General features: G+C 44.7%; 4 protein-coding genes across 7 annotated transcripts; 2 read left to right on the top strand and 2 right to left on the bottom strand.

Moving 5' to 3' along the window:
• The first annotated feature begins 15,192 nt into the window (after positions 1 to 15,192).
• COL17A1 (collagen type XVII alpha 1 chain) lies at positions 15,193 to 52,588 on the top strand. Its single transcript, XM_073546498.1, has 55 exons — positions 15,193 to 15,348; positions 23,774 to 23,839; positions 24,205 to 24,255; positions 25,184 to 25,285; positions 25,805 to 25,951; positions 26,063 to 26,110; positions 26,250 to 26,285; positions 27,019 to 27,066; positions 27,859 to 28,002; positions 28,089 to 28,244; positions 28,334 to 28,405; positions 28,820 to 28,921; positions 29,013 to 29,090; positions 30,078 to 30,236; positions 30,915 to 30,995; positions 31,090 to 31,128; positions 31,648 to 31,827; positions 32,634 to 32,825; positions 33,683 to 33,724; positions 34,479 to 34,505; positions 35,529 to 35,555; positions 36,026 to 36,088; positions 36,225 to 36,329; positions 36,907 to 36,969; positions 37,198 to 37,233; positions 38,072 to 38,125; positions 38,405 to 38,440; positions 38,586 to 38,621; positions 39,037 to 39,099; positions 40,111 to 40,146; positions 40,252 to 40,323; positions 40,755 to 40,781; positions 41,573 to 41,608; positions 41,715 to 41,747; positions 41,953 to 42,030; positions 43,811 to 43,846; positions 43,952 to 44,011; positions 45,098 to 45,160; positions 45,504 to 45,608; positions 45,712 to 45,789; positions 45,876 to 45,968; positions 46,072 to 46,125; positions 46,215 to 46,328; positions 47,599 to 47,646; positions 47,778 to 47,924; positions 48,028 to 48,138; positions 48,268 to 48,351; positions 48,442 to 48,540; positions 48,917 to 49,072; positions 49,552 to 49,695; positions 49,852 to 50,091; positions 50,389 to 50,541; positions 50,631 to 50,702; positions 51,139 to 51,201; positions 52,198 to 52,588. Exons 2-55 carry the CDS (start codon positions 23,785 to 23,787, stop codon positions 52,245 to 52,247), a joined length of 4,494 nt encoding a protein of 1,497 aa, XP_073402599.1. The 5' UTR covers positions 15,193 to 15,348; positions 23,774 to 23,784; the 3' UTR covers positions 52,248 to 52,588.
• A 13,165-nt stretch (positions 52,589 to 65,753) lies between these two features.
• On the bottom strand, positions 65,754 to 134,126 carry SLK (STE20 like kinase). Of its 2 annotated transcripts, XM_073546493.1 has the most exons (19): positions 133,795 to 134,126; positions 104,743 to 104,907; positions 102,436 to 102,484; positions 102,032 to 102,181; positions 101,532 to 101,604; positions 100,077 to 100,271; positions 97,757 to 97,838; positions 97,532 to 97,663; positions 90,861 to 92,099; positions 90,590 to 90,720; positions 89,403 to 89,526; positions 87,293 to 87,472; positions 84,263 to 84,355; positions 79,542 to 79,671; positions 78,871 to 78,995; positions 78,557 to 78,745; positions 73,390 to 73,515; positions 72,644 to 72,757; positions 65,754 to 69,616 (listed from the first exon to the last, which is right to left on the bottom strand). In XM_073546493.1, the coding sequence occupies exons 1-19, from the start codon at positions 133,942 to 133,944 to the stop codon at positions 69,470 to 69,472; spliced, it is 3,594 nt and encodes a 1,197-aa protein (XP_073402594.1). In that variant the 5' UTR covers positions 133,945 to 134,126; the 3' UTR covers positions 65,754 to 69,469. The 2 variants fall into 2 exon arrangements, with proteins under 2 accessions (XP_073402594.1, XP_073402595.1); XM_073546494.1 differs by lacking the exon at positions 84,263 to 84,355.
• A 599-nt stretch (positions 134,127 to 134,725) lies between these two features.
• STN1 (STN1 subunit of CST complex) lies at positions 134,726 to 190,989 on the top strand. Of its 3 annotated transcripts, XM_073546495.1 has the most exons (11): positions 135,041 to 135,185; positions 165,384 to 165,515; positions 166,596 to 166,651; positions 166,924 to 167,019; positions 170,014 to 170,085; positions 174,386 to 174,550; positions 183,644 to 183,773; positions 185,239 to 185,398; positions 185,918 to 186,031; positions 187,651 to 187,723; positions 190,325 to 190,989. In XM_073546495.1, exons 1-11 carry the CDS (start codon positions 135,094 to 135,096, stop codon positions 190,483 to 190,485), a joined length of 1,251 nt encoding a protein of 416 aa, XP_073402596.1. In that variant the 5' UTR covers positions 135,041 to 135,093; the 3' UTR covers positions 190,486 to 190,989. The 3 variants fall into 3 exon arrangements, with proteins under 3 accessions (XP_073402597.1, XP_073402596.1, XP_073402598.1); XM_073546496.1 differs by lacking the exons at positions 135,041 to 135,185; positions 166,596 to 166,651 and adding an exon at positions 134,726 to 134,862; XM_073546497.1 differs by lacking the exon at positions 166,596 to 166,651 and having other exon boundaries at positions 135,050 to 135,185.
• Positions 190,990 to 203,147: 12,158 nt separating this feature from the next.
• A2M (alpha-2-macroglobulin) lies at positions 203,148 to 287,878 on the bottom strand. The gene is made up of 36 exons (XM_073546482.1): positions 287,724 to 287,878; positions 268,611 to 268,794; positions 267,917 to 268,073; positions 267,309 to 267,361; positions 266,520 to 266,540; positions 261,160 to 261,328; positions 260,869 to 260,953; positions 258,889 to 259,009; positions 258,539 to 258,653; positions 258,348 to 258,457; positions 258,087 to 258,245; positions 257,768 to 257,995; positions 256,555 to 256,618; positions 255,452 to 255,597; positions 254,996 to 255,145; positions 254,735 to 254,905; positions 254,256 to 254,343; positions 249,882 to 250,026; positions 234,823 to 235,051; positions 234,358 to 234,484; positions 233,560 to 233,678; positions 229,558 to 229,609; positions 228,539 to 228,622; positions 227,386 to 227,562; positions 224,236 to 224,326; positions 220,749 to 220,905; positions 220,351 to 220,425; positions 217,877 to 218,039; positions 216,238 to 216,461; positions 215,659 to 215,874; positions 213,048 to 213,172; positions 211,722 to 211,812; positions 211,558 to 211,626; positions 209,866 to 209,968; positions 205,409 to 205,453; positions 203,148 to 203,357 (listed from the first exon to the last, which is right to left on the bottom strand). Exons 1-36 carry the CDS (start codon positions 287,795 to 287,797, stop codon positions 203,332 to 203,334), a joined length of 4,413 nt encoding a protein of 1,470 aa, XP_073402583.1. The 5' UTR covers positions 287,798 to 287,878; the 3' UTR covers positions 203,148 to 203,331.
• Between the last annotated feature and the right edge of the window lie 480 nt (positions 287,879 to 288,358).

Below are 288,358 nucleotides of genomic sequence, written 5' to 3'. Positions count from 1 at the left end.
GCTCAACCCGCTGTTCTGTGTCCTTTTCTAAGGGAGCTTCTTTGCCACTATGGCCAGTACTTATCTCTTCTCTCTTCTTCTACTTCTCTGCACAGGATCATGTATTGGTCTCCTCTCTCCATAGGGAAACCCATGTCATGCGGCACTGCTCATACTAGACCTTAGGTCTTTTCTCTGCTGCCACCAGGCCCTTTCTGCTATTCACAACGAAACTGTCTATCTCCTTTCAGTTTCCCGTACCCATAGTGGGCTAGTCCCAACCATTAACTCTCACTATCCCTACTATCAAACAACAAACATTATCAGCATTAATAACACAAGTCACAATTCATATTACATATTACAATAACACTTCTTCCTTCAAGGGGGAACATGGGCAGTATGTCCAACAACATTTTTAATATTACATTGGTGCAAATTTTCTAAGGCTGACAGCAAAAGATGGTACCCTCAGTGTAGACGAGGTTGTCAAATCTATCACAAAGGCCCATGGTGTCTGATGTCATTGCATGTTTGGCACGTTTCCTTTTTTTACTCCTTTTTTGGGGTGGTATACTCTCGGTATCTTGTGCCTAAACCTGTTCCATGCCAATAATAAAAAGGACATTTTTATCACTCATTTTCTAATCACTTTAAAAAAAAAGGATAACTCCTATTGAAAAATCATGAATCCAACATTAAAATGATTAAAATGGAATATAAAAATATATACAGTGGGGGAAATAAGTATTTGATCCCTGGTTGATTTCTCACTGCAAAATGCAAATAAATTTATTTAATTTATACAATGTGATTTTCTGGATTTTATTTTTGATATTCTATCTCTCAATGTTAAAATTAACCTACCCTTAAAATTATAGACTGTTCATGTCTTTGTCAGTGGGCAAACTTACACAATCAGCAAGGGATCTAATACTTATTCCCCCACTGTAGTCTTTATACATACAAAATCTGATGTATAAGTATTGGAGAAATGCATATATTGAAGATTAAAGACTGAATCCTCACAAAGAAAAATGATGGGATATCACAGGCCCCTGCATATATGAGATTAGATTCTACATCACATCAAATAGATCCCTTCCAGTATACTGCATGTAAAGAGCACAGTATAAAGTGTGATAATATTGCACGCATATCAAATAGAACCTCCAATGGCAGGCTGCCATGAAAATAAAAGCAAAAATAGACAGTGTAAAAGTAGCTACAAAAAATAGAAACTGTTTAACAGGTATCACATCTAAATGGGCAGAAATAAAGTAGATCTAATGTTAGCAAGTGGTTTGGACAGCAGCAGGGTGTCCATATGTCCACCACAACTAATGCCTGTTTCGCACAAAGTGCATCATCAGGGGGTATTTACTAGTCACTAATATAAGGCATTGGAAAATTGAGACGCACCCAACCATGGGTCACATCAGATTATTAGAGTTTCAGATGACATTGTATGGAAAAGTACAAAGTAACAGATGACCTTAGAAACAACCTTTAAAAAACCTCATTACCAGACTTCAAGCACAACTATACTGTTTCCCTATAGGGGTAATGATTGTGCCACAATGGCAAGAATTCTGAACCCGTTGTTATAACTGAAATGATGGATCTGGTTTCATTTATTTGAGTCATAAGAAATCTTCATGGATCCTGTCGACTTTTTAAAGATAAAATTTTGGGGTGTTCTGCCTTTTTGGGGTAACACAATGTAATTGCAATGCCAGCTTGCAGAGATTGTGTTACCACATCTTAACATGAAGGATGTCATGGATCGACTGCTCCCAAGTGCTTTCCCTTCTCTACTGTCATCTCGATGCCAATTCTTGGAGCTGAGTCACGTCTGGCAGTCTGGCTATTAGAGCTATATTAATAATATTGCTGCACAACCAGAGTCTCTTCAGTAGGGTCGTCTGGAGGTTTGTGCCTAACAGCAAATCATTCTAGAATTACCCAGCTCAGGGCAACATCAGCACCAAAGTGATTACATAGTAGAGGCAAATTGGAAAGGAAGAACACTATTTTTTCTATTATTGGGATGTTGAAGGGGTTTTCCACTTTTATAAAAAGTTACCAATGAGATGCCATCCTGATAAAAAAAAAATAGAAGAAGCTGTACTTGCCCTTGTAATCCGTCCCCAGGTCCAGTGCTGCCGCTCTGACAGTCTACTCCATATTGGAGTAACCTGATCGCTGAGACTGATTGACTGCAGGCTCAGGTGACTCAAGATCGGGACGTCATTACTTCAGGTCTAGCGGAGACCAATGGAGTGTCACTGCTGGATTGCGGGGGTGAGAATAACTTCTTTTATTCCTTTATCAAAATGGTATCCTTTTAATAAAAAACTGAAAACCCCTTCAAAGGTGTCCAGCAATTGGAAAAATTATATTTCAAAGGGCTCAAACTGGTTAAAATTAAAGAAAAAAAACACTTACCCAACTGATCCCAGGAGTTCCAGTTTCACTTCTTATCCGATTCCAAAGGTGTCCAGCAAGTGGAAAAATTATATTTCAAAGGGCTCAAACTGGTTAAAATTAAAGGAAAAAAACACTTACCCAACTGATCCCAGGAGTTCCAGTTCCACTTCTTATCCGATTACGGCTTGTCTTTTACTTCATAACCCCGTCTAGCTCAAGGATGGGCAGTTCATTTTCTCATGGGGCCACATGATAGGCCGGGACTGTGTTGAATAGACAAATCTACATGCTGAAATTAAAAAGACCAGAGCTAATACATTCAAGGTCCAGACTTCACCCATCGAAAGTCAAGCACCGAAGACCCGTATGACGCCGGTCAAGTTTCCCGACCCAGATGATGATGGTCAACAGCTGAGGACCAGCCCCCATCGATATGGACCCAAGGAGACACTCGTCAGCGGTCAAGTACCAAAGAAACCCTGAGGATGTACGGCCAGAGACCCGAGCCTGGACTGGTGATCAGTGAAGACATGTGAGACAGGCCATCACTTTCAGCTGAGACTTACAGTACTGCGTGTAGGCAGAGGGAGGGCTGCGAGCCAGACAGACTCCAGATGACACCTAGATAAAGCTGATAGACTTTGTCAGGAAACATGAGGCTACTGAGATGCAGCAGTGGCCCTTGCCAGGGGTCCAGAAAGCCGTGCGGAAGTTCTTAGAGACTGTTCCCACCTAGTCCAGTGTTTTCCCCCTTCCAACTAGGATTAGGTTGGAATGTAAACCCCGAGTTTATCCTGATATTCCCCATTGCACATTAACCAATATATTCCTGTGCATATAATTGTTTTGCCATAGATTCTGTGAATATTGTGTCTGTTTAATCTGCCTTTAATAACAATCCCCTATTCATATAATTCTGTTAAGCAAATAAAAGTAGATTGTTGTTCTGCCTGTGTCTCCGCTGTTGCATATACTTTACCTGCTTACAGGGGTCCCAGCAGTCAGACCCCCAGTGATCAGGAAGTCGTCCCCTCTCCTACAGATACAGAATAACTTCCAAATTGGACAATACCACTTTAAGTATGTTGGCTAACTGCTACTGCATAGTGGCTCAGCACACAGTGGCTCAGTGGTTCGCAAAAAATGGATCAGCAGTTAACACACGATGGCTCAGTGGTTATGACGACACAGTCACTAACTGATTAGCACATGTAGTCTTTCAGCGCTGGGGTCTTGGGTTAAAATCCTCTGGGTGCTCTGGTTTCCTCCTGAACTGCAAAGACATGCTATATATAACTAACAAATTACAGCTGCAACACTGAATATATGAAATTGGTACTGCGTTATGTGACGTCCGTCCCCGGATCTGGGCTGCAGTAGGGACAGCACCCCAAGAAACCCCGAGTCCCTTAACCCCTATACAGGGATCTGGAATGGTAGCAAGGCCCAGGGGGTGGCTGTCTAGAAGTAGTGTGCCAGAGCAGGACGGTCGCCAATACAGAAGAAGGCAGGGACCCAAAAGCGTAGTCAGAAACCGGGCGAGCAGCGGAGGTACAGAAACGGCAGGCAGTGGCAGAGTCGAGTGGCAGAGTCGAGAGTCCAGGCCAAGGTCACAAAACGGGAGGGCAATAAAGGTACAAAAACGGCAGGCAGTAGCAGAGTCGAATATCCAGGCCAAGGTCACAAACCGGGAGAATAGCAGAGGTACAAAATCGTCAGGCAGTAGAGGGGTCAGAAATCCAGGCTGAGGTCAGAGTCAGAGTCAGTTGGAAGAATGTCTCAAGTGGGGTACCACAGGGCTCTGTCCTGGGCCCTGTATTGTTCAACATCTTTATCAACGATTTAGATGAAGGAATTGAGGGTAAACTGATTAAATTTGCTGATGACACAAAGCTAGGAGGGATAGCTAATACTAGAGAAGAGAGAGAGAGGATTCAAAAAGATTTAAATAAACTGGAGAAGTGGGCAGCAACTAACAGAATGGTTTTTAACAGGGAGAAATGCAAAGTACTACATCTGGGCAATAAAAATGAAAAAAGCATATATAGAATGGGAGGAATAGGGCTAAGTGACAGCACATGTGAAAAAGACTTGGGTATACTAATAGATCACAGACTGAATATGAGTCAACAGTGTGATGCAGCAGCAAAAAAGGCAAATGCAATTCTAGGATGTATTAACAGAAGCATACAGTCTAGATCACGTGAAGTCATTATTTCCCTCTACTCCTCTTTGGTCAGACCTCATCTGGAATATTGTGTCCAGTTTTGGGCACCACATTTTAAAAAAGACATCAACAAACTGGAGCAAGTTCAGAAAAGGGCGACCAGAATGGTGACCGGTCTGCAAACCCTGTCTTATGAGGAAAGGTTGCAGGATTTGGGAATGTTTAGTTTGCAAAAGAGAAGACTGAGAGGAGACTTAATAGCTGTCTACAAATATCTAAAGGGATGTCACATTGTAGAAGGATCAACTTTATTCTCATTTGCACAAGGAAAGACTAGAAGCAATGGGATGAAACTGAATGGGAAGAGACACAGATTAGATATTAGAAAAAACTTTTTGACAGTTAGAGTGATCAATGAGTGGAACAGGCTGCCACGAGAAGTGGTGAGTTCTCCTTCAATGGAAGTCTTCAAACAGAGGCTGGACAGACATCTGACTGGGATGATTTAGCGAATCCTGCTTTGAGCAGGGGGTTGGACCAGATGGCCCAGGAGGTCCCTTCCAACTCTACGATTCTATGATTCTATGATTCTATGATTCTAATAGCAAATCACACAGTAGCACATAGGGGAACCAAGAATATATCCGGCGGCTTGCAAGACCAGTCCCAAGGTATTTGAGGGATCAGGTCATCCCTCACAGGCTCCCGGACTGATGATGTCATCAGGACCGCCCCCAGGACCAGGCCAGATGGCGATGCACCAACCCCTCCATGACCGACAGAGGAGCGGAGCCTGCGTCCATCAGATGCTTGCGCAGGAGCCCCTTCTCTGTCGCCGACATCACTCGGGGGCGAACCACGGCGCCTCCCAGTGGCCGAGGCAGGAACAGCAGGCCCCGAGTCTGACGGCGATGTGACAGTCGGGCGCCTCCTAGTGGCCGAGGCCGGGACAGCAGGCCCCGAGTCTGACGGCGACCTGACAGTCCGGTGCCTCCTTGTGGCCGAGGCCGGGACAACAGGCCCCGAGTCTGATGGCGACGTGACAGTACCCCTCCCTCTAAGAGGGGCCTCTGGACCCTCAAAACCCAGTTTGTCAGGATGAAGGAGATGAAATCTCCTAATTAATGCTTTGGCATGGATGTTTCCCGCAGGGACCCAGGACCTTCCTCCGGGCCGCAGCCCTTCCAGTGTACAAGATACTGTACCGAGCCTCTCACAAGGCGGGAGTCAAGGATACCCTGGACTTCATACTCCAAGGTCCCTCCGACCGAAACAGGAGGAGGGGACTGGACAGGGTGAATTGGGGAGTGATACAGCTTGAGGAGAGACTTGTGGAACACGTTAGGCAACTTAAATGACTGAGGAAGTTTTAAACGGAAGGCTACCGGGTTAATCACTTCTATAATTTCGTATGGGCCAATAAATCTGGGACCCAGTTTAAGCTTGATGTTTTTGGTAGAGAGCCAAACATTGTCTCCAACTCCCAGGTGCGGCCCCTTAGATCGTCGTCTGTTCGCAGCCGAAGCCTGTCTAACCTGGGCCCCTTTCAAGTTCGATTTTACCTCAGACCAAATCGTTTTTAAGCGATGTATATTTTTCTCTACACAGGGAGCTCCGACATCCTGGCCGAGAATGAACCAAAGAGCGGATGCAGTCCATGGTTGCAGAAAAAGGGGGTAGTCTTAATGGAGTCCTGGTATCGGTTATTTAGGGCAAACTCAACTAGTGGCAGATGTTCCACCCAATCGGACTGATGTTCTGACACATAACAGCGGAGGCATTGCTCCAGAGCCTGGTTGGTACGCTCGGTTTGACCATTGGTTTCGGGGTGGTAGGCAGAGGAGAAGGACAACTCAATATCAATGCGTTTGCAAAATGCCCTCCAGAATTTTGAGATGAACTGGGTACCTCTGTCGGACACAATATTCACCGGAGCACCGTGAAGATGTACAACATGCACAATGAACAGTTTACTCAAGGTTTCGGAGTTAGGTAACCCAGACAGGGGGACAAAATGACACTGTTTGCTGAACCTGTCCACCACCACCCAGATACACATTTTCCCATTTGAGGGCGGCAAGTCCGTAATGAAGTCCATGGAGATGTGGGTCCATGGACTTTCATGGGTGGGCATGGACTGGAGCCAGCTGGCAGGGCGATTATGAGGGGACTTGGCACGGGCACAGACTTCACATGCTAAAACATAGTCTTTACAGTCCTTAACCACCGTCGGCCACCAAAAGTTCCTAGCTACCAGTCTGGTGGTATTATTGAGACCAGGATGGCCTTCCAGAACAGAGTCATGCGATTCTTTAAGAACTTGTAGGCGAAACGTAGCCGGGACGAACAATTTTTTGGGGGGCGTAGTGTCAGGAGCTTGTTCTGGGGATCTACGGATCTCCTCCAGAAGGTCCAAAGACACTGCCGACACAACGATCCCATTGGCCAATATCGGGACTGGCTCACAGTCCTCGGCTTGTGAGGGGCAACAACTGCGAGAGAGGGCATCGGCCCTCACATTTTTAGTACCAGGGCGAAAGGTGATTAAAAAATCAAACCTAGAGAAGAACAAGGCCCACCTTGCCTGTCTAGGATTTAGTCTTTTATTTAGTCTTTTATCTGACTCCAGGTAGGTAAGGTTCTTGTGTTCAGTAATTACAGTGATCTTATGTTTGGCGCCTTCGAGGAAGTGGCGCCATTCCTCGAAGGCCCATTTGATTGCCAATAATTCCCGATTACCTATATCATAGATTTTCTCAGTGGCAGAGAATTTGCGGGAAAAAAAAGCACATGGGCGAAGCTGAGTGAGGGATGCAGTGCCTTGCGATAGCACTGCTCCCACTCTGACTTCAGAGGCATCTACTTCTACAATAAATGGGCGGTCCAGATCAGGCTGAACCAAAACCGGGTTGGCCACAAAGCACTCTTTTAGCGTAGAAAATGCCTGAATTGCCTCAGGGTTCCAATTGGCCACGTCTGCCCCTTTCCGGGTCAAATCCGTGAGTGGTTTGGCAATTTCTGAGAAACCCCTGATGAACTTGCGGTAGTAATTAGCAAACCCTAAAAATCGCTGCAGCGCTTTTAGCGATTTGGGTTGCACCCAAGCTTTAATAGGTCTGATCTTGGCAGGATCCATGCGGAACCCTTTGCCTGAGACCATGTACCCTAGAAACTGTACGTTCTCAGCAAAAAAACCCACATTTCTCCAGTTTAGCAAACAAGGAGTATTCACGCAGTCTCTGCAGCACAGAACAGACGTGTTGAGCGTGTGTCACAGGGTCAGCAGAGTAATTCAAAATGTCATCTAAATACACAACGTCATACACCCCACAAATGTCTCTGAAAATATCACTAACAAAGTTCTGAAACACGGCAGGTGCGTTACTAAGTCCGAACGGCATTACAAGGTACTCAAAATGGCCAAGAGGTGTATTAAACGCGGTTTTCCACTCATCACCCTCTCTTATGCAGACCAGATTATATGCCCCCCGGAGGTCAAGTTTAGTAAACCAACGGTCTCCCATTAGCTGATTAAAAAGATCAGGGATGAGTGGAAGCGGATACTGGTTCTTTATAGTGATTGCGTTTAATTCCCGGTAATCAATGCAGGGTCTGAAACCCCCATTTTTCTTCTCTACAAAGAAGAACCCGGCTCCAACTGATTAAATGGATGGTCTAATAGCCCCTTTTTTTAAGCTGTCTGCTATATAGTCATTCATGGCCTGACGCTCTGGACCGGAGAGATTAAATATTCTCCCTTTTGGGAGACGGGCATCCGGAATCAGGTCTATAGGGCAATCATACTCTCTGTGAGGGGGTAGCTTCTCAGATTCTACAATAGAAAAGACCTCCTCATAGTCTCTGAAAGCAAACGGTATGAGGAGATTTTTAACCTTAACTTGGTTTACTGCTAATGATATGCAGTTATCCTGACACTGCGAACTCCAGCGAACAACATCACCCAGGTGCCAGTCGATGACAGGATTGTGCTGGCGTAGCCACAGCATCCCCAAAATAACTGCAGAAGATAAATTATCCATCACAAAAAATGACATAAGCTCGGTATGTAATGCTCCCACAGACATAGCAATTTTGGCAGTAGCAAATTTAACCCCCTCCTGAATAATAGATGTGCCATTAATAGCCGTGGTTTTAATAGGGGCATTAAGTCTTAATAGCGGTACACCAAGATTCCTAGCAGCCAAAGAATCCATAAAATTTCCTTCAGATCCACAATCCACATAAGCTTTTAAACACAGAGATTTATGACCAAATGAAAGAGAGATAGGTAATAAAACTTTAGCCACATCTGTGGGCAGTACCTGAGCCCCTGGGCAATCACGGCCAGAGCTGCCCAGGGGCCGATGTCCCAGGAGTATGGATCTCTGACGTTCAGCTTTCTCCCTGAAGTCTCCAGACTGCAGCATGCTTGTGCAGGAAGATGAGAGAGATCCTCCAGGCTGTGCACTGAAGCAAGTAACAGGTGTTCAGGCCAAAAATCAGCTCAGGCAGGAGAAGGGAGGGAAAGAAAAAAAAAAAGTTCAGGGAGACTGATTTTGTATATGTTGGATATATACACAAGAAGCAGTTTTTCTGGCCGGATATAATGTGACGTCCGTCCACGGATCTGGGCTGCAGTAGGGACAGCACCCCGAGAAACCCCGAGACCCTTAACCCCTATACAGGGATCTAGAATTGTAGCAAGGCCCAGGGGGTGGCTGTCTAGAAGCAGTTCGCCAGAGCAGGACAATCGCCAATAGGGAAGAAGGCAGGGAGCCAAAAACATAGTCATAAACCGGGCGAGCAGCGGAGGCACAGAAACGGCAGGCAGTAGCAGAGTTAAATATCCAGGCCAAGGTCACAAACCGGGAGAATAGCAGAGGTACAAAATCGTCAGGCAGTAGAGGGGTCAGAAATCCAGGCTGAGGTCAGAGTCAAACAATAGCAAATCACACAGTAGCACATAGGGGAACCAAGAATATATCCGGCGGCTTGCAAGACCAGTCCCAAGGTATTTGAGGGATCAGGTCATCCCTCACAGGCTCCCGGACTGATGATGTCATCAGGACCGCCCCCAGGACCAGGCCAGATGGCGATGCACCAACCCCTCCATGACCGACAGAGGAGCAGAGCCTGCATCCATCAGATGCCTGCGCAGGAGCCCCTTCTCTGTCGCCGCTATCACTCGGGGCGAACCACGGCACCTCCTAGTGGCCGAAGCCGGGTCAGCAGGCCCCGAGTCTGACGGTGACGTGACAGTCTGGCGTCTCCTAGTGGCCAAGGCCGGGACAGCAGGCCACGAGTCTGACGGCGACGTGACACGTTACTGCTGTAGAAAACATGTTAAAAAATAGCAGTAGTCGACTAATATCGGATGACCAGATTGGTTTTACTGAGGGACGTCAGGTGGCAGACGGAACGAGGAGGGTACTAAATTTAATTAATATGGCTAATTCCTCAAGGATCCATTCAGCTTTTCTGGCGCTGGATGCAGAGAAGGCCTTTGACAGGTTGAACTGGTCATTCTTGGAAGCTACTTTGACTAAATTCAGTTTTGACCGGGAATTCATCTCGATGGTCTTCGCTCTGTACTCAAATCCTAGCGCTAGAATTTATGCGAATAACTGTCTTTCGGATCCGTTCTCTATCTCGAATGTAACAAGGCAGGGGTGTCCTTTGTCTCCCCTGCTCTTTGTTCTCGCCATTGAGCCATTGGCGGAAAAAATTAGAAGCAATAGAGATACAGTTGGATTTATCCTACCCTCCCGTCAGTAATAGGGCTATTTGCTGACGATCTATTTCTTACTCTACTTGACCCCCTAAATTCAATCAAAGCACTTACCCTGGAGTTGGAGGCTTTTTCTAGGGCTTCTTATTTTAAAATGAACACCCAGAAATCTAAATTTTTGACCCTTAACATGACAGACTTGGAAATTGGGGAATTGAGGAAAAGTACTGAGTTTACCTGGGAAGCAGAGGGGATTGTATATCTCGGGATTGCCATAACTAGTTCAATCCAAGCAACCGTTAAAGCAAATTTAAATGGTGTCCTTAAAACCATCTCCCATGATATCTCCTTCTCAAAGATAGAACTCTCCATGTTTGGGAAAATATTGACTGTTAAGTCTATCATCTTACATAAGGTTCTTTACCTTTTTAGGGCCCTCCCACTTAATATTTCAGCTCAGTTTATATACAATATACAGAATATTATAAATTCATTTATATGGAGCGGTAGGAAGCCTAGAGTGTCGGCAGAAATTCTGTATAGACACAGATATAGAGGAGGTGCAAGCCTTCCCAATTTACCTGCGTAGTATATGGCTCTCTTAATTAAATAGAGCTGGTGCTGGCTCAATAATAATCCGATACATCCCGCTTGGCCTCACCTAGAGAGGGAACCAAGTAAAGCAGGAAATCCTAGAGATTTACTTTTTTGTTTTTTGTTTCAAATACCTCGAAGAGACTCTTCACATCCCATCTTCCATCCTATTATCTCTGCTTGGAGAACAATGATTAAGTCATACAAAGATTGGATAAAAAAGAACAGGCCTTGAATTTCCCATTACACCTTGTGGCGTTAATATTTAATATCCCTCTTTCTGAAATCTGGCATAACTTGGGTATCGAAAGGGTATGCGATATGCATAATGGGACTAAATTCTTAACCTTTAGTGAACTAAAATCCAAGTATAAATTACCTTCCTCTTAATTGATTCCTTTTTTTATGCTAAAAGATATTGTACAAAAAATATTAACGGGTAGAGCTTTGAATTTTAAAATATTATCTTTACTGCTGTGCAACCTAAATAATAAACACATCTGGAGCTTGCGGAATACATATTCCTACTTTAATAAGGAGAATACCTGTTATAAAACAGCATACATGAGGAGGTGGGAATCTGATCTTGGGATGGTCTTATTAGATGACCAATGGGATAGCGCTTTAAAAAATACTTATAATGCAACCATTTCAGTGACTCTCCACAAGTCTTTTTTTAAACTATTTAACAGGTGGTATTACACACCCATTAGACTCTGTCATATTAGTCAGGACCATTCTCCCCTTTGGACAACGGGGAAACCTTTATCATATCTTTTGGTGTTGTCCAAAGCTAAAAGGTCTACGGCTCCAAGTCTCACATCATATCAATTCTTTTTCAGATAAATTTGTTTTAACTTCCCAGAAAGCATTACTTTCCATGGATTTGGATTGTCTGGACTTAGCGGTGAGACAGGTTGTCATACATATTTTCCTAGTTGTCAAAAACAACATAACCTTTTGTTGGAAGGAACCTGACCTGCCTAAATTTTCCGACATCCTGGACAAAATTCATCTACACAATGCCCTCGAATGGAGGTTTGCGATTAGTAATAGTATTATGATTTGGAATAGTAAATTTAGATAATTCTAATCTTCATCTTGTTGACTATATTTAATGGCTGGTTGGTATTGCCGTTTTGTACCAAGCTATATTGGTATATGTATTATCTAAATGACCCTTCAATTGGAGATGGTTATAAGGGTTCTCTAGTGTTATTACCCTTCCCCTACCCTATGTATATATTCTCTTTCCTTCCCTCTTTTTGGTTTAAAAATTTAAATAAAAACATTTAAACAGAAAAAAATAGCAGTAGTGACACAGAACAGATCAGCCCGTTCTGGATAGGTGTGTCTAATTTATTTTTTATTATTCGTCAGTATAAAATACCTGAAAGCAATCGAAAAAAATCAGCGGCTGAATGTTTTCATGGTATTATCTCTTATCCTCCGGTGATGAGAATCTGATTTGCTGAAACTTGTTTGCTCAGGAAGTGCAGGACTCCATCATCACTACAGACGTAGGCTCAGCCCAACATACTGCACATGTTTTGTGAGAAAACATCACTATAACAACCAGCTTAGGTTTGGATCTTCTCTGAGCATGTGGTAAAGTTGTATGGAAATCCTAAGAACCTATCGGCCATAGTGGGGGTGCTGGGACCGGGGATGGAGATGTCAATGTGATAAGAAGCTTGAGACGTCTGGGAGGAAATAAACTGCAGACGTGAAGTAAAGATAATATGTATTTGGTGCTGGAAACTAGATATGAGATAGATATAATGTGAGATAAATTATCTATCAATCTACCTACCTATCAATCACATTATCTATCTATCTATCACATACAGGTGCTTTTCACAAAATCAGAATATCTTCGAAAAGCTAATTTATTTCAGTTCTTCAATACAAAAGTGAAACTCATATATTATATAGAGTCATTACAAAGAGAGTGATCTACTTCAAGTGTGATGATTATGGCTTACAGCCAATGAAAGCCCAAAAGTCACTATCTTAGTAAATTAGAATAATTAACAAAAAACACCTGCAAAGGCTTCCTAAGCGCTTAAAAAGGTCCCTTAGTCTGTTTCAGTAGCTCCACAATCATGGGGAAGACTGCTGAATTGAAACATGTTCAGAAGGCCGTCATTGACACGCTCCACAAGGAGGGTAAGCCACAAAAAGTCATTGCTAAGAAGCTGGCTGTTCACAGAGTGCTGTATCCAAGCATATTAATGGAAAGTTGAGTGGAAGGAAAAAGTGTGATAGAAAAAGGTGCACAAGCAACCGGGATAACCGCAGCCTTGAAAGGATTGTTAAGAAAAAGCCATTCAAAAATTTGAGGGAGATTCACAAGGAGTGGAGTGCTGCTGGAGTCATTGTTTCAAGAGCCACCACACACAGACGTATCCAGGACATGGGCTACAAGTGTCGCATTACTTGCGTCAGCCGCTCATGACCAATAGACAACGCCAGAAGTGTCTTATCTCGACCAAGAAGAAAAAGAATTGGACTGTTGCTCAGTGGTCCAAGGTGTTGTTCTCAGATGAAAGTAAATTTTGCATTTCATTTGGAAATCAAGGTCCCAGAGTCTGGAGGAAGAGTGGAGAGGCCACAATCCAAGCTGCTTGAAGTCTAGTGTGAAGTTTCCACAATCAGGGATGGTTTGGGGGGCTATCAATCCCTGGTTTAACAATAACAGTATCACTGTGCTTGATAGGCAGCAAACTCGCCTGACCTTAACCCCATAGAGAATCTATGGAGTATTGTCAAGAGGAAAATGAGAGACACCAGACCCAACAATGCAGACGAACTGAAGGCTTCTATCAAAGTAACCTGGGCTTCCATAACCCCTCAGCAGTGCCACAGGCTGATCACCACCATGCCATGCCGCATTGATGCAGTAATTGATGACAAAGGAGCCCCGACCAAGAATTGAGTGTATATACTGAACATACATTTCAGTAGGCCAACAGTTCTGATTTTAAAATCATTTTTCAAGCTGATGTTATAAAGTATTCTAATTTACTGAGATAATGACTTTTGGGTTTTCATTGGCTGTAAACCATAATCATCAACATTAACAGAAATAAACACTTGGAATAGATCACTCTGTAATGACTCTATAATATATGAGTTTCACTTTTTGTATCGAAGAACTAAAATAAATTAACTTTTTGATGATATTCTAATTTAGTGAGACGCACTCGTATCTATCTATCTATCTATCTATCTATCTATCTATCTATCTATCTATCTATCTATCTGTGTCTGTCTACAATTCATCTCTCTCTTCATCTCATTATTCATTTCTATTTATCACCTCTATTTATCTCATATCATAAAAGAGATAAGATAGATAATAGATAGATAGCTGAAAAAGGCTCACACCCTGAGCCGAAACGTCACCACTTCTATACAGAGGTTTGGTTGTTGATTCGAGGCACAGCACCCAGGTATGCTTTTGTCTGTTGCTGCTTTTCACTTTTTATAGATAGATAGATATTCTAAGGCTGCTTTTAATTAGAATTGGCTTTTTCCTGCCCTTTATATTTGTAGGCTTTTGGCTTGATAGATTTGGTCAGGTTCCCATCAGAGGAAGGTACGCCTTGTGGTCGCTGGTGGGCACACATGAATTGGCCAATTTGTGCACTAAATACATTCATTTACTAAACGTATTCTATGTAGCAGTAATGCAATTTACATTGCAGTGGCTTCTGTGTTTTTTTGGCAGATAGAATCAAAATGTATTAGAGATGTCTGCAGTGTTCATACTGTATACTTAATCTCATATTTATCTATAGTTCCCAGGGAACATCTTCTGCCACTATGTGAGTATTAAGTACAAGTAGATGTAATGATTCTTGGGATCTTGCGTCTCAGATAGTATTATAGATGGCTATAACCCCTACTATGGTCAAGCTATAGCCTCCTTGCCGTTCCCTCGTAGTGTTGCAGGTAATATGTGGTTTACTATGAACGCGTGGAATCCAATTATTACGCTTGACGATCCTGAAGCGGAAAGATCTCATTTTCCAAGTATAATATTTCTTTTCTTCTTCGTGCTCCATTTACTGAGCCTTGAATCACAGGCAGGTGTTGCTTCGCTCAGAGTTTACATCCCGAAGGCAAAGATTTTTTTTTTCTCTCTCCTCTCTTACAGATTATTGGGCTGAGTCGAAGGGTGGGACCCAAAAAAAAAAACCCTTAAACCATGCCACACCTTTGTCAGGACTTGCCTGGAAATGAAGGGACCTGGGAGAAGGGGATACATAATAAGAGAAAAAGTGAACATTCTTGAAGCATCAGTCAGCCCCAACACACCTCAGAGGACGGGTAACCGAGTGTAGGAGGGCAATCACTTATAAAAAGGAAAATTTGGGGGAAGGCAGACATTAATTTGGCCTCTGCTGTTTCCGAAGGATCTTCTTCTATCATCTTAACACACAAGGTATGTGTCCTGGATGCTACAGATTGGACTTATATTGGGATTTTATATGCATTAGATATCAGCAATCTTAGAGGCCACATACCTTCATGTCCATTGCATAGGACAAACTGGAAGTCAATGGCTCAGATCATTGGATATGATACCGCAGGCCTGGAGACTGCTGAAGTCTTATTGTGGTGCCCTAAGTGCACTTGATCCACTTTTACCTATTTGTATTCCTGTCTGTATTCTTGCCTATTTACCAAGGTGATGTTATCAATGGGACTGAGTGAGCGACTCCGGACTTCAGAACCGCTGCGATTTGTTATGGCGGACAGATAATTGCTAGGTTGTTCTTGTTTCATGACTTGCTTACGGACTTATATGATCATAATGTATATCGGTGCAATGTATGTACGAAAAATGTATTAGATGTTCATAAATGGTTGGTAGCACTGGAGAGGCTGGTGCATCCAGATGTATATCCATGGGGAGTGAAAAAAAGGACATAAACATGTACGAATTGCACGCCTTATGCCAGAGCATAGTTTGGAGAGGGTATGCTGGAGCATAATTTAGAAAAGGTATGTTGGAGCATGGTTTGTACAGAGTATGCTGAAGCATCATTAGGAAAGGACAAGCAGGAGCATAGTTTGGCGAGGGCATGCTAGCTCATAGTTTGGAGAAGAAAGGATGATATAGTATAATTTGGAGAGGGTATACTGGATCATAGTTTGTAGAGGATAGGACAATGGAGCATAGTTTGGAGCGGGTATGCTGGAGCACAGTTTGGAGCGGGTAGAACACTGAAGTATAGTTTGAGAGAGTATGCTAAGGCATAGTTTGGAGAGGGTATGCTGGGCATAAATTGGAGAAGGTAGGACTATGTAGGATAGTTTGAGAAGGTATGCTGGAGCATAGTTTGTAGATGGTAGGATGATGGTGAATAGTTTGAATAGGTAGGTTGGAGTATAGTTTGGAGAGGGTAGGTGGATGCATCATGTGCCCCATTTATTGGGTGCTGAGGAGGGGACTTGCCACTGTGCTTTAGCCAGGGTATTTAGATATAGATTTAGATATAGGAATTGGTCAATGAACTGGTCCGAAATGTCAATCAATTAGAAGCGTACCGTTCCCCCCCAAGCAAGAAGTCGGGAGGCAGGAAAGTAGGCAAACTGAATATAACCCTTTAAGAAAATGCTATTAAACACTTCATTTATGCTTTGGTCCTCCCCAACAATCTTAGCTTATTGCCTTACGGAAAGGAATCCCCTCACTCGAACGGGTCAGAAGAAACAAGAGTAATCACTAAATCACGTTTTATTCATAACTTTATTAAAAAGTTCCCCCTTCAAATCATCATCTAAAAATAAATCAAGGTTTGCTAAAGATTCTCGAGACGTTCTGGGTAATTGAAAGATTTCTTTCTCAGAACTATTTACTTAGATGAAGAAATTCCTCATAAAGCCACGTAGTGTTCAGCCAGAGACAAGTATTTTCTAGCTTTCTCAACTTTGTGATTTGTGAGACGTGCTAAAGGTTTGAGTTGTTATGTCACTCATCAAAAACCACATTCTACATGAGGATACAGTGAGTCTTCTGTATCATCCCAGCCACAGATTATGTTTGGAGATATGAACACAAAATGACGATGTCTAGAGGGATGTAGCCGGGATGTGTCCCGTCCCGGGAACACAGGTTCCGATACCTCCAATGTCTAATGCCTAATTCAGGGACATCTGAATTCTAGGTGAAACACCCAAGCTGTAACATCCACAGATCTACTGAACTATGGGATCCAGAATTATTATTATTATCAGTGGCCTTGAGCTCAATCTCGACCCATGGCGACTTAACGGATGAACGCTCTGTAGCGAGATCGATCTTGTGCAAGTCTAGATAGGTCCACCAGGGCCTTATACACCGTTAACTTGATTGTATGAAGCCATCTGGATCCAGACTATTAAATTCGTTCATTAAACCCATCAGAATGAGACCCTTTACTGGAAAAATTGAAAATAATATTCCAATGCCACATTATAAATATATTAGGAATACTTACTATAATAATATCCAGTAGAGTAGTAGCAACAGTGACGATGTATTGTTTTTATCTTTCCTCTTGACTCAACAAATCCTAAGATTAGAAGTCCAAAATGACCAGCTGCAGAACAAAAACTATGATTTTACGATACTCTGTCGGGAGATGTTAATACTATTTGGGCCTGTATATCCACCTAGTGGTTGTAATGTGGATTGCAGCTTGTCAGTGGTGTTTCTAGCAAAAAAAAATAAAATCATTTTGTCCCATTGATTAATCAATAGGTTAACCATATCAAATAATAGCCATTGGGGTAAAAAACACAGATACGTTGTATTCTTGTAGAATTTCCTTATATGTGACATTGTAAGAACTTACCGTAATATTGAAGGAGTCATATTGGATTTTGTAGTGTGCTACATACAGCCCGGACAGGTCTCAGAGCGTAGGGTAAGAGCTCTTTTATTTTACTGTCTGGCTCTAAGTTTTTAGGAAACCACAAAAACCAAAAACATGAAAATGAGTTTATAGGCTGACGACATGTCAGACTCTTCAGTACAAGGATCATTCTTGAGGATTTCGTACGTATGCTACTTCTATTCTTATAGATGTCGTACTTTTAGTTTAAAGAGAATCAGTCAATCGTCACAATTATTTTTGTACATTTTTGCCCCTGATGTAGATGCCGCTGTCCTCCTGTATCCAGCATTGTTTTTCTTTTGTTCCTGTGCCTCTCCGTTCCAGAGATACAACCCCTTATTCATTGCATGTCGATCTATTCTTGATAGCAAGGGGGTGTGATCAGGGATTTTTTTTTTTGAAGGGTTAAGGACTACACCCCATTGGCTAACAAACTAGTTTTACATACATGGAAGAGTGGGACAAGTTTCAAAAAATGGAGAGGCTCAGGAACGGAAAAAAAAACAATGCCTGATTCAGGAGAATTGTGGCATTTATACCAGATAAAGCAATAAAATATTATTGGCAAGTGAGGGGTCCTCTTTAATTCTATCATAGACTTTTTGTTAGAAAATGTAATAAAATCAGCTATGAGGATATAAGACACTAGCTACATTGTGATAGATAGAATAGAATAACAGCGCCTCCACAATTACAGGCCGTTAAAGGTATTGCAATCTGCCTCTCTGTGATGGGGAACTATGAGTGTGCCACCTTCTACCAGTCTATTGCACATTCAGCACACTATGACCGGACTTAATAGGTTCGTATGTAAAAAGTAATAATTAAATTTGCTGATTTTCCCCCTTTATGGTAATCGATTTGAGTACGCCACATGAGTCCTGCAATCTTCATTACTCCTTTAAGTAGGTCATCCAATCCCACTACATTCCAGTAAACCAGTGAGCGCTTGCTCAGACATTATATGCATGAGCTGGTTCGATTACGTAAAAAAAAAAATTAAGATGCACAAAATAAAAACAAGATATATTCCTGATGCTTAAATATTGCTTCAGGGAAGGGCGAGTAGGAATGTAGCGAGAATTAGATTGTGGCTCACGGAATGCTGGTATATTGAGTAGTACATTATACTATAGGGAGCATTGAGTAGTACGTTATACTATAGGGAGCATTATGGAAATGACTGTACAGTGACAACAGTAATGATGGACAATCCCCCATATTCAGTTATGGACCCTTGTTATTTGTAATACTATCATTTATTGGGCAATGATCCAAAAATGGTCATCATCATTTCCATATAAAAAATTGCTCTCATCATCGAACATTACTTTCGGGGTTTTTATTAACTAAATAGATCCAAATGATGTGCTAATTCAATATCTTTATCTGATAAACAGCTCCAAACGCCTCGAATAGCCTTCAAAGAAGACAAGTGGCCAGGTCAAACATTTTTTTCTTATTTTATTTCGCTCCTCCCCTGAGGATCTCGTTTAGTTATCTTTAATCCAGCAGATGATTTCAGATATATGAGCCTTTTTTTAATTTAGCGAGCCCAATATGTTTATTATGGTCATTTCTCACAGGTTAATTATGCACAGCTGCCTAAAGACACGCCCCTGAGGACCCAGCTTCAAAACCACTTTAGGAAACCAAAAATTCCAAAGAATGAGCATTTCCACTGGAAAACTCATTATTTTGGACTTCCTGAAAAAAACTCTGTTGGCAAATAGTCTTATACTCCCATAATATCAGCTGAAAGCTACTGGAATTGTACTTATTGATTACTATAAAGAGGAATTGGAGTTTGCTCTGTGCCTGAAAACCTGAGTGACGCCTCTTGTAGAAATAATAATCAAGCGCAGGATGTTAGATCTAAAGAGGTATTCTCATCTCCAAGATTGTATCCCAATAGGTAGTAGGTGTAATAATAATAATAATATTAGCAAATACCTCCAAGTAGAAATGTTGTATAGTTGTTCTGATAAGTTATGTTGCTTATCCCATGTGCAGGGCAATGCAGTAGATCAGGTATGCATAAGAAGATACTAGCATTTATAAATGACACATGGTAATTGAAGGGGGGGTAATACAAATTTTTACATTGTAAGTCAGGAGCTTCTAGTTAAGCCTCTGACAAAGTTTGACCACATTTCCTTTTTCACAACTGTATAAATTGTCCCCATCAGGTACAGTGCATGTTGGAAATTACAGTATCAAAAATATTATCTACAAAATATTATCTATGAAAGATCAAATAAAGTGGAGAGAGTTTACAAGTTTTGATTATGCCAGTTTCCCTGTATATATGTAGCAAACCGTATTCACCCCAGATGAAGCAGCTGTGAAATGCGCGTCGGGGTGATTACTGCTGTAATAATGTTTCAAGCAGCTATGGAATTTTTGCTTTACTAAGGTCATTCTCACTGGTTCACGGTGACTTGTGCTTCTCAATCCTTTATTGTGCCTTATATCTTGTGATATTATTGTCTGTCTTCCATTTTTTATTCCTTTGGCCTGTATTTATATAATTTTTGGCCTCTCTGACTCACCTAGCATTTTTCTCATATGTCCATTTATATTGACTTTGCTTTATATACGTTCATATAGAAATATATATATTTAAATGATATTCAATAAAGTTTACATATTTTATCGTTACTCCCTATATCCTGCACATTTTTTGTACGGGTTCTTCATGTCATTTTTGCCCATTAGGATTAATTTATTTCTGGCTTTGGGCCATTGCTTTCCGGTCTTCATTTTGTAACATATTTATTGTTTTATTTTTTTTTTTTTGAATCTCATGGAAACAGTGTCAGACTGAGCAACATTGGCCCCACCAGAGGACTTGATTCTAAGGGCCCTACTATACAATAAGGCCAGGGCTAATTTTTCTCAGATCAGGGCTAATTGTTGCCAAGCACTGTGTCTTACAGTATAGCCATAAGATAAACAATGTTAGGATTTGTCTCTGCTTCGATTGGTTATCTCGTAATCACTGAGATACTGTTTATATCCAGATGGTGGCGCTGGGTTCTCTGTGACTCAAGTGCCGCATAATGGTTGTGAAATCTGCTGCTGTGGATATCCCTGAAGAAGAAACCGGGGCCCACCGGAGGATTTTCTGGTTCTCTGGTTGGCCAGTCCAACCCTACGTGGAAATAAAAGATATAACTTCTTGTTTGTTATTGTTATATTATGTTGTTTTTTTTCGGTGTTCCATAAGATCACGGTCATCTTTTGAGCTTCGTGGAATATGCCTGAGCTAAGACAATCGATAGACGCAACATGTCCCATGTGTTAGTCAAGAACCTTTTTAGCACTTCTGCATCTTCATGTAATGTGAAACGCGCGTCGGGGTGATAACTGCTATAATAATGTTTCAAGCAGCTATGGAATTTTGACTTTATTAAAGTCATTCTCACTGGTTTTAGTTTGCTGGTGATTTGATTGACACGTGATAATTTTTTCACTTCTTTACTAATTTTCTCTTATTAAATATGAAAGGAGCACAAGACTTAAAGGGATCATGTCCATTCTTCTGCTTTATTACCATTACGTAGCAGTACCCCTGGCAAATCCAAGACAATATTCTACTGTACTTCCCATAAAGTAGGGCTTTGCTTTGTCACATATATCTTCTTCGAAAAACCACATTCCCCTCCCGAATAATATCACGTTTCAGTCTTTCTTTGCTCTGAGCTATGCTTTATATGGATTTAGACGACTATAGTCTGCACAGAATTACTAGGGGTGTTGCACAGTAATATTATACTCATGTGTTTGCATGTATACCGCCTGCAGGAAGAGTATATTGTGCAGATTAGAATGATCACGCAACGTGGCCAGGGACGCTTTCTGCATTTTAATGTCTTCACTCCTAAAATATGTAAGCCTGATAAATCTGGGGTGCATAGTTTAGCGCGTACGCAGGAGGCTCAGCTGTCAGGACTTGTCTTCACACAAGGAGATTGTAAGAGACCAAATATAACAGAGAACACAAGTTTTGATACATAAAGTCCCAAAATTTGAATTTTGATTGGAAAAAATTGCCAACAGTTTTAATACATAAGACCAAATATTTCACAATGAGGCCATGCTGGGTCAGGTACTACATTGTCAAATGCAATTTTCAGGAAGGGGGTTAATGTAGAATGGCATGGTGCCAATAACAATTGGTTTGGGGAAGACCTTGTGTCACCCAGTTACATTCCGCATGTGTCTTGTTGTGAAAGCAGTGTGGAGACTTTAGGGCAATTTTCTCTGCCGAGCTCACAATTTGAAAGCGTTTTCCAAAAAAGTTTTCTGAAATTTAGCATGGGTGACAAGGTGGCTCAGTGGCTAAAACTGTTGCTTTGCTGTTCAGGGGTCATGGGTTTGAATCTCACCAATGGCAACATCTGCTGGGGTTTGTATAGTGGTTTGTCCTATGGCAGAGGTGGGGGGAGGCTTCTGCTGCATTCAGTTGTCTTACAGCCACCACAGGACAGTGACAAGAAGGAGGAGGCTATGGCTGACCTCCGGAGACAGAGGATTTAGTGACCTACTTCTCAGTTTAAACTGTTTTTGTCATTTTGAGGCTTTGCGCATTTATTTTCCTATTGTGTGTTGTCTCATAGTTTTTTAGCTTGAAGGTAGACTTAAGTCCATTGAGTTCAACCTATAACCTAATATGTTGTTGTAGAGGAAGATAAAAACCCCATGGGGCAGAGACTAATAACTCCAAATAAGAAAAATTCTTTCCCGACTCCACATACGGCAATAAGACTAGTTCCCTGGATCAGCGCCACATCGCAGAATCTGGTACCCATAACTTGTAATATTACATTTTCAAGAAAATCCATCCAGATCTCTCTTGAATTTTAGTACTGAATCCAGCTTTACCTCATCATGTGACAGAGAGTTACATAATCTCACTGCTCGTACAGTAAAGAATCCATTAATCTCACTACTCGTACAATAAAGAATCCATTGATCTCACTGCTTGTACAGTAAAGAATCCATTAATCTCACTGCTCGTACAGTAAAGAATCCATTAATCTCACTGCTCGTACAATAAAGAATCCATTAATCTCACTGCTCGTACAGTAAAGAATCCATTAATCTCACTGCTCGTACAGTAAATAATCCATTAATCTCACTGCTCGTACAGTAAATAATCCATTAATCTCACTGCTCGTACAGTAAAGAATCCATTAATCTCACTGCTCGTACAGTAAAGAATCCATTAATCTCACTGCTCGTACAATAAAGAATCCATTAATCTTACTGCTCTTATAGTAAAGAATCTATTAATCTCACTGCTCATACAGTGAAGAATCCATTAATCTCACTGCTTGTACAGTAAAAAATCTATTAATCTCACTTCTCGTACAGTAAAGAATCCATTAATCTCACTGTTCGTACAGTAAAGAATCCATTAATCTCACTGCTCGTACAATAAAGAATCCATTAATCTCACTGCTCTTATAGTAAAGAATCTATTAATCTCACTGCCTGTACAGTAAAGAATCCATAATCTCACTGCTCTTACAGTAAAGAATCCATAGTCTCACTATTTTATTTTGCTCGTATATAACATTAATATGACATTTGATGACATTTCCTTCCTAGGAACATGAGAGATTGATTAATCTGTGATATCTTTAACTCTGCAGCCAAATCAATTACAATATCTCCAAAAGTCTTGGAGGTCTTTATCAAGTTTTGACAAAATTAGAAGTCATAACATTAATTCTAGAAACTCCAGAGTTAATGATTTATGAATAAAAGTGCATCCAAGATTAATAGAAATCATAAATATTACTGCGACTTTTATCAGTGGAGGGAACTGTCAGCCATTGTCAGTTGAATACAAGAAGCAATAGTCTCCCCCTGGTGGTGAAGTAATATATAACATGATAATATATGGGACATTTCTGATTTTGCGAGTTATTAATTTGCTTCACTTGCTAAAAATCATGTTTTTTTTCCTCCTTTCAGGTGACTATGGAATGGACGGACTAGGGAGAAAAAGTTATCGAGACGGCGGAGAAGTCACAGGAAGAAGTATGTTTTATTGTCTGCGTATGTGCTGAATTTTAAGAACCTAATATGGTGATTTACGCTCATAAATAAATTGAAATTCTTTAGTATAAATATTGAAGTTTTTTTTTTAATTCTTAATTATTGTAACACTAGCCATAGATAGCTTCATAGGTTGTATATCATATTGCAGCGTATTCGCATATGGCAACTACACTGCAATACCAGAATCAGCCCAAAAAGAAGAGAGACACTACTTCAAAAAAAAAAAAAATTCTAATCCTGGCCAACTGCTAGAGTAGAAACTGACCCACTACAGTCTCACCTAGTATATCTAACATTAAGATTCTTAGAAAATAGTGGCATTTAATGGTTCTCTTGTTTTCCAGCCTATACGGAAACAGTAACATCTTCATCAAGACTTGCATCATTACCACCAAGTAAGTTATCACTTGTAGATTTTTATAAAATATTTACTGTTCAAGAAAAGTTTTTAGCAGTTTTTTTTTTTAAATGAAGATTCAAGGGGAGTCAATACAACACCTGCGTTATCAGGGCGCATGACAAATGTGGGATCTCTGCCTGGGACCCCCATTATAAGCCAAAGCAGAGAACCACTCCAGAGCTGGAAGACTCAACATGACCATATAATATTCCAGGGCAAATGTGTGTCCAATCACAGTACCTTGGTTTTGTACCAATATGTTTTGTATTCTATAAGAAATAGAAATGTTACACAACTTTCTTCTACAGTGTATAAATTATATTTAGCCTCTTTCTCTACAACCTGACTGTTATGATAGTATACCAACTCACTTGGGAAAATAGGTAACACACTAAAAACTGCAACTGACCCTGCCTGTTCCTCTACAGACTAGAGATCCTGACCCCACAGTCCATAGTGGTTCGTGCATGAGCAAAGATAGGCCGAACCACAGACTAGACGATAGCAACTCAGACCTATGCTGCCTGAAAGGCCGTCGAGTGCTTCACATTCCTCCTAAGTAACTGGGGGCAGAGCAGAGTGCATATTACCTACAGAAGGGAAAGTGTGCTGAAATAGGTAGAGATCCCAGAGTGAGTAACGGAAACAACAAAATACAAAACTAAGGATTAAGTACGTACTGTTAGAGATAAACCCTAGTTGGTCTTTCACTGGACTTCTTCAGCAATTGTCTAGTATTTAAGAATTAATTGCAGAAAATACAAATTTCCTAATGACAAGCTCAACTTGAAACAGGAAACAAAAACATGAATGAAATACTCCCATTATTTTATGTTATAAAATGATGACAAATATCATTATTTATTATAACTATTATATATATTTTTGAGGGGATTTTGATCTATATATTCCTTGTTATATAGAGGGAGCGAACTCTAGTGGTTCGAAACTTTCATACCAGGCAGGAGGGAGTGGTATGGAAAAGAAGACCCTGGTACAAAGCAGCAGTAGTTACGTCACATCAGGTAAGTAGTGGATCCCAGTATTTGTCATGTTATCATAAAGGGTGCAGACGGCCCAAATAATTAACGGTCAAAGTCGTTCATGCAGTGAATGGTTTCCTCTAGGTGACCTCTACATTTCCTCGATATGTCTCCCACCCATGCTAGACAGGATGGCATTCTTGGCCTACGTTGTGGCCATTTTTGATGGGATAGAAAATCCCTACAATCCCTACAATTGAAATGAAGCTTAGAAAAAAGTAGTTTATAAGAAAATTTTTGTTCTTACAGCTATTCGGTTGGCACTTACATGTTTATTTCATTAATTATATGGAATCCAATATGCCCAGTTCTGACTCTCTCCAAACTCTTTAGAGGATAGTCACTAGAGATGACTTATTAACCATTCTATCATAGTATAAAATTACAATAATGTTTCCTTATTATATTCTTTGATATGTAAAAAATTCTAAAAAAAAAAAACAAACTACAGGTCATTGAAAGCCATAAAAAAACATAACTGTGTATATTCATCTCTTTTAGGCACAGGCGGCAGCTCTAGAGTAAATCTTAGCACTTCTGGAGGATCAAGATTCGCACAGTCCCCCAGTTCTACCCTATCAGTATCACCAAACTCCACCTTTGATAGGAAGGTCTACAGTTCCAGCTCTCGCCAGGCGGGTTATGAAGGTAGGCACCGCCCACGAGGAGCCCCGCACGATCCTGTGTTGTCAGACACATCTGCATGAACCAAGTCCTCTGTAATAATTGCAATTAATATATCCCCGTCCTGTATTCTAGGAAGTTCTAGTGGGAATTCATCACCAGAATACACTAGAAAAGAAATGGGTATGTATTGGAATGCTCCGTAAAGCAGACCTGTATCCAATAAGGGATCAGAGCATTTATTTCATTTATACGTAAAAGAATAGTTTTATTATTGGGATTCATTAGTTTTATTCAATAACTTTTTGTGTCTTTTTTGCAGCATCCTCTTCTACCAGAGGTCGTACTCAGAGCAGAGGTGAGATCATTATATGTTGATAGTTGCACTTGGTATTAGGGGTGGGCAAATATTAAATTAGGAAAGCCTAGGTAGCCAAATTCGATTTTCTGGACCAAGTCACGTTAAAAAATTTCTCAATTTTCAATTGACCGAACAGAAATAAACTCTGTACAGTTTTTCAGTTTGGAATCCAAGACTGAAAAATTGACGGCTTAGCAGATCCATGGCTGTCCTACGCAGCCGCTATGCTGTGACTGCAAACTGCTGATTGGATAAGAGAGGTCCTACAGATAGGCCAATAATTTTTAAGACTTTTGAAACGACTTTATGTCATATATAGCTCTAAAGTCTTTGTCCGTGCTTAAAAGATAAATCAGAACTTTGAGTGGAGCTCCTCACAACATGCAGCAGGCGTCCATCATGGGTGTCCTTCTCTTAGTCCCACAGCATGGAGATCCCCTACTGTAAATTCCCCATTCATTTCCCAGGACCTCTTATAGGCAGAGCCCTGCTGTGCCCATAGGTAAATCTAGTCCTGGCTAAACTATACTTTACTACATTAGTCTATTCTATACTTTTTAGACTATATTAAATATCAGTGGTCTCCAACCAACGTTTCTTCATGCTACGAACATATCACATTTATTCTCTTATCTCTTCTTCTCAAGTCAACTCGCAATTGATTTACTGTCCAATTCTGAGATGAGAAAATATCTCTTCTATATCTTTTCTATTGCTTGCTATTTTACAGAGACCGAAATCCGCACTCGCCTCCAAAGTGCCTCACCCTCCACCCGATGTAAGTGATGCTCTAATTGTGTCAGAATTTGTCTATTCCTGTACATGAGCCTTATAACATATGTCCGTAAGTTATGTAGCTAGGGGAAGTTGATGTAGCATGTGTGGAGGGGGCAGTAACAAGCCACTCGGCTTCCAGAGTATTTAGATACATGGCTAGGGCAGTTAATGGAATATGCGCCATAGTAGAAGGAATGCCTGGCTGTGACTCCATATTGCATTGTTAAAATCATTTAATACCGTTTGCCCCTTTATTTTATATACTACTGTCATGTTTGTTAAATTATTGCGAAAATTAATATATCAAACCTTAATATCCAAAAACTAGTAACTTTTCTGCAGGTATCATACAGAAACTTTTCTCCAAGCATCATGAAGAAAAAATTCTTTACACGTCATGCACAATCTTTTCTTTACACATCATAGAGAAACTTTTCTTTAAGCATCACGCATACATTTTTCTTTCAAAACTTTTCTCTAGGCATCATGCAGAAACTTTTCTCTAGGCATCAGGCATCATGCAGAAACTTTCTCTAGGCATCAGGCATCATGCAGAAACTTTTTTTTCATGCATTATACAAAAAGTTTTCTTTAAGCGTCACGAGTACATTTTTATTTAAGCATCATGTATTTGTCAGATCCTTATGCACATATAATATATGGAGGCACATGTAGTCCCTGTATCTCCCTCCCTGTATATTCGGAGGTTGCCTGTTGTACATGAGCCACATTGTGCTAACGCCAACATAAACAATCTAATAGCTAATTAAATATATGTGATTTTTCTTTACAGGGACAGAACTTGATGATGTGAAAAAACTTCTTAAAGGGGGCCGCTCCACCAGTGTGAGCCCCACCAGATCCCCAAATAATACACTTCCCATTCCCAAAAAAGCAACAGTGGAGACGAAGATTGTAACTGAAAGCTCCCAGTCAGGTGAGTGTCGTCCATTGAACTTCTCTGTATAACATCAGATCACCTACATATTGCCATTGACAATAATCACTGGCATTTTGATACAGCTTCAGGAGCTTATGACACAACCATAATGGAATCCGCTCTCCCATCCTTCATGTGGACCTCCACACTTCCTGCTGGATCCTCCATGACTGGCTACAACAACATGGCCAATATGGGGTATGGGTCATCAATGATGAACGCCCATTCTTCAGGATCAGGTAAATTCCAAGTGGATAATATCTTATCCGTTTATCTCGGTTGCGTTATTTTATCCTTATCTCAATTGATTTATTTTCTTCTTCTTTAGTATTTGGAGTCCCAAACAATCTGGCCCCCACTTCTCCTTCCCTACATTCAGGACTAAATACCTCCTCTGCTGGTAAATACAATATCATTTCACACATTTCTCAAGTCTTTTAATTTTTTTGTGCTTTTTCAGCATATAGGAATAATACCATTATTACCTTAACCCCCCAATATATAATGTATATAATGTATTTACAAACTTTTAATATTTAGTTGTCCAAATATTCCGAAAGTTTGCAAACAATTTTTAGTAATTTTTTGCTTAGCCAATCGAGGTATACTGTAACTTCTAAAATGTTCTATTTTTTTCACATAAATTTAAGTTAATATCACAAATTGTTATTCTGGCTAACACAGTACCACGCCGTATTTCCTACGCAACATATTTATATATATATGGGTTGTCTAATTTAGCTATTGTATTTACTTTTTCCTTTTCATCTAGAGTTTGCCTAAATCTAACCTATGTTCTTTGCTTTTTTTACAGTATTCGGAATGCAAAACAATTTGGCCCCATTGCCCTCCCAAATTACAGCAGCAGCTCCAGCACCTGTTGTTCATAGCTCGGCCGCAGCCTTACACTCTGCGGGTCAGTATGTGGACCAAGAGGATGTATCGCCTTAATCTCAATACAATGATTGACCGATCAAATAAATTAATATAATTGTTTTGTCTTCTAGGTTATGGCGTACAGAAAAATGTCACACAGAACACCCAGAGCGCAGGTGGTGTAGGCGGCGGAGTCACCTCAACAACTGGTGAGAACCTATTATATGAGGCTTTGAGGGGATTCCTAAATGTAAAGTTAGCGGCTAGCAAAAATGAAGCTGATACAGTAGACAGAGCTTCTCATACAGAAGTAGATAGTTCCGGAAGTAATCAGTAAAGTCCCGATTATGGAGGTGAATGTCTGGTGGTTATGGAGGTGGATATCTAATGGTTATGGTTATGTGGACATCTACTGGTAATGGAGGTGGTCATCTGGTTGTTATGGAGGTGGATATGTGGTGGTTATAGATGTTGACATGTGGTTATGGAGGTGGACATGTGGTGGTTATAGAGCTCGACACATGGTGGTTATGGAGGTGGACATGTGGTAGTTACGGAGCTGGACACTTGGTGGTTATGGAGGTGGACATGTGGTGGTTATGGAGGTGGACATCTGTTGATTATAGAGGTGGACATCTAGCGGTTATGGAGGTACACATCTGGTAGTTATATTGAGGTGGACATCTGGTGGTTATGGAGGTGGACATCTAGTGGTTATGGAGGGGCACATCTGAAAGTTATATAGAGATGGACATTTGATGGTTATGGCAGTGGACATGTGACTATGGGGGTGAATGCTGATGGTTATCCAAGTGGACATCTGTTGGCTATGCAGATGGATATGTTATGGAGGTGGACATCTGGTGATTATGGAAATTGATATCTAGAGGTTATGGAGGTGGACATCTAATGGTAATGAAGGTTGATATTTGATGGTTATAAAGGTGGACATCTGGTGATGACGAAAATGGATATTTGTTGATGATGAAGGTGGACATCTGATGGTTATAAAGGTGAACATCTAGTGGTTATGGAGGTGGATATCTGATAGTTATGGCAGTGGACATGTGGTTATGGGGGTAACTTCTGATTACTTCCATACTGAGCTGTCTTTCCAATGACTTGAATGTAAAAAAAAAAAAAACAGAATAAACATATTTTAAACATCTGTATGTAAATTATTATTTTTTTCTTAGTTACAACCACTAAATCCCAAGGTGATGACATCCTCAGCAAGGATTACAAGTTCCTTCTGCTGGAGAAAGAAAAGGCCCCAAGTAAAAAGGAGGGAGACATGCTGATCATGTCTAAGGACAGTGGCAAAGTTTTCACAGCGTCCTCTGGAGGAAGCTTAGGTACGTCTATAGGAAAAATCACCATTGTTTCGGTTGTCTCGGATAGGTCTATCATATGAAGATCCAGCCTTCTTCAAAAAGCAATCCCAGAACTTGATGAATACCATAGGACACCTTTACCTTTCCCTTTTATCAAATTGTCTGACTTAAAAAAGTTGCAAATTTTCTTTTTAGGGCTTTTACGACATCTTACTAAGATGTCTTTGACAGAAAAAAAATTGTTAGCCACATGCAGTATTTAAGACCAAAAGACAAATATTGGCTGGAACAGCCAATGACAACTTTGTTTCCTGGGAAATATTAGGGGAAGACAGATTGGGCATTTTTTCATAATGGAATTTTGTGGATTTGATGAGATTGTTCCAGAAAAGTCTTGACAATTTTCACAAATTTAAGACTTTTGTCAACTCTAGGAACACTGGCAGCGCGATTGGCCACTAAAAGACTAGATTTTTGACCTACTCGTTAACATATCCACAAAGACGACAGTAATAGACTGGCCTAGCCACAGCATGGAAATAATTATTGCAACTCGAGAATAAAAAGTCATCAAAATACTTAGAATCTTTGTCTTCATGGCTGGTTAATTCATGTTGAATGGGTCAGCCTAAATGCTCATGAATGTTCGGAAACCACTGACATGGGAATGTCTGTTAGTTTATGGTTTACTCCTCCCAGGTTCATACGGTGAAGAAGTTCTAAAGAAAGAAAAACAAGCAACAACCAGTATAGAAACCTCGTACAAATCAGAAGCCAATGGTAAGAAATACCATCATGGTGATCATCTTCCATGGCACGTCATGTATAAAACACAACATAATATTCTGTTTTTTTTTCTTTCTTTCTGTCTTAGGTGGTCTCAGAGTAACAAAAGATAAAGCCACATATGCAGGTAAGATCGGATAAAAATGGGGGGAAAAAATAAAAAAGTCAATAAAAAAATACTTTGAAATAGAATTTATTAATATCCATATCCAAGCCATGGAAGCTAAAGAGCTATTGTTTGAATATGGATTCTGTGTTAGGCAGGGTTCCCATAGCGGTTGGCCTGACGGTCAGTGGTTTCATCGGGGCTTAGGTTCGAACCCTTACAACATGGCATTCGGGCGCATGCGCCGACAGGACCATTGACTGTAATGATGCAGGTGGGGTCACAGTGTACTCTGTCGTGCATCATTTTCGGCCATATTCGCCTACTGGAGGCGAGCAGCAGGCATAGCTGATAGCATTTAGAAAAATCTCATGCGTTTCGTGGATGCAGTGATACACAGTGGATGTTCCAATTGGAAACATCTAGGTAATCCGCAGCGTGTTGTCCCTGCGGGAGCACCCGCACTGGTTGTTTGTGGGCTTTTTTCTTGGACATGGAGGGGTATATATGTATATATATAATGTCCCTTTTACTCCATAGAAATACATCGAGCTGATGGCCTGAAGGCTGGAGCTGATCCTTACGTAGAGCGAAAAGACAGTGGAACCGACGCCGTCTGTGGACCATGTGGTTCTTGCTGTAAATGGTGGATGTGGGCACTTGGTCTGATCTTGGGTCTACTATTCCTTCTGGGATTGCTCTTCGGACTCATCTCTTTGTGTAAGTGTTCATCACCAACATAATGTGTTGTTTGCTGTAATATTTATATTTTCAGTTTTGTTCATTTTCTTTTCTTTTCTGTTTTTTTTTTTTTTTTTTACAATTGACATTTACGGCGGCGCATATGACATACTCCACGTCAATCCTAACATACATGAAATGACATAGACTTGTTGTACGATTTGTGAAATAGATCTATTAGACCTGAGAAGGCTGGTGGATTTACTTTGAAAATATGTGCCAAAATATATCTGTGTAATCTACTATGAAAATTGAATTCTATCTCCAACCTCTTAGCCTGATATACAACTCCTAAGTGTCCCTCCTCCCTGCTGCCGCCGACATCTTCCACTGCACAGTACAAGCTGCAGTGTTCAGTCATTTAGGCTCATGAGTTTCGTCTCTCTTTAGATAGATTTGTTTAAATTATGCAGCTTTTGGTACATGAATTTTCAAAGCAAATACACCAGAATCATCAAGTCTAAAATATCTATGTAACAATCTATGACGTTTTCATTGTGAAATCTGGTAACAGAGCCATATTTAAAAGTCAGGGTCACGTATGGCTGTGTAATTACATATGCTTAGCTCAACTAGTCAATTAATTTCTAATTAACCTGAAATTACATTTATTCTGCAAAGGCTGAATGATGCATGACGCATTCATGCAGTGGTTGATGGGGGCGAATACCAATCAATGGGTGCTGACAAAGTCTGCAAACCCCCTATTGACATGGGGGATGGGATATTTTACACAGGTTAATACATTGCGAAATGAAAATTTATAAAACTGCTTTGTCATATAGGGCAGGACGTGAAGAATTTGAAGGAACGTGTGGACAATCTACATGGCCAGGCAACAATGGGCCGCTTGGAAGCAGGCCCTATAATACCCTCCAGTTCCAATATGAATTTGGCCAGCTCCTTAGATTCTTTAGGCGGTGACCAGAGGGAGGCCATGTGGCTATACATCAGGGACAGGATGGCAACAGACAGAGGTAAGTTTACTTTGCTAATTCTGATCAATAGTTGGAGCGATCAAGTAGAGATAAGACAAGGTCAGATGTATTTTATTCAGATTTTTTAAAAATGTGGGTTCGCAGTTTTTTTTCTTGCAACCCGTTAAGATGAACTTTTCATCTCCATAACATATGGATGCATGGATGATGGCATCAGGACTTTCTGATGTAGGTTGTTAGGAGTATGTTTGTGTCACACAGCACCTAAAATGGCTCCTATACCACAACATTTGGCATAAAGCATTTTCCACATTTTTACCTTAGTGGTGATATCTACTCATCAGGAAACCTATCAAACAATAATGAACATTATTTAAAAAGAAAACCATCTAAGCTCCCAGAGAACACAAAGGTGTAATGTGGATTTAAATGTAAGGAAGAACTGTTCAAAATCTTTGTGATCAGTTAAACCTGATATTACTAATATTTGGATTACATTTTTTTATTTATTTTGGATTTGAGAAGTTTGGGGGGAGATATGTTAATGCTATAAGGTCTTTGGAGAGAGGGGGACTATTCCAGGGTGATCTTATCAGCTGAGATTACGGCAAAAGGGCTTACTGACGCACATTGTTAGGCGTATGCTGGTGTCAAGCAGCACCTTTAAAGGTTAATTTAACAGAATGTTGAAAGCCTTTTTTCATATTTTTCCCTTACTGATAATTTATTCACCAGGGAACCACCAACACTATTTTTATTAAAACTTAGCTAAACTCCCAAAGAACACAAAGGTGTAATCTAAATTTAGACGTAAGGTAGGACTGTTCAAAATCTTTGTGATCACTTAAACTGACATTATATGAATATTGTACTGATTTTGAATTTACTTTTCACAGGAGGAACATTTGTTGGTCAGAAAGGTGAACCCGGAGCAAAAGGTAAAATTATTTTTTAATGGTCTAATTATTTGGAGAGTAGAGATATTAGCACGTCCATAATTAAAATTAATAGGGCAGGATTATGGCACAAGTACAGTTGTTTTGTTTGCTGCATGCCGGTGTACAATAAAACCACTAGGTGGCGCTTTAATAACACACGATCACAAATGATCATTTATATAGCCCTTAATGTTCCAATGCCACAGTTAATATAGGCAATTTGCTGACATAAAAGGCTATCAGTTTTTAGTTCTTATAGCAAAAGAAGTGAGCCGGAGCATAAGTTGCCTTACGTGCGTTGCATAAGAGCGCGTTCACACTGTGGCCATTTCACAGACAAGACCCAAGGAAAAAAAATAAAATGAGTATACACCCTATACTAAATAAATAAGTAAATAGTAATAGTCCATGTAAAAAACATAGGGGACTTAGTCAATGATATTTTGATCAAAAAAGGCGGAAAAGCCATCCCACCGCAACAAGGTGACCCCATCGGGATAGTCCTATCCCTTCTCTAGTATTAAAAACTTACCTTGTGCCAATGTGTTTTAGTTTCTGTATAGAAAATGTAGTCTTTGTAAAGTCAATAGTATTTCAGTTTATATATGGAGTATATGGTAGAGCATTGCTCTGTTGTTCCTCTATACTTACTGCAGACTAGACTACCCCTTTAAGAAGAGATATTGTTATCTTTGCAGCCATATAATAATTCTTCTGCTTATCTCTAACTCTTTTATGATGTTTTTATTTCCAGGTGACCCAGGAATACAAGGAGAAAAAGGTTGGCTATCGGTTTTATTTATTCTCTATTGTGTATATGTCACTATAGTGTGCTGCTGCTGGTTAGATTAGAAATAGCTGCTATCAGGGGTGTATCCCTTCCGCTATAGGGCAGAGCTTGTGGGATATTATCTGGAGCCCTAAGCCCCTTGCTCAGTCCTCATTAATGTCCAAAGACCCCATAGCCTCTCACATAGCCAAATCAAATGTCACACTTTGCACTGATGACTGGCAATACACCCGAAACACAGTGTCTGCACATTGAGATTCTGATTTGGGGTTGATAATTACTTGTAGGATCGTTGCTTCCAACAGGTGGAGCTATACAGTTCAAGTCTTTTTCCCTTTCTGAAGAGGCAGTTTGAACATTAAAGGTCCCTTATCCATTAGATGAAATTTGGCTGAACCCATTGATTTCGGCAGGATCAGCCATTTGATACCTGACTCTCCCATTACGGATGATGTATTGGGAAATAAGGCTCGGGCCAGTGGATTTTCCATGGCTGATTCTTTTTTTTTCAGGGACAGTAAGCCGCTGCCAGTGGAATCTGACAGCAGCTTTTTCCTCTGTCCCTATTGAAAATACAGGATCACTTGGCCTAGACAGAAAAGGCCCCTGTGCAAGAACAATATATGGGTCCTTTGTAGCCCAAGAGCTCCTAAAAATGCAAAATGGCACCTGATTTGGAGGTAGAAATGAGGCCCCTCACCTCTGCACCAATGATATATCCGCTCCTGACTTGGCCGAACGTTCATGGGAATGAGGAAGTCAGGAAGAGATAGCTGCCTGCTGAGCGAACATTCATCAGACAGTTATCTCATGGGGATGGTCGGCGTTTGGGAAGGATAAGTAGTTTACGTAGCCAAACCAATAGTATCCTACTCAGAAGTTGTAAAGAATCCCATGACCTTTAATATCTAGGGGGTCCAGATCACTTTTAGTTTCCCCTATGCTTGAAATTTCAAATATTGCATGTTACTTTTTACATTCATTAATATATTTTTTTTTATTCTACTCAAACAGGTGACAGAGGATACCAAGGTCCTCAAGGTGAGAAACAAGTCCTGAGAAAAATCTGCCAATCAGCGATGTGGGCGGGGTTATAAACAGCTCAGCATTCTGAGCACTGCTACCTCTGCAGCAGAGAAAACTGTGATTTTAACAAAATGACAGCATGCAGAACAGCAAGTGATACATCGCTGCAATCAGGGTCTCAGCCCCCGCATCATGTGGTCCTCAGATTCCCTTTAAAGCCGAGGGTTCCATTTTCTATAAAATCGGCTTTGATGCAAATGACAGGTATCCACGTAGGTGTCAAATGCAGGTCATTTTGGAAGCTTTAGGTATGGTCAACCGAAACAAAATGTTGACTTTGGAGCTGCAGGTTGAAGATCGTGACTGTTCCTCGAACACAAGATTTAAAATATTTTTTAGTTGATAAAATTGTCGTTCTTTGCTACTTTTTCTGCCCCCGTCAATCAGACCATATATGCGATTTTTTTCCCCGTCTTTTCCTATAGGAGCTCCAGGTCTTATTGGTCATCCAGGAGCAGATGGGCCAAAAGGACAGAAAGGCAACACAGGTAAGAAATATGGATTTGTGAAACTATATCGCAGTATAAATAACAACCAGCCAATTATGGGACAGTCCGAGGGATTTTTATTGTCCTGACACACGGTAGGATTCTGAAATTGATGTACCGTAATATTGTTTTATAGGTGACGCTGGTTTGGAAGGTCCAGTTGGACAAAGAGGAAGGGACGGCTCTGCTGGACCTCGTGGTGAACCTGGTCCTCCTGGAACGGGAGAAAAGGGAGACAGAGGTAAAATACTATGTACATGTACTTGAGGATTAATATAAGGGGAGTACTGTAGTGGAGAGCGTGTATAGGACGTGATGGCATCCAGCGGGTATTTCTATGTAGCCGCACACTCCGGTCCTGAGTGCCGGGTATTGATGCGAGAGACTCGCGCGAGTTTTTCGCATCACACTCGCAAGTGTGACCCCGGCCTTACATGTAGCGCTCACTGGGAAAAAAGTGCAAATTTAGGTTTTCTCAAGAAGAACAAAACTGTCTCTCTAGCGCCACCTATAGGTAGATATCTTGTAAAGTTGACACCTGGTTCACTAAAAGTGACTAGTGGTATTGGACAAAGCAGCGGTTCTGGAGTTCTTGCCCTTTGCTCAGGGTGTGGGTTGGCTGGGAACGATGTAGCTCTATGGGGGTCACTGGTTCTACTTGTAGGGTTCAACCTGCGTTAGGGGCCTTACATGCTACGTTCCCTGGGAAAAAGGCATATCTAAAGAAACTTTACAGCTCTGCTACGTCTGTCATTTCTAAGGCTTTCATCAATCTTTCAAATTCTTCAAACTCATCATGTCATCAATTTGCTTCGCAGGCGTGCCAGGCGAACCAGGTATGCCAGGATCTAGCGGTATGCCAGGACAGATGGGACTTAAAGGTAAGAAATATCCAATATATCCAGGTTCTATCTCTTAGTAATCCATAAAAGCCAGATCTTCTCATACTATGGTTTTTGTTTATCGCACGTTTGGTTGGGAATGTCAGATAAGAATCAGAATCCTTAGGTGGCGACAATTATGATTTATCCAAATTCTTAAAAATCAATTCAGTATGTTTTACTGTGAAATTAGATAAATTGTTACTAATTTTAACATCTCATCCGCAGGTACAATGGGTCCTGCCGGCCCTCAGGGAATGCCAGGTATGTAAACCCATATAATAAAATGTAAGATTCATAAGGGGAAACATAAAAGCTACAACAAATACAATGAAAACTGATTTCCTTGCTCCATTAACTCCACTAGTCTTCTCCTTCATACAGGTGTCTCAGCAACCTCCCTCCATAGAGTTAGATCATTAAAATCTGGCTACCAGTAATCACCACTAGGGGGAGCTGAGGTGCCTTCTCCATACTGTCTATCATTGAGCTCAGTATATAAATAGTATGCAGTAGGCGCCCTCTAGTGGTGACTGCAGGTAGACAGAATGTTATTAATTACCTCTACATCTTTGTGCGGGTTCTATAACTATGCATCAAGCTCTGTCTATTATAAGGACACTTTTATATTTAACTTAAAAATTGGCGAAAGATGGAGTGAATATTCAGCTTCAATTATTTGAAAACTTCTTTATAACAATATTTTAAAACTAGCTGAAAAGCCCGGCATTGCCTGGGCATAGTAACTAACGGTGGTTAGTTGTGAGCCCCCGTCCCCTTGCAGTGTGAGCACCCCTACCATTGCAGTGTGAAACCCCCTGTGTATTGTGAGCACCCCTTACTTTGCAGTGTAGCACATCCCGTATATTGTGAGACCCCCTAATCAGTTATAGTTGGAAATAAAGATGTGGTTACACAAACAGTCCACTTGATGTCAGCAGAGAGCTAGAGATGGCTTGATACATACACACACACATACATACATACACTCAACTTTATATATACTGTATAATCAGTTACTGATGTGAAATAACAGTGTATAATCCCACACATATATATTGACATGTTTGAAATTCAAGATTTTGTTTCTTTTTTCCATTAGGAACCCCCGGTCAGCAAGGTTTCAGAGGAGAAGCTGGTTCTCCAGGACCTAAAGGTAAGATTTTATTTAAGTAGTTTATCAAGATACATACCGTATGTTTTATAAATCAGATGTATTATAGATATGGCTAATAATATAGTACTATAATATACAGGGATACATATATGTCTGATAAATAAACCTAAGACACAATTATGTATCACAAATAGAACAGCGCCATCTACGGGCTGTATTTATATGAAGCATAGTCCGATCACATGGAGAAGGTTGTGATTATCTAGTATGAATTTTCTCTGCATTCCTTATATAATCGCCTTCTTATCGTTCTATCAGGTGACAAAGGATCCATTGGGCCACTCGGAAATAAAGGTAGAGACAATTCCCCGGCTGTTACTTGTGGCTATGAAATACTGTATCTTACAGCAGAATTATGTTCTATGACCCGGTACTTGGGGATTTGTCAAAGTTTTCCTCCTAGTATATGTTGTAATATTGTGTAATTGTCTTATTCTAGGTGACACAGGAGACAAGGGAGCGCGGGGACTTACAGGTCAGTAAAAACGGGTGATAGTTTTCAACTCTGAGAATTTTGCATTGGCGCATGGTTCTGTACCCAGGCGCTTTAGGCCTCCGTGCACTCCCACACAGGCATCATGTAAAGTGTTCTGTCATGTGCATTAGTCCTAACTCTGCTACCTTTATTTGCATGTACCCTGTATAGAGGACTTTCCATAAATAGGGGGGTGCTGCCAGCGCGCGTCGAGGGTGCTGGGTGCCAGCCGGTTGCACCCACAATCTACTCTGCCTTAGCTAAGGTGTTTAGATACAGTGGTGTTAGTAGATTAATAGAGTACATGCCTTGTCTAGTCCCAGGATATAGATGCTCCTCATATATAGACGTCCATATTTCCTTGAGTCTTAGGTTGTGTCTCCGTATAACCCTTTGCCATATTTCTAATATACAGGAGAACCAGGACCAAGAGGATTACCAGGACCCACCGGAGAACCTGGCGCTAAAGGTTCAGCAGGTGAGATATGACAACTCTTACACCTACGTCATCAACTCAACTATTTATAATGATCTGGCAAAACAATGTACAATATTGCCTTTATTTAGTGACTGTACGATCAGGCGGTCTTATTTATTTTGGATGCCATGTCTTATATCTCAATTTTAAAAAAATGTGATTTTTTTTTATTTTTAGAAACTATATATAGCACTGCATTTACTGTATATGTATACTGTATATAAAGTGATATACTGTATATGGAAAAATAAATTCTGAAAAAAAAGATTGCAATGTTCACTTTCGCCACTAGATGTCAGTACATTCAATAGGACTCAATGGCTAATAGCGGAATAGTGAAGTAACCGCTAGAGACAGTAGAGATGGAGCTGGTGGTGAGAGCTGTGATATCGCTGCCTATCTACAGATTTCGCCCTCATTGATCTTAATAAACTTTACAGAAAGATATCCATTAAGGTTTTCATTTTTATTAGCGTCGTGGGATTTAAATAGAACCTGTCCCTTGTCATAAATATGTAATATTTGGTAAGTTGGTGTGAATGCCACTGTCCTCCTGAACCGGATGTTGTTTTTCTTTTGTTCCTACTCCTTTCCGTTCCAGAGATATGGCCTCTTCTTCTCTGTAGTCTAGGTAGTCAAGGAGGCGTTGTCTTCAAGTAGAGTTGAGGGCCACGCCCACTTGGATAGATATAGTAGATTTTTATACATGAAAGATGGGACCGTATCTCAGGAATAGAGAGGCGCAGGAAGAAAAGAAAAACAGCTTCAGATTCAGAAAAACAGCGGCATTTATGTCAAGGTTAAAAAAATATATGTTTATATATATTTATGCATTTGTATGGTCATCTAGGAGAAAAGGGAAAGAGAGCCACTCTCTCCGATTCGATCATGTGGCACTATGCCAAACTACTAGCTGGTCGTGTTGGAATTGATTCCCAATAAATCACATTGGCAGCGGTAATGAGTGAGGAAACCATTTAATGTGTCTGCCTTTTCTCCATTTCCCTTCAGGACCTCCTGGACCAGATGGACATCAAGGTCAACGGGGTAAGCAATGAACCTAATACATGACAGTAGCCATGAAGGAATATAAGCCAGAATTCAATCCCATGAAGCCCGTATAATAATTATTAACCCTACATGTGATTTTAGGTGAACAAGGTCCTATCGGGCAACCAGGACCTAGAGGCCCACCCGGATCATCAGGAGACCCAGGCCTGCCAGGTACGGCCCTGAATGCCTTCTGGGGCTCATTTCTACAGCTTACTGGGGACTTTACCATTGCTACTTTCTTCCCATGATTTTTGGGGTTTGTTCACACAGAGGTCTTTTCTCACATGGATTTTGACTCCATAGGTAACACTCATCATAGCCTCCCAGCTTTAGGGGTTGTTTGCTGGGACCATCCATGGGCGCCCCCCTTGTACCAAATGTCACCGAAAGTTTAATGTATGAATAATTGATTGATTGCCGAGTGCCACAAAGCGCAACGTCTCCAGTTCCACATAATCCTTTCTGTTTAGTTGTCGCTTCTATTATTCATAAAGGGAAAGCAAATCCTCGTAGAAAGCCGCTCCTCCTGGCACAATGGTTACTCTTCTGTGTAGTCACATACACTAATAGATTCGATTACCTTCTTTTCTCTTTATTTTTAGGATTGGCTGGAGCACAAGGCCCACCAGGTAATAGAACGCAGCCTGTTGTGTTAACAAGAGATGTAGAGTCCCCGGCAGTGCCTGGGTTAATTATACAGAGTCCTCTCTACGTTAACCCATGACATTGAGGGTGGCTCTATTACACCTGGGCTACCGACACATATCGGGGATGGTCAGGGGAAAAAGTACGCTCAGCTGGAGTTTTTCAGAAGCCAGATCCACAGATCTTAATTGGTGCGGTTGTAAGTGGCTGATTTCCCTGCACTGCCCCCACAGGAGAAACAGAGTATTACACAATTCCCCCCCAAAAAGTCTGTCTGTGTAATTTAGACACAGCCAAGTTAGTTAATTCACCTTAACGAGCGCCGATCGTCTATATGACAAGTCATTCGGCGCTCGTTTACCGCCATTACACAGGCCGGAGAACAATGTGGGGAATATACTGTAACGATCGCCATGTGTCTCTACACAGTATCGTGCTGTTGGCAGCTCATCCCCTCAATTCATGTGCTGCCGATAACAATGATCTGCATACAGCAATACCGGCCTGAAGGATCTGACCACCCGAAAAACAAACCCCCAGCAGATAATCGGTTCCTGATTGTACCATAAGCCAGGAGGGGCCTATGGAAGGGAGCCATCTCTATAAATGCAAAAGCCCCCAAAAATATTTGACTATTCGAATTACACATTTTTTAAACCAGAAACACGCTATTAGCTGTAATCACTATAGCAATATAGATACTAACACCGAGTGCCCAATTTTACCATTCTTCCCAAAATTTGCTTTTCAATCATGTTTTTTCTGTTTATTTTAGGACCACCCGGCAATCCCGGACGAGCTGGAGCTAAAGGTAAATTTTACAAAATGTGTCCCTTACATTAATAATTATGGGTATAATTATGTTCTTTTCTTGCACTGTATTGGGTTCATTCATTTATTGTCACTTTTATTTATAGGTGATGCTGGCGACCCCGGAAGAGTCTCTACAGGTGTGTGTAAACAATTAGAAAAATATGGCCACTTTTCTTTAAGAAACAGCGCCATACTTGTCTAGAGGATGTGTCTGGTACTGCAGCTCAGCTACGTTCACTTCCATAAAATTGACCTGAGATGCCAGACATCCTAATGATCCACTTCTGTTAATCTTCTTATCTGCACTATACTGTATGCTTCATGCATATTTTTTTCTTCCAGATGGTAGCTCTTATACTATCCAGGGTCCACCAGGGCCACCAGGACCAGCGGGACCACCAGGATCACCAGGAGTTTCAGGTATGCTCGCACAGCTTGGAATATGGGATATATAAGCTAAAATCATACACAGAATCGGTCCCAGGTCACTGAAATGGGGCCCATGGAGAAAACGGGCCCTGGCATCTTTGCTTAATCTCTGGACTGTTGTTGATGGAATCCCATCTCCACAGAAGAAGAGAAGAGTGTAGTGAATTAAGCCAAGGAGTTTAAGGTGCTGCAGATGGTAGAACGTCCTCTGTATCTTCAGGACTTGGCAATTAGACAGGAAACGATAAGAATCACAATTTATGGCAGGAAAACAGTTCAACGGGTTTACTTGTTTTATTCCGTGAGAAGGAAAACACTTACGTAATTCATTGGATAGGTTTGAAAATCTCGCAACTCTCTCTACACCTCACAGGCATCACCTCCTCGGCTCGGTTCCTCACACATTTTCAGTGGCCTCTTCACATTACCGTCACCAGCCGGGTACGGCTCAGCCATTCTTTTCTGCCAGATACGGAGGATATTGTCAAGCCCATAGGATGCTTGCCCCTCGGACCTGCTTACTGTGGGCATTTTTTGGTCAGCTCACATCTGATTTTCTTGCCCCATGGCCATGACACTTCCATCATTAGCGACTCTCTCTCTCACCGTGTGGTATTTTCTGCAGTAATCCCACTCATCAAGTGCTCAACAACTTCTGTTGTTGCGGGGCAACACAGAACTAGACCCCAATCAGAGGACCATAAAACATCCAGACTCCTTATCTATGAACTGGTCCAATGTTTATATTTATGTTTCTCCCTCTCCCATATTGATAGTTCTGCTTCACGTCACTTGTCTTATCTATTGCATTTTTTCTAGGCTGTATTGTGCATAAATATGTGACTTCAGATTTTGTATTAGTCTAGCCTGATGAAGAGACCTAAGTAGTCTCGAAAGCTTGCAATGTGTTACCATCTTTTCAGTTAGCCATTAAAAGGTATCAACTACTGAGGACTCTCAATCCTGAATATTTTTCTATCCACTGGCTAACACGGTACAAAGATATACATCTTTCCTGTATCAACAACTTCTGTGGGACTCATTTCACCTTACCATGCTCTTAAAGCATGGCTTTAACTCTCCACATATGAGTGGCTGGTCTTTCCAACAGAGGTAGTCAACCCTCTATGACGTAGCCAGGGGTAGCACACAATACTTTACTAATGTGTCCCACCTGCAAGTCACAGGTGCTCTTGACCTCTGTAACTGACCATGAGTAGAGGGAAACAGAGGCCATTTCACCCTCTGACATGTTGGCCTGTTTTTCTGAAATATCTGCCACTGCTCCAAACTTCCACGAGGCCACTTACGAACCCACAGAGGAATACTGCCCTGGCGTCCATGGCCAAGCGCCATCCCTACACACTTTCCAATCAATTCCCAGAACACCACTTAGACACATATCGTAAATGTAATACGTCAAATTCACAAAGTATTCCAAAAATATGGTGCTACATGAAACACCGACATGGCAAAACAATAATAAGATGCAACAGCATTTCCTGGGACTAGAACGACCCAAGAATAACAACAGTAACTGTCACTTCTTAGAGGGTTTTGTTTCAACCCTCTTACAAAGGAACTTGAAAAAATGATGTGGGACAAAGAAGCACAAAGTTCGGTATTGCCATATATTCAGGAGTGGTGTAGTTAACCATCATCAGAAGACTGGGCCAGCTTACCTCTACATATGACCCTGGCATTACGATCTTGTCTTCTATGTTACTCTGTACCCTTGGTTTAGAATAACACTTTTCATGGTACTTTCTAGGTCCCATCGGTCCAGCCGGTATTCCAGGAGCACCAGGTAATATAAAAAAATTTCATATTATTGATATTAGTGATATAGATTATTAGCGAGATCACTTTCTAACAGTTTGGTAACGACTTACGCAATTTATTTTTCTTCTAGGTGCTAAGGGAGCAAGAGGAGAGATCGGAGAGCCTGGCGTTTCATATTCAAGACAAGAAAGTAAGTTTTCAAAATGCAAAAGTAGAGACTTAAAATTATTTCTTTACCCCTAAGAACCAATGGAGACACAGATCAATGTTAAATCTTCATTCAGACATCCATGAAACACAATCCGCGAACTGACAGTGACGCCTGAATTGGCTATGGGTCTCTCGACTGGAACTCAATGTAGGCTACCAAGGTGATCAAGTTTGGCTCAGTAGACTAGTTCGTGCATCGGGATGTGATTCAGGGATGACTGAATGAGGCTAAAGGGAAACGGTGAGCAGGACCATGCCAATCTAACTGATGGCAAGTGTCCCAAATTCCAATCATACTGTATTTAATCTTAGAGTTATGCATCGGGTAAAAGCATCAACTGGAAGGTTCTCACCCTTTGCTCCAATGACATGGCATGGGTGAAAGCTGCACAGTAGATGCTTCTTTTCGACCCCTTTACGTAGCACTTGCTGCAAGTTAGTATTACAACTATGTCCCCAATTCATCGTTTGCATTTTCTTAGGTATTTTCATCTTCTTTCTTTTTTCATTGTTGAATTTTGTGCCAAATTTATCAAAACGGTGCACGACGTTCGATGCAGTTTCCGCCAATTCAGATTTTTCTTTTGCTCTTTTTTTTGTGTGCCATTTTTAAAGTTAAAAGTTACACAAGCCTTTAAAATATTGCAGAATTTTCTTCAACTTCACGTTAAAAAAAGGAACTACAAAAAATATATGCTGGGGTATAGTGGAATAAAACTTTTTTTTTTAGAAAAGTCACAAATGATGAATTAGGCGAAAGCATCTGGAAGTGGCTGACACTGAATAAAAGAGAAAAGCCATGGGGAGATTAAAAGAGAAGCAAATACGGATCAAAGCACACAATGAACTAAAAAAAAATATAACAAATTTCGCTCCAAAAAAGGCGCAAATTTAATGATGAATTCGCCTTTGTTTTCTTTAAAGGATAGTTGGAGAAACTGTCAGTAAACGATGCAGCTCACGGTGGGGTGTATCGTTATTTTGCTGATGGGTTTCCTTTAATATATATACATGAAAATAAAATAAATTGAAAAAATTAAAAATAACATCTTGTAATCATCTCCAGGTTCATACGCAGCACAGCAAGTGCCAGGACCCCCAGGACTACCGGGACCACCAGGACCCCCAGGTAAGACTCTCGTTATAAAGGATCATCATCAGTATAATTTCTCGTACAATTGTTTGATGTCATCAAACTAAAATAAGCAAATACGTAAAATAGTAGTAGTAGAAAATTAGATGATTGATATGAATGATTAATTGAATAGTAATTAATAGACATGCAAGAACGTAGTAAAAAGGTAAAAGTAGACATTTGGCATTTGCATACATATGTCCACATAATGAACATCCATAATGAATATAGAAGTATAAAAACCCAAAGAAGAGAAAACATTTACTACTAAATATGACAAAAGGCTAATAAAGAACCTCAACCACCGAAAATAACCCTACGATTCCAATTATTTTAGGAGCTTCAATTCAAGGTCCACCAGGACAAGCAGGTGCTCAAGGTCCTCCTGGCGCTCAAGGCCCACCAGGTGCCTCAGGCCAAGCAGGTCCCGCAGGACCACCAGGTACGATATTGTATTGCAATCCTGTAACAATTGCTTTCACTTCATAATAAATAATATGGAGAACCTTTGTAGGAAACATTTTTCTTTCCTCTGTGATCAATAGGAGAAGCCAAAGATGGTAAACCAGGATCTCCAGGCCCAGCTGGACCACCTGGAACCGCAGGATTTGCAACAGCCTCAGGTATGAGAACAATCCTTTTCAAAATTGCCTGGATACATTGAAAAGCACTACTGATAGTCAAGACTGTTGTCCTGTTGTTTCTACAGATGGAACCATTGGTCTTCCTGGACCTCCTGGTCCACCCGGAACTAAAGGAGACCCAGGTGATCCAGGTCAAAGAGGCCAACCCGGCCAACCAGGTAAGATGCAGTTTTGTTTTTTTTTGCACTTTCACAATAAAAGCAACTTTAGTGCAATAGAAAAGATTCGGTATCATTTATAAGCATCTTCTTTATCATGTAGGACAACCAGGAGATCCAGGTCAACCAGGAGTTTCAGGACCACCCGGTCGTGACGGTCAGTTTCATTTTTTTTGTTGTAATATTATGAGATATATACACATACCTTGAACATCTCACTATAACAAACAGCATATGATATTGCAGGACCTGCAAGTGTTGGACCTAGTGGACCACCAGGCAATCCAGGATTACCAGGATCTCCGGGATCACCAGGATCACCTGGAAGTCCTGGCCAGCCAGGATCACCAGGAGAAAGAGGTAAAATACGTAAAACATCTATATCATGTGTTCTATTTAGATTGAAACCCAACTATTTTACATAATTCTTCTGTTCTTTGTACTACTGGGTATATCTACGACATACTTCCCTTTGTCCACGGTCTTTCTATTGAATTTTAGCCACATGTACTTGAGCTTCGGCATGAGATGTGATTGACAACTCTCATAGACTGGTATCAGCTTTATATAGCCTACCAATGTCGTTATATAGCGCGCATTAAAGGGGTTGTCCAGGTTTTTTAAATTGGCAGCCATAGATGTAAAAATAGCTCTCAGCACCCCTGACAATCAGCTATTTGAAGGGGCTGAGAGTCATGGCCCCTTTAAACAGTTGACTAGCAGAAGTGCCGAGAGTTGACCCCTTCGATCTAATATTGATGATCCATACTAAGGCTAGGGCATCAATTTTCCAACCTAGATAACCCCTTTAAATCTTTTCATCCACACTCTCATTGTTAATGAATCGCAAAAAACATGAATATTAAATATTTTATTACTTTTTTATTTCAATGGTTTGGGCTTCTATGTGGTCCATGAGTTGTTGGGGTCTGATGACCAACAGCTCAGTCCCTTGCCTGGTGCCTCGCCTTGTTCTCCTGACATCTGCTGTAAATATGTCGCAAGTTGGGAGATGTATGGAGCATGTTCATCTGCTGAGCCTGCTCCATAACCGGCAGGTGCTTGCTGGTTTCTATAGCAGACACCCGTCGGTAACTTCTGAGCTACTTCTTATAGCAGTTTAGATGCTGTGATAAATTGCGACCATGGCATCTAAGCAGTTAGGTGAAGGGACCTTCTGTCGCATCCTAAACAATCTTAGGGTATGGGGTCAATTTGGACTTTTGTTATGGGAATTCCTGTATTCATTCATTTTGAGCCCAGATACAAAACATTTTAGCTTGTAGATGCTTTCGAGAAATTACTAAGGGAGCATGCACCATGCCCTACACTTTCATATATAAGCCACACCTAAATGTCTACCCGGTCTAAAATCCGCGACAGACAAAATATTGCCGGGAGCAGTGCACCCACAAAGAGGACATAACTGTGCCAACCTTAGGGCATCCAAGCCAGAGCTAGCCACATGGCTCCGTACATTGCTGGGCACATTGACCCAGACCAGTCATTGTTCTAAAACAAATCATGATGGCGCAAAGTCTACATTGATGAATTACAATTTTGCATAAGTCTCCTGTGTCCACGGATGATCTGGTCACACTCACATATTCTCATTAATCACTTCTTGCAGGTGAAGCTGGAATCCCAGGTGCTCCCGGTATCCCAGGAAGTTCTAGAGGTGAGAACCAGTCCAGATATTCATCTCCGCAGGTTTCCGTTTCAAGAGAATGTATTGGTCCACCCAGGTCTTCTACACCACCTCAAACACCATCCTACAGCAGAGCATATAATCTGTTTTATTAATTTTAGGCCCACCTGGAGGAAGACCTGGCCAAGGATCACCAGGCCTACCCGGTCCTCCTGGCCCACCAGGTCCTCCTGGCCCTCCTGGATCTCCTGGCGATTCTGTTCGTGGAGCCGAAGAAGTTCAACAATATATTGCGCAATATATTCAAAGTAAGCAACTCCGCCGTGTTACTTACTAATAATACCTCTGCAGTGGATGTAAATAGAACCTTAACCATTAATATGAGATTAAATATAACACATTTGTATTTAGGTGAAAATGTCAGAAATTACTTAATAGGGCCACAGGGACCACCAGGGCCACCAGGTGGACAGGAAGTGGACTATGCAGAACTGGCCAGCCGGGTCATGAGCTACATAAGAGGTAAAGCCCAATGGTTCTGATATTGGGGAAAAAAGAGACATAGTTATATTTTTCTACATTTTCATATGGCCTTTACTAAACACTGATGCATGAGGATCTGGTGAACAAAGTGATCTTTTTCATCACTAGGTTCAGGCTTAACGTCGTCCGATGGTACAGGAACAATCCCCGGACCTCCAGTTACATATGAGGAAATCTTATCAATGCTGCAGAGTAAGTATTTAATAATAATAATAATAATTATTATTATTATTATATGTTACGAGGAAAGCCCAGAATAATAAAGTGACTGATATTTTCTAGCCTCTGGTTTGAGAATTGGCCTCCCAGGACCCCCTGGTCCACCAGGACTTCCAGGATTACCAGGATCGCAATATGGTGATTTAGCAGCTTTACTTCAAAGTAAGAAAGATTTTTTTTCAATGTGCAGAATGTTAATTATTCACCAGTAAATTACTGATGATATTTCAGACGTCCAACATTCATAGTCTGGGTAAGGGCCTCGATGTCGGGACCGGCCGCGGGTCTCCTGACCTGAAGCTAACAACTTCCTCTGAGCCTATGAGGCTGGAGAGCCGCAGTCGGTGTGATCATCGCGATCCATACTTGGATTGTGAAGGTCGGATGTGTGAAACCGGCCTTAAAAATTAGTTAGTTGTCCAATCAGTGTTAGTCAGTATAAACACATGCCTTATTAAAAAAAGGGAGAATAGTAACGTTCATTTTTCAATTTATTCACACATTACCAATTAGATTTATTTTGTATTTATTCATGTAGCATCAGAATTCAGAGGAGTTGTTGGTCCACCTGGACCACCGGGTCAAACAGGACGTCCAGGTCGCCCTGGACCCCCGGGACCTATGGGACCTCCAGGAGCTCCGGGCACTAGTCTGACCAGCTTCGACAAGGAAGACATTTCCACCTATCTCCAAAGTAAGTTGAGTACAAACTAAATATAAAATAGGCCCAAATTAATGTTGCCTAAACCCCGCCATACACTTTTGATGAATATCGGCTGAACCCACTGACTTTTGCAGGACTGGCAGACCATTGATGTGTGTATGGGCTTCCTGGGTCGCCCCTGACATTGGATAGTTGAGATTTCAACGCCCAATTCTATTGTTTTTAGAGGATGAGAGATAAGATGCTGCCAAAAATGTCTGGCAGCGGCTTTCACCTATCCCACAATGAATACCAAGTGCTCATGTGCACAAGGGAGTCGGGATAGATAGTGTCTTCCAAACAAATGTTTCGTCGGCAGCTTCCTCATGAGTCCTTAAATCTCAACAAAAAAAATTAAAGAAACCTTTGATTTTTAATTAGTTTTTCACATAATGTTCATCCTTTCACATGATCAAGGTTAAAATCCTTTCTAAGGTCAAATTATATATAACATTATTTAATTTCTTTAGGTACTGGGTTTGTCTCAGGCCCACCAGGTCCACCAGGACCTCCAGGACCACAAGGTCCACCAGGCAATGGAGATAGTCTGTTCTCTTATGCTGAAGACGACAGGAGCAGTCGCTTTAGGACTGAACTAATGGAATATCTGACAAGTAAGAATAAATTCACTAATCTAAAACACATATTGTTCCACTTCGACACGATGATGTATGGATGTGTAGAGAGTACGGAATATATTAGATATCCTTTATATGATAAGTATATTCATGTGGTTGTTTATCAATTAAAGGTTGTGAATTCTTCCACAGGTGACAACATTCGTAGATATGTCTCTGGACCACCAGGACCACCTGGGCCACCTGGCCCTCAAGGTATAAGAGGTCCTAAAGGAGACAGTGGTGTGATGTCATCATCCTCATTATCCAGTGGCTCCTCATTATCCAGTAGCTCCTCATTATCCAGTAGCTCCTCATCATCAGGATCGTTAGGATCGGCATTCGCCTTGGATTATAGTGAAGTCGCAAACCGAGTGGCAGAACAGTTTCAGAGTAAGTATCATGTGTAACCAAAAATTATGCTAGGGCCTCAGAACTCAACTAATGGCAAAGTTCCATCTTAATGAGGATCTCTGGGAGTCCAGAAATCAGACCTCCAACAATTATATTCCATTTTTTAATGGTGGAGAAAACCCTTTAAGTAAATCCCTAGTAGGAGTTCTTTAGGTTACTCATAATGGGGTTTTTTTGGGGATAATTTTACCCAATTCAATGAAAATGGGGTTAAGATTTACTAATTTCATACACATTTTAGAGCAAGGTGGTAATATTTTTGGTTTCTCTTTTTAGACCAAGGTTTATTTGGAGATATGACTTTAGGATTTCAAAGATCTGTTATTGCTGGTACTCAAGGGCCTCCAGGACCACCTGGACCACCTGGAATTTGTCAAGTATATGCAACCCATGCAAACATCACCACCGATCTCATGGAAGTTTTCAGACGTAAGGAAGATATTTTATGAAATTTTTTTTGTCAATATTTAGTTCCTTAAAGAGTCGCCAAGACAACTAAGACGCATTTTATTTGACAGGTCACGGAACCATTCCAGGACCACGTGGTCTAACAGGTCAGAAGGGAGACAGAGGATTCCCCGGTGCCAAAGGTGAGTCATAAAGAATTCTGTCTGAAAAAGTAACTTTTTAACTTTTGTTTATTTCGACATTTACTTTAGTAGTATGTAGATTTTCCAGTAAATCCCAGCTCACCATTGAGACACTTTTCTGTTTTCAATATCTGACCAGTCAAAAAATGTTCACACCAACCCAAAAAGACCACTAGCCTCCATTATGTATGCATTTCACATGTATTTATGCACATAATATATTTAGATAATATTTGTTCATACTGCTTTAGGTAGCCTCCATCATTGGGTCTTAATGGAGGTTCCCTCACCCCAACTGGACCCATTATAAGTCAGCGTGGTCCAGTGTTCACCATATAGGTCTATCTAACAATGAATCCGGCACAGTATCATGGCAGTCTAAGGTTGGCTGCCAATATTAGCCTTACTCATGTAAATATATATTATGTTTCCATAGGTGACAGAGGAGAGCAGGGATATGTTGGACCACAAGGACCCAGAGGTCCAAGAGGAGAGAAAGGTACGGTATCCCATAATTTTGTCCTTCAAATAGATGATAGTTACTGTAAAGTACATATAAATCCTATGTGGATATGGCCTCCACACTTTTCAACAGTCTAATATTTTTGGGCACACTTTAGATTCCTTCCATAAGGATTGGCCTACTGTAGAGGACTTTGTTAGGGGTGGTGTCCCCGGATTGAACAAAGATTTTAGTGGCTACTCATTTTTCAAATTATTGACCTCTCAGGCCTTCATTTAGTAATCACATTATGAAAGATATTTTTAAATGAGTAATAACATAGTGGTCCTGGTGGGCTGGAGGTTTCCATTATTCCAAGATGTTACAAATATTTTATTGTAGCTTTAATAATATCGAAACCACCATAACATTAAAAAAAAGTGGCTCTGATGGGCTTAAGGTTTCCATGGTCATTCTAAGATGTTTAGACTTATTTTTATTGTAGATTTATTAAGATCACACCACCAATATAACTGATAACATAATGGACCTGGTGGACTTGAGGTTCCCATTGTAACGTCAGGTGTATTTTATTGCAGATTTAATTAGCTCACCACCCATGTGACAGATAACATAGTGGATCTGATGGGCGTGAGGAGTCATTTCATTATGTTCAGAAGTATTCTATCGTAGATTTATTTAGATTATCACCAGTATAACTGATAATATAATGGACCTGGTGGGCTCGAGGTTTCCAAGATATTCAGATATATTTTAATAAGATCATCCAAAATGTACTGTAGATGAAAACATAATGGACTTGAGGTTTCCATTGCCATTCCAACATGTTTAGAAATATTTTATTGCAGATTTATTAAGATCACCCCCAATATAAAAGATAACATAGTAGACCTGGTGGGCTTGAGGATTTCAAGATGTTCAGATTATATTTCATTGTAGATTTATTTCGATCAGGACCAATATAATTCTGACCTGGTGTGCTAGAGGTTTCCATTAACATACATAATTTTTTTTATTTTTATTTTTTTAAAGGAGAACAATTTATCACCGGGAAACGGAAAAGAAGAAGCCTTGGCGTCTGACGCATTCATGTCCTTGCCATTGACTCATCAGCCCATGTTGCTTGATACGTTGTGACTAATTGGCCAGAGCTAAAAGTATATGACCCCTGCTCTTTTGCACTGACTATCCCTAAAAATCAGGATTTGACGCCTCCTAGCAGGCTCATATCAAGCAATACGGCTGAGTAATTTTTCACATCACAGCTTCCATTAATCAGAAGCCTCTCATGAATTTGGAGGAAAATTAAAGAAGTGTAAAGATAGTGATAGGTCTATCGATGTCATCAGTTGAAAAGGTCTTTGAATTCCTTGTACCATAGAAACATCCACGGGGCATTAAAAGTCATTTTTGCATCCGGTAACCTGTCGTCCTGGATATTGTGGAGGGGAGGGTGTCAAAATGGCAGTGATCAATAGGAAAAGTATCTGACACTGCACTGGAGATCACGGTGGCCATTGAGAAAGATTTTAAGATGTGTATAAGTTGTATTGTTCTAGATCAAGACTGGAAATCCAAAGTTCTAAGAAGTTGTATTAACCGCGAAATTGGACCAAATTTGTATAGTGTTCGATTACACGATTGTCTCTTCTCTATCATTTTATTTATCTTTTTCCTTATATACAGTACATTAGTCGTTATTGTGTTTTTATGTTTTGATTAGCTTTTATTATTTTTTTATGATAAATTCATTTTTTTTTTATTTCATTTTTTTTTTTTTTTTTTAAATTAAATACTGATAAGATGGATTGAGAGCTCCTGGGCAAAGTTTACATAAGAGAAAAATAAGTAGTATAATGGGGCCATATACTGGCATGCACTAACATGTGGCAGTGTGTGCAAAGTACCTGTATTTATTGATGCCATAGGGATGATTATTAATCAACTGCTACTTTACTGAGACAATTTATAGAAAAGCCACATAGAAACAAGATTTTTGTTTTCCAACTTATGACTAACTATGTTTTCACCTGCAATGCTATTTTCAACCTTCAAAGTTAGGGATCTAAAACTTTCCTTGCCTCTCTATGGAAACTGATGAAAAAATGGTGGCCAAGAGTAACCAATTGTATTGCAGCTTTAATTTCTCATCCCAAGTTAAGAAATGCAAGCAGCACTCTTTTTGGTTGTCTATGTCAGTTATCGACAGACAGCCCAATGTACCAAATCAAAATGTCACCTCTTTTTGTTAAGTTACTTAGTACTAACATTTATAAGCCTTTGTATCATCCCAAACCAAATGAACATAAGTTATTTAGCATTAACAAATAGAAACAGCCTTTGCTTTTAACACCAAATGAAAATTTCAACTCTTTCTGTTAAGTTACTTAGTATTACCATATAGAAACAGTAATTTCCTTCCAGCATCAAATGAAAATTTCACCCCTTTCTGTTAAGTTACTTAGTATTACCATATAGAAACAGTCATTTCCTTCCAACACCACTTGAAAATTTCACCTCTTTCTGTTAAGTTACTTAGTGTTACCGTATAGAAAGTCATTTCCTTCCAACCCAAGAAAATTTCAAACCTTTCTGTTGGTACTTAGTTTTACCATATAGAAAGTCATTTCCTTTCAACATCACATAAAAATGTCACCCCTTTCTGTTAAGTTACTTAGTATTACCATTTAGAAAGTCATTTCCTTCCAACACCACATGAAAATTTCACCCCTTTCTGTTCAGTTACTTAGAATTACCATATAGAAAGTTGTTTCTTTTCAACACCACATAAAAATTTCACCCCTTTCTGTTAAGTTACTTAGTATTAACATATAGAAATCTTAATTTCCTTTCAACACCAAATGAAAACTTCACCACTTTCCATTACTTAGTGTTAACGTATGGAAACATTTACATCCACCTAAAAAAGGACCTTATGAATCAAAAACAATCTGAGACAAATGTGTTTATCATTACATAAGCCCCGGCTTTCATGTGCTCTATTGCTGTGTTTTGCTTTTTTAACTAATATTGTATTATGATTATGACACATATTATAAGTTATTACCTGTAAATTAAAGAACTGCATCTCATGACACATTTGGACAACCCATTACTAGGCCAGGGTTACACTGTAAATTCCACCTTAAACATTCCACTTTATATCAGTCTCTTGTAAATGGCAAGTGTTACATAACTAATGCAGTTTTAGAACATTTATCTCTGCTGAAGTGTCCACTGCAATTGTGATGTGGCCTACTAATGTCACTCACGGTGTTGTGTGCCAGGCGATGTTCCAAGTCTTCATTTAGCTGTGGCCTTAAAGTGTACCAGCCATAGACAAGCCCTACAGGCAGCCAAGTAATGCTACCTCCGAGCTGAGCAATCCAGACAAACGCATTAAGGGGGTTGTTCAGGATTAGAAAGTTTTGACTATTTTCTTTAAAAAAAAAGTCATTTCTTACTATAGATTGTGTGTGCTAGAGCTCTGTTTATGCCAATAGTGGCATGCTGCAATACCAGACTAAACCCAATGACAGTTGTGGCGCTGTTTCTGGAAGCGATCAGCCATGTTTTTCTAATCCTAGCCACCAAATGTAACTAAAATCAATGGTGCCAGTGACAAGCTGCAAAAAAACCTCTATATGTAAATTGTATTTTAATACTGTGATGTCCTGATTGCTCAGTTAAGAGGGCTCAAGGGTGAGTGAGCGACCACAGTGCTCATCCTCGGTCAGATCCTTACTTTGTGTGAGATTTGTAAAGACAACAGACACGTGCACTTTGTGTAAAACAAAATAAATAACTTTTTCAAATTGTGTTTGGAATTTTGTACTTTTTTAAACTAGATCTTTTTTTTATAATACTGTACTATTCTGTTCTCAGCAGAGATTTCTTGTCAGTCTAGTGGCAGGTCCTGCTGCTTACTTTTAGAATTAAAAAGCAAACAAACAGGAAAAGGATCTGCGTTTGCATTCAGAAACAGCTCCCCTTCTGTTAATTGGCTGTGTCTGGTATTACAGTTCTGCTCCATTTACTTCATCTATCCACCACATTTTTACAGTGTTAAAATATGGATTTTTGTGCTTCTCACCATAAAATCCTTTTCTCCGAGACGCTCATTGGGGGACACAGGACTGTGTGAGTGTATGCTACTGCCGCCAGCAGGCTGACACTAAGTGAACATAAAAAAAAGTTAGCTCCTCCTCCACAGTATAAACCCTCACACTGGCTGAAGGCGAAACCAGTTTGGTGCAAAAGCAGTAGGAGAACAAAAACAAAATCAACCTTAACACAGGTAACAACATGTCTAGAAAACCCACCTATCAAAAAATGAAAACAAAAAGAGCCATCTGGCTAACAGGGTGGGTGCTGTGTCCCCCAATGAGCGCCTTGGAGAAAAGGATTTTAACGGTGAGTACCACAAAAATCCATATTTCTCCTTTGCCTCATTGGGGGACACAGGTACTGTGGGATGTCCTAAAGCAGTCCCTGGGTGGGAAGTTGACTCAGCGGTTTTAAGCCATAAGAACCTACTGTCTAAAGGTGTGCCACCGCTGCCTGGAGAATCCTTCTATCCAGGCTTGCATCTGCTGAAGCCTGAGTATGGATATTGTAGTGTTTAGAGAATGTGTGCAGACTGGACCAGGTTGCCGCCTTGCCTGTTCTGCTGATGGCTGGTGCCCAAGAGGCGCCCTCTGCCTGAGTGGAGTGTGCCCTGATCCCTGCTGGAACAGATGCGCCTCTGATGCTGTAAGACTCCTGAATAGTCAAACGAATCCACCTTGCTATGGTCAATCTTGAGGCAGCGAGTCCCTTCCTGCGACCCTCAGGGAACACGAACAGCGTGTCTGTCTGACGAAAGGATGCCGTCCATGACACGTACTGTGAGAAGCAATGGGGAATAGTGGATGAGGGCAGGTATATCTCGCCCAGATACCTTTCCTATGTGGCCTAGTCTGGTGATTATCTCACCTGGTGACTAATGAGTAATGGGAGGCGGATATAAAAGGATGCCATGTGGTGTTAGTTGCTCAGCCTGGTGAACACAGAGAGCATGTCTGTGTGAGCAACACTTGTGAGTGAAAGCTGTGCTTACGGTAATGCTGGTTTGGCTGGCTGGGAGAAGCCCTCCAGTTGGTAGTTAGTACGGACCCTGTTTAGTTAGTGCTGGACAGGCAAGGATTTGTTTTATGTTTTATTTACTATATGTTTTGCTTTCACCTGAAATAAACCTGACACAGCGTCAGTTATGTCCGAATCCCGGCTGTGCACCTGAAACCCCACGTGACCTTTGACCCCAGCAAAGGCAATCCCGGAGTGTTTTATCACAAATTGGTGGAGAATGCGGGCACCACATTGAAAGCAGGAACATGGAGGACGTGGTGAAAGCACTGGTACAGTCCACCGCCGTCCAGCAAGAAGCTAATCGGGTGATGATGACCCAGCTGAAGGAGTTGGTGAACAAGACAGCTACAGATCGCTCACTTCTCCAGCAGGTGGCGCAGTGCCTGGCAACCTTACCTGAGGTTAACCCGGAGGCCATCCCTTTGCGTAACATGGCCACCAAAACGATTGCCAAGGAACTGGTGCATGTGTTTAGTCGGATGAGTATTCCAAAACAGACACTTACCGACCAGGGGACTCCCTTTATGTCAAGGGTAATGAGGGAGCTCTGCAGGTTGCTACAAATCGAACCATTACTCACGTCCATGTATCACCCTCAAACAGACGGGCTGGTCGAATGGTTCAAAAAAACTTTGAAGCAAATGCTGAGAAAGGCGATAGACAAGGATGGGAAAAACTTGGACTATGTACTTCCGTATTTGCTTTTTGCCATTAGGGAAGGGCCCCAGTCTTCCACTGGGTTCTCGCCTTTCGAGTTATTGTACGCCCGACGTCCCCGTAGACTGATAGACGTCGCAAAAGAAACCTGGGAGGATCAGGTCACTCCGTTTAAAACGGTGATAGATCATGTAACACAAATGCAGGACCGTATTGCGGCCATTATGCCCATTGTCAGAGAGCACATGATGCAGGCTCAGGGAGCCCAGAAAAGAATCTATGACAGGGGCGCCAAGATCCGTACGTTTGCACCCGGAGATAGGGTGTTGATCCTGGTCCCCACGGCCAAAAGTAAATTCCTCGCAAAGTGGCAGGGCCCCTTTGAGATTAAGGAAAGAGTTGGTGAGGTAAACTACAAAGTGTATCAGGCAGGTAAAAGGAAACCTGAACAGATTTATCATGTAAATCTGATAAAACCCTGGAAGGATTGGTCTGCCTTATCAGCGGATCTGGCCCAGTCCGTCTGCTCGCAAACCGTACTGGAGGTACGGATTGCAGAGACTCTCTCGGTGTGGCAAAAGACTGAGGTCAGGCAGTTTCTACTTCACAACCAAAAGTTTTTCTCTGAAAAACCCGGGCAGACTACGCTAATGAAACATGACATCATAACGGAACCTGGGGTCACCGTCCATACGAAACCCTACAGAACCCCGGAAGCGCCGTGAAGCTGTTTCCCGAGAAGTCAAGGCAATGTTAGAGTTAGGGGTCATTGAGGAGTCGCACAGTGCTTGGTCCAGCCCGATTGTGTTAATTCCTAAACCGGACGGCACCATCCGGTTCTGCAATGACTTCAGGAAACTGAATGCGGTCTCTAAATTTGATGCTTACCCTATGCCTCGGGTCGACGAGTTAATAGATCGGTTAGGGAAGGCCCGGTATATTACGACCCCAGATCTAACAAAGGGATATTGGCAGATCCCTCTGGCAGAAGCTGCCAGAGAGAAGACGGCGTTTGCTACACTGGAAGGTTTATTCCAGTATGTGTATATGCCGTTTGGACTGCACGGAGCGCCGGCGACATTCCAGAGACTGATGGATCGAGTCCTGAGGCCACATAGGCAGTATGCTTCTGCCTATTTGGATGACATTGTCATTTACAGCTTGGACTGGGAGACTCACCTCCGGAAAGTGCAAGCTGTGATTGCGGACCTGTGGGGGGCAGGTCTAACCGCGAACCCAAAGAAATGTCACATTGGGCTAGAAGAAGCCCGCTATTTCGGTTATGTAAATGGGAGGGGTATTGTTAAACCCCAGGTCGATAATATTCAAGCGGTTCAGGACTGGCCGCAACCAGTTAACAAAAAGCAGGTGCAAGCCTCTCTGGGGATCGCCGGCTATTATCGTCGGTTCATCCCCAATTTTGCAGCCATCGCTACACCCCTGACGGATCTTACCAAAGGGAAAGATTCCGTCATGTTTAAATGGAATTTAGCGGCTGAAGAAGCCTTCCATATCCTAAAACGGGCCCTTTGTTCTCAACGTGTACTGGTGACTCCAGATTTCCGCAGCGAGTTTGTGGTACAAACTGATGCCTCTGAGACCAGTATCGGAGCCGTACTGTCACAAGCGAGGGACGGAGTGGAACACCCGGTCCTCTATCTCAGCAGGAAGCTGAATAAGCATGAGCAAAAGTATGTGGTAGTGGAAAAAGAGTGCCTAGCCATTAAGTGGGCTATAGAGTCCCTCAAATATTACCTGGTGGGCAGAAAGTTCAGGCTGATCACTGACCATGCCCCTCTCAAGTGGATGCACTTGCACAAGGAACGGAATAGTCGGGTGACCCGGCGGTTCCTTACCCTGCAGGCCTACACTTTTATGGTGGAGCACCGCCCAGGGGTACAGATGGGGAATGCAGATGCCCTGTCCCTAGTGCACTGTTTGGCGGGTGTCATTGCTCGACCGGAGTGGTCTGAGCAGAGGGGAGGGATATGTAAGAAGCATGGGGGAATAGTGGATGAGGGCAGGTATATCTCGTCCAGATACCTTTCCTATGTGGCCTAGTCTGGTCAGTATCTCACCTGGTGACTAATGAGTAATGGGAGGCGGATATAAAAGGATGCCATGTGGTGTGTTAGTTGCTCAGCCTGGGGAACAAAGAGAGCATGTCTGTGTGAGCGACACTTGTGAGTGAAAGCTGTGCTTACGGTAACACTGGTTTGGCTGGCTGGGAGAAGCCATCCAGATTAACCTCTGAACTACCTAATCCCACAAACTAAGCAGATCATGACAGGCAGCCATTTCGTCACCAGCTTCAGGCTCGTTTTCGGTCCTTTCGCAACCCCAGGTGGGCCGCAACGGCCAACCCCGCCAGTTCAGGTCGACCCAATCAGGACAGAGTTCATCAAATCTCGTACAGAGCCAACCAGTTGGTTAAAATGCGATCCCACCAGCCCAAATCGAGGGGATCTAGGTCCCACAGATTTTCAGCCAAATGACTTGAGGCATTTTCCAGTCGACACAGCAGAGTAGGTGGTCGCCTGCTCTGGTTTTGCCACGTCTGGCTCACCGTCATACACGACATGTTGGTAAGAGAGCTGGTATCCTCGGGGTACAAGTTTGAATTTATCAAACACCCCCAAGACGATTTTTTCATTCTCGTCCTCCCAAAGCGGAAACCCGTGCATGGGCCTTATTCAAAGCCATCGAATCACTCCGGCGCAACGCAGTTATCATTCCTGTACCGGAAAACGAGAAATTTCAGGGTTTCTATTCCAACCTGTTCGTGGTCCCCAAAAAGAACGGAACTGTAAGGCCCATTCTGGACCTGAAGCTTCTGAACAGATTTTTCAATATCAGACATTTCCGGATGGAGTCTCTCCGCTCGGTCATATCTGCCATAGAAAGGGGAGAATATTTGGCCTCTATCGACATCCAAGAAGCCTACCTTCACATCCTCACTTTCCCCCCGCATCAAAGGTTCTTACACTTTGCTATCAACAACCTACATTACCAGTTCACAGCCCTGCCTTTCGGGCTACCCACCGCCCCCAGAGTATTCACAAAGGTCATGGCGGCTGTCATGTCCATCCTGTATTTCCTGGGCATAGTCGTCTTGCCATACTTGGATGACCTCCTCGTCAAGGACCCGTCTTTTCGAGCTTGCGAGGAAAGCCTTAACATCACGCTAGATACACTTTCCCGCTTAGCATGGCTGGTAAACCTGAAAAAGTCACCCCCTGTTCCGACTCAGAAGATTTCCTTTCTAGGGATGATCTTCGACACTTCCTGAGGGTTGGTAATTCTCCCTCGGGACAAAGTCCTAGCCCTCCGGCAGAGTCCAGGCACTTCGCCAGTCTACTCTCGTACCATTCGGTTTTGCATGAGGGTCTTAGGGAAAATGGTGGCAGCAATAGAAGCAATTCCGTTTGCCTAACTCCATCTTCGTCCCCTGCAGCACCCCCTCTTGGCATCTTGGGACAAGAACCCGCTTACTCTTGACCACCAGTGCCGGCTGTCCGTTCTGGACAGGCAGGCACTCAAGTGGTGGACAATTAGCTCCTCCCTTCTTCAGGGAAACCTTTTCCCCCGGACCATTGGCTGGTGGTCACAACCGACGCCAGTCTCGGCTGAGGAGCGGTTTTTCGCCACCACGCGGCCCAGGGATATTGGTCGCCTCGGGAATCACACCTACCGATCAACCTTCTAGAAATACGAGTGATCTGGCTGGCTTTGCAGCATTTTCATCATCTTGTAGCAGGCTGCCCTGTCCGGATTCAATCAGACAATGCCATGGCCGTGGCTTATATAAGTCATCAGGGGGCACCCGCAGCAGAACGGCGATGCACAAAGTAGAACATATCCTCTGCTGGGCCGAGAAAAACCACTCTGTGATCTCGGCAGTCCGTATTCCGGGCATAGAGAACTGGGTGGCAGACTTCCTCAGCCGGCAGGGTCTTGTGTCCGGGGAGTGGTCGCTCCACCCCGAGATTTTCCATCAGATTTGCCAATGCTGGGGAACTCCGGATGTGGACCTGATGGCCTCCAGGTTAAATGTCAAAATGCACATGTTTGTCGCTTGTTTCCCAGGACCCACAGGCAATCGCCGTGGACGCGTTGATTCTGCCGTGGAACCAGTTTCGCCTCCCATACCTATTTCCCCCCACTGCAACTGCTTCCGAAGGTCATCAGGAAGGTCAAGGCAGAGGGGGTCCCAGTAATTCTGGTTGCCCCAGATTGGCCTCGTCGGGCATGGTACGCAGATCTAGTGCAGCTACTCGCCGATGTCCCCTGGCAGCTGCCAGAGCACCAAGACCTATATTCCCAGGGCCCGATCTGCCACCAGAGTTCAGGGGCCCTGTGTTTAATGGCTTGGCCGTTGAATCTTGGATTCTGACCTAGTTTGGGTTCTGCCAGAACATGGTCACTACAATGGTTAGCGCCCGGAAGCCCACCTCAGCACGTATCTGTCACCACATCTGGAAGGTTTTCTTTGCATGGTGCAGGGACTGCGGTCAGTCCCCGCTTAATTTCTCCATCCCCAACATTTTAGCATTTCTCCAAACTGGCCTAGACTCGGGTCTAGCACCAAGCTCCCTCAAAAGACAGATATCTGCCTTATCCGTCCTGTTCCAGTGCAGGATCGCTACGAATCTGCAGGTAAAAACCTTCATCTAGGGGGTTTCCCACGTGGTACCTCCCTATAAGGCCCCCCTGGACGCCTGGGAACTTAACGTGGTCCTAAGTGTTCTGCAGGAATCTCCATTCGAACCGCTACAGGATGTCTCATTGACATACCTTTCCTGGAAGGTGGTGTTTCTCGTGGCTATAACGTCAACCTGGCGGGTCTCGGAGCTGGCGGCTCTATCCTGCCGAGCCCCGTTTCTGATTTTCCACCAGGATAAGGTGGTTTTCAGGCCAGCCCCTCCTTTTCTGCCAAAAGTCATTTCCTTGTTTCACATTAATGAGGATATTGTCTTGCCCTCTTTTTGCCCAGCACCAGTACACTGTGTGGAAAAGTCTCTTCATACGTTGGATCTGGTGAGAACTCTCAGAAGGTACTGTGATAAAACACTCCGACCTTACTCTGGGATTCTGGGAGGCTTCTTATAGCCTCATTGTGGGGTCATTCCTCGTCGCTTATACTTTGACCCTTGGTCGAGTGTGTGTGACCCTGGTGTGTCTGTGCCTGTGCTTTGTGCCTGTGCTACTTTATGCTTGTTTGGTTTTGATCTGGTTCTGTCCCTGTTACGAGTTCTGCCTGTCTCTCCTGTACTGTGCTATCTCCGTGTATGACTCCTTGCCTACGTTCTGACTATTCTCTGCTCGTCCCTACTGTACCGCGCCGCCCTCTCTGTGTATGACCCCCGTTTGTCCGACCTGAGCTCCCCTCTCCTCTACGCCAGGATCCCTGTAATAGCATCCTGCACTCATCTCCAGCAGCAGGACGCTAAGCCCCACCCCCTGTGGTCACATGATCGTAGGTCCTTGTGCTTCCTACTACCTTCAGCGTCCCAGGTCCCGTCTGCCTGAGCTTTCCCCGCAGCATCTGACCCCGGGCCCTCCCGCAGTGTGGGTGAGTCAGCCTGCTCAGCCGTGACAGTTCGCCGGCAACTGACAGGATCCTGATACTGCCTAATGCTTTGCTGAGGGAGAAAGTTGCTTTTCCCCCCTGTGGTGTCAAAGATGAGCTGATCTAGCTTCTCACTGAATAATCGGCCGCTCTGATAAGGCAAAGAAGTTAGGGATTTCTTAGAAATTGAGTCTGCTCGCCATGTCCTCAACCACAGAGCTCTCCAAATGGAAATTGCATTCACGGCAGCAAATGCCGCGCAGTTAGCCGCATCCAAGGATGCATTAATCAAGTAGTCTCTGGCCAAAGTGATCTGATTTGCGATCTCAGCTACCTCTGATGGCAGGTCCATACCCTGCAGGGCTCTGTTTAATGACTCTGAGCAGGAAACTATGGCCTTAGCTACGAAAGTTGCAGCGAAAGAGGGAGAGAGGGCTGATCCTGACGCTTCAAACACCGAGAGAGCCAAGCTCTCTATGAGACGGTCAGTGGGGTCTTTAATAGAGAAACCATCAGGTAAGGATAACAGGGTTTTAGAAGCCAAATGCGACACGGGTGGATCAACCATCGGGGATTCTGCCCACTTTTTACGGAGATCAGGAACAAATGGGTATCTTGTATCGAGCGCCTTCTGCCCTGAGTAACGTTTGTCTGGCCGTTCCCTGTCGTAACTATGTCCTCAAACTCTGGGTGAGTGCAAAATACTCTATGAGGCTGTTTGACCCGTTTGAATGACACCTTGTGACCTGAGGTCAAGGTGGATTCATCGTCAATCCCCAGGGTTTGGTTGATGGCCTCAATGAGGCTGTCAACTGTTTCCTGGTAACCAGGTATATCCAAATTGAGGGGCCTATCCAAATCGTAATCAGAGTTTTGATCGCTATCACACATTGGTGGAGAGCGAGACGGAACTCATGGATGCCGAGGCACCAGATGGGCCGGGCAACGCTGTGTGGGTTTGTTTCCCCCACATCTGCCTTGAGTGAGAGCGGCCCCTGCAAGCCGGAGGCTCCTGTGAGATGGAGGATCCCTCCAAGACAGGCGAGCCACTGTCCCTGTCCCTCACTGGGGCCTGAAGAGACTCGATTGCTCTCGATAGTGACACCATAGACTGCGACAGAGACAGGGCCCAATCAGGGGGACCCGGTACACTGAGCTCGGTCGCAGGGAAGGGCTTCTGGGCGTGTTCGAAATCGCAGGCTTCACATAACTGCTTGCTCTGTGCCTGTGGAAAAGTGGACCAACAGGAGGTACATGAGGCAAATACTACCGTGTGTCTCGGCCCTTCTAGCCATGCTGGACCGGCTAGTTGATATGGCCTGCAGCAGCTGGAGCGTGTATAAGCAGAGTAGCTTTAATGCAGCGATTGGGGTGAAATGGCGCTGCAAGAGACGGAGGGGGGTAGCATTTACCCCAGTCCTGTACCTGAGCGTCCATGAACACGGCAGAAGGGTCTTCGGCTGCTCCTGGATTAAAAAAACCGCGCCTCGGGGAGTGGACGGGCCCGCCGAAAATAGGCGTGCCTGGAGGCGAGACCTCTGGCTGCGGCCTAGCACCAGCCGAAGCCGGTGACTACATTTCCGGCGCCGGCCCGAGGAAAAAGGGGGCGGGCCTGCCAGAAGTAGATGTGTCGTGGGGGTGGGACTTCCTCCAGCAGCCTAGCACAGGCCTAGGCCGGGGAGTAAAGTTCCGGCATTGCCAGACAATACAGAGGCGGTGTACGTGCCGGGGAGTGTCTGTTGGTGCCAGTACTATGCAGCGGAAGCTGCACCCACCCGGAATATGGCTAGAGTGAGGACGCCAGGACTTCGTATGGGCCGGACCGCCAAGGGGAACGCAGCTGCAGGAGCCCTCCCACCCCACCCTCCTTCCGTGCCCCCTGCAGTGACCCATGCATGGAGCGCTGCAGCTACCAACTTTGCCATGTTAGAGGGGCGGTGGGGGCTGTGTAAACTATGGTGCAGGCACCCTAACTCCATCTTTCCCTACAAGGGATGAGAAGGACCGTCCGCCTCCTTCCATCACCGCAGTCTTGGCATTGGTGATGAAGTGAGGGCCGCGCGGACTGTACCTATGCCTCTGTAAAGCCTAGGGTTTCTGTACCTTAGGGTGATCAGGGCTGAGTCCAGCATCTTATCCCACGTTGCAGGACAGGATACGTGGAGGCGACACTCCACGTGTTCGCCTGTTGTTGGTTTGGGGAGATTGGACCCTTTCATTAGGGTCCGTCGCCCCTGTCTCATCTTCATTGAAAACAGAAAAAAGTCTGAGAAAAAAAACATGTGTGCTTCCTAAGGACACTAAGCATGAACTGGTTTCGCTTCAGCCAGTGTGAGGGTGTATACTGTGGAGGAGGAGCTAACTTTTTTTATCTTCACTTAGTGTCAGCCTCCTGGCGGCAGTAGCATACACCCACACAGTCACGTGTCCCCCAATGAGGCGAAGGAGAAAGATAATTTCCTATTAAGACAACTCCTATCAATATTCTATATTATGGCGCATGAAGAATGTCTTTGGCAGCGGTAGGATAAAACAATGTAGGTGGACATTCCATGCTCATAACTTATCAATCAGTCTTTATCAGTGGGTGTTTCCTATGGATCAGCATTCTCCCAACACTATAGTAGCCAGAATCTTCGATTTTGAAGCTCATAACTTGTCTTCTACTCTTGCAGTGGGTGGTTCCTATGGATCAGCATTCTCCCAGCACTATAGTAGCCAGAACTTCAGATAGCTTGTCTTACATTATTTTCGTCAATGGGCTATTTCTCTTCATTAGCTTCCTACAAGCACACTTAGAGCAGGAACTTCCATTCTCACTTTCCAAGCATGCATTTTGCCTGCCATTTCCCAGCTGCTTGCCTGGCTCCACCTATCTGTTGTGCCTGTATACAGCTTGCCAGACAGGAGAGCAGGAGCAGACAGACCGACACCCGCCTCCTCTTCCTTTAATCCGGCTTGATGCCTCTGCTGCTAGTGACCGATTACACTTGACAAAAGGCAGCGGACAGTAAATTAGAAGAGAGGCCCCTAAAGGCTGGCACTATGGGATGATTTTAGGGGTGGTAAAGACACCATTATGTTTTGGACTGTTTTTTGTATTTATCTCATTGCGAAGCCAGAAGAAATGAGAAAAGTCAGCCACCTCTCAGGCAGTATATACCCCATAAAGCATAGAAGAGCCAAAGCCAAACACACTAAAAAAAAAATCAAGAACTCAGGACAAGAAAGAATGTACAGTATATGAGATTTATTTACAGTATAGTTCAATTTACAGTCAGCTTTTCTTCACGTTTGCTTCTTATGGGCAGAAAAGCTTCAGAGATCAATTACTGGCCAAAAAGTAATTATATGGGCTATAGAAAAAGGACACATCGGGCAAAATTCAAGTTCAGGAAAATGACAATTGTTGCCACATCTGCAACAAATAAAAATAGATATTTTACATGAAGAATGCTGGGTAACACTCAATTCCTAACCTATTAACCAATGATAATATATATATATATATATATATATAAATATATATATATATATATATATATATATATATATATATATATTTTTTTTTTTTTTTTTTCCCAGAAACAGAGCCTGACTACGGTAGCACACCGATGACTCTTAACTTTCTGAAACCAAGTTTCATTTTTTTTTTTTAAATCCTCCTTCCTCTAGGGGCGCTATATCATTACATCATCAGATAATATAAATGAACTCTAATAACGGTGATAACCTTCTCCACAAAACAAGTGGAATATTGAAGCTTGAAAGGAAAAGACAAACGAAAACCTGTGGTGATAATTCTACTCTGCTTCGCCCCGTACCCCCCCAAAATATATTTTTAGAGCGATGCTTCCTTTATTACAGAAAAGCCCAGTAATAAAAAAAAAAAAGTAAAATAAATAACAGTCGATGAATAGTAAAATAATGTTTTTCTGGGTATTAACCCCTTTCCGCCACGGCCATTTTTCTTTCTTTTCACTTGTCTTCCAAAAAAACGTAACTTTTATTTTAATTTCTTTACTTACAATGAAATATCTAACGAGCTCACACTTTTATGGATGCAGTAATACCATATATATTAATTGTATATATATTTATTTTTTTAAACAAACGGGTTAAGAGGCCAAATTTAAACTTTTGCGTTCTTTTATCTCTTAATACTAGTGAAAATTTTTTAACTTTTACATTTTTTTTTTTAGTCCCACTAGGTTAATTTTTGATTGCTGGTAAAACTATATTTTCATATCTGTGGCATAGCTTAACAAGTAGTGATGAGCGAATACGCTCGGGTAAGCCGTTATCCGCCATGCTCAGGTGCTAACCGAGTGTCTTCGGCGTGCTCGAATAACATGTTCAAGTTCCCGCGGCTGCATGTCTCGTGGCTGTTCGACAGTCTTAACACATGCCGGGATTGGCTAACAAACAGCCAATCCCTGCCTGTATTCCAGTTGTCGAACAGCCGCGAATTATGCAGCAGCGGGGACTCGAACATGGTATTCGAGCACGCCAAAGACACTCGATTTGTACCTTAGCATTGTTCAAAGAGCGAAAACTTGAAAAAATGGAAACCACTCCAGGATAATAGAGAATAAAAAGAGTAATACTGACAAGAATATGACACGCACATCTGCAAATCATACAAGAGCAAAACTTTACAAAAATTCACTTTAACCATTTAAGTCTTATGCAATGAACATAGCAAACCAGTTACCGACACACAGTGACGGCCCCACGCATTCAGCGACGTCACAGGTTTCTAGTCAACTGCATTACACAAGCGGTCGCCTGCCATCACAATTTAAAGGGGCATAACGCATGAGAAGGGGCATTGAGTGTTCCTCCGAGATGAGGTCTAAGGGGTAACGTTCCTCCTTGTGGACAGTGACAAGCCAAGCCTGACGTGTCAGAGTGAGGACTTATAAGCCATGCATGCTCCTCTACAAAATTCTCTCTTCAGAGAGGAAGAGGACTAGACCTCTAGCGCCACCTGTTGGAAGCAGCGATCCTAAAAGTCAACATCGACTCTTTAACGAGCCTTGCAATAGGACTTAGGCTAAAAGCCAAACCAGAATCTCATTTTTCAGACACGGTGTTTCGGGGGTGTTGCCCCTCATCAGTGCAAAGCCAACAGGTGGTGCTAGAGTTCTAGTCCTCTTCCTCTCTGCATATTTAATTTCCCCAGAGGCGCATGCATGGCTTTTAAGTCTCCTCACTCCGACATACCAGGGTTTCCTTTGAGATATAAAAATCCTGACAAAGTTTTTGAGTGATGAAGTTGACCCCCCCACACTTTTGTCTCCATCCTAATAATCTTAAGACTGTAGGCGGCTGATCGCCGGTATAGTCCCATGTCTCCAAAAATAGCCTCCCGGCAGCTTTCACTTGAGATGCTGTGGTGTCCTGTATAGCCACGTGGCCAGGGGAAGGCAGAACTGGTGTGTGATCGGTGAGGGTCCCTGAGGTCAGCCAATCATCAATCATAAAACATTGAGGCAAGCTCTAGAAGTGGGGCTTAGCGGCAGGCCAATATTTCTGCAAAGTGTCCCCACTGCTAAGTTTTCACAAGTTTCAAGTACGCGGTCTCTGTGCTGACAGTGTTTAGCGGATTTAATATAATATGCTGCTATGCTAAGTATGCTCTCATAGGAGCAATCTGCACCACAGGCAAGGCTCCCTTTGGAAGCGGTGTACAAAATACTTCTGCCCTTAAATTGACCAAAGACGTAGCATCTACACCACCCAAAAAGGTACTAATGAAAAAGTCATTTCAAGGAAACAGGCATTTATCAGACCTAGTAGGGGTTAACTAGAATAACAATAGTTATAAGGATGACGTGATTGGATTTGGTAAACCAGGTCTATCGGCCAGGGCAGTAATCTGTTGCCACCGGACGGAAAACCCAAGAACTGCTTCCTACCTGCCTGCATCTGCAGCCGTCCTGGTGTGCCGTCATTGTTGTGGCATTAGACACATGATGTTGCACCAGGCTGGCTAATCAAAAGAAGAGAAGCGGATGCAGGAAGGTAGGAGGGCTCTCATCTGATGGCCACAGATTGCTGACATAGACCGAGTCATGACAATCAATTAGCAATTTAATTCCTCACTGAACTGATCTGGGGTCCAGTGCGATCCTCCGTGGGTGCCAGTGTTCACTTCTGTGCCCGTCGCAAAATTATCGCAAGTTACAATGCTTGCATTGAGGGAGAGTCTGGGTCTACGAAGGGAAAGGTCTGGTGTGACTTCGCCTATACAGGAACACATTTAGCTTCCACTTAGTAATATACAAGCAATACAAGTATAGGGGCGATATCACAAGTATAAGGGAGGAGATCGGCCATCCAGGAGTCAGGGACACTGTAGAAGCCAAAACAATCAGGAAACAGGTGGCCATTGTTCTTTATGGGGAAAATGTTCTTTAGGTCTTGCTGGTTTCCCCAGATCACATGGGTTAATCCATTAGAATATAGATCAGAATAATCCAGCATAACAGATTGATATCAGCAGTCAATGGTCCTACACTATAAATTGGGGACCCTAAAATAAAAAAAAAGGTGTGATACTGAAAGTTATCTAATCCATGCATCTAATCTGATATGAAAATTGATATTAACCTTCGTATGAAAGCAATTTCTTTTGCATATTAAATATTATACAAAATATGGCCAATTTTTGCAACTTTTTCGCTCAACACAAGATACTGCATAGCGCCTCTCGCAGGCGGCCTTGTGTCCTCGCTGTACAAACAATACATCTGATTTAATTTAGAATAAACAACTTATATATTTATATATCATAAAAAAGAAGAAAAACACCAGAAAAACGGACTAAAAACAGTCTAAGAAAAAAAAATAATAAAATAAAATTCTACCCATGTTTTTTTCTAGAAAGTTCCAAAAGTGACATGGCTGAGATAAAAGCATATAAAACAAGCGGTAAAACAGATGTGGTTAAGACCCGGTTGAATGCATGCTTGGTATGGGGTAGAACTTGGAAATCCGACTCTGCGTTGTGGGGTTAAGGCATTCAGATTCTCCGCTCATTTTGAAGAAAATTTCTTGTTCTTGAAGTTTTCGTGCGAATTCTTCCTCTAGTGCCTATCAATAAAAATATCGTTATAACAGCAGCAAAGGTGTGGAAATTAGAAAAATTAGAGGTGAACATTTACTGTTACAACAGTTTTATGGTGATCAGAGAATTTGCAAGAAGGTAAAGGGGAACTAGATGTCGTGTTTTTGAGAGGATTTTTTTAAATACCATTTTTTTTAAATTATTAAAACTGGGATTTGTGGGCTTTGACAAGGGGACTTGAACCTTTGATCACACTGATAATACTCTGCACTGATTACGTAGCGTTTGATTGACAGGTAGCCTCCACCTCTGGTGTATGGCAGATAATAAGCAAATCATTCTAAGGCCTCTAGATGCAACAGCAACTAATTTGCATCCCACGATTGTGCTGCGGAGGTACCCTTGGGTTGACAGAGGGAGATATCCTCCTCTGTCAAACGCCTCACATGCCACTGTCACTGCCGACAGTGGTATGGGAGGGGTTAAAGTGCTAGGATCGGAACTAGCTCTTGTTCCCAGGACACCCAGCACGAGTTCGTCTCTGGTCCCCAACACGAGTTCGGCTCTTGTTCCCAGCACGAGTTCGGCTCTTGTTCCCAGCACGAGTTCGGCTCTTGTTCCCAGCACGAGTTCGGCTCTTGTTCCCAGCACGAGTTCGGCTCTTGTTCCCAGCACGAGTTCGGCTCTTGTTCCCAGCACGAGTTCGACTCTTGTTCCCAGCACGAGTTCGACTCTTGTTCCCAGCACGAGTTCGACTCTTGTTCCCAGCACGAGTTCGACTCTTGTTCCCAGCACGAGTTCGACTCTTGTTCCCAGCACGAGTTCGACTCTTGTTCCCAGCACGAGTTCGACTCTTGTTCCCAGCACGAGTTCGACTCTTGTTCCCAGCACGAGTTCGACTCTTGTTCCCAGCACGAGTTCGACTCTTGTTCCCAGCACGAGTTCCACTCTTGTTCCCAGCACGAGTTCAACTCTTGTTCCCAGCACGAGTTCAACTCTTGTTCCCAGCACGAGTTCAACTCTTGTTCCCAGCACGAGTTCAACTCTTGTTCCCAGCACGAGTTCAACTCTTGTTCCCAGCACGAGTTCAACTCTTGTTCCCAGCACGAGTTCAACTCTTGTTCCCAGCACGAGTTCAACTCTTGTTCCCAGCACGAGTTCAACTCTTGTTCCCAGCACGAGTTCAACTCTTGTTCCCAGCACGAGTTCAACTCTTGTTCCCAGCACGAGTTCAACTCTTGTTCCCAGCACGAGTTCAACTCTTGTTCCCAGCACGAGTTCAACTCTTGTTCCCAGCACGAGTTCAACTCTTGTTCCCAGCACGAGTTCAACTCTTGTTCCCAGCACGAGTTCAACTCTTGTTCCCAGCACGAGTTCAACTCTTGTTCCCAGCACGAGTTCAACTCTTGTTCCCAGCACGAGTTCAACTCTTGTTCCCAGCACGAGTTCAACTCTTGTTCCCAGCACGAGTTCAACTCTTGTTCCCAGCACGAGTTCAACTCTTGTTCCCAGCACGAGTTCAACTCTTGTTCCCAGCACGAGTTCAACTCTTGTTCCCAGCACGAGTTCAACTCTTGTTCCCAGCACGAGTTCAACTCTTGTTCCCAGCACGAGTTCAACTCTTGTTCCCAGCACGAGTTCAACTCTTGTTCCCAGCACGAGTTCAACTCTTGTTCCCAGCACGAGTTCAACTCTTGTTCCCAGCACGAGTTCAACTCTTGTTCCCAGCACGAGTTCAACTCTTGTTCCCAGCACGAGTTCAACTCTTGTTCCCAGCACGAGTTCAACTCTTGTTCCCAGCACGAGTTCAACTCTTGTTCCCAGCACGAGTTCAACTCTTGTTCCCAGCACGAGTTCAACTCTTGTTCCCAGCACGAGTTCAACTCTTGTTCCCAGCACGAGTTCAACTCTTGTTCCCAGCACGAGTTCAACTCTTGTTCCCAGCACGAGTTCAACTCTTGTTCCCAGCACGAGTTCAACTCTTGTTCCCAGCACGAGTTCAGCTCTTGTTCTCAGCACGAGTTCAGCTCTTGTTCCCAGGACACCCAGCACGAGTTTGGCACTGGTCCCCAGCACGGGTTCGGCTCTGGTCCCCAGCACGGGTTCGGCTCTGGTCCCCAGCACGGGTTCGGCTCTGGTCCCCAGCACTAGTTCGGCTCTGGTCCCCAGCACTAGTTCGGCTCTGGTCCCCAGCACTAGTTCGGCTCTTGTTCCCAGCACACACAGCACGAGTTCATCTCTTGTTCCCAGCACACACAGCACGAGTTCATCTCTTGTTCCCAGCACACACAGCACGAGTTCAGTTCTTGTTCCCAGCACATACAGCACGAGTTCATCTCTTGTTCCCAGCACACACAGCACGAGTTCATCTCTTGTTCCCAGCACACACAGCACGAGTTCATCTCTTGTTCCCAGCACACACAGCACAAGTTCAGTTCTTGTACCCAGCACACACAGCACGAGTTCAGCTCTTGTTCCCAGCACACACAGCACGAGTTCATCTCTTGTTCCCAGCACACACAGCACAAGTTCAGTTCTTGTTCCCAGCACACACAGCACGAGTTCAGTTCTTGTTCCCAGCACAAGTTCAGTTCTTGTTCCCAGCACACACAGCACAAGTTCATCTCTTGTTCCCAGCACAAACAGCACGAGTTCAGCTCTTGTTCCCAGCACACACAGCACGAGTTCAGCTCTTGTTCCCTTCTCGAGTTCAGCTCTTGTTCCCAGCACACATAGCAGGAGATCATCTGTGTATTACAGCCGGCTACTCCTACGGATAGCATGGGTAAAACTCCTGTGCCGTCACTGGTAGGTAACTATATGGCGGATAGCAGTAAACTACAAGCAATTCTGAACAGTTACAGGACAATTACAATAATAATATATGATGATCACCGTAAGAGGCAGAGGAGAGAATATTTGCTTGTGCCAGGGCTGGCAAATTGGGGGTGAATAGCTGATGGCTCTCATATAAAATTGGGGATTTCTGATGAGGTCACCCCTTTATGTGTGTGGTCACACAAGGTCAGACAAGTGGCTTGTTGGAAGAATACCTTTTTTCGTGGCCTTAGTTTCTCCCTCCACTCCTTCAGCTCCAGCGCATGCTCTTCATCCAGCTCTTTCAGCTTTTGAGTTTCATGTTCTATTAAAAGGTGACATTTTTCATTCTAAAAACAAAAACAAATTAGCCACAAGTTATAACATGTCTCCACTAGACATCTACAGCACATCCCCAGGTTATAGAGGGGTCCGCCAGGACCCGAAATATCCCGAGAATGGTGGTGATGTGACCTCACATGCACAGTCATACTCCATTCTACGGCATACAATGCTTGCCACGTGTTGGCAGTGTGATTGTGCCCCATCACCTTATCACAGGATTATCTGACCGTATTGTGGTATTTTATAAACCGGATATAAATAATAAACTTTATTTAGAGTATAGTAGAGATCAAGAAAACGACATCTTCTCAAAGTGCGATGTACATGTATTGCGCAGGCTCAGGAGCTGAGCCCACATCATACGCAGCAGGTGTTGCCTGTGTTATACAGACGACATCTACAGGTAACTGCAGCGGTCGGACATATCTCCGGTTGCTACTGTTGATCACATTTATGCTGCTATCATTCTCAGACAGCGGCATCTGAGCTGTGCGATCCCAGGTGGGCGCAGTTTCGGTTAAACAAGCGCCGACCGACTTGTTATCCTCCCTAAGTGAAGCAGTTGTGTCCTGTTGAGAGCAGTTCTCAGACTTCCACAGCAGGATGAACACCTCGCTGTGTGTCTGACGCCATATACCTGTAGCTGCTGGAGCTCCCGGATGTTGGCGTCACACTGAAGCTGCAGATCCCGCATCTGGTTCTCGTGCTTCTGATGCTGAGCTAATCTCTCACTCTTCTGTCTTTTATCTTCTTGGACAGCAAACTGCAAAAGAAAAAATTACATTTTCAGTTGACTTTCACTTGCAACTGATGTCAGAATACAAAATGTGGTTCTGAGGTCAGTATATATATAGGAGGTGTCCGTATACAGGGGGAATCTGGCCTGGTGTTGGTATATAGAGCATGAGCAGTCTATTAAGGAGGTTTGGCCTGGGGTCTGTTTTTATTTGGGATGCCTTTCACGGAGGGTATTCATTTTAGGGTCATATATACCTATGCTGTAGTTTGTGACGTGCAGTAAATAGTCAGAAAGGTAAGTAATAGTGTTGTGCTGTGAGCTATGAGTATGAGTGCTGCCGTGTCACAGTGCCCGCGCCATCACACCATGGGCAACAACAGTGCCTCACAGACAGAACCCCACAGACAAACTCTTCACAGACAGAAACCCTCCAGACAGAACCCCTTACAGACTGAAACCTCCCACAGACAGAAATCCCCCACAGACAGGAACCCTCCAGACAGAACCCCCCTGGCAAAACCCCAACAGACAGAAACCCTCCAGGCAAAACCCCCTACAGACAGAAACCTCCCACAGACAGCAACCCCCCCACAGACAGAAACCCTCCACAGACAGGAACCCTCCACAGACAGAACCCCCCTGGCAAAATTCCCCAGGCAAAACCTCCCACAGCCTCAGGTTATTTTTATTATCAGAATTCTGTTTTTCCTGACGGCTTGGTTGTATCTTTCCCATTTATCATCATATAAGAAACCTCCCACAGACAGAACCCCCCAGGCAAAACCCCCTACATACAGAAACCCTCCAGACAAAAAGCCCCCACAGACAAAAACCCTCCAGACAGAAACCCTCCACAGACAGAAACCCCCCACAGACAGGAACCCCCCACAGACAGGAACCCCCCACAGACAGGAACCCCCCACAGACAGGAACCCCCCACAGACAGGAACCCCCCACAGACAGGAACCCCCACAGACAGAACCCCCCCACAGACAGAAACCCCCCCACAGACAGAAACCCCCCCCACAGACAGAAACCCCCCACAGACAGAAACCCCCCCACAGACAGAAACCCCCCCACAGACAGAAACCCCCCCACAGACAGAAACCCCCCCACAGACAGAAACCCCCCAGGCAAAACCCCCTACAGACAGAAACCCCCCACAGACAGAAACCCCCCACAGACAGAAACCCCCCACAGACACCCTACAGACAGAAACCCTCCAGACAGAAACCCCCCACAGACAGAAACCCCCCACAGACAGAAACCCCCCACAGACAGAAACCCCCCACAGACAGAAACCCCCCACAGACAGAAACCCCCCACAGACAGAAACCCCCCACAGAGACACCACACAGACAGAAAACCTAAACAGACAGAAACCCTCCAGACAGGACTCCCCAGGCAAAACCCCCCACAGACAGAAACCTCCCACAGACAGAAACCCTCCAGACAGAAACCCCCCTCAGACAGAAAACCCCCTCAGACAGAAAACCCCCTCAGACAGAAAACCCCTGGCAAAACCACCTACAGACAGAAACCCTCCAGACAGAAATCCCCCACAGACAGAAACCCCCCACAGAGACACCACACAGACAGAAAACCTAAACAGACAGAAACCCTCCAGACAGGACCCCCCAGGCAAAACCCCCCACAGACAGAAACCCCCCACAGACAGAAACCCCCCACAGACAGAAACCCCCCACAGACAGAAACCCCCCACAGACAGAAACCCCCCACAGACACCCTCCAGACAGAAACCCCCTGGCAAAACCCCCCAGGCAAAACCACCTACAGACAGAAACCCCCCACAGACAGGAAACCCCCCACAGACAGAAACCCCCCACAGACAGAAACCCCCCACAGACAGAAACCCCCCACAGACAGAAACCCCCCACAGACAGAAACCCCCCACAGACAGAAACCCCCCACAGACAGAAACCCCCCACAGACAGAAACCCCCCACAGACAGAAACCCTCACAGACAGAAACCCTCACAGACAGAAACCCCCCACAGAGACACCACACAGACAGAAAACCTAAACAGACAGAAACCCTCCAGACAGGACCCCCCAGGCAAAACCCCCCACAGACAGAAACCCCCCACAGACAGAAACCCCCCACAGACAGAAACCCCCCACAGACAGAAACCCCCCACAGACAGAAACCCCCCACAGACAGAAACCCCCCACAGACAGAAACCCCCCACAGACAGAAACCCCCCACAGACAGAAACCCCCCACAGACACCCTCCAGACAGAAACCCCCTGGCAAAACCCCCCAGGCAAAACCACCTACAGACAGAAACCCCCCACAGACAGGAAACCCCCCACAGACAGAAACCCCCCACAGACAGAAACCCCCCACAGACAGAAACCCCCCACAGACAGAAACCCCCCACAGACAGAAACCCCCCACAGACAGAAACCCCCCACAGACAGAAACCCTCACAGACAGAAACCCTCACAGACAGAAACCCCCCACAGAGACACCACACAGACAGAAAACCTAAACAGACAGAAACCCTCCAGACAGGACTCCCCAGGCAAAACCCCCCACAGACAGAAACCTCCCACAGACAGAAACCCCCCCACAGACAGAAACCCCCCCACAGACAGAAACCCCCCCACAGACAGAAACCCCCCCACAGACAGAAACCCCCCCACAGACAGAAACCCCCCCACAGACAGAAACCCCCCCACAGACAGAAACCCCCCCACAGACAGAAACCCCCCACAGACAGAAACCCCCCACAGACAGAAACCCCCCACAGACACCCTCCAGACAGAAACCCCCTGGCAAAACCCCCTACAGACAGAAACCCTCCAGACAGAAACCCCCCACAGACAGAAACCCCCCACAGACAGAAACCCCCCACAGAGACACCACACAGACAGAAAACCTAAACAGACAGAAACCCTCCAGACAGGACTCCCCAGGCAAAACCCCCCACAGACAGAAACCTCCCACAGACAGAAACCCTCCAGACAGAAACCCCCCTCAGACAGAAAACCCCCTCAGACAGAAACCCCCTGGCAAAACCATCTACAGACAGAAACCCTCCAGACAGAAATCCCCCACAGACAGAAACCCCCCACAGACAGAAACCCCCCACAGAGACACCACACAGACAGAAAACCCCCCACAGACAGAAACCCTCCAGACAGGACCCCCCAGGCAAAACCCCCCACAGACAGAAACCTCCCACAGACAGAAACCCCCACAGACAGAAACCCCCCACAGACAGAAACCCCCCACAGACAGAAACCCCCCACAGACAGAAACCCCCCACAGACAGAAACCCCCCACAGACAGAAACCCCCCACAGACACCCTCCAGACAGAAACCCCCTGGCAAAAACCCCCAGGCAAAACCACCTACAGACAGAAACCCCCCACAGACAGAAACCCCCCACAGACAGAAACCCCCCACAGACAGGAAACCCCCCACAGACAGGAAACCCCCCACAGACAGGAAACCCCCCACAGACAGGAAACCCCCCACAGACAGGAAACCCCCCACAGACAGGAAACCCCCCACAGACAGGAAACCCCCCACAGACAGGAAACCCCCCACAGACAGAAACCCCCCACAGACAGAAACCCTCACAGACAGAAACCCCCCACAGAGACACCACACAGACAGAAAACCTAAACAGACAGAAACCCTCCAGACAGGACTTCCCAGGCAAAACCCCCCACAGACAGAAACCTCCCACAGACAGAAACCCTCCAGACAGAAACCCCCCTCAGACAGAAACCCCCCTCAGACAGAAACCCCCCTCAGACAGAAACCCCCTGGCAAAACCACCTACAGACAGAAACCCTCCAGACAGAAATCCCCCACAGACAGAAACCCCCCACAGAGACACCACACAGACAGAAAACCTAAACAGACAGAAACCCTCCAGACAGGACCCCCCAGGCAAAACCCCCCACAGACAGAAACCTCCCACAGACAGAAACCCCCCACAGACACCCTCCAGACAGAAACCCCCTGGCAAAACCCCCTACAGACAGAAACCCCCCACAGACAGAAACCCCCCACAGACAGGAAACCCCCCACAGACAGGAAACCCCCCACAGACAGAAACCCCCCACAGACAGAAACCCCGCACAGACAGAACCCCTCACAGACAGAAACCCTCACAGACAGAAACCCTCACAGACAGAAACCCCCCACAGAGACACCACACAGACAGAAAACCTAAACAGACAGAAACCCTCCAGACAGGACCCCCCAGGCAAAACCCCCCACAGACAGAAACCCTCCTGACAACCCCCCCCGAACAGAAACCCCCCAGACAAAAACCCTCCAGACAGAAACCCCCACAAACAGAAACCCCCCCACAGACAGAACCCCCAGACAGAACCTTCCACAGACAGAACCTTCCACAGACAGAAACCCCCCACAGACAGAAACCCCCCACAGACAGAAACCCCCCACAGACAGAAACCCCCCTCCGCAGACAGAACCCCCCTGCAGACAGAACCCCCCTGCAGACAGAACCCCCCTGCAGACAGAACCCCCCTGCAGACAGAACCCCCCCGCAGACAGAACCCCCCCGCAGACAGAACCCCCCCCCGCAGACAGAACCCCCCCCCGCAGACAGAAACCCCCCACAGACAGAAACCCCCCACAGACAGAAACCCCCCACAGACAGAAACCCCCCTCCGCAGACAGAACCCCCCCGCAGACAGAACCCCCCCCCGCAGACAGAACCCCCCCCCCCCCCGCAGACAGAGCTGCTGATTGCGGCTCCTGGTTGGATTATCATCGCCATCCTGTGTTGCATCCATGGGGTACATGGTTACATATTTTTGGGTACTAGGGGAACTTAGCTTGAAAAGGGCAGGAAACACTAATATAAAAGTTATCCATAGAGGTCTCCAGGCGCAGGACCATCTCCAGATGACCTGGAAGGTGCCTGCAGCCGTAACATGTGCCCAATCATTACACATTTAAGCGATCACAGATACTCAGATTGTTAATGACGCCCGCTCTACAGCGCCCCCTTCAGCAGAGTTTATTAGCAGGTGAAGGATAGAAGAGATAGGTCTGCTACCTGCTTAATCTTTTCTCTGTCTTGCTCTGGAGAAGCCGCGGAATTAATCCTCAAACTCTTCTTGAACATGGCCATGCGAGTCTTGGCGTCACTGCGCTGAATTTTGGGCAGCCGTGCCCGCTCTTGAGTTTGCTTGTTCTTCAGTTCCTCGATCAGCCTCTGGTTATACCTCTGCATCTGCTCCATTTCCTACAGGACAGGATGGAAGACTTACATGATCAGAGGACACACTGAAGCTGGTACACCTCAATGCACACAAAGAATAACAGTATGGTAGATATAGATAGGGACGTCTTCTCTCATGGGCGCCGTACCTTCTCATGCCGCTTCAGGAGCTGGTGTCTCTGCATAAAGTACTGATCCTTCAGCTGCTGTTTCAGGAGCTGGTGCTTCTCTTGTAGATGTCGCTCTTCAAGTTCCCAGATAGCAGCTTCTCGAGCTGTAGTGAAATATATGCATTATCTATGGGTCATCACGACAACTCTCAGCAAGTCTTCATAGCGGAGTTGTCCAAATGTACAGTGTGAACAGGTTAGAAAGCATGTACAGACTCTGAGAGGGGAGAGAAAGAAAAGCTATAGGAAAGTACACGAAGAAAAAATAAGTGCAGGATAGAAGCTGTGCTGTTATATATAGCTAATGAAGACAGCAGCACCCTGGATACACAAATAATACACATTCAGCCTGTATTACAGAAAGGGTCACTCCCACCAGAGAAAAATGTGAAACATTGACCAGCCTGCAAAATGCATTTTAGGGGGTCTGAAAATGAATGAAGGAATGAAGATTGGAGACAAACTTTTTGCAATTTTATTATCTAAAAATAACTTAGTGACGTGTAAAAACATTTTTTTTTGCATGTCAAAGATGGCCCCAGCCTTGTTGTATAATAATTTATGACACATGCAAAGGTGGATCCAAACCTCACCTCACACTAAACAGAGGGTAAGACCCCAAGGATCATCTGACTGCGCTATGTACCCACCTCTCATGAGCTGCTGTTTACGGCTCAGGCAGTCGCGCTCAATGGTGGCCAGTTCCATCTTCTGCTGGTGAATGATCTTTTTCAGGGATCCATCCAATTCCTGCTGCTGCTTTAGCACAAACTCTTGCTCCTGAGTCAAATTACACTCTAATTAATACTTAATTATGAAACAAGTCGCTGCCTTGTTGGGGAAAAGGTCAGTGGCACAGCACGCCAGTAATGTCACTCCCCAAAATCATCTATGGGCACTGCACAAAACTAAGCAAATCATCACAGGTGCAAAATCATCGGGAACCTTTAAAAGATACAAGAAACAAAGAACAGTTCTTTGGATGCGTTATCGGGTGTGGATTCCATGTTCTGTCATGCCCTGACGTACAAAGGATCAGGCATATTGACATCCAACATGCCTGATCCTCCTTCTTTGCTTTTTTTTTAAAATAATCTATTGCAAAAGTTACATTAATTCTTACATCTTCATATTAAATAAATAAGAAAATGACTTAATAAAGCAATAAGTGTAACAATATAGGGGTTAAACAGTGAAGACAAGTTATCAGCTATCCAATATTGACCAGTGGGATCCGGCTTCTGGGACCGGCATCAATCGGCAAAAAAGAAGACTTCGATCTCCTTTAGAATGGGGTGGCATGCCTCCGCTTTATTCATTCCCTGCAGGTTTCCTGCAGCCCCATAGAGAATAAATGGAGTGTTGGTCAGAGATAAAAAAAAAGCCCACAGAATAGTGGGAGTCTGTAGGATCAAACTGAACCAGAAGATATCTGTAGGACCCCACCATCTAATGTACATCAGGGCCTCCGGAATTTAGCCCAATAGATGAAGTCAGGGGAATAATGACCAGGCAGGCAGATAAGTCAGTGGCAGGAGTCTGGCAGCGGATGACTCAGTTCTCCCCATAGTGAAGCACATGAACGCTAGGACAGCAGCGAGCTACCTAAAGCTGGCCTTGTACGAGACAGCTGTTGGCTGAATGTTCCCTTGCCAGACCGCAATCTCTGACTCCCCCTTACACTCGACAGCTTTTCTAGGAGCTCATAGGGCCGATTCATCAAGATTGGCGTAGTGCAAGCTCGCGCAACGTCAGACTCATGGAGAAGAAGACACACTAAATTTATTGAGAGGAGCTTCTTCTGGGTGGAACTGAAACAGCCTGTCTGGCTTTAAACCGCCGGCACTTTTCATGAATGGGATGGGTTTATGTGGCCACACCCCATCCTGCCCCCTCCACAGCTCCACCCATTTTGGCTGTGCTGATCCAAAATGGCGTGAAACCGCCGAGAGTCAACTTTTTGCGCAACTCAACGTTGAAAACTTTTCGAGGCTTTTATGCCTCTTTTGTGGTGTAAAAGTATTGATGAATCACTTTCCCCCATGCATTTTCTACAGAGAGAAGAGAAAGCAGCTGCCCAACACACCTGGCTGTGGCTTATTATACCTGGAAACTAAAAGGATCAGTCGTTAAAATTCCAGCAGCCAATCTTTTCCCACCCCTGACATTTTCTGTAGGGGGGGGGGGGGGGGGGTGGGGTAGAGTCGGGAAAACCCCGTACGCATCAGATGGTGGTCCGATCCCCCAAATCAGTGGGCTTAAGCGACTTTCATTGTATGTGCATGAGGGTCTTGAATTCTGCTTAAAGGAGATTCATAGTTCTACCACCAGCCAGCGTTATATTAGTTGTGCTGCTATAAGATAGGCTTGGTTTTCTCTTCTAGGAGAGCTATAACACAACTGAGATAGATTATATATAAGGAGGAGACCACGGCACACTTTCACGCTGCCAGTACAGAAGCACAGCTTGTTCTGTACTGAAAGGGAGAAGACAAACGGCATCTCCAGCATGAAGTCTATTCAATGGAAATGCGAGGGCCGTGTAATAACAGGCTGCGAGCCCTGACGGCTCCACAATGCTCACACCCACACGGTGCTACTTACTGCAGCACAGCTAGGCGGTAAGTGAGCGATCACTGCGATTTCTGACATCTCTGGATACTGCAGCAATTACAATCTTCACGACAACTCACTGAATGGATCGTCCCCACCATAGTGAGCTTTGTTAGCAATGAAGCCTTTTATATGGTTAAGGGGGTGTAAAGACAAAAACAAGGTGAAAAGTTACCCCGATCCAATCGAGCGTTTCCTTTTCTCCCTCTCCAATATTCCCATCTATGCGTCAGCTCAGCGTTTGTACTGTACAGGAGGCAGCTCGCTCTCCCTCTCTCACAGCAGAAGTACTAGCATGGACACCAATCAGTTGCAAGATTATACTGACCCGATCAGTTGCAAATAACTGCGCTTGTCTAAAAAAAATGTGACAACCCCTTTAGTGTGACCACCTCACACATAAAATATGTCACCACCTGCTATTGTGTCCTTACTTTAGCACAGCTGAATGGCAGCGTCTTTCACTGGCCCTGACCCTGCAAAATAAATCCGAATTGGAGCAGTATCAATTGACATTACACAATACTAAAACTATCGGAGGTGACGGCCGGACACTTACTATCGGCCAATGTTTCCCAGATTAATAGTAGAGGAGGACGATGCTGCGTTGAGCGGGCTGCGCTGCGGTAAGTGAGATTCCTTTTGGGTTCCAAAATTGATCATTATTGAAAAGTATCGGCACCAGACCAGCACCTTTGTCAAGGTGAAAAAAAAAGACTTTTTAAATGAAGAAGCACCGTATTCCGATGCCGAAACGCCTTGGGACAAAAAAAAACATTTTGGAACACAAAGGGCTTCTCATTTAGACGTTCTACACGATATCTTCCTCCTTTACTATTAATCATCTGGAAGAAGTGTTTCTCCTCCAGCCACGGTGCAGTAGCAGCAGTTACATGCGTCTACAGGTGTCGCACCTTCACACAACACCGCTAGGTCAGTGCATACTCCCTCCTGTCACCATCCTTACTGGGCGACACTGCTCTGTGTGTGTGTGCGCTTCTGTCCCCCAAACAACTCAATATCTCCTAGTCTTACACACGTCACCATATAGGTTTTGCGCCAGATTTCTAACAACTAGTGATGAGCGAATGTTATTGGATGAGGTCCTATTGAGCATGCTCGGGTGCTAACCGAGTGTTCATCGCCGTGCTCGAAAAATATATTCGAGTCCCCGCGGCTGCATGTCTCAAACAGTAGCAAAACACATGTAGGGGTAGCCCGTTTGTTAGGCCATCCCTGTATGTGATGCGGCTGTCAAACAGCCGCGAGACATTCAGGTGCGAGGAAGTGAACATATTATTTGAGAACGCCGAAGATACTCGGTTAGCGCCCGAGCATGCTCAGATAACACCTTATTCGAACACATTCTATCATCACTAGAGTAATAACCTCAATAAAAAACTAATTCCCAACAGGATTATATTGCTGTTTGTACTGGATCGGCACATACGTTTCTGAAATGTAATTGTCAAGTTTTCTGGTAAAATTTCCATTGAATAGACTACAGTGATGAGAAAAAAAAAAATACAAATATAAGCTTGTGTTCACTGCACTCACACATGCAAAAGTCAACGCCAAACCTAAACCTGCCATGCAGCACTTACATCTTGCATTTGAGCGTTGAAAAGCGTACAAGATGAAAGCTGAAAAGACTGAATCATAACCTGGGCAACACCCTGCGGATGATCAGAATATTAGAGCCACAGAGTGAGAGGCTGCACGCAGCGGCTGGTGGTCTTCAGCACATAAATGACACTTTCACAAAGTCATAATATTGAGGTATTGATACCGAGACTGAACTTTATCATCTGGTAGTTCTAGACTAACTAGTCAGACAGGGAACCTGCTGCAGCGCCTTAAGAAATGACTTTCGAGGCGCCCATGTACATTGGGGGACGTTCCCCTATATCATCTCAGCTACAAACGTAAATCTACCGCTGAGGCATTTACCGCTGTGGATCTAGTTGCAAAACAGAGGTTTAGGTGAGCAATCCAAAGTTAAAACACGTCATGACATCCGCAGGCGGGGCCAGACTGGCCATCTGGCAAATGCCAGAAAGGCGGGTCCCTGAAGTGGGCCACTCCATCACTCTCTCTACAGCAGCATTAGCTTGGCTTGTGCATACGATCGCGCTGCACAGCTGAAACCAGCAGGACTAGGGACGGAGCGCTGTGCTGCACCTTGACCCTGCTGATTTGAGTTGTGGGCGCAAGGCAGGCTAATGCTGCTGAAGAGAGAGTGGAGGCGAAGATAGATCGAGCCTTTATATGAGGTTCACGGAGATGTCCGGGAGACGCCATTCCCTCCTTCCTATAATCACATGTTTTCGTGTCTTCGTTTTGGTCAGTAGTTGGGGTCTTAGTAACTGGGTTTTAGTAAACTTCCGCAACTTGTCAAAAGTCTTGTGACAGTGCAGTTACTCTTTCAGCATGGTTGCCTTTAGGAGACGGCTCAGTAGGACATGTCTCCACCATGCCTTTCTGAATGGTGAACGACTGTGATAACATCACGGTCCTTTAGGACAACCTACCTGTTATATACCGCAGAAAGCAAAACTGTGAGAGCTCAACGCCAACAAGTCTGTGCAACCTGCTGTGGAGGCGTACAACATATATCTATACGGTGTTAGTAGATCAGAAACCAGCAGTGTTAGTGGGACACGATGTGTTAATTGACAGATGACTTGACGTCACTACACGATCAGGACGGCATTAGGCGACTTTTCTAGGTTTAGTAGCACAAAGCGTCTGCGGTTACCTGCGCGTACTGGAATTGTGCAAGCTCCTCTCTCTTGCGTTTCATAAGCTCTTTTCGCAGCTCTTTAGGTGCTCTCTCCACTTCATTTATTACCTAGTGTAAGCATGCAGAAGGTGGGGAAACGGGACCCTTTTCTCAAGAGCAAGCACAGGAGGAAGAGGAAAAGCCACACCACCACGTGACAGATGCCGGAGGCTGTAACCTCTATGGGTTACATTTCAGATAACAGAGAGGTTCATGCTGTTTAGTCAAGCAACGACAATGGAAATGTTACATGTACCTACAGGAGTGCCCTGTCTTATCAAGGGGCATACAATAGGTGATTTTTATATGTGTGATGGGTTAATGATGTGCATACAATGCCTCTAATCTGGCTCTATAATCTAGTAATCAATTTCTGTTCATGGACTCTTCAAAAATGGAACCATTTGGCTTGTGCAGCTTGCATGCATTACAGCACACTGTAAGCTGCTCAATGCAGTTCAGGGGCAAAAATGACAGCTGGGCTAATTGTCAGTTCAGCCCCCAGCCGCTTCTGTTTCCTTCTAAACATGATCAAAGTCCTGATTTGATATGATCAGATAAATATGACCTTCCGGTCATCTCGGGCTGAGAAGTGAGATGGCAGGGGGCCTGGCTTCTAGAGTTCACACCAATTGGGATAGAGCAGCTTGCAATGTACTGTAATATATGCAAGCTGTAGAAGAAAAATGCATAAAAATGACAGTATTGTTTTTACACAAATATATGCCATGTACTAAATAAAAGATGCTAAAATTTTCATAGTTGTGTGGGCGTACTCCCAGGAACATTTCAATTTCTGCTCCAAGGTAAGTGACCGTCATTCATCTTAAGGTAGAGCTAGTGTGTGAACACCTGAACCCTCTGTACCTAAAAGGTTATGAGGCACTAACTGGAAGTGTTGTGTTTAAAGGGAATCTGTCACCTATTTTTCCCCTATGAGATGCAGCCACCGGTATCAGGGGCTTATCTACTGCATTCTGTAATACTGTAGATAAGCCCCTGATGTCACCTGAAAGATAAGAAAAACGAGTTAGCTTATACTCACCGCGGGTGCGGTCCGGTCCGATGGGTGTCGTGGTCCGGGTCTGGCGCCTCCCATCTTCTAGCGATGACGTCCTCTTCCTTGATTCTGTCGCGGCTCCTACGCAGGCGTAATTCTCTGCCCTGTTGAGGGCAGAGCAGAGTACTGCAGTGTGCAGGTGCCGGAAGAGGTCAGAGAGATCCAGCGCTTGCGCACTGCAGTACTTTACTCTGCCCTCAACAGGGCAGAGAATTACGCCTGCGCAGGAGCTTCGACAGAAGCAAGGAAGAGGACGTCATCGCTAGAAGATGGGAGGTACCGGAACCGGACCCGGACACCCATCGGACCGGACCGCACCCCCGGTGAGTATAATTTAACTTGTTTTTCTTATCTTTCAGGTTACATCGGGGGCTTATCTACAGAATTACAGAATGGCGCATCTCATAGTGGAAAAAAAGGTGACAGATTCCCTTTAATATAATCAGGTCACATTATAACAATGTCCCAGAAATTACCAAAAACTTGGTATGCACCTTAAAATCTATTGCCCCTTAAGTATCACTTGTTGATAAAATCATGGACAATGGTTTTGTGTAACATGTGAACTTGTAGTGTGATAAATTGTAAAACTGCTCACACCCAAAAGTAACAAAGAATTCAGAAAAGCGAGAAAGACTTTTGTAATGGTAAGAAGCGTGCCGACACATGGGCAAAAGTCTAAAACGGTTTCCAAATTCTGCGTGAAGCATAAGAAAATTCTAAAATAAATCTCTTATGATATATTAAACAGGTCCAGCAGAGTATTAACCAACCACCACATAGACCCATCGGGCAGTACCAATATAAATATCAGCTGTCACCAGAGCGTAAGGCCCAACCACCAAAAGCTCAAGAAAGACTCAAAACGCAAAGTCAAATAGCAGAGAGGAAAATAAGATATCACATTATTGCATGTATGCAAATAAACGGCATTAAAAACGTTCATTTCAATGAGGTATTACATATATTCTAATAAAATACGGCTCACATTGACCTGTAAAGTAGAAACAATTATAATATCTATCTATCTTATCATTTTTCATGTGTTGGGACCCTGCCGCAAGTGGAGAGATACCAGATTGGCTCCGGTTACAGAGGCCTTGGCAAAACCTTGTATTAATGGGTCATCAATTAGGGCAGCAGGGTGGCTCAGTGGTTAACATTGCAGCGCTGGGGTCCTGGGTTCGAATCCCACCAAGGACAACATCTGCAAGGAGTTTGTATGTTCTCCCTGTGTTTGTGTGGGTTTCCTCTGGGTACTCCGGTTTCCTCCCACATTCCAAAGACATACTGATAGAGAATTTAGATTGTGAGCCCCATCGGGGATAGTGATAAAGTGTGCACACTGTAAAGCGCTGCGGAATATGCTAGCGCTATACAAAAATAAAGATTAATATTATTATTATCATCAATTCAAATGTCATGTAATAGCCCATTTTCCCTGCAGAGGTCGCTTTAGAGATGAGCTGCTAGGTTAGAGCATCTGGACCTGAAGCGATCGGATGATTTCCAGAGTGGCTTTATGCACAGATAATCGTGATAAATATAGAATAATGTACAAAGGGCAATACTGCGATTAGGGGCTATTTCCTTTTCAAGGTGGACACAAAGGGCTAATCAAAGGGGTTTACTAGAAACGAATGGGAAACACTAAAGTATAAGTGTTTTGTCTGCTTGCTAGGGACTCCACCAATTACAATAATGGCGGCACCATTCCCCCTGATTGAATGGAGTAGCAGCCCATCATAAAAGCTTCTGCTCCATTCAATGTCTATAGAACGGATGGGGAGAGTTATCGATTGAAGGAAAAACCCCTTTAAACAAGTTCTAACATGGAAAACTAAATGATGAGGGACATATTCATGGTAAAAAGAGGTTTCAAGGTAAAGAATCAAAAATTTTGAGAGTACGGACATCTCGATCCATGAACCCTGCGACTCTCTTACCTCTTTCTTTTTGTTTTTCAGCACATTCTGGAATTTGGAGAGCTCCTTCTCCTGTTCCCCCTTGATCCGCTTGGCTTCATCTCTCAGGCGGACGGTGTGCTCCAGCTCCAGCCGCTCTATGGTCTGTTTCTGTTGTTTCTCCAGGTTTTCTATATCCTGATCATACTGCCGCTTCTTGTTCTAGGAGGAGAACATATTTAGATTTTTTTTTAGCTTTTGGAAGGTTCAAAGAAATCTTTACATTGGAAGAATCAAACATGAATGAAGCTGTGTGCCCCCGAGAACGTCTCACGAGACATGGGAGACAGAAAGACACCTCTTTGTGTATTATTTGTCACTTTTCAAATATTCTGTGCACATTAATTTCACAATTTGCCTCTATAAAAGGTGCCGCTGACATCTTTTGATCTCTACTTTCAAGAGCATAGAGCAGCCAGCTTGCAAGCAGGAGCCAGCTTACAAGCAGAAGCCACCAGAAGAATCAGCATCTCACTTCTCTGAACCGTCTTGGGGTTTCCAAACACTGAAGGAGTTAAAAGAAATGACCTGTATTTTTGCAATTGGGTTGCATTCTGTTCATTTTATGGGGCGCTTATGCACTTTTTCAGGCAGAATTCCGGGTGAAACTCGCACTGAAAAGATGATTGTTGCACATTGCCTTACAAATATTTATTATGAAACTTACGGACGGGAATTATTCAATAGTTTCAAAAAGGACACTTTTTCAGAAGAATAAAAAAAATACTTATGTAAAAGTGTAAAGTTCAGGTTCTGACTTTTGCTCCAGTTGAGATTTGTGATCAAACGAGGGGAAAAGAATTTGTTTTACGGATTCTGTATTATGGATGTACTAAAATCTCATTTCCCAACCCTTGGGTTGAACTTGCTGGGCATATGTCTTTTTTTCCCAACCATAAAAAGTGAATGCAAAAAACCTAGAAAGAAAGGGTTTGGTGGACCCACATTTTTGAGAGAGGTACGTCCTGGAAGTAAGGCCGAGTTTGGCTGGGGTTACATGGTAACTTTGGCCATAAAAGGGGTGGTGCGGCCAAAAATTGCTGTAGTCCACTGCTACATCACAGCATAATGTAAGTGAATGGGGCTGCATTGCGATCATGGGAAACAAATAGCAGTAAAACGGAAGAGGTTGGATTTTTTGCAGCTTGCTTGCTGCGGTACTTCGTGGGTCACAATATGGTCCTCTTCACTTGCACTGTACTTCGATGTGGCAGTGGCATGCAGCAATCTTTTGGCTGTGTGACCTGTGATGTAGCTTTAGTGAGACACTTTTGGCATCTCCTGCCAAGGGAAGAGATGTGAGATACAACCACCACCTTTCAGGGCTGATATACAGCAATCTATAATGCCGTATATCTGCCCCCAACCCCACCCGAAAGACAAGAAAAACTGCTCTTATATTCACTGGGGGGGGTGGGTCGGACTGGTTCGAGGGGTGTTGCTGGTCCTGGTCCGGCGCCTCCCTTCTTTTTGCGATGCCATCCTCCTTCTTGCTTTGTCACGCACAGTCTCCCCGGCATTGCGCTCCTGCGCAGGCGCACTTCTTTGGCATGACTACCGTAAAATACTGCAGTGCGCACGCGTTGGGACCTGTTTGACCTTTCCCGGCGTTTGTGTACTGAAGTACTTTACTCTGCCCTAGTTAGGGCAGAGAAAGACGTACGCCTGTGCAGGAGCACGATGCCGGGAATACTGTGTGGATGATGTACGAACGAGTCATCCAAACGGAGCAAGAAGGACGGTATCGTAAGAAGGGAGGCGCCGGACCAAGACCAGCGACACCCTTGGACCAGACCGCCCCACAGGTGAGTATAATAAAAGCTGTTTTTCTGGCATTTCAGGTCAGGTTGGGGGCAGAGATACAGCATTATAGAATGAAAGGTGGTGGCCGGATCTCATATCGGTCAAACCTGGTGACAGGTTCGCTTTAAATATGATCATGTGTCACAGAATGATTCTATAATGTGGTGATATTACATTAATGCATTGATGGAGAGTATGGTTTAACTTCCATTTTCCGCAGCGAAGCATTCAGCAGCTGAGTTATAGGTGAGAATATTCACTGTAAATGCACAGAGATGATTTTAATCACCGTCATTTCCTGCTCGAATCTTCGGAAGATTTGCTCTCGCTGTTGCAGCAGTTTGTTGCTGAGGATCTGCTGCGCTCGCTGTTCTTCTTTCTGCAGCAGCCGTAGTTCCCGCAGCTCTTGTCGCCTACAGGAAATCAAAAGCCGTGAATCACAGACTCACCAGGAAAAATAAGCATCTAATAATCGCTGCCAAATATTGTACAATTGTCTCCTCGTTGTGAGATCAGACAAGTAGCTGCTGCAGGAAATGGTCGGCTTAACCACAAGGTTACAACAGTCACTGCGCGCTGAAGTCACAGCAACGTACCCAAGCTGGGGTCACCGTGACACTAGGATATTACTAAAATTTGCTGTTTATGGTGGTGTGGGGTCTCACTGTTGGGAACCTGAGACTGAAGGTGTGCAGCGCTGCTACGATGCCATCCTGGAGAGGTGGCAGAGAGCGGCGCTGTGCGGAGACGGCTCAGGAGGGGATGCAGACCTCAATCTGCGCTGGGCCCCTTTATTCTTAGGATCAGTGACATTACCAGAGGTCCGATCCACCTTTACAATAAGCCAACTATGTACGTCGTGTTGTCACAATGACGATGTGTCAGGCCAGCTAATCACAAGAGCAGCTGTGGATGCCGGCAGCTAGGAGGTGGTTAGCAGGGCTCTTGGTCAGTGGCCATGGAGAAGTGGCCAGGGTCCTGCCAATCAGTTGTTTAGTAGCTACCTTTCCAACGTGGTACTTGGGAGATTGCTCAACGAATGGAACAAGATAGCTAATCTGTATACTCCCCACACATGAAGCAATGATTTTAAGACTCCACAAGCACGTGATCTTTTTAAGGGTTTCCAAACATATTGTGAGAAAGACTTTAAAGAAAGCCTCTCGGAGTAAGAGGTGGCAAATTTTATAAGAGAGGCCAACACTTCTTCATAAAATTCACTCATCTTACGCTGTTTATGTGCCACAAACTGAAATCTCTGCTGCCAGCTTTGAAGCGGCGATGCATTTCTACCAGGTATTTATATTAATTTTCTGGTATACATATATTGAAAACAATTTTTTTTGCCCAGAATCATATAAAAGACCCCTGTAACTTTTCTGGAGACAAACAAAGGTGTTAGGAAAAGTAGAGGGGCTTCAAAATGAGTCAAAGCGAGATGACAACAGAGCGCAATGTAATGTGTAGAGTCCATACCGGAGGAATCTCATCTCTTCACTCTTGGCGTCGTTATCCGTCACGATCTTCGAGGTTGTGACACTCACTTCCACACCATCTACAATGAACTTGCGAGTCTTCTTCAGTGTCTTTTTCTGCCTTCTGGTATCCTAGTGAACAATTTACAAAGGGAGAATTGCTGTAAAATATTGCATAAAAAGCATCCCAGACGTTTTATGTCAGTGGATGAGGACTGGCAGATAAAAAGGTGAGAAGAAACTGAAGCCGGTGGCTCTAAAAGAAACCTTACCTGTATAGAGATCGAGCCGGACTCTTTATTCTTGGTCAGGAAGCTGGATATAGACAAGTTTAGATCCATGCTTCCACTGTCGGCCGTAGATCCCGTTCCGGAATCTGAATCCACTTCTTTTGGAATTTCAGCTTCTCCAGAAGGAGAGGTCTCAGGCTTCGCTTTTTCCTTCTCTTCACCTTCTGCAGAGATGACACTGATGCTGGGCACGTTGGTTTGAGTCTCTGTTTCTGAGCTGGTAGTACCCTCTGAGCTGGTAGTACCCTCACTGTCATTTACAGCATTGTCCCGAGGTTGACTTTGAGATGGTTCTTTACTAGGATCAGGAACTGTTGGAGATTCCTTCTCAGATTCGGGAAGAACTTGAGTGTCGTTCTCAGGCTTTTTATCTTCTACCACAACCGGTGATGGAGTCACGTCTACTTCCACTTTAGTGATGTGATTGATTTGATCAGTGGTTTCTGGTAATTGCTGTTCACCTTGAATGACTGTGATATCACCTGAAGCATTTTCTTGACTTTCCTGGGGTTCATCATTTACAGGAGGACTTTCAGAAGATTCTGGTTTCACATCAAGCTCCTGTTTTGAGTCCTGTACTTGTTCTGATACTTTGGGACCCTCTGAAATCTCCACACTTACATTTGTGTCTGATATGGAATCACTTGTACCGTTTTCTTTTACTTCAATCTCTGGCTTTTCATTCGGCACTTCTGGGGTCTCCTCTTGTGTCTCATTCTTATTCTCGGGAATCCCGCTTTCTACTGGTTCACATACAGCATCAGATTTCTTACTTTCCTCAACACTTTCCATTTCTTTCTTCTCAGGTGTTTCAATAACATCTTCCTTAACTTCAGAAGGAGGTGCATCTTCTTTCTTTTCGGGCTTCTCCTCAGCCTCTTTCTCTGGGAGTGAGGGCTCTTGTGCCGGTTTGCTAGGATCAATAGTTGCTTCCAAAACCGGTACGCCGGCCTCCTCTTTTTTCTCCGGTAGGACTGTTTGGTCGACGCTTGGAACTTCAATGACCTCTTTGGAGACATCTGGACTAACTGGTTTCCTGTCTTTAGGAGGTTCCTCGACTTTCTCCTTCTTTGGTTCCTTTTCAGAGACTTTATTTTCTACTGAAGGAGGCACAATTGTTTCAGAAACCGGTTCAAGAGTTGATGCATTTTGGGAAAGCTTGTCTTCTTCCAAGCTGGCAATACTAAGGTCTGAGGAAGCCCTTTTACTGTCTGGAACAGGCTAAGGAAAGGGAATTTAAACAGAAATAGTTTAGGATTAAAGCAGCAGCTTGATGATACATTGTGGGGTGGAAACACGATAAGGAAACTCAAATATCCCCCCGAATAACAAATATAATAAAAGACTGCACAGTGAAGCTGAAGTGTTGCTACAAGGATGACATTATTTGAAGTCATAGCCATCAGAGACCCCTTTGAAGTCATAGCCATCAGGGTGGTCAGCTGATTGCCCCATTTATGGCTACAGGCATCTTTGCCTTAGATGAATGTAGTGTTACATGGTGGCCAGATGTCTAGCAGTCCATGTATGTGAAGGCTGGCTCTAGTCTGAGAAGCCTTCCTTTCTGTTTCACAAATTGCTCTGGCCCCCACGGGGGAGAATATAGAAAGGGGTTGTCATCATGAGAGGATGCACCTAGAAGTCCGCTGTTGAGTCTATGAACTGCCTAAACAAAAAGGTTAAATTGAGGAGCTCTAGCATTGCACTGCATGGGTTAAACAAGCAGTGTATTCCCTCTGGCGGCAGGAGTGGTGTCCGTGTGACATAAGCATGCAACTTGCATACATGCGGTCACGTGCCAACTAGATGTGCGTGGCCTCGCACAATGCAAGTGTATTGAGCGAGGCCGGACACGTATAGTCGGAATGAGGCTGGAAGTATACAGATCGCACTGACCGCCTGCTCCCTCACTGGAGAATCCTCACAGCACACATACAGTGACTGCAGATTTGTACCCCAAGGCCGGACAACCTCTTTAAGAACATTCATTTGATGACCTATAATTAGAGCTGGGCCTGAGCTGCAGTACCAGGTACAGCCACATCTTTGTGAGTAGCGCTGCGCCAGGCATCACTTCCATAAGTGTTCTGCCTATCAGTGGGTGCACATCATAAGCTTATCCTAAGAAACTCTTCTGGACAATACCTTATACCTTTGAGGCTAAAATTATTCATGCAAATTTTGTGGTGCAGTTTGAGCCAGAGTCAAGAGAGGATATGAAAAAAAAAAATGGGAAACAAGAGCAAGGACTCCTACTTATTTCTGGTAGATCCACTTTTGGATTCATCAAAAACTGCACATGTGATTCCAGCCTACAGATGGTTCATTAAGACTCCGAGAAGAGTATTGCGTTACACAAACAAAACAGGCCGCGCTCACCGTACAGGCCGAGCTCACCGTACAGGCCGAGCTCACCGTACGGGCCGCGCTCACCGTACGGGCCGAGCTCACCGTACGGGCCGAGCTCACCGTACGGGCCGAGCTCACCGTACGGGCCGAGATCACCGTACGGGCCGAGATCACCGTACGGGCCGAGATCACCGTACGGGCCGAGATCACCGTACGGGCCGCGCTCACCGTACGGGCCGAGCTCACCGTACGGGCCGAGCTCAAGGTACAGGCCGCGCTCGCCGTACAGGCCGCGCTCGCCGTACAGGCCGAGATCACCGTACAGGCCGCGATCACCGTACAGGCCGCGCTCACCGTACAGGCCGCGCTCACCGTACAGGCCGCGCTCACCGTACAGGCCGCGCTCACCATACAGGCCGCGCTCGCCATACAGGCCGCGCTCGCCATACAGGCCGCGCTCGCCATACAGGCCGCGCTCGCCATACAGGCCGCGCTCGCCATACAGGCCGCGCTCGCCGTACAGGCCGAGCTCGCCGTACAGGCCGCGCTCGCCGTACAGGCCGAGCTCGCCGTACAGGCCGCGCTCGCCGTACAGGCCGCGCTCGCCGTACAGGCCGCGCTCGCCGTACAGGCCGCGCTCGCCGTACAGGCCGAGCTCGCCGTACAGGCCGAGCTCGCCGTACAGGCCGAGCTCACCGTACAGGCCGAGCTCACCGTACAGGCCGAGCTCACCGTACAGGCCGAGCTCACCGTACAGGCCGAGCTCACCGTACAGGCCGAGCTCACCGTACAGGCCGAGCTCACCGCACAGGCCGAGCTCACCGTACAGGCCGAGCTCACCGTACAGGCCGCGCTCACCGTACAGGCCGCGCTCACCGTACAGGCCGCGCTCACCGTACAGGCCGCGCTCACCGTACAGGCCGCGCTCACCGTACAGGCCGAGCTCACCATATAGGCCGAGCTCAAGGTACAGGCCGAGCTCAAGGTACAGGCCGAGCTCACCGTACAGGCCGCGCTCACCGTACAGGCCGCGCTCACCGTACAGGCCGCGCTCACCGTACAGGCCGCGCTCACCGTACAGGCCGCGCTCACCGTACAGGCCGCGCTCACCGTACAGGCCGAGCTCACCGTACAGGCCGAGCTCACCGTACAGGCCGAGCTCACCGTACAGGCCGAGCTCACCGTACAGGCCGAGCTCACCGTACAGGCCGAGCTCGCCGTACAGGCCGAGTTCGCCGTACAGGCCGCGCTCACCGTACAGACCGAGCTCACCGTACAGGCCGAGCTCACCGTACAGGCCGAGATCGCCGTACAGGCCGCGCTCACCGTACAGGCCGAGATCTCCGTACAGGCCGAGATCGCCGTACAGGCCGAGATCACCGTACAGGCCGAGATCGCCGTACAGGCCGAGATCGCCGTACAGGCCGAGCTCACCGTACAGGCCGAGTTCACCGTACAGACCGAGCTCACCGTACAGGCCGAGTTCACCGTACAGGCCGCGCTCACCGTACAGACCGAGCTCACCGTACAGACCGAGCTCACCGTACAGGCCGAGCTCACCGTACAGGCCGAGATCGCCGTACAGGCCGAGATCACCGTACAGGCCGAGATCTCCGTACAGGCCGAGATCGCCGTACAGGCCGAGATCACCGTACAGGCCGAGATCGCCGTACAGGCCGAGCTCACCGTACAGGCCGAGCTCACCGTACAGGCCGCGCTCACCGTACAGACCGAGCTCACCGTACAGGCCGCGCTCACCGTACAGGCCGCGCTCACCGTACAGACCGAGCTCACCGTACAGGCCGAGCTCACCGTACAGGCCGAGATCGCCGTACAGGCCGAGATCACCGTACAGGCCGAGATCTCCGTACAGGCCGAGATCGCCGTACAGGCCGAGATCACCGTACAGGCCGAGATCGCCGTACAGGCCGAGATCGCCGTACAGGCCGCGCTCGCCGTACAGGCCGCGCTCGCCGTACAGGCCGAGCTCACCATATAGGCCGAGCTCAAGGTACAGGCCGCGCTCGCCGTACAGGCCGCGCTCACCGTACAGGCCGCGCTCACCGTACAGGCCGAGATCACCGTACAGGCCGAGATCGCCGTACAGGCCGAGATCGCCGTACAGGCCGAGATCGCCGTACAGGCCGAGCTCACCGTACAGGCCGAGCTCACCGTACAGACCGAGCTCACCGTACAGGCCGAGTTCACCGTACAGGCCGCGCTCACCGTACAGACCGAGCTCACCGTACAGACCGAGCTCACCGTACAGGCCGAGCTCACCGTACAGGCCGAGATCGCCGTACAGGCCGAGATCGCCGTACAGGCCGAGATCTCCGTACAGGCCGAGATCGCCGTACAGGCCGAGATCGCCGTACAGGCCGAGATCGCCGTACAGGCCGAGCTCACCGTACAGGCCGAGCTCACCGTACAGGCCGCGCTCACCGTACAGACCGAGCTCACCGTACAGGCCGAGTTCACCGTACAGGCCGCGCTCACCGTACAGACCGAGCTCACCGTACAGGCCGAGCTCACCGTACAGGCCGAGATCGCCGTACAGGCCGAGATCACCGTACAGGCCGAGATCTCCGTACAGGCCGAGATCGCCGTACAGGCCGAGATCACCGTACAGGCCGAGATCGCCGTACAGGCCGAGATCGCCGTACAGGCCGCGCTCGCCGTACAGGCCGCGCTCGCCGTACAGGCCGAGCTCACCATATAGGCCGAGCTCAAGGTACAGGCCGCGCTCGCCGTACAGGCCGCGCTCACCGTACAGGCCGCGCTCACCGTACAGGCCGAGATCACCGTACAGGCCGAGATCACCGTACAGGCCGAGATCACCGTACAGGCCGAGATCACCGTACAGGCCGAGATCTCCGTACAGGCCGAGATCGCCGTACAGGCCGAGATCACCGTACAGGCCGAGATCGCCGTACAGGCCGAGATCGCCGTACAGGCCGCGCTCGCCGTACAGGCCGCGCTCGCCGTACAGGCCGCGCTCGCCGTACAGGCCGCGCTCGCCGTACAGGCCGAGCTCGCCGTACAGGCCGAGCTCGCCGTACAGGCCGAGCTCGCCGTACAGGCCGAGCTCACCGTACAGGCCGAGCTCACCGTACAGGCCGAGCTCACCGTACAGGCCGAGCTCACCGTACAGGCCGAGCTCACCGTACAGGCCGAGCTCACCGTACAGGCCGAGCTCACCGTACAGGCCGAGCTCACCGTACAGGCCGAGCTCACCGTACAGGCCGAGCTCACCGTACAGGCCGAGCTCACCGTACAGGCCGAGCTCACCGTACAGGCCGAGCTCACCATACAGGCCGAGCTCACAGTACAGGCCGAGCTCACAGTACAGGCCGAGCTCACCATACAGGCCGGGCTTATAAAACAGGGTGAGCTTACTGCAATGCAGAGGAATAATGGTCCGCTCTATATACACATGAGGAAATGAGTCTGTGATGAGTGGATGGGTAAACAGCTTTGCGTTCCAGGTCATTACTTTTCTGAAATCTAAAGTATTTACATATGGATTAGGTTGTCTGCTCAAAGATTACATGCTGGGCTCCATTTATACAGGAACACTTGCTCGCCTGTTTGTGCATTTCCCATTTGCTCCCAAGTACTGTCGCTGTGCAGACACAACCAGCACTGCTACTCCATCTGCACACTAGGCATGAGACCCCAGTTCGTGGCACAGTGACTCAATGATTTGGTGGGCTCCTGGGTTCAAATCCAAGTAAAGACATCTACAAGGAGTTCTATGTTCTCCCCATGTTTGCGTGGGTTTCCTCCGGGTTCTCTGGTTTCCTCTCACATTCCCAAGACTGATAGGGAAACTAGATTTTAAGCCCCGATGGGGACAGTGATGATAATGTCTGTAAAGCACTGTGGAATGTATTGGCGCTATGTAATCAATTAAATAAATGTGCCTTTGTGATTGACCCATTAAGTCTCTGTTCACGTTTTATTTTATAATATGCTTTTCCTTTGGAGTATTCCCCAATGTAGAACACCAGTGAAAACCCCTGAGGTGTCAGTGGCATATGTCAGCCATTTTTTTTTCTTATGTGTCCTTCTCTATAGGAAAAGGGTGGTAGAATACCGTTTCCTGTAAAGTGAAGAAAATGAAGCCATCAGGTAGTATCCGAGTGTATGCAATAAAGGATACTCTTTCATAAAGCTAAGTGAATGGGGTCCTAGTCAGATGATCTGGGCTCAGAATGTGAGAGCAAACAGTAAGACTAAGCAACCACACACAATCAGAAATCTAACTGGAAGGTGATACACAAAAAAAAACAAAAAAAACTAACCAAGGAGCTCTCAGGCTCCTCTTCCTCATCATCCTCTTTACTCTCCTCCACTTCCTCCAGGACCTCGGCCTTGGCCTCTGCGATCAGCTCTCGCACAGGTTTGTTGCTGTTCACCACAGATACGAATGGATGCTGCAGGGAAAGAGATTGTATGAGCTTTCTATTATATCGTCTTCATACAAGACCTTGATCATTCAGGGCAGGTAGACCTCACGTCTGTGTTACCTGAAGTAGCTGAGCAGTGGTCCATCGAGCGTCCAGGTTCTTCTCCAGACATTTTCTCAAAAAATCGTTAAAGTCTCTTGACCTGCAGGAAACATATGTGACATCTCATTGTGGGTCTAAAGGGCATGTCACACTAAGAGATATCACTAGCAATATCGCTATAACTAGTGACGTTATAGCGATATTGATAGCGATATCGCTGTCTCTGATACTTACCTACGACCGGCTCCCCCGCTGGTTATCGCTGATCGCGCGAGAACGTCCAGGACTGTTTCTCGTCGTCAGCTTCCTGCGGCGCTTCCTGTGGAGAGACGAGCAACGCGTGGAGCTGGGCGGGAGGACGTCAGGATCGCCTGGTGTGACAGGTACGTAGCGACCCCCGTCCCCAGCAATGTCGCTGGTGAGATCTGCCTGTGTGGCAGCTCACTAGCGACCACTTAGCGGTGCACCAGCGATCCTGACCGCGTCATATCGCTGGTCGGGATCGCTGGTACATCGCTAAGTGTGACAGTACCTTAAGACATCAGTTCTTTTGATATAGTGTTTAATTATGCTAATATTGTAACACCCTGACAGAGGACGTCATGGGTATTATTGCGGTGATGGGGCGTTGATTCAGGGAACTAGTCTGATTGCCATATGTGGAGTCAGGAAGGAATTTGTCTCCTAATATGGGACAATCAGCAGTTTCCTCGTGGGGTTCTTGCCTTCTTCTGGATCAACATGTCAGGTTATAGCTTGGACTTGTGTTTTCTTTCAACCTTAAAACTATTAAACTGTGACATATCTTCTTTTTGCATCTCTTGCGCAGAATTTGAAGTGGAGCTTTCCAGAAGTCTTTTCCTAGACCCGAAACTATCCACCAGTCTTAACGGGGTTATCTGTGCTATTATTTAATAATGTGCCTAAGAATTAGCAGGTAGGTAGTTGCTACCTAGCTGCCTGTTGTACCTGGCGCCGATCTCTGCCTGCACAGATCAGTCACAGACCGCCCCTTCCGGCGATTCAGCGCTGAGATCTTGGTGCCAAGATCTCCATCTGCGCATGCGCCGCCCCCGGCAGCCATTTTCCCGGAGTCCACCACACAGTAAACCAAGTAAGTGCAGGGGCTGTGGCCTTAAACAATATGTCGACAGAGCCCCCGCACCACCGAACACCCGCAGCGGCGCACATTGGAACACCCCCTCATCCCAGCCTGCAGCAACGCTCCACTCCTGCCTCCTCCGGCAGCGACCCTGCTCCACGGCAGCCGGTAAGGTGTATCTGCATTATAAGAAGCACCCACATTTCCCCCCCCGTAATTTGGGAGGGAAAAAAAGTGCAGCTTATAATCCAAAAAATAAAGTATTTTTTTCATGAAAATGTTGTTTTAGCCCCAAATTTTTCACTTTTTGCAAGAAGCAAAATGAAAACGTGGACCGCACAGTTACCCACTTTCTTCCGAGTGTGGCGATATCCCAACATGTAGTCAAAAAATTCTGTCTGGACATATGGCAGGGTTCGGAACGAAGCAAGCGACATTTGGTATCTGGAACGTAAATTTGGCCGGAATAGATTGCAGACACCATGTCTCATTTGCAGAGCCCCTGAGGCACCAACAGAGCAGAAACCTCCACAAGTGACCCCATTTTGGAAACTGAACCCATAAAGGAATTTATCTAGGGGCATGCTGAGCTTGTTGAACCTGTAGGTGTGTTTCACAGAACTTTTTAAAATGTGGATGGCACAAACTGTGTTTTTTCTGCTAAAATGTTGTTCGTAATTTGTAATTTTCACAATGGATAATAGAAAAATGGGATAATGAATTGGGTGCAATCAAACTGGAAAAAAGGGCGCAAATGCAGTGATGAATCGGAAGGCTTATAGATCCAGGCCAGCAGTATTATGAGCGATGTGCAAAACAGGAAGTCGGTGTGGTGCAACTTCCGCCAATAGATGTAAAGCAGGAAGTGATGTCACAGAGTGGGTGTGGTTTTGGGAGTTTCTCCAGTAGAGCCCAATAACTTGCAGAATAAATAATAATTGCCTGTGGTTTAAGGGATCCGAAGGGCTGAACACCAAAAAAGGGGACCGGAGAAAAGATGTGGTACAAATTATTCTAATGTTGATCAAAACAGACAATTTCAACAAAAAGAAAACAGAAAGATCAGTCGGGCTTCCTGGAGGTCGGACCCCCATTGATCATCAGGTGGTGTCATGACATTCCTTACTCACATGGGAATGCCCCTAAACCTTTTACATAAAGGAAACACTAAAGAGCAGCGCAGGTTTCTGGAGGTATAGAGCAAGTATAGACTTACGTATGAGAGGATGCACTTACCATCTTGATGGCTGCGCTAATGTTGGTGGCTCTGATTTTGCAATCTTTAACAAGACACGCATAGGATTTAATTCGTGATGCGGAGGCTCAATCTGAGCCATCTCGATTAAAGTCACGCCGAGAGACCAAACATCAGCTTTGAAGTCGTACGGCTTGTCTTTAGAGGTCTCACACATCACCACTTCTGGAGCCATCCTAATGAAAGAAAAGGAGATGAATATATCAGGTCGCAGCACAAAATAACAACCTGGTGACATATATGGCAAGAGGTGACGAATGCTACAACTACAGGACCATGCACATGCATATTCCCCAACAGTGAAGAGACTTATGTAGATTCATGGCATATCCACAGGAAACACAATAACTGTCTGACAGATGGTGATCCCAACTTTTTGAGAATGGGGGCTTTCCCAATCTCTGGACCACCTGACAACACAACCTCAATGTAGAGAATTAATGTAAAAGGTTGCTGCGCACGTGTGTTAATCGTCTATGGGAACGAGGAGGGTAGTACTGGTCCCCTTAAATGGGTTCTCCAAGAATATAACAAAATGGTACCCGTCATAATGACGTGTCAGGACGGACTGCAGTTTGAAGACACACTCCTCCCGAGTCCTCTGTCTCAACAGACATAGGAGTTGTTTTGTAAGCACATATACCGGTGAGATGCCAGAGAAGGGACAAGAGAAGAAATAAATCTTCACCCTGGCTGACTGAGTAAGAAAGATTTTTTTTCTCCAGTCTCAGTGCTCCATGTGCAGTCAATCTAGGAGAAGATAAACTTAGTCTCCTGTCACAGCCCTTCTCCGGCACCTAACCGGTATATGTGCTTACAATACAGCTCCTTTGTCAGTTGAGACACAAGTTTTGGGAATTGTATTTCTTCAGGCTGCAACCAGTCCTGACAATTGACTAGGACACGCTGCCATTCAAATTATGTGACAAAGGCCATTTTATTACATTCTTGGAGAAACGTGTTAAAGAGACCACCTGAGTATTGAGTCTTACAGGAAATGCCCCAAAAGGATAAAAAGTGTGCAAGAACAAAAAAAAAAAAAAAAAATGCTCTTGCAAGAATGACCTAGATGAGGTAGCTACCGTATAAGTAAATGTCTGATACTTTAATCAGCCTTGCTACAGTCAGAAACTCATGTATAGACAGCTTTTTTTGAGGGTGGTTGCCCCTCATCAGTGTAGAACAGGATCTGGATGACTGAGTGTGACACCCATTGGGAAAGTTCTGGTTCTCAATAAGAAATACTCAATTGATGTCCTAACTGGTTATATGGAACTGAGCTGCAATCCCAAACACAACCTTTCAATAAGAGGGGTGCTGTTTCTGAACCTTTTTTAATCCTGTGCAACCTTTCTAGGACATGCGGATTTTAATGGTTGTATGCACAACAAATTTCAGCACCTACGGAAGGAATGAAATCTTCACAATACACATACCAGTATGGCGTGCCGATGAAGGAGTCTCTTCTCTGTATCGTTCTGGTGTTCTTTGCAGACACTCCAAAGTCAGCTATAAAGGAAATAGGGAAGCCATGTATGGCACCGTTACCATATAATAAATGGTTTCTTTCTTTGGGATTACTTGAAAAAGAACCAAGTCCACAAATCAAACACGGTAACTTCAGGTCAGGTCAACTGGTATTGTTGCCGGGCCGCCCTTTTTTTTTTGGAATATCCACAGCCACTTTTTAGAAAAGTCTTCCAAAACTTCGGTGCAAGTACACCTTGTCCCAAATTTTGCGACTTTTTGATGCCAGAAAATTGGAGTAGAGGGAATGACAACTTCCTTGTCTTTAATTTATGAACAAGTCTACATGTAAGAAATTCACCAATATTAAAGCCTGAATAGGACAGTGACGTCCATCTCGGCTTTTATTAAAAGTGTGGGTCGATGCAGAAGAGCGCACTAGTAATTGTGTCCTGTGAAGAGCACTCACCCAGTTTCACGTCACCGTCAAGTGTCAGGAGGATGTTTCCCGCTTTAAGATCTCGATGGATAATTTTGTTATCGTGCAGATAGACCAAGGCTTCCAGGGTCTGCTTACACACCACCCGGATCTGAGGCTCTGTTAATGGGCGCTCCAGCTCTGCAGGCACAAATCAGAAAAAACAATGTGCAACAGGCTCTGAATTGAAGACTAGCATAACCTTATAGGGGATATTTAAAAATAAAGCACTCTATGCTTAGACCCCCAGCAACAACATCTGGCCCTTTAGGGTGAATTTCCGCGTAGCGGCGCTGCATGAAGTTCTGCAGATCTGTCTGTATTGTTCTGCATCTGCCCACATGTGGGTCGCTCTATGCAGTCACTCAATGATGGGTGAAGGAAATGAGACTTACCCAGCATTACGGCATCTACGGCTCCCCCAGCACAAAACTCTATAAGAATCTGTCAAGAAAACAAAGTGGTGAATGAGCAACGCCATCCAATAGGAGAAACCATGGTTCAGACTAAAAGTGAAGCTTGCACACAGACCGGATGATAAAAGAACATCTTAAAGGGGTCTTCCACTACTATTTTGTGCTCTTCTTCTATATGTCTTAACTCTTCATAACTATCACTTTTCTATTATAATTTTGTTACCTGCGATTCTACTAAGAGAGCATCTCGGTGTGGGCCCCATAATCCATTGATGAAATGCGGGCACTGATTCCGGTCCGTTACGTCTGATCCAGCCTTCATCTGGGACACAGGATTCGGATGGAATCGGAAGGGCACATCACTCTGTTCCCGATGGGGGTGAAATGTCTTGGTGTACAACGCAGATCAATCTTGACAGATCCTGCTGATGCTTTAGAGTGCCCTGAGATGTGCTCGCCATTAGAAAGCACACAGCAGCCATCTGCGCTCCTAAGAATCAGCAGGCTTACTTGATAGACTTCAATGTCCTCTGCACTGACATTGCCGATGCTTTAGAGTGCCGGTCCCTTTAATTGACAAGCTCTGAGATGTGCTTGCCATATAGAAAGTACACAGCAGCCATCTGCGCTCTAAGAATCAGCCAGCTTACTTGAAAGACTTCAATGTCCTCTGCACTGACATTGCCGATGCTTTAGAGTGCCGGTCCCTTTAATTGACAAGCTCTGAGATGTGCTTGCCATATAGAAAGCACACAGCAGCCATCTGCGCTCTAAGAATCAGCCAGCTTAGTTGATAGACTTCCATGTCCACTGCACTGACCCTGCCAATGCTTTAGAGTGCCGGTCCCTTTAATTGACAAGCTCTGAAATGTGCTTGCCATTAGAAAGCACATTGCAGCATCGCACTCCAAAGAAACAGCAGGCTTAGTTGATAGACTTCAATGTCCTCTGCACTGACCCTGCCGATGCTTTAGAGTGCCGGTCCCTTTAATTGACAAGCTCTGAGATGTCCTTGCCATTAGAAAGCACATTGCAGCAACTGCGCTACAAAGCGTCGCCGGTGTCAGTCTGCACCACGTATCAGCAAGCTTAGTTGATAAACTTCATTGCCCTCTGCACTAACCCTGCGATGCTTTGGAGCGCAGGTGCTGCAATGTACTTTCTAATAACGCACACATCACGGTGCCTGTAAATTGAAGGGGCGGGCTCTCTAAAGCAGCATGCAGAGAACAATAAAGTCAGTGATCTGAGCTGCGTGCTCAGACATCCTATCACTCATTTTAAAGGCAGGTCTGCTCCATCTGGAGCAGAGTCGCATGCTATACTCATCCCACCCGGATCCTGTGCCAAGATGAGGGGCAGGTTGGACGTAACAGGGAAGGAGTAGAGCCTGCATGTCAACGATGGATCACGTGATCCACACAGAGATGAACTCATAATAGAAGTATATTAGAAAAGTGATTGTTATGAAGACTTGGCACATATGAAACAGTAGTGGAAACCCCTTTAAACATTTCTATAACTTTTATTTAAGTCACTATTTCTAAGTTCAGCACCCCTGCAAGCCCCAACCAATGCAGGCCCAACAATCTAGATAAAAGAGCACCACTGATCCTAATGATGCTGTGAGTCTGTGCTGCCGGACCAACCCAACCCACTGCGGTGTATGAAGAGGAAGCCCGTCTTTTTACCCTACGCCTTTTATAATGGGTGTGTTGGATGTGTTAGATGCTTTGTTCACTAGAACATCAGTGGTTTACACCATATACGGCAGCTGCTTATCCTACTTCACCATAGCAAATAGGATGGCATGCTTCTGGAGAGGTCGTGGCAGAAAGCCATCCATCAGCCAAAATCCGATTCTCTCGGATCAGATATATTTGGAGGATCTCACTGGTGCTGTGCCCGCTCGGCTGCTTGCATAGGGAGACATCTCACCATTTAAGTCCTGTGGTGGTCGTCCTGCCCAAACGCTGGCATAAAAACATACATAAACCGACTGTATGATTTGTATGGGTCGCGCAAAAGAATTAAACGGGCTAGTCAAAATGAGAAAAAAATGGCTGCATTCTTCCCAATCCAGCGCCACACCTCTCACACCATATCAGACACATCCTGTAAGGAAGACATTTTTTTTTCTACTTCCCTTTGTGAAAATTCTCCAGTGAGAAAAAGCAAAGCTCGATGTTCATTGACGAGAAAGGATCAGGATCTGCAGATGACAAGCTGACCTTGGAAGACGCAGAGGGGGCCGTCACACAGAAGGACAGAAGCAGATCCACCTACCCAAAGATTATTCTCATAGTAAAAGGCATCCAGCAGCTTCACGATATGTGGATGGTCGCAGGAGGCCAGGATGTCAATCTCCACCATATAATCTTCAAGTTCATCTTCAGATTTGGTATCGATGACCTTCGCAGCGGCCAATATACCGGTTTCTTTATTCTGGGCCTAAAAGAAAAAATAAATAAAAGTAAAAATAAAGTAAGAACAAACGTCAGATACTCATGACTCAGAAACTGCATTACGATCTACTTTGACGTTCACACCCAGAGGACGAGGCACAAGTGTTTGTGTAGTAAAGCCAACGTACTTCTCATCCACCTCACCCACCTCCAGATCCGCCACTCAACAATCCCAAACACGACCTTTCTTGCACCAGATCATTGCCTCTCGGCGCTCCCAGCTCACCCCAAACACATCACGAGGCGACATCACAGAGCCGACTTATCAGATTACATACCGCCATGCCTGGCAACCATGATGATTCATAGTGTAATCTCTCTCTTACTGAGGATCTGTCAGCTCCATGGACAAAACTATTTTAGTCGATGCTTCATTAAAGGACACGTTCCCGCATCCAGAGCACCTAACACAATAATAACCGGAGCTACATCATGCCAGTGTGTGGCCCTGCAGGCAAATTTCCTTCTATCTGCCCAAGAATGGCTGTGCCAGAGGTTGCTACTGCGCCCGGGTGAGTGATGGGCCCACCGATGCCAGAGCGAATTTCAACTGGATGTGCGTCCTCAGTTACACATTCATCTGAAGCGTATTGCGGCACAGAGACCCATCAGGTCCATGCGCTGCAATACATGCTGCCAGGCAATCAGGGCCCAGCAGCTGATGTTGGCGTGCACGTGATTTGGGGCGCATGGCAGTGACACCACGCGCTTCCGTCGTTTGCACGCTGAAGTCAGCTTCAGAAGAAAACACCACGAGTCGGGGGACAGGAGGGAAGACGAGTAGAATCATTTTTTTCCCATGCATTATAGAACAGCAGCAGAATGGGAAACATATATACTAGGATGGGGGAACATATACACCAGGATGGGAAACATATACACCAGGATGGGGAATAAACCGTATATACCAGGATGGGGGTTATATATATATATATATATATATATATATACCGTGGGGCAAAAAAGTATTTAGTCAGTCAGCAATAGTGCAAGTTCCACCACTTAAAAAGATGAGAGGCGTCTGTAATTTACATCATAGGTAGACCTCAACTATGGGAGACAAACTGAGAAAAAAAAATCCAGAAAATCACATTGTCTGTTTTTTTTTCATTTTATTTGCATATTATGGTGGAAAATAAGTATTTGGTCAGAAACAAAATTTCATCTCAATACTTTGTGATATATCCTTTGTTGGCAATGACAGAGGTCAAACGTTTTCTGTAAGTCTTCACAAGGTTGCCACACACTGTTGTTGGTATGTTGGCCCATTCCTCCATGCAGATCTCCTCTAGAGCAGTGATGTTTTTGGCTTTTCGCTTGGCAACACGGACTTTCAACTCCCTCCAAAGGTTTTCTATAGGGTTGAGATCTGGAGACTGGCTAGGCCACTCCAGGACCTTGAAATGCTTCTTACGAAGCCACTCCTTCGTTGCCCTGGCGGTGTGCTTTGGATCATTGTCATGTTGAAAGACCCAGCCACGTTTCATATTCAATACCCTTGCTGATGGAAGGAGGTTTGCACTCAAAATCTCACGATACATGGCCCCATTCATTCTTTCATGTACCTGGATCAGTCGTCCTGGCCCCTTTGCAGAGAAACAGCCCCAAAGCATGATGTTTCCACCACCATGCTTTACAGTAGGTATGGTGTTTGATGGATGCAACTCAGTATTCTTTTTCCTCCAAACACGACAAGTTGTGTTTCTACCAAACAGTTCCAGTTTGGTTTCATCAGACCATAGGACATTCTCCCAAAACTCCTCTGGATCATCCAAATGCTCTCTAGCAAACTTCAGACGGGCCCGGACATGTACAGGCTTAAGCAGTGGGACACGTCTGGCACTGCAGGATCTGAGTCCATGGTGGCGTAGTGTGTTACTTATGGTAGGCCTTGTTACATTGGTCCCAGCTCTCTGCAGTTCATTCACTAGGTCCCCCCGCGTGGTTCTGGGATTTTTGCTCACCGTTCTTGTGATCATTCTGACCCCACGGGGTGGGATTTTGCGTGGAGCACCAGATCGAGGGAGATTATCAGTGGTCTTGTATGTCTTCCATTTTCTAATTATTGCTCCCACAGTTGATTTCTTCACTCCAAGCTGGTTGGCTATTGCAGATTCAGTCTTCCCAGCCTGGTGCAGGGCTACAATTTTGTTTCTGGTGTCCTTTGACAGCTCTTTGGTCTTCACCATAGTGGAGTTTGGAGTCAGACTGTTTGAGGGTGTGCACAGGTGTCTTTTTATACTGATAACAAGTTTAAACAGGTGCCATTACTACATGTAATGAGTGGAGGAAAGAGGAGACTCTTAAAGAAGAAGTTACAGGTCTGTGAGAGCCAGAAATCTTGATTGCTTGTTTCTGACCAAATACTTATTTTCCACCATAATATGCAAATAAAATGAAAAAACAGACAATGTGATTTTCTGGATTTTTTTTTCTCAGTTTGTCTCCCATAGTTGAGGTCTACCTATGATGTAAATTACAGACGCCTCTCATCTTTTTAAGTGGTGGAACTTGCACTATTGCTGACTGACTAAATACTTTTTTTCCCCACTGTATATGTGTGTATATATATATATATATATATATATATATATAAAAAGCTCAAAGTGTGTATGTATGCGTGTATGTATGTCCAGGATTGGCATCCGCACCGTCGCAGCTACAGCCTCAAAATTTGGCACAGTCACACGTCTGGACCCCGAGAGCATCCTAGGCTATGTTGTGAGGCAAAATTTTAACCCTGCGCGTTCCAATTCACCAAACAATTTTGCCCCTATATACATACTGGGGAAAAAGTGTGCGCGCGTCAAGCCCCGCCCCTCATTATGATGTCATAATGCCCATATTTGCATACTGGGGAAGCAGTGTGTGCGTATCAAGCCCCGCCCCTCATTGTGATGTCACAATGGTTGCCATGGCGACGCTGATGTCATCATAGGTTGCAAGCCCTGCCGCCGCTCATTATGATGTCATAATGGTTGACTATGGGATGGAGGATGTGTATGACGGGTATATGGGCACGGGACTATGGGATGGCGGATATGTACGTATATGGGCATGGGACTATGGGATGGCGGATATGTATGACGGGTATATGGGCACGGGACTATGAGATGGCGGATATGTATGATGCGTATATGGGCACGGGACTATGGGATGGCGGATATGTATGATGGGTATATGGGCACGGGCCTATGGGATGGAGGATATGTATGATTGGTATATGGGCACGGGACTATGGGATGGAGGATGTGTGATGGGTATATGGGCACGGGACTATGGGATGGCGAATATGTACGTATATGGGCATGGGACTATGGGATGGAGGATATGTATGACGGGTATATGGGCACGGGACTATGGGATGGCGGATATGTATGACGGGTATATGGGCACGGGACTATGGGATGGCGGATATGTATGACGGGTATATGGGCACGGGACTATGGGATGGCGGATATGTATGACGGGTATATGGGCACGGGACTATGAGATGGCGGATATGTATGATTGGTATATGGGCACGGGACTATGGGATGGAGGATGTGTGATGGGTATATGGGCACGGGACTATGGGATGGAGGATAATTATAATTTGTTATAACTAACCACAGTTAGTTACTATGCCCGAGCAGCGTCGGGCTCTTCAGCTAGTATATATTATATAAAAACGACCAGCACCTCCTAGTGTGAACACGTGCAAGCTGCAAAAACTGCACAATATAGAGAAAAGGCATACAGCAGCACAAGTGCATGAATCTAGGCCATGTGAAAACAGAAAAACATTAAAACCATTCAATTTAGATAATAATCCTCAAAAATATTTTTTTTTCAAAAAAATTTTTTTTTTTTTACTTACAGTAAGATGAAAATGAAGGTTCTTAGTGCACAAATTGGCCAATTCATGTAAGCCCATCAACCACGGCAAGGTGGCCTCCCCCTGATGGGTCCCTGCTCTACCGCACCTAAGCCACTTCTGGGCCACCAGCCTACAATTTTAGACAAACATGTCACTACCGGGCTAAGCCTACAATTTATGGGCAGGTAGAGCTAATTGCGGCCACCTGCAAGGCCAATGGGAGGGGTGCAAGATCAGACTGGAGGCAGCTAGCATCCAGCAACTAAATAGACAAAAAAAGTGACGTTTGTCCAAAATTGTAGGCTGGTGGCCCAGAAGTGGCTTATGTATGGTAGAGCAGGGACCCATCAGGGGGAGGTCACCTTGCCATGGTTGATGGGCTTACATGAATTGGCCAATTTGTGCACTAAGAACCTTCATTTTCATCTTACTGTAAGTAAAAAAAATTTTTTTTAAATATTTTTGAGGATTATTATCTAAATTGAATGGTTTTAATGTTTTTCTGTGTTCTCACATGGCCTAGATTCATGCACATGTGCTGCTGCATGCTTTTTTTCTCTCTCTCTCTAATATATATATATATATATATATATATATATATATATATATATACACACATACTGTATACACACACATACACCAGGATGGGGAACGTACCGTATATACCAAGTTGCGGAATATTTATACCTGGATCTGTCCGCTGTATAAAAAAATAAGGGAGTATCTTTTCTTATTGTGCCGCCCCTCTGTTACACCTCCTGGAAATGGACGGGAACATTTCTCCTATTCTCCTTGCAGCAATATATCTCTCGATATGTAAATGTAGAGGAATGTCCTGCTCCTGAATTCACGGGACGCCCGTCTGACGGCAGCACACGCTGCATCCCCCATCAGGACATCCTACTGTATTCTTCACGTCTTCCTGTCAATCACCTCCGACCACAAAAGCCGGAGGTTGTGATCCCACTGAACGCACATTAGTAAAAGGAGCGGTGCTATTCTCAGAGATCGGACGAGACGTCTTCTATATACTCACATCTTCTTCTATTGACCACATCTTTACATGTGGTCTTCCCACGGTCGGCCGCACAGTGATTGATGGCGTCCCGTGTACCGCCGAAAATCAGACAACTGATGACAGTGCTCATAGCGGCTACTCTCCAGAGGACGGTGCGCAACTGTGAAGGGTTAGGGATCATTCAAGGGTCCAATTTTTAAACATACGAGAAAAGCGGAGCAATTATTCCGATCGGAGGGAAGACAGGTGAAGAAGGAGGACCAGATTCGACGCCGGACCAGGACACCACAAACTGAATTGCTCCTCTTGAGTTAGAAGGCCTGTGTCTTCACTGACAAGCCCAGTGATCGAGGCGTCCTGTCGCTATTTCAGCATGCAGATACCTTTCTCTCCACCGGTATCATCTGTGGGGGACAGTCGGAAGACCCAAATACTAGTTCGATGGTTGGCACAATATGTATGAGTGGCCTTTACAGTCCTTGTGGCGTCCCAAGAGACGGCCCCTCTATGACTACCACCTACGCTGGCCATTACAGAAGGATATATATGAGAAGCATAGAATCTAGATCTCGTGAGGCTGGACAGACATCTGTCTGAGATGGTTTAGTGAATCCTACATTGAGCAGGGGGTTGGACATTATGACCCTGGAGGAAACCCCATTTACATGCATTAGATGGGGAGAAGTTTGCAGATTTCCAAAGCCAAAAATCCATTTAAAAATGTGAAGCCGACTTGTCCAAGAATCAGAGTATTCTGCTTTATTAGTGCTGACACAGAGTGCAGTAATGTCATCATCACTATACATCGCACAGCCTGATGACTCATGTACAGGATGGACGATTTCCTCACACTGAGCATCTACAATGCTTCGGGCCTCAAGATGAAGTCATGTCTGAAAAACTAACGCAGAGATGACGGCCGGGGAAGGGTCTGCGCCCTAAAGGCGTGTACACGTACATAGCAACACAACCTGGACCAACAGCAGCCACCTCTAGACTCTCCCACTGTGTCAGATCCAGGGAGGAATCAAACAGAAAAATTGGTGCAAATTACATTTCTTTTTTAGCACAAAAAGGAGAAAAATGTGCAAAAAAAAAAAAAAAGTAACATTTGTGTTCCCTCGTAATGGCCCCGTTTCCTGGATAAGGGGTATGGATTCCTTGTCCTAAGACAGTAAAGATATGTTTCCACGGTCAGGATTCCTTCAGGATTTTCTGCGGATTGGACGCTGTGTACCGCCGCAGTGTTTATAATCCGCAGCGTCCAGATGTTACAGCATAGTGGAGGGGATTTTAGCGTGCACGGCCGCATCCGACGGCCCTGCGTTGTCAGACATGAGGCGCGTTTTTATAGACCGCAGCACGTCTATTTATCTTCCGTCTCCGCAAGGTAAATAACCCAGTCTATGTATGTGATGCGGCGATTCCGGAATCACCGCGCGTACAACAGGGGGCAGCGCGGGGTATCTGCTGCGTCCAAAACGCAGGGATTCCAGCCCGTGGAAACATACCCTAAGTTATCCCCTATCCATAGGGGGTCCGACCAATCTAGACAATGGGGTCCTGCTGAAAAAAGTCGGCTATTTACATCATTCCCATAAACAACAAATGGGGACAAGGTCCCTGTGCATCTCCGCTGCCTGTCAGAAGGGGCGCTGTAGAGCTGACTTCAGAGGTTCAAAAGCTCCATTCTTGGGACCATTGGGGGTCCTAAAGATGGGGGATAGTCTACTATCGTGGTAAAAAAAAAATTAAATGGATTTTCTGGGACTTTAAAATATTTTTTGGATAGGTCATCAACATCGTACAGGTGGGGGTCCGACACCCAGAAACTATTACATGGTTGATTGAAGATGCCGCACCACAGCAGGAGCGTCAGATCTCTATACAGTGCAGGCAGCAATGAGGACAGCGATGTGAATGGATGCAAAGCCCTGGATTATGATGGCGCTATATAAGCGAATAGATGACAGCTTGCAGTACCACTCATGGACACTACACCCTGTATGGCGCTGTATGGCTCAATATCAGATCAGTGGATTGATTGGGCTGATCGCAAGACCCTCGATAGGTCCAATCAATCTCCTTATCTGATATTGTTGAGCTTTCCTAAGGATAGGTCATCAATATTAGAAAGTATTGTAAAACCTCTTGGAAGGGTCATTGCCCAGCACATGACTAAAAGTAACACACAGCAGATAACGTGCACCGAGCTGTTTGGGCAGGTGTCATGGCAGCTGGCACTATACGGACACAGCAAGACACTACAAATACTACTGTTTGCTAGTGAACGCTTCCTATGGAGATAGCAAAACATGGCGGCCGACGCGCCAATAAAAACAAAGGACTGATTCGCTTTCACACCATCTCCACACTAATTGCATGTAAACGACACATTCTCCATTAAGGGGAAAACGTCCTTAGAAAATTACCCGTTTACATCAGGTTTTTGTGTTTTATATATCATGATCTTGATTTGAAAAAAAAAAAAGTATTCTTTCACACTGCTTTTTAGACTTTTTATACTTCCTGTCCCTTTTCAGCAGTTTCATTATCATCAGAGGCAGGATTACAATGACTGATAACACCTCTATACATGGCTGATGACACAGGCTCCACCAATCATTATAGATGTCACAGCTCACCTGCTCCCCCTTCTTTTCACAATGTCTTTTGCACACGCTCATTAGATGCTTCAATACAAAATACAGGCTCTGATTCAGACTATTGCTGCTATTGTGCCAGTGAAAGTGAGACTATGGATTCTTCACTGTAAGAGCAGTGATATTATGGATTCTTTACTTTAAGTGCAGTGAGACTATGGGTTCTTTACTGTAAGGGCAGTGAGACTAGAGATTCTTTACTGTAAGAGCAGCGAGACTATGGATAATTTACTGTAAGAGCAGTGAGACTATGGATTCTTTACTGTAAATGATACTATGGATTCTTTACTGTAAGAGCAGCGAGACTATGGATTATTTACTGTAAGGGCAGTGAGACTATGGATTCTTTACTGTAAGTGCAGTGAGACTATATATGCTTTACTGTAATAGCAGTGAGACTATGGATTCTTCACTGTAAGAGCAGTGAGACTATGGATTCTTTACTGTAAGAGCAGTGAGATTGTGCATTTTCTATTGTAAGGGCAGTGAGCGTATGGATGCTTTACTGTAAGAGCAGTGAGACTATGGATTATTTACTGTAAGAGCAGTAAGATTATGGATCCTTTATTGTAAGGGCAGCGACACTATGGATGCTTTACTGTAAGAGCAGGAACAAACTGTGGAGGAAATCTGCACAATAGGGTCTTATCCGATGGATAAAAAAACTAATCCATTCAGATTGCACTAACCTGATAGGTCATATAGATCTTATTGAGGAAATCAGCAGCAGCAGATCCACGAGACCGCAAGTGACCGTATCAGATATGACTAAATAAAGGGTTTGTGGATGTAATGCGCTCTGCTGAAATCGATGTAGAATCAGGATATCCAGATAAAAGAAAGTGGTTTATAAAATGTGTTTCAAAGTTCAAATGACTTCTTCCTCAGGACATAACCACATGTATACCTGTGGTTATGCCCTGAGGATAAACAACTTTCTTTTATCTGGATATCCTTATTCGCCATCGATTTTGGCAGCACGGATTACATCCACAAACTTTATTTCGTCATTACTGTAAGAGAAGTGAGACTAAGGATTATTTACTGTAAGAGCAGTGAGACTATGGATTATTCGATGTAACAACAGTGAGGCTATAGATGCTTTACTGTAAGAGCTGTGAGACTATAAATGCTTTACTGTAAGAGCAGGGAGACTGGATTTTTTTGATGTAAGGGCAGTGAGACTATGGATTCTTTACTGTAAGAGCAGTGAGACTATGGATTCTTTACTATAAGTGATACTATGGATTCTTTACTATAAGGGCAGTGAGACTATAGATTATTTACTGTAAGAGCAGCGAGACTATGGATTATTTACTGTAAGAGCAGTGAGACTATGGATTTACTGTAAGTGATACTATGGATTCTTTACTGTAAGGGCAGTGAGACTATGGATTCTTTACTGTAAGTGCAGTGAGACTATATATATTTTACTGTAATAGCAGTGAGACTATGGATTCTTTACTGTAGTAGCAGTGAGACTATGGATTCTTTACTGTAATAGCAGTGAGACTATGGATTCTTTACTGTAATAGCAGTGAGACTATGGATTCTTTACTGTAAGGGCAGTGAGACTATGGATTCTTTACTGTAAGGGAAGTGAGACTATGGATTCTTTACTGTAAGGGCAGTGAGACTATGGATTCTTTACTGTAAGGGAAGTGAGACTATATATGTTTTACTGTAATAGCAGTGAGACTATGGATTCTTTACTGTAAGGGCAGTGAGACTATGGATTATTTACTGTAAGGGCAGTGAGACTATGGATTCTTTACTGTAAGAGCAGTGAGACTATGGATTCTTTAATGTAAGGGAAGTGAGACTATATATGTTTTACTGTAATAGCAGTGAGACTATGGATTCTTTACTGTAAGGGCAGTGAGACTATGGATTATTTACTGTAAGGGCAGTGAGACTATGGATTCTTTACTGTAAGAGCAGTGAGACTATAGATTCTTTACTGTAAGGGCAGTGAGACTATGGATTCTTTACTGTAAGGGCAGTGAGACTATGGATTCTTTACTGTAAGAGCAGTGAAACTATGGATTCTTTACTGTAAGGGCAGTGAGACTATGGATTATTTACTGTAAGGGCAGTGAGACTGTATTCTTTACTGTAGGAGCAGTGAGACTATGGATTCTTTACTGTAAGGGCAGTGAGACTACGGATTCTTTACTGTAAGGGCAGTGAGACTATGTATATTCTTTACTGTAAGAGCAGTGAGACTGGATTCTTTACTGTAAGGGCAGTGAGACTATGGATTCTTTACTGTAAGAGTAGTGAGACTATGGATTCTTTACCGTAAGAGAAGTGAGACTACGGATTCTTTACTGTAAGGGCAGTGAGACTACAGATTATTTACTGTAAGAGCAGTGAGACTACACATTATTTACTGTAAGAGCAGTGAGACTATGGATTCTTTACTGTAAGAGTAGTGAGACTATGGATTCTTTACTGTAAGAGCAGTGAGAATATGGATTCTTTACTGTAAGAGCAGTGAGACTATGGATTCTTTACTGTAAGGGCAGTGAGACTATGGATTCTTTACTGTAAGGGCAGTGAGACTATGGATTCTTTACTGTAAGGGCAGTGAGACTATAGATTATTTACTGTAAGAGCAGTGAGACTATGGATTATTTACTGTAAGAGCAGTGAGACTATGGATTTACTTTAAGTGATACTATGGATTCTTTACTGTAAGGGCAGTGAGACTATGGATTCTTTACTGTAAGTGCAGTGAGACTATATATGTTTTACTGTAATAGCAGTGAGACTATGGATTCTTTACTGTAGTAGCAGTGAGACTATGGATTCTTTACTTTAAGAGCAGTGAGACTATGGATTCTTTACTGTAAGGGCAGTGAGACTATGGATTCTTTACTGTAAGGGCAGTGAGACTATGGATTCTTTACTGTAAGGGAAGTGAGACTATATATGTTTTACTGTAATAGCAGTGAGACTATGGATTCTTTACTGTAGTAGCAGTGAGACTATGGATTCTTTACTTTAAGAGCAGTGAGACTATGGATTCTTTACTGTAAGGGCAGTGAGACTATGGATTCTTTACTGTAAGGGCAGTGAGACTATGGATTCTTTACTGTAAGGGAAGTGAGACTATATATGTTTTACTGTAATAGCAGTGAGACTATGGATTCTTTACTGTAAGGGCAGTGAGACTATGGATTATTTACTGTAAGGGCAGTGAGACTATGGATTCTTTACTGTAAGAGCAGTGAGACTATGGATTCTTTACTGTAAGGGAAGTGAGACTATATATGTTTTACTGTAATAGCAGTGAGACTATGGATTCTTTACTGTAAGGGCAGTGAGACTATGGATTATTTACTGTAAGGGCAGTGAGACTATGGATTCTTTACTGTAAGAGCAGTGAGACTATAGATTCTTTACTGTAAGGGCAGTGAGACTATGGATTCTTTACTGTAAGGGCAGTGAGACTATGGATTCTTTACTGTAAGGGCAGTGAGACTATGGATTCTTTACTGTAAGGGCAGTGAGACTGTATTCTTTACTGTAGGAGCAGTGAGACTATGGATTCTTTACTGTAAGGGCAGAGAGACTATGGATTCTTTACTGTAAGGGCAGTGAGACTATGGATTCTTTACTGTAAGGGCAGTGAGACTATGTATATTCTTTACTGTAAGAGCAGTGAGACTGAATTCTTTACTGTAAGGGCAGTGAGACTATGGATTCTTTACTGTAAGAGTAGTGAGACTATGGATTCTTTACCGTAAGAGCAGTGAGACTATGGATTCTTTACTGTAAGGGCAGTGAGACTACAGATTATTTACTGTAAGAGCAGTGAGACTACACATTATTTACTGTAAGAGTAGTGAGACTATGGATTCTTTACTGTAAGAGCAGTGAGAATATGGATTCTTTACTGTAAGAGCAGTGAGACTATGGATTCTTTACTGTAAGGGCAGTGAGACTATGGATTCTTTACTGTAAGAGCAGTGAGACTATGGATTCTTTACTGTAAGAGCAGTGAGACTATGGATTCTTTACTGTAAGAGCAGTGAGACTATGGATGCTTTACTGTAAGAGCAATGAGATTATAGAACTCTCTGCCACAAGATGTTGTAATGGTTATTTCACTTCAATAGTACAAGTAGAAGCCTGGCTACCTCTATTATAATATATAGTATCACAGGTTATGAGTATTAGATTCTGTGATAGGACATTGATCCAGGAAACTAGTCCTATTGCCGTCCGTGCCATCGGGAAATGATTTTACATCTAATATGGGGTTTTTATTTTCCTCAGAATCGATATGTTGGGTTATAGGTTGGACTGGGGTCTCCTTTCATCCATAAACCTATGGACAGTCTCAGATCTGTGGATCAGCCGTGTATTTCAGAGATGGTAATACCAGGGCTGTGGAGTCGGAGTCGGTGCTCATTTTGGTGGAGTCGGAGTCGGAGTTGGAGTCGGTATAAAATGGACCGACTCCGACTCCTAAAATATATAATAAATTGGGTACAGTAATTCAATGCAGGATGTGCTGAATATTTTTTCATAGGAATTTGGGAAAGTTATGAAATGTCCTATAAATGGCTGTTCTATTCCTGATCTAAGGCTACATTCACACACAGCGTTTTTCCTGTGTTTTTTGAGGATACGTTTTTCAGCTGCAAAAGCTGATCATCTTTTTAAAAAACCGCATCACCTGAAAGGTTTTTGAGCTCATAGATAATGTTTTCAATAGCAAAAGCAGATTAGAAATCTGCTCTATCTATCCATTTATCCATATCTGTCTATCCATATCGTATCTGTACCAAAAAGAATGAAAACCGGGTAGTACACCAATATATATTCTGTTCTATCTAAATATCTTGATTATTGGATCATAAAAATGATTAAATGTCTGAGGTTCACATTGTACTACAATAAATTTTTCACTTAAATATAAGCAATATGTGTGGGAGTCGGAGTCGGAGTTGGAGTCGTTGTAAGGGAAATTGAGGAGTCGGAGTCGCAGGTTTGGCTTACCGACTCCACAGCCCTGGGTAATACACCTTTAACATGACATTCTAAGCCTTTCTAGGAGACGGTATGGTCGGGTTACATCTCTGGGTGTTTCCAGCAGTTTGCAGGACACATCATATAATCGCCTAAATCGTAGTGAATGACATCAGACTGTTCAGCAATGATGAAGGGAAACCTGGGAGAACGGCACAGGTCACCAGCCATCTCCGGGATCCCGTGTGACTGAGGGCACACTTACATTTAGGACGGGTGAAGTCACTGATTTCATTTTTTAGGCTCTCTGATAAATTGAGAGAGCTGCAATGTGATTGGTGCATCCCCTGCACCGGTGTGGCTCCGTCCAGGCCTGTCGGACGCGGCGAGCCTTTCCTCTGACATCAGTGACCAGATGCCATCTCCGTGGCAGGACCCATTATGTAACACAGCTGGCTATTTATAGGGCGGCGCTCACATGCCAGCGCTCCCCTCATGCTGTCCAGAAAAACATTTTCCATTAAATCATCTCACACAAAGATTTCACGTGTCGAAGAACCATTAGGCTGGGAGTCCTGACATACAGATTGGGGGACGCTTGAAGATGTGGGGGCTGCACTGCAGTGCATTGTGGGAAACACAGCTTGCTTTGCCCCCCACAAACCTCAACATCATGCAGACTGAAGAGTACTAGAACTCTAGCGCCACCTATTGGAACCAGCGATCCTAAAACTCAATATCGACCCTATAAAGAGCCTTGGTGCACAACTTAGGACAAAAGCCAAACCACAAGCTCAATTTGCAGACACGTGTTTCGGGATGTTGCCCTTCATCAGTGCAAAGTATGAGATCTGATTTGGCTAGGTGATAGGCTTAAGACTGGGGTCTAAGGGGTAACGTTTCTCCTTATGGAGAATGGCAAGCCAAGCCTGGAATGCCAGAATGAAGAGACTTATAAGCCATGCATGATAGTTCTCTTCCTCTGTGAAGAGACAATTTGCATAATTAATTTCCCAGAGGAGCATTGCATGGCTTTTAAGTCTCCTTGCTCTGACATGCCAGGTAACCCCTCAGACCCCATCTCCCACAATGCAGAGCAGATGGGGGCAGATCCAAAAGTGATGGCGACTGCACTGTAAAGCATAGTGCAGCTGTGATGTATGCGCTCTGGCGCTTGCTGTGATTAATGGCGCCATATCCCTGCAGGCCAGCACTGTGCCGAGACTCTTAAGACAGACATCTATTACACCACACATCTTCCAGGATGTGCTCATCTTATCGGGTCCCACAGCTTCCCGGACAAGCCCCTACAACTCTAGCAGGGGGGGATCCTACAAAAGTATAATGTGCATTAACCACAAGCAGGAAATGTCAGACATGAAGAAGTGGCCAAGATACTGACGCCTGGTACTTCCCTGTGAATAATGCACTCATTCATCGAGGCCCCGGTCCACCAGAGCACAACAACGGCGAGTTGGTATGTAGTATATCTGAACAGGCCAGGCAATGCCTCCTGGGTAAAGAGGTATGCAAATGAGCGCTCCTGTACCTTTAATGCCACCTATAAGGGGTTTCTGGTTCCGGACATCCGATGTCCCCCCCATCTGCAGTTTGTTTTGAAATACAAACTGGGCTTTACTCCTCTCCCCAGGTCCAGCGACAAGGCTCCTCTGCTGCTCCCGCTGTTATGACCGCAGCGCTGCAGCCACTCAGTGACCTCAGCAGATGTGAGTGGCTTGTGCTGTCTATTTGGGGCAGGGTCGCTGAGTTTGCGGATTGAATGCTGCGCTGCGCCGCTGACTGCAGCCAATAAGACACCGGGACCCAGAGCTGGACCCAGGGAAGGGGAATAAGGCGGTCTGCCTTTCTAAATAAATTGCAGCTGTAATGAGAATGAAGATATAAGACAAACCAGAGTCTCCGCCATTTTTTGTTCTCCCATCCCAATACATAGCCACACTGTAAGTCAATGTGACCAAGATGTGAAAGGAAAGCAGCGGCCTGTAGATGCCGGCCAGATGCCGGTTACAGAGTGGCTCCCCCTGCAGGTGGCACTGGTGGAGTCAGAGTCGGTGTTGTGGAAATGGAGGAGTCTGAGATTTGGCTTCCCGACTCCACAGTCCTGACTAGAGGGAACGCTTCTTCTGACGTAGAGCCAATGTTCATAAGATGCTGGTGTTGAGCAAACTGCTTCGGCGGACCTTAGTCCCGCGGCCACATAGGTAACCAATGGCTGCCAGACCAGAAACCTTCTGCCACCTGCAACATCCACATTGCCTCTTCTGATTATCAGGCTAATAAAACACAGCGCTGTCCAGTGGTGCCGAGGTCACGGTGGGGAACGGCAAGTGCTCCATGGAGCCGAAGATTACATGTCTGACCACTACTGTAGATGGGATGGGAGGGAAGGGGCTGGGTGTTACTGTGAGGGCACATTATGGGGCAATTACACAGAGGAGCAGTGTGGGGGGGATATTATACAGAGGAGCAGTGTGGGGGGGGATATTATACAGAGGAGCAGTGTGGGGGGATATTATACAGAGGAGCAGTATGGGGGGATATTATACACAGAGGAGCAGTGTGGGGGGATATTATACACAGAGGAGCAGTGTGGGGGGATATTATACAGAGGAGCAGTGTGGGGGGATATTATACAGAGGAGCAGTGTGGGGGGGTATTATACAGAGGAGCAGTGTGGGGGGATATTACACAGAGGAGCAGTGTGGGGGGATATTACACAGAGGAGCAGTGTGGGGGGATATTACACAGAGGAGCAGTGTGGGGGGATATTACACAGAGGAGCAGTGTGGGGGGATATTATACAGAGGAGCAGTGTGGGGGGGATATTACACAGAGGAGCAGTGTGGGGGGATATTACACAGAGGAGCAGTGTGGGGGGATATTACACAGAGGAGCAGTGTGGGGGGGATATTACACAGAGGAGCAGTGTGGGGGGATATTACACAGAGGAGCAGTGTGGGGGGATATTACACAGAGGAGCAGTGTGGGGGGATAATACACAGAGGAGCAGTGTGGGGGGATATTATACAGAGGAGCAGTGTGGGGATATTACACAGAGGAGCAGTGTGGGGGGATATTACACAGAGGAGCAGTGTGGGGGGATATTATACAGAGGAGCAGTGTGGGGGGATATTATACACAGAGGAGCAGTATGGGGGGATATTACACAGAGGAGCTGTGTGGGGGGGATATTATACAGAGGGGCAGTGTGGGGAAATATTACACAGAGGAGCAGTATGGGGGGATATTATACACAGGGGCAGTGTGGGGCAATTATACAGAGGAGCAGTGTGGGGGGATATTATACACAGAGGAGCAGTATGGGGGGATATTATACACAGAGGAGCAGTGTGGGGGGATATTATACAGAGGGGCAGTGTGGGGGGATATTATACACAGGGGCAGTGTGGGGGGGATATTATACAGAGGAGCAGTGTGGGGGGGATATTATACAGAGGAGCAGTATGGGGGGATATTATACACAGAGGAGCAGTATGGGGGATATTATACACAGAGGAGCAGTGTGGGGGGGATATTATACAGAGGAGCAGTATGGGGGGATATTATACACAGAGGAGCAGTATGCGGGATATTATACACAGAGGAGCAGTATGCGGGGTATTATACACAGAGGAGCAGTGTGGGGGGATATTATACAGAGGGGCAGTGTGGGGGGGATATTATACAGAGGAGCAGTGTGGGGGGATATTATACACAGAGGAGCAGTATGGGGGGATATTATACACAGAGGAGCAGTGTGGGGAGATATTATACACAGGGGCAGTGTGGGGGGGATATTATACAGAGGAGCAGTGTGGGGGGATATTATACAGAGGAGCAGTGTGGGGGGATATTATACACAGAGGAGCAGTATGGGGGATATTATACACAGAGGAGCAGTGTGGGGAGATATTATACACAGGGGCAGTGTGGGGGGGATATTATACAGAGGAGCAGTGTGGGGGGATATTACACAGAGGAGCAGTATGGGGGGATATTACACAGAGGAGCAGTGTGGGGAGATATTACACAGAGGAGCAGTGTGGGGGGATATTACACAAAGGAGCAGTGTGGGGGGATATTACACAGAGGAGCAGTGTGGGGGGATATTATACAGAGGAGCAGTGTGGGGGGATATTACACAGAGGAGCAGTGTGGGGGGATATTACACAGAGGAGCAGTGTGGGGGGATATTATACAGAGGGGCAGTGTGGGGGGGATATTACACAGAGGAGCAGTGTGGGGGGGATATTACACAGAGGAGCAGTGTGGGGGGGATATTACACAGAGGAGCAGTGTGGGGGGATATTACACAGAGGAGCAGTATGGGGGGATATTACACAGAGGGGCAGTGTGGGGGGATATTATACAGAAGGGCAGTGTGGGGGGATATTATACAGAGGAGCAGTGTGGGGGGATATTATACAGAGGAGCAGTGTGGGGGGATATTACACAGAGGAGCAGTGTGGGGGGATATTATACAGAGGAGCAGTGTGGGGGGATAATATACAGAGGAGCAGTGTGGGGGGATATTATACAGAGGAGCAGTGTGGGGGGATATTACACAGAGGAGCAGTGTGGGGGGATATTACACAGAGGAGCAGTGTGGGGGGATATTATACAGAGGGGCAGTGTGGGGGGGATATTACACAGAGGAGCAGTGTGGGGGGGATATTACACAGAGGAGCAGTGTGGGGGGGATATTACACAGAGGAGCAGTGTGGGGGGATATTACACAGAGGAGCAGTATGGGGGGATATTACACAGAGGGGCAGTGTGGGGGGATATTATACAGAAGGGCAGTGTGGGGGGATATTATACAGAGGAGCAGTGTGGGGGGATATTATACAGAGGAGCAGTGTGGGGGGATATTACACAGAGGAGCAGTGTGGGGGGATATTATACAGAGGAGCAGTGTGGGGGGATAATATACAGAGGAGCAGTGTGGGGGGATATTATACAGAGGAGCAGTGTGGGGGGATATTATACAGAGGAGCAGTGTGGGGGGATATTATACAGAGAAGCAGTGTGGGGGGATATTATACAGAGGGGCAGTGAGATGGAATATTATACAGAAGGGCAGTGTGGGGGGATATTATACAGAGGGGCAGTGTGGGGGGATATTATACAGAGGAGCAGTGTGGGGGGATATTATACAGAGGGGCAGTGTGGGGGGGATATTATACAGAGGAGCAGTGTGAGGGATGGGAATGACTGCAATCAGATGATGTCATCTATAAGGTATCTGGATGTAAATGCTTATCTGTGGTTCCTGTATGGTCTGCTGGTAATGATTATGATGGCTGGTAACTCCCAGCATCTCCTAAGCATTGTTAAAGACATACTAGAAGTTGCAGATTCATGTGATACAAGTATATATGGGTCAGACCTAACACTGCAATTGCAGTACTAAGCTTGATGCTGCATTCAGGTGCCGACAGTGGTTCTGGGGGGCTGCATTCATGTGCCAACAGTGGTTCTGGGGGCTGCATTCATGTGCCGACAGTGGTTCTGGGGGCTGCATTCATGTGCCGACAGTGGTTCTGGGCACTGCATTCATGTACTGACAGTGGTTCTGGGGGTTGCATTCATGTGCCGACAGTGGTTCTGGGGGTTGCATTCATGTGCCGACAGTGGTTCTGGGCGCTGCATTCATGTACCGACAGTGGTTCTGGGCGCTGCATTCATGTACCGACAGTGGTTCTGGGCGCTGCATTCATGTGCCGACAGTGGTTCTGGGGGCTGCATTCATGTGCCGACAGTGGTTCTGGGCGCTGCATTCATGTACTGACAGAGGTTCTGGGGGTTGCATTCATGTGCCGACAGTGGTTCTGGGGGTTGCATTCATGTGCCGACAGTGGTTCTGGGGGCTGCATTCATGTGCCGACAGTGGTTCTGGGGGCTGCATTCATGTGCCGACAGTGGTTCTGGGCGCTGCATTCATGTACTGACAGTGGTTCTGGGGGTTGCATTCATGTGCCGACAGTGGTTCTGGGGGCTGCATTCATGTGCCGACAGTGGTTCTGGGCGCTGCATTCATGTGCCGACAGTGGTTCTGGGTGCTGCATTCATGTACTGACAGTGGTTCTGGGTGCTGCATTCATGTACTGACAGTGGTTCTGGGCACTGCATTCATGTACTGACTGTGGTTCTGGGCGCTGCATTCATGTACTGACTGTGGTTCTGGGCGCTGCATTCATGTACTGACTGTGGTTCTGGGCGCTGCATTCATGTACTGATGACGGTGGTTCTGATCTTATTCACATTTAGCATGTATGTTAAAACTGAAAAATCCTCAACACTTGAGGATTTGGTGGGTTTCTGCTCAATTTCTGCTCCAAAAGTGTAGATTACAATGTGTTTACATTTTGTTTTTGGAGTGGAAACTCTGTAAATCCTCCTAAAATTCTCAAAACTTGGTTTTGGTGATGCATTAGGCTAGTTTCCTGCACCCTGTTGCTCGGCGCACTGTCAAAAGGACGCATTCGCCGGCAAACGCATACCTGAGCACGGCCTGCGTACCCAATGCTAAAGATAGGGTACGCAGGTTGCATGCAGCGTCATGCGCCCATAGGCGGAGCTGACCGGAGGAGGCGCAGCAGGGGGCGGAGCTTAGCGGCGGCCGTGAGCAGCTCCAGGAAACGCTAGTGTAAAACTAGCCTTAATGATGGTGTCTCTGGTGATGCATTCATGTAAGTACCTCTTTAAATTCTTTGGCTGCCCTTGGAATTGGTTCAGTATGACAATGGCCCTTGGACTATAAAATGTGGCGCATCCTTACTCTATCTGGTGGCAGAAGATGGACAGCTTTGCTCTGGAGCCATGGACTTGTTTCAAATAACTTTGTTTATAAGAGTCTGAAGAACATCCTTCACAAAGATTCGTTTTTCATGGGTTCAAACAACTTTTAACGTAAAAATTCATGGCATATCGTTAATATAGTCAAAGATTACCAACAATTCTCTGCATTCTTCAGAAGGTTCATAAAGATCCTGACAGTATGGCGACCAACATTAATTACTAAGATCAACATTACAGAATTTACAGCACACGGACAGTGACGGCACAGGTGCTCCAGGGGCATAAAGAGGAAGAAAGAAGCTGCAGTGCAAGTCAACACATCCAGTGACAGGTAGGGCGCACGTTACTAGACTGAGGTTAGACTAACCCAGAGATTTAGCTGGATCATCTATCTAAAGTTGTATTTAAAGTTGCTCCAACATTCATTTATCTCATATTGGGGCAAAAAAAAAATAATCAAGCATACGGAAAGTCAATGCTTTATACAAGGCCACCTCCAGATTTTTACCGCGATGAGACCCTGCAATTCACTGATTTGCACAAAGTTGGTAAATATGGTGGACGTTTCGTTATCATCTATACTGTGGGTATGAAAAGTATTCAGATCCCTTTAAATTTTTCCCTCTGTTTCATTGAAGCCATTTGGTAAATTCAAAAAAGTTCATGTCTTCTCATTAATGTACACTCTGCACCCCATCTTGACCTGAAAAAAAAACACAAATGTAGAAATTTTTGCAAATTTATTAAAAAAGAAAAACTGAAATATCACATGGTCATAAGTATTCAGACCCTTTGCTCAGTATTGAGTAGAAGCACCTTTTGAGCTAATACAGCCATGAGTCTTATTGGGAATGATGCAACAAGTTTTTTACACCTGGATTTGAGAATCCTCTGCCATTCTTCCTTGCAGATCCTCTCCAGTTCCGTCAGGTTGGATAGTGATCGTTGGTGGACAGCCATTCTCAGGTCTCTCCAGAGATATCCAATTGGGTCTCATCAGACCAGAGAATCTTATTTCTCATAGTCTGGGAGTCCTTCATGTGTTATGGGGTTCTTCTTTACCTCTCTCACCAAGGCTCTTCTCCCATGATTGCTCAGTTTGGCTGGACGGCCAGGTCTAGGAAGACTTCTGGTGGTCCCAAACTTCTTCCATTTAAGGATCATGGAGGCCACTGTGCTCTTAGAAACCTTGAGTACTGCAGAAATTCTTTTGTAACCTTGGCCAGATCTTTTGCTTGCCACAATTCTGTCTCTGAGCTCCTTGGCCAGTTCCTTTGACCTCATGATTCTCATTTGGTCTGACATGCACTGTGAGCTGTGAGGTCTTATATAGACAGGTGTGTGCCTGTACAAATCAAGTCCTATCAGTTTAATTACACACAGCTGGACTCCAATGAAGGAGTAGAACCATCTCAAGGAGGATCACAAGGAGATGGACAGCATGTGACTTAAATATGAGTGTCTGAGCAAAGGGTCTGAATACTAATGACCATGTGATATTTCGTTTTTTCTTTTTTAATAAATTTGCAAAAATTTCTATATGTCTGTTTCTTTCAGTGAAGATGGGGTGCAGAGTGTACATTAATGAGAAAAAAATGAACTTTTTTGAATTTACCAAATGGCAACTTTCCGTTCCAACTGTATATGCAGAATAGCAATGGAAATAGAAATTTTGTGAATGCAACAGAGAAAATGTCTTGTGTGGATGTTTTTGGAAATGATTGTGAGGCTTGAGAGATCCTGAACACGCTATTTAGCACTGAGTTTTTAAGTCAGGTATTTTTAATGACATTTGGGAGGCCCCTATACACATTAGATGGTCGTCCGAGTCCGCCGAAATCCGCGGGTTTAGCCATCTTATTTTATGCGCATGGGGTCTTTAGTACATCTCCCCATGTTCATGTACACGAATGGAGCCTCTCAAGGAGGGAAAAAAAATATTGATTTATAGGACCCCAAATAGCCCAAGGGTTATTATAAAAAGAAAATTGGAAAGATAGGAGTCTGACAACTGCAACTGACCCTGCTGGTTCCTGTACAGACTAGAGATCCTGACCCCAGAGTCCCCACTGGTTCTTGAGTGAGCTGAGATAGCCGTAATCACAGACTAGTCGATGGCAACTCAGACCTGTGCTGCCTGAAAAGCCGTCGGGTGCTCCACATTCCTCCTAAAGAACCCGGAGGGCAGAGCAGAGTGCAAATTACCTACAGAAGGGAAAGTGTGCTGGAAAAGGAGAAGATTAAACCTCGAAATATAAAAGGATTAAATACGTACTGTTAAGAGTATATGCCACCTACTTCCTAAAAAGAAACAAAAGATAGGTGCAGAGTAAATAACAAAAACCAACAAAGAGTAACCCATACTGGTCTTTACCTGACTGGCTTGAACAGCAGTATGGCCGGACATCCAAATGAGACTATCACCAGCAGGGTGAAAGAATACAAAGCTACACCCGAAAAGTGATAGGGCAGACAAATGAGTAAATGAAAACAAGTGTTACCCTAAACACCTGGAGAAAAGGTGTATCTGCTGTGGCTAAGTGGACAGCGAAGCCAACCACAAAGCATAGGCTCCATGGTTCAAGCTGAGACGCATAACAGTCTCATTGGAGAACACTATGAATCTTATTAGAAGTAACAATAACCTTCATTTACTTGGGATCTCTTCCTTATGGTTCAGTTCATTCAATACGGCACTTGCCACTTGGCAGGATCATACTATGAACCATGATCTGTGATTGCCCCTTAAATGCCAATTACCTGATATCCTAATAGAAGAATCTCGATCTGGCCTGGATATCCCTCAGCAACCTCTGCACTCCGATCCATTGTACATGTCCTGTCACATATTAACAAGAAGCAGGACAGACGGAAAGTAAACAGGAACCTCACAACCACCGGTGATGGGACAGCATCCCCCTTCCATTAACAAAGCCCACCCCAAACCTAAAAGCTTTCCATGCACAGTATGAAGCCAGCCGCCATCCGGTCACCACGAGTGTGAAGGACCCCCTCACATGAGAGTAGGTCAGTCACAGAAGTAATAAGGAGACCCAGACACGGGATAGAAGAAACAGACATCCGAAATGCAAAATCATTGCTCTTTTCACGGAAAACAATTGACGGGGCTTGCGGCTTTCATATTCTTGTTTTAGGGCATGATAATCAGAGTCACATTACAAGAGGATAGGTGAGAAATGTTTCACAACTGTTGGGCGCAACACTGGGACCCCCCAGAATCACTACAAGCCCACCCTTTCTGCTATCTACATGACTATAGTGTGGAGAAGATTGAATGGAACTGAGGGAGCGCGCCGGGGCTGTGGACTCGGAGTCGTGGAGTCGGAGTCATGGAAATTGAGGAGTCGGAGGTTTGGCTGACTCCACAGCCCTGGAGCGCGCGGCGGACCACAGAACTGAAGGAGCATAAGCTGAACCACTGCCCCATTTAGATCCCTTACAGATGACCACATAACGCGGACGAGCGCAAGATCCCTCGTTCTGACATACAGCACTGATCAAAAAAAAAAAAAAAGCCTCCTCACTGTGGTCATTTAAGTAGAAAAGGGGGCTCAAGATCCTCGTTGTTCTTTATAGGGAAAGGGGTCAGGTGAGGAGCCCACAAGTGACACTTCACTTAACCATTGTGCTCCGCTCCCTAACCAAGACGCAAGGCTATAACTCGCCCTATGCTACAGATCTTTAAGTGGCCATTATTCACCCACTGGACGACCATATCTGACATCACCTGCTCTTATGGGGCCACTAGAAATATTACTGGGGGCTTCTACCGCTCTGGGAGAAATGAATCGCTAGGACGGAACCTTTAGTCATTTCTTACTATAGGAAACATTTGTGTCCCCTGTAGCTTCCCTTTAATTAACGCTTGCACATCCTATAATGGATCTAGAGTGGGCGCGCGTACACGGAGGGAATCAAAGGAGAACGTGCTACGGCGGCAAAGACATAATGGAGCGCACATGTACTACACGGACCAGACTGCCACATGCCCTTTGTTCTTCTCTTGCTCTGCTGTGCATGTGTTACATAAGCCACAATACAGATCATGAAAGGCTCAGATGCAGAAGGGTGTATAAGAGGGGAGTAAGGTAATTCAGGGTCCCTCATACTCAAGGCCATGTAGCTGACTTAAAGGGGTTTTCTGGCTGTGCTTTACAGCTTTAGACAATATCAGACGTCTGGTGCAGGGGTGAAGGCTCAGTGCTGGCCCTGGGGTAGGCAAGCAAAACACAATTTGTTTCTTCTTTTAAAGGGAATCTGTCAGCAGGTTTTTGCTATTAAATCTGAGAACAGCATAATGTATGGGGCAGAGACCCTGATTCCAGATATGTATCACTTATTAGGCTGTGTTAATACAATCAGTGTTTTATCAGCAGGAAATCATCAGTTCAGGACTAGGTGTCTTGTGCCAGGCAGTCCAGCTAATCTGTGTGACCCCGCCCCCACCACCAATTGGCAGCTTGCTCACAATATAGACAGGAAGCTGCCAATCAGTGGTGTGGGCGGGGTTACACACAGCTCAGCATTCAGAGCACTGATATATCCACAGCAGAGAACACAGGGGTTTTTATCCAAACTGCACCAAGTCCAGTAAGTGACACATCACTGGACTCAGGGTCTCAGCCCCTACATCATGCTGCACTCGAATTCCATAGCAAAAACCTGCTGACGATTCCCTTTAACATAAACTCTGCGGTGAAGAGATTTCCAAAGCCAGAAAACCCCTCTGAGTGGCGTCTTATTGTTCTTTCCAGGTCACGTTCACGTGATCAGGATCTGCTTCGGACTGCGTTGTTTGTGGCCTAATTCACAGGGTAAAATTGAGATCTCATGACTTAGTCTCATCTCCCACGAGGATTTTCTATATGCAGGTGAATATCTGGGGAAATGTATCCACAGTTAAGTCCAGATTTATAGCACTGCTGCGTTAGACAATTGCTTATAATCCCCCTACATCCGATCAGCAGCTTGATCATGGGATCACTCACAGGACGCCCCCTTCTGATATCTTCCAGTGACTTTCTGCTGTTCCCGCCGCCTCCATGTGATGATGAAGCACATGAACTGATCAGCTCCAGACAATCACCTGGCGGCTGCAGGCAGTGAACTCCTGCCAGGAGACTGAATGACTGAAACTATAGAGGCTCCTGGCAGGCAGAGGTGAAAAGGAAGCAGGGGGTGGGGGGGCTGTGGAGCAGATCAATCTTTCCCTGCCGTCTCTAGTGGGGGATTTGGTTTCTTTCTGTGACTTTCCCACAAGAAGAACAACACTTTCACTAGCCCCCCTGCAAGCTGCTCTACTGAATACTGTGCCAGGGGCAGCGGCTCAGGAAATGCAGCCTCCCAAGGCAAGGAAATCAGCTGCGGGTGCACAGTATGGGGGGCGCTGAAGTCTGGGAGGGATGGCATTTCCTCTGCAGAAAGCTGATCCCACGCCTACGGCGGCAAACTACTGTGGGGGATATCATCCCGGAAGCTAAATTGTATCTAGTAAATAACCCACACAAAACCCTTTCTAACCCCTTAAAATCCACCGGTGCCCGCTTTCAATTTCGGATGGTATTTTACAAGGGAGTCCACCTCCCCGCATTCTGTGGTGTACAAGCTGTTTAACCCTTTGATCGCTACAGTAGAAAGTTATTGCGAGATGATCAAATGGCACCAACCCCATCAATCAGGTCAATGAGTCTCTAGGTGAAACAACTGGGGACCGGGTAGACTTAAAAAAAAGCCTTTCAGGGTACAGTCCCCCTGGTGTGGGCCGCTATCCCATCCGGTCTCTCCTTTATGAGCAGAGAGCGGCTGTATAGAGAAGCTTCCATTAGGGCAAAGCGCCACACACGTCCATGTATTAGGATGCCCAGAAGATGCCACCTCCAATAGTGCTCCCAACTATCACGGGTCTAGTATTGGTATTTGGGGCCCTCTCCATAGTGCACAGGTAATAGACCACTCCTAAATGTAATAGATGGATGCACGAGCAGTGACTGAAGGGCAACGCGTGCTATAGTGACCCTAGGGATGGCGGTCGCTCCTCACATTGTGCGGCTTTTCTTAACACATATGGATGCGATTTTTCATGGTACAATCCATAATATATATATATATATATATATATATATATATATATATATATATATATATTGAAATCCCACAATGTCTGTCTGCTATCTCAGCCTTCTTCTCTGCTCGCTTTCTCAAACTGAACATGGACAAAACAGAATTCATCATCTTTCCCCCATCTCACTCTACCCCTCCACCAGACCTATCCATCAATGTCAATTGCTGCTCTCTTTCCCCAGTCCCGCACGCTCAGTGCCTTGGGGTGATCCTCGACTCTGCGCTCTCTTTCAAACCACATATCCAAGCCCTTGCCTCCTCCTGCCGCCTCAAACTCAAAAATATTTCCCGGATCCGCTCATTCCTCAACCACAAAAACACTAGTGCATGCCCTTATCATCTCCCGCCTCGACTACTGCAACCTCCTACTCTCTGGCCTCCCCTCTAGCACTCTGGCTCCGCTCCAGTCCATCCTACACTCCGCTGCCCGACTAATCCACCTGTCTCCCCGCTATTCCCCAGCCTCCCCCCTATGCAAGGCCCTTCACTGGCTTCCTATTGCCCAGAGGCTCCAATTCAAAACCCTAACCATGACATACAAAGCCATCCACAACCTGTCTCCTCCATACATCTGTGACATGGTCTCTAGGCACCTACCTGCACGCAACCTTCGATCCTCTCAAGATCTCCTTCTCTACTCCCCCCTTATCTCTTCTTCCCACAACCGCATACAAGACTTCTCCCGTGCTTCCCCCATACTCTGGAACTCTCTGCCGCAACACATCAGACTCTCACCATCAACGGAAACCTTCACAAAGAACCTGAAGACCCACCTGTTCCGACAAGCCTACAGCCTGCAATGATCCTCGGTCTACTGAACCACAGCATGACCTGCTCTACCCTCTCCTACTGTATCCTCACCCATCCCTGTAGACTGTGAGCCCTCGCGGGCAGGGTCCCCTCTCCTTATGTACTTGTGTGTCCCTTGTCTTGCACATGTTTATTATACTCGTTTATATTTTGCCATGGAATAAATGGCGCTATATACCGTAAATGCATAATAATATATAGAAAATGTCTAAAGGACCAACATATCACACGTATATTTGAATTGCTTGAATCTGCCACCAGGTTTCCCCCCCCAATCTAATCTGCGAGCAGCATGATTTAAGGGGCAGACACCCTGACTACAGCAATGTGTCACTTATTCGGCTGCTAATCACCGTTTCATTAGCAGGAGAGGAATACTTTTGAAAGCTTATAGATTTAGAGTGTCAGGTCTTCTTCAAATAAAAAAAAGACTTTTTAGGCCCCCGAAGCTCTGGATGCACCCACTTAAGTTACTCCCCTGGAACCTTGCCTTATTAAATTTCCTCTTGCAATAACAGATGATCGGTCCAGAAGCCAGACCTGCTCTTAGGCCCTAAATAATTAAGACTGGTGGAGTGCTGGAGGAAGATGTGCCTAAGGCCGGGGTCAGACTTGCAAGAAACTCGGACAAGTCTCGCACGTCTATACCCGGCACTCGGACTGGAGCGTTCAGCTGCATGTATTTCTATGCAGCCACACACTCCGATCCGAGTGCCGGGCATTGACGTGCGAGACTTGTCCGAGTTTCTCGCAAGTCTGACCATGGCCTAATAGAGATGAGCAAATATGTTTGGAAACGATCGCCGAATCCGAATTTGCCATATTGGCGCTGAATTTATTTTTGACGATCATTTACGAACATATTTGCTCATTTCTACTCCCATTGACTCCAATGGTGCTCGGCAAATATTCCAAAAACAGTATTCTCCAGCGATGATAATCCGAACCGAATATTGAAAACTTCGCTCCACTCTAGGCCTAATTCACTATAAGGCGTGGACCCCTAACAACTGCTGGCTCCAGGGGCTGGAGGAAACGGCAATGAATGTGTGAGGCCGGCAGCCCCAGCACTTTTCTAAAAGTCAGCGGAGCAGGCCGGGGTGGATGGGAGTAAAAATCCCAACATCTTGGCGTGAACTGCTTGCTGAATCGCGGCCTTAGTCTCCAAATAAGACCCCTCATTTGCCCCCATTGTAGGTAATATTTCTATTAAGTAAAGGTTTTCCAGTAGTCACAATATATTCATGTATCCCCCCCAAAGTGCTAAGACCCTTTTATATGGAACTTTTTGCAAACAAGATCTTGAACGTGTTATCACAGAGAGCCGAATCCCAATACCGTCTGGGGCGTATGATTGGGGCACCGGGGCGTCAGGAGGAAGAAGGGCGAGATCGTCTCACTCATTATGGAAAGACATATAGAACAACTAACACTTGTCCAAGTCAATAACCCTCAGAGGAGCCGGACATTAACACTCTGATGCCTCTCGGGCTCCCGCCAGTGTGTGATCTACACAGGACTAAGGGTGGCAGCCATACTGAGCAAACAGCTGTCAAATCTCCTCTGCAGCCTGATGGGAGACCTGACAGTGGTATTGACCCCAGTCATCGCCAAAGCCCGACGGCCCCCTCTCCTGCGGGAGCCCTCCTGACAAGCCACGGCGATGACGAACTCCATATTTCACGCATAGCCAACAGCTGGGCCATTTAATTTTTTTTGCACATGACACTTGCCCTGCCCATTTTGCTACAAAAGAGGAGGGGCTAAGGTGTAGAGGGGGGTGTGGCTTATTAGTTGCACACATACAATATATCACTCAATGTCAGTCTGATCAAATTGCATCTACCAAAAGTAAACCAACCACAAGAGTTCATTAGTGCTGGAGGTCTTTTAGTTTATTTGGGGAGGGAAGACAATTCCTGATCACAGGGTAAGACACAGGACCTTCCATGGATCCCCTGAGCTACTCAGTAACCAGAGATCCCTACGGTGATCCACTTTGGGTTCAGCAAACTGTAGGGTGGATCCAGGTCCCCCGATAAAGACTTGAAAATGTCCCCACACTGCAGCATCTGGTCTAATCCAACCCAACAGAAAGTTTGTAGAACCGATTATTTCTACTGTTTTCTCACATCCCAGAGGGCTGAAGCGATCTCATACAAGGAGATACAATGTGGCCAAACAATCCCAGGGTCAATATTTTCCTTGTAGGGTTCACTTCCTGACTCTGGGATCCCTGACCCACAGAAATAAAGAGCCTAAGAGATCCCATCTATTCCACCTCACAAGGGCTCGCGTTTATAGAAACCGCAGAAATGTAACTCCCAAAAAAAGAGCCAACAACCGGCCCAAAATGCAACATACTCCACCTTCCAGGCAGATCCTTCTGGACGGAGCATTTACCAGTACAGCTGTAGACTGGTTTTGTCTCAAACTGGGATTTCTAGACTCTCGAGAGGCGATTCTGTAGGGTAAATCTGCCGAACAGGAACGACCTGAATTATCAGGTTGCTTCCCGCCGTACACAGATGACCCCACTGAATCGATCCCACCTCCCCTCCGACCCCGATCTTCACTCACCTTATAAACTTTTCCGAAGGCCCCGTCGCCCAGCTCCCCGATGATCTCCCAGAACTCCTCGGGGTTCTGATCCCTCTTCACGTGTTCGTATTGCTTCTTCTTTTTGTCCCCGCCGAGCTTAAAGATCTTACGAAAGTTAAAGAAAGACATTTCCTCTGTTTTTTTTCTGGGTAGCTGCTTCCCCCCCCAAACCTCAAACCGCAGCCCTGGAGAAGAGTGGACGCCTCAGCGGGGGGCTGCTGGCTTCATGCCCCACCTAATGACAGGAAAGCGAGGGGGGTGATCAACTGGGGAATCCGGTATATCCTCCCCAATAACTCTGCTAATAGGGCAGTAGATCCTTTCTGAGAACAGCAGATCCTTTTCAATCCCTTGTGATAGAAAAGTCGATTCTGTTAATCCCTTGGCATCTACACCAATAGATCCTCCTTGATCTGATGACAGATATGAGCAGATCCTTCCGATGAAAAAGGACTATATCCTCCCTGATATTAGGGCAGTAGATCCTTTCTGGGGGCAGCAGATCTTTTATTAGGGCAGCAGATCCTTTTCAGTCCCTTGTGATAGAAGAGACGATCCTGTTAATCCCTCGGCTTCTTCACCAATAGATCCTTTTTGATCTGATGACAGATATGAGCAGATCCTGATTGATCCCTCCGATGATAAAGGACTATATCCTCCCTGATATTTGGGCAGTAGATCCTTTCTGATGACAGTAAATCCCGCCTGATCCCTGTGAGAACAGAGACCCCAGGAGATCCAGCCCAGGTCGGTTCCAACCTCTTTGGAGATCCCAGATCGGTGGTGAATCGCTCGCTCCTATGCGATCCCGTCCACAGCTACTGTCAGAGCAGGAGGCGCGCTTTATCAATGGGCACCTGCTGGAAGCCCTATCCGAAGGCCGCGGGTTACTCACACGTTCCTGTCAGGCCCAGCCCATCACAGGGACGCGGCCCCGGACACAGAGGGAGGAGGAGGAAGAAGAGGGGGAGTCACCCGAGCAAGGCGCAGCAGCAGCACCCGCACCCCCGACCCGAGCGGCGGACCGGAGACGACAGGCGCCCAGAGGTGAGACATAGGCGGCCCGGCCTCTCACACTTCCTCTACATCTACACTGGGCCCCGCCGCGCTGCGCGTCCCCGCGGTACCTCTCCTTTGCCGGGAGCGCGAACGTTTCCCTAGCAACAACTTATTTTTTTTTCAATCTTTATTAACCACGAATAACGCACACAATGGCCGCCGTCTTTTATTGGATAGAGGTGGAATGTGACTGGATAGAACATAGAGCGGTTTTCCGGCATGGCGTGTACACGAGGAGAGCTGCGGAGGACGCTGCTGGGCCGCGCTTCAGCCTGGCTGCCCGACTCCGCCAGTGCGCGCCTTTCCCGAGTGCAAGTTTTTTTTTGTTTGTTAGAACTTTATTAACAATAATAGCCACAAGCCAGTGGAAATGTCACATCAGAACCTGAGTGTTTCCACACCCGCCCAGACCATTTATACCCGGGTATAGCAGTGGCCGCGCAGGCAGGGAGGATGCTGAGGACAGGGCCTCACCCTACACTGGGCCGTGACTCATCCGTGTGTCAGGCCCGGGGCTACACTTGGCATCTCAGCCTGTAAGCAAAACTATTAGACCAGCCCCATATTCCTGTAGAACTACAAGTGCCAGGAGACTTTGCACACTTCTGAATTGATCATGGGACTTCTAGTTCACCAGGCGCCGAGCGTCCGGGACCCGTAGTTCTGCGGGCGCCGAGCGTCCGGGACCCGTAGTTCTGCGGGCGCCGAGCGTCCGGGACCCGTAGTTCTGCGGGCGCCGAGCGTCCGGGACCCGTAGTTCTGCGGGCGCCGAGCGTCCGGGACCCGTAGTTCTGCGGGCGCCGAGCGTCCGGGACCCGTAGATCTGCGGGCGCCGAGCGTCCGGGACCCGTAGATCTGCGGGCGCCGAGCGTCCGGGACCTGTAATTCTGCGGGCTCCGAGCGTCCGGGACCCGTAGTTCTGCGGTCACTGAGCGTCCGGGACCCGTAGTTCTGCGGGCTCCGAGCGTCCGGGACCCGTAGTTCTGCGGGCTCCGAGCGTCCGGGACCCGTAGTTCTGCGGGCGCCGAGCGTCCGGGACCCGTAGTTCTGCAGATTGTAAATACATGAGACGTCATTCTTTATGCAGTAAACACCCGGGACTCCTGCAGACCTCTGGTTGCTGCATAGATTGCAGTCCCTTGGTTAGCACAAGGGTGCCATCATTGCCAGTTTGAAAGGACGCTCAATTTTAGGTGAAAAATTAAATTCTGTGTTGACGTAGATAGTAATGTGGTCACTTTCCATTTCTGGTATATTCTCAGAGTACCACACACCACCTATGCAGAAGAAGGGTCTCCCTGATCCTTGTCCCATATGATGGGGCCACCGCATTCAGGGTGATTCACAGCACTGAATATTGTAAGTGAATGTTCATCAGCTGTTACTGCTGAGGTCTCCGAACCCTGCTGTAATGTGTTTACTGATGATATAGATGGCGTGGAGAGCAAAGGTCAGACAAATCGGCTCCGACAATGTGAGCATGACCTGGGAAGCTATGCTTGTGTGTGTATGTATATAGGTAATGATTATTATCAGCAGGCTGTGTACATGCGATGTGCTTGCTCAGCATTTCCAGCATGGTAGTCCAGGGCTGCACTGTCCTTTCCAGCTGGATGCCAGGTAAAAGCCGGCCATACGCATTAGATAGCTGGCTGACATTTGTGTAACCCGAAGCCATCTTGGTCGAATTGTCCGACTCACGTACACATTAGATTGTCAGCCAAACCCATCATTGCCAATATAAATCTAATCTGTGTATGAGGGATAGAGTTTACATCACCCCAATCTGTGATTTGAGGATCCTCTAGCGCAATAAGCAAAAAATGATTTAATAGATGTCGCTTTTTTTTTTTTTAGATCGGTCATTACCTTAAAACCAGGGCTGTGGAGTCGGTAAGCCAAACCTGCGACTCCGACTCCTCAATTTCCCTTCCACCGACTCCGACTCCAACATATATTGCTTATATTTAAGTGAAAAATTTATTGTAGTACAATGTGAACATCAGACATTTAATCATTTTTTTATGATACAATAATCAAGACATTTAGATAGAACATAATATATTTATTGGAATACAACTTTAGAACACACAAAACTGTAATAAATTGTAAATATGTAATACACTATGTAATATCGATTATATATATATATATATATCACTATGTAATAAACTATGTAAGTGGCAAAAAACAGTTTTCAACAAAAACATACTAAATAACATTTGTGCAGTCTATGAATTTGTTCTAAGAAATAGAATTGCCTCCATCAGATCCTCCTTCATAGATGACCTCAAATTTGACCTAATAATTTTAAGGCCAGAGAACAACCTCTCTACACTAACTTGGGTTGGAGGGAAAGCCGTAACCACATGGGCAACATCTCCAACAATTTCCAAGTATAAAGGAATTGCCTCATGCACAGTCAGTTTTGATGAACGGTTGAATTTTTCTATTTCTTTGAGAGCAAGTGAAACATTTTGCTGAAATATGGTCAATCTGCTTGCTATAGGAGACGGAGTGAAGTCTTTTTCCTTCCAGCAACGCTTTGCCTGCTCCATGTCATCCAAATACTTGTCAAAGTCAAACTCCTCATCTGATGAGGATGAAGATATGGCAGCACTTGCGCCTGGCAGTCCTCCTGTAGGCCACTCATCCTAACTGCTACCTCAGTCAGAGCTTCTTTTCCTTTAGTAAGCTGTTAATCATCAAGCAATATACGATGACTTGGGTCCACATAAACAGCTGTCAGAAAAATTTTATTTTCCAATAGCTGTGTCACTCTCCGTTTCATTGAAGCAGAAATGCCATCTGCGATTAAATCTCCTCTTTGGGACAGGCAAAATAGCAAGTTCTTCCACTCCCTTATGAAAATGCCAGGAGTTAAATCCTCAGCTTGTAATTTCTTAGTCACGGTAAATGGGTGATTAAGCAATTCCATCAATTCAGCCACCTGTGTCCATTGACCTTCAATTAGGGTTACCTGAGGGTTCGCCATATCTATAAGAAACGGTTTTAGCCAGGATCAAAACTAGAGGGGGGCAGAACCTCATACTGTTCCGCAGAATCTCATACGGCACACCTCAGCTGCTGCAGAACCTTATACTGCACACCCCTACACTTGAAAATAAAGCCTGCACCTTAAGATGTGGTGAATGCAGTCTATTTATTCCAACTATCAATTGATGTTGATGTGTTACTGAAGACGAGCAATGCCTGTCCTGGGCGTCCTTTTGGGCAGCTATGAGGTGTACCTGACTGGTGCTAAAAAAAGGAGTGTTAAGGCCCTTTTACATTTAGAGATGCACCAGCGATCCGATCCGGTCAGGATCGCTGGTGCATCGCTAAATGATCGCTAGTGAGCTTTCATACAGAAAGATCTCACAGCGATGCAGCAGCGACGCAGCGCACGATACTCACCTTTCACACACAGCGATCCTGACGTCCTCCCGCCCGCCTCCACGCTTCGCTCGTCGTCACAGCAGGAAGTCTCAGCAGGAAGCGCCCGACGAGAAATGGACCCGGACATTCTCGCGCGATCAGCGATGGACAGCGGGGGAGCCGGTCGCTGGTAAGTATCACACATAGCGATATCGCTAGCAATATCGCTATAACGTCACAAAACCAGTGACGTTTTAGCGATATTGCTAGCGATATCGCTTAGTGTAAAACCCCCTTTAGTCTGTGTGCTGCCCAGCTTTCATTCTTTTCTTTTTGGTACAGATAAGATATGGATAGAGCAGATTTGTAATCTGCTTTTGCTATTGAAAACCTTATCTATGAGCTCTAAAACCTTTCAGGTGATGCGGTTTTTTAAAAAGCTGATCTGCTTTTGCAACTGAGAAACGTATCCTCAAATAACGCAGCAAAAACGCTGTGTGTGAATGTAGCCTTAGATCAGGAATAGAACAGCCATTTATAGGACATTTCATAACTTTCCCAAATTCCTATGAAAAAATATTCAGCATATTCTACATTGAACTACTGTACCCAATTTATACCGACTCCACCAAAATGAGCTCCGACTCCACAGCCCTGCTTAAAACTCTACCAACTTATTGCCTTTAAATCACAAGCTGTGCACATGACGCCTTTATCTCACCATAAAATGATTTTAGCACTTAGACCTGACCCTAGAATAACCACGGACCCCACGCCTGTGTAATCCATTCTGGCAGTGATCTCTCTTGGACCTCATTCACACGTCCATTTTTTCACCGATATCGCTCATAGATGTGAAAGTCTATGGGGCTGTTCACATGGCAAATGCAAGTCGATAGACTTGTGAAAAAAATCGGACTGCCCTCGGATGGCATCCACGCGCGGTCCTGTGTCCATGGACTGCTAGATAGGAGAAGGTGGAGAAACTGTTATTTTTCATATACGAATACTGATGAAAATCGAACCCAATTAGGATGACACTCCGAAGAAAATCACTGATACAATTTGTCTCGTTTTCCCTGTACGTGAAAAAAACGAACGTGTGAATGACATCCGATTTGCTCGCACGAATGCGATCTGTGCTTTTCACGGATAGCACTCGTACCTATGAAAGTCTGTGGGGCTGTTCACATCTTCGTAGTTTTCACGGACCGAGCAGTCTGCACAAAATTGCGGAGATTTGTCCGGCATTGATCTGAGTGTCATATCAAACTCAGTATTGTAAGTCTATGGGCCTGTAAAAAATCAGACAGCTATTGAAATGCCATCTGTGCTGCCCGTTTTTCACAGACTGCTAGATAGGAAAAGTTTAGAAAAACATGATGTTGCAGATTTTCTGCACCTAGTAAGGCTAGTTTCACATTAGCGTTTTTTTGCACAGCGCATCGTGCGCATAAAAAACGCAAAGAAAAGCGCAAAACAAACGCGCTTTTTTTAGTGTCATGCGCACGCTGATGCGTCAAAAAAACGCAGCGTTGCTTGCGTTTATGCGTTTTTGCATGCGTTTGCGTTTTTATGCGCATGCGTTTTTAGGTGTGACATTTTTTCCATTGTCTAGACCACATTCCAGACTTGTTTACCTCAAAAACGCATGTGCAAAAAAACGCAAGCGTGCGCAAGACCATGCGCACGCATGCGTTCCCATAGACTTCAATGTGTTGTTTTTGCGCATTCCGTGTGCAAGCGTGTGCATACGTTTTTTTGACGAGACAGGGCAGACCAAAAAATGCAACATGTTGCGCCTGGCGCGAAAGACAAAAATACGCATGCGCACGAAAACGCAAGTGTGCGCAAGACCATGCGCACGTCATGTTAAACATAGGTGCGCAGTGCGCATGCGCACGGGTGCGCACAAAAGCGCTAATGTCAAACCAGCCTAAGTAAATTGCTTTACCTCCGTTTTTTGTGGCTTTTTTGAGTGTCTTTTTACATGATTTTATCCCATTTTTTCACTGCATTTTTTTGTCTGCTTTTAGTATGTCATGTTTTAAATAAAGCTGCTTTTTTTAGACTTCCTGGTATTTAGCTTTAACAAAGCTTCACATGCAGATTACATGCGGTTTTATTGCTTTTCCACAGCTGAAACGCTCTAAAAACAGATGTGCGTTTTCTATCTGCAGATTTTCCACATCTAATTTAATTTTGGGGGGAAAATCTGCACATAAAACTCAGCGAACCCGCAATAGAAATTGACCTGTTGGAGATTTGAAACACGAACCGCACATCAGTTTACGTAGAGTTAGGCCGTGGTCACGCTTGCGAGTGTGATGCGAGAAACTCGCTCATCAGTACCCGGCACTTGGACCGGAGTGTGCGGCTGCATGTTCCCTTTAAACAAAAGGAGATTTCTATACATCTCATACACTTTGCTGAAAGTGTAGACTCATTGTTGAACCAAAATCTTAGTTGTTGCCCTCCCAGCTATCTCTCCAACCCCCCTATCCATATGCATGCTCAGATCAGATGAGCATGCATGTGGTCTCAACAAGCAGATGGAAGGTAAATGCTCTCAGACAGTTCTCGCCCCTTATTAAAACATGATTGGGCATGTTAAAATTCAACATGCCTAATCTTTATTTTTCTGGCAATCTGCAAAAAGGAGTGTCAGTGGAGCATCAAATATGCAAAAAAATGATTGGCGGATGATGCATAATTGCTGCGGTTTTACTGCAGTCACCGCTGTCACATTTCACCTGTTGAGTTGGATGCAGCGGTGTCGCACTTGTCATTTCACGATTGTATTGGATCCGGCCTTGTTCTGGGGGACACACGTCCTCACGCCGCGTATCACATTGTGCAACCAGCACAATTGTTTCTTCCATAAATAATAAGACTCCGATTGTCTATTATCTTCTGCTCTAAACACAGAGGAGACGCCTTACGGATTGGACTGACTCATAGGATTTACAACAAGCCCCGGCAATGTCTGGGAGATTCCACGGTGTCAGGATGCCACATAAATACTCTCCTGTGTATGTGGGTGATGCAGGCTGGGTGCTCGCTGAAGGATGGGATCATTGTTATTCATTATACGTTTAAAAGCTTTACTGATCATTTGTTTAATTACATTTGGGTTTCTTTTAAAGTAGTAGGAATGCAAATCCCTGAGAAGTGGTTGTATGTTACGCAGCTGTGTGATCCACGAGGATAAAGCGGTGCGAAATATGCAAAGTAAAATGTAAGTTTTACAAATGCAGAAAACAGCAAAAATAGCAAAAGTGCCCACAATTGGACCCCATCCACCCCAAAGTGCACGACTCCTACCTGAGCCCCATTTGATGTTTTCTGCCCATTGATTGACACTTTAGAACCTTATAATGAGGCTTCCCCATATCTAGGTGGTTGTACAAATGCGTAGTATAGGGCCGTGAGCCTTAAGGAGATTCCCCATCTGGGACATTTATGGGATATGCTAAAATGTCCAATAGATGCTTGGTCCCACCACTGAGACCTTGTCACATCTCCACCAGGACCTGCTCCTGCGACGTCTTCCTCTGTCCCCACGTCCTGCTGTGTTCATTCTGCGGGCGGCACTGGTGGTCGAAGAGACGTTGAGAGCAGAATCTCTGGACGGCTCAGGCTCTTTCCGGCCATTTAGATTAGAGTGGCTGGGACCTGCAGTGCCATTCAGTTTGACAGTATGGTCGCAGTCAGGTGGCGGGATAATATCGGTCCGAGATCAGAAAGCAGTGCTTGGTCTGGCCGGCGGCTCGCTCGACCCGTGCGTGACAGCTGCCTAGAAATACATGAAGATGTCACACTGTGTGACTACAGACTTATGAACCCCCCCCACTCACACACTGTGCGCTGCAGGGTTTCCCCGGTTTCTGAGCTGAGACCGGCGGGTTTCTTAGGCCTCTTTCACACATCAGGTTTTCTGCTTCAGGCGCGATCCGGTGCTTTTGACTAAAACCGGATCCGTCGAAATGCAATGCCGGATCCGGTTTCCCCCCCATTGACTTGCATTAGAGCCGGATCGAGCCGGATGGCCATGCGTTTCATCCGATTTTCGCCGGATCCGGCAATGTGACGCGATCCGGCGTCTGGAAAAAACGGTGACTGTAACGTTTTTTGTATCCGTCGAAAAAGCCGGATACATACAATGAAAGCCTATGAGCGCCGCAATGCGCCGGATCCGGTTTCTTTGGTCTGAGCATGCTCAGTAGCTCTGCCCACAGGACATATATAAAAGCAAGACAATGGGACCCTCAGTCACACCCAACATGCCACCCAAGCCAAGAACCAGGAGCAGGAGAAGGCAGCAGACATCTGCAGCAGCAGCACCATCAGCACCACCCCAAATGGAGCAGCATGCTGAACAACGGGAGGGGAGTCCAGCAGCAGATGAGAGACGGTAATTATCAAATCCCCCATTCCTCCAAACTAGGGCTATGGAATATCAAGATATTCATTGGCCCTTTGTTTCTCTTTATTCAACAGCCGCCCAATAGATGCAGCAGCAGCAGCAATGGCAGCAGCAGAAACACCACCCACAGCCATGGAGTCTGGCCATGAGGAAGACAGCACATCTTCTGGGAGCCCTCCCTCGCATCGTCAGCGTTTGACGGTAAGTTTTTATTTCCAAAATCCATCATCTCTGTAATATATGTCTATTCATTGCCTTTTATTTCAAAACAGGAATCACAAGATGAAGAGGAGCTCCCAGAAGAAGAAGGAAGGGGTGGACAGACACTTGGAGTGGGCTCACAATTGGTAAGTTTTTTGCATCAAACGCAGAAACACAACATCACACTACACACAACACATAGAAAACAATGTTCTGCAGACCACACACAGCAAACAAATGCCTACATCAAAAGACATAACATTTTTTGTTTTCTTCTCTAGTCTTCCCAATCTGGTGCTCGGCCAAGAGGTCCTCGCAGTGCCTCCCAGGGTCGTCGGCGACAGCAACGCGGCGGTCACCAGCGTGTAAGTATAAATATTTTTGCTTTGTTTTTTTGCACTTTTTATTTCATTTCTTTTGTGGAGGCTAATTATGTTATTTTTGTCTTTTTCTTTAACAGCCTTCACAGCGTGCTCCCGACTATGACGGTGAGGATGGAGGGATTGATGTGGACCGCCTCATCGATCTCGTCAGAGAAAGGGAGCCGCTCTGGAATATGGCTGACCGCCGCCACGCTGACCTGATCGTTACCCGACGACTCTGGGAGGAAATCTGTTCGCTCCTTGTGGACCGCTGGGAGGACCTCGAAGCTCGGGCCCAGATTAAAGAGCGTAAGTATATACAGTACCGGTTGCTTGATTTAAACCAGTGTTTCCCGAACTCCAGTCCTCGTGGTCTCCACGGATCATGTGTTCAGGATTTCTATTTACTTTGGAAATCCTGAAAACATGACCCCTGGGGACCATGAGGACTAGAGTTTGGGAAACACTGATGTTGTATACTAACCACTTTGTCCTTTCTCGTTTCAGGGGAGAGAATTGTGAAGCGGTGGCGGTCTGTGAGGGATCGTTTCAAGAAGGAGTTCAATAAAGAGATGCGGGCCCCGAGTGGATCTGGAGGACGCAGGAGCAAATACAAGTACGCACGAGCCCTGTCGTTCCTCCGGGAGACAATGCTCACCAGAAGGTAAATATTACACACCACATGTGACAAAAAAATGTTTAGATGTAACTTTTTTTTTTTCAGCCAGGGCCATGCCATGTCACTATTTTAATTGGTTTTTTTTCTCTTTATTCCACAGCACGGTGAGCAGCACTCGGGAGCCTGCACGATTGGACCCTTCTGAGGCGATCCCTGAGGAGACCGGCACCGAGGGACACTTCGACCACCCCGGTACATCTGCACCTTCCCAGCCTTCCCACACATTCGACCCATCTGTCCCATCCACCAGCACAGGAGCATCGTGGCCGCCTACATTACATGAAGCTGCTGGTGAGGAGATCGCTTTCCCTTTACCCCACCCTTCTGCCCCTGCCACCTCTAGTACACCTGCGGGTACTGGGCGGCAGCGGCAGAGGGGTCAGGAAAAGACTTATGCGCCAGAGTTCTTGCATCTGAATGCATCTTTCCAGAACTGTCTAAAAGTCTTGTCAGAGCAAATCTCCGCAGGCTTTCAGCAGATCAACTCCAGCATTCTGGAGGTGAAGACACTTCTGCAAACCATGCATTCAGAAGCAAGATCTTTGCCAAACCACACCTTTTTCAGGTCTGTTGTGGAGCTCATGGAAACGCTCTCTCCTACCCAGCAGATGCATGTAATGCATTCATGCCACGCTGCTCTCCAGCAAGTTACCTCCCAACCTCCTCCTCCCACCACAGTAGTTCCTCCACCTGCACCCCCTCCAGCCACTTTCCATCCTCCCCCTCCTATTACATCTACACCCCCTCCAGCCACTTTCCATCCTCCCCCTCCTATTACATACCATCCACCTCCCCAGCACCATCCACCTCCCCAGCACCATCCACCTCCCCAGCACCATCCACCTCCCCAGCACCAGCAACCTCCCTAGCACCAGCAACCTCCCCAGTACCAGCAACCTCCCCAGTACCAGCAACCTCCCCAGTACCAGCAACCTCCCCAGTACCAGCAACCTCCCCAGTACCTGCAAACTCCCCAGTACCAGCAACCTCCCCAGTACCAGACATCTCCCCACTTCCAGCAACCTGCCCCGTACCAGACATCTCCCCACTTCCAGCAACCTGCCCCGTACCAGACATCTCCCCACTTCCAGCAACCTGCCCCGTACCAAACTCCTTCCCCATACAACTTGCCATCAACATTAGATTAGATTAGATTAGATTAGATAAACTTTATTGATCCCGGAGGAAATTACAGTATTACAGCAGCAGAACAAAGATCAAGAACATTACAAGAACAATACACACTTTACAAAATAAGTCTATATGGACAGCAGATGCGGATAGACTGGTACTTGTAACTCACCAATTCCCCCCAATACACTTTGAACTTCATTTAGTCTTGGGATGCTTTACACTTATACATTTGTTAAACATCCCCACAGCTGTCGGAACAAACGATTTTCTATATCTTTCCTTTTTACACATTAGTTGGAGTAGACGCTTGCTGAATGTGCTCTTTTGCTTCGCAAACAGTTCATAGAGCGGGTGTGTATTGTTGCTCATTATAGCCTTGCATTTCTTAGTAATTCTATCCTCTAATACCTCCTCGAAAGTCCTGAGTTGTAGACCCACCGCCGCACTAGCCTTCTTGATAAGTTTATTCAGCTTATTCGCGTCAGCTGTGCGCACACTACTACCCCAGCATATAATTGCATCAAAGATTGCACTCGCCACAATGGATTGGTAGAACATTTCAAGCATTTTGCTACACACATTAAACGACCTTAACTTCCTTAGGAAGTAAAGTCTACTCATCCCTTTCTTGCAAACCTTCTCCATATGGCACCTCCAATCAAGCTTGCTGTCCAGGTGAACCCCCAAATATTTGAAATTCTCCACCATCTCCACATCCTGACCATCAATAGTGATAGGTAAGCAATCCTTCATGCACCTTCCATAACTCAACACCAGCTCCCTGGTTTTCTTTACGTTGAGTTCTAAATGGTTAGCCTGGCACCAGTCAACAAAGTCCAAAACCACCCTTCTGTATTCCTCCTCCCCCCGGTCTCTCTCAATACCTCCGACTATCACTGAGTCATCAGAGTACTTCTGAAGGTGACAAAGGTCTGATTTATACTGAAAATCAGCTGTGTATAACGTAAAAAGGAATGGCGACAGCACCGTTCCCTGAGGGGCTCCAACACTACTCCGCACACTATCCGATACGGCCGCCCCCAACCTAACAAACTGTGGCCTGTCCGACAGATAATCAATGATCCAATTCACTAGTCCCTCATCAACCGCCATTTCAACCAGCTTTTTACGTAATAATAGTGGCTGTAAGGTGTTGAATGCACTGGAGAAATCGAAGAACATGGCACGCACAGTGGTTCTATCATTGTCCAAAAAGGAATGTACTGTTTGTAGTAGATACGCTACAGCATCGTCCACCCCCAGACTCTGCCGATACGCAAACTGAAGGGGGTCCGTAAAAGCAGACACCCTCGGACACAAGTAGGCAAGTACAATTCTCTCCAAGGACTTCATCACATGCGATGTTAAGGCCACCGGTCTATAGTCATTATGGGAGCTCGGGAAGGTAGTCTTGGGAACCGGCACCAGGCAAGAAGTCTTCCATAGAACTGGTACTCTCTGTGATTGTAAGCTCCAGTTAAACAGGTGCTGGAAGACAGTGCACAACTGATTCGCACACACTCTGAGGACACGTGGACAGATACCATCAGGCCCTGCTGCTTTACCCATGACCAGCTTACTAAACTGTTCCCTCACATCATTTTCGGAGATCAAGAAAGACTCCGACTTCCTCCCCCCAGTTGATATTGCTCGTCTCTCCCCGGCCCTCTCCTCTGTTGACATGGCACATTTATTGTTGAATCTGTTGAAAAAAACATTCATTTCATTAGCCATGATCAGCCCCCCACCCCCCTGATCATCTGCTCCTACAGTCCCTGCCCAACCCTCCACTCCACCACCCACCACCTCTTCTGCTTCCCACATGTCCACCCATTCTGTAGTTTTTTCCACACCTTCACCTCTCTCCACACTCCCAGTGTCGAAGTGTCCCGCAGCCCCTACAGCAGTATTTCCACCACACACTACACAGATTTATAATGTGTGTATTTAAATAAAAATGACCAGTTTTATGGTTTCAAAGCTTTATTAAACAAGTTTATTAAAATTTTAAAAAAGTTTACTAAAAAAAACATTTTTCAATAAAAGTTAAATTATTTTACACTGGTTGTCTGTCATTTCTTTCTGCGGCGAAAAAGGTTAAATACAGGGTATTTAAAAGGTGAAATGGTATTCAAAACTAGATATATAACTGTGGGTAAATTTTAGCTTTTTGCCACAGTTGTGTTCCTGGTTGTGTTTGAAGCAAAGTATTTCACCTAAAAAGTTGTGTTTATTGTTGGTGATTTCATAACAATGTACACAACTTTTGTTAAAAGGTGAAATACTTTGCATAAAACACAACCAGGTACACACCTGTGGCCTAAAGCTAAAAATAGTAAGACCATGACAAGATAGCCAACTTTGGTTGGCAAAGGTATATACTGTTGGTACAGAAGGTACACAAGTTTGGTTGGGCACAAATCTTTCACACTCTGTCATCCTGCCAGTGTACTCTGCCTTGTACTGCCCTGTACTCTTCTATGACGGTATCACTGATTGGGTGGATAGATGAAATGCTGTAGATATAGTATATCTTGACTTCATCAAAGCATTTGACAAAGTCTGTCGTACAATCCTTATTGAAAAAATGACTAAGTATGGAATGGACAAGGCAACTGTTAGGTGGATTCATAACTGGCTTAGTGATCGGACCCAAAGAGTGGTCGTAAATGGCTGCACATCCAGTTGGAAGAATGTCTCAAGTGGGGTACCACAGGGCTCTGTCCTGGGCCCTGTATTGTTCAACATCTTTATCAACGATTTAGATGAAGGAATTTGAGGGTAAACTGCTTAAATTTGCTGATGACACAAAGCTAGGAGGGATAGCTAATACTAGAGAAGAGAGAGAGAGAGGATTCAAAAAGATTTAAATAAACTGGAGAAGTGGGCAGCAACTAACAGAATGGTTTTTAACAGGGAGAAATGCAAAGTACTACATCTGGGCAATAAAAATGAAAAAAGCATATATAGAATGGGAGGAATAGGGCTAAGTGACAGCACATGTGAAAAAGACTTGAGTATACTAATAGATCACAGACTGAATATGAGTCAACAGTGTGATGCAGCAGCAAAAAAGGCAAATGCAATTCTAGGATGTATTAACAGAAGCATACAGTCTAGATCACGTGAAGTCATTATTTCCCTCTACTCCTCTTTGGTCAGACCTCATCTGGAATATTGTGTCCAGTTTTGGGCACCACATTTTAAAAAAGACATCAACAAACTGGAGCAAGTTCAGAAAAGAGCGACCAGAATGGTGACCGGTCTGCAAACCCTGTCTTATGAGGAAAGGTTGCAGGATTTGGGAATGTTTAGTTTGCAAAAGAGAAGACTGAGAGGAGACTTAATAGCTGTCTACAAATATCTAAAGGGCTGTCACATTGTAGAAGGATCAACTTTATTCTCATTTGCACAAGGAAAGACTAGAAGCAATGGGATGAAACTGAATGGGAGGAGACACAGATTAGATATTAGAAAAAACTTTTTGACAGAGTGATCAATGAGTGGAACAGGCTGCCACGAGAAGTGGTGAGTTCTCCTTCAATGGAAGCCTTCAAACAGAGGCTGGACAGACATCTGACTGGGATGATTTAGCGAATCCTGCTTTGAGCAGGGGGTTGGACCAGATGGCCCAGGAGGTCCCTTCCAACTCTACCATTCTATGATTCTATGATTCTATGATTGAGGTGACATAAAGTATAGTGCAAAATTGTCCCTCATTACTGAAACCGTCACAGAACTTCTAGTGGTAATGTCATGGTAATCTTGCAAGGTGGTTTCTTCAGAGGTGTCCTCAATGGAAATGGGTTCCTTGCAGATAACAAAATTGTGGAGTACCACGCACGCTTTGATCACCTCGTCCACAGTTTCTGTCTTGAGGTTGATCGCAGTCAATAGGACCCGCCATTTGGCTGTCAGAATACCAAAGGTACATTCAACCATTCTTCTTGCTCTTGTGAGGCGGTAATTAAAAATGCGTTTTGGTCTTGTCAATCCTCTGCTAGAGTACGGTTTCAAAAGGTGTTCTGACAGCTGGAAGGCTTCATCCCCTACACAGACAAATGGCATAGGTGGACCAGATGTTTGCGGCAGCGGTCTAGGTGGTGGGAACTGGAAGGTGTTTCCATACAGTTTACGCCCCATGGCAGACAGTTTGAAAACTTGAGTCATTGGAGCGGCCATAGGCCCCAATATCAACCGCAATAAATTTGTATTCCGCGTCAGCGATGGCCATGAGGACAATTGAAAAATATTTCTTGTAATTGAAATATTCCGATCCCGATCCAGCTGGCTTTACAATGCGGATATGTTTCCCGTCCACAGCGCCCAAGCAGTTGGGAAACTGACATATCTGTTGAAACTTGTCAGCAATTTCAATCCACCTCTCTGTTGTGGGCTCTGGTAAAAACTCTTCAGCTAAGGAGTCCCACAGTGCACGGCATGTGTACTTCACTATTCCAGATATGGTGGAAATCCCGAGTCTGTACTGGAAATGCAGTGACGAAAGGGATTCTCCAGTTGCAAGAAATCTGTGGGGAATTAAAAAACAATAAATTAGTTTTAAATCACAGCATTACATACCAAAACTGACCTATAACACTTGGAGATACAAACTACCACCAACAAGATTGCAGTGAAAGTGTGCTCTGATGCGAGCATATCCAATAAATGTGGCTTACCTTAAAGTCACCATCAGACGCTCTGCGGGTGAAACTGAGAAGCGGCAATAGGTGTCCGCTTTTCTTATGAGGTGTGCAATGCGCTCCACCAAGTAATCAAAATTCTCCATTTTCATCCTAACATATCCAAAAAATTTATCCGGGTTTCGTCGAAGGTCCATGCAGAGTGTAGAATAGACCCCACGCGTCATTCTCTTGGCTGTGATGGGGTGGATCCACAAACGTAGTCTACGATGCCTGATGCGCTGCTGTCTTGCTCTCTCCTTCTCCAGAACAATCACCCTCAAACGATTCACCTCCGCTATAAAATCCGCCAAATTCTTCAAAATATTTCCAATGACAACATCCATCTTCGCCAGTAACTTGCTCTTCTCTCCAACCTGCACTTTCTCCTCTACAACCTGTCAAAGAAGGGCTGTAGGAACATGCTATATATAGTTTTCCAGTAGCCAATCCCGTTCGGAAGGCCACAAGGGTCAATTTTAAAAACCGGATCCGGCGTAATCCGTCAAAAAACGGATAGAAAAACGGCTGAGACGGATCCGGTTTTGTCTGTCAAGAAAAAGACGGATCCGGCAGAAAACCGGATCCGTCACATCCGGTTTTACTAAACATTTGCCGGATTCGGCCTGACGCCGAAAACCTTAAGTGTGAAAGTAGCCTTATGCGTTAGGCCTCTTTCACACTTCAGTTTTTTACAATCAGTCACAATCCGCCAGGTTTTGAAAAAAACGGATCCGCAACTTTCTTTTGAGGATCCGTTTTTTCCCCATTGACTTCCATTATTGGCGGATTGTGACGGATTGCCGTCCGTTGCATCCGTTTTTTTTGCGGATCCACCAAAAGTTCCTGTCCGTTACCATCCTCAAAGATTTAAAAACAGAGCTTGCAAGGTTTTTTTCTGTGGCGGATCCTCCAGACACTCATTTAACCCAAAATTCTTTCTGGGTGCCGGACCAAAAATTCTCTCACTCTCTGTCTCTCTCTGTCTCTCTCTCTCTCTCTCTCCACATGGCGTCGTCGCTCTTCTCGCTCGCTGTGATCTTACTGATTCTGTCTTCTCCCTGTGGTGGTTTCTTCCACTTTTCATCACGGTGTTGCTTAAAATTAGTCGCTCCATTTTACATTCTTGCGTCCCCGGAACAGGACTTTCTTTGAGGGTCGCCGCTCTTGGCATTTTATGCATGTGAGTGTACAATCTGTGATAACAACGATTATTCACTCCATTACACTTCACAGCCCTCATTCCTTACACCAAAGTCACGTTGGATTTTTGCGGTTGCGTCCTCATCTGGGTCACCAGATCATACAAGTCATGATCCTCGAAGTTTACTATGGCGACCACCATCTCTGATCACTGTGTACAGTGCAGCATCCTCTCCCCTCTCTCTCTCTATCTATCTATCTATCTATCTATATATATAGATGTTTTTTTTGTGGGGGTAAATTATGGAATGAAAATACAGACTGAAAACATTTTACTTTTTGCATTTATGCCAGTTTTCTATAATAAATTGTCCAAGAATTTTTATGCTCCAGTTTTTTTCTCCACTTTTAAAATAGTAATATGCCAAAAATGAATGACAGCATTTTGCTAATTTTACTTTGTCTGCTCAGAACTGGACGTGGCTAACCTATGTCTTTAGTTTTATAAAGCAGCAGCGATCCTAAAAGTCAATATGGATTCTTTAACAAACCTTGCAATATGACTTAGGATTAAAACCAAACCAGAATTTCAATTGCCAGATATGGTGTTTCGGGGGTGTTGCCCCCTCATCAGTGCAAAGTATGAGATCTGACTTGACTAGGTGAGAAACACTCGGAATGGGGTCTAAGGGGTAATGTTTTCTCCTTGTGGAGAGTGAAAGTCAAGCCCATAGGGTGTGTGCACACGCTGCGGATTCTGCTGCGGTTCCACAGCGGATTTGGCCGCTGCGAATCCGCAGCAGTTTTTGCTGCGGTGTACAGTACCATAATATCCTATGGAGATTAAAAACCGCAGTGCAGACGGTGCAGATTTTTCCGCGCGGTTTTCCTGCGGTTTCAAAACCGCAGAAAGAATTGACATGTCAATTCTTTCTGCGGATTCCGCTGCGGTTTCCCATCTCCTCCGTTGAGGAGATGGAAAAACCGCAGGGCAAAACCGCAGGCCAATCCGCAGGTAAAACCGCAGGTCTTTTGACCTGCGGATTTTACAAAATCCGCGCGGCCAAATCCGCACCCTATTCTGCAGCGTGTGCACTTACCCTTAGACCCCAGTACAAAGTCTCTCACCTAGCCAAATCAGATCTCATACTTTGCGCTAATGAAGGGCAACACTCCAAAACAGCGTTTCTGCAAATTGAGATCCTAGTTTGGCTTTTATCCTAAGTCATATGACAAGGCTCGATAGAGGGTCAATATGGATAGGTGGCACAAGAGTTCTAGGCCTCTTCCTTTCTGAAGAGACAATTTGTATATGTAGTTTCCCAGAGGAGCATGCATGGCTAATAAGTCTCCTCACTCTGACATGCCAGGCTTAGCTTGTCACTCTCCACAATGAGAAGCATTAGCCCTTAAATCCCTTTTATAAAGCAGAAAATTAGAATCTGTCTTAAAAAATAAATAAATAAAATAGGAATTAAAATGGAAAGTTTGTAATTGTTTCATCTTAGCATACTGTCATGATGTTATGTTACAATTTTTTGGGGGGTGATGGAATAATTTCGGAAAATAAATAATTAAAATTGTATTTTTGTTAGACTTTCATTCCTTTCGGCATAATTAAAAACTTATATTTTTAAAGGGAGCCTGACAGATGGATTTACTTCTACTAACTAATTACAGCTTTGCATTTGTCCTTTAACACTGTTTTCTAGCTCAAAGAATCCAAGCATAATCGTAAAACCTGCTTTTTAATATTTAATTACCACATAATTAGCCGGACCCGCTGCAGATCTGAAACAGATTTAAATCTTCAAGGAAAAAATAGGAATTCAGAAATCACTTTGCTGCTACAGTAAAACGTTGTGGGTTTTTTCCCGCAGAGAAAGTGTACACCTCTCGGTCTAGTCCGGCTGATTATCAATGTGGCGCCACAACGTTAAAAAGTTCATTTTACAACTATGATGAGATTTAAACCTAAAATTTGGATTTGCTAGAAATCGGTGTTAATTGACAAATGCAAAGCTGAGTGGGCAAATTTGGGTGCCTAGAGTCCACAGGTAAAGCTGAATCTAGGGGCCATACAACAGCTACACGCAAATCCCTGTTTGGCATTATCCTATTTACCATGATATTGAATCTAAGAATTAACGGCATTTTCTTCCATCTTCAGATACAAAGTTTTGATTCCTTTAAAATATCATTCCTAAATTCCTCAACTTTTACTAATCCTGCCATATTTTTTTTGTGGAATTGAGTCCGCACTGGTGGATGCTTTATAGGTCGGATGCTTTAGTGGTCACAATGGTGTTTGCAAATCTACTTTGGCCATCAGATTGAGGACATTTTGATCTGTCCTACTTTTTTTCTTTTGCTACTCATATAATATGTCAATTTTGTAAAATTAGACAAAATTTTGATGAAGATTTCTGCCACAAACTTAGACTAGGCAGTCTAATATTAACCAAACTTATCAACTTTATGAATCACTTTGATAAATTTGGCAAATTTTAACGCTGTGTAATCCTAAATTTGCAGACAATTTTTAGCAAATCTTCCCCATTGCTTAACATCTTAGAAGAAAACTGTTCTATGTTCTTTTAGATTCGGCATCTGCCCAGGTACCTGCGGGCCGTCACATTTTCAGGAGCTGCTATGTCGGGTTTTTATGTACAGTAGCTGTAAACCATTAATAAGGACGTTAAGACTGTTTTATGGTAAGGAACAGATGGATCCAATGAAGGGCCTAGGCCAAAAGCTAAAAATGTACTGAAAATTAGCAGGTGTGTCTTAATTCCTAAAGTATAGTCAGTAATGATTTGATTATGTAGTGCACAGTACAGCAGGGCAGGGCAGGGACTGATGCCAGCAGATATTAAACTGTGACTCCACTCCACACAATGCACAATTTTCTTTTCACTAGATTTACATTCTTGCAGAATGATTTTTCTTCTATAGGATTAAACAAATAGAAAAGTCAAAATAAGCGATATACTAGTAAGTGTTGTGAGCTCCCGTGCTCGGATTTCTGAGCCGAAGCTCCCTCTGCTCCCTCTGGTGGTTACTGAGAGTAGTGGAGCTCGCCAGGTGGATGGAGGTTCTCCACCTGACGATGATAATTGGGAATCTGGGATTGCTGGCTGGGAGCATATAACAGAGCTGGCTGCTCTTGAAGCTTGCCGGTTATTTTTTTTCCTCTGTGTGCTTTTGGAGCTCTTTTGTCCCCTGCCTGATCTGCATGTTCAGCTAAGTGATTATTTTGCTAATCCTTTGCTAATCTGGTTGTGTCTTTTTTTGCTTTCTGTTTTGCTGCTAGGGTTCAGCGTGCTCCCGGCCGGGGGCAGCGCTGGGCCCTGCTTCATATGTTGCAGCTTGTTCAGTCCCCTGTTATGTTATATCTTTATGCTTGCTGCCAGTTTATACCAGAGTGCTGATCTAGCGGGGGTGAGATCGTGGGATCTCAGGTTTTTTTGTATATCAGAAGGTTGGACTTTTTCAGGGTTTTGTGCGTGATTGCAGACAGTATCTTTTTCTGTCCTGTCCTGTCCTGTCTAGACAGCTTGGGCCCCACCGTTTGCTCAGTCTGTTCTCTGCCTGTGTTTGTGTCTCATCTTGTCTCACCGACAATATATGTTTGGGGGCTAGCTATTCCTTTGGGGATCTGCTCCAGGACAGTTTAGATTTCACCTTTCTTGCTTTAGGCTTAGTAAGCTCTCCGGCTGTGACGAAGTGTCTAGGGCATCGTAGGAACGCTCCATGGCTACTGCTAGTTGTGCGGATAGGAGCACAGGTCTGCAATCCGCTTAGTTACCAACCTCTCTGGTCTTCTGGTGGCTTAGCCTGTTCCTGCCATCCTCCTTGGTGACCCGTTCATAACAAGTAAGTTTGGCTCTTACATTTCCTTTATCCAAATGCCACCTGTACTGTCACTGACAGTCGCGCTTCCCTCACCGATAGCTACGTACCTAAACAATTAGAATCATAGAATCGTAGAGTTGGAAGGGACCTCCTGGGCCATCTGGTCCAACCCCCTGCTCAAAGCAGGATTCGCTAAATCATCCCAGTCAGATGTCTGTCCAGCCTCTGTTTGAAGACTTCCATTGAAGGAGAACTCACCACTTCTCGTGGCAGCCTGTTCCACTCATTGATCACTCTAACTGTCCCAGCTGTGTCCCAGCTGTGTCCCTTTAGGGGTTTCCGCAGCAGGTCTGTAGGCCACCAAAAAGACGAGATGTTGCTGGAACTGCGGTTGACCCCAACAGCCCACCAGCTGGTGCTCTCTTAGGGTTTTTTTCACATGTCCTGATAATTAAAAAAAACAGTACCGGAGATATCAGTGTCCGTGAGTGTAATACTTGTGGCATATGTGTGCTGCATCAGTATCACACCGGCATCTGGGAAGATCAAAGATTTGCGGTGAATGCACTGACTTTTTCTCACGGTGCTGAGGTCACTTCAGTTCAGCCTGACTGGGGATGCAACCTCAGTGACCGGCAGTAACCTCGATGATGTCAACGCTGCTCACTGAGGCTACGCTCACAACAGCAGCTCATTCACCAGTGGTTCTCAGCCTGGACAGTCGCATCTTGGCACCGTCCAGGTTGAAAACTATTTATCCCCCAGACATGGATTACGGTGTGGGACAGTAAGATGGATAGGTAAGGGATATGGTTGTTTTTTATTTTATTACAGGATAATGGAATAGGCGGTAGGTGAGTATAACTGTTTTCTCCTTTTTTTATTTAAAAATAAAAGACTTTATTCTGGCTGTGCGTTTATTTATAATATAACTTGGATTAGTAATGGTGTCTCATAGACTCCTCTCCATTACTAACACTTGGGCTTGATGTCACTGGATAATACAAAGGTGACATCAACCCCACAAATATGAACCTCACCTGCTACCGCTACAGGGCAAGTGGGAAGAAGTGGGCAAAGTGCAAGAATTGGCTCATCTAATAGATGTGCCTTTTCTGAGCAGGTGCGGGCTGCTATTTTTTGGCTGGGGGGCCAATATCCATGGACCCTTACCAGCCTGAGAATACTAGCCCCCAGCTGCTTTAGCTTGGTTGGTTATCAAAAATTGTTTAAATTTAAAAAAAAAAACCTCTACTCTTGATAACCAGCCTTGCTGAAGCTGACAGCTGAGGGTTGCATCCCGCAACTGTCAGTTTTGCGTGTCTGGTTATCAAAATACAGGGGAACTTATGCCGTTTTTTTACATAATTTATAGTGCAAGCGGCTACTGATGAATACTCTCATCAGCCGTTATGTGCTCTCACTGTTATTAGCGGCAGCAGGTGTAGGCTAATGGGAGTAGTAGTCCCATCACCTTCCACAGTCTCTCTGTTATCCGTTGAATATAACTCTCAATATTCTCCCCTTCTCATGCTGATCGCAAGCAGAGCAGGGGAGAATGATGAGAGTGTCATCATCACCCGGCAATGGGGAACAACGGTTACTGTACCTCTGCTTCCCAGGTGCCAGTACATGTCACTCTGATGACACATGGATGTTATCAGTGTGTGCTGGACGATTTGCAGACTTTGTGGCTGTTAAAAACGTACATGTCAGTGTATTTTGCCCGCGGAAACACGGTCCGTGGAAACACACTAACGTGCACAGACCAATTCACTTGAATGTGTCTCCGGTACATGTGATAACTGTCACCACATGTACCGGACACACTGACGTCTGAAAGAGCCCTTACACTTCAGTTTTCTACTAATACTTTCCAAGCCAGCGCCGGTGGGTCATTGAAAAACATGGACGCCTCTGACATGGCAGTTTTTATTGCTGAAAGGGCCCCTGTAACGATAATGTAAAAATATCATGTATGACTTTTCCGGAACATTCCAGAGTCTTCCATTCTCTACACTCTCTAGAATGATTCATAACAGCACAGAGCCAAGTGACCCCCCCTTGTCACACATTGCAGCCTTGTGCCTGCAGCTTCACAGCTGGTAACACTACACTAGCTCTTTCCTGTCCCCCTCCCCTCCTCAATGCAAGGAATGTCTTAATTAGTAGAAAGAATTTTCTTTGTCTGAGCCTGTGTGTGTGGATAAGTGTGGGCAATATTAAAGAGGCCGTATCTCGGACCCAATCAGTGACAGAAATATGAAAATTATATTTCCGACGTGCGCCGACTCAGCTTCCTGGCCCATGTTTTTCACGGTTCCAGCGCCAACAGAACCAGAGAAATTGATTTCTCCTGAACAGTGGAGAATAACTAGTTCGAGTTTGGTTTTGGATGAATGCCAGCGACAGGCTGGAAAATATGATACTATGTGCGTTTCTATACGAGGTACCCTCTGCGAGTTATGGTTATGATAAGTTTTGCAGCCGAATGTAACTGAGAGCAGGGGGAGGACTATCACCAGAAAGCCCCTTTGGTGATGTCACAAGCCCAGACTTATAAGTCTGCAACTAAGCCCCCCTAGTTAGTTGCTGCTTGGGAGCCGTGCCACAGGACCTCATCCATGAATTATGATGTCTGGCTCCTCCTCCTAGCATGGTTCTGCCTGAAATGATCTAAGCAATATGTAAGTTTTATTTTCTGCTTTTTAAATCACTTTTATTTGTAGTTGCATTGTACATACTATTGTCTCATTTCGTAAAGCCTTTTTATCATCTGTAATCACTGCCCATCTTTTGGGAATAAAATGTATTAGTTCTGCCTCCTTGCTCTGTGACAAATTCACCCGTGCCTGTAAGCTAATTATGTTACTGATTTGGGTTTGACTTGTACCCCTCTATTAATTTTACATATTAATCAAAGAAATCTGAAGCTGGTGGCAGCGAAGTGTGTCCTGGCTAGGTGGGTAGCGCTGGCAGTGACTGAGCGGGTTTTATAAGCTGATTGTGTGGCTGCAGCCAAAGCATTTATAACTCCCTCACTGCAAGCGGGCCTAACAGCCATTGCACAACAAGCAGCCTGTCCGGCGACTAATTATCCTAGGTGTAGTTCCCTGACTGACCTGAGGGTAAAGGGGGCGCCGGAGAGCTGCAAGTTCTAAAGTGGAACTGGAAAGTGGGATATCCATAAATCCCGACAGCTTGTATCCTATTGTGGATGAGACGGGATACATCTTGTCAGAATGTGGCCTGAAGTCTGTAAAATCCTGACAGTGTGCAGTGTGCGTGCTGTGTGACTTCACAAGTCTGTAGTCTCAAGAGTGACTGCAGACTTGAGCCCCAAGAATGGACAACCCCTTTAAGTATAAAGCCTGGTTCAGACCACCGTATAAAAAACGGCACTGCCACACCTGAAAAATTGTGGGCGTCATTGGCTTTGTGTGCGGGAGCCAGCAGGCGGGTGTAGGAGCTGCCTGCCGTTTAGGGTGCAATCAGATGGCTGTATAAATCGGCCCGGAGTGCAGGGACTGGCGGCTCTCCCGACCCGAGCGTGACCACTACATAGAAATAAATGGATCTGTCCTGCTCGGGTCAGGAGAGGTGCTGGGCCAGTCCATGCATTGCGGTCCGATTTATGCGGCTGTCTGGCTGCATCCATAGATGCGCTTTTTTGGTATGTGAAACGGAGCTGACTGGTGAATTCTGGGATTATTATTTGTTTTCCATGCGGATCTGAGGTCTGTGTATGAAAATGTCTATATTCACTAGCACTCTGGCTATAATCGCTCCGTGTGCTGACCTTGTGCAGTCCATTGGGCCCGTACCCAAAACCCGCTCATCATAATGAGCCCTAAATCTAGCCAGCCGTACACAGCGCATCCCACCTTTTTCCGCTCTGTGCCCCCGTACACACCATGAAGAGGGGGCATGCAGATATCCAGAAAGATTAGATTTCTGCCAACAGTCGGGTCACAGCTGCAGCTACTTGCATGTCACACTGTAACCCCATCCACTAACAGTACTTACAATGGGGTCTCGTGACGGCACAATCTTATGTTCACGAAAATCAGACTGCACTCAGATGTCCTCTGAGTGCGGTCTGATTTTTTTTTTTTTCACGGACCCGTAGACTTGCATTTCCAATTTCGATCTGACCTTCGGATCAAAATCAAAGATGTTTCCGCAGACCTCCACGTCTGCAAAAATTACAGCCATGTGATTGGCTCCATAAACTTACCAGGTACGAGTGCTATGTGGGAAAATCATGGCTAGCACATGTATGTGAATATCGGACGTCTGATCGAGCCCTAAGTGCTCGTGCAGATGACCTTTTTAATTGGACAAGCGCTATCCGTGATTTTGACTAAGGCCGGAGTCACACTAACCAGCGCAAAATACGCTCCGTAGTTTACATGCGTAATACGGATGAATGACCCCTAAATAGTGCTCCGTATGTCATCCGTAAGCAAGGTGCGGTCGCGTATTTTGCGCATGTCTGCATCCGTATGGCATCCGTATGCAATCCGTATGGCGAGATTTTCTCGCAGCCTTGCAAAATGGACATTTAACGGTTTTGAGGCCTGCTAACTATTTAAATCATTAGCCTGCACCCTATTTAGATACTCAGAAACAGGTGGCTGCCTCCATTCTGTCCATTTGTCACGTTGCTTTCACGAGGTGTGTTGGTGTTCTTTGTGCAGCATGGCAGAGGGTCTGACATTCAATACAACCGAGCAGGTTCTCTTTACCTGGCTTTTGTCACGGCGCTTTGGCCTCCCATACCCAGTGATAATAAATCCGCGGAGGAGGAGACGCATGTGGGTACATCCACTTTTGAGGCAACGACTCACAAGAGGGCATTTTCACCGCCTCTATTCGTCTCTGCGGGAGCATCCGGAGAAATTTTACCAGTACTGTCGCATGAGCATTTCCACATTTGATCGCCTCTTGGAGACAGTGCGCCCTGGGATAACCTTTCAGGACACAAGAATGCGCAAAGCCATATCTGCAGAGGAGCGACTTCTACTCACAATACGGTATGTACTACCCAACCACATTCTCTATGTTCATAATGTGTGGGCTAATTTATTTATCTTGGCCTTCTTGGACAAAGTTTTATGCCCTCATCTTACTCCAAATATGTTTCAACTTACACACCAGAATGTTAGCTCTAATATGTCCTGCATATCACTTAGTCATTGTGCAACCAAATATGTGTGTGGTTTTCTATCTCAATTCTTACCAAGTTTGGTCGGCATGTAACTGATGTTTTTGGACTTTAGGCATTTTAAACTTATCAATTTCTGTTGTTCTACAGCTTCCTGTCCACTGGCCTGTCTTATGCTGCCCTCCACCATGAGTTTCTCATTGGAAAATCCACCATTTCAGGCATAGTGAGGTCTACATGTACAGAAATCTGGACAAGACTCCATCAAGTGGTCATGCCCGAGCCCAGGATGGAAGACTGGTTGAGGATATCAAGGGACTTTGAGGAGGACTGCCAGTTTAAAAATTGTATTGGGGCCCTGGATGGCAAACATATCAGGGTGCGTAATCCGCCGAACTCTGGCTCCCAATTCTTCAATTATAAACAATACTTTTCTGTTGTATTGTTGGCTCTGGCCGACCCTCAATACAAGTTTATAATTGTTGACATTGGGGCCTATGGAAGGACGGGAGACTCTAGAGTCTTCAATACTTCCATAATGGGTCGGCGGCTACGCACCAACCAGTTGGATCTCCCACCACCACGCCAGCTACCAGGCTCCCCCGAACAATCAGTCCCTTATGTCCTTGTGGCAGATGAGGCCTTTCAGTTATCGCGCAATGTCATGAGGCCATATCCACGGCGCAACCTTGACCACAGGCACAGAATTTGTAACTTGCGCCTATCACGTGCTAGGCGACTGGTGGAGTGTTCCTTTGGGATTCTTTGTGCCAAATGGCGGGTACTCCAGTCTGCCATTCAGCTGAGTGAACAAAATGTGAATGAAGTTGTGAAAGCCTGTGCTGTTCTGCATAACTTCACCAGGATACATGATTGCTCCTCCTCTGATGGTGTTGTGCGTAGGCCGGACAATGTGCGCAGGGTGAGACCACCTATCATCCCTCAACGTAGACCGCTCTCTGGCCTCAAAGTGCGTGATATTTCCACTAATTACTTTATCTCACCTGAGGGGGCAACTTCTTGGCAAGAGCATGCTGTCTCTATGTTATAATTTGTTTCTTTAAGTGTGTCTAAATATATATAACTCAAGCCCTTATGATTCTATGAATGTTTCATTGCATTGGTTAGTGTATGTTAGTATGTTGTGAGGGATAGTGAGAAATCACACAGAGACAAATTTTTAGTTTTGCCTTTTTTTTTGTTTGTTTAAAGGCAAACATAATATTGCCATAAGAACATTTTGGCAATGGGCAAAATGACCCTTTGTGCCTTCTTTAACTTTTTTGAAAAGTAACATTACATAACATAACCCAAAAAAAGATTAGGCAATAACAACATTGCTGCATGAGAATATTAAACTAGATTTGACAAAAATAGGTGAGCTCCATCAACAAAATAAACGCTAAAAGATAACACTCACATTTCCTCATAATGATTTCCAAACATAGAAAGATTCCACCATGACAGGCAAGGCTACCTCACGGCTTTCAGGCAGATATTACCTGTCTGTAGAACAGACAATATTTAACCATGCTATACTGGAAAGGATGAAAAAACAAAACTCACTTGTTAAGACATAGAGAGAGCGTGATATTCTGAAGGCTGGTCGCCTTGATTTGTTACTATACACTGCTAGCAAAAAAGGTGACTACTTCACTAAGGCCAGCACGCCTTTCCTAGGCATTAGCAAGTGAGTAGTGTCTTTTCATCCTCTCATTTTACAGTATAGCGCGTTGAAATATTCTCTTTTGTACACACATGTAATATCTGTCTGAAATCCACGCGTCACATCCAAATCTAACGGCCTCATGAGGCAAAAAGTACATGCACAGGAAGGGGGGTGCTGATTCTATATTCCTTTGTTGTTGCGCTGTACTTACGAATTTTATGCTGCTCCTCACTTGGTCGGTCACCAAAGTCATGGTATATCTGGCGACAGATGCGCCTCCATGACGCCTCCTTTCTTGCCCGGTTTGAATAATTGGCATCGCGTTGGTCCCAGATTTCTGGACGCTCCTGCACCAGGACAATGAGCATCTCCACATTTATGTAAGTGGACGCCATGCTGCTGCTGTACTCCGTGGAGGTGTACTTCCTGGATGTCTGGAGCGCTTTTTGAGCTCATTTGCATGTCTAGGCTTCCTGATGATGGATTGGCCCATTTCCTGTCACCAGCCAAAAGACCTGCGTATTGCTCGCAGGTCACATGTGTGGTCCGTGTGTAATCCGTATTTTTTGCGCACCCATAGACTTGCATTGGCGTACTACGGCCGTAGTACGCTGACAATCGCAGCATGCTGCGAGTGGCACGGAGCGTAGGATACGGATGAGAAATATACGGCTGGTGCGAGGGACCCCATAGAGAATCATTGGTCCGTGTGTAATGCGTGCTTTTAGCGCCTCTCACTCGCTCGTATTCCTCGCCAGTGTGACCCCGGCCTAAGACCACTCCTACCCATGTTATTCTGTGGGGCCGTGCACATGGCCGATTGTTTTTTTTTTTTTTTTCCCCTTGTAATCTCACAACATGCTCGAATTTGTCCACCAAAAATCTGATGGCTCTCTTCCATTCATGTCTATGGGTCCGTGAAAAAAATCTGTCCCAATTTCACGATCTGACCTAATGAAGAAGATGGAGCAACTTATTTTTTTCTCTCCACTTCCGAGAGATCGGATCCCACTCTGATCACAGTGCGATTACCATAATCAGACGATTTTCTCGAATGGAGAGTACGCAGTCGCCTGCCCTGTCCTGCACAGTTGCTCAATACCGGAACACCCACTTATTTTTTGGGGAAACTGTGAGGGTTCGTGCACACTGAACTGACCTGCCGCAGAATCAAGGTTTTGCAAAAAATACTACAGACAAAAAACAACTAAGCTGTGTGCATAGCATTTCTGAAATCTCATACACTTTGCTGGTACTGTAAAACGCAGCTGAAATTTGCATGAAAAAGAAAGCGCATCAAAAACGCAAAGTGTGAACATAGCCAAAAGACGCCGTGTGCACATAGCCTGGTAGTGAATAGGTTAATGGATCCTTCACCTTGTGTTTAGAGTTTGGGGAACCTGCAGTTTCGGTAGCACCCGCATGGGCCGGGATTTATTTTTATTTTCTGCCCGTTTTGGAAGCACTTGTTTGTTGGACTAGTTTGAGCTGCATTCCAGGACCGCCTGTCAGTGCCAGCACAAATCACCATCTCTTCTGACCATGTTTGCAAACTCGTATAAAATCGTCTAGGGATTATATAACAGTAGAGTTAGAAAAAAACAAAACCTTTCTCTTGTATCCTAAAAACAGCATTGTCTTTGGGCTGAGTCTGGAATAATGCTTCAATTCTAACCAAGTGATTGGTGCTGAGCAGCAGAGCAAGACAGGCAATGAGTGGCCACGTGCCCGGTCGGATAGGCTGTACTGTGCCAGGTGGGTCAAAGAGGCCACTGCGAATCACACAGGCCCAGTATACGAGTGCAGAAAGAGTGGAGCTGGAGGAAGGGGGAATAACTCAATCTTCGGCATCAATGTTGATCACCAGAAGCAAGAAACGTAGTGGGATGTAGAAGGGGAAATCGCTCCAGGAATGAAGCTGTGCTGATGATACGTTACAGCTAGTGGAGGCAGTAGCAGACCTCACATCCAGCATTTGTTACTGGCAGGGATTTACTCACAAGAAGAAAATGTGGTACTGGGAGCCAGGGCTGTGGAGTCGGTAAGCCAAACCTCCGACTCCTCAATTTCCATGACACCAACTCCGACTCCACCAAAATGGGCTCCGACTCCATGACTCCGACTCCACAGCCCTGCTATGTCGGGAAAGTATCTGAAAATAAAATGATAAAGATAAAAACCTGAAACTTGGTGTAAGTTTTTAAAACTTTTTCCATGTCTTAGGTGTTCGGGTTGTCCAGGTTTACACACTCTGCGTGTATAGCGTGCGCTGTCAGGATTTTTGGTACCAAGTGCATTCTGACTAGACTTGCACAGGCTAGCTCAATTCACTTGCCTTGAACAAGACTGTGCACGTCTAGTTGGAATGTGGCCATAGTGATTGTAGACTTTGGTGTCATTTCTGGACAGCCTCTATTAGCCATGTTTTCAGGGTTACAGCTTATAGGAGATGCAGAAGTATATAACTAGACCGGGAAAGTTGCCACATCAGAAAACTCCATTATTAGACATGGCGCCTGGTTGATTGTGGGGGGGGGGGGGTTGCTCTGTTGCAGATTTTGCAATTGTATATTGTAATGGTCTAGTAAAGAAACAATGAGTGAGACTGTGAGCGTCACTGGTGACTGCCCTGATATTGCGCCCTCCTCGGGATGACTTGTGGTCCGACCGGTTCTAATGCTCGTAAAACGTTTATCAGATTAGGATCGGGGGTCGGCCGTTGGTTATCACCTCTGTCGCCCTTTAAATTCTCCTCCATTCGCTCATTGATTTCCTTTCACATACTGAGGTCAGACACAACAATGCAGGACATGAATCAGCAGCATATAATCATCACTTTATTCACATTTCTGGGTTACACATGTCGCAGGTTATTTTAGGCCAAAAGATGATGTATGCTGTGAGGACATTTGCTTAATTTTAAATAGTTATTTTTCCAAACTCCCGTCCATACATGCACACTCGGCTCTGTTGAGCATGCGTAGTCAGTAGGGTAGAGGAGAAGAAGCTTCATCTCTGGCAGCTGCTTATCTCCAATGGAAAAGAAGGTGCTCATTCATTTTAGAGCAGAGTGTGCCAAACCCACCATTGTTACCCCGCCATGTTCATAGAGGTCTCCCTACTCTGCCCCAAATACTGACATCCAAAATTAAGGATTGGGCATGTTGAATTTCAATGTTCAATTCTTTTGTTGTCAAAGGAGTTAAGAGGAATCTATTTGTGACCTACTTCCTTCTTCCCACTGATAATACATGTACGCTCTGCCGAACAGAGTGTGCATGCGATTGGAGAATTTGGAAACAATATCTGTCATTTTCTGTTAAGCTCCCAGGACATATGTACAATGCATCCTTAGACGCCCCCGTTTGCTGATTTTACATTTTGGGGTCTTGGTAGCTGTGTGGAATAGTGCATCTAACTAAAAACTTTTTTTTTTACAATGGAATCCCATGGATTCATCCTCAATTTGTTTTTTTTTGTGTGTATGGATATTATTGTTGTCTGCCATAAACTTATTAATACGCTTAACTTAGACTTCTGGTTCATTCCAGGAGACTTTTCAGAAGTCTCATTATCACCACAGACAGATTGCATAGACAGATAACATCTCTATATACAGGAGAGGATACTGGATTCACAATAGGTTAATTCACAGCTCACCTCCTCCCCCTTCTCCACAGTGGTTTGTCTAGAATAGAGCATGCTCAGATGATGCTTTTTTAAAATTCCTGTAACATAAAAATCTATATAATTTTCTGAGTCCATTTAAGCTTCATTTTAGATAAATTTCAGGCCCTTTGTCTTGTCACTCAGGTCTCTGAACATCCGCCCGTTTCATGGAAGAATTATCATCGCTGTTGTGGGGATTGGATCCAGTGTTTCTAGCATTTGCCAAGTTGTACATCAGAGACATTTTGGAACTAAAGGAGTCTCAACAAATACCTGGTAAGTACAGACACAAGTTGGGTGTGTTAGAAATGTTCCCGTCTCCGCTGTAACTTATGAAACATATCTAAAACACTAGACGTGTTATCTCCAGCAAATTTTTCAGTCTGTGGGGATCACTTATTTCTGGCCACTTTTTCAGTCTGTGGCGATCACTTATTTCTGGCCACTTTTTCAGTCTGTGGCGATCACTTATTTATTATTATTATTATTATTATTTATTGTTATAGCGCCATTTATTCCATGGCGCTTTACATGTGAGGGGGGTATACATAAAAACAAGTACAATAGTCTTAAACAATACAAGTCATAACTGGTACAGGAGGAGAGAGGACCCTGCCCGCGAGGGCTCACAATCTTCAAGGGATGGGTGATAATATTAATATTAATATAATTAATAATTAATATAATTAATAATATTAATTAATATAATAATATTTCTGGCCACTTTTTCAGTCTGTGGCGATCACTTATTTCTGGCCACTTTTTCAGTCTGTGGCGATCACTTATTTCTGGCCACTTTTTCAGTCTGTGGCGATCACTTATTTCTGGCCACTTTTTCAGTCTGTGGCGATCACTTATTTCTGGCCACTTTTTCAGTCTGTGGGGATCACTTATTTCTGGCCACTTTTTCAGTCTGTGGCGATCACTTATTTCTGGCCACTTTTTCAGTCTGTGGCGATCACTTATTTCTGGCCACGTTTTATTTCTGGCCACTTTTTCAGTCTGTGGCGATCACTTATTTCTGGCCACTTTTTCAGTCTGTGGCGATCACTTATTTCTGGCCACTTTTTCAGTCTGTGGCGATCACTTATTTCTGGCCACGTTTTATTTCTGGCCACTTTTTCAGTCTGTGGCGATCACTTATTTCTGGCCACTTTTTCAGTCTGTGGCGATCACAAAGTATAATGCAGCTTATATCACAGCCTTTCCTTGACACTCTGTGAGAGCAGAGAGCGAAAAATATTCCTATTTTTATGGGCTTGACATCAATGGAATAAAAATGGTTTGGGGAGCACAGATTTTTTTTTTTTTTTTTTTTTTTTACCAACTTTTCTGGGTTGTCTTCACTTTCTCTAGGAGCTTCCAAGATGTTCCTGGTGACTTAACAAGCGTGGATAAAGTGTATTATGGAGGTAAAAGGACATCAACGGAGAGGCAGCAGAGGAAGATTGATATTTTTCCTTAATTTTCTGCTTTATTTTATAAAAGTAGAGCTTCTCAGCATGGGAATTAATAGTACACCTTACGTCAGGTGGCCATATATATATAAAATTTCCCAGCCATCACAAGGCGGAGTGTTCCCAATTCCTTTTTCCGGTTCTCATAACCGGAATGCTTTTTTTTTTTTTTTTTTTTTTGCCTGCAAGCTATAGGTTTATTCTAACGTTTGTTTGTATTATTTCAGGAATCTTTTTCTACAACGGTCATCCCATCAGACAAGTGGATATATTAGGCACTGTTGTGTCGGTCAGAGAGAAGGACGCTTTCTACAGCTACGGAGGTATTATTGCTCTGTACCGGACACATCCATACATATTACATAATGGTCACTGTTGCTTGGCTGTAACATTGTATCACCGTACAGAATATAAATCCCACTTTCCCGTGGTAAACACTCATAAGAAATCTGTCAGCAGGTTTGTGTTATGTAATCTGAGAGCAGCATGATGTAGGGGCTGAGACCCTGATTCCAGCTATGTTACTTGCTGCCATATGTTCTCTCTGCTGCAAATCTAGCAGAGCTCGGATACTGAGCTGTGTATGATTCCGCCCACACCACTGATTGGCAGCTTTCTGTGTACACTGTATATGGTGGGTGTCGGGGCAAAGAGCAGTTGACTAGAAGGCACGAGACGCCTAATCCTGCTGATAAAACAATGATTTTAATGAAACAGTCAAATGCAGCCTAGTAAGTGATACATCACTGGAATCAGGGTCTCAGCCCCTTCATCATACAGCTCTCAGATTACATAGTAAAAAAAGTGCTGACAGATTCCACTTTTAATCTTAAATCCATACAAGTCTGCTCGTATTACCAATGTGATCCCAGAGTGATCGATTTTTATTTTAATCCTGCCCCAGTCCCTCAGTATGGCATTTCATATTGCAGTGATTAGTTGGCAATAGTACACAGATCCAGCAACATGTTGGCAAATCACCGATGACCCGAATGACGGCCTATTCCAGCAGCAGCAGTGTTGTGAATGAGAGTTTAAGAAGCGAAAATCCACAGCGTAAATTGTCCGGCGCGGTAGATCTAAAATCCGCAGCATTTCCGTGTACACAGCGGGTTTCGCTCTTCGTTGCGCAATCTTGTGCTTTGCTGTGAAACAACATTAACAAAATATAGATGCAACTTTTCCGCTTTGGATCAAATTCTGGATTTACAGCATTGTACAAGCAAAAAGAACGATCAGCGAACCCACCTGTGCCCCGGTTGTAGACCGGCGGGCGCTGTAGACCTGCGGGCGCTGTAGACCTGCGGGCGCTGTAGACCTGCGGGCGCTGTAGACCTTCGGGCGCTGTAGACCTTCGGGCGTTGTAGACCCACGAGTGCTGTAGACCTTCGGGCGTTGTAGACCTTCGGGCGTTGTAGACCTTCGGGCGCTGTTGACCTTCAGGCGCTGTAGACCTTCGGGCGTTGTAGACCTTTAGGCATTGTAGACCTTCGGGCGCTGTAGACCTTCGGGCGCTGTAGACCTTCGGGCGTTGTAGACCTTTAGGCATTGTAGACCTTCGGGCGCTGTAGACCTTCGGGCGCTGTAGACCTTCGGGCGCTGTAGACCTTCGGGCGTTGTAGACTTTCGGGCGTTGTAGACCTTCGGGCGTTGTAGACCTTCGGGCGTTGTAGACCTTCGGGCGCTGTTGACCTTCGGGCGCTGTAGACCTTCGGGCGCTGTAGACCTTCGGGCGCTGTAGACCTTCGGGCGCTGTTGACCTTCGGGCGCTGTAGACCTTTAGGCGCTGTAGACCTTTAGGCGCTGTAGACCTTTAGGCGTTGTAGACCTTCGGGCGCTGTTGACCTTCGGGCGCTGTAGACCTTTAGGCGCTGTAGACCTTTAGGCGCTGTAGACCTTTAGGCGCTGTAGACCTTTAGGCGCTGTAGACCTTCGGGCGCTGTAGACCTTCGGGCGCTGTAGACCTTCGGGCGCTGTAGACCTTCGGGCGTTGTAGACCTTTAGGCATTGTAGACCTTCGGGCGCTGTAGACCTTTAGGCATTGTAGACCTTCGGGCGCTGTAGACCTGCGGGCGCTGTAGACCTTCGGGCGCTGTAGACCTTCGGGCGTTGTAGACCCACGGGTGCTGTAGACCTTCGGGCGTTGTAGACCTTCGGGCGTTGTAGACCTTCGGGCGTTGTAGACCTTCGGGCGCTGTTGACCTTCGGGCGCTGTAGACCTTCGGGCGTTGTAGACCTTTAGGCGTTGTAGACCTTCGGGCGCTGTAGACCTTCGGGCGCTGTAGACCTTCGGGCGCTGTAGACCTTCGGGCGTTGTAGACTTTCGGGCGTTGTAGACCTTCGGGCGCTGTAGACCTTCGGGCGTTGTAGACCTTCGGGCGTTGTAGACCTTCGGGCGTTGTAGACCTTCGGGCGCTGTAGACCTTCGGGCGCTGTAGACCTTTAGGCATTGTAGACCTTCGGGCGCTGTAGACCTTCGGGCGCTGTAGACCTTCGGGCGCTGTAGACCTTCGGGCGCTGTAGACCTTCGGGCGTTGTAGACCTTTAGGCATTGTAGACCTTCGGGCGCTGTAGACCTTCGGGCGTTCCTTCTGCTGCCTATCGGCAGGATTTTCACAAACTCATGGCTGAAAAACCTTATGCAGCCTGAAAACGGGAAGCTATGAATACCTACGAGGGATCTGCGGATGTGATCCGGATCACTTCTCATGTCTATTGAGGCCAGCCAAGGGAAACAAAACCTGCATGGCCTCCTGTCCTGTCTACCGTGTTATTGCCATATATCTTAGTAGGGGAAATGAAACGCCATTGAGAAAAAAATCTAAAGTCTCCACTATACACGTAACGTGTGCACGATAAATCTATAGGAACAGGTAACGTCTGGGATCCACCCTGCATTTTTACACTTTCAGCATGGGAGCACATCGCTGGCACATTTGCTTGACTACCCAAACAATACACCCTTTCTGATTTCACACTTACTACCCTCCTGGTTGTGGGCTGACGGCCAAGCTGCCCCACCCATCCCCTTCCTCCTCCTCTGTCTGCCGCCGACTAATGGATCCCTTTCCTGTTCTTACTGTTCTAAAAGCTGTATAGTCCAAGCAGATTGATAAGAATGACTGCCAATTTCCCTATGTAGTCCTTAACGAATTAATGATTTATTATTATTATTATTATTGAGCGTCCCTTTAAAAAACTCTGTAACTGTCAAAGTGACTCCTAATGTGTCCATCACTAGTTACTACGGAGTGAGTTTTGCAGTCTCACATTTTGTTTTTATGTGTTTTCTTGTCTTTTTGCGTCTTCTCATTAAGTGGATGACAGCACCGGAGTTATCAACTGCACATGCTGGAAATCATCCGGGCAAAAATGTACATCATCTTCAGGTGAGTCGTCACTTACAGTCATGGACAAAAGTGTTAGCCCCCTTCAAATTGTTCCAGAAAATGAAGTATTTCTCCCAGAAAATTATTATAATTACCATGTTTTGTTATACACAGGTTTATTTCATTTGTGTGTATTGGAACCAACACAAAAAAACAGAGAAAAAGATGCAAATCGGACATAATTTCACACACAACCCCAAAAATGGTCCGGTGAAAATTTTTGGCACCTTTCCAAAATTGTGGGTAAACAGCTTTGTTTCAACCATGTGATGCCTGTTCAAACTCACCTGTGGCAAGTGACAGGTGTGGGCAATATGAAAATCACACCTGAAACCAGAAAAAAAAGGAGAAAAGTTGACTCAGTCTTTACATTGTGTGTGTGTGTGTGTGTGTGTGTGTGTGTGTGTGTGTGTGTGTGTGCCACACTAAACATGGAGAACAGAAAGAGAAGAGAACTTGAGAACCAAAATTGTTGAAAAACATCAACAATCTCAAGGTTACAAGACTATCTCTAGAGATCTTGATGTTCCTTAGCAATAAATAAGTTTGTCCCACTATGTACCGTATTTTTCGGACTATAAGACGCACCCCAAATTTTCAAGAGAAAAATAGGGAAAAAAATTAATGCGTCAAATGAGGGTCCATCTTACAGTCCGAATTGTTCAGCTTAGCTGGGGGTAGGGTGTGATATGGAGCGCTGGTGGAGTGGGGTCACAGGAGGTGGTCTGACACAACCCTGGCTGGTGCAGCAGGTTCGATGGTGTGGGGGCTCTGCCATTTTGTGAAAGCCCCCACACATCCATCCTAGGCTGATGGGCGGCGATTTGGCAGATGATCTGTCGTGCAGTGGCTCCGCCAGCTTTGGTGGAAATCCCGGAGCCCCCTCACATCCATCCCGGGCTGGTGCGGCACTTTTGCAGGTGATCGGCGATGTGGGGGCTCCGCCGGCTTTTTGTGAAAGGCTGGAGCCCCCGCACTTCCATTGTTGTAACGCTGAATTTCACAAAATGCCGGCAGAGCCCCTGCCACCCATCAGCCTCGGATGTGTCTCCTGGTAAGTGCATCTGGACCATAAGGCGCACCCCCATTTTTCCCCAAGATTTTTTTGGGGGAAAAGTGCGTCTTATGGTCCGAAAAATAAGTTACCACCTCTTCATTCTTGTTTCCAGGGGTGTAGCACTTTTTAATGGTTTGTTTAACCTGCGGATTTAGGGTTCCCGTTGAAATTTAATCCACATCAAAAAGGTGTATTTCTGCCACAGAAATTGATATGGATTACAAAAAAAAATAGTTCTATATAGTTTCCGACCAAAAGAGCATTGCAGCATGGGGATGAGACTGAATTAAAGCTCAACCATGTTGCTGCTACTCTGATACTTTTCACGTAAAATCCGCATCAAATACACAACGTGTGAACCAGAAGCTCTCCGAGGTGAAACGGCATCACTTGTTTGCTGTCGTAGAAATGACCTTCACATTTATAAAACAGTTTCCAAATCCGTCCTACTAAGCAAATCAGTGGGATGTTTGCACTTCGCTTTATGTTTCTTTATTCAATGAAGTTCCTTGATAAACTTTATGTGCCCGCTATTGTTTGCCTTGATTCAAGAAGCGAGGTCAATGCTGGGAAGCCCAAGCTGGATTACACAGAAGAAGAACGGCTAACCCGGTGGGGCAGGCCCGGACTGGCACATAGGGTAACAGGGCAATCCCCCGGGGGGCCCCTGTGCAGATCTTGGCCCCCAACCGCACTGTATGGGCAACACTTGGCATAATTTACTTGTTTCACTCCGTTCAGAAAAAAACATCTCATCATTCATTAGCCAAAAAAACAGTTTATTATTATGTAGAGATATAGGTAAATTTGTGAATGAGGGGAGTGTAATATTTGTATGCAGGTGAAAAGTGGGCCTCCCCAAGTCAATGTTACTGGTGGACCCTTAGCACCCCAGTCAGACACTGCGGTGGGGACATAGGATCTTACTGCGGGGACACAAGCGTACTTTATGCACTTTAAAGGGAACCTGTCATCACATTTTTGGTCTACCAGCTAAAAATATCCTTTAATTTAGTGTCACCTATGCATTACAGAACGAGTCTTGAAACCCCCTGACTCCCCATGTATCATCCCGAAATACCTTTTTTATTCTTCCTACTCTATGTAAATCTACTCTGTCCGTTCCGATGGGCATCGCTTAGTCCCCCCGCTCCTCGTCTCTCTACGTATTCCTTTCTGTGAATATCACAGATCACAAACTGTTTTTGCGCATGCGCATTGAAATGGCATCTCGAGCGTGCACAACTGTGGGCAAAGCAGAACATCAGCATTGCACATGTGCTGGCATACGCAATTGCTTTCTCTTTCTGACCAGGAAGTATTTCCCTGTCATTTTTCTTTGTTCCCTGCCGCGTCAGTGAACACAGAAATGGAATGGAAATACTTCTGGGACATATAAAGCCATTGCGTATTCCGGCGCATGCGCAACACTGACTTTCGGCTTTGCCCACAGTTGGGCAAAGCATACTGCGCACGCACAAGATGCCTTTCAAATGCGCACGCGCGAAAAATGTACGCCATCGCTGAAATTCACCGCAAGGAATGCGTTGAGCAAGCGAGGAGGGGTGGAGAGATGGAAACAAATACACACCCATTGGACCGGACCGAACAATTAACCTACAGCACGGGAGGAATAAAAAAAGGTATTTCTGGATGATACGTGGGGAGTCAGGGGGTTTCAAAACTAGTCCTGTAATGCATAGGTGACACTAAATTAAAGGATATTTTAAGCTGGTAAACCAAAAATGTGATGACAAGTTCCCTTTAAGACACCAAAATCTTCGCTTAGGTGACTTGTCTGAGATTGCTGCAATAAACTATAGGACTATACGTCCCCAAACCCTAGAAGCCACTGCAGACTGTGCTGATAATAAACGTCCATATTCCCTACAGAAGAATGATGCCGCCCCCTGCTGGCAGCAGTCAGTACAAATAGTCATGTCTGAATATTTACGCTACAGAAGGTTCCTTATGTAAGGGTAGAGCGCGCTGGAATGTTTTTCACGGACCCATAGATTTGCATTGTCAGTTTTTTATCCAACACTCACATTAACATTGGACATGTCACCGTTTTGTTCTTTTTTTTCCCCATGGACAGCGGGATACAAGTAAAAAAAAATCTCGGAGATGTGCACAACGCCGAAGATTATCATAGACGTGAGCGCCATCAGGGAAAACCATGTATAGCCTTTGGTCATGTGCACAAGCCGTTAAAGGGAGCACCGAAAAACTGAGGCTGTTCCTCTGCATGCGGGAGACGGGGGGTGGATTTCACGACCTGCCATGTCGCTTAGACTTTCTTACAATATAATATTTTTTGTAAAATGCTCACAAAAATCACAAAACTTCCCAGCAGACCGCAAAAGAGTGACGGGATATTCTGCTCTAATGGCTTATGTTCCACTTTAACTGAGCTTATGATTTACATCTGTATATACATATACTGTACATCACTGTCCATATGGATGAAAATCTTATTATATCACTTGAAAAACTGTAAAATTAAAAAAAAAAAAACATATATCTATAAAAAAAAATCCATTTAAAATTTTTCTATTTTTTTTTCTGAAGCGCTATATATAATTTTTTTTTATTTTAAAGTCTCATCATGTTTCCATTGATATAAATAAAAAAACTAACAGGAGATGACTTCATTCCAGGGGGTATGTGTGGCATTTTACCCCCTAAGGCCGGTTTCACATTTGCGTTTAGGGCCGCAGCGTCGGCCTGCACACGGCCGCTGCTAAGCCCCACCCCCTGCCGCGCCTCCGCCGGTAGTTCCGCCTCCGGGCGCATGACGCTACATGCGTCATGCGTCCCCTATCTTTATCACTGAGGACGCAGGCCGTACGCAGTATGCGTTTTGGCGGCGCCTGCGTCCTTTTGACAGTGCGCCGACCAGCGCCAAACGCAACCTGTTGCAATTTGGTTGCGCTCGGCGCACCGTCAATAGGACGCAGGTGCCGCCAAACGCATACTGTGCACGGCCTGCGTCCTCAGTGATAAAGATAGGGGACGCATGTAGCGACATGCGCCCGGAGGCGAAGCTACCGGCGGAGGTGCGGCAGGGGGTGGGGCTTAGCGGCGGCCGTGCGCAGGCCGACGCTGCGGCCCTAAACGCAAATGTGAAACCGGCCTAAGCGCTCCTCTTATACTGCCCCAGCCCCCTTCTCTGTCTGTGTTATGTCTGCCATAGGGCAGAAGACTTACTACTTATCTTTCATCCTGTCCATTGGTTTGTAGAGGATCAGAAAAGTCCATCCGAAGCCAAGGATCTGGATGGAATAATGCAAGAGCTGTACAGACACGAGAGCAGGAAAGCCAAGATGGAGATTGGTGATGTGATCAGAGTTCGGGGTTATGTCAAGGTCTTTAGAAACCAGAGAGAGGTCGTCGCCTCAACATTTTGTAAGTAATGTCATATTTGTAGAAAAAAATATTTTACACCGGTGTAGGGGACCAGAAAAGATTCACATTCCCAAATGATTCATTTTACCTAGTGTCACAATGGCTAGATAACACCCAACTAACAGTGGCCATACAGCTTCCCCCCCCCGAATCCCACACACGCACATGTATGAGAAGAGGAGACTAATCCAATCGATCCCAACAAAAGGATCAGATGTTGAAGTTCGCCATGTCCAGTCCTTCCCTCTCCCATCATCGTCTGTTGGAGAGTTTGTGAAGACCCCTATAAACAATGTATGGTCCTTTGGTCCCACTGAAATCAATGTGTTCGAGGGCTTTAGATTTTTACCTGCCACCATGAGTGGAGGAGATTGCATAATCTCCTGTGGTGCCTATGAAATGTGAGAGAAACATTTGGGTGTGAGCAGGGTCCATTGCACTTGGCAAAAGCAGGTCTTGTGCCCCCTAGCCCAGTTATAAAATTCCTCCTGAGTGCCCCTGGAAATGATGATGTTGATGCCAGTTCAGATTGGCGCTCCTCTGAGATCCGGGGCACCCGGTAAGAAGTCCAGGGCGTGTGAACTACTCATCGGCTCTAGTGATGGTGCTTGTACCTTTTTCTTTTGTTAGGTTTAGGTGGGAGTGAGCAGTGATCTGACGCTGCCGGTTCGGGAAAGTGAGGAAGAGCAGGATGGGACAAGTAAAAATTAAATTCCTCCAGTTTGTCCCGATAGCTGCTATTTTGCAAAGATAGAAATGTAGTGTATGTGGCTAAATTACTTTTCTAGTTTTATGACTGCAGAATTAGATTGTGGGACGGGGATGCAGGATATGCAAAATAAAAGAAAAAATAAAATCCCTTTTCTTGATCGCCTTTTTGGGGGACACAGAATACCATGGGTGTATGCTGCTACTGCTGGGAGGCTGACACTATGCAAAACAAGAAAATTAGCTCCTCCCCGGCAGTATACACCCACCTCAGTTTGTGCTTAGTGTCTGTAGGAGGCGGACCGGGATCTTCCCAGATCCGCAATTAACCTTTCTTTCCTTCAGGTGTTCTAGTGGAACCTTTTAATTTTTTTGTCTTTTGTTTTGCAGATTCAAGTCGGGAAACAGGGTGGAAGTTCACGCTGCTTTCCCATATCAGGCGGCTGAGCGAGCAGTGTGGCTGATCCCACATCGCAACTCTCAGTACGCTGGCAGGACTTTTTCCATATCACCTTCTGGTGCTATGGGATGTGGACAGGTGGCTGGTCCTTGCCAAATCCCCCTCCTCACCCCTCTCTTGGGACAGGGCTGAGAGGAAGACGGCGATCGCAAGATTTTCCTCGCCATCAAGAGGTTAATGCCGTCTTCTGCAGGATGCGGGTACAGAGGACAGTTGCCAGCGGCTTGCCACTACCCTTGTGAGGCCCCTGTGATCATCCTCTTCAGGGACGACAGGTAAGTGCCTGTATGATCCCTCCAGCCCGCAGCATTACCAAGAGGCACATCGGTGGAAAACTGGACAGCCGAACACATCAGGCTGTTTGAATCTCCCGCCCCTCTCCCTGCCTGACGGGCGCCGCTCTCATCAGCCGCGCGCCTCTCCACTTATATTCAGGGGCTGAATACAGGGTTTTCTCTCCCCGTTGTCACAGCTGGCCATGGTTTTCCAAAGCTTTTCTGCGCGCACAGTACCTCCTTACAGGCCTTCTCTTCACCTTCTTGGGCGATTCCATCACGGGGCTGCGGTGCCGACTCTTTCACTTTCACTTTCGTTTTCAGCTCCCGCTCTCAGAGCGCCTCCTCCCCCTTCTGAGCGCGCTGTCCTCGCGCCTTTTTTAGCCCATCACAGGGCTCCTTGTTCTCTTCTTGTATGTCAGCTCCAATTGCGGCTCAGCCGCTAAGCTCCGCCCACCGCTCACCTCATCAGGCATTTCCTGTTTTTTCGGTCCTGGCTTTCTGCGCTGCTTGGGGGACACTTCAGTGTTTCTGCTGCTCGCCGGAACTAGGTAGGCTCTGCTCTTTGCAGAAATATTAGCCCTCCTCCGCAGTTCTTCCCCAATTCCCGCTGCCATTCAGCGCAGTTTTCCTTATGCCCAACCCTGCAGGGGAGCTCTGTTTCAAGCCCACAGCTACTCATTACGCCTGTGCGCGCTGTAAAAAGAAGTGGGCTTCGGGTCAGCCATCTCCTTTCTGCCCGTCCTGCAGTCCTTCAGCTATGTCGGCCTCTCAGGAGCACACAGATTCCCGTGATGAGGGCACTTCCCCTCTCCCAGAATGGGCCGTAGCTATGTCTCAGTCGGTCTCCGATCTGACCAAAGTCTCTCAGTCCCTGGTCCAGGTCCTAGAACGTTTGCCTCAGCTATCTACAGCCACCGCTGCACCAACCGCCTCTCAAGGTGAGTCGTCCGCTCCTGACCGCAACCTTCAGAGGGACAGGCCGAGTAGGATGTCCAGGAAGCGTCTCCTATCGGGCTCGTCTTCCAGTTCGCTAGGCCCGTCTGCTTCACCCAGGTGTCCGTCTCCTTCAGAGGACGACCTTAGGTCAGATGACAATCCACAATTAGGATCTAGTTCAGAAGCAGATGACATGTCTAAAACACGAAATATGGTTTATAGTCTTCTTTCAGCTATCTTCCAAACCCTGGAGATTAAGCACGACAAGCCCCTTCCTCAGGAATGTTCTGTTCCATTTAAACGATCAAGGCCTCCATCCAAAACTTTTCCAAACCACAAGGAGTTTAATACTACTCTAGCCAAACATTGGGAGCACCCTGAGCAACGCTTTTCGGGCCGCAGGTATTTAGATGTTCTGTACCCATTTGAGGCTGATTTGCTTTCTAAATGGACCAAAGCCCCTGAAGTGGACCCTCCCGTTTCTCGCATAGCCTCTAAGACGGTTCTGTCCCTTCCAGACGGGGCATCGCTTAAGGATCCTACAGACAGGCAGTTAGAATCTTTGACGAAGTCTATCTTTGAGGCCTCCGGCGCCTCGCTCTGCCCTATTTTCGCCTCCTCCTGGGTGGCTAAAGTCATTTCGGCTTGGGCAAAAATTCTCCGCAGGGGCATCTTAGCGGCAGCTCCCCAGGACGTGCTGGCAGATCTAGCAGATCAAATTAATCATGCAGGTAAATACCTTTTAGCCGCCTCCTTAGATGCGGCCGGTTGCGTAGCAAGGGCTAACAGCAATATAGTGGCTGTACGCCGAGTTCTTTGGTTAAAATCAAGGAATGCGGATACCACCTCAAAAAAGTCGCTCACCAATCTGCCCTTCCATGGTTCTAGGCTCTTTGGGGCCAAGCTGGATCAAATAATTTCCGATGCCACTGGGGGTAAAAGTACTTCTCTCCCCCAGTCTTGACCAAGACGCCTTTTTAATAGAAAGGGTTTTCGTCCGTTCTCGTCCACAGAGAGATCTGTCCAGCAAGAGCATCCTTCCGCATCTAGGGAGCGAGAGCAGAAGAAACCTTCTTACAAGCCCGCTCCCTGCTGGAGATCTAGAGGACAATACTCCAGGTCCTCAGGTGCCCGTTCCGGTAGGTTTGCCTCCAAGTGACGGGGCACCCCCACCTGGAAGTTTTTCCAGGGTGGGAGGCAGACTTTCCTTTTTCGTGGACGCTTGGCTGTCGGTTGTCGACGATGCTTGGGTCATGGAAATCATCGCATCCGGTTACAAGATCGAATTTTCTTCCCCGCCAGACAGGCGTTTTTTCCTGTCTCGACCTCCAAGACAACGGTCCCACATTCCAGGATTCTTTCAGGCCGTCTCCTCCCTTCTTTCCGCTGGAGTGATTGTTCCCGTTCCCTTAGACGAACGGTTTTCAGGGTTCTACTCAAATCTCATCATAGTCCCGAAGAAAGACGGCTCCCTGCGGCCAATCCTGGACCTCAAATTGCTCAATCGCCACGTGAAGATTCTTCACTTCAAAATGGAGTCTCTTCGATCGGTGATAGCTTCAATGGAGCCCGGAGAATTTCTCTGTTCTGTGGACATACGGGATGCCTATCTTCACATCCCTGTTTGCTTGCAGCATCAGAAATATCTCAGGTTTGCGATTCAGGAAAATCATTACCAGTTCACGGCTCTTCCCTTCGGCCTAGCCTCCGCTCCCCATGTTTTCACGAAAGTGATGGCGACGGTCATGGCCATCCTTCGATCTAGAGGGATTCTCATCATTCCTTATCTGGAGGATCTCTTAATCAAGGGCTCGTCCCGTCAAGACTGTCTCCTAAGTCTTCAGATAACCCTGGATACTCTCGACCGTCTCGGATGGTTAGTCAACAAAGAAAAGTCCATTCTCAGCCCCACTCAGCGTCTGACCTTTTTAGGCATGTAGTTTGACACGAACCTGGCCCGGGTGTTTCTTCCGAGGGAAAAATTTGCAGCTCTGTTCAAAGGGATTCGAGCCCTCAAACGGCCAACGCCCATTCCCCTTCGATTCTGCATGAAAGTTCTGGGGAAGATGGTAGCTTCCTTGGAAGCAGTGCCCTTTGCACAGTTTCACCTTCGTCCTCTTCAGCTGTCCTTCCTTTCAGTCTGGGTCAAGACGACGAGGTCCTTAGACCGGCCCATTCTCTTCCCTCTCAAAGTGAGATAATCCCTCACTTGGTGGACGATGTCTACAGTGGGGAAAAAAAGTATTTAGTCAGTCAGAAATAGTGCAAGTTCCACCACTTAAAAAGATGAGAGGCGTCTGTAATTTACATCATAGGTAGACCTCAACTATGGGAGACAAACTGAGAAAAAAAAATCCAGAAAATCACATTGTCTGTTTTTTTTTCATTTTATTTGCATATTATGGTGGAAAATAAGTATTTGGTCAGAAACAAGCAATCAAGATTTCTGGCTCTCACAGACCTGTAACTTCTTCTTTAAGAGTCTCCTCTTTCCTCCACTCATTACCTGTAGTAATGGCACCTGTTTAAACTTGTTATCAGTATAAAAAGACACCTGTGCACACCCTCAAACAGTCTGACTCCAAACTCCACTATGGTGAAGACCAAAGAGCTGTCAAAGGACACCAGAAACAAAATTGTAGCCCTGCACCAGGCTGGGAAGACTGAATCTGCAATAGCCAACCAGCTTGGAGTGAAGAAATCAACTGTGGGAGCAATAATTAGAAAATGGAAGACATACAAGACCACTGATAATCTCCCTCGATCTGGTGCTCCACGCAAAATCCCACCCCGTGGGGTCAGAATGATCACAAGAACGGTGAGCAAAAATCCCAGAACCACGCGGGAGGACCTAGTGAATGAACTGCAGAGAGCTGGGACCAATGTAACAAGGCCTACCATAAGTAACACACTACGCCACCATGGACTCAGATCCTGCAGTGCCAGACGTGTCCCACTGCTTAAGCCTGTACATGTCCGGGCCCGTCTGAAGTTTGCTAGAGAGCATTTGGATGATCCAGAGGAGTTTTGGGAGAATGTCCTATGGTCTGATGAAACCAAACTGGAACTGTTTGGTAGAAACACAACTTGTCGTGTTTGGAGGAAAAAGAATACTGAGTTGCATCCATCAAACACCATACCTATTGTAAAGCATGGTGGTGGAAACATCATGCTTTGGGGCTGTTTCTCTGCAAAGGGGCCAGGACGACTGATCTGGGTACATGAAAGAATGAATGGGGCCATGTATCGTGAGATTTTGAGTGCAAACCTCCTTCCATCAGCAAGGGCATTGAAGATGAAACGTGGCTGGGTCTTTCAACATGACAATGATCCAAAGCACACCGCCAGGGCAACGAAGGAGTGGCTTCGTAAGAAGCATTTCAAGGTCCTGGAGTGGCCTAGCCAGTCTCCAGATCTCAACCCTATAGAAAACCTTTGGAGGGAGTTGAAAGTCCGTGTTGCCAAGCGAAAAGCCAAAAACATCACTGCTCTAGAGGAGATCTGCATGGAGGAATGGGCCAACATACCAACAACAGTGTGTGGCAACCTTGTGAAGACTTACAGAAAACGTTTGACCTCTGTCATTGCCAACAAAGGATATATCACAAAGTATTGAGATGAAATTTTGTTTCTGACCAAATACTTATTTTCCACCATAATATGCAAATAAAATGAAAAAAAAACAGACAATGTGATTTTCTGGATTTTTTTTTCTCAGTTTGTCTCCCATAGTTGAGGTCTACCTATGATGTAAATTACAGACACCTCTCATCTTTTTAAGTGGTGGAACTTGCACTATTGCTGACTGACTAAATACTTTTTTTCCCCACTATACATCAGTCCTCCAAGGGAGGTCCTTCCTCCCGCTTCGGTGGCAAGTCATCACCACCGATGCCAGCCTCCTGGGTTGGGGAGCGGTTTTTCATCAGAGGATGGCCCAAGGACACTGGAACCCACAGGAAGCTCTTCTTCCTATCAATCTGCTCGAGATCAGAGCGATCTTTCTGGCCCTTCTTCGCTGGCAACCCCTTCTCGTCGGCAAGCCGATCGGACAACGCCACGGCTGTGGCGTACATAAACCATCAGGGCGGCACGCGCAGCCACCAAGTCATGTCAGAAGTGGCCAGGATTCTGCGCTGGGCAGAACGTTACGTCCCAACAATCTCCGCCGTTTACATTCCAGGGGTGGAAAACTGGGCAGCCGACTTTCTGAGTCGTCAAGGCCTAGCGTCAGGCGAATGGTCTCTCCATCCCTCAGTCTTCGATCAGATATGCAAGCGCTGGGGTTCTCCGGACGTCGACCTCATGGCATCTCGGATGAACCACAAAGTTCCGCGCTTCGTAGCCAGGTCCAGGGACCCTCTAGCCGTCGCTTGCGACGCCCTAGTAATTCCGTGGTCCCAGTTCCAACTCCCTTATCTTTTTCCACCTCTTGCCTTGATCCCAAGAGTGGTCAAGAAGATAAAATCGGAAGGCGTTCCAGTAATTCTTGTGGCTCCAGACTGGCCGAGACGGCCTTGGTATGCGGAACTGGTGAACATGCTCGCGGACGTTCCCTGGAGACTTCCAGACCATCTGGATCTTCTCTCGCAAGGCCCCCTTTACCACGAGAATTCTCGGTCTCTGTATTTAACGGCATGGCCGTTGAGGCCGCAATCCTAAGAGAATCAGGTTTTTCCAGCCAGGTGATTCAGACGATGATCAAAGCCAGGAAGCCAGCCTCTTCCTGCATTTACCACAGGAGTTGGAAGGCTTTTTTCCGTTGGTGCGACGATAAAAAAGTTTTTCCAATGGCCTTTTCCATTCCGTCCATACTGGGTTTTCTCCAGTCTGGCTTAGATTCGGGTCTGTCTCTCAGTACCCTGAAGGGCCAGGTTTCTGCCTTGTCTATCCTCTTTCAAAGAGAGCTCGCTTCCTTACCGCAGGTTAAGACGTTCCTCCAAGGAGTCGCTCATGTGGCTCCTCCTCATCATTCACCAATAGAACCCTGGGATCTCAATCTCGTTCTTGGCGCTCTCCAAAAGGCGCCGTTTGAGCCCATCCAGGACATTCCTTTGTCACTTCTGTCATGAAAGGTAACCTTTTTGATCGCCATTACATCCATCAGAAGAGTTTCTGAGTTAGCGGCCTTGGTCATGTCGTTCTCCTTATCTGGTGCTCCATCAGGATAAAGTCGTCCTCAGGCCCGTTCCTTCCTTTCTGCCAAAGGTGGTTTCCTCGTTTCACATCAACGAGGATCTTGTTCTTCCATCGTTTTGTCCGGCTCCTTCTCACCCTCTTGAGAAGTCACTCCACAAGCTGGATGTTGTTAGAACCTTGCGTGTCTACCTCGCTAGGACCGCTTCATTTCGTCAATCCGATTCATTGCTGGTCATCTCTGAAGGTCACAGGAAAGGGCTTCCGGCATCCAAATGCACGATCGCTCGCTGGATTCGTTCTACCATTCAGGGAGCATACCGACTTCAGGAAAAACGGCCCCCTCCGGGAGTGAGAGCTCACTCCACCCGGGCTGTGGCAGCTTCGTGGGCCGCTCGACACCAGGCTTCGGCTCTGCAACTTTGCAGGGCCGCGACCTGGTCGTCCTTGCACACATTTGCGAGGTTCTACAGGGTTCATACCCAGGCCTCGTCTGATGCAGTTGTTGGTAGGAAGGTTCTGCAGGCGGCGGTGGTGCACCGGCCGACCTAAGCCTTTCCTGTTCTTTCGTTCCTTATTGCTGTTCCCGCCCTTGGGACTGCTTTGGAACGTCCCATGGTATTCTGTGTCCCCCAATAAGGCGATAAAGAAAGATGGATTTTTGGTTCTTACCATAAAATCTCTTTCTTGGAGCCTTCATTGGGGGACACAGCACCCTCCCTGTTTAAATTGTACCGTGTTGGGTCTTTGAGTCCCTTGTTGGGTTGGTACAGAGTGTTCCGTTGCTTCTCCTACTGCTTTCTCACCAACTGAGGTGCCTAGTGACTGTCGGTGGGTGTATACTGCCGGGGAGGAGCTAATTTTCTTGTTTTGCATAGTGTCAGCCTCCTACCAGTAGCAGCATACACCCATGGTATTCTGTGTCCCCCAATGAAGGCTCCAAGAAAGAGATTTTACGGTAAGAACCAAAAATCCATCTATTAATAATAAACTTACCACTATGTGATTGAGCAGAAACAAATATTCCCATGCTATCTGCTGCAGTTACGGATCCAGAGGAGAACATTTCTCATTTGGTCGACCCCTAATTTTTAAAAAAACTTCCCAAGATAAGAACTTGCATCTTAAATTGGGCACAATTTTGCACCAAAATTAAAAAAAAAAAAAAAATTTCACTGCAGGTAAGATGAATTCATGTGCATGGATTTCTGGAACAGCAGCAGAAATTGATATTCCACATGTGAACATACATTTAGATTAAAAAGATGCAACAAGTCAATTCCAAGCGCTCCGGATTTATAAGGAGCCTGTTAATAAATTTAGTGCAGTTCCCTGAACCAGCCCCTCCAGTTTTTTTAATAAATGGACCAGTCACAGCAAATGTGTATAAAGGATTACATAAAAACGTTGACAGCAGCTGTCTCTCCATCATGCTTTACACTGCAGCGCTATGTGAAAGCACAGGTTGCCCATCGCAACCGGGATAGTGTCGCTATAAAGTCTAAGCAATACAATTACCAATGAGCAAAACCATTAACGAGGGGAACGCTGTAATGAAATCCATTATTATTTTAGATAAAGTGGATGACCCCACTCTGGATGTGCAGATCACCCGGATGCTGGACCTCCCGCACCTGTACAGAAATGTCTATGATAAGCCCTTTGTTGTCCCCGATCAGCTGACGGATCCATCGCATGGACTCTTGTAAGTTTTCTGACCTCCAAGTAGGATTTCACCTTTTCTACGAGTCCTCTCGGCTGCCTCCAAGCATCATTACACTCAAAAGGGTTTCCAGATCCCGGTATAAGATTCATATGAAGAGGGGAGAAGCCAGCGCTGCCTGTGGTCAGAACGCAATACATAAAGGGCACATGCGCATATTGATTTCTAACTGCACTTTAAAATGAGACATTTAGCAAACAATTGATCAATTCTTGTCACAGCATTCTCACATGGGGCAGTCCTGCTGTACGTTTTTTTTATATTCACTGTGCCGTTACGGCCTCCTAAAAGTATTAAAAAGAAGACTGTGTAAAATGCAAAATGTACCTGAAGCGTTTCTGAATCACCCCCATGGCGCCAGAAAGGGCGAGCGCAGATAAAGGCCGACCAGGTCCGAACATGGACATGTCAGGTCTAACCTCCGCACTGCCTCACCAGACTGGAGGCCGTAATGGCACAGTGTATATAAAAAACGTAGAGTAGGACTGCCCCATATGAGAATGCCGTGACGTGGCGGGGTGGCTCAAAGAATTGATCAATTGTTTGCTGAATGTCTCATTTTAAAGTTCAGTTAGAAACTAATACGTGCATGTGCACTTTTTGTATTGCCTGCTGACCATAGGCAGCGCTGGCTCCTTGGCTCTTTTATAAGATTCATATGGATAAAAAATAAATGGTCACCCACCGCCCCTGTACTCATTGTCTGTGGTGTGTGGACGGTTAAAATCGTGCACTGGAAAATGGTCTAAAGTCTGATACAGAGTCACTCCGGATTAGGAGAGACCTTATACACAATCACCGCACATTATAATACGCACTGCAGGGAATTGTGCAGTGGGGTCCAACATTAAAGGCTAGATTGGAGGATCGCCAGGTGATGTGCCATGATCGCTGGACGTGATGTGTAATGATGGTTAGATGTGAACACTACGTGGTGTGTGGTGATTGCCGTGTAATGATTGATAGATGTGACGATCGCTAGATGTGATGCTTTGCCAGGTGATGTGTGATGATCGCTACATTTGATGATAGGTAGGTCATCTCTGATGATCACTAGAAGTAATGATCGCTAGATGTAATGATCACGAGGCAGTTGGGTGATGATCACTAGATGTTATGTACGGTGATTGCCAGCTGGGGTGTGATGATCACTAGATGTGATGAATGCTAGATGATGTGATGTGATGATATCTACTGTAGATGTAATGGTTGGCAGGTAATGCGTGATGATTACTAAATGTAGTGATCTCTGGATGTGATGATCACCAGGTGATGTGTGATGATCGCTAGATATGATGATCACTGGGCTGTGATGATCCCTTTGTATGATGATCACCAGGTAATGTTTGATGATCACTAGAAGTGATGATCGCCAGGTGGTTTCATTGTGTAAAAAAAAAAAAAAGATGACTTTCTTCCTCATTGTTGTCTCTTCTTATTACACCAGACACGAGGACGTGTTGTCACATTCTGGTCTCATTTTACAGCTGAGTGAAAAAATAAAGGAGTTTCTGGATGAGAATCAAACTTCTAATTTTTACCAACGCGAATTGGAAAGTGTGCCATCCTTACTGTCCACTGCCACCAAACCAAGCCAGAAGGCCGAGGTGAGGGGCCAGTGTATGCCTGTCATACGTACACCATGTGCTATTCCTCTATAATCCTTCCTGGTAATGTATGCATAACTGGACCAGGTATTGACTTTCCCCTTGTCAGTAACGTCTGTCTGTACACCGTGTGACGGCGTCAAAGCGCAGACTCAACATCCAGTAACCAAGAAGATTACCAGAAGAACGTCACGTTCTAAGAAAAGAGGCCGAGGAATTATTTCCTTGACGTGACCACACAGATAATGGGTTCTCCTTAAAATAGAACGGGTTGTTGATATCTGCCAAAAAGACAAGTATTGGAAGTAAGAAGATGTATAATGGGGCTGTTGGATAAATACTGAATTTTTATGATTAGTTTTAGCTGGAATACAGCAGATAATGTTACCGCAGGTAATGGTGGATCACACTATTCATATAATAAAGAGTTGCTGTTATTATGATGATGATTATTATTGTTTTTCATTCATTCTGGATTTTGTATCATTTGGTGACATCTACATTGCTTTCTATTATCAGGAGGGTTCGAGCGCTACATCCAAAGAAATCCATAATGTATTCAAAGAAGCCATACATCTACTTCTGGAAAAGGGCCTGGTGTACCTGAAGGGCCACCAGACACACGTGTACCAGGTCAGAGGCCGGACTAATGATGAGCTGCAGTGGTCTTTTTTTGTATTGTGCTTATCTTATGATTTGGTCGTCATGATGGATGACTATAAAATACGTTGGTGATCGGATGATCCATGAAGGAGCAGAATTAAAGGGAATGCATTACAGAGGACCTGTCACTAGATCAGAAGTGACCAGTTTTACCTTCCCCTTAGTATGGCGTTTTAAACAAATAAAATCCACCATACGGTCACGGAGGTATAGGCCTTTTTATTTGGCACTAATTTGTATGGTCTTTCCAAGGGGGCGTGGCTCACTGGATCCTCTGGGGCGTGTCCATAGGCTACTCTGCATTATTACCCTGTGGGCACCGCCCTCTTGGTAAAGACCATAAAGATCAGCACTTAATAAAAAGGCTCATATCTCAAGAATAGCATGGCAGATTTAAAAAATAAAATAAAAAAACCCTGAATACTCAGGTAGAAGCTGGAATAAAACAAGGACAAAAGCTGTCCACTTTTCAGCTGGTGACCTATCCTCTTTAAATATAACTTTTATGGCTTGTTTAGTCAAACGTGTCCTGCAAAAACTAAGATGAAAATAAAATATACCCTGCTGTAAGTAAATAAAAAGCAATAGTGCATATAAATATCATTGGGTACTTCGTAAACACTGATTTTGTCTGTATAGTGGCCAGTGTGAACACGCTCCTACACACACTGCATGTATACCAACTTATATTCCAGTTAATTTCTTTCAGTGAAACTTGCCCTGAAAGTGTGATCAGTGGCATCTGGCCACGTGATATCTCTAGGACGAGCATTTTCTTTCCCAGTCATAAATGATGAAGTGGTCTTCAATTGCAACAGAAAATAAATACTTTTCCATTGATAGCACCACTGAATGTGACATGGAAATAATGCCTTTACATATGTTAATGGTGACCTTATTAGTTTATATAAGTTTCAGTCTGAAATCTTCATTCCTCTATTCATTTTCAGGCACCCCAATATGCAGGTTGCAGTCTGATCCATGTTTCAGATTTTTCTTTTGTGGGAGTGCCTGTGTCAGTAATATAGGCTGGGTGTGAGCTCTGTGTGTATCCAGGGTGCTATTAAAGCACAGCTTCTATCCTGAAACTTATCACCTGTTCATGTGCATTCTTGCCTTTCTTTTAAACGGATTACTCTGCCCTCCCTAGGACTGTACATGCTTTCCTCCCTCTACACACTGCAGACATTAGTGTATAACCCCTACGAGATGCACAATTTCAGCCTGCTCTTCTTTCACTCATTGTCTGTGGGACTGCCAGAAATAGTGGCAGTCCTATATACCATAAATAGAGCATGGGTTAATCATGTGAACTTGACTGGTTTCCATAGTGCCAAACTCTTGGTCGCTGGGGGTCCGACTACTGTAAGCTATGTCTAGTACGACACTGAGGGGCTCTTAGCAGGTGCCACTGCCCCTCAATCTGCTGATCATGGGGTTCTCAGACAACAAATAATAAAACTCCTAAATTCAAAAGCAAATTATTTAAGTTCTGACATCAGCAATATTTAGATTTTTTTTTTTGTATATTTTTTTGTTAAATATGAAGATCTTATTACTGTATGTAATACAATTTATATTCTATGCAGGTAACTGATCAGGACAATGAGTTACATAAGCTAGCGCTGAGCATCATCCAGGAGGATTGCCGGAGGCAGAGACGTAAGTGACTATTTCTGCCCGATTTTCCAAGTCGTGTTTGAGTCAGTTTGCTGAGATGTTTACCCAGAAATAGGCGGCTGCAATTGTCATAAATGGATGTCATCGCCACCTGCTGGTCATTAGTAGATATTACAGCAAATCGGAGCTGGAATATATATTGAATTAATGTAGAAGGGGCTCATGCATTTGGGCATTTGTTACTAGATGGAAGGTCTGCTAACCTTAAAGATAACCTGTCAGCAGGATTAGCCCCTATTTCGGCAATGTCATGCAAAAAAAAACATCTTTAAAGATTTTTTTTGTTTTTTGAAATATAGTTTTCACTAAATAAAATAAATGGGAAAAATGGCCGACTACAAATGCAGCTTCATAAACAAGTTATGCTGCTCATATTTCTCACTGTTGGTTGTTAGTTGCGGGTATTCCTGATATGTGTAGTTTTTTTTTTTTATATATATATACGAGGGGCTGCTGATAAGTCTTTGGCTTTACCCAGAAAGAAACGAGATATGAAGATGAAACTTTACATTTATTCCACATACTCTCCACTGATGTGAACACACATCTTACATCGGTATTCCAAGTTCTGCATGCCTTGCAAAAAGAAGGATTTCGGTTTTGCCTCAAACCAGGCATCCATAACAGCCATGGCATCGGAAATGGTGTGAAATGTGGTACCCCTGAGGGGTTTCTTCAGGTTTGGAAACACATGATAGATCTGGTGAATAAGGTGGGTAGTCAACCAGCTGGAAGCCCAGCTCCGCCAGTTTTGCCTTGGTTGCTTGTGCAGTGTGAGCGGAGGCGTTGTCTTGCAGGAATAAGATTCCTTTGGACAGCTTGCCGCGCCTTTTGGCCTTCAGAGCTGCCTTCAATTGGTCCAAAAGTTCAGTGTAATACCTTGCATTGATGGAGGAACCCTTTTGAAGGTAGTCCACTAGCAGCACACCCTCCTTATCCCAGAACACGGACGCCATCATCTTAGTGGCTGATTTTTGTACCCTGAACTTCTTTGGACGAGGAGAACCACGGTGCCTCCACTCTTTTGACTGCTCCTTGGTTTCAGGGTCATACAAATAAATCCAGGTCTCGTCCATAGTGACCAGTCTATCCAGGAAGTTCTTATCAGTCTGGAAATGCCGACAAATGGACCGTGAAGTTTGCACTCGCATGTTTTTCTGATCTGTTGTCAAACATTTGGGGACACACTTTGCAGATAGCTTCTAAATGCCCAAATGTTCATGGATAATTACACATACGCTCACGGGAAATCCCCATGATGTCTATCGCTTTAGCTGAAATTCGCCGATTCTCTAGTATGAGGTTGTGCTCAGCATCGACGATCTCCGGAACAACAACCACTCTCGGTCGTCCTGGACGTTCCTAATTGTTGGTGCTGAAGTGGCCCGTTTTACATTTTAACAACCCAGTGCTTAACTGTAGACTATGAAGGGCATTGATCCCCCAATGTCTGCGACATATCACCATGAATATCCTTCACGGACTTTCCTTGCAGAAACAAGAATTTTATCATTCCTCTGCTCTCATTTGCTGTGAATATTAGACTCCGCCATTTTGTGTTCCCGCGTGCGTCGAACACTGTTGCCATAAGCTAAAAACACAAAATTTTGAAAACCTATATTAGACACATAAAGCTTTCGTGTGATGTAACATTCGCTACCATAGAAAAAAAAAATCACAAAGCCAAAGACTTATCAGCAGCCAATCGTATAATACAGTATGTGTCCAATAACAATGTGTTTTAACTACATATTTGCCTTTTTTTATTTAACATTTGTATTGATTTTTGTAAATTATAGTGTAGATATATTTATATTCCATAATTTCCCTCAGGATCAATAAAGTGTATCGTATATTTGTTATTCAATATGTTTCCTAAGAGGTTACAAAAGATCTAAAGCTCTCAGTGGGGACAGTACAACTTTTTTTTTGTATTGTTCAGTTTTTTTCCCTGTTAATGGGGCGTCCGTGGGAACCCAAGTTGCAGGATAAACTTCCCCTTGCTGCTTTACCATGCCTGGCAGATCGTGTGATTGTCGGGTCCATCAATAGAGTTGCCGATTTCTAGTTATAGGTAACACTTACTGAGCGTTCTGTAGCTTGCGAAGGAGAAGACAGAAGCGGTAATAAATTGCTTCTGTCTTCTTAGGGTCACCGGCTGATAGCCAGAGGCCTGACCGCCTTCTGTTAGGTTGCAAAAGCAGGAGTGTTAAAGTAGAGACATTGCTGCACGCTCGGGACCCATTCAAAAGACTGAATGGTTGGGAAGGGGTTAAAAGGGTCATCCCACCAATAAAATATTTCACATAACCACAGGGTAGGCGATAAACGTATATTCTGTAGGTGTCCAACCATTGGGATCCCAACTAATAATGAGAGGTTGGGTCCTAAAAAATTGTGTGAATGAAGCGTTAGTGAGCATGTGTGACCATCTTCTATTGATGACAACGTGGTCGCACATGCTCACTAATGCTTCATTCGCACACAGGATTTTGGGCCCTCTGCTGTTGGGATCAGGGTAGGGGTGGGGATTTTGTATGTGTGTCTCTTGAATGATTAATATGTAATCTCCTTTTTCCTTAGATGCTGATAAAGGCTGCCATTTTCTCCACATACTGAACTGCATGCGACAGACTTTTGGTTCCTGCATCAATCAAACCATACTGCAGCGCGTCATTGATGGTCTCGAAAGGAACAGCGACATTATTAGCACCATGGAAAAATATTACACGTCCTTCTTATGAAGGAGGCATAATGCCATGCAGTAGCGTAACCAGAGTCCGATGGGCTCCGAAGTCGCACATCCAGTTGAAGTTTTCGCTGGTGTCACCAGCACAAGCCCAGCCGCGACCTCTGTGACCGTGATCATTGCGCCCCTCATGCCATGTACCCAAGTGGGAAGAAACTAAATTCGGCCTTCATCCGACCATGCACTTGTCGGATTGGACATAACTGATATAAGGACTTGCATTGTATAGGAAGTCAGTTTTTTTTTTCTTCAGAACTTGCACTGCTCTTATACAGGTGCAGTCCTGGTAATGGAGGCCGGCGGTAATCGCTGCAGTAACGATGCGCTGCAGGACCAGATAGTGAAGGCGGCTCTTGTTCTAAACAGCTTTTTTTGTAATCATGGATAACCATAGTCTATGTTATGATTATATTTAATGTGCACTTTTTATTTTTTTATACAGCAGAAATATTATAATAAATTTTCAGTTAATATAATAAATATTAATATATAAATATAATGGTCAATGTTATTGGGCGGCACGATCGCTCAGTGCTTAGCACTGCAGCCTTGCAGCGCTGAGGTCCTGGGTTCGAATCCCACCAAGGACAACATCTGCAAGGAGTTTGTATGTTCTCCCCATGTTTGCGTGGGTTTCCTCCGGGGTCTCCGGTTTCCTCCCACACTCCAAAGACATACTATGGAATTTAGATTGTGAGCCCCATCTGGGACAGTGATGATAATGTCTGTAAAGCGCTGTGGAATTAATGGCGCTATATAAATGAGTAAGATAGATATTTATCTACAGTATATGGTCAGAAGTATTCAGACACCTTCACATTGCCCTTACAGGAGCTTTAATGACCACCCATTCTATATCCATAGGTATTCATATGGAGTAGGTACCTATAACAGCACTCACTCTTCTGGGAAGACTTTCTACAAGATTTTGGCGGAGTCTGTGGGAATTTTTGCCCATTCGTCCAGAAGAGCATTTGTGAGGTTATACCCTGATGTTGGGGAGAGGCCGGGCTCGCAATCTCCATTCTTCTTCATCCCAAATAAGTACAATTGGGTTGAGGTCCAGACTCTGTGCAGTTGGTCATATTCTTTTACATCAAACTCCCCCCAACCCTGTATTTATAGACTTTGCTTTGTGCACTGGAGTTCAGCCATGGGGAACAGAAAAGGGCCTCTCCAAAACTGTTCCCACAATGTTGGAATCTATAATTGTCCAAAATGTCTTGTGCTGAAGTAGTAAGATTTCCATTCACTGGAACTAAAGAGCCAAAACCAACCCTGGAAAAACAAGCCCATAACATTATCCCTCTACCACCAAACTTTACAGCTGGCACAGTGCAGTCTGACACGTAACGTTCTCCTGGCATTCGCCAAATTCATCCATCAGATGTCAGATGGAAAAGTGTGATCTGTCACTGCACAGAACATGTTTCCACTGCTCCAGAGTCCAGTGGCGGCAGCTTCACACCACTCCATCCATTGCTTGGCATTGTGCTTGGTGGTGTAATGCTTGAATGCAGCTGCTCAGCCATGGAAAACCCATGTCATTAAGCTATGGTATGTGCACACTGGAATACAAGTATTTATTAAAACGGAGAAGTTAGAGCTCAAAGATGACACAGGTCTGCAAAAAAGAAAATTTCAAGAGCTGTTTTGGTTATTTCGCGTAATGGTTATGTTTTTTTTTTTGGTTCGCTGAATCCTACAATTACCTCTGTTTTGTCATAGGACATCATGTTTCCTGACAATTTAAATAAGGCAATACCTCAAAATAAATTAAAATAGAATTATAAAAATTTTTATTACAAATTTTTCATGAAAATCATTTTTGAACTGTAATGAGCTCACTTATACTCACTAAAATTGGTTTGTTTTTTCTCTGTGAGGCTCCTCTTGGTACATTTATACTTGTGAGAAGCATCTGGAATGTCTCTCTGAAGCATCCACGAGTACAACCCCTGGCAAAAATTATGGAATCACCTGCCTTGGAGGATGTTCATTCAGTTGTTTAATTTAGTAGAAAAAACTGGTTTCCGCTCGCAATCCGGGCGAGGGTGTATACGGGGGAGGAGGAGCTAACCTCTTTTTTTCACTTAGTGTCAGCCTCCAAGCGGCAGTAGCATACACCCACAGTACCTGCGTCCACCAAAAAGAGGCGAAGGAGAAATTACTTTAGTTTTGTGCCATGTCTGTGATCTGCTTTTTTTGCTTAGTGTCTGTTGGAAGCACACGTCAGTCTGTCTCAAGACTGATTTTTTTTTTTTTTTTTCCCCATGAAGATAACACAGGGGCGACGGACCCTATTGAAAGGGTCCGATCTCCCCAAACCAACAACGGGCGAGCACGTGTGAGTGTCCCTCCACGTATCCTCTCCCGCACCGTGGGATATTTTCAGACTACGGAGGTGAGATACGGGCGACGGACCCTATCGAAGGGGTCCTATCTCCCCAAACCAACAACGGGCGAGCACGTGTGAGTGTCCCTCCACGTATCCTCTCCCGCACCGTGGGACATGATGCCGGACTTAGTCCTGTCCACCCCAGGGTATTGAAACCCTGGGCTGCACAGAGGCACAAGCGTAGTCCGCGTGGCCCCGCTGCCCCACCAATGCTAAGGACTGCGGGGGGCAAGGTGGCAGATGGTCCCTCTCTACCCCTGCAGGGGGTTAGATGGAGCTAGGGTGCCTGCACCATCCTGATCGTTTAGGGCCCCCTCCCCTCTACCTGAGGAATGATGGCCAGGGAGGGCTTCTGCGGCGTCCAGGGATCCGGTTTCTGGAGGTCCGCGGTTTCGTCCCCCCAGGGCGGATGGGGGAACAAATCGAGGCCGCGGCTTCAGCCAGCGCTAGGCCGTGGCCGGAAGTCCCCAGCATCGTGTCACGGAGGCCCCGCCCCCGGGCGCCGGAGGAAGTTTAGTCCCCGGAACTAGGCCGCAAAGAAAAGACCGCCCCCAGGATCCTTTTTCTTCCGGGGACCAGCCTGCAGTACTGGCGCACAGATTAAAGCGGCGCCTCGCACGCTGAGGACACAGGGGACACAGGACTGGGATAAGTGCTGCCCCCCAGCCCCACGGACAGGCCACGCTATCAGGAACAAAGAGCGCCCTCCCCCGGCAGTTGTTTTGTCAGCACGGAGACCTGACAGGTACAACATGTCAGGAAAATCTAAGACACATACTTTCCTATATGCGGCATGCATCTCCTGTCAGTCGGCATTTCCGCGGGCACAGACCAAACGGGTATGCGAAGCCTGCAAGTCCGAACGCGCTCAGGAGCCCTCCCCTGCGACCAAGCCCAGTGTAACAAGTCCCCCGGAATGGGCGTTATCACTGTCGCAACCTATGGCGTCACGGGAGCAATCTAGTCCCTTCGAGCCCCAGATAGGGGCAGGGACAGTGGCTCCCCTGTCTTAGAGGGGTCCTCTACCTCACACGAGCCTCCGGCCTGCAGGGGCCGCTCTCACTCCAGGCAGACCTGGGGGAAACGAACCCACACGGCGTCTCCCGGTCCATCCGGTGCCTCGGCATCCGTGAGCTCTGCTTCTCGCTCCCCGTCGCCAGCAGTCGATAGCGAACAGGGCTCGGACTACGACTCGGCTATACCCCTTGACCTAGATACGCCAGGTGGTCAGGAAACTGTTGACAGTCTCATAGGAGCAGTCAACCAGACTCTGGGGATTGAGGATGATTCCACTCTGGCTGCGGGCCATAAGGTGTCATTTAAGCGTGCCAAGCATCCCCATAGAGTATTTTGCACTCACCCTGAATTTGAGGACATAGTGCAAAAACACAGAACGGCCGGACAGGCGGTTCTCGGGTCAGAGGGCACTCGAGGCGAAGTTCCCTTTTCACCCGGATCTCCGTAAAAAGTGGACAGAATCCCCAACGGTGGACCCACCGGTGTCGCGCTTGGCTACAAGAACTTTACTATCTGTGCCTAGTGGTTCTTCTATTAAGGATCCCACTGATTGTCTCATAGAGAATTTGGCTCTCTCAATGTTTGAGGCATCAGGATCAGCGCTTTCTCCCTCGTTCGCAGGAACATGGGTAGCCAAGGCCATGATTTCTTGGTCAGAAACTTTGAATAGAGCCTTGCAGGACCTAGGCCTACCAGCAGAAGTATCAGGAATCCCAAATCAGATAGCCATGGCGGCGGACTACTTGATTAATGCATCTTTAGATGCAGCCAACTGCTCGGCACTTGCAGCCGCAAATGCAATCTCCATTAGGAGAGCGCTATGGTTAAGGACATGGCGGGCTGATTCATCCTCAAAAAAGTCCTTGACTGCGCTACCTTACCAGTGTGGCCGCCTGTTCGGAGAGAGGCTAGATCAGCTCATCTCCGACTCCACAGGAGGCAAGAGCGGCTTTCTTCCTCAGCAAAAGGCCAAGCCGCCATTTTGTCACCAGTTGCAGGCGCGATTTCGGACCTTTCGCAACCCCGGGTGGACGACAGAGGCTAACTCCGCCGCATAAGGGCGTCCCAATCACAATAGGGACCGGCAGGTCTCATATAGAGCCAACCCATTGGGGAGGATGTGTGCTAACCAGTCTAGGTCGAAAGGATGCAGGTCCCAAAGATCTTCAGCCAAATGACTCGGGGCATTTGTCAGGCGGCACCAGCGGGGTAGGCGGCCGCCTACTCCGGTTTCACCACGTCTGGCTCAATTTTACGCACGACGCATGGGTGAGAGAGCTGGTGTCCACAGGGTACAAGATAGAATTTGTCAGGTACCCCCCAAGACGATTTTTTTCTTTCCCGGCTTCACAAAGTGGATACCCGGGCAAGGGCTCTACTAGAGGCCATCGATTCGCTCTCTCACAACGGAGTTATCATTCCAGTACTGGAAAAAGAAAAGGCGCAGGGCTTCTATTCCAACCTGTTTGCAGTTCCCAAAAAGGACAGGACGGTCAGGCCCGTTTTGGATCTCAAGTTCCTGAACAGATTTATCAGAATCAGACATTTCTGGATGGAATCTCTCCGTTCAGTCATAGCGGCAATGAGGCAAGGAGAGTATTTGGCCTCTATCGATATCCAAGATGCCTATCTGCATATTCCCATTTTCCCTCCGCATCAAAGGTTTCTATGCTTCGTCATCAACGGTCTACATTTTCAGTTTGCAGCGCTGCCCTTCGGGCTAGCCACGGCTCCCAGAGTGTTCACAAAGGTCATGGCAGTCCCCATGGCCATCCTGCACTCCCGTGGCATAGTAGTATTCCCCTACTTAGACAACCTCTTGGTCAAAGCACCTTCAAGGCAGGAATGTGAGGAAAGTGTCAGCATTACGCTAGATACTCTTGCCCACTTAGGGTGGTTGGTCGATGTAAAGAAGTCATCTCTTGTTCCAGATCAGAGAATTTCCCTTTTAGGGATGACTGTCTACATTTTCAGTTTGCAGCGCTGCCCTTCGGGCTAGCCACAGGTCCCAGAGTGTTCACAAAAGTCATGGCAGTCCCCATGTACAGTTGTTACCTGTATTAAGGTTGATGTCTGATTTTTGTTTGATTTCCTACTGCTTTTGCACCAAACTGGTTTCCGCCCGCAATCGGGGCAAGGGTGTATACGGCGGAGGAGGAGCTAACCTTTTTTTCACTTAGTGTCAGCCTCCAAGCGGCAGTAGCATGCACCCACAGTACCTGTGTCCCCCAATGAGCGTCTCGGAGAAAAGGATTTTATGGTGAGTTATCACAAAATCGCAACTTTCTGACTTTAAGAAACACTAAGGGTGTGTGCACACGCTGCAGTTTTTGCTGCGGTGTACAGTATCATTATTCCCTATGGGAATAAAAAAACGCAGTGCAAACGGTGCGGATTTTTCCGCGGTTGTAAAACCGCAGAAAAAATTGACATGTCAATTCTTTCTGCGGATTCTGCTGCGGTTTGCTATCTCCTCCATTGTGGAGAAGAAAAACCGCAGAGCAATCCGCAGGTAAAACCGGAGGTCTTTTGACCTGCAGATTTCAAAGGCGGATTTTACAAAATCCGCGCAGCCAAATTCGCACCCCAATCCGCAGCGTGTGCACATACCCTAAAAGAAATCAAGATCAAAAAATGTAGTCAGTAATGGTTACTTTTTTAAACCAAGCATAGGGAAAAATTATGGAGTCACTCAATTTTGAGGGAAAAATTATGGAATCACCCTGTAAATTTTCATTCCCAAAACTAACACCTGCATCAAATTAGATCTGCTCGTTAGTCTGCATCTAAAAAGGAGTGAGCACACCTTGGAGAGATGTTGCACCAAGTGGACTGACATGAATAATGGCTCCAACACGAGAGATGTCAATTGAAAAAAAGGAGAAGATTATCAAACTAAGGCTGGAGTCACACTGGTGTATTTCTCCTGCGATAATCGCATCGCACTGAAAGGACTGGCCGGCACCTCTCCTGACCTGAGCATGACAGCATGATGGATTACTATGCAGCTGTCAAGCTCAGGTCAGGAGAGCAGACAACCAGTGCAAGTTTTACAATACGATTCTCGGATGAAAAATACGGCAGTGTGACTCTGCCCTAAGAGGGTAAATCGTCACGCAATGTTGCAAAAGATGTTGGTTGTTCACAGTCAGCTGTGTCTAAAATCTGGACCAAATACAAACAACATGGGAAGGTTGTTAAAGGCAAACATACAGGTAGACCAAGGAAGACATCAAAGCGTCAAGACCGAAACTTAAAGCAATATGTCTCCAAAACAGGAAATGTACAATAAAACAAATGAGGAACGAATGGGAGGAAACGTGAGTCAACATCTGTGACCGAACTGTAAGAAACCGCGTAAAGGAAATGGGATTTACATACAGAAAAGCTAAACAAAAGCCATCATTAACACCTAAACAGAAAAAAACAAGGTTACAATGGGCTAAGGAAAAGCAATCATGGACTGTGGATGACTGGATGAAAGTCACATTCAGTGATGAGTCGCGAATCTGCATTGGGCAAGGTGATGGTGCTGGAACTTTTGTTTGGTACTGTTCAAATGAGATTTATAAAGATGACTGCCTGAAGAGACCATGCAAATTTCCACAGTCATTGATGATATGGGGCTGCATGTCAGGTAAACTGGGGGGCACTGGGGAGATGGCTGTCATTACATCTTCAATAAATGTACAAGTTTATGTTGATATTTTGGACACTTTTCTTATCCCATCAATTGAAAGGATGTTTGGGGATGATAAAATCATTTTTCAAAATGATAATGCATCCTGCCATAGAGCAACAACTGTGAAAACATTCCTTGAAAAAAGACACATAAGGTCAATGTCATGGCCTGCAAATAGTCCGGATCTCAATACAATTGAAAATCTTTGGTGGAAGTTGAAGAAAATGGTCCGTGATACAGCTCCAACCTGCAAAGCTGATCTGGCAACAGCAATCAGAGAAAGTTGGAGCCAGATTGATGGAGTATTGTTTGACACTCAATAAGTTGATGCCTCAGAGACTGCAAGCTGTTATAAAAGCCAGAGGTGGTGCAACAAAATACTAGTGATGCATTGGAGTGTTTTTTTGTTGGTTTGTTTTTCATGATTCCATAATTTTTTCCCTCAGAATTGAGTGATTCTATAATTTTTCCCATATGCTTAGTTTAAAAAAGTAACCATTACTGACTACCATATTTTTTGTTCTTGATTTTTTATAGTGTTTCTTAAAGCCAGAAAGTTGCCACTTGAATTGACTTTAGTTTTGTGCCATGTCTGTGATCTGCTTTTTTTACTACAAAATTAAACAACTTAATGAACATCCTCCAAGGCTGGTGATTCCATAATTTTTGCCAGGGGTTGTCGTCTGCCATCATTGTAATGCTCCATTTTCCCTGGTATCTTCTTTCCATCTCTTTAATGTCCTGGTGGAATCGTTCACCTTGCTCTTCACTCATGACTCTGAAATTTTCATGATGGTGGTCAAGGTGGGAATGGAGGAAATGCACTTTCAAACTCATCAGGCAACCGAAAGCTTGAAATGCTTTCAGCATTCGTCCAATGAACTTTTTGTAGTCAGGATCTTTTTTTATTGCCTAAAAATTTCTCTACGACCTCTTTAAATGCAATCCACCTTTCTTTTTGAGGATCCGTCATGGTATTGACAAACTTCTTATCAGCTATAACCCTTCTAATGTTTGGGCCAACAACCACACCTTCCTTCAATTTTGCCTCCGAGGGGCTTGGAAACTTGGTGACCAAGTATTTGAAGCATTCCCCATCTCTTGGAAGTGATTTTACCAATTGCTTCATCGAGCCCAATTTTATGTGGAGCGTTCGACGAAGAACTTTAAAGGAAGGTACTAAAGTTTCTCGGAGGACATTTTTTTTCACCGACTGTGAGCACCCTCGGCTGCCAACTCTTCTTGGTCCAGTGATTTTGTCGGTCTCAACTGCCCCACAGACACAGAAAACAAGGGTATTTTATATACCCAGCTTGTTGCCCGAGTAGCATGCACAAGACATTCACATACTTGCCAACCGTGGTCTTCATATTTAAGTTTATGAAGAACCAATTCCAAGTTCTTGAAGGTTTCCTTCAAGTGTACGGAATGACCTACAGCGTCAAAATCTCCATTGTGGAGTAAAACTGCTTTGAGACTTCTTTTTGAAGATTCAATTTAAAAAAGCCATTGCGCATGAACCATATTGGATTTCAAATTGACCCATCAAACCTTCTATATCAATGCAATAAACCAACTTGTCTTCCTGGGAAAAGAAAGGGACGAACTCCTTTTCACAATATCTGAACCATGAAAGACACTCCTGGTAACATTAATTTCCTGCTTTTGATCCTTGATCCGAGTAACTCAGCGGCATCTTTGGGAAGATTCAAGTCTCTTACTAAATCCTTCATCTCCTCCTGGGAAAAACATTTTGGGGTTGTATCATCTTCAATGTCAGAACTTGATTCGTCATCTGGTTCAGGTATGATTCCACCTTCATCGGAGCTAGGTATCTCTTCCAAGGTAGCAGGGGCCTTGGGTACTGGTATATCTGTGCCATGGGGATTGGGTCGAATTGTTGAGTGAAGATTGGGGTATGAAATGGAATACTTCTTTGGAATTATACCCTTTCACATCGCATGGAGAAAAGTAACAGTCGTCACATGCTTCTTTTGCTCTCGCCATACCATAGGAATCCCATAACGAAAAGCTTTTTTCTTTCCCTTGAACCTATTTCGGAGGTCTTCACCAAACCGTTTGCACACTTTGAGGCGCCCAAGCTTTTTCTTGATCTCCCAAGTTTTAGTCTGAAGTATGCAAAGTATACTTTTTTCACAAAGTCTGTAATATTCAGCTGTTGATTCAACACTAATTTGATGTTAATGGGGAAAGAAAATAAGCTGCCTGCCGAGGATTCGCGTCAGAGTTTGCAGAAGAATATATAGGTTAGTGGCAAGTCCTGACGTTTAGGATTTTTTTCAATATTTGTTTTGCTATCAAAACACCAAAATACATGGAAATTATATGAAAATAATCAAACTGCCTTTTAGTCGCAGACCTGTGTCATCTTTTGTTTTTCTAAACTATCCCATGATAAACTTTACATAATTATGGGCAGCATGGTGGCTCAGTGGATAGCACTGATGCTTTGTAGCACTGGAGTACTGGGTTCACATCTGCGTTCTGACGGGCTAAAAACCTGAGGGATCATTTGGTCAGAAGTCACTATGCCGGTGGTCTTAAACCCTCATTCCTGGATGATTTTATCCCCAGGGTTGGGTGTGTTCCGTGTGGCCATGGTGTAGCCTGCCCCAACATTGTGCGTTGTGTTGACTTTAGTAATTCGGATGGTGATCAAACTTTTACCATCAGGCAACGGATTACGTGCACAACAAGATATGTTGTGTACTATGCTACATGCCCCTGTGGCCTTAGTTATGTGGGTTTAACCACACGTCAACTAAAGGTACGGGTTAGGGAGCATCTGTTGGGGATTCAGGCTGCACATGGTCACATGGATGACTCCACCCTGAGGACTATTCCCAGACATTTTAAAGATCATCATAACTGTGACTCAACCTTATTAAAAGTGCGAGGTATTGAGGCCCTGAGAATTGACATCTGGGGTGGGGGTCTCTCTAAGAGGCTTGGTCAACTGGAAGCGAGGTGGATATGGAAATTAAAAACAGTCCACCCATACGGCCTCAATGAGTGTGTCTCATTTGCACCCTTTTTATAATCTATTTCCCTCCCCCTTGCTGCTGGTTTTTGAGTGACATATGTTGTGTCGCTGGTTTTAACTTTTGTTTTTATTTTAGTGTGTATATTGGCACCCTTCTGTGGCTGTGTTGCTGTCTCTTCAGTTCCTCTGATGAACCTGATGAATTTTTCTTCAAATCAAGATGAAGACTGGGGATTCTTCTCTACTATATTATGGAGTATAATACTGCGTTGGACGTCTCTTATACCTTGTTGTGTGTATCTTATTTTACGTGGATTTACACATAATGTACAGTATATCTGTTCATTTATTTGTGGGTTTACTGATGTATATATAATTCTCTTTTTCCATCTCATTGTCTACATGATCAAATGATCAAGTCATGATGGATTGTGCATGTCTTAATGAGATATAAATGATACACGTTTTGCCTATAAATGTTGGATTGATTATCTATTGTCTCCATTACGCTTTATTGGCATATGCTGCAGTTACAATTTGTTATGCGACGTAAACTTTATCATATTTTTCATCTGCATTTAACCATGTTGATTATTTTTCGTCCATCTCCATAATATGGATTCTTTGTTGGGTTTTCATAATAGGTACCTATATATATTGACGTCGACCTCCTAAGAGTAGCCTTTTTAATGTTTTTTGTCAACCCTGCATGTCCCATATCTTTTTTTGTATTGATTTGATGTTTCCCTTATACATGCCCTTTTTCTTTTCAAATAATTTTATTGGTTTTCAGTCATTAAACAGGGTAAGGGAAGGAAGGGAGGAAAGGGAATGGGAAGTAAAGAACCTTGTACAGGTACGGAAAAAATTTAAAACTAGAGAACTCACAAATAGGCATTAAATAGCATATAGCGAATAACAACATAAAAGGAAAAGAAAATCGACAATCCTTATTATGGGGTAACATTCTTGGAAGGAGATACGACATCCCGGTACTACAACGGCCATATTTAGGCCTCAAAATATAATACCTCTTAATAGGTGTATTTGATATGGAATTTGTTGTTCCAAGTCTTCCATTTTTTTGTATATTTGTGGATGTGATTGTTGTTAATCGCAAATCTGAGTTCTAAATCACTATGTTGGCCTATTTTATCAAGTACATCCGAAAACTTTGGAACCTCGACTTTCTTCCACCATTGTGCTAACATGGTCTTAGTCACTAGGAGGATGTGGATGATAATGTATCTTACCGAATCATCAAATTGTTCCATGTCTAATGAAAGAAGTGCTCTTTCAGGCGTAATTGTGAAGTCCTTAGCAATGAGGTTAATGTGCTGTGTGACCTGGAACCAGAGGTTTTTGATCTTTGAACAACCCCAAAATATATGGTAGAGGTTCCCTTGATGTCCACAACCTCTCCAGCACAAGGAAGATAATTCTGTGATACATGCCCTTTTTCAAGATGGCCGCGGCCTGTTTACTTGTATCTGCGACGCTCCACCCCCGTCTGCCTGTGGTCTGACGTCACGGGGCCCCGTGCACGGTCAGCGCCAGCCTAGGCAGCTTGGGGGGTTGTGCTCCGTCCTCCTGCCCAATTGGCGTTAGGTTTTTTAGACTCCTATATAAAGTGCACGCAGCGCCCATTGGACACACCCCCTGAGGAAGGAAGATTTGCTTCCGAAACGTACGTCGGGGCTCTTGCAGCACGGGTTGTCCATTGTCCCACCTTCTGGTATGTGGTCTGCTATTTCAGTCCTCACTATTTATCTGTGTTTTATATAGCTGATTGGCCGGGGATTATGCCTTTAACTCCTTACTGGCTGGCCGGCTCTCCATTATATGCTGGTATGCTGATCGGTCGAGGATTATACCCCTAACTCTTCATTAACTGGCTGGCTTTTCACTATATACTGATCGGTCGGGGATTATACCCCTAACTCTTTATTGACCGGCCGGATCTCCAATATGTTTCATATGCTAATTCGGACTATGTAAACCTATTTATTTCTGTAATATCATTTGTCACTACCAGATGTCATGTAGTATATATTTGAGTACGATTGTACATGGACACTGTGCACCTATCGTCCTGCTATCTTTTATGTCACTCTTGTTATGCCACTATGCCTTTTTAACCTGTGTCTTTAATAAAGATGTGTGATTTTTCTATTTATTTCTGGACGTCTATGCATTGGTTTTTCCTGTCTTTCTCATTATATATATTTACAGTGTGTCCTACACTGATTGGCTATGGGCTGATTAAGATTCTTTGCACGATTTATAATAAATAGATCTATGATACATGATGATATTCAATCTCAGCCCTATGCATTGTCATCTCAGCCTAAGAGTGATCAATGAGTGGAAGAAGCTGCCACGAGAGGTAGTGAGTTCTCCTCCAATAGAAGTCTTCAAACAGAGGCTGGACAGACATCTGTCTGGGATGATTTAGCGAATCCTGCTTTGAGCAGGGGGTTGGACCTGATGGCCCAGGAGGTCCCTTCCAACTCTATGATTCTATGATAAGTGATCAATATAAAGTCCACCACACACTTTATAGCAGATCAGATGTTTTATTATGTCCCACAAATCACATAAAATATTAACGCATAAAAAAGAAACATTGTGATATTTTGTGTAGAGATACATATATAGTGGAACGAGTGAATACGCAATATCTGACTAGTTCTGTATCCAGATTAGCTGATGTTCTCATCATCTTCTTTTCCCTGCTGTACTATTCAGCGTTCTGCATTTCATGTCCTAGGAAAATGAAAGGTGGTCAATTGTTATAAAAATGCCAAAATAAAGAATTAATGTTACACCTGCATTAATAGTAATGCCCTAATATTCCCAGAATTTTTATTATTTTACCCATAGAAACGATTCAATAATTAACCGCAGAGATGTCAAATTCTACACTGACCCGTCAGACTCTGGTTCCTACAGCAATGCCCCTTTGGATAAGGAGAGTGATGCCAGTATTAGTACATTAATACATTACTCTCAGGGCCTTTGAGGCATTTTTCCATAGTAAGTTCTCCACAGTTGGTGTAGCCTTGTTCGTCAGGTTGGTGTGCTGCTGTGCACGGCAGCTCCCCTCTTCCCTGAGTGCGGGAAGGGTAAAGACAGAGGGCTGAATCAAAAGATAAGGCAAGGATGGCGGCCCCGGTATCTTCACCTTCAGAAGTATCCCGGGGAATAGGGCAAGCTAGGGCGCCCCCTAGTGTTAGAGACAGGGAAGGAGCCTCTGGTCCTGGGTCACCCGACAGCTGGGTTGTGACAGATGTGTTCAGAGTTTTTGAAACGTTTGGAGGATTTTTCTTTAATGCACTGGATCAGATTTTCAACCATTTTTGATCTGTGTGTCCACTTTACCATCAGTGTGCAAAATAATTAAATACTTTTCCCCAAATTTCTACCCAGGAAATCTAATTGTTTTTGACTGCCTCAAAAAAAAATTCTGTGTACATATAGTTTTATTCCTCTCTTGCAGTTTTTTAAGCGGATTTGCTAGTAGAAGAAAGTTTAGAGGAACTTTCACCAGTTTAGCATGTTAAACTTTCAAAATCATGAAAAAGTGGCTGCTGCGCTGAGTAAAATATAGTTTTTATTTTTAATTTCTCCCTTGCGAGAGGACCATTTATGCTATGGTCCAAGTGGGTATTACCAGAGATTTGTCCCTGGGGATGTCTACTTCTTCCTATGGATGAGGATGACCAATCTTAAGCAGGCTGCATCATGCAGGGAAGAAAAGAACACTCCTTTCTTTCCTCACTGATTTCATACAACTACTGTGCAGAGATACAGCAGAGCTGAGTTTGTGTATCATTGCAAACATTTCCAGATCTCATCTCAAGGCAGTCGGTGTTGGAGATGGAGAGAGTTGACAGCTCTTTGATATAAGATCTGGAAGTAATTGCAATTATACATAGCTCAGCTGCATCTCAACACAGTATCTACAGAGTTATGTATCATTACAAACACTTTCAGATCTCATCTCACAGAGCTATCAGCTCTCACCTTACCCTTACACTGACTGCTGTGAGATCAGATCTGGAAGTGTTTGTAATGATACATTACATAGCTCTGCTGTATGTCTACACAGTAGCTGCAGAGCTTAGTAAGAAGAGAAGGTTGTGTTCTTTTCCCCCTGTATGTTGCTGACTGTTCATGATTGGTCAGCCACATGCAGGGGAAGAATTACACACCCCAAAGACAAATCTATGGTAACACCTAGTTGTACTGTAATGTAAATAATCTAAACTTTCTAAGCTAATATCTCCACAATGGAGAGAAGAAATACTACGTTTCACTCTGCTTTGCAGTTACAATTCCGTGAAGTGGCCAGTTTAACATGCTTGAAATGGTGAAAGGTCCTTTTTAAGCAAAGTTCATCTTTGATTTGGTCATAACTCCCAGAATGGACTCACTGATGAATTCAGAGTTCAAAAAAGGAACCAAACTGTTTTGTTAATTTTTTATATGTTGTAGGCCCTTTAATTCTGTGCAGATCAGTGAGGGTCAGAGTCAAACAACCCAAAATTAATAATGAAACCCAATTGCAAAAATGCAGTCAGGTGCGTGTGTATATATATTTGTAAAGAAGGCAAAGAGTCAGAATGTCACTTTTCAAATTTCCATCTTATACAAAATAATATAAATTTTCGTATTGGACACCAATAACCAGTTGTAGCAAGACCCCCACCTATGGCACGCTTATAGGTTTTGGTACAGATGCTGCCAGAACCTCTGCACCTAATATAGTTTTCCCTGTTTTTAAGCCACTTCAGTTCAGATCTGCATTTCCTTACCATTTGTACTGCAGGGATGGTAATATTTTGTCACAGCGATGTCATCTGGAAGAGAAGAAAACAATAATTATACCAGAAACAGCGGTATAACAATATATCAGTCATACAGATGGAAACACATGGAGAGAACATTGATGCAGCAATAAAGCGCCCTGCTTTACTGCAACTACCACTAGGGGGAGCTAGCTGCAATTGAACTTATCTAGCTGCCACTGAACTGTGTAAATCTGTCTGCAGTGAGCTCCCCCTAGTGGTAAACAAGCTCATAATTTAAGACATGGCAAATATCAGACTAATCTGAGCCTTAGCAAATTACTGTGCTTGCAGATTGTATTGTATGGGTCTGTGTAATAATACATATATAGTAACATAGTTATTAAGGTTGATGGAAGACTTTAAGTCCATCTAGTTCAACCAACAGCCTAACATGTTGATCCAGAGGTAGGCAAAAAAAACCCATGTGGCAAACAGCAAGCTCCACATTGGGGAAAAAAATTCCTTCCCGACTCCACATACGGCAATCAGACTAGCTCCCTGGATCAACGCAATATTAAGGAAACTAGTGTATATACCCTGTAATATTATACTTTTCAAGAAAGGCATCCAGACCCTTCTTAAATTTTAGTAAGGAATCACTCATTACAACATCATATGGCAGAGAGTTCCATGGTCTCACTGCTCTTACAGTAAAGAATCCACGTCTGTGAGTATGCTTAAACCTTCTTTCCTCCAGACGTAGAGGGTGCCCCCTTGTCCCCCCTTTGTAATGCTCTTCATCTCCCCATATCTGCCACAGACAGCAGCAGATGCAGAGAGGGAACCGTGATACTTAAGTAGCTAAACGTCGTGCTGAGGTCAGTAAGTGGGTATTTCAGGATTTGGAATAGCGTTTGGGACTGGTCTGGGGTCTGTAAAATAGGGAGGCTGGTCTATGGTCTAAGTACATAGGGGAAGGAAAGCAGTCTATTCTTGGGGAAAATGATCTGGGGTTTGTATGTAGGAGGGGGTCTGGTCTGGGGTTCGTATTACAGGCTGGATCTGACTTAGGGTCTGATCTGGGGTCTGTATTACAGGCTGGATCTGTCTTAGGGTCTGTATCATGGGCGGACATACCTCCGGTTCAACCGGTGTGGCTCCACCGGGGCCCAGAGGCTCCAGGGGGCCCCTGCAGGGCGGCTAATGATAAGGGCAATCTGGCCGCTCTCTCCGGGCCCTAGGCTCCAGGGGGGCCCCTGGCCAGATTGCCCTCACGTGCGGCGGGCAGGGAGCGATCCCAGCAGCTCCGTTGCCTGCATGAGAAAATAACAGGAGCGGAGCTGCAAAGATCGGTCCTGCTTCCTGCCTGGCGCCAGCACTTCCTGTCTCTGACACAGAGCAGTGTTGCTGGCTGACGTCATCATTCAGCGGCTGCAGTGCCAGAGCAAGGAAGCACGGGCACCGGTGATACTGCGGACAGGTGAGAGGTGCTGTGTGTGTGTTTTGTGTGTGTGTAGGTGGAGGAGAAGGCAATGATGGGGTGATGGGGAGAAGGACATGATGGGGTGATGGGGAGAAGGCAATGATGGGGTGATGGGGGAGGAGGCAATGATGGGGTGATGGAGAAGGCAATGATGGCAGTGATGGGGAGAAGGCAGTGATGTGGTGATGGAGAAGGCAATGATGGGGGTGATGGGGATAAGGCAATGATGGGGGTGATGGGGAGAAGGCAATAATGGGGGTGATGGGGAGAAGGCAATTATTGAGGTGATGGAGAAGGCAATGATGGGAGTGATGGGGAGAAGGCAATTATGGAGGTGATGGAGAAGGCAATGATGGAGGTGGTGGAAAGGGCAATGATGGAGGTGGTGGGGGGAAAATAAATGATGGGGGTGGTGGGGGAGAATACAATGATGGTGGTAGTGGAAAAGGCAATAATGGGGGTGGTGGAGGAGAAGGAAATGATGGAGGTGGGGGAATGGGCAATGATGGGAGTGGTGGGGGAGAAAGCAAAGATAGTGGTGGGGAGAAGAAAATAATGGAGGTGGTGAAGAGGGCAATGATGGGGTGGGGGAGGAGGACAATGAGGGGTGTGGAAGATTGGGATGGGGGGAAGGGGGACTTATAATGGCCTTAGGAACAGGGAGAGGTGGAGGAAGACCTTATCGCTTATTATGTCTAACACAGTCCCTTAGTATATAGTGTACTCACTTACTATGTCTAACACAGTCCCTTAGCATATAGTGTACGTACTTATGTATAATACAGTCCCTTAGCATATAATGCACGTACTTATGTATAACACAGTCCCTTAGCATATAGTGCACGTACTTATTATGTATAACACAGTCCCTTAGCATATAGTATACGTACTTATTATGTTTCACACAGTCCCTTAGCATACAGTGTACTCACTAATTCTGTATAACACCATCCTTAGTTATGTAATTTCCTCTTTTATTATGTACTAGCTGAAGAGCCTGGCGCTGCCCGGGCATAGTAACTAACTGTGGTTAGTTATAGCAAGTTATAATTCTCCTCCATCCCATAGTCCTGTGCCCATATACCCATCATACATATCCACGATCCCGTAGGCCCGTGCCCATATACCCATCATACATATCCTCCTCCCATAGTCACGTGCCCATATACCCATCATACATATCCACCATCCCATAGGCCCGTGCCCATATACCCATCATACATATCCTCCATCCCATAGTCCCGAGCCCATATACCCATCATACATATCCTCCATCCCATAGTCGAGTGCCCATATACCCATCACACATCCTTCATCCCATAGTCTCATGCCCATATATACCCATCACACATACTCCATCCCATAGTCCCATGCCCATATACCCATCATACATATTCTCCATCCCATAGTTCCATGCCCATATACCCATCATACATATTCGCCATCCCATAGTCAAGTGCCCATATACCCATCACACATCCTTCATCTCATAGTCCCATGCCCATATACCCATCACTATACATAACAGCAGAGGAAGCTATATAATAAGGGACGGCACCATATATAACTAGAGAGGATGGTACGTAATAAGGGACGGTGTTATTTAATATATAAATCTCAATGTGGGTGTGTATGTATGTATCTATGTGTGTGTGTATGTCCGGGATTGGCATCCGCACCGTCGCAGCTACAGCCACAAAATTTGGCACAGTCACACGTCTGGACCCCGAGAGTGTCCTAAGCTATGTTGTGAGGCGAAATTTTAACCCCGCGTGTTCCAATTCACCAAACAATTTTGCCCCTATCTACATAATGGGGAAAAAGTGCGCGCGCATCAAGCCCCGCCCTTCATTATGATGTCACAATGGTTGCCATGGCGACGCTGATTCATCATAGGTTGCAATGGGGACGTTTATGTTGCCATGGTGATGATGATGTCATAATGGGTATATGGGCACGGGACTATGGGATGGAGGATGTGTGATGAGTATATGGGCATTGGACTAAGGGATGGAGGATATGTATGACGGGTATATGGGCACGGGACTATGGGATGGCGGATATGTATGATGGGTATATATGGGCATGGGACTATGGGATGGAGGATGTGTGATGGGTATATATGGGCATGAGACTATGGGATGAAGGATGTGTGATGGGTATATGGGCACTCGACTATGGGATGGAGGATATGTATGATGGGTATATGGGCTCGGGACTATGGGATGGAGGATATGTATGATGGGTATATGGGCACGGGCCTATGGGATGGTGGATATGTATGATGGGTATATGGGCACGTGACTATGGGATGGAGGATATGTATGATGGGTATATGGGCACGGGCCTATGGGATCGTGGATATGTATGATGGGTATATGGACTCGGGACTATGGGATGGAGGATATGTATGATGGGTATATGGGCACAGGACTATGGGATGGAGGATAATAATAATTTGTTATAACTAACCACAGTTAGTTACTATGCCCGGGCAGCGCCGGGCTATTCAGCTAGAATATATATAATGTAGCTTTGACACCATAAAAGGAAGGGGGCCCAGAATACACAGTTCTTGCACAGGGGCCCCAAGCTGTCAGTGTCTGCCCCTGGTCAGTATCTAATATGGGTCTGGCCTGGTTGGATCTGACTTTGGGTTTGGTCTGGGGTCTCTATTACAGGCTGGATCTGACTAAGGGTCTGATCTGTGGTCTGTATTACAGGCTGGATTTGACTTAGTGTCTGGTCTGAGGTCTGTATTAAAGGCTGGATCTGACTTGGGGTCTGTATCCAATATGGGTCAGGTCTGGGGTCTTAAAAAAGGACCAGGTCTATATGTTTCTGTTAGGAGATCTGGTATGGGAACATTATTTGGGAATGTGGACTTCAGGTTTCCATTTTTTGATTCTCCCCGATATCTTTTCTCAGATGTTGGCAATTATGGTGTATACTTATTGTCAGGGACTGCGTGCACAGATCTATCTCTAGTGACTGTTACCTGTCTCGTAGTAGTCTATGATGGTAGCGATGGCCGCCTGGAGGTTACTAACAGGAATGTCTCGTTCAACTGAGAATCTGAAGGACTTTACGTCTGTTCCAAGCTGACACAACAGAAAACAACGGCGGTAAGTTAGTACATGGTAATATTACATGTAATATTGCTCTAAATCTAGCGGCAATAAATATGCTGGATTCTTAATAAGTAACTTAGTCCAAAATCCTCTGTTCACACTATTAGGTCCATTCTGCCAGGTTTCCTTTGCCTTTTTACTACCAAAAATAAAAACAAGTAAAATATCCTTAAACTCTAGGGCCACGTTCACACATTCAGTATTTGTAAGCCAAAACCAGGAGTGGAACAATCAGATTAAAAGTATAAGAGAAACACGTCACCACTGCTGGATTTATCACCCACTCCTGGTTTTGGCTTACAAATACTGAGGTAAAATACTGACCAAATACTGAGCGTGTGAACGTGACCTAATACTGATAGTGATAGCTAATTACGTTGTGTAGTGGCCGTGATTGGTACTGCAAGTTCTCTCTCATGCAAGTGAATACGAAAGAGCATGCAGTACCATTCACGGCGCCACTTCCTGTGTGCTGCTGCCTCTTTAAACAGCTAATGAGAGTTGTGATCAGGAATCTGACAACTGCTGACCTGATATGGATTACTTATCTGAAGATTAGGTCATTAATAATTAAAGTCTCGGAAAACCCCTTTAAACTTGATGGACTTATTTTAAATTAGATTCATTAAAACCGTCATTACACCATTAATATATATGTGTGCGGGGTGGGCTTAGAAGTGGAGCTAATGGTAGTCACATGGCACCTGAGGGTGTAATCGAAGGAAGAGAAGTCCATCACTCCATCATTATCCACTGTGACCATAATGCTGGGTGCCGATCGTTGCCCATTATAGCCAGGGAAGTAATCGGATCTACTAGGGCCGTAAACCAAATGCCTAATTCCAGATTTACTCTCACAACGTCAAGCTTGTGGACCTCAATGCAAAATTCTCAGAATGGCCCCCAACTATCATTGATCTTTAATAGCAATAGTCTTTTCCTATTGGGCAAAGTGACCTTTGTGGCCCCTCTAGTCTCCAGGGCCGGGATGCCATTGCAACTCTTAGGTTGGGGTCACACTAGCGTATGGCATTGGATGCGATATGCTAATGACCCTCGGCTCCTGATCTGCTGCGTGTGGGAGCTGAGAGTCATGATACTGTGCTCCGAGCACAGCTGCGGAGGAGGCGGAGAAACTAATTTCTCCATCTCCTCCATTGCCGGAGTCGGCATACATCGCACTGCACTTTGATGATATCCGAGTGATGTGCGCTGTGTCACTCGCACCCATATGCTTATATGGGTGTGAGTGAGCCGAGACTCGGACAAGTGTCAGTGACAATCACAGCATGCTACGATTGTTCTCGCATGCCGATTCGGCATTAGAAAGTAATCGCAGATGTGATCTGCCCCATAGATTAGCACAGGGCCGAGTGCTATGCGATGTTTTCTCACATAGCACTTGTCCATGTTATAGTCTAGTGTGACCCCGGCCTTACAATCAGGGATGTAACTATAGTGTAAGAACATGATGACTTGACGTCTACGCCTGGTGTTCACCCTGCACGTAGTGTTTGGGCAACAATAGCGAAAGTCCAGAAGACGAGAGAGGAGCTCACCTTCTCAAAGTACACGATCACCTTGTTGGGATGCGCCTCTGACCTGCTAACCACATTGCTTCTACTTAGCTGGAAAAAAAAAAGAGTAATTATCGATGACTGAATTTTATGTAAGGAAATCAATACATGATATACCGTGATTATACCGCGAGTGTTAGCTGTACCTGTTGGACAGAAGACTTGACCGGGTTGTATCCTGACGGGAGCTTGATTTCTACCACCGCCATATTTGAGTGCTCCCTCTTACCTATGTAGCTGTGAGAACAGATTGTACTTTGGTTATTTTCTGTGTTTTATATAGATGAAACATGGTAAAAAAGTAATAAAAAATATAAATGGACAACGAAGCTGTAGTAATTGCCTGTGCGGCACACTACTGCTGGCGTCAATCATGAATACAACGTTCACTTTTTGCTTCCATGACCACTTAGTGTGTCCTCAAGTGGGGCATGTCTGACCTGCCACCCGGGAATGCTTGACTAAATCTACCTCGCTCTTGGTATGAGTGAGAGCCTAGCCATCAGGCCTCCAATGATCAGTGTTTCATATCCTATCCTTACATAACATGCTGTGATACCGGCTGCACCTCGCCAACCCACTACAGTCACACCTCTCCCTCCAATCACAATTCCAGGTCCTTTGCTGATTTTGTGTTAACACAGATTTTGCATTTCATCCCAATCAAAATCGTTCCTTTAATTTTGTGCAGCAAGCAAGAAAATTATTGTCTGCAAAAAGGTTTACGGTCCCTTCTCTTTAAAGGTTTGGTTTAGTAAGTTGTGCCCAATAGATCCCTTAGATCGCCATAATATGGGTGTCTTTTTGCAACATCCATACCACGTAGCCACAGACCACCATTAGATTCAGGAAGGCCAGGTGTCATAATGAGCATTTATAAAGCAAAAAATATGTATTCCCCCCACCAAATAGGTATGTTTTGGTCCCACCCCAGGAAAGCCCTAAATGGAGCAGAGATGTCTACTTTTGGGCTTGGTTTACCTAAACCCTGTTTCTTTTTAGACTGTGACATGCCAACATTTATGAGAGTTCTAGCAAATGGAAGACTATTGTCCATTATGCCATGGTAATTGATACCAGTGATCATCCCCAACTGGTGGAGATCCATTCAGTCCAAACTAAAGATAAGAGAATCATTTTGCAGGACCGAGCCCAACTGGAAGGTTAATGCTCCACCCGCCTACTCTGTGCTGGCATCCACTTCTCCTCTTTTGATTAGCTGGCCTGGCACAATATCATTGCTGTGGCGTGATGGACACACAAGGTCAGGCCAGCTAATCAAAAAAAGGAGAAGTGGATGCCGTCAGGAAGGAGGCGGTTGGCATTTCTCCTGCTATAGAATACTGACCTCCTCCCTGGACAAGTGTCCTGCAAATTAATTTACTCATCTCTAAGCCAAACTAATTTTCCTTGATCCTGATGCCTACATTACTGTAGATCCTATTTACACATTTCATGTCCGTACATCTCACCTGACATTGACCAGGATGTCAAAAGATTTTAGAGACTGGACAGTGCAGATGTCTGGCACGGTAGATACCGAAATGGTAAATGGCGCTTCACCCTCAGGATGTGGCACATTGTACTTCAGGTTTGTCTGAAACACAAAGGGTGAAACTATTTAATATCACGCAATTATATAGACCACTGACTGAACAAAGCACACGAAGCAGCGCTCCCACACATTCTGAATAGATGATAGCTAATTTTGTATTATTCAGGCAACAAGATCTTAAGGTAGCCCCTTGTTACTGCCAAAAAAAGAGATTCTCCAAAATGAACATGGGTAAAGAAAGGTGCAGGAAACTGTACGTGCTTGAAGAAGACCCTTGTTTGGGTCAAAACGTTGGCATGTTAGATTAAGATTTGATTGAATCACGCAACAGCCGGATACATGCTTTCACACCTTATCTGTATACATTGTTGTCCAGGATGGACTGTTGGATATTACGCATAGTGTTTTACTTGACAGGACCGCTGTTCTACCCTATTCAGAGCCAAATCACTTTTGGGGCATATCGGGGGGGGAGGTCTTTCTTCTCAGTAGCAGTATCATATGAACTAGTGAGGGTGACTCAAAATGGCCATTCAAATTCGATAATCGGTCCAGACGAATAAGGTGAAGAGGAGCAGTCCTACTACCCCGTGATGCCTTCTATTAAACGGTCAATTCCATATTCATAGATGATACTGTTTGTAGATACAATCACTTTTGAAATTTACTACTTGTTAAAATTTGCAGCCTTTCTTGAGATATTAACACTTTTGTTTACAGCTTGTTGCCTAGTAGACCGACCACCGCTGCTTTCCTGCTTGTAAGCACTGCACTAAATAGGAGGTAACAGCACTCCTGCCCAGCTTTAAAACAGTGCTTACAGGCACAATAGAAAAGTGCTTGTAAGTACTTTGCATGTTCTAACAGTGGTGGTCGGTCTCCGAGGTAACAAGCTGTAATCAAAAGAAAAATAATTTCTAAAGAACGGCTGAAAATTTTAATAAGCAGTAGATTGCAAAATTGCTTGTATCTTCAAGCTTTTTCCGACAATACCCATTTATGAAGATGGGAATATTAATCCTTTAAGATAAACAGGGTTGGACATGTTGGATTTTAACATGCCTGATCCTTCAACTGGGAACTAAGTGTGTCCACATCTCTTCCGATCGCTATTGCCACTTATGCTTGACCACCATAATTATTTTAACCAGCAGTCCAGGCAGCAAAATTTACATTCTGCCACATGTAATCAATGTCAGTAGGAGCTCTGCTACCTCATTTTTGAGCTACACTTTTAATATTCCGAAACGCGCATCAGGGTGTGCGCGCTATTGGGACTGGCGGATTTTAAAGGTAGATTAATTACCCCCTTTTTTATTGATTTAGTATTTTTTTATTCTGGTATATGAAGCACTTTACATGTTGTATTAGCTTTACCAATATATATTGGCACTTATGCACTTTATATTGCTCTGATTGGAGTTTTTGCATTTGTGCACTTTATTATTTTCACTGGAGCGCGTTCTCTCCCCACATGTTTATGTGACTATTTTCTTCATTGATTTTCACCCTTTGCTTATACACTCAATTGATGATGTGATTCACCCTTATTATTGCTTTCTTACACTTTTTTAACTATTGATATACTATAATATGACTTCTGAATCATTTTTATGGGGCTCTTTTTGTGATTATGTATCTTTAATTAATATATAATATTTTTTATGTGATCAATTACTCTTTCTTTTTTATCCGCCACCCCTAGTTTTATTTGTGTGTGTGTGTGTATATATATATATATATATATATATATATATATATATATATATATATATATATGAACAACGACCAGGCAAAGTCCAGCAATAACGTGAGCAATCCAGGATGCCGTTAAAATTTTTTTTCTTTTTATTCATAAATCCATTAAAATGCAATGGTCCAAGCAGTTCAAAACAGCAATAACGCAGGAAAGTCATGCAGATGTCCTATCTGCACGACTTTCCTGCGTTATTGCTGTTTTGAACTGCTTGGACCATTGCATTTTAATGGATTTATGAATAAAAAGAAAAAAAATTTTAACGGCATCCTGGATTGCTCACGTTATTGCTGGACTTTGCTTTGTCATTGTTCACATTTGTATGGATGGACTCCTACATCCAGATCCGGGCACAACGGAGTTAACCAGGTCAGCTGAGGTTCCAGGTGGTTCACAGGAGTGAGCTGGTCTACATTGTTGGATATATATATATATATATATATATTGCTAAAAAAAAATTAAGGGAACACTTAAACATAGGATCCTAATACTAATATAATATAATATATATAGTCCTAATATGCGCACATGTCTTAATAATACCACCGTTGCTAGTCCATTGTTTCGGATATCATGTTGGTTCATTATGACAAGAGGCACACATTAAAATAACCTTGGCCATACTCACCAATTTTGGCAGAACCACACAACCATCTAATGTGTGTCATGGTGTCCCGACAAATCCAAGAAGACACATATTGGGGGTAAATAAGAATTGGGCATGTTGAATCTTAACATGCCTGATCCTTTTGTTTTCTCAGGAGTTTCTTACCTGTAAATACACACAGCCGGATCCGCTGACAGTGGCGGTATAATCTCCGGGCACAGTGGATAAAGGAACTTTCTGCAGGAGGAGGCGGTTAGAGTCTTCGACGTTGAATTTTGCAACTTCAGCATTGTTTAAGCTCAAAGTGACAACTCTGGGACCATCGTGGCTTACAGCATGATAACCGTACAACGAAAGTGCCTGAAGAGCAACGACTGTGTCCTGGCAAAAAGAAAACAAAACACAAAACATATTGGAAGCTGAGGCTGACCCTTACTCCATTCCCTTTATCCCTTGGGTGAAGTTGATGGACATTTATTTTATTTCAACCATACTATTCAACTAGAATAATTTCCTACAGACCGCCTGACTCAGCGGCACAAGGCACGTTAGCCAATCCTGCTGAAGGGCCGCTCAGTCCTATTCTCTATGGAGCTGGACGTGCAATACCTGACACAACCCGTACACAGTTGTGGTGCTGTTTTTGGACCAACCCTTTAATACTGTGTGTTACCTGTTAAAGGACTGGGATAGGATGTAATTTCATTTGAGCACACGGTAGTGATCATAGTTTGTGACATCTACCTGGGTAGAAGAAAACCCTCCGGTGGGGTTCTGTTGCTCCATGAGCCAGGTGACAACTTTTGTGGCGGCAGTCAGGTCTTCGGCCGTGACATCGTGTTTGGACAGCATGGTCAGCAGCACATAGGAGGTCATTTCTACCTCGATAGAGGCGGCTCTTCTATGAGGGTGTCTCCATTCTCCCGAATTATCTGATAATTCTGACCGATGCCAATGGACTGTATCATCTGAAATATGGGGGATACAACATATTATGTATTGTTAATATTACGGAATATAGGAGCTTGGATGTTGCTAGTTCACAAATAAACGTTACTCCCTTTACAATGCTACTCCCTATCTATAACGTATCGGGAGTAGTGATGAGTGGACATACTCGGGTAAGGTGTTATCTGAGCATGCTCGGGTGCTAACCGAGTGTCTTCGGCGTGCTCACAAAATATGTTCGAGTCCCCGTGGCTGCATGTCTCGCCGCTGTTCGACAGCCGCAATACATGTAGGGATTGCTTGTTTGTTAGGTAATCCCTGCATGTGTTGTGGCTGTCGAACAACAGCGAAACATGCAGCCTCGGGGACTGGAATATATTTTTCGAGCGCGCTGAAGACACTCAGTCAGCACAGAAGCATGCTCCGATAACACCTTATACGAGAACCTTTGCTCATTGCTAATTGGGAGTCAAAAGATATTGGAACTCCCCTTTAAGGGTTTGTTCACACTGCGTTTTTTGAAGACTGTTTTTTTTTTTTTTTTGTAAATCACCCCGAAAAACGTCTGAAAAATCACTCATGAAACTCAAATACTTTTTCTACAAACTTCCATCATTTCCTTTTCACATGTTTAGCCTTTCAAGCATTTATGTGCTTCAAGTTTCCAAAAATGGTAAGTGGTTAAAAGAAGTGCGCGGGACAACTCTTCGGGTATTTTCTCCCATGAAGTCGCTCCAGACTTTACAATAGAAGTCAATGGGAAAGCAAAGAAATAAAAATCTCGCTAAGACGTCTTTTTGAGTGGGTAATTCATAGCCTAATGGATTTAAAAAAAAAATGTTAAAAAATCTCCAGCAAACTAGCCTTTATAAACGCTAATAAAATGAAACCCTCACAAAAATGTTAACAGAAAAAGTTTTTGACTGCCAGAAAAAAAAAAATGAAGTGTGAACATACCCTAAAAGCTCACGTACACAGCAGAGTCGTAAACACAAAGCCTGTACGGCAGCACCCTATGTGTCACCATACGGCTCTATTACAAAGGCATTCTCCCATAGAAGCACTTGGGTAGAATATCTTACACATTAGGCTTGTTGGCCAAACCAGGTGATTTTGGTGGGATCAGCTGATGTTCACCCAGTGGAAAAAAAATATTGAGCAATTTCCAAGATGGTAAGTTAGGATGAAGGATAACTCACTAGTCCGTTCTTTCTAGTAGTGACCCAAGCGATCTGTAAGAAATCTTTCATCCTCTGGATATGGGATAACCCTTAAAATTTCCACATGCCAAAACTTTGCCCTCTCCCCGTTAGGAAGACATACACATTCGGTTCGAGAGGAACAACTGTCCTACCGGCATCTATAGACCCATTCTTACAAGTCTGTTCAACCTGCTCCATAAAACACAGTTTCTTAACAAACTACAATCACGCACCTTTCCTAATGGACTTTTCTTCCAGGGATTGAAGGAGACGAGAACGAAGCTCCATTTTTCCAGCGAGAGTGAAGGCATAAGCCATTAATGCTTGTGTATATATGTTGTTTTCACCGTTCATTGCACTCTCCAGGCAGAATAACGCATTTCGGACTACAATATTCTGCGGAGAGAATCATTTGATTTACATGACTGATCTCCGTGTACCAATAATTCCTGATCCCCATCATTTACCCTTCCCAGTTTATGGATTCGAAATGTCACCAAAAACTATTATTTCAGAAATCAATAACGCATATGAAAATAAGCAACTTTGTAATAAATCTTATCAGAGAAATTTGCTTCTCTCTCTTCCTGGACTGATCTTCAATCTCATGTCAAGGGTAAAATCTTTATTCAGTGCATATAGACTCTCCCATTTCTGAGATACAAGATGACACTTAGCGCTTTAAAATTCTATGGAGAGGGGAGGAGCTAGAAGAACACACAAACATTCTAGGGAGGAGCTAGAGGAACACACAGACATTCTAGGGAGGAGCTAGAGGAACCCACATACATTCTAGGGAGGAGCTAGCGGAACACCCAGACATTCTAGGGAGGAGCTAGAGGAACAGACATTCAAAGGAGGAGCTAGAGGAACACCCAGACATTCTAGGGAGGCGCTGGAGGAACACAGACATTCTACTGCAAGTTCTCCTCAAACGATAGTTATAGTTCTCAATAGAACTTTATGAGCACCAACTGTCACCTCCTATCTCATTAATGGGAAAGTCTGCATTTGCTGAAGACAGATTTCACTTGTGATTTGAGAATTTTGATAATCAAAGATCAGTGCAAGAGGAGAAAAGTATTTTGATGTAGTTTGTAGTTTTTTCTACTGTGGTTGCCATGTGGATGTAGACTAAACCCTCATATTTTCATATCTCTACTATTTTGAGGTATAGAGGGGTTTTTACTGGGTAACCAAACTGGAGGTATGAATTTTCAGCCTTTATGTGGAACTGCATTGATTATGGCGTTTATGGCTTCCAGCGTTGGAGTTTATTAAAGATAGTAATATACACTGCTGGAAAACATAAAGGGAGCACTTAAACAATACAGTGTAAGTCAATCACTCTTCTGTGAAATCAACCTGTCCAGGTATGAAGCAACACTGATTGTGAATCAATTTTTCCTGCTGTTGTGCAAATTTAACAGACAACAGGTAAAAATGGCAATTTAGACAACCGCTATAAAGGAGTGTTTCTGCCGGGGTGACCAAAGACCATTTCTCTGTTCTCATCCATTTTGGCTGTTGTTTTGGTCACTTTGCATTTTGTCATTGCTCTCACCCCTAGGGGTAATGTACAGTAGCATGAGGCAGTGTCTACAACCCACAGAAATTGCTCAGGTAGTACAGCTCATCCAGGATGGCACATCATTATGAGCTGTGGCAAGAAAGGTAGCTGTGTCTGTCAGCACAGTGACCAGAGCATGGAGCAGATACTGGGAGACAGGTCTGTACACCAGGAGATGTGGAGGGGGCCATAGGAGGGCAACAACCCAGCAGCAGGACCGCAGCCTCCTCTTTTGTGCAAGGAGGAACAGAAGGAGCAGTGCCAGAGCCCTGCAAAATGACCTCCAGCAGGTCACCAACATCCATGTGTCTGCTCAAACTGGCAGAAACAGACTTCATGAGCGTGGTATGAGGGCCCAACATCCACAAGTGGGCGATGTACTTACAGCCCAACACCATGCAGCGCTATTGGCATTTGCCAGAGAGCAATAACATTGACAGATTTGACATTGGCGCCCTGTGCTCTTCACTGTTGAGAGAAGGTTCACAATGAGCACATGTGACTGACGTGATAGAGTCTGGAGTTGATGAAGCCAATGATGCTATGGACTGGCCTGCCCAGTCCCCAGACCTGAATTTAATCGAGCACATCTGGGACATCATGTCTCATTCCATCCACCAACGCCACATTTTACCATAGACTGTCCAGGAGTTGACTGATGCTTTAATCCAGGTCTGGGAGGACATTCCTCAGGAGAATATCCAGTCTCATGAGTTGTGTGCCCAGGCATTGGAGGTAGATCATACAGGCATGTGGAGACCACACCCACTATTGACCATCATTTCCTTGTCTTGAGGCATTTCCACTGAAGTTGGATCAGCCTGTAATTTGATTTTCCACTTTGATTTGGAGTATCATTCCAATTCCAGACCTCCATAGGAAATTAATTGTGATTTGCATTGATCATTTCTATATTGTATTGCTCTCAACGCTTTCCACTATGTAATGAATAAAGATTTGCAACTGGAATATTTAATTCAGTGATATCTAGGATGTGGTATTTTAGTGTTCCCTTTATTTTATTGAGCAGTGTACTAAAGACCATGGACTGTTTATAGAAAACATATATTTATCATTTTTTCCCCTTACATACCTGAGAAAGACCACCATGGATGAAAGACCACCTTGTGCACTTACCGTTGCAGATAATGGATATTCCAATAATGCTATGGTAGTGTATGCAGCCAACGTAATTTCATCATTTACTCCACCCTACAGGAAAAAAGCAAATTACACTTAAATCAACACAGATCCCCTGCATAGAGTACTCATATGATAGTTTTGATTGATGACATGGAAATGGTGGAGTTGGATTGTGAGGTCATGCTTTATAACAGTCTTTACCTCCATGATGAGTTTATGGAGCTCCATCATTGATGGTACTTGTAGAGCTTTACGGTACAATCATGATATACTATATACTAATATTATATATATACACAGTACATATATATACATACTGTATATATACTGTATATACACACTCAGACCCCATCTACAATTCTCTATCTCCCATTTTCTTTTATTATGCTCACCTTCATCGCATTGTTAAAGAGATAACCAACATTTTGGAAGCAGCCATTTTCCTTCTGGTGCCGAGTAAGCCATTCAAGAGCACTGCTCGTGTGTGCAGGATCGATGAAAATGAAAGGCTGGGCTCTAGCAAATGACTTCATGACAAAGGCCGTCAGCCTGTGAACAGATGTTGGATCAAATGAAGTGCACGCCAACCATGGCTGAGCAACATGAAGGCAAGGTGTAAATGCAACACACGGGATGACAGAAAGGGGCGATGCTGGTGGCACAAATATGAGCGAATATGGCACAAAATGAAGAGCACAAAGAAAACCTACCACCATAGGAGATAGCAGCACAAAAGTGAATGAATATGTAATCTGGTGAAGCAAAAGTTCCCCACGTGTATCAGGGCAGACTGCTGTAGCTTCATCAGTTGCACTGCCAAAACGCGCGTCAGGGTGGGTGCATCATAAAGGAGCACCAGCTGTACATCAAGAATGTATTCCATTTACACTTTCACCCCTTTCCTGAAATTATGCTGACAATTTAATTTGCCCTATATAGAATTATACCTATATGATACCCTTACCATTTACATGTGACTATACTTACCAGGGATTATATCTACTCATAACCTGTATCATTTACATGACATTTTACTCACCTAGTATTACAGCTATACATACCCCTATCATTCATGCGGGACTTTACTTAGCGGAGTGTATTATCCCCCATATTTAATCAATTTTTATACTCAGTCATCTCCTTTGTTGCAGTTTGGTCACATTTGTATCTATGTACATATCATACACAATTGTGATGGTCACATTTGATTCTATATTGCTTTCTGAACCATGTAGTTTATCTCCTTTTCATTGTCTACACACATAGTTTCACTATGATTCGTGCCCTCGTTCCTTTTGTATGTCCACCACACTTTTTAACTTGAAAAGTAAAAATGTATTTGTTTTATCATATCCTTTATTTGTTTTGCTTTTTTTTACTTAAAGGGGTATTTCTATCTCCAAGATCCTAGTCCAATATATAGTAGTTGCAATAATAATATTCGCAAATACTGTAACTCCAATTAGAAATGTAGTGTAGTTCTTCTGATTCTCTATGTCACTTACCCCAGGTGCAGGGCATTGCAACTAACGACCACTAACAGCTTACTTACTAACTGTCAATATATGAGTGGTCGTAACCATGGATATCTAAGCTACTGCAATGCCCTGCACATGGGGTAAGTGACATAGTGAATCAGAAGAACTATACTACATTTTTAATTGGAAATATTTGCTAATGCAGATGGGAGATCCCTTTAATCATCGGTTTGCTTGTGATTCTTTTGTTAATCAACACAGCATGAAGAGGAGATGGCAAATCAGTGCAAAGTGCAGTGTAGAGAGAGGTAGAGCCTGACCAGAGGGAGGACAGCCGGCTGTGCACCCATATCTCTCCATCTCAACTTCCGCATTTTTCAACTGGAGGAGCTGGACTGTGCCAATTGGTACTGGAGTCTGGTAAACCGGGGATGAACCAGGCATTGGAGAAGGACAGCCTCTAGGGACCCTCTTAAAGGGGTTGTTCAGTGAAAACAAGTTATCACCTCTCCACAGAATGAGTGAGTCCCTACTGATTGGTGGGTATTCAACCACTGGAACCCGTCCCGATTGGCAAAATGGTGAAATTTTGTGCTCGAAATTGAACAAGTCAAAAGCCTGACCACTGCTCCAGTCGTCTCGGAGGCAGCAGGTAAAAGCTCAGGAATGAAGGGAGCTGTAGTGGTGTGCATGCTTGACCATGTCTCCATTCAGGCACGGCACTGCAGAGCGCCGTCCTCTGGCATCGCTGGGACCCCATCCATCAGCAAGTTATCACATATTCCGTATATAGGAGATCACATCAAAAGATGGGAAAAAAAACTTTTAAATTACAGTAAATAGCGGGAGGTCCCCTCTTTCATGATGAGCAACCCAACATGTCCATGGATGACATGGAGAGTCCATTGATCTCAGTGGAAACTTTGCAACGTTGCATTTTTCCTCCTCCTCTCATCTTCCCCTTACTGTTGGGGTTCCTCAAGGATTAGTCCTAGGCCCCCTCCTCTTCTTTTTGTACACTGCCCCTATTGGTCAAACAATCAGTAGATTTGGTTTCCAGTACCATCTCTATGCTGATGACACCCAATTATACGCTTCTTCTCCTGACATCACGCCAGCCTTTCTAGAAAACACCAGCGATTGTCTAAACACTGTGTCTAACATCATGTCCTCACTATATCTGAAACTGAACCTGTCAAAGACTGAACTTCTTGTGTTTCCTCCCGCTACCAATGTACCTATACCCGACATTGCCATTTCCATGTGTGGTTCCAATATTACTCCCCAGCAACATGCCCGCTGTCTTGGGGTCATACTTTACTCCGAGCTTTCCTTTGCCCCCCACATCCGATCACTGGCTCGCTCTTGTCATCTGCACCTCAAAAACATTTCTAGAATTCGACCTTTTCTTACTTTTGACTCCGCTAAAACTCTTACTATTTCTCTTATTCATTCTCGTCTCGACTATTGTAACTCTCTTCTAATTGGTCTTCCTCTTACCAAACTCTCCCCCCTCCAATCTGTCCTGAATGCTGCAGCCAGGATCATATTCCTCGCCAATCGTTACACCGATGCCTCTACCTTGTGCCAGTCATTACACTGGCTACCCATCCACTCTAGAATTCAGTACAAACATTACCCTCACCCACAAAGCCCTCCATGGCTCAGCACCACCCTACATCTCCTCCCTTGTTTTCAGTATACCACCCTACCCGCGCCCTCCGTTCTGCTGATGACCTCAAGTTAGCATTCTCAATAATCAGAACCTCCCACTCCCGTCTCCAAGACTTTACACGTGCTGCACCAATTCTTTGGAATGCACTTCCCAGGTCAATACGATTAGTCCCCAATCCCCACAATTTTAAGCGTGCCCTGAAAACGCATTTATTCAGACAGGCCTACCGCCTCAACACATTAACCTAATCTATCCCTGTGTGGCACAGCCAAAAGTTTTACCATAACCAGGTTCCCCGCATCATGTTCCCACATGCTTTATGCATCCATTAGCCCTCTGTGTCTGTACTGTTGCACACTTAACACTATGGCTGGTCCAAACAATCAGGGCAACTGTTACCACCCACCTTTCGTGTCTCCCCTTTTTCCTCATAGATTGTAAGCTTGTGAGCAGGGCCCTCATTCCTCTTGGTATCTGTTATGATCTATGTGATTATTGTTATGCTGTAATGTCTATCGTCTGTACAAGTCCCCTCTGAAATGTAAAGTGCTGCGGAATATGGCGGCGCTATAGAAATAAAATTTATTTTTATTATTATTTTTCCTGCAGTGCCGCTGGTTGTTGAGGTATCCAGAAGATGGACATCTTGTTATCAATCTTTTGATTGGGAGACCCTATATCTTTAACCCCCTTGTAAATCCCCCCATCCATCCTTCTTATTCTTACCAGGTATTTCCCACATTTCCTCTCCAATGTCCTGGTCCAAATGCACTGTACGATCCATCACTGTGTCTATAAGCCAGCTGTTTTTGATACCCTGTATAAAAATATTCAGCCTCAGTTTTAGAAGAAAAATAAAACAGGCAAGCGTGGAAGTTAGATTTAAAGAATCATTTTTATTATTTTTTTTATAATTTTGTGCAGCATAGAAAAATATGAAAGTGTGAAGGTCACTTGATGAATAAAACAGTCTTCATAACTATAAAAAAAAAATGCATTTAAGTGTTTCCCTAACTCCTGTTTTCCCAGTCTATTTGTCTGCTTTTAGCTGCATTGACATCATTTGGAGTACAGATGATGGCAGTGATGGGTCAGCTCAACCCCTGTGTCTCACTAGCTCTGGGGATAAGCAGCTCAGGAAACTGTACTGATATGTAGATCACTCAGAGGAGGAGACAGCGGCTGACACACCACTGCCATCATCTGTACTCCAAATAAATATTCTGATATCAATGCAGCTAAAGGAAGACAAACAGATTGAGGAAAAGCAGGAGTTTGGAAGACATTTACATACGTTTTGTTTTACAAGAATTAAGACAAATCACCTAATAATGTAATAGGCAAAGTTTTATTATTTTCAAAATTATAATAGAAATATGATAGTTTAGTTACTCTTTAAATGTTTATTCCCATCTCATAAGGCTAAATTATGTCATCTCCTTATGATCAGCGAGAGTCTGACCTCTGGGACCCCCACAGATCTTAAAGGGAATCTGTCAGTAGATTTTTGCTATGCAAACTGAGGAGTCGGACACATGAGGTAGGGGTTGAAATACAGATTTTCAAGGATGTGTCACATGTCAGGCTGTGTGCTGTTTACTTACAATGAAGGTTTTATCATCTGGTGAATATCATTACCAGGACTACAGCAGCACGTTCTTGTTGGTCCGACTCCGCCCCCTCCTATGATAAGCAGCTCACTGTCTGTGGACTTTGTACATACAGAGCCTGGTGTGGGCGGGGTTAGATTTCTCAGCTCTGCTGCATTGCTAAATCCAATAAGTCTGATTGTGTCAGAACCACTGCACCCAGTAAACTAAGTGATACATCGTTGGATTCGGGGTCTCTTTGCCTGCATCCTACTGCTCTCAGATGAGGTAGCAAAAACCAGCTGACAGATTCCCTTTAATAATTAGCTTTTCAGCGCCTGCTTTTCCTTGTATGCCACTGCTCCTGGTCTCCTGACTGTTCAGATAACTACAGCTGGCCATATTTACTTGTATGGGGTTGTGCTGCAGCTCCCCTGCATAGTGGGTGGCCAGGACGTGTCTGTGCAGGGAATCTCTTTGAAAGGGCTGCACAGTCGGTAGTGGTCCCAGAGGTCAGTCTCCCACTTATCACTTACCAACGGCACATCCTAGTAATATGCAATCATTTTATGAGTGAATACCACTCTCTAAGCTTTAAAGGGGCTGTCCGAGCTTTTCGCATAATCTCAGTACATATCTGGGCTGCAGAATTATGACAATAAGTAATTTACTTTCTGTCACTAGTTTGCACGGTTTTCTAGATATTCTGAACAGAACGTCCAAGGCAGGGTGTGTTATGGCATTGAAATAAGAACTAGTCGTAACCTCCTACTCTACTCCAAACATGCCCTCTATAGCAACAACCCCACCCTCCATAGCTACAGGCTCTCCCTGTCCACATGAAGCAGCCCTCATCACACTGTAACAAATCCTCCCCCTCCAGCAGCCTCAGTGCAGAGAGCAGCTGCTCCTCCGCCAGACACACGCTGAACAGTGATCTATGGAAAGTGAAACTAGTGAGGAGGAGTGAAAATCGTCCTGTATTCTGGGCCACTCCATGATTACAATACATAACTCATTATCAGTAATTCCTTCCCTCACTGTCCCAGGCTGCTGGCAGCAGTGAGAACAGACTGTGTGATGGCCAGTGATGGGGGTCTGCAGCTTCTAATCTGCACAGGGGATGGCAGTCACTGATGTAATCTGTTGTGTGACAAAGCCTCTGCTGTGTGAATGAGACAGCTGTGTCACTAATGTCTTCACACAGCAGCAGATTTGGTGCAGTGTATGTGTGAGCACTGTGTCTCTAATGACACAAATACTGATGGGAGCAGCCTGCCCCAGAATACAGGACGATTCTTCATGTGGACGGGGAGGGCCTGTAGCTATGGAGGGTGGGGTTGTTGCTATAGAGGGCATGTTTGGAGTAGAGTAGGAGGTTACGACTAGTTCTCATTTCAATGCCATAACACACCCTGCCTTGGACGTTCTGTTCAGAATATCTAGAAAACCGTGCAAACTATTGACAGAAAATAAATTACTTATTGTCATAATTCTGCAGCCCAGATATGTACTGAGATTATGTGAAAAGCCCGGACAACCCCTTTAAGCTCATACCCCTTAATAATAATAATAATAATATTAATCTTTATTTTTATATAGCGCTAACATAAATTTATTAATGGATATCACACAAATTTGCCATTTAAGATCGTAGAAGTGAAGGACAACCCCACTGGCTATAGATGGGTATAGCTAGACTACCCCCTGTGCAAAACTTAGGGGACCTTGTTACCGGACATTATCTATCTATCTAGATATCTATCTCTATTATCTATCTATGTATCAATCTATGTATCCATCCATCTATCTATGTATCCATCCATCTATCTATGTATCCATCCATCTATGTATCCATCCATCTATGTATCCATCCATCCATCCATCCATCTATGTATCCATCCATCTATGTATCCATCTATCTATGTATCCATTCATCTATCTCTCTATCTATCCATCTATCTATGTATCCATTCATCCATCTATCTATCTATCTATCTATCTATCTATCTATCTGTGTCTGTCTACAATTCATCTCTCTCTTCATCTCTCATCTCATTATTCATTTCTATTTATCACCTCTATTTATCTCATATCATAAAAGAGATAAGTTAGATAGATAGATATATAGATGATAGATAATATATAGATAGATAATAGGTAGATGATAGATAGATAGATAGATGTATAAGTGTGGTAGATATGGGTGGCAGGTTTGATAGTTTGTAGCCCAGCAGCCGGTTTGACGGTTTGTATCCAGGATGCGAATGCTCCGCGTATCTCTTACCTGTGCTCAGGTAGCTCAGCGCTTTTGTTCTTATCTCTGGTGTAAGCTGATTCGTTTTATTGAGATACTCCAGAATATAGATATTAGGAGTGAACAGGACCATGTTTTGTTCTCCACATCCAAATGGCAGCTTGAGAAGGTTCCCCAAATTCTGCATTGAATTTCCCATGATATCCCCTAAAAGAAAAGACACATTTATCATTTCCATTGGGTTGCATCAACTGGGTTCAAATGGGTCATTAAAAGACAATCATTTCACATGTAAGAATCAGAGATCAGTTGTGTCTTTTGGAATATGATGACCAGAAATCCTCACCATCATTCAACTCTACCATGACTCAGTTCTACACTGACCTTACCTATCAGTAATTTTGTGCATCCTCCTTTTCTTCCTCTGAAGAGTCTGGTTGAAGAAGAGACATTACAGAATACTGCCTGGCACATGGTCCTGTTAAACAGCTCCTTCTGCACTGTACTTCGTACAAGGAGCGAATCTCTTCCCTTACTATACTTGGCGGTAAAAGTACCATAATTGAGAAGATTTTATATGGACTCTTGTGATATTTTTAGTTTAAGCAGAAGGATTAAAGCTGGGCTTAAATCTCGCAACCAAAAAATTCTAGGTGTCACTGCTACACCACAGTGCAAGGCAAATGGATGGGGTCGCATTGCAATCCCGAGGATACTGCGACAAGCAAGTCGCAAAATATCCGGCGTGGTTGGAATTTTTTTGCAGTGCGAACCAATTCACAATCTAACAGTGACACCAAGCAAATGTTGGTGCTGTATAACCCCAGCCTAAAGGTGACCCTACACCTACAATAACTGCTGACTGAACAAGTTTATTCAGCCAACTGCTGTGCCTCCCGACCAACCTATACACATGTTCAGCAGTGTTGTTTGTTTTCAATGAGAACATGGGAGTAAGAATTTTACGACACACCTGCGAAAAAAATAAGGACTGAACATATTGATATTCAACATGCCCGATCCTGCTTAATCCCATGTACATAACATAGTTGTCTGGACCCACCCAAATTGATGTGTAATGTATATTGTGCCTTAAGTTTTGAAAAGTGTTTCCATATGTCATACCTTTACATAGGGGGCTCTGTTCGTCATTTATACTACTGGGGATAACAATGAAACATACCAATAGTAGAGAAGAAAGCACGAGGAGAACCTTCCACCACTTCTCCCGGAAGTTGTAGTGAGATCTGCTCAGAAGTCTCAGCGCCTAAGTAAAAGATTTAGTAAACGTTATTTTATAGAACTTTTTATTACATTAGAGATCACAGTGCAAAAGGTGAAGCTGTTTTAGTAGTAAAGAGTTTTATAGAACTAGAAAACGCAGATCTGAAATGCCTCCTCAGGATGGAGCGTTGACTGGACATGGAAGCCACTGATCCAGCAGAGAAGAGCAGTGGTACATCCTGTGACGGGTTACCAATTAGGCACAGTAGGAACCACATCTTTTGCGCAATGAATAAAAAAAAAGTATTAATTTGATATTGAAAGAAATTCAGAATCTCATTGACGGCCCGGCTGGCTGACATTGGAGGACAACTGGCGCAACAGGGCTCCAATGTGAACATTACAGTATCGACAGTGAAGTGATGTTTCAGCTGTTGGCGGGTATATTCGAGAAATCACGAGCGATAGAGGAAGGGAGTCTATGCGATCAGATGTGGCAACTCTGTGATTGGCCAAAACGGGGAGTGGAGGAGCGGAAAGTGGCAGCAAGTTCTCACCGATTCTAGACCATAATAGAATATTCATGAGCAGAAGTTTTGGAATCCCGAGGTCAACGTTAGTTAATGTCCTTTTCTGGGTTTGATTAACTTATTTTTCGTTCTGTTTAATAAAATGAATTTGTACGTCAAAAATTGTTGTTGGTAAATTTAATTTATTCGGGAATAATTTGCTGGCGGGGGGGGATTGCCAAGATTTCATCTACCCAAGGGTCTCCAGTGCTTGAGGCATATAAGTGGCCATCACTCAATTCTAATGAGGCATTTCGAAGTTTAATTTTCAGAATCGCGGTCGAAGACCCGGTGATTAGCAAGTAATCATCTATCCCAAGATGGAACAACACCCTTAAATCAATGTTGATTTTCCAATAATTATCTGAAAATCTCCAACGCAACAAGTTTATACCTGCAAATTATTTACCTTTTCCACAAATCATGACATTCTGGGTTACTTCTTTTTCTATGCCCTCTGGCTATAATTACAAAAATAGAAAAATAAAAGTGAATATATTTTATATACACATACACAGAATAAATTTTACAATTCTTCGCTTCATTAAATTAATCATGTAAATTGACTGTTTTTACATTTAAGAACCAATTTTTTTTTTATTTTACGCTTTTTTTGTTTAGTTTTTGGAGTTTATTTGCCTCTTTTCATTTGTGAAATATTCTGGTTTTAGATCTAATTTGAAGTCTATTTTATATGTGTTAGCAGATTTGCATATTATATATATAAAGTATATTCAACAATGGTGACTATATATATATATATATATATATATATATATATATATATATATATACTAGCTGAAGAGCCCGGCGCTGCCCGGGCATAGTAACTAACTGTGGTTAGTTAAAGCAAATTATAATTATCCTCCATCCCATAGTCCCGTGCCCATATACCCATCATACATATCCACGATCCCATAGTCGAGTGCCCATATACCCATCATACATATCCTCCATCCCATAGTCGAGTGCCCATATACCCATCATACATATCCTCCATCCCATAGTCGAGTGCCCATATACCCATCATACATATCCTCCATCCCATAGTCGAGTGCCCATATACCCATCACACATCCTCCATCCCACAGTCCAGTGCCCATATACCCATCATATATATCCTCCATCCCATAGTCGTGTGCCCATATACCCATCACACATCCTCCATCCCATAGTCCAGTGCCCATATACCCATCATATATATCCTCCATCCCATAGTCGTGTGCCCATATACCCATCACACATCCTCCATCCCATAGTCCAGTGCCCATATACCCATCATATATATCCTCCATCCCATAGTCGTGTGCCCATATACCCATCACACATCCTCCATCCCATAGTCCCATGCTCATATACCCATCATACATATCCACGATCCCATAGGCCCGTGCCCATATACCCATCATACATATCCTCCATCCCATAGTCCCGTGCCCATATACCCATCATACATATCCGCCATCCCATAGTCCCGTGCCCATATACCAGTCATAAATATCCTCCATCCCATAGTCCAGTGCCCATATATCCATCACGCATCCTCCGTCCCATAGTCCCGTGCCCATATACCCGTCATACATATCCTCCATCCCATAGTCCAGTGCCCATATACCCATCACACATCCTCCATCCCATAGTCAACCATTATGACATCATAATGAGCGGCGTGGCTTGCAACCTATGATGACATCAGCGTCGCCATGGCAACCATTATGACATCATAATGAGGGCGGGGCTTGCAACCTATGATGACATCAGCGTCGCCATGGCAACCATTATGACATCATAATGAGGGCGGGGCTTGATACGCACACACTTTTTCCCCATTATGTAGATAGGGGCAAAATTGTTTGGTGAATTGGAATACGCGGGGTTAAAATTTTGCCTCACAACATAGCCTAGGACACTCTCGGGGTCCAGACGTGTGACTGCGCCAAATTTTGTGGCTGTAGCTGCGACGGTGCGGATGCCAATCCCGGACATACATACACATACTGGAGCTTTATATATTATATATATATTTATATATACACTGCTCAAAAAAATAAAGGGAACACTTAAACAACAGAATATAACTCCAAGTAAATCAAATTTCTGTGAAATCAAACTGTCCACTTAGGAAGCAACACTGATTGACAATCAATTTCACATGCTGTTGTGCAAATGGAATAGACAACAGATGGAGATTATTGGCAATTATCAAGACACACTCAATAAAGGAGTGGTTCTGCAGGTGGGGACCACAGACCACATCTCAGTATCAATGCTTTCTGGCTGATGTTTTGGTCACTTTTGAATGTTGGTTGTGCTTTCACACTCGTGGTAGCATGAGACGGACTCTACAACCCACACAAGTGGCTCAGGTAGTGCAGCTCATCCAGGATAATAAAGAATAAATTCTTGGACTTTAAGTGCGCTGCCAGACAAATTCCATAACCACACAAGGTTAAAAAAGTTAACCCTTTAATCCCTACGCGTTTCGAAGCATAACGCTTCTTCTTCAGGTGTCAACCCCTGAAGAAGAAGCGTTATGCTTCGAAACGCGTAGGGATTAAAGGGTTAACTTTTTTAACCTTTTGTGGTTATGGAATTTGTCTGGCAGCGCACTTAAAGTCCAAGAATTTATTCCTTATTATCCGTGGTGCGGTTCCGCTGTGGACCGTTGGACGTGCAGCAGGCTGACATACTATACAGGCTTTACTTTCTCTTTGAGAAGGTGAGTATAATACTTTCAGTATTTGTACATTTTACCCAGATTAGACCCTATTGCGCTCTTGTTTCAACCTTTTAGTGAATACAAGCTCATCCAGGATGGCACATCAATGCGAGCTGTGGCAAGATGGTTTGCTTTGTCTGTCAGCGTAGTATAATTATGTTTTGTATTATTTGGAGGAGATGTGTGGTAAATGTGGTGACTGTTCATTTGCTATTATGCATTACTATTGAGCTTTTCCCATAATCAGTCAGATTTGATGTATTTGTCTAGTTTTGTGACTTTTTCGTTTGCACCCAATTGATTATTCTATTTCTGTCTTTTACGAAGACACTTTTATGTGCGCTCATCTGGGTTTTTTTTTGCAACTTTGTTTAGCAATTCCAGATGTTTTGGGCCGAGTCATCACTTGCTTCTAAAGTCTCTAAATTTGTCTCAATTTCACTCCAGGTTTTCCACCCTACCCGACCCCAGTTTATTTACGCCAGCATTTTTTTTATTCAACTTTTATGACTTTTGGAGGCAAAAGTCACAAAACAGTTTAAGGCAGGAATAAAACATTTGTGACTTTGCATGAAATTCATGAATTGTGTGCACCATTTTGATGAATTTGGTGTAGAAAATAGCAACTAATTATACATCACCAAAAAGGAAAGTGACTTTTAGAAAAAAAAAACGCAAAGGATGATTCAGAGCCTAAATGTACACCGCGTCTGAGCATTTGGTGTACAGTATACATTGGGAGCGTTATTTGACTTATACTTAATGCTCCCATAGGGCCCCATTCATCAGTGTGTCCTTTCGTCTTCTGTCTGTATACCATTTCTTTTACTGTATGTGAGTGTTTGAAACGTGTTGCCTTGATCACCTTTTGGAATTTGGCATGTTTTAAAAAGCACTGAATAAACCTCGGAATTTTAGGAGCTGGAATTTCTTTTCTTTTTGCCTGGATTAACACATGTGGTCACGTGGTTTCCTTGCTCCTGTACACCTAGAGCCGACCAGGTGAGCTGGTTTCAATTTTTCCAGGTATCTTGTCATATTGTACATGCCATCCGTGATATAGAGACGGAGAAGATGAGCAGATTGATATATAGTTTTGTGAGAAAAGTTTCAGCATCTATTTTGTTCATTGAAATCCCGGGAGTTTAAATGTATAGGAGTCCAGTGGGTGGTCCTACTCAGTGATTGACAGCTCTCTCTGCATGCACATACAGGAAAGACTGTCAGTCACTGAATAGGACCGCCCACTGGACTTCTATACATACACCAGAGATATCAATTAACTTAATACAAGCTTTACTGATTTTTTTCCCACCAAAAAAGTAAGTTAATCTGATTAGTCCCTCCCACTCTATAACATCCCGCCTGCAGATCAGATACAAGTCATCACATGACAGGTTCCTTTTAAGCACCTAAAAATATTTATCATGTGCACAAAATATAGATGAAATTATAATTTCAGATATAGCAGCCCTAGATTTTCACAATATATATAATTTCTTATAGATTTTTTTATACATGATAAAGATTTTTAGGTGCCTAATTGCTATTTTTTTTTTTTTTACACGCCTCTTTCTTTTTCGTTATATATGTTCTATTATTTTGGTGTGTGGCAATTAAAAATTCTAATCTGTTTGCACAATGTTCAGTCAATTTCTTTATGTTTGTGTCTGTGATCTTCTATGCACTCACCTCCACTAAAATAGATTTAATAATGGTGTCCTTTCTGCCTTGTGCCAGATCCACAATCTCATTGCCACACAGGCCTTGTCCGGGCAGAGTCTGCGCACTTACTGAAAAGTTTACTTCGCCTGAAATAAAGGGAAAAAGTCGGTCTAGTGGGTTATTAACCCATATTAATATTTTGCAGTGTCTGATTGGACTTGATCTTTGAGAAAATTTCCAGAAACATGAAAACATATCATGTATCATGAAACCCCAGGATCCAGAGGTGCACAACAGTAAAGACAAGAACTATATTATTTCAAAAAAGTCCAAATTAAAAAAAAAAAAGAATTAAAAATTTTATGTATAAATTACACTACCACCTTGCACCTCTGGGGTTTGGAGTAGGGTAAGTTGTTCCCATGTGTGTGTGTTTCTTCTGGATTTTCCATTTTTCTCACCCCCTAAGACTAAGTTCAGATGATCACTGAACTCTCCGGATCAATCACGTCTGTAATTTGCTCAGTTTGCAGCGCTGAATGCTCATCTGCATATCGGAAAGGTACAGAATTACATGCGTTAGGCTAGCGCAGGCTGCAATTTTTTCCATGGGGACTAGTCCATAGGCTGACATCGATCCGTGTATGGTTCGTTGAGCACACAAACAGCACATGCGCCCGACAATACACTCGTGAACTTATGAAAATACCTATACCATGTATAAGGGAATATAACCCCATTGTGAGATCCGCCATGAACAGGATCTGATGTAAGTGAATTACGAAAGTAAGCTGGTGCCAAAATTTTTTAAAAAAAAAATGTCACCTAGAGAAGTTAGTGTCACCTCCCAAGTCATGGTCACTCTGTCATTCGCTTCTACGCAGAAATCCTCTTTGTCGGTGATTAGTTTTTTTGCTGTGAACTCATCAGATTTTTCCAAACTGATACTTATCTAAAAAAAAAGAAGATGGTAGTAGAGTAGACCTAGAAGACATTAAAGGGCTAAGGACTAGTGATGAGCCAATGAGCATTTGGAAGAGTCGTATATTATGTTCGAGTCCCCGCGCGGCTGCATGTTTTGCGGCTGTTAGACAGCCTCAATACATGTCAGTATTGGGTAACAAACAGGCAATCCCCACATGTGTTCAGGCTGTCTAACAGCTGCAAATCATGCAGCCGCGGGAACTCGGACCACATCGGGCTCAAGTTGTTTTCCATGCCAAGTATTATTAAGAGCCCAATTTCATGATGAGCTGGTTTGTTCTTATTCTTCATGGATTGTTCACTTACCCTTATGGTTTGCTTCAGATAATTAAAAACAGTGGCTTTCAAATTGAATGCCTCGCCCCGGATTGCTGAGAATGGTAAAGTGGTGTCCAGGAAGAAAGGCTGGAAAGTTACAAATGACATTGGCTCTATGAGACCGAACCCCTCCTCCTCGGATGTACAGAACATGCCAACTTTCCATGTGGTGATACTGTCAGGCACCGTCACCTTTAGATTAGAGTGTCCAATGGACCTATGGAGAAATTACAGTACATCATGTTCATCAATATGACGCACAAACCTCATACTGTTGCATATGTGGTGCCCCTGAGGCTCAGTCGCCACAGAGGTACTGCACCTTCTCCTAAGGTGTAGTGCCCCACCATCCTGGTAAGTTGGGAGCTCCTTTCCACACTCCAACACCTGCACCCCACACAACAGGGTAGTTCTGCACAACCACATTGCGGCTCAGTGCTTAGAGAGTAGCAGAGCACCTTTGGTGGTTCCCTGCTTGGAACACTGGATGTGCTGGGAGGTGGGTGGAGTTGAGATCCATATAAAAGATGGGGAAGGTTTAGAATTACAGGTCAGTCTGACGGGAGGTCAGGTGGGAGAAGGATAGTCTGTCAGGAGAGTCTGAGGACTGGTCAGAGGGAGAGAAGAAGGAGTGCTGGAGCTGCCTCAGTGATCTGAGCCAGCTGGCACGGGAAAGGAAAAGAAGGAGAAAAACGTAGAACTGCAACCTAAGCTTCCATAAGAAAGAAAGACAAGTACGGAACGAAGGAGTAGAGAGAACAGAGAGGAGACGTGGGTTGGAAGAGGAACCCTGCCTATAGGTTCTCAGCGCAAGGCTGGGGCCCGGTCCCCGAGGTTGTATGGACACTTATGGTTCTGCAGCAGACACCGGTGGAGTAGTTGGCTGTAAATGCACTACTCCCATCTAAGACTTGAGGCACAACAGCAACACGGATATAGAGCCAGGAGTGAGGAGTCCCCGAAGTAGGCTCCAGCTGTCTGCCGTGCAAGTAAGGTTCTTGGGAACATCTGTCAGGAGGCATTCCAGGGTAACTAAGTACTGGAGTGCTTCACACCACAAGGCGCTATAGAGGAGTCGTTCAGAAAGGTACATGTTGGCAGAGTGTTGGAGAGGAGAGTCCTGACTTGCCCGGGTGGTTGATTGAGTCTCTGCCCCGGAGGACACGGCACGGAGGCAGGCACCAGTGTGTACCACGAACTGTGAGTAAAGCTTTGAAACTGCAAGCCCTGTTGTCCTCCATTCATTTGTGCGCTAACACCTTCAGCACCGCTACATCTGGGTATCAGCATCCACACCGCTCGTGCCTCTCCTCTAATCTCACATCTACACTGCCCTGGGACTACAGCTCCACCTGTGGGGAGCTGCACCATCTTTGCTGCACCATATCATCAGTCCCAGTGGATCTGCATGTAGCGTTGGCTTAACATCTCACTTGCCAAACACCACAGGTGGCGTCATGAACTATTCACCTAATCCATTACATTAAACCACCATTGATTTGGGCGCCCAGGGCCACGGACCAGATCACCGCCGCCGCGACATATTGACACCGGCCCGGTACCGAGTACCCCGCAGCCCTGGGAGGGCGACCCACATAAAGCTTCACATTTGTTGCAGATGTAATGTGACACGGAGTTAGGTACTTGTGTTCCACGCCCTGGCACGCTACATGAAAATGTGGGTCCTGGCTGAGTGTGTGGAATTTGTCCAGGGGGGCCGCTATACCCTTGCAGGTTGCATGGTCCCAGTGACTTCTGCTGGCCAAGACCAGATGTTAAAAAGTTCAGTGAGTGAGACCACTGCTTAACAAGGAACTGTCATTTACTGAACAATAGCTTGGTGGGAATTATATATGGGTCGCCCTCCCAGGGCTGTGGGGTACTCGGTACCGGGCCGGTGTCAGCGGGATGTGTCACAGCAGCGGTGACCCTGTCCGTGGCCCTGGGCGCCCAAGTAATGGGGAAATTGAAATGGTGGAATGTGGTTAAATGAATAGTTCGTGACGCCACGTGTGGTGCTCGGCAAGTGAGATGTTGGGCCGACGCTGCATGCAGATCCTCTGGGACTGGTGGTGTGTTGCAGCCAAGATGGTGGAGCTCCCCACAGGTGGAGCTGTAGTCCCAGGGCAGTGTAGATGTAGGGGTAGAGGAGAGGCGCAGGTGGTGTAGAAGCTGGTACCCAGATGTAGCGGTACCAGGTGTGTTGGCACAGGAATGAATGGAGGACACCAGGGCTTGCAGTTCCAAAGCTTTACTCACAGTCTGTAGTACACACAGTTGCCTGCCTCCGTGCTGTGTCCTCCAGGTCAGGGACTCAGTCAACCTCCAGGTAAGATGGAATGCTCCCCTCCAACACTCCGCCAACATGTGCCTTTCTGAACGTCTCCTCTTATAGCACCTTTGGTGTGAAGTACTCCTAGTACTGAGTTACACTGGAGTTCCTCCTGACAGATGTTTCCAAGAACTGTACTTGTACGGCAGACAGCTGTAGCCTGCTTCGGGGACTCCATGCTCCTGAGTCCCGGCTCACTATCCAAGTTGCTGTTGTGCCCCAAGTCTGAGATGGGAGTAGTGCATTTACAGCCCACTACTCCACTGGTGTCTGCTGCAGAACCATTAGTGTCCATACAACCTTGGGGACCGGGCCCCGGCCTTGCGCTTAGAACTTCTAGGCAGGGTTCTTCCTCTAACCCACGTCCTCTGTTCCCTTTTACTCCTACGTTCCGTACTAGTCTTTCCTTCTCATGGAAGATCAGGTTTCTGTTCAATGTCTTTCTCTTTCTTTCCTTTCCCGTGCCAGCAGACCCAGGTCACTGAGATCTGCTGCAGCACCTCCTTCCTCCATCCCTCTCCCAGGGATCTTCTCTCTTCACTCCTCTCTGACTCACTACTGACTGACTGACTGACTGAAATTCTAAACCTTCCCACTCTTTTATGTATTCTAACTCCACCCGCCTCCCAGAACGTTTTGTGTTCCAAGCAGGGAACCACCAAAGGTGCTCTGCTACACTCCAAGCAGGGAGCCGCAATGTGGCTTTGCTGAACTACTGTGTTGTGTGGGATGCGAGTGTTGGAGCGTGGTTAGGAGCCTCCAACTTACCTGGATGGTGGGTACCACACCTCAGGAGGAGGTGCAGTACCTTTGTGGCAACTGAATCCTCAGGGGCGCCACATATACAACAGATAGCGGGTGCATAACTTCACACATGGAACATTTTCATACACATTTTCTCTATCCTTCCTTCCTTAGTCATCTGTCTTCACCACCACCCAGCATGGCACTTCAGGAACTTCCCTCGTAATGAATAATGGTACTACAGCCAGTAAGTGAGACTCCTGCACTCAGGGCCAGCGTTAGGGGCAGGCAGACCAGTCAGCCGCCTAGGGCCGTGGATCCTCCACGGGCCCCTTAGTAGGAGGGGCCCGGCACGGTCTCACCCCTCCCCCCCACCCCACATTGCACATTCAACTTATCAACGTATCATAGATGTCGATACAGTTGAAAGCAGTGATGGAGAAAAGAGCTTCATGTGACGCTCTCTCTCCCATCACTCCCCCTCTGCCTCTGAGACTCAGCAGCGTGTGCTTGCAGTGGAACTGCTGAGATGCTCGGCAGAAGCCAGAGCTGCAGGGGTACGAGGAGGAAAGGTAAGTATTGTGTTAGTGTGTGTATGTGTATGTGGGTATATATGCATTATAGTGTGTGAGTGTGTAAGTGTATGCACTATAGTGTGTGTGTGTGTCTGCTGCATGATACTGAATGTAGGGGGACTGCACTATACTGTGGGGGGCTGCATTATACTGTGTGTGGGGACTGCACTACATTGTGTGTGAGGGGCTGTAATATACTGTCTGTGTGTGGGGACTGCACTATACTGTGTGTGGGGGATGCATTATACTGTGTGTGGGGGGCTTCATTATACTGTGTGAGGGGGCTGCATTATACTGTGTGTGTGGAGTTGCATTATACTGTGTGTGGGGGTCTGCACTATGCTGTGTGTGGGGGTGCTGCACTACACTGTATGTGTGTGTTTGTGGGGGTGCTGAATTATACTGTGTGTGGGGGGCTGTATTATAATGTGTGTGGCTGCATTATACTGTGCGTGTGAGGGTGCTGCACTATACTGTGTGTGGGGCTGCATTATACTGTGCGTGTGGCTGCATTATACTCTGGGGGCTGCAATATACTGTGTGTGTGTGGGGCTGCATTATACTCTGAGGATACTGCATTATACTCTTAGGGGGCTGCATTATACTCTGAAGGGGCTGCAGTATACTGTGTGTTGGGGGATGCATTATACTGTGTGTGAGAGGTGGCTGCACTATACTGTGTGTGTGTTTGTGGGGGGCTGAATTATACTGTGTGAGGGCTGCATTATACTCTGTGGTGTGAGGCTGCATTATACAGTGAGGGGGCTGCTTTATACTCTGGGGGCTGCATTATACTGTGAGTGGGGGGGCTGAATTATACTGTGTGGGGGGCTGTATTATAATGTGTGTGGCTGCATTATACTGTGCGTGTGAGGGTGCTGCACTATACTGTGTGTGGAGGGCTGCATTATACTGTTCGTGTGGCTGCATTATACTCTGGGGGCTGCAATATACTGTGTGTGTGGGGCTGCATTATACTCTGAGGATACTGCATTATACTCTTAGGGGGCTGCATTATACTCTGAAGGGGCTGCAGTATACTGTGTGTGTTGGGGGATGCATTATACTGTGTGTGAGAGTGGGCTGCACTATACTGTGTGTGTGTTTGTCGGGGGCTGAATTATACTGTGTGGGGGCTGCATTATACTCTGTGGTGTGGGGCTGCATTATACTGTGAGGGGGCTGCTTTATACTCTGGGGGCTACATTATACTTTTTGTGGGGGCTACATTATACTCTGAGAGGGCTACATTATATTCTGAGAGGGCTGCATTATATTCTGAGGGGGTTGTATTATACTCTGTGTGGGACTGCATTATGCTATATGAAGGGACTGCATTATACTTTGAGAAGTGCTTCATTATACTCTGAGGAAGGCTGCATTGTCTTTCACAAGTTTCACCTTCAGCATTGCAAAAGGTGAAACAGAGGATAAAATCATATTCCCGCAATAAGAGGGAGCATAAGTGCTTACAGGGGGAGGTACTAAGACCTCTAGTATCTGCAAAAAGGTCTACTCACCTCTGGACACTACATCTGGGGACAGTGGAGACCCGTGGTATGAGGTGGGAAGTATTCCTAATGGGCATATATGTCTGTAACTTTTGATTTGGAGATATACGAGGGGCGATCCAAAAGTAATGATAATCGGTTATTTCTATTGCACACAGAAATTAAAATAAAATGTTTTCTTCTCTCTTAGGTACCCACTAGTCCAGGAAAAAAAAATCACTTAAATAGGCCACGATTCCCGGGAGCTACATTCATTTGAATATGAACTGCCAAGGAGTGAACATCAAAATGGAAAAAAACGAGCTCAGAGCTGTCATCAAATACCTCTGCTTGAAAAAAATGTCTACCAAAGACATACACAGCGACTTGGTGGAAACATTGGGGGACTCTTCTCCTCCATATTCCACAGTTGCACACTGGGCCAAGGAATTTAAGCTGGGAAGAACATCGACGGAAGATGAACATCGCGAAGGACGCCCATCCATGTCCCTCAATGAAGAAAACGTGAAAAAAGTTGAAGAAGTTGTGTTGGCAGATCGAAGAGTGACTATCAGGCATGTAGCTGAGGTCACAGGGATCTCATATGGCAGTATTCAAAGAATCCTTGCAAAAGAATTGCATATGAGAAAGGTCTCCGTGCGTTGGGTGCCAAAAATGTTAACCGACGAGCAAAAGAAGAAACGAGTTGACATTTCAATAGCAAATCTCGAAAAGTTCCAAGCAGACAAGGAGAATTTTTTGTCACGTTTTTTGACCATGGATGAGACCTGGATCCACCACTTTGATCCCGAAACTAAACAACAATCGATGACATGGAAACGAGCCGACGAACCGACGCCGAAGAAATTCAAAGTGTCAAGCTCAGCAGGGAAGGTTATGGCGTCCGTTTTTTGGGACGTTGAAGGAATTATTATGGTGGACTATTTGGAGAAGGGAGCCACTATTACGGGCTCCTACTACGCAGAACAAATAAGAAGATTGCGGGAGGCTATCAAGGAGAAAAGGCGCGGCAAACTGCGGGCTGGAGTGCTGTTTCACCAAGGTAACGCACCGGCTCACAAAGCTGCAGTTGCCATGGCTACCATTCAAGAAGCGGGCTTTGAACTGGTGGAACACCCCCCTATTCGCCAGATCTAGCCCCCAGTGACTTCTTTCTCTTTCCTCGGCTCAAGGAACACCTCCGGGGCAAGAAATTTGACGACAATAGCAACGTGATAACCGCTGTTGGGGAGTTTTTCGAGGGTCAAGATCAAGAATTTTTTTCGAAGGGAATTCTAAGTTTAGAAAAGAGATGGACTAAATGTATAGACTTGTTAGGAGACTATGTAGAAAACTAAATCTTTTTTTTACTATATTCATTGTGTTTATTATTGATTATTATTACTTTTGGATCGCCCCTCGTACTTAAAGCCCAGTTACATCAAGCTCAGGTTCACGAGAATGGGCCTGTGACTATCTTTCTGACATCAAGCCTCCTGATGAACCTAGAAGATTAGGAAACACGTCGAGGCAACGAATCTAAGAAGTACAGTACATGCATCTAATGATAAGTTATAATTTTTATTATATATTATGGTGGGCTCCCACCATGTTCACAAATGTTATGTTGCCTGTATACAATGGAGTCGAAATCACAGTATTAAGTCTGAACATGGACAATTGGGGAGAGCCACTGTCGAGAGGGGGAGCCACGTCTCCCATATCTAGGGTGCAAACCTCCTTGACTAGGCAGTACCAGTCTAGCTATTTTTCTAGGTCTCACAGGTTTATGTTGGTGTGGCATGGGATATTTATACAATCCAGTATTCCCGACCTATGCACATGATATATAGGTCCATTTGATCCACCTTCCATTTCACATTTTAGGACAGATTTATACCATGGGCTACTTGTGTATAATAGCTGTGGGACATTCAGATGTATTATTCTGTATACGTGTACTGGATAGATCTATTTTTCTCTGGACAGATCTACATTATTTAGTATCCGTGCAAATCAGCTGTAGGTCTCCCAGATGCACTCTCTCACTTTACTACTCATACTCCACATGGTTTCTTAAGTGTTTTTAAAAAGTATTAAATAAATAATTGCTTTACGGATTTATATGTTTACCCCAAAAATGACTTTTAACCCCAAATACATGCATTTATGTAAAAAATAAATATATGAATGTCCCTTTAGGGATCTTTTTTTTTTCATGCACCTCTGTTGGATTTTTCACAACAGATGACAGTCAACTTGGTCTCAATAAACTTCTATGGAAATCTCATGCAACTTGTTTCTCAACAAGCCTCAAAAATGTTTTTGGTAGCGAGTTCAGCCATATCCGAAATCCCACTTTGGCTTCATGTGTGGGGAGGAGGACCCCCATACAGTGATTGGGCTGGAACCAGGGGGACCGCCATCAGGGTTGTTGAAGAAACCACATCAGGGGGATTACAAAGGGAGACATGCGACTGAAGTTGTCAGGGCAACAGGGGGCGGGGCGAGGGTAAAAGGAGCAGGGGACGCGCTGAGGTGGCAGTTGAAGGAGAGCCTGACAGGAAGGAGAGAGCCGTGCGGCAGAGAGAGGACTGTGGCAACTGACGGTGTGGAAAAGAGAGACAGGCAGGAGACTGAAAAAGGGAAATTTGAGACTGACCGAAGGTTGACGCGTAAGAGACTCTCCCCGGAAGTTTCCCTCCGCAAAAATTCAGATAAAGTGACGGCCGCTGATTTCCTCCGTGGTGTGACAGGACCGGGATCTCAGGCGACCGCTGCGACGGCACAGCAATCCGGTACAGTGGCCAGGACACTGCCCCCCTGTCTTCTCCCACAGCTGCGGCCCCGTCATCACCGACCTCAGGGGACGTCACCTCGCTATAGGCGGCCGCAGAGCCCGTCCCGGTTACTGAGGGGACACTGAGCAGAATTTGTTAACGTTTATGTCTTTTTTGAAACTGCGTCACGACCTGGCTGGGGAACGAGCGCCTCTAAACGGACGCCTGGGAGATTGACCCCCTGAACAGTCTCTTCAGGGCCCGTTGTGCCCCACCGACCCCATTTCTTCAGGGCCTGTTGTGCCCCACCGTGCCAGCTTCTTCAGGGCCCGTTGTGCCCCACCGACCCCATTTCTTCAGGGCCCGTTGCGCCCCACCGTCCAGTTTCTTCAGGGCCTGTTGCGCCCCATCGTTCCGGTTTCTTCAGGGCCTGTTGTGCCCCATCGTTCCGGTTACTACAGGGCCCGTTGCGCCCCACCGTCCAGTTTCTTAAGGGCCTGCTGCGCCCCATCGTTCTGGTCTCTTCGGGGCTGGACAAGCACAAGTCCTTCCGGGAAGTCGTGGATTACAAGGCAGCCACATCTGCAACCCCTGAGTGGTCGTGAACTCGAGCGACGCCCGGAAGGCTAAGTGTATTATAGAGAAAATAAGGACCCTTTTTGTTTTTTTAATGTTGTTTTACGAGTCCCTGCGAGGACAAATAAGTGTTTTCCCTTTTGTCTGATTTAAGCAGTTTTAGCCCTTGCGGCTTTAAAACTTATAAAAGTTTATTTCACCCCAGATTCAGTCTCGTGTCTCGTCACTGCATCCTGTGAGCCTGCTCGAACCCTACACTTGGCGTAGTCGGCAGGATGCAGTCTCCGAGCGCGGACAGTGGTGGCCCCGAACATGGGGGAGCTGTAAGCTCTGTAAATAATGAGGGTCCCCGTACCAGCATTTCATTGGGGGCCATGTTGAACAACCTGCCTAGATTCTCTGGCTCAAATACTATGCTATGGAGCTGGACAGAGCGGATGAGGGGGCTTTTTCGGATGCACCCAATGACCCCTGACCTGGAAGCTGAAGTGGCACTCATGGCCCTAGACGGGGAGGTGCGGAGGTCAGTGATGTTGAAACCTCCGGGGCACCGCAACACTTTTGAAAAGGTGTTGCAGATAGTGGAACAGACCCACGGGGATCCCACTAATGTGGGAGAGTTAAGGACCCGACTGTTTAGCCGGATGCAGGCAGAGGGGGAGAGGATTACTCAGTATATGAATGTACTCCAAGAGTTGCATACGGCTATTGAAAGAAAAGATGGGGTAGGGGTAGGACCTGTTGACATAACCCTACGTGACCTACTGGTGACTGGACTGCGAGATCCACTGATAAAGCAGGCTTTAAGGGAACGGATCAGAATGAATCCCCAAATCGACTTTTCAGAAGTGGGAAGTCAGGCACGGGTTCAGGAGCAAGAGCAGGGGATGGCGGTCCCCGTGGGGAAGGTCCGAGGTGTGGAGGCCTCCTCGAACACAGTTGAGGAACCTCAATGGGTGGAGGAGATGAAGCGTGAATTGAAAAATATAAAGAGCGAGTTGGCTGAAGTAAAGAGAAGAACCGAACCGGAGACTGGACGACCCAGTGCTAATCCCGGTCCCTGGGGGTCACGCTCTCCGCAAGGTGGTCAATCTCTACCGGCCCGGTGTTATGAGTGTGGAGAACCAGGCCACTTCGCCCGAGAGTGTCCGCGGCGTGGGAGATACCCACCCCGGCGGCCATTAAACTAAAGGGCTCCGGGCTGGGGGGACGCCGCTCGGAGCCGAAAACCACAATTAGGGGTGGTGGAAGTCCCGAAGATTTGGTAGCAAAGTGTCCTGAAGTTTGGGCAGAAGTAGAGGGCCGGGCCGTCTGGTGTCTGGTGGACACGGGGTCACAAGTAACCACTATGCCCGCAGCGTACTTTCAACAAAACTTTCCGGAGGCAGCAAGGCCTCAGTGGGGGCCCATGATTAGACTAGTAGCCGCCAACCAACTGCCGGTTCCGGTTGCCGGGGTAGTGTGGGTGCAGGTGACGTTGTGCGGTAAACCCCTCGGCCGCAGAGGGGTGGTGCTGACTCAAGGAGAAGCTGATCAACGACACCCCGTCACCCTAGGCATGAATATTTTAAAAGAGTTTGGTAACCTGTTGCTTAATGATCCCACACAAAGGACACTGAAGCAGTGGGGTTCTCGCACAGCTCAGGGACAGGTATTCCAGCAGCTGGTGCGAGGTGCGCGGGTGCATCGGGACTGCCAGGAGGGTGAGGCTCTGGGCAAGGTCATCGCGACAGCGGCACCCCTGCTTGTGCTGCCTCCTGGACAGACAGTGGTGGCCCTGCCAATTCGGGCCCCGATACCTTTGGAAGGCGTAGAGGTGCAGGTGGAGCCGTGTCACTCAGAGCACTTACCTCCTGGCATACTGGTGGCCCGTTCCCTCGCTACGGTGCGAAAAGGAACCGCCCTGGTCCGCTGCGTTAACCTTGAAGACCGAGATATCATTCTGAAAGCACGGACTGTACTGGCCAAACTAGTAAAGCCTCTAGAAGAAGTGCTGCCCGCTGCTGCGGTTCAATTACGAGTACACCCCGAGGATCCTGGGGAGGTAACAATACGAACCCTACAGGCCCACGAAGTCTCGACACAAGAGAAGGGCCGAAATATTTTGGAGCAGATGCGGGCCGAGCTTTCTGGACTAACTGCGGCCCAACTTTCACAAGTAAAAGCATTGCTGGGACAGTACCATGAAGTATTTGCTAGTCATGAGGACGACTTTGGGTGTACCACCGCCATCACTCATGAGATCCCCACAGCAGGAGCGGCCCCTATCCGAGAACGATATCGACAGATCCCGCCACAACTCTATCAGGAGGTGAAAACTTTGCTGGCTCAGATGCTACAAAAAGGGGTGATACGGGAAAGTCAAAGCCCTTGGGCGGCCCCCATCCTGTTGGTCCGGAAGAAAGATGGTACACTACGATTCTGTGTGGATTATCGTAAATTGAATGCTTGCACTATTAAAGACTCATACCCACTGCCCCGCATAGAAGAATCTCTGTCTGCATTGGGTAAAGCAACATATTTTTCGACCCTGGACTTGGCCAGTGGGTACTGGCAGGTGCCTATGTCAGAAGAGGACAGAGCTAAGACGGCGTTCATAGTGCCCATGGGACTGTTTGAGTTTAATCGAATGCCATTCGGGCTGGCCAACGCCCCCGGGACATTTCAGCGATTGATGGAGCGATGTCTAGGGGATCTCAATTTTGAGGCCACGTTGATCTACCTGGACGACATTATCATCTATGCCGCCTCCTTCGAGGACCACCTGAAGCGGTTGGGACAGGTACTCAGCCGGCTGCAAAAGTACGGGTTGAAGGTGAAGCCTCAGAAATGTCACCTATTTCGCTCCCAGATTGAGTATCTGGGTCATGTCGTTTCGGCAGAAGGTGTGAGGCCATCCCGGGAGAAGATTGCTGCTATCCAGGAATAGCCTACCCCCGAGACGGTGAAAGACGTGCGGGCTTTTCTGGGGTTAGCTGGATATTACCGTCGTTTCGTAAAGAATTTTGCATGTCGAGCTCGAGCCCTGCATGACCTGCTGAAGGGGGCTCCCGCTGGGGCCAATGGGCGAAAAATCCAGTGGCAACACCCTCAGGAAGAGGCCTTCCGAGATCTCAAGGCTGCACTCTCAGATGCCCCAGTGTTGGCTTATGCGGATTTTTCTCAGCCGTTCATCCTGCACACTGACGGGAGTCTTCACGGGCTAGGAGCTGTGTTGTCACAAGTTCAGGATGGCCGGGAAAGGGTGATCGCATATGGAAGCCGTTCACTCCATGACTCCGAGCGTAACCCTGACAATTACAGCTCTTTTAAGCTTGAGCTCCTCGCAGTGGTGTGGGCTATGACGGAGAGATTCGCAGAGTACCTAGCGGGCTCCGAGGTGGTAGTGCGAACTGACAATAACCCACTGGCTCATTTGGAAAACGCCAAGTTGGGGGCTTTGGAGCAGCGATGGGTGGCCCGAATGGCGAAGTACAATTACAAGATTATTTACAAAAGAGGGGCCGAGAATGTTCATGCAAATGCTCTCTCTAGGATTCGACATACAACTCCTGGACAGAATCGAGACGAAGAATTAGAAGGAGAGGAAATACCGTTCGCTCTTACCGCTGCCGTGCTCACCAATGTTGATGCAAAAGTATCTTCCCCAGAGGCCCACAGGGGCATCCTGGAACAATCTCGTAATAAGTGGATACAACAGCAGCAAGAAGATGAAGAAGTTGGACTTCTCCGGACATGGGTCGCCGCTGGTCAATTACCCACTGATACTCAACGACAAGCTTTGACCCAAGACCTGTCGCTGATGCTGCGACAATGGGAGAGACTGATTATCCGAAGGGGATTACTGTACCGTAAGATCACTTCGCAAACAACCTCAACGACTGTTTGGCAGGTGGTTACGCCCGGAGCTCAACTACACGAACTGGCTCGAGAGGCTCACGAAAAAGGGGCCCACTTTGGAGTCAAAAAGACTTTGCAATGGTTACAACAGAAAGTTTATCACCCACGCTTGTCGGCTGTTGTGGACGAAGTTTGCCGTACTTGCCGCTTATGTGAATTGGCCAAACCGCCTGCTCAGAGGGCCGCAACACAGACGATTGTGACTTCAGAACCCTTGGAGCTCCTGACGGTGGATTATCTGCACATTGGTCCCGCATTCCAGGGATACGAACACTGCCTCGTCATGGTGGATCATTCCACTAAATTCGCTGTGGTCACCCCTACTCGAGACCAGACCGCGGAGTCAGCCGCCTCCGCAATTTGCAGAAATTTTATACAAGTGTACGGCTGTCCTCAACGCATACATTCCGACCAGGGAGCATGTTTTTTGGGGAAAGTTATGGAGGAACTACATCATCTTTATGGGATTGATAAATCCCGGACCACACCATATCACCCGCAAGGGAATGGGGCTTGTGAGAGTGACAAGAAAGCTCGTTGGCCTGAATATGTTTCTGAATTAGTGTGGGTTTATAATAATCGGGTACATCGAGTAACGGGCTATACTCCTTATTTCCTGCTGTTCGGACGAGAGGGTAAAGGGATCACGGAGGTAGAGTTGGACCCCGAAGAGCCTCGGCCCTGGACCGGAGTGTCGTCTTGGGTCCGAAATCATCGCCACAGGTTGCAAACTCTTCACCGAATTGTACATACCAAACTTCAAGACTGGGAACACCCCGGGAAGAATACAACCTCCCCTCCCCATCTCCAAAGCGGGGACCGTGTGCTTGTACTAGATCAACGTCCCCAGAATAAACTGGAGTCACGTTGGGAAGAGAGTCCTTATCGGGTACTACGCCGTATCCATTCAGAAGGACCTGTGTACGAAATACAGCCCGAGCAGGATGAAACACTGCCCACTCGCATTGTGCATCGTAATATGTTACGCCTGTGTATTTCTTCCGACCCGAAGCAACTGGAACCCGTCCCGAAGGCATCCGAACCGGAGTCCATATGCTGGGACTCAGACGACGAGGATTTCCCTCCAGTTCCCAAGGGCCCTCCACCCAATAATGAGCCAGTTGACACAATTAACCCACCGGCATCTTGCAGCTCACCGACGTCCACCACCCCAGAAGATTCCACCCCAGTCGAACTTAGACGCTCCGAGCGGACAACAGCTGGCAAACCCCCCGAACGGTATGAACAAGACCAGTTCGTATGGCAACAAATATTGACACCTTTACAGACCAATCTCAATAGACTAACACCCTCGCCCGAGGACTGGCGAGCTTACAGGGTGGGGGAATGTGGGGAGGAGGACCCCCATACAGTGATTGGGCTGGAACCAGGGGGACCGCCATCAGGGTTGTTGAAGAAACCACATCAGGGGGATTACAAAGGGAGACATGCGACTGAAGTTGTCAGGGCAACAGGGGGCGGGGCGAGGGTAAAAGGAGCAGGGGACGCGCTGAGGTGGCAGTTGAAGGAGAGCCTGACAGGAAGGAGAGAGCCGTGCGGCAGAGAGAGGACTGTGGCAACTGACGGTGTGGAAAAGAGACAGGCAGGAGACTGAAAAAGGGAAATTTGAGACTGACCGAAGGTTGACGCGTAAGAGACTCTCCCCGGAAGTTTCCCTCCGCAAAAATTCAGATAAAGTGACGGCCGCTGATTTCCTCCGTGGTGTGACAGGACCGGGATCTCAGGCGACCGCTGCGACGGCACAGCAATCCGGTACAGTGGCCAGGACACTGCCCCCCTGTCTTCTCCCACAGCTGCGGCCCCGTCATCACCGACCTCAGGGGACGTCACCTCGCTATAGGCGGCCGCAGAGCCCCGTCCCGGTTACTGAGGGGACACTGAGCAGAATTTGTTAACGTTTATGTCTTTTTTTTTTAAACTGCGTCATGACCTGGCTGGGGAACGAGCGCCTCTAAACGGACGCCTGGGAGATTGACCCCCTGAACAGTCTCTTCAGGGCCCGTTGTGCCCCACCGACCCCATTTCTTCAGGGCCTGTTGTGCCCCACCGTGCCAGCTTCTTCAGGGCCCGTTGTGCCCCACCGACCCCATTTCTTCAGGGCCTGTTGTGCCCCACCGTGCCAGCTTCTTCAGGGCCCGTTGTGCCCCACCGACCCCATTTCTTCAGGGCCCGTTGCGCCCCACCGTCCAGTTTCTTCAGGGCCTGTTGCGCCCCATCGTTCCGGTTACTACAGGGCCCGTTGCGCCCCACCGTCCAGTTTCTTAAGGGCCTGCTGCGCCCCATCGTTCTGGTCTCTTCGGGGCTGGACAAGCACAAGTCCTTCCGGGAAGTCGTGGATTACAAGGCAGCCACATCTGCAACCCCTGAGTGGTCGTGAACTCGAGCGACACCCGGAAGGCTAAGTGTATTATAGAGAAAATAAGGACCCTTTTTGTTTTTTTAATGTTGATTTACGAGTCCCTGCGAGGACAAATAAGTGTTTTCCCTTTTGTCTGATTTAAGCAGTTTTAGCCCTTGCGGCTTTAAAACTTATAAAAGTTTATTTCACCCCAGATTCAGTCTCGTGTCTCGTCACTGCATCCTGTGAGCCTGATACAAGTAAGGCTACACATGTACGCTAAATACTTACTCGATCTCAATCAAGTCCCACAACCAGGTTTCAGGGAACATCTTCCTCACAGTTTCTATAACATCATCAAATGATGCTTGCGACACGGTGGAATGGGCCATTGGTACACTTACTCCTCGATGCATGTAAGCAACCTCCGGAAATCCTGAGTACAGAATGATTGATGTCAAAGGTCAATTAAGTCACTAAATCTGCATCATATCTCTATATAACCTAATTAATATAGCTAAAAAACTAACATATCCCAGAAATCAGATTAAGGGCACAGATAGACGACTGTATTTCTCTTGCGAGGAACGCATCTCAGTGCACGGACTGGCCCGGCCCTTCTCCTGATCTGAGCATGACAGCGTGATGTATTCCTATGCAGCCGTCACGCTCAGGTCTGGAGAGCCGACAGTTAGTCCGAGGATTGCAATGCGATCCTCGTGCGAGAATTATGGCCGTGTGTCTGCACCTTAAGGCCTCTTTCACACTTCATTTTTTTGTGTCAGTTAAAATCCGCCAAAAGGACGGATAGCGGATCCGTTTTAGTACTGATGACAACGGATGGTACCCGCCCGTTTTTTTGACGGATCCGCCAAATGAACAATGTTAAAGGAATCGCAGCCGGGAAAGGGAAAGGGAGAGAGAGAGAGAGAATTTTTTTTTTGTCCGGCACCCAGACAGAATTTCGGGTTAAATCAGTGTCTGGAGGATCCGCCGGCCAAAAAACGTTGCAAGCTCCGTTTGGAAATCTTTGAGGATGTTGACGGACAGCAACATTTTGGCGGATCCGCACAAAAACGGATGCAACGGACGGCAATCCGTCAAGATCCGCCAATAATGAAAGTCAATGGGGAAAAAAACGGATCCGCAAAGAAAAATGGCGGATCTGTCTTTTTTTCCAAATCGGCGGATCTTGACTGATTGTCAAAAACGGAAGTGTGAAAGAGGCCTAAGCTAGAAAGCTGGATGCAAAGTTGTAAGTAGCTGGAAGTGTTCTTGTCCTAAAGAGGGGCTTTTGACTCACAAGTAGAAAAAAGGAGTTAACAATGGGGATCAGTCACTAGGTTCTTGCTACCCCATCTGAGATCAGCATGAGGAAAGGGCAAAAACCCTGATTCCAGCAGTTTACTAGTCTTCTTTTGAAACTTTCTGGCTGATAAAACTATGATTTTATCACAAATATAGCTAGAAGTCTAGTTAGCCTTGGGCATGCGGTGGCTCAGTAGTTAGCATTGCAGCGCTGGGGTCCTGGGTTCAAATCCCACCAAGGACAACATCTACAAGGAGTGTGCATGTTCTCCCCGTGTTTGCGTGTGTTTCCTCCGGTTTCCTCCCACACTCCAAAGACATAAGGATAGGAAATTTAGATTGTGAGCCCCATTGGGGACAGCGATGATAATGTGTGCAGAACTGTAAGGGTGTGTGCACACGTTGCAGATTTGGCCCTGCGCATTAAACTCTATGTAAATCCAAAAACTCTGTGCACATGCTGCGGATTTAAATCCGCAGCATGTCAATTCTTTGTGCGGATCCGCAGCATTTTCAGACCTGCTCCTTTATAGGAATCCGCAGGTATAAAAACGCAGGTCATTTGACATGCAGATTTAGCCAAATCCGCAGGGTAATCCGCAACGTGTGCACATACCCTAAAGCGCTGTGGAATATGTTAGTGCTATATAAATAAAAAGATTATTATTTATTAGTAAGTGACACATGACTGGAATCATGTTCTCTGTCTCTACATTATATTATATACTATATAATATAGTATAGTTCTTCTGATTAGCTATGTCACTTACCCCATATGCAGGGCATTGCAGTAGCTTATATATCCGTGGTTACCAGGGCTGTGGAGTCGGAGTCGTGAAGTCGGAGTCAGAGCCCATTTTGGTGGAGTCGGAGTTAGAGTCGGTTTCATGGAAATTGAGGAGTCGGAGTTGGAGTTGAAGTCTGACTCCACAGCCCTGGTGGTAACTTACAACCACTAACAACTAATTGTCAGTATGTGAGTGGCTGTAACCTTGGATTTCCAAGCTGATGCAATACACTGCACATGGGTAAGCAGCATAGGGAATCAGAAGAACTATATATATATATATATATATATATATATATATATATATACTGTACATACAGCTCTGGCAAAAATTAAGAGACCACTTTCAAATGTTCAGTTTGTCTGATTTTTCTCTTTATAGGTATATTTTTGAGTAAAATGTAAATTGTTCTTTTAGTCTATAAACTTCTGACAACATGTCTCCGAATTTCCAAGCAATAAATTTTGTATTTTTTTTCTGACAAAGAAAAATGGTCAAAATTTAAAAAAAAACCTCAGTGCTTTCAGACCTCAAATAATGCAAAAAAAACAAGTTCATAATCATTTAGAAACAACAATACTAATGTTTTAACTCAGGAAGAGTTCTGAAATCAATATTTTGTGGAATAACCGTGATTTTTAATCCCAGCTTTCATGCGTCTTGGCATGCTTGCCACCAGTCTTTCTCACTGCTTCTGGCGCAAAAATTTAAGCAGCTCTTCGTTTGATGGCTTGTGGCTATCCATCATCCTCCTACAGGTCTGGAGAATGGGCTGCCCATGACAGGGTTTTGATGTGGTGGATATATATATATATATATACTGTATATATATATATATATATATATATATAATATATATAGTATAGGCGTATATATCTCTAATTGGAAGTATTTGCTGTATAACAAGGACAACGATCACATCGCAACACATGGACTGGCTGTCATCTATTTCTCCTGACCTGAGCGTGACAGCTGCATAAAAATACAGGTTGTTTTGCTTGCGTCAGGGGAGCCGACAGCCAGTCTGAGCATTGCAATGTAAACATCATACATATTATACGGCCATCTAAATGCACAATAAGACTAATTATTGTTATTACTCATACATGTATTAAGATGTCCTGTGTTTGCTGCAGAACAGCTAAATGAAGAGAACATGGCTGTTTATAAGCGGTTAAGCTCCTAATAGGAGGACACAGCAGTTTATAAAGGGTCAATATGAGTCACTTACTATATACTGTACAGTAACCATCACATGTAGCTGTTAAATAGTGAGCTGACTTCAATCTCCTTCTATTAAAGGAGCAGAGCTTTTATAACTAAATTAGCGAGGAAATATTTTAATTTTTCTAATTATTTATATGAGAAAGGTTAACATTTTTTCTTTTGACTCTATGTGATATCTTGGCCCCGTATATAGACATTAGAGAAAAAAATGCTGCTTTTCTAAGAACTAGATTTTGAATACTTAAAACAAAATAAAGATAAATATGAAGCAGAAATGTTTATAACGCTGCTTTTGCTACCTTCTGATTGAAACAGAATGACATTGGTCTGGCAACAATTTCCAATGTCCATATAATTTGAAACCTTTTTTCCCCAAACTACCCCTTATATAATCTCTGAGTTTTTGGAGCAGAAACTGTCAGAAAACTCCCAGTTTGTTTTGGAATTTTGAAAATTTGGAAGAATCAAAAAAACTCTTTGTGCACATAGTCTAAGCCTAGAATCAATCAAGCATTGTTAGTAGCAGATATCTGTTGAGCCCAAACCAAGAATGTTTCCAAAAAGAAAGAAAAGTATGAGCAATAAGATGCAAGATGCCCCTGTATGGCATGCATCCCTGTCCACCATGGCAGCCGGGCCAGAGCAGTCTATAGATCTGTAGCCGGCATCCTCTGCCCGGCCTCCTGAGATCTCTGACATTTATTAAGAATTGTGCCTAGGCTTCACGAGACGTCATGAATTCATAGGGCGTGGTAAACGCCACCAAGATACCAGGCCAAGGAAGTCAAAATTGAATACTGCCCTGGCCCAGATACCATGGAGGGCAGAACTGGACGTCAGACAAGAGCAGTGCAAATCTCATTTGCTCATACTGTATCCTCACCCATCCCTGGTAGACTGTGAGCCCTCGGGGGCAGGGTCCTCTCTCATCCTGTACCAGTCGTGACTTGTATTGTTTAAGATTACTGTACTTGCTTTTGTTATGTATACCCCCCTCACATGTAAAGCGCCATGGAATAAATGGCGCTATAATAATAAATAATAATAGAGGAAATACAAATATGTCTCCCATTTGTAGGAATTCCTGAGTTTGGCACAAAAAAACTGCATGTAAAACTGCATGTGTGATTCCTGCCTAAAATCTGCAACACAGATTTTAACTTTGTAGCATGTCAGTGTATGCTGCACATTTACATAGCAATTTTAACCCTTGGCAATGCACAGAATGAAATCAATGGCACATTTGCATCAAAATCCATGAAAAGCATGCATGTCAGTGGATTTTTTGTGCACACATTATTTTTGTTCAGCATGAGAATTCATATTAAAAGAAAATAAATACCATTAAAATCCCCAGTATCATAAACAGCATCCGTGCAGATAACTGGGATTCTGACCAACATGTTTGTGGCGACTTTCAGGCCCAGACGCTAAAAAAATAAATACAATTAATTTATTCAGCAGGATATGGGAAAGAAGACTGACATAGAGGACATAATTATTTACTCAAGCAAGAAAGAGACAAGATTGATTTGATGTGTGTAAAAGCTTCATAGATGGTATGATTCTGCTTAACCAGAACCTCTATTTTGGCTTACGATAATTATTTTTTTTTCATAGGATATAATGGTTTACATAATCTAGAGGACCTGTGGAGAGGAAGTGGTACATGACATATGGATTCAAAGGCAACCAATAGGACAATGCTAGTTTTAATCCCCGCCCCCGAGGTTCTGCACAGGAACTAACACTATGTTTTGCCCATTCTATTCTGACCCATATTGTATATATAATATCAAATATATGTAAGTAAATACTAACCTGTAAGATGGTATAGGTGTCAGTGTCCCAGTTAGGGGCAGATGGTCTATAATATACTCCATTCATAAAGATAGGATCTAACTTTAAGCAAGGATCCTCCCGCACTTCTTCTAAGTAATGGCCCCCGTGATTGTAACCAGACAGGTCAGTAATTGGCAGCAGATTATATATCTGAAGAGTAAGACCAAAAGTGAAAAACAGCCTGAAATGGCAATTGGTATAATAATAGCTCAATTAATATCAAATAGGAATTTTTCATACCGTTTTTGCTGACAGTTCGGCCTCAGGTTTCAGCAGTGACACACTGACGTCTACAGCCCGCAGCGCGCAAAGAGAGTTTGGCTGAGCAAAGAGGGTGAGATCGACCTGTGATCCTGGAAGAGCTTCATTGGCAGACAAAGAGAGTTTCACCTGAATGTAAGACAACAGAGAGTTAAGCCCTGGTCCGGCTTTGCATTTTCATGCTGCCTTTTCATGTTAAGTGAATATACCGTAGCCCATGCCTAAGTAGTCTTTATGTTCCTGAATTCTGATCTCATTTTAGGTCCCTGCCTGTAGCAAGTCATAGTCAGTCATAAAGAAGCCAGTTGAGTCACTGAGCCGTCGTCCTGCCCTGCCACCAGGGATTTGTTTTTCTACGATGAGTATGATGAAGATCTGAGCGCCAGCACTCTCGCGCATCAGCGGATTGGATCTGTAGGTGTTCACACATCTTACCTTGTTTGTAAAACACTTCTCTACTTTGACGGTGCCACTATCCGCTATGACCTCGCCACTTTCCAGAACAAGGTATACCAACACTCTTGTCAGGGGTGCGGAGTTAACATTTACAGAAAGAGGAAATGTGAACTGTCCTTGTGATTCTATGAAAGTAGAAAAGAAGATGTGAGAAGAGATGAGCAATTTGATATGCACTGCCCTGGTCTGGTCCTCTTTGACAGGCGGACTTCACATCTATGCGAGAATCCTCTGCCCGGCATTCTGAAGACCTCTGGTGTTAACTAGGTTCCACAACGACATGAAGGCACAGTGCGAAACATGTCATGATATTGCAAGGCCTAGCAAGTGCCACAGGCTCTGAGGAAGCTGGGCCAAATATATTTGGAGCAGAAGTGAAGAGCGGCTACCATCGAGTACCGGACTGGATACTCATCTTTAGATGTGAATAAACACACAAATACAACAATAGCTGTTCAATTGGCCGACAGCTGTTCCTCTGTGTCTATTCAATGGGGCAATGGAAATAAATTCCTCCGACAACTAATCTCATATGGGAACAAATGATAGGTAATGTTGAAATTAACATGTCTAATGCTTCTTTGCCCCACCATCTACCATCAGGTGAGAGTGTCAGGACTTTCCCATACACATAAGTTAGTTGGCTGCCCCCCTAAGCTCAATGGCGTCAGCCCACTTCTAATGTGAATGCCAACAATCCTATTTCAACAACTAAAATGTATTAGAAACCTGTGACACTCCCGTAATGGCTAAAGACGGGAGAGAGAAATATCTAATGTGCCCAATCCTGTGAAGCATGGTAGCTGCTCACTCCCATTTATTAAAAAATATGCATACTCGGTCAATCCAAGCTAGCATGGAGGCGTTTGGAGAAATAGCGGCCATTCGTTCCTCTGATAGCTATGCGAAATGTAAAGGTTTCATTCATTTTCTGAACACACTGGATTGTCCTGGACTTACAGTAATAGTGTTTGGATAATTCTAGGCCCCCACGTTCTAGGATTAGATTTCAGTAAGTCTTTTCACCCTGAAGATGTGCAATCGCAGTCAGACGTTATATAGCTATGGATTATGTAACCCACCTTGACCTGAAGTTAATTTCACTTCATTTTTTCCAAAGTCGACAATTTGACCTTTTGTCATCACCTGTGCATATAAAAGATAACTAGTATAATATACAGCCAAACTGCAGGTACAGAATATACTGGATAAGTTTCGTTACCAATAAAACTTAGCACTTTCTGGTTGCAAAAAGGTGTTATATCTTCTTAAAAATAAAATACCGCCTACAATGCAAATGAATGAAACTTTAGTAGCGTGTCTCCTGCAAGAGATGTTAATTTGAGCTGCTTTGCCCTCCTTTAATTGGATATTTAAAAATATTATTCCTAAACCAGACATCTGTCTCGTCCTCCTGGGAGATCTGGGGTTAGAAAGTCACTACCTATTGTGAATCGCAGATCTTCCATTTAGCCAATGAGATTGTGTTTCATATTAAATGGATTCAGTTTCCTTTGGATCTCAAGAGGTTAACAACCCTTTCTATGCTGGTTAGAAATTTGCAGCTCCATCTCACAACTGTTTCTGACCGGGGGTCATTTCCTCTGCCTATAAAATCTTCTCAGACCTTCTCTTACTCTCCATTGAAAGCTTTGCTTCCCAGCTTCTTGGAGACACTTTGCTGAATTGGAGATTGCTGTTGCTACTGGAGATAGTTGCGTGCTGTTTTTGGGTGTATGTTTTCCTCATTGTCCTTTTGCCTCCCTATATACCGCTCTACCTTTGATGAGTGTTTTGTATGTTTGCTGCTTTCTGTTATCCCTGTCTGTCTTATGTGTTAATACACTAGCATTTCTGTTCCAGGTCTCCTGGGGTAGGGGACAATTTAAAGAATAACAGGAGAACAGTAAGGCTGGTGGCCCAAACCTCCTCACCTTTAGAGGTACCTTTGGGAACAGTGCTAGATAGGGCCCCAGTCCTAGGGACGGTTCAGGGCCCCTTTCCCTAATCATGTACAGTTACTGCGTGACAACACCCTCTTACATAGCTACAGCTAGATAAACACCTACCAAGTGTTGACTCTAATTGAGTAAATGGAATTTTCCATTATTGTGTCTGTCAATCTGAATGAAAGCTCCTAATGGCGCCTCCAAAGCAACTGAATGAACTGTAAGCAAAGTCTCACCTGCAAGAGATGCTATCTGGAGCTACTTTGCCCTCCCTTATTGGATATTTAAAAATGTTATTTCTAAACCAGACAACCCCTTACATAGCCATAGCTGGATAAACACCTACCAAGTGTTGGAACACAACGCCAGAAACGTTTCCAACTCCTTCAGGAGACAAAGCGTAGAATACTGTAAAATTCTCATCATGTTCACAGCTAATAGTCCTGTATATTGGCTGTATCTTTAAATAGCTGTTAGTCCGGGAGTAGAAATGTTTGGCAGTATGTGTGGCGTCCTCATAAACCGGTAACAACGTGGATTGAGTGTAGCATTGTTCTGTTTTCTTGTAAACGGCCTGTGTATCCAAAATATAAAATCTTATTATTATCTGTTTTAAAATAGTATTCTCTAAAATTTTAACACCTCGTATGACCGATACTCCTCACCCTTAAATTGATGGAGGATGAAGGAAAATCGTTGGTGTCAATAGAAAAATCTGCAGTTCCATCAGGTCCGGTGGTGGAGGTGAAGTTTTTATTAGAACCTACAAAGATGGTCACATTCTTATTTGGGATTGGATTGCCAGCTGCGTCTCCTAGGAAAATCTGCATAAATGTATAAGAAACATAAATAGTGGTTCTTGCCAACACTCAAAGGAGCAGAACATGAGATAAATCAGAACTGTCCCAGACATCATCTCATCTCACCTGTCCAGAGTAGGGAATACCCTTCTTAAAGTGGGAATCCATTTGTCGGAATGATACTTTAGAAATAACCTTCTTAATTTCGGATGTTCCCTCCCCCGTCATCACAGCTCCTACAGTATAAATCTCACGTGAAATCCTTTCGAAGTATCCACTATTTCCTATTTTATATTTGCCGTCTTCTTTTATCTCACCTGTCCCTTCCTCAGTTATTTTAGCGCTTGCAATAAGTTTCATCTCATATCCAGTACGTTTCATTTGGAAGATTCTGGTCTTTACTACTTCTGAGAAACATCCATTTTTATCAGCCTGAAACAGAAGTAAATCCTTAAAAAAAATTTGGTACGGTAACCATATTCAATGGTCAATATATAATGCCAGGGTCATTATCTGACAAATCTAAAATGACACAACGGGACACCATTAACTATATTGAGTTATCGCACTTCATACTATACTACTTTTGCTATGAAAATGCGGAAAATTTTCACAGAGACCCCGATCGCACGTTTGTCACTTATGCCCCATACTGTCTTGTACTCACTTGATGTGACAAGTCTTCGCATACGCTTTTTTCTTCTAGATTACAGGAAGAATGACTGTTGGAGAACTTTCTGCAGACCTGGACATCGATTTTCCCTGCAACTGGTTTTCCATAGGTGTACCTGATTTAAAAACCATATTTTATTTTTTGTCTTCAATATGAAAAGTATTTGACATAACAATCACATTATATAGCAAAGGATGAGAATATTATGACTTAAAGGGAATCCGTCACCAGATCAAACATGGCTAATTTTTGTTCTTATTTTATTCCAGCCGTACCGCAGAGTATTTCATTTTTCGTTTTTCAATAATCTGCCAAATAGATCCAGAGATATGGGCCTTTTAATTTAGTGCTTTTTTTTGGCCTTTTCCCAAGAGTCGTGGGTCACAGAATAATTCTGCAGAGCAGCCCTAAGACACGCCCCCAGAAAATCCTGTGAGCCACGCCCCCTAAGTAAAGACCATAAAAACCAGCACTAAATAAAAAAGTCCATATCTCTGGAACTGTATGGCCGATTTAAAAAAAAACAAAAAAAAAAAAACACGGAATACTCAAGAGAATGGCAGAAAAAAAAAATGATCAAAAATTGGCCATGTATGACCTGGTGACAGGTCTGCTTTAACTGCAGGTATACTAGTAATATTAATTAAAGAATGGATACTAAAATAGCTGGAGCGAGGGGTATAATGGATTGGGTGCTATTCATGGAGACGGCACAATTTATGATATAAAAAAAATAAGCCTTGCTCTGAATTTAAAGGGCATATGTCAGCTAAATATGATGTCCTATGTAAGGGTAGCAGATTATAGCTATAGGCCGGGGTCAGACTTGCGAGAAACTCGCACAAGTCTCGCACGTCAATACCGGCAGTGCCACCGGCTCTCGGGACCGGAGAGTTCAGCTGCATGGATTTCTATGCAGCTGAACGTTCCGATCCTGAGTGCCGGCGTCAGGGCTGGGTATTGACGTGCGAGATTCATGCGAGTTTCTCACAAGTCTGACCCCGGCCATAGGTCCATACTAGGAGAAAAACCCCGTTCAAATTTTTCCAAAAATAGTTGAGCCTGCGGCATTGATAAGGCTCTCCCCATGCTTCAGGAAAGATACATGGCAGCTTATCATGAACTGGACACGATAATAATGCTGAGGACTACATATATGTCATCTACTGGACACATGGGCTCAGGAGCCACTGGTCTAATGATGCACGTGTTAGATCACTGCTCTATTTGTGCCCACTACGGAGGTTACCACCATGTTCTGCTGGGAGGCAGGTCATTGGGTAAGGGGGGCATTTAGCATCTACCTGCTTTCAAGACCTCCATATGTTGAGTTAATTTTTACATTCATCTTTTAAGCATGTCACTGCTGCCAGTCAAATTCAGGACCAGTGGTATGGAAGGCAGAACCTCCAACAGTGAGCCACAGCCTGCATTGTGGTGTTTGGGAACATTTTCCCTGCCTAATAATCTAAATTTTCTGAGATCTTTACATTTATTGACAGATAATGGTGTAAAAGCAAATGCAAAAATAACTTTGTGTAAAAATAAAAAAAGTTATGGCTGTGTGATGCATGCATGCCCGTGTGTGTATACGCAAGAGGGGCATGAAGGGGTACACCGCTACACATCCTACATAGAGGCACTTTTTATTATTATTATTATTATTATTATTATTATACATTTTTATAGCGCCATTTATTCCATGGCGCTTTACATGTGAAAAGGGGAAATATAGACAAGTACAATAAACATGAGCAAAACAAGACACACGCAAGTACAGAAGGAGAGAGGACCCTGCCCGCGAGGGCTCACAGTCTACAGGGGATGGGTGAGGATACAGTAGGAAAGGGTAGAGCTGGTCGTGCGGCAGTTCAGTAGACTGAAGATCACTGCAGGTTGTAGGCAGAGTCTGCCCCTGCCCAAAACTACAAAGCCCGCTGTATTATTTCAGAATTCATTAGGTAGAGAACTTACTTGCCACATACTGTCACCTCAACCTCCTCATCTAGAACGGTAATGACTGAGGGGACTGTCACCTTCACCTCATATTTGGGTAGCACTGCAAAAAATTGTAAAATAATAGTTATACACGGTGGCTGCCACATGTCGTTATTACTTTATTTCTACCACTGAAAATCTGATATTATGGAAATATTCATGAAAAGTCAAAAACTGCATAAAAATGATTACTATTTTTTATTGTGAATTAGTGAGAATAATCTGTTGTGCCCTTTCCATTCGCCAATAGAAGAAAGAGAAAAATACCATATTCTTCCACGGTAAAGTGTTGTTGGATTTGTGGGCCCCTTTGCCTCTGAGCAACCAGTTTATAAGTTCCCAATCGAGGCTCGGAGGTGAGGAGGAAGGACTCCTGAGCAATGCCTTTCTTGGTCTCCACATCCAGCCACTGGGCTATGCGATTTCTCTGAGGATCCTGAAAGAAGAAAATACCTTTTACATAATTATCTCTTCAATTAATCCTAGTAATAAATGCTGCGCAAATAGAGAAATATTGAGTTTCTAACAATCGAGGTTATATCCATATGTATACGATGACATGACCAGACATTTCATTATCCCAAGGCTTATGTCATATGAGACAGGTGTCTGAACAGTCAGGGACGGGTCCTACTCTACCCCCCAGTCTACTAATGAAATGATCTCTAAAAGGCCTAAAGCTGAAGAGAACACATTTCCTCTGTATTTAAGCAAATACATATTGTATATATATATATATATATATATATAACAAGAAAAAACTGGAACAGCACCACAGCAATACCTTATTGAAGTGCACGCTTCCCAAACCAGTGTTCAATTGGCATAGCAGGATGAGTAGCAAAACACAGGCCACGCCATTGGGCATTAAAGTTCACTTTTTTTGACTCCATGTGCTGTTTCCCTGTCTTTTCCTACATATATATATATATATATATATATATATATATATATTGTGAGGTAGCGCTGTCATCTAAGTAGGGGATCCTCACTAGGCAGCGAATAAATCACGTCCGGAACGGGGTTTTCCATAAACCAGTATAGTCCATGCGGTTTATTGTGCAGCTTAAACCAAAGCAAGTAATATACAGTTCACATCAGCATAGCGTCCTTTGACAGAGTTCAGCTCTATAATCCCTGTGGTCGCACAGGTTATCATACACAGGCTCTTCAGTCTCAGTTGTCTCACCCCGTCAGGGTCAGCTCACGGTTCTTTCACCATGCGGCAGACGTCTATTCCCTCCAGGGAATTCCCAGGCACGTGCAGCCATTCAACACAGCGTTCCCTGCTGTTAGGAAGACGCCCCCTTTTCTCTCTCAGACAGGGCCTTCCACACTGGACCAACAAGGTCCCAGCATTCACCCCCATGTGACCTACCCTGGCCACATTATATGGTTCATAGCCACGCCCACCGGGTCACATGACTCTGACCTCATCACAGGTCCTTCAAGCCTTTACACACTCTTTACAACAGTACTTTAAATACACCCCCTGGGTGGGTTTGTAGGTAACCAGGCCTGCCCATCTCTCTAGTTACCTGGAGACTTCTCCCTTACATATTGAAACAACACCTCAGCAATATCATTGCTGAACAACACATAAGTCTCCATCCCAAAGCCACCCACTTTGGGATACATAGCGGCCATCCCGTATTCTGCCATTCATCCTTTCTCCTGGGACATCCACACAGCGCCCCCTAGAGGACTCAGTGGTTACTACACCACTATATATATATATATATATATATATATATATATATATATATATACACTCACTGGCCACTTTATTAGGTACACCATGCTAGTAAGGGGTTGGACCCCCTTTTGCCTTCAGAACTGCCTCAATTCTTCGTGGCAGAGATTCAACAAGGTGCTGGAAGCATTCCTCAGAGATTTTGGACCATATTGACATGATGGCATCACACAGTTGGCGCAGATTTGTCGGCTGCACATCCCTGATGCGAATCTCCCGTTCCACCTCATCCCAAAGATGCTCTATTGGATTGAGATCTGGTGACTGAGGAGGCCATTTGAGTACAGTGAACTCATTGTCATGTTCAAGAAACCAATCTGAGATGATTCGAGCTTTATGACATGGCGCATTATCCTGCTGAAAGTAGCCATCAGATGTTGGGTACATTGTGGTCATAAAGGGATGGACATGGTCAGCAACAATACTCAGGTAGGCTGTGGCGTTGCAACGATGCTCAATTGGTACCAAGGGGCCCAAAGAGTGCCAAGAAAAAATTCCCCACACCATGACACCACCACCACCAGCCTGAACCGTTGATACAAGGCAGGATGGATCCATGCTTTCATGTTGTTTACGCCAAATTCTGACCCTACCATCCGAATGTCGCAGCAGAAATCGAGACTCATCAGACCAGGCAACGTTTTTCCAATCTTCTACTGTCCAATTTCGATGAGCTTGTGCAAATTGTAGCCTCAGTTTCCTGTTCTTAGCTGAGAGGAGTGGTACCCAGTGTGGTCTTCTGCTGCTGTAGCCCATCTGCCTCAAAGTTCGACGCACTGTGCGTTCAGAGATGCTCTTCTGCCTACCTTGGTTGTAACGGGTGGCAATTTGAGTCACTGTTGCCTTTCTATCAGCTCGAACCAGTCTGCCCATTCTCCTCTGACCTCTGGCATCAACAAGGCATTTCCGGCCACAGAACTGCCGCTCACTGGTTTTTTTTTCTTTTTCGGACCATTCTCTGTAAACCCTAGAGATGGTTGTGCGTGAAAATCCCAGTAGATCAGCAGTTTCTGAAATTCTCAGACCAGCCCTTCTGGCACCAACAATCATGCCACGTTCAAAGGCACTCAAATCACCTTTCTTCCCCATACTGATGCTCGGTTTGAACTGCAGGAGATTGTCTTGACCATGTCTACATGCCTAAATGCACTGAGTTGCCGCCATGTGATTGGCTGATTAGAAATTAAGTCTTAACACACAGTTGGACAGGTGTACCTAATAAAGTGGCCAGTGAGTGTATATAGATATATATAAATGTTTCCATCTTTTACATTTTAAAAATTACAAAAGGAAAGTGGTTTGAAGCAAAAGTCTGGGCACCCTGCATGGTTAGTACCTACTAACACCCTTTTTGCAAGTGTCACATCTTGCAAACATTTTTTGTATTATTATTATACATTTTTATAGTGCCATTTATTCCATGGCGCTTTACATGTGAAAAAGGGTAAAGTATGAACAAGTACAAGAAACATGAGCAATACAAGACACAGAAGTACAGAAGGAGAGAGGACCCTGCCCGCAAGGGATCACAGTCTACAGAGGATGGGGGGCGAGGATACACTAGGAGAGGGTAGAGCAGGTCGTGCGGCGGTTCAGTAGCCTGAGGATCACTGCAGGTTGTAGGCTTGTCGGAAGAGGTGGGTCTTCAGGTTCTTTTTGAAGGTTTCCATGGTAGGCAAGAGACTGATGTGTTAGGTAGAGAGTTCCAGAGTATGGGGGAATCACGGGAGAAGTCTTGTATGCGGTTGTGGGAAGAAGAGATAAGAGGGGAGTAGAGAAGGAGATCTTGAGAGGTTCGAAGGTTGCGTATTGGTAAGTACCGGGAGACCATGTCACAGATGTATGGAGGAGATAGGTTGTAGAATCGTAGAGTTGGAAGGTTGTGGATGGCTTAGTATGTCATAGTTAGGATTTTGAACTGGAGCCTCTGGACGATAGGAAGCCAATGAAGGGTTTGGCAAAGAGGAGAAGCTGGGGAATAACGGGGAGACAGGTGGATTAGTCGGGCAGCAGCGTGTAGTATGGATTGGAGTGGTGCCAGAGTGCTAGAGGGGAGGCCAGAGAGTAGGAGGTTGCAGTACTCGAGGCAGGAGATGATAAGGGCATGCACTAATGTTTTCGTGGTTTCATAGTCAAGGAATGAGCGGATCAGGGAAATATTTTTCAGTTTGAGATGGCAGGAGGAGGCAAGGGTTTGGATGTGTGGCTTGAAAGAGAGGGCAGAGTCGAGGATCACCCCGAGGCACCGAGCATGCGGGACTGGGGAAAGTGAGCAGCCATTGACATTGATGGATAGGTCTGGTGGAGGGGTAGACTGAGATGGGAGAAAGATTATGAATTCTGTTTTGTCCATATTCAGTTTTAGAAAGCGAGCAGAGAAGAAAGCTGAAATAGCAGACAGACATTGTGGGAGTTTGGTAAGTAAGGGGGTGTGGTCAGGTCCAGATAGGTAGATCTGCGTGTCATCGGCATAGAGATGATACTCCAGCCAAGAGTCTTTCAATTCTTGTTTGAGGGATCTTCATCTATTCTTCCTTGGAAAATTCTTCCAGTTCTGTGAGATTCCTGGGTCGTCTTGCATGCTCTGCTATTTTGAGGTCTAGCCAGTAGCCACAGATTTTCAATCATGTTGAGATCAGGTGACTGTGAGGGCTAATATAAAACCCTCAGATTGCTCCTTTTAAGGTTGTTTATTGTGGATTTTGACGTGTGTTTATGATTATCCATTTGTAGATGCCATCCTCTTTTCAACTTCAGCTTTTTTACAGATGGTGTTATGTTTACTTAAAGAATTTGTTGAAATTTAATTGAAAGGCTGCAACTCAACCCCAAAGCATGATTGATCTACCTCCATGCTTAATAGTTGGCTAATGTTCTTTTTCTGAAATTCTGTGCCATTTATTCTATACACATACCTTTGATCATTGTGGCCAGAGTTCTAATTTAACCTCATCGGTCTACAGGACTTGTTTCCAAAATTCATCAGGCTTGTTTAGATGTTCTTTTGCATACTTCTGGCACTGAATTTTATGGTGAGGACACAGGAGAGGTTTTCTTCTGATGGCTCTTTTCTGAAGGCCATATTTGTGCAGGTGTCTCTTAACAGTACAACAATGTACCACAACTCCAGAGTCTGCCAAATCTTTCTGAATATACTTTGCAGTCAAGTGGGGGTTCTGATTTGCCTCTCTACAAATCCTACGAGCAGCTCTCACTGAAGTTTTGCTTGGTCTTCCAGACCTTATCTTGACATCCACTGTTTGTGTTAACGGCCATTTTTAATTACATTTCAAACTGAGGAATAGGAAACTTGAAAACGTTTTGCCATCTTCTTATAGCCTTCTCCAGCTTTGTCTGCTTCCACTATTTTCATTTTCAAAGTGTTAGGCAGCTGCTTAGAAGAACCTATGACTGTGGTTTTTTAGCACAAATTTAGAGGAGGCTGGTTTTTTATAAAGCTGGGAAATTTGCATCACCTGGTGTTTCCTAACAATGATAGTCAACAAGCCATAACCCTAGCAGGTCTGAAATCTTGGTCAAAGTTATCTGAGCCCACAAATCTCCAAAAGTGCCCACATTTTTGCATCATCCCATTGCTTGAAAAAAAGGCCATGAGCTGAAAAATTGGACAGACATGGGTGAGCTCTGTGTTATGACTTTAGTTTTGGTGTTTTGGCATAGGAGCAAAAAGAAAGGCTTTCATAGCTATAAGGGATTTGTTAGACGACAGATACCAGCATCGCCAGACCGAACATGTTGACTTGTAGAGACTTGATGGGTTTCCGTTATGGTATCTATCATGCTGCAAGAGAAATCTGTCAACCATACAAGACTGTAATAGCTAAATCTAGTAATAATTATAAAAAAGTCTTACCTCAACATAGACCACAGGGAACTGAAAGGGAAAGCAAGATCACAATTACTATTATTATTCTTATTACAATTATTATTACTATTTTGCTTTTATTTATTAGATGGGGCATCGATTTTGCAATATAATTCCATTAATTTGTTAAAAATCCATAAACTATCGTTATTAAATTATCTTTAAATAATTTTCACACTTTCCGTTGTTTCGTAATAGATAGCAATTCATGTTATTTCCTGATGGATGTTCCGACACATATTCAATATTGTTCATATTACATTCAACTGCACAAGAAAATATTTAATTCTAGTAAATTAATAATTTTGTGTATTGATCAGAATAGAATCACTATTTGCTAAACTCTGAACAGGTTGTATCAGAATATCTAAGAGGTTTCTGATATGAGGGCAGCATAAGATAGAAGAGGAAACTCTATCTTGGGGTTATAGAGCTTTCTGATTTAATTTTGCACTTTTATAAAAAAAAATTTATATGACAAGCTGTTTAAATCCTACTTCTAGAAAAAGCCTGTGAGTCCTGTTAGCCCCTCCCACACAGTTTGTATGCATATAAACCTCTCAATCACTGTATGTGGGCGGGGGCAGCAGGACTCACAGGCTTTTTCTGGAAGTCCTGACAAGATTTAAGCAGCTTTTTACATGAAAATGCAAAATCAAATAATGGAAAAGATTATATATTCCCAAGATTAGCATCTCCCCTTCTACAATAGGCTTTCCTCAGATAGGAACCTACCAGAGAAGTTTAAAATATTAAACATGGGAACCTTCAACATACCTTCTCAGATACTGCATGAAATGTTTCATCCAGTGCGGCAATACGAAACTGAACTACAAAAAAGATATATAGGTGACCGGTTATTAACTTGTGGCAAAAGAGAAGTAACCGAGCGTAGCACACACATCCGGTAATTCTAATTAGAAAGGAATATTTATCTTGCACACAGTGACTGATGGCTGTGCTACACAGCTGGCACCCGCCTATAACTGCAGCCATTGCCGTTTGTACTGATTGCCCCAAATGAACCCTCTGATGCTTTGTCATCCCATCAATTTTCTTGTAACATGATCTTGTGGTACTGAAGACACAGACAGAAAAGGGCCCCTGTGTAAGAACAGTGCATAGGCCCTTTGCAGTCCTATAACTCGTCAAAATGAGCAATTCCAACTGCTTTGAAGGTAGAAATGGGCCCCCTTACACCTTGGGCCACAGTGCGAATAAACTGGTTGCACCAATAATACGTCCGCTCATGTTAATGGGTTATAATAGCAGAGGGCGGCCTACTGGACTGAAGGCCCCCATGACATCTACATAATTCTATGGAACCCTGCCTTAAGAAAATGTATGCAAAAATGTAAAGAAAAAAATTGTTTCGTAAGTCTCACCATTCTGTCCAGGTTTGTAGATGGGTTTGTCAGTTTGGATAAACACTAGGTTTACTAGAGGTCTGATTAGAACGCTTCTCCTTCTCTTGAAATGTAGTGTGCTTCCGTCGGCTTCTAGGGTGATATATCCCACATGTGCTTTGTCAGTGTCAGGTGTCTGAAAAAAACAATATACATTATTACTGTCTCGATAAATTGTCAGTCATTAAATTAGAAAAAAAAATGATTAAATTGTTTCTATAAACAGAATAATTGTTTCCTGCATGTATCCTCGGTAGAAAAGAAGTCCTAATATGGGCAGGAAAAATAATTGCCCTAAGGTAGACTGGACGTCTCCAATTCATTACAGAGACATCACATCACACATAAGAAATTCAATATTTCTATGTCATATCGATAATAATCAGCTGTCAACACAATCCACCAATATATTGATCATCGAAGGACATAAACACTTCTGTGGTTCCAAGCACCAGCAAACCCAGGGCAGGTGTCCACTTGCCTAACAAAACGGAGAGCTGTGGCAGCAAGAAGTGGGGTCTGGATGTGAGAACTGGTTGTGTTGTGCGCTTAGCTCATTGTCAGACTATTGTGATAGGTGAGCGGACGTGTGTATGTGAGATGCGGGTCGCCCTTTATAGTCACGTGTGCACTTAGTGGGTGGTGTTTGTGATGACTATATTGTAATACTTACTTTAAAAGCGATGCAGTTGTCTTCTTCAGGTTGCGTGACTTCTTTCTCCAGTAATGTTATGTTCTCGGCCCCTGTCTCTAGGGCCACAGTCACATGAACTGACTCATTAAGATGGGACAGCTGCAGACAGAATTTCTGATTATTTTTGGCCCTCAGGACCGTAGGAACCAGCAGCATATATTTCCTGATGAAAGAAGGTACAAATATAAAGGTTATCTGAAGGTTCTTCATAGATTCTGTTAAAAAATTATCGATCTTACCTTTATTTTATTCATTAATTTTTGACTATTAATCTATCAGTGTCTCATTCTATATCAGTATTATCAGTGTCTTATTGTCAGACACTCTGTGCCTGCTATGAGAAGATGCAGAGCTGTACTACAACATGGGCAACTTTAATCTAATGCAGTTTCCATCCGAACTAACCACGGTCACTTTTCTTGGAACTTCTTCAAAGGTGGTGAGAGGTGGAAAAAGTAACAATTTAATTTGCAAATATGGTGTGTACTATAATTTACAACTTTCGTATGTCATAAAAATAGAGCCTATGGATTAAATACATTTATTATCACTACACATCAAGGTTGTTAATTGCATGATTACTGGGGATTTGACCACTGGGGCCATCACTAATCCTGAGCAAGGGTCCCAAATTTCCCTGTGTAATAATAGAGCAGTAGGTAGTATTTTCCATATATAAGCATGACTCAAATGATGGAGATAGCACTGAACTATCAATAGATATTGTGATTAGTGAGGGTCCGGAAAATGCACCCTCCACCAAGGCCTAGAACCAAGGGCCTCTACTGCTTTCGACTGCACCTTTCTTGACCCAAGGTTGCGTCTGGAATTGCAACATAGCCCAAGGAAGCAATATACAATATATAGATAAAAAGTATTAGGACACATCTCTTAATAATTGAATTTAGATCCTCCATTAAAGAGGCTATGCGGGACTTTAAAAAAAAAAAAAAGGCATGTAGTTGTTAACAGAGGCAACTACCTGCCTGTTGTACCCGATGCCTGTCATTGATCACTTCTGTCAGAGATTCAGCTATTCATTGTCAAGAGAGCAGCAGTTTTTGTTTGGGGACTTAAAGGAGATATCCAGGACTTTTAAAAAGAAGGCATGTAGTTGCTAACAGAGGGTGGGACTACTAGTGACACGGCGGGACTACTGATGTCATGCTGATTGACAGCCAACTCTGTGCTGCCAAATTGGGGGAAACCAGCTGTCAATCAGCATGACACTAGTAATCTCGCCCTGTCACCAGTAGTCCCACCCTCTGTTTGCAAAGTCCCGGATATCTCCTTTAAGTCCCATTGCCCTTGGTGTTTAACATCTGTCCCCTCGCTATGCCATCTGCCTTTACTAATATGTGTTACAGAATGGCTGGCAGTAAAAAGCTCACTGGTGTAATAAGTTCATAAAATGTCTTCCCTACTAAATATTCCATCATTATCTATGAGTGATATTATTAAATAGTGGAAAAACCGCAGCAACTCAGCAACGAAGTGGAGACCATGTAAAGTTACAGAGCAGGGTCACCACAGGTTGAGGAACACAGTGCATAAAAGTCCCCCAAAAAATACAGAATCACGGCACTCGGTAAAGCACCACTCCAGGGTTTTTTTTTTAACTGCACCTCTGGAGTGACACTTTAAATGTAAGTCCCCTGCTACCTGTTGTAAGGTAGTGCTTATTGTTAGTGTTGGGGAACACTCACTTGGCAGCGGATTCACGGCACAAAGGAACACTTTCCGTTTAAACAGTCAGTGTTCATATTAGGGCTCCGCTCTCTCAGTCCTGTGGCCACACAGGCTTTGCCATGTCCAGTAAACAGGCTTTATAGTCTCAACAGTTATTTCCCCCTGTCCGGGATTAACTCTGAGGAGCTGCTGCTCCAGATGTCGACTCTTGGTTAGTCCTTTCTCTCAGGGAAGCGGCCGCACTGGGCTCACCATTCCGGACAGTGCCTTATTCACTAGGCCGCCTCAAAGTTCCAGAACCACAGCCGGGCAGTGGCTTCCCCAAACGCAGGCCATCACAGACTCTGCTCACACACATGGCCTGCCCGGGTGCTGTTCAGGGATCCGACCCTCCTCCCAGGGTCTCCCAACACACCGGCCTCACCAGGTCCAGGGCCTCAGCAGGTGATATTCAGGACGTCCCCTCCTGAGACTGTCCAACACTCACGCCTCACCGGGTGCTATTCAGGGAGGCAGCACACCTTCCAACACCTAGGTCTTCCAGGACCTTCCACATGAACTAATCAGGTCCATGCACTCTCACTCCATGTGGCCAGACGTCAGGCACATTATATGGTACATAACCATACCCACAGGTGAGGTATGGATCACATGGTCATGACCTCACTACAGATCCTATTCCACACACAGCCACACACATACAGGCTTTACATTGGGCGTTCAGACACATGCCCCTGGGTGGGTTTGTAGGTGACTGGTCCCACCCATCTCATCAAGTCACCTGGAAGCTTCCCTGATACATAGTAACAAACCCTCAGCAGTACCTCTGCTGATCAATACATGTTCCAGTTTCCAACACAAGGCACCCACCCTTGTGATACATATCGGCCATTTACAATCCTGCCGCTCACCATTTCCCCATCACAATAAAGGAAACGCCTGCATGCATGTCCTGGGAAGCCCATACAGCGCCCCCTAGCTGTCACAGGGGTCACTGCATCACACTTTCTAATAATCACCTTCTGGCGTTTTTACCTTTTTTCACCGCTGCCACTGTCGGTCTCTGGCGAAAAGGCACCTGCTTGCAGCTCCAGTGTTTTCTATAGCTGCGGAGGTCACTTTACAATACAAGTCTATGAGATCCTCTTTCTGGCCGTGTTCTGACTCTCATAGACTTGGATTGAGCTCTTGTGACATAGCTTCGGACTTACGGACAGTCAGAAGCTGTGCTCATAAGGGGTGAATGGAGCAGCACCGAAAAAACTGTGAAGTCGGCTTAGGGTGAGTATATGACCGGGAGCAGGGGGCTTATATTTAAAGTGCCACTCCAGCGCTGAAAAAAACCACATGCTAGAGTGGTGCTTTAAAGAAGAAATAAGAAAGGGTGATGAGTGGTCCAAAGCATCAATTTTATTTTTAACGTTTCGGTCAAACAAGACCTTCTTCAGAATAATGCTAAAAATTAATGAGAAAATATACATAAAAATATAGTATATCTCATAGGCCGTCATACAGACATTATCTTAAAAGAAATGCAGATACAAAAAATATACATAGCATACAGGTGCCACTCTAAATGTAATTTCCAGTGGCGTAACTTCAAAGTTATGGGCCCCAGTGTGAACTTTCAAATGCCCCCCCCACCCCGGGCTGCCACAAGGAATTTTGGGGCCCCATACTGGCAAAATTTTTGGGGCCCCCTTGAGGCCAGCCCAGGCTCCATCCCTCGAACTGTCCGCAGCCCTACCGCTCCCATAACTCCACCCCCACATAGAGAATGAAAGGAGCAGATGCTACACCATAGAATATAATGTTGCCCCCATATTATATAACACAGCCTCCCCCACAGAATATAATGTATCCCCCATGGTATATAACACAGCCGCATACTATATATCGCAGAACCACATGGTATATAGCACAGCACCACATGGTATAGAGTACAGCACCACATGATATACAGCACAGCCCCCCATGGTATACAGCACAGCAACCCCCCCATGGTATACAGCACCGCATGGTATACAGCCCCCCATGGTATACAGCACAGCACCCCCACATGGTACACAGCATCATGGTATACAGCCTGCCCCCCCCCCGAGAATGGCCCCACAGTCCTGGCTGTACTCACTGTTGCATAAAAAAACAAAAAACCTCTTCTCACCTTCTCCTCGTGCCTGCGCTGCTCCCGGCTCCTGTCTCCTGCTCTGCCTGATGCACAGTGAGTGCGCGATGACGTCATCGCACACCGGCTGTATGTCAGAGGCAGAGCGGGGAATGATGGGAGAGGGAGCATCAGCTGACGCTCTCTCCTCCATCATTGCTTTGAACTGTACCGGCGTCATAGATGCCGGTATAGTTCAATGCGGCGGCGGGGGGAGTCGGCACTGAAGTGGTGCGTTTATGATGCGGGCCCCCTCTGCTCATAGGGGCTCCATACGCCAGTCCATATGCCAGTTAGGGATGTTACGCCCCTGGTAATTTCTATATGTAAATGAGAAATCTAAGTGATATACATAAAAAGAAAAAGAAAAAAAAGGGTGTGTGGGGGTGGGAAAAGAAATGCCAGGTATAGGGAGAACAAACGAGAGAAATGGATGAGACAAACTGACAAAATACAATATCATATCTGTATAAGATATACTGACGACATTTTTTGCATACGGGGGGCGAGCTGGATGCCCTGCAGAATATTAATTTATATCCAAACAATATATTGGCTGAGCTACAGTTTACCTTACACTTTGATTTTAAATAGATTATTAAGACACAACAGTAATCGAAGGAGCAGAGGGTAAACTTGCTTATCGGCTTATTTAGGAAAAATACGGTCCGAAACAACTTACTTTTGTATACTAACTGCCATCCTAAGACAGCTATAAAATCCATTTCATCCATCTATTTCCCAGATTAAATGGAACCTGTTAGCAGGATTGTGTTCAGTAAACTACAGACAGTGTCAGGTCGGCGCCGTTATACTGATTACAATGATACCTGGTGATGAAATCCGTCTTGTGGTTGTTGTGTAATCTTCATTTTCAGTTTTGAGTTAATTATATGCTCGTGCTCTGGGACGGCTTGTGGGGGGTCTACATGTGGTGCTCTGATTAGGTATTCACCAGTATAGCTTCTGACAGGTCACTGATCCCTCAGCGGCCTGCCTCTATTTTACATACTGATTATTATATGTATTAAAAAAAATCATCTTCAGGAGGCAGGTGGCGGCGCCTGCGCTGCAGCATGATCGCATCTTTAATGTGCATTAAATTGTTTCATTTAGTCTTATATAGAGTTGAGTTAATTTGATCAGGTCCCTCCTTATTCGGCAAGCTATAGCGCTTACCGAATAAGCTGCAACGGGAACCCGGATTCCTGGATCACTCCCAATAATCAGCTGATCGGCGCCGCAGCTGCATGTGTCGCGGCTGTGTGACAGTCATGACACATGCATGGAGAGCCCAGCAAACAGGCTCTCCATGCAAGTGTCATGACTGTCACATCTGAACTGCAGTACAGCCGCATATATATGTAAGATGTGAAAGAAGTAACTCTCTATATGTGTTTACCCTGCATTGAAGTGGAACTCTGCACCACTGTGTGTTTCATTGACTAAATTGACTAGATTGGCTGGCTCATCATATTGAGAAATTACTTAATACTAAAACTGCGGCTCCTAGTACTACAACCACTGCTTCTGATGCATGTTTGTATCCCCCTTGTCTGACTGTTGAAATGGACAATAGCGCAACTAAGCACATTTACACTCTACATTATATTAAAGCACTAACCCATTGTCCAATATTGTAAAAGCAGCCATATTTATTTAAAAGTCTATTTAAAAACGTATTTTTGCTTTTTTAGATTTTGGCTATAACTTTCTGCTGGACTGTTATGACCTGTGGCAATCTATAATAATAATAATAATAAATTTTATTTTTATAGCGCCGACATATTCCGCAGCACTTTACATTTCAGAGGGGATTTGTACAGACAATAGACATTACAGCATAACAATAATCACATACAGTAGATTGTAACATACAGTAGATTATAACAAATACCAAGAGGAAAGAGGGCCCTGCTCGCAAGCTTACAGTCTATGAGGAAAGAGGGAGACACGAAAGGTAGGTGGTAACAGTTACCCTGAATTGTATGGACCATCTAATCTAATGTATTTGCAGTACTAGTGAAAATCTAGAATAAAGCAGTACAGTGTTAGCTAAACCAAAGTACAGAGGTTTGTTACTGACTGTTAAGCTACGTTGCCAGGATGAATTTTTGGTGAGTTTTTTACGTTGCGTATTTTCGAAAAAAATGCAAGTAACCGATTTTACTTTATTGACAGTCAATGTGCAAATTACATGAATTTCATGGTAACCAAGTGGCTCTGGCGTGCTTGAAAGATATGCTCGCAGCTGCATGTCTCGTAGCTGTTCGACAGTCACAACACATGCAGGGATTACCTGTTTGTTAAGTAAACTCTGCTTGTGTTACGCCGCTTGAACAGCAGCGAGACATGCAGCCACAGGGACTGGAACATATTTTTAGAATACACCGAAGACACTCTGTTAGCACCTGAGCATGCGCGGATAACACCTTATCCCATCATGTTCGCTCATCACTAATGTCTATTATTTCTGATTTTTTCTTTTACACGTTAGCACCAAAATGCTCTAAATATTTTTTTATGGTAATAGTAAAATATTATAATATTTGGAATTTAAAAGGACACAGTCCACTGTAAGTAGAGTAGAAACCATATGCACTGAACGAATGCCAATTGTAAGACCCGGATTTCAGGCAGTACTTCTCATTGACACATCCCCAGTGTGGACTAAATGTAAGTGTGAGGGTGAGTGCAGTGCGGAATCATCTGCGGATTTTTCCGTGCGGATTTGCAGGTAAAACCACAGGTAAAGGGACCTTGCGGTTTACATGCAGATTTGCCTGTGGTTTTCCCCTGCGTATTGACACCTGGACAATGGAACAGGTGTCAAACCGCCGCGGAATCCGCAGAAAGAATTGACATGCTGCGGATTTAAAACTGCAGCAAATCCGCAGGGAAAAATCCGCAGCATGTGCACAGCGGTTTTTAAATCCCTTTGGCTAACATTGTACTGTACAATGCCTGCGGATCGGCAGCGGATTCGCAACGTGTGCACATACCCTGAGAGTTGGCATACAAGTTATAGCAAAACTAGTATTGAAAACCTCCTCGTGTCTTTACAAGGAGAACTAGGGCACGACATCTACCCAAAATATCGTCATGCACATTGAACTAATTTCCTTTTTTTTTTAGATGAGTGTTGCAATATTTTCCGTGCCCGGAAAGATAAAATGGCATAATATCGGAGCCCACGACTACAGGTTTCAAATATTTGTTCCTGTATTTTACACAATAGTTATATGGTGTTCTGGAATGCTACAGAATAATCGCATGTTATAAAAGTATAATAAATGAGGGCTCGGCAGCTGGAAACGACAAAGATCCCCCGGTGTTGGCAGAAGTGTCCATCCACACATACTTGGTAACTCTTTGTAAGGGCATGTGCACACGCTGTGGAAGCTGCTGCGGATCCGCAGCGGTTTTGGCTCTGCGGGTCCGCAGCAGATTCTGCTGCGTTGTACAGTACCTTTATTTTCTATGTAAAAAAAAAAAAAACGCTATGCACATGCTACGGATTTTTCCGCGCGGTTTTGCTGCGGTTTACAATCCGCAGCATGTCAATTCTTTAGTGCAGAAATGCTGCAGTTTCACACCTCATCCATTATGAGGTGTGAAACCGCAGGCAAAACCGTCCTGCGGATTTATCTGCGGTTTTCACTTCAAAATCCGCAGATCCAAAAAACTCCGTGTGCACATAGCCTAAAAAATGCAAGTTGCAGAGACAATGTTCTGGGGTAGGAAGACGGTCCCACTTATTGGACCTCTACTTATTGGCCAACATAATCCCTGAGGCCAGTGATTGGCTGCATCGGTACATGACCAGCACCAGAACCGACGGAAACTACAGAGTAACTATGTCTCTGGACTGGTAGGGGATTTGAAACATGAATTATTGTTATTCTCTTATGTAATCCCTTGCCTGGAATCAGTAAAATGTAATAAAATTCTGAAAATCAACTTTTATTTATTTGTGCTCTGATTGCCATTATTTATGGAGATACTCCATTTAAGAACAACCGGCAGTTAGGAGTTTCTTTTGCACGGGTTAGGTAGGAACTCCAGTTCAAACATAAACATCCGACTTTGGACACTCTAAATATGTTCTCTGGCGTCACTCTGACTCCGATTATGGAGGTACTTACTCAGCTTCTGTGGCACTCTGGCTCAGTTTAAAGGCCCCCCTAACCATTAGATCAAAGTTGGGCAAACAATCGTTTGGTGGACAGCTGTCTCTGAAAACTTCCCAATACATGGAAACAATGGGTCAAGCGCTCTTCTGTCTCCTATGAGAGAGCTGGTGCTAGACTCTTCTGGATGAAACTTATCTCCAAGCAGGACAAATGGATCGCCTATTGAAATTCAACAGGTCAGATACTTTTCTCCTATGACATCCGAAGAGCTCACTGATTGGCTGGACATGACGTCAGTGCTGCGGACATTAACAGACACCTGAAGATGCCATGAGACTCAGTGCTGGACCCGGGGAGAGTGAGTGAAGCAGTTGTTTTTTTAAGAAAAAAAACATTTCAAACACTTTCACTTAGTAATATTTTGCTTTATGATGAGTTAGCAAAAACTAAGAGTGGATCAACACAAAGAGAAAGTATAATGAATCCACTTCTGTAGCTTGCAAATACTCCTGGTTCTGACTTGGTTTCAAGATGAAAGTCTGTTATAGGCGCGGTAAATAACTTCAGCCACTTTGCTTTATAGTCGTTGCATTTTATCCATCTGGATGTCTAAACTTCAAAAAAGGGTCTCATTTGAAACTGCCTTTAGGCTATGTGCACATGCTGCGGTTTTTGCTGCGGTTCTGCTGCGGTTTTGGCCCTGCGGAACCGCAGCAGTTCCGCAGACATGGTACTTTACCATGTTAGCCTATGGGTTTTCAAAACCGCAGTGCTCACGCTGCGTTTTTTTCCGCGCGGTTTTGCTGCGGCTTTTTTTCCGCAGCATGGCAATTATTTCTGCGGATTCTGCTGCGGTTTCACACCTTTAACATAGTAGAGGTGTGAAACCGCAGGGCAAAACCGCAGGCCAAAACGCAGCAAAACCGCAGGTCACTTTACCTGCGGTTTTACCTGCGTTTCCACGCGGAAAAAACCGCAGCGGAATCCGCAACGTGTGCACATAGCCTCATGGGGTTTCACCTCTAAGGCATATGGACACCTGGTGTCCAAAAAATTGCCATATAAACATTGGTGGTTGCAGAAAAATAGCTTCCAGGCATGATACAGCTGCATCTAAAAAACAATCAGGTTCCCACCTACACAAGAAAAAGATCAAAAGAGGGGCTAATATGTCACAGTCACTGACCTAACACCAAGCAGAAGATTTCAAGTAAAACAAGCAACAAGCGCCTAAAGGCAGAACTGTAAAAAGGCAGCAAAAAATGGTAAAACAGCAATTAAAATTCCAACGACATCCATTTTCCTTTTAACTGTTACCTAATGAAATCTTCCTCTAATGTGGACATCAGACATAGTCATACCTTATGTTATAGTTGTGTATAGTTCTGCCACCCTACTATCATATTGTACCTATAAGTCCATTTTTTTGAAGCATGCATATATATACACACACACACGCACATGGCCGAAAGTGTTGGCCCCCTTGAAAATGTTCCAGAAAATGAAGTATTTCTCGCAGAAAATTATTGCAATTACACATGTTTATTTGCTTTGTGTACATTGGAACAGAACAAAAAAGGGCCGAATTAGACAAAATTTCAAACAAAAAAACAAAAATGGGCCGGACAAAATTGTTGGGACTCTCAACTAAATATTTGGGTGCACACCCTTTGGAATAAATAACTGAAATCAATTGCTTATTATAACCATCAAAAACCAAGTTCTTACACCTCTCACTTGGAATTTTGGAGCACTATTCTTTTGTAAACTGCTCCAGGTCTCTCATATGTGAAGTCGCCATCTCCCAACAGCAATTATTAGATCTCTCCACAGGTGTTCAATGGGATTTAGATTTGGACTCGTTGCTCGCCACTTCAGAACTCTCCAGCGCTTTCCATCCATTTCTGGGTGCTTCTTGAGGTAAGTTTGTGGTCATTGTCCTGCTGGAAGACCCATGACCTATCACGCAAATCAAGCTTTCTGACACTGGGCACTACATTGCGAACCAAAATCCTTTGGTAATCTTCAGATTCCATGATGCCTTGCACACAGACAAGGCACCCAGTAAGAGAAGCAGCAAAACAACCCCAAAACATCTTTAACCCCTTAACATCCATTGACGGGGATAGTCCGTCATGACAGGATGTAACTTCCCGCACCATGACGAGCTATCCCCGTCATGCCTTTGAACTACCACTATGTGTAAACATGCAGTGGTAGTTCAGTGCCAACAGCTGTCATAGACAGCTGACAGGCACGGCAAGGGGTGCAGGGACCCTTGCAGTCTGTCCCTGCACTTAGAACGCTGCGATCGATCAGTCAGTCTGAATGACCGATCACAGCGCGATCGGGCAGGAGATGCTGAAATTTCAGCATCTCCTGCCCTGTAAGTGCAGAAGCTCAGCGTTGCCAGTGGCTGATCTTCTTGCACTTACAGCCAGGAGCGGCGTCCGTGCCGCCCCTGGCTGTTAACCCCCTGAGTGCTGTGATTGAGTCTTCAGAGGAAAGGTTGCAGGATTTGGGAATGTTTAGCTTGCAAAAGAGAAGACTGAGAGGAGACTTACTAGCTGTCTAAAAATATCTCAAGGGCTGTCACATTGTAGAAGGATCATCTTTATTCTCATTTGCACAAGGAAAGACTAGAAGCAATGGGATGAAACTGAATGGGAGGAGACACAGAATAGATATTAGAAAAGACTTTTTGACAGTGAGGGTGATCAATGAGTGGAACAGGCTGCCACAAGAGGTGGTGAGTTCTCCTTCAATAGAAGTCTTCAAACATAGGCTGGACAGACATCTGTCTGGGATGATTTAGTGAATCCTGCTTTGAGCAGAGGGTTGGACCAGATGACAAAGGAGGTCCCTTCCAACTCTACGATTCTATGGTTCTATGATTCTATGAATTGTGGTAAATATGGTATCACTGAAAGCGCCATCTTGTCCCGCAAAAAACGAGCCGCCATACAGCTCCATCAGCAGAAAAATAAAAAAGTTATAGCTCTCAGAATAAAGTGATGCAAAAATAATTATTTTTTCTATAAAAGTTTTTATTGTGTAAAAAAAGCCAAAACATACGATATAAATGAGGTATCATTGTAATCATAGTGACCGGAAGAATAAAGCTGCCTTACCAATTTTACCACACGCGAAACGGAGAAAAAAAAACAACTATTCCTGAATTGCTCGCTATTGTTCATTCTGCCTCCACAAAAATTGAAATAGAAAGCAACCAGAAAAAGTTATGTGCCCGAAAATGGTAACAATAAAAACGCCAGTTCGTCCCACAAAAATCAAGCCTACACATGACTCTGTCGGCTGAAATATGGAAAAATTATAGCTCATTAAAGATTATTTTTGTGGAAAAAAATATGATTTTTTAATTTTCACAGCTCTACATTATAAACTTCTGTGATGCACTTGAGGGTTCAAAGTGCTCACCACACATCTAGATAAGTTCCTTGGGGGGGTCTAGTTTCCAAAATGAGGTCACTTGTCTGGGGTTTCTACTATTTAGGCACATCAGGGGCTCTGCAAACACAACATGACGCCCGCAGACCATTCCATCAAAGTCTGCATTCCAAAACGGCGCTCCTTCCCTTCCGAGCTCTGCCATGCGCCCAAACAGTGGATCCACCCCACATATGGGGTATCATGGTACTCAGGACAAATTGCATAACAACTGTTGGGGTCCTATTTCTCCTGTTACCCTTGTGAAAATAAACATTTGGGGGCAAAAAGATCAATTTTTGTGGAAAAAAATGATTTTTTTATTTTCACGTTATAAACTTCTGTGAATCACTTGGGGGTTCAAAGTGCTCACCACACATCTAGATAAGCTCCTTGGGGGGGTCTAGTTTCCAAAATGGTTCACTTGTGGGGGGTTTCCACTGTTTAGGCACATCAGGGGCTCTCCAAATGAGACACGGCATCCGATCTCAATTCCAGCCATAAAAGTCAAAAGACGCTGCTTCCGTTCCGAGCTCTGCCATGCGCCCAAATAGTGGTTTACCCCCACAAATGGGGTATTAGCGTACTCAGGACAAATTGCTCAATAACTTTTGGGGTCCTGTTACCGTTGGGAAAATAAAAATTGGGGGTGAAAGGATCATTTTTGTGGAAAAAATATGATTTTTTTAATTTTACGGCTGTACGTTATAACCTTCTGTGAAGCCCTTGGAAGTTCAAAGTGCTCACCCCACATTTACATAAGTTACTTGGGGGGTCTAGTTTCCAAAATTGGGTCAAATATGGGGGTTTCCACTGTTTAGGTACATCAGGTGCTCTCCAAACGCAACATGGCGTCCGCTCTCGATTCCAGCCAATTTGACTTTCAAAATCTCAAATGATGCTCCTTCCCTTCAGAGCACTGGTCTTCCTCCACACATGGGGTATCCATGTACTCAGGAGAAATTGTACAACAAATATTGTGGCTCATTTTCTCCTGATACCCTTGACAAAATGAAACAAATTGTGTCCGAAGAAAAATTTTGGGGAAAAAAGTTAAATGTTCATTTTTTCCTTCCACGTTGCTTCAATTCCTGTGAAGTACCTAAAGGGTTAATAAACTTCTTGAATGTGGTTTTGAACACCTTTAGGGGTGCAACTTTTAGAATGGTGTCACTTTTGGGTATTTTCTGTCATATTGACCCCTCAAAATGACTTCAAATGTGAGCTGGTCCCTAAAAAAATGGTTTTGTACATTTTGTTGGTCAAATAACTCTTATAACTTCCTAAAATAAATTTTGGTTCCAAAATTGTGGTAATGTAAAGTAGACATGTGGAAAATATTATTTATTAACTATTTTTTGTAACATATCTCTCTGATTTAAGGGCATAAAAATGTAAAAGTTTGAAAATTGCAAAATTTTTAAAATTTTAACCATATTTCCGTTTTTTTCATAAATAAACGCAAGTCATATCGAAGAAATTTTACCACTAACATGAAGTACAATATGTCACAAAAAAAACAATCTCGGAATCGACGGGATCCGTTGAAGTGTTCCAGAGTTATAACCACATAAAGTGACAGTGGTCTGATTTCAAAATTAAGGCCTGGTCATTAACCTACAAAGTGGCTTGGTCCTTAAGGGATTAAACTTCCACCATATTTGACTTTAGGTACTTTTTTTCTTTGCCTTATTCCATTTTCGGTAAATAGTAGAATGCTGCACTTTAACAAAAATTTCTATCTTGATCTCATGTGTCCAAAAGACATTTCTCAGAAGGAATTTTGCTTACATACATTTTGGCAAACTGCAGTCAAGCAGTTGCAACAGGTTGCGCTTGGCGCTGGTCGGTGCACCGTCAAAAGGACGCAGGCGCCGCAAAAACGCATACTGCGCACGGCCTGCGTCCTCAGTGATAAAGATAGGTGGACGCATGACGCATGCAGATCATGCGCCCCGAGGCGGAGCTACCGGCGGAGGCGCGGTAGGGGGCGGGGCTTAGCGGCGGCCGTGCGCAGGCCGTCGCTGCGCCCTGAAGCGCAGATGTGAAACCGTCCGAAAAAGGGAAGTTCAGATCACAATTGTTTTATTGTTCCAGGGAACGCAAAACAGAACTAATTAAAAAATGTCCAATTATTTTATGTCTACAGTTATTGTGTCTCTGTCGAATGTGTCTGAGATTCTTTGCTTCTCTATAGAAAACATGAAACATGGTCCCAACCTGTAGTAATATTTATCCTACCATCTGTCCACTTTTAGTTCTTACTAACATCTGTTTCATTAAGTTAGTGTAGGGAGGTTGAACTGACGGATAGATCTGCCTGTAGTAAGAGGCAGAGGGGTAGCGCAGTGCAGGTACTAAAGCGCTGAGATTAAGAGAAAAAGGTGCCATGTTGTAGTTTGACCATTAGAGGGCAGTGGGGAGTGTAGGAGTGTGACTGTGTAACTACCATTGGCCGAATCAACTGTCAGGTAATAGTGGGCGGAGCCACCAGGACTGGGCGTATAAGAGGTTGAGGGAAGGTTCTGGAAAGTCCAGTCTGCCAGGGGAGCTCACTAGTAAGGAGGTTCTGCTGTAGAGGGAGAGACTTAAGAAAGCCTCCTGAGAGAAACTGACAGTTGAGACGGTCACGGGGGTGGCCCAGAGGACAGTAGCCGCAGACGGAGATGGTCTGAGTGGTACCAAGCGGATGGAGTACATGGAATGGTGAAGCACTGTGGTGGATTGGCCTAGGGCAGCCACAGTGAGAAGAGCCACAAAGGACACCACGACGGTAAAAATAAGAAGTTAAGGTACCCAGGTCTGTGAACAAAAGGACTGTGAAATTCCTGTGATGCATGGCGGTGGTCGTCAGAGAGGCGGCCAATAAAAACGGACCTGTTGAATATAACCCTTGTCTCAGTCTCGTGTCTGTCGGCGGTAAGAAGTGGGTCACCCCCATTCCTGTAGGATCGCTCTCTCACCTATCCTACATTAGTAGAACAAAAAAAAAGGAAATTGATATTTGAAGGCAATATGTCAGGCTTTGCAGGGTAATAATAATAATTTTTACAGTGCCAACATATTCCGAAGAATTTTACATTTTAGAGGGGACTTGTACAGACAATAAAGATGTTACAAAATAATACATAACTCAGATACTTAAAGTAGTGAAGGCCCTGCTGCTCTCAAGCCTCAATCTATGGGGAGTAAGGTACATGAAAGGTAAATAATAAAATGTGCTTATATTGCACGATACAGTCATAATATACTAAATAGTGTATGCATGTGACATGCACAAATGTGAACAAGTCGGTCGGACAGTGTTCACACCACCCACTGACTGAAACACAAAAAGAAAACACAGAATGACAAATGTGCAGAAATAACCTGCAGTAACAAATATGACAGTAGTCAGCAAGTGCTGGTAAAAAGATGGCAACAAATACAGGGTATTTAGTCGATACTTTTTTTGCAAAAAAATGTATACCAAGCTACTCCACCTCGTCAAGGTAATCCTTAATGGAGCAGTCCCTATCTAATGTATTTAAAACCTGAACATATCCCTTTTTTCCTTGCTTATGCATGGTTTGAGAGACCCCACCCCTCTCTTGTGTGACATGCACATAAAGAGCTGTCTTACATCACGTGCCCATACTAGGAAGCGCCTGTCTGAATCCTGTTCATTTAGACACTGTTCATATGTTCAGGTTTTAAATACATTAGATAGGGACGGCTCCATTAAGGGTTACCTTGACGAGGTGGAGTAGCTTGGTATACATTTTTTTGCAAAAAAAGCGTATCGACTAAATACCTAGTATTTGTTGCCATCTTTTTACCAGCACTTGCTGACTACTGTCATATTTGTTACTGCAGGGTATTTCTGCACATTTGTCATTCTGTGTTTTCTTTTTGTGTTTAAATAGTGTATGCACATAATGCTACATGAACTGTTCACCAGCAAGTATGTGGACAGTACAGAGAGAGAGGACAATTAAGGGCATGAAGAGTATGTGCCCAGATATTACGGGAGGTCATGATTTTGAAGAAAATATTGCATGAGCGGAACGGGAATCGTCAGATAAGTGATGTGGTACAATAGGCCATTCTAAAAAAATTATTTTTGGCCTTGCTTGAAAGTGTGGGTATTGGGAATTAATTGAATTGTCCTGGGTAGTGCTTTCTAAGAATTGGCGCAGCACGCGCGTAGTCTTAGAGACAAGTGGGAGGTTTGGATTATTGAGGATTTGAATTTTAAGTCATTAGCAGAATGGAGGGCAGGGTTAGGGTGGTAGACTGAGATGAGGGAGGAGATGTAGGGTGGTGCTGAGCAGTAAAAAGCTTTGTGGTGATAAGTTTACATTTGACTCTGTATCGGATGGACAACCAGTGCAATGACTGGCGCATAGTAGCGGTATCGGGGTAGCGGTTGGAAAGGAATATGATCCTGACTGCTGCATTCAGGAAAGATTAGAGAGGGGAGAGTTTGGTAAGAGGGAGACCGATTATAAGAGAGTTGCAATAGTCCAGATGAGAATAAATAACCGTAAACATTTTTGTAGAGTCAAATGTAGGAAAATGTTGAATTCTAGAGATGGTTTTGAGGTGTAGGTGATATGAACAGGCGAGTGATCAGATGTGGGGAGTGAAGGAAAGATCTGAATCTTATATGACACCAAGACAGCAGGCCTGTTGCTGGGAAGCAATGGTGGAACTACACACGGAAATGGCAATATCAGGCATAGGTAGATTAGTGGAAGGAGGAAACACAAGGATTTCAGTATTTGTCAGATTCAGTTTTGGATAAAGGGAGATCATAATGTTAGAGACAGCAGAAAGACAATCACTGGTATTTTGTACTAATTCAGGGTTGATGTCAGGAGACAATGTGTGTGAAGAGGAGCCAGCAAAAGATACAGTGAAGTAAGGGTCAGACAGGTAGGTGGAGAACCAGGAGAGAACAGTGTCCTTGAGCCTGATACAGCGAAACATATTTTTGAAAAAATACAATTAACCTATTTTACTTAATGGTTATAGAAATGGTACAAAACCGCCACTCGAAGGGAGAAGGGGATGTAGAGTCTGATAGCGTGGACCTCAAAAGAAGGGAAGATAGCGGAAGCTACTGGGTGGATAACCTGAAAAGCACATTTTGTTAAAAGGAGCAGAACAACACCTCCACCTGATCTCTTCTCAGGTCACGGGGTATGAGAAAAAAGTAGACCACCATATGAGAAAGCAACAGCGGAGGTTAAGGGAATTTAAAAGGAAAAAGTCGTGGATGTAGGAGAGTTTGCTACATGCTGACCATGCGTTCCAAAGGGCACAACAGAAAGCATTCCAGGAATATTAATGAGATCTGCAGGGTTTCTGAGTGTAGCTGTAGGTACGTGCGCGGACTGGGGGGGGTCCTTTTTCGCTGCGAACAGACTGGAGACAGAAACCAACGTGCGTTCAAACAGGTCCTCTTTATTGGCCGTCCTCTCGACGACCACAGCAGCACAACAGCTCCTACGCACAGGTCCGGGTACCTTTAACCTCCTTCTCTCCCCTAAAGCGATGTCCCTCGCTGTTTTTTCACTGTGCTGCCTTAGGCCCACCACCACAGCGCTTTGCCTGTCCGAGTCCGTCCGTCTGGTACCCCAGGCGTCCTCTGTCCTGCGGCTATCCCGTCAGGGCCACCCCACTGACTATCTCTCCTTCCAGTCCCTTTCGGAGCTCGTCCTTCTTCCGTCTTCTCCTGAGCTGCACTCAACTCCTCCCGGACTAGATTCTCCTCTGGAACTCTCTCACCCTCTTTTATTCCCTTGTCTGGGAATTCCCCTCCTGAGTGCCCGTAACTCTGCCAATCATGACTCTGTGGTTTCTTAAGCATTAGCTGCTGTAAAGTCCTTTCCCTACTTCCTTTTGTCTCCCTCTAGTGGCCAAACCTCAGTACTGCACCATCTCCTTTTCCTGCTGCTCTTTGTCTCCCCCTAGTGGCCAAAACCCGGTCCTACACCATCTTTTCCTGATTCCAGCTGTTTCCCCATCTGTATATACACAAGAACACATCAAGTACATTTGCTGTTCCTCTTCAGACAGGTCCATAGGTCAGTCTACTTCCCTACATGGCAGGGAAAGATAGTCTTATTATCACAAGAAGTTCAGGGATTAGGAGAGATCTCCTGCGACTAGGAAAAGGAAAATAGAGAGAGTGAGCAGATGTTGAGTGATTTGTGAAAGTGTCTCTTGTCTTGTATGGTGCGAGTGAATGGATCTGTGCTGTTCAGCATTTTGAAGAGAGCATGATAGCTTTGCATAGGGGAAGCGAAGAGATAGGGGTTGATATGGATGGTGTTCACAGAATTTGTCAACGGATGGTAGAAGTGAGTGATTGCAGCAGCCTGAACTTAATGGCACAAATACATATGGTGAATACTCTTTGCAAATCAGATGACTTGGAAGGAAATTTGTTTGAGTATCTTGCATGCCTTATCTATCTCCTGCCCTGTCCAACTGCCATGTTTAACATGTTAACTGCCCTGGCACTTAGAACAACTGTGCTTTAATACAAGCTGCAATATTTGTGGTCTGATACTATATAGACACTGATCTTCATAAAAGCTGTAGATTGGGTATTTTTAATTTGCAAACTTCCATTTCCATTTTAAATATATTTGAAAAATAGTGGATCTTCCCAAAAAAAAAAAAAAAGAAAATTATCCATACCAAACTACTTCAAAAGGAACCTGTCATGTCAGGAAGCGCTCTTTATCCGTAGAAATCTGCAGGTAAGTAGCAATAAAATACTGCCTGCATGCCTGTCTTTCTGGAGCAGCGGCTACAGGGAGAACATTAAATTTGTGTCTGTAATCACTCCCAGACACACACACACACACAGACACACACTGCAGAGCTGGATGTCAATCAAAGGACACTCGGTGACTTTAATTGCTCCCTGCACCGCCTCTATGACTGGCACCAAGCGACTCTCCAGGGATAATATAACTTCATTTTCTCCCTGTGTCCGCTGCTCCACTGAGCCATGCCGGACGAATTTTAACACTATTTACCAACAGATTAACCCTATATCTGCAAGTAAATAGCATTTCCAGACACGGGTGTTTCCCAGATCACTGTTTGGCCCATATGCAAACCAATTATCAGTCGATTTAAACTCTGTTTATCACAGGCTGAGTAATATTCTCGGCACAAAAAATATAGTTCATACTGTTGTAATGTGCACAAAGATCCCCATGTAATCGGCAGCATAGCACCTGTTTACACGGGGCACTGTGTTGACCACAACAAAAAAAATCATTGTATGAGTTTTCCATGTATGTCAAAGGATTGCAGGTCTGTTAAATAGGCCAATAATCATCTATATGGTTGTCAAAATGGAAATTAAGGATGCATGAATATTTTGTAATAGACTGAAACAGATGAACAGACAGAAGAAGACAGCATTAGAAAATAAAAAGAGCAAAAAAAATAGGAATATTTAAAATTTAAGTAAAATTATACTTTTGAGTTAAGTAACTTTTATTTTGGTGTGTCCTCCCTTTTTCTAATAGGGCATACGGACAATCGTATACAAAATTTAGACAAAATCCATGGTGAACATAATACTTATCACAGGATCTAAGCTTATCAATATATATTTATAAAAGCACATTGAGAAGAATGGGTTTTACTTACGGGTCAGGTTCTGCCAACGCTCCTGCATGGATGCCGGTGAGGAGCAGGCACAGTCCGAGAGCTGATCTCCACATGCTGCAGGTCAGCTATCACATTCACTAGGAAGAATGCTGGAGGGAGATGGCTTTATACTGTAAAGCAGAGCCTGTGTACAGCCCCCCTGGCAAACAAACCTTACACAAATACTGACCCTTGCACAAGGACTGCTCTTTCAGGGATGGAGCCTGTTTGCATTGCCTTGTGTCTGTTTACTGAGCTGTTTTCTTGAATCCTATCCTATTACTGTGTTTGTGTGGCCTCCTGCCCAGGTACATAGGATTTCCAAATTAACATGAGACTTTTAAGACATTGTTCGCTTTGCTGCCGTCACGGGTCAACTTTACAAAAAAAACTTTAGGAAATAAGCGTCGGTGTAATGTTTCTGTCTGGCATCAAGATATTCTGATTGCATAATTTCCTGGCAAATATGTAGGGCGCACAGCGCATGTTACAGGCACCTGCAAGTAATCCCCTCTCCTCTCCAATGCTAGGAACAGAAGAAAAATTCACAAATATTGTTACTGACCCAACCAGAGCAATACGCAGGTCCTAATTTCTTGATCCACTTGTAGGTTTGTAAAGCTGCAGCCAGGTCT

Source organism: Dendrobates tinctorius, unplaced genomic scaffold (assembly GCF_039654945.1).
Source record: "Dendrobates tinctorius isolate UK_male_01 unplaced genomic scaffold, ASM3965494v1 ptg000147l, whole genome shotgun sequence".
NCBI classification, from domain to species: domain Eukaryota; kingdom Metazoa; phylum Chordata; class Amphibia; order Anura; family Dendrobatidae; genus Dendrobates; species Dendrobates tinctorius.
The sequence above is the reverse complement of the archived record's forward strand: the minus strand, read 5'-3'. Positions and strand labels throughout refer to the sequence as shown.

Bases quoted from the DNA above. Each gene is read 5' to 3' on its own strand.
- STN1 (XM_073546495.1), top strand. From the start codon at position 135,094: ATGGCGTGTACACGAGGAGAGCTGCGGAGGACGCTGCTGGGCCGCGCT. The intron at 167,020-170,013 runs GTATTATTGCTC...CTTCTCATTAAG, and splicing joins CGCTTTCTACAGCTACGGAG to TGGATGACAGCACCGGAGTT. The intron at 174,551-183,643 runs GTAAGTAATGTC...TTATTATTTTAG, and splicing joins GGTCGTCGCCTCAACATTTT to ATAAAGTGGATGACCCCACT.
- SLK (XM_073546493.1), bottom strand. From the start codon at position 133,944: ATGTCTTTCTTTAACTTTCGTAAGATCTTTAAGCTCGGCGGGGACAAA. The intron at 100,272-101,531 runs GTATGTGTATTG...TTCTTTCATTAG, and splicing joins TTCATCGGCACGCCATACTG to GATGGCTCCAGAAGTGGTGA. The intron at 97,839-100,076 runs GTAAGTGCATCC...TGTTTCCTGCAG, and splicing joins TTAGCGCAGCCATCAAGATG to GTCAAGAGACTTTAACGATT.
- COL17A1 (XM_073546498.1), top strand. From the start codon at position 23,785: ATGGACGGACTAGGGAGAAAAAGTTATCGAGACGGCGGAGAAGTCACA. The intron at 37,234-38,071 runs GTATGTAAACCC...TTTTTCCATTAG, and splicing joins CGGCCCTCAGGGAATGCCAG to GAACCCCCGGTCAGCAAGGT. The intron at 43,847-43,951 runs GTAATATAAAAA...TTTTTCTTCTAG, and splicing joins CGGTATTCCAGGAGCACCAG to GTGCTAAGGGAGCAAGAGGA.
- A2M (XM_073546482.1), bottom strand. From the start codon at position 287,797: ATGTGGAGATCAGCTCTCGGACTGTGCCTGCTCCTCACCGGCATCCAT. The intron at 254,906-254,995 runs GTATGAAAAATT...CTTACTCTTCAG, and splicing joins CCGAACTGTCAGCAAAAACG to ATATATAATCTGCTGCCAAT. The intron at 203,358-205,408 runs GTAAGGAAATGC...TCATTTTCCTAG, and splicing joins CCATCCCTGCAGTACAAATG to GACATGAAATGCAGAACGCT.